Genomic DNA, 288,358 nt, shown 5'->3' on the forward strand with positions numbered 1-288,358 from the left:
TCATGTGTGACTGAGAAGCTAAAACCCACTTTGGCTGACTCCGCCAGCTTCCAAGGCTGTGCTACTTGCTTCCTGTGAGTGGGTTTGTTCAACTACAGCTAATGTCTTCCTTTGGTTCTCTTACCTTCTGGAACCACAGTCCATGAGGGAGAGCAGAGACAAGGCCAGATTGGGGTGAGGGATGAGGAAGAATAAAAGGCTCTTATGGCATTATCTCTATTTTTCTGTCTGTCCATCCATCCATCCATCCATCCATCTGTCCATCCATCCATCTGTCCATCCATCAATCCATCCATCTATTTATCTATCATCTATCTATATTACAGATTCACTTAGTGGAAAGAGCACTAGTCTGGAAGTCAAGAGACAGGGACTTACACTGGGCTCCCCCAGGGCCCAGCTACAGGCCTTTGGCTGAGTCACTAGGACCCCCAGATTCCTCTTTAGGGAAAGAGAGGCTGCTCATTCCCCTTCAATATTCTTCTCCTTTTCCTCATGTCTGCCCTGATCCCTTACATTCCTGATCCTTACATCCCAAGCAATTTGCTTCATCTTAACCCTGCCTCTCACTTTGTGGGATCTGAGCCCTCTCTACACCTGCCCAAACCACCAAAAACTTTAATTCTCAATGTCTCCTGGGGCCTCAAGCTCATTTGGACCAGACAAAATGGGTTCTCTGCCAGCTCCTCCTGTTTCTCCTGCTGATGACATTGGCATGGCATCTCTCCTAGCTTCTCAAAACCACACACAGCAAGAGGTGCTGGTTGATGGGTAGACTGGTGGCCCTGGAGGTGATGTCTTCCCCAGTGGGACTCTAGGGATAAAGTGCCTTTATTAGATGAGAAATGTATATTATTATTAATGTATTAGAAATGTATGGGATTCCATGCTGCCTTGGGGAGGGAGCGGGGGCGGGGGGGAGGGAGGGAAGAAAATCTGGAACTCAAAATTATGTAGAACTGAGTGTTGTAAGCTAAAAATAACAAAAAAAGAAATGTATATCCAGAAGAGGGTAGTGGCACTCCTTCGAAGCCCAGGAAGGGTGAGGAAGTGTGGAGGTGGGGACCAAGCCAGGGACAAGAAAAGGAGAGGCAAAGGTTTGTGTCCCAACTCTGCCTCTTTTGACCAAGGGCAACTCACTTCACCTGTCTCAGCCTCTGTTTCCTTATCTATAAAATGGGAGTAAGACTGGCTATTTCTCAGTATTGCCAAGAAGGATGAAAAGAGATTATGTCTACCAAAAGACCAACCAGAAGCAACACTGAGAAACTGCAGAGGCCGATTCTGGCTTGATATCAGCGACTTCCTGGCAATGAGGGCTTCCCATCAGAATCCCAGACCTATATCTGGATGGGACCTTTGAATGGACTCCCCATAAGGATCACGGACCTATATCTGGATGGGACCTTTGAATGGACTCCCCATAAGGATCATGGACCTATATCTGGATGGGACCTCTGAATGGACTCCCCATAAGGATCACGGACCTATATCTGGATGGGACCTTTGAATGGACTCCCCATAAGGATCACGGACCTATATCTGGATGGGACCTTTGAATGGACTCCCCATTAAGATCATGGACCTATATTTGAATGGGACCTTTGAATGGACTCCCCATAAGGATCATGGATCTATATCTGGATGGGACCTTTGAATGGACTCCCCATAAGGATCAGGGACATATATCTGGATGGGACCTTTGAATGGACTCCCCATAAGGATCACGGACCTATATCTGGATGGGACCTTTGAATGGACTCCCCATTAAGATCATGGACCTATATCTGGATGGGACCTTTGAATGGACTCCCCATAAGGATCAGGGACATATATCTGGATGGGACCTTTGAATGGACTCCCCATAAGGATCACGGACCTATATCTGAATGGGACCTTTGAATGGACTCCCCATAAGGATCACGGACCTATAGCTGGATGGGACCTCCGAATGGACTCCCCATTAAGATCATGGACATATATCTGGATGGTACCTCCGAATGAACTCCCCATTAAGATTATGGATCTACATCTAGATCACGGATCTACATCTGGATGGGATCTCACAAGCCATTCAAAGATGAGGGAATGGAGGTCCAGACAAGAGAAAGGACTTGCCCAAGGTCCCCCAGGTGGCAGAAACAGCATCTGAATTCAGATTCTCTGCTTTCCAAACTAAGGGCCCTGAAGGTTTCTGGAGCAGAGGCCTTCAGGCTGAGGCTGGAGGACCACTCTTAGTCAGGTCTAGGTCAGACAAGATGGCCACTGAAGCTCCTTCCAGGTTTGAGACTCAGCGACTGCCTGATTCTGGGGGGGCCCATTGAGCACCACAAATGAACTATTTTATTTATTCTTGAAGAGTTGAGTTACCCTATGGTATTGACTCATGTGTGTGGGCTGCTGAAAAGTCCCCTTTCCCAGATTTCTCTTATCCTAGTCTTTGACTAAATGCATGGTATCCAGACAGCTCCTGGAAAGGTGTGAATGTGTCACCTTCAAATGGGGGATGAACTGGTTTGTCCTTAGGAGAATCAGCAGGAAAAGATAGAACAGCCAGGAAGGGACCCAGGACACCTAAGCTGTGCAGTAGGGGGAGGAGGTGGGGGGGGGGAGGGGGGAGGTTACAAGTGGACAACTTCAGAGAAGGCTTCACTGGGCGCTTCTGTGGAATCTCTGCCTCAGCTCCCATCCAATTCCCCATTCAAAGAGTGCCCTGATGGAGCCTTCCCAGTCTTTTTAGTCAGTGCTCTTTCCCCTGGGTCCTGGGCATGTGTCAGCACAGGAAATCCTAGTTATCAAGGAGTTAAGCTCATCCAACCAGTAGGCCACAAGGTACTGTGCTTTTTAGAGCATGTTAGTTTCGAAAGTTCTCAGGTTTACACCATCAACACTAGTGTGAGAATTCTCAATTGTGCAAAGAGATGTTCCCTCTCTAGCCTTGGTTGTGATTCATTTAGAGCCTCAGAGGGCCAACTAAACACTTTCAAAAACTCATGTCCTGCTCCCTTCCTTGACTTTTAGACCAAGCTCCCACCATGGAGTAAAAGAAGATTCCCAGGATTTCCAGGTCTTGGAATGTTGGGGGATCCTGGAAGGCTAGCTTGTTCAACCTCCTACCTCAACAACAAATTGCTCACCAACACATCCCACTAAGACCTTGTCCAGTATCTGTTTGATGTCTTCCAAAGAAGGGGAAATTACTACCTCCCAAGGCAGCCCCTTCCACATTGGGACAGTTCTACTTTTTCAGAAGCTCTTCCTCCTTTTGAGTTTCAATCTGCCTCCTGGTGACTCCTAACCCTTGTTCCTAGATCTACCCATTGGAGCCAAGCAGAGCAAGGCTAATCTCTCTAAGAGGCCTTTCAATATCCAAAGACAATATCCAAAGCCCTTCCCCCACATCAGTCTTCTCTAGGCTAATGCCTTCAATCAGCCCTGATGTGACATGAACTCAAGGCTCTTTACCACCCTGGGTGATCTCCTCTAGATACCCTCTGACTTGGCAATGCCCTCTCTAAAATGTGGCAATCAGAACTGAACAAAGCTCCTGATGTCAGATCATGGCAGATCAGGACAATCACCTCCATATTCCTGGACTCTAAGGCCTCTGCTAATGCAGCCAGGGATGGCACCAGCCTTGTTGCCTCTTAGAAGATAAGTTTTTTGATAGTAGGGATGCTTTTATTCTTTTCATTTGCATATCCAGCACCCAGTACAGATCCTGGCACAGCACAGCAGGTAGTTAACGAATGTGGGTTGATGGATTGATCAAATTACTGGTTCCTAGCTTACGCTTCACTAAAATCTCTAGAACTTTTTTCAGATAAATTGTCTAACTATCTCTTCCCCATATTGTATTTTAGAGGTTAATTTTTTGGAGCCAAATGTAAGATTTGATATTTCTCCATGTTCAGTATCATCTCATTAACTTTTCAGGCTATCAAGATGACCAGAATCGGTCATCTCGTGTTAGTGAGCTCTTTTCCTTTTATTTCATCTGAATTTTTTATGTTATGTGATCTCTGCCTCCATTCAAATTACTCAATAGATTTCCTATTTTGAACCTCTTGAACTTTGAACCCAACAATGCATATGTCAGAAGGCAGGTCTCTGTGGGCTATCTCAGTGGTCTTGCAAATGATTTCACTACTTGGGTTCAAACATTGATCTGTTATTTCTCAGCTTCCCTCCTTGTAGAAGCACACCAACATTTCCAGTGTCAAGAAAAAGACAGCTTCCCCATCAGTTTCCAAAAGAACTCCATATTTCTTACCCTCTCTGCACATAATAAAATGATTAGAAATGGAATAATGAGCTGATAGCTGACACACATTAATGACGCCCCCCACCCCCTACCATGGGATGGATGGCTATCATTTTTAATGGCAAGGGAAGGACCAGTAGAAGTGGACTGGTTGAGTCTAGAATATCCCAGTGCTGTCTATGGGACAGACACATTGCTCTTGAAGGCCACATAAGTCCTTTTTTCAGATGGCCCCTAAGGACCTCACAAAAACTCTCCTTCTGGTAATTCTCCTACTTGACAGGGGCACTAATTCACTAGATGGGTCTGCTCTATCCATTTCTCTCCTCTCCCTTTTGCTCTGGTAGGAAGCCAAGAAAATCAACAGAAACACTTCATGTTAGTAATTTCTTTTCCCAGAAGACTCGTGTAGACTTTCTGACCTTCCCATCAATCTGCAGCCCTTGTTCTTTTCTTTTTCTCCACCATAATTCCCTCCCAGTAGACTAGCTCAAGCAATCCTCACTCAGTTCTCCAGAGTTTGGAGTCAGGTAGCCCCCTTTCCACAATGCAGAGACTTCTGATGGCCATGGTCACAAGTGGGGAGGTAACCAAGAGAAGCAATAAATGAAGGTCTGAAGCAGTAGCAAGAAACACAGAAAAACTCTAAGACAACCCTGGATGAAAACAGGAATGCTCTCAGCCAGTTGTTGTCAATCCATATGGACTGAGACCCCCTGAGAGAAAGGACTGCAGAGCTATTCCAAGGAGTCCTTAAATCCACATAGAATGAATAACTTCTCACATATAAATTTGTTTCACTGATTTCCAGATGGACCTAGATGGTGAAACAGGGACTAATACAAACACAAATTCACTTAAAAGTCTCACCAAATCCACAGCAGTTGTTTTTAATGTTATCATGTATTTTCTGAGCCAAAAGATGCTGATAGGTCGATTGCTATCACGGTGGAAGAGGCTGGAAATTATTTTTTTTTTTAATCTTAAAAATGACACTTTGCAGAATTAAAGAATTTGAGAATTGAGACTTTGGTCATCTCCTGGTCTAGTCCATACATGAAAGGAATCAGCACAATAACATACAAAAATGGTCTTCCAGACTGCTCAAAGACTTCCAAGGAAGGGAATCCATCCATCTTGAGGTTCCCTCTTTTCCACTGGAGAAGGATGGGAATCACAGCTATTGAATACTGAGTGGATTCACCCCTCCATACCATGATCCCAAGTTACTTCTGGAGTATCTAATCCAATGGAACAAGCGTCTGTGAAACAAGCAACCAATCTCAGCATATACTCAAGACAAATGGGAGTTGAATGTTGTCAAATGCGACCCTCAATGATGGGTTACACCCCCACTCCCTCCCCCAGTCAACAGTCTCTTCTGCCTCGTTGTGTGGCTTACCTTTCCCTTGCCTCTTTCTGTGTCTTTGCTCAAGCCAGACCCTATGACTGGAAAGTACCAGTTCCCCCAAAATTCCCTCTGTTGAAATCTTCCTCTTTCTTGAGGATGTAGCTCCAGTGTGACCTCTTTCACAAATCTTTCCCTGACCTCTCTCCCACATAGTGGTTGGAAACTGTCTTTTCTTCCCTGGGCATCTTCTCTCACATGGCTTAAATCTCGCTGACCACAAAGACAAAGCTTCTTTAATATGATGGCTTTTTGTTTGTGGTTGTCTCTCCCCACTAGTTTTGAAGTTGAGGGTAGGGACCTAGCCTCCTAATTGGCCTCCCTGTTTCAGATCTCTTCCCATTCAAATCTATATTTCCTCTCATGGCCAAAGAGATTTTTCCTTGAGCACATATTTGACCATGTAATTCTTCTACTCAAACTTCTTTCACTGCTAAGAGAAAAGATTAGAAAACACTCTCCTCTGGGTTTGGACTCCTATCTATCTTTCCAGCCTCATTAGATATTACTCCCCTTCCTACAATCTACAATCTAGCCAAACTGGCCTTCTTTGCGACTCCATCTCCTACCACCATACCTGGAATGTCCTCTCTCCTAGCAACCGTCATTTCCTTCAAGCATCATGTTCTACACAAAGCCTCTCTTGATTCCAATTGCTGGAGTCCTCCCTCCCAAACTGCCTGATATCTATTTTCCTTTTATTATATGTGTATTTGTGAGAGGGAGGGAAGGAGGAAGGGAGGGAGGGAGGGGGAGAGAGAGAGAAAGAGAGAGAGACAGAGAGAGAGAGAGAGAGAGAGAGAGAGAGAGAGAGAGAGAGAGAGAGGAGAGAGAGAGAGAGAGAGAAAGAGAGAGAGAGAGAGAGAGAGAGAGAGAGAGAGAGAGAGAAAGGGATAAAAGAAGGGAAAATAAAAGTGATAGGGGGAAAGAAGGGGAGAGAAAACGGAAAGAGCAGAGAGGAGGAAGGAGGGAGGGAGATTCTGTGTCTACCTGAAGATATAGATCTTAGCCCCCCCATTAGAATGTAAGCTTCTTGAAATTGGGAATTATTTCATTTTTTTGTTTCTACCTCCCCAGTGCCTAGCACAGTGCTGCACAAATGGGAGGCACTTAATAAATGCTTGTCTATTGATTGATCCTTCCTCTTTTCTCCATGAATTCAAAGGAAGAGGCAGGAAGAAAGGTTAGCGGCAGATCACACCATTCAGGATCATTTTCTTCTCCCCACCCCCTCCCATCTCCAGTCACAACCAGCCCCGTGTGTGAACAGAGGTGTAGAAGGGTTATTATCTCCCACTTGACTTATGTAGGAGGTGAGCAGCCAGGCCTAAAAATAACCTACAGCTTCTCTCCTCTCTCTCTGTCTCTCTCTGTCTCTTTGTCTCTGTCTCTCTGTTTCTCTATGTCTCTCTGTGTCTCTGTCTCTGTCTGTCTGTGTATCTCTGTGTCTGCCAGTCTGTCTATCTCTCTATCTCTGTCTCTGTCTGTCTCTGTCTCTCTGTCTCCTCTCTGTGTCTCTGTCTCTGTGTCTCTGTCTCCTCTCTCTCTCTCTCTCTCTCTCTCTCTCTCTCTCTCTCTCTCTCTCTCTCTCTCCTTCTCCCACCCCCATTCTCCTCTTCTATACCTTCCTCCCTCCCTCACTCCCCCCTCACTAATGCCATGGAGCTTGAGATGAAATGGGCACAGAGTTTCCAAGGGGTCTGTGAGTCAGAGCTGATCATTCCTGGCAGCCCCTCTTACTCACGTTCCCCCCAGTCACAGCCTTTACAGGAAGGGCCTCAGTGCTAAGTAGCTCTCGGCAACTTTGGATTATTATCTGGGGATCCTTTACTGGAGAAAAGCCAGGCAGCAGATATACAGTAAAGGCTACTGAAGGCATGGCACTCTGTGGTAAGCAGAGCCTAAGACAAGGCTGATTAGCCCACTGGAAACTTCCTGCTAGCAGACTGATAGCCTGGGCTGTGTCTGGGGAAGAGGGACAAGGGAAGGGAATACACACCTAATAAGCACCCGCTATGTGCCAGGTACTGTGCTAAGTGCCTTACAAATATTATCTCGTTTGCCCTGCCCAGAACCCTGGGAAGTTGATACTATTAGTATCCCATTTTACAGGTGAGGAATTGGGGCAGACAGAACTTAAATGACTTTCCCTAGTAAGCATCTGAAGTTGGATTTGAACTCAGTTCTTTCTGGTTCTAAGCCCAGTGTTCTATCTGGCAAAGGACACCATGACCGATCTCTAGAAATAACCCAGTTCTTTGAATTCCACCAACTTTCTTTGCAAGATTCCAGCTCATTTCAAACCAGGCCATCTAATCCTGTTTGGGAAGTACTAGAATTTGAGGACACCTCAAAGGACCAAGCTCCATCAACAGATGTAGCACTTTTTTATTCCATTAGGCAAAGAAAACAGAGTAGGATGAAAATCTGTATTTCGAAGTAAAATTATAATATCTTCTTGTTATTATTTGTATTTAAAATGCATTTTCACATATAGGAGAAGTTATAGTCAAATTACAAAAGGAAAACTGCATTCACTGACACGGCAATCCTTCTAGCAGTAATCCTGATGCCCCGCCAAGTCTCCAGTCTAGCCCCTGTCTTTCTCCTGAGCAGTGGTCCCTGATCGCCAACTTCCTGCCAGAGACCTCTCCATTGGATTCTTGCAGACCCACCAAATTAAATATTCCCAAAGCAGAACTAATCATGCTCTCCAAACTCCTCCTTCAGCCCAAGCCCCCTATTTCATGTCCCTATCAATGTAGGTATTAATCAGGACCGGATTACTAATGACAAATGGCCCCCTTCTTGGTGATTGCCTTGACTTCAAGCTCACACTAATGTGGGCTGCATTGGAATTGATTGTGTGGCATGGGAGACACTGGCACAGGACTGCTTAGCATGGCGTGCCCACATCAGAAAAGGTGCTGTGCTCTATGAGCAAAGCAGAATTGGAACAGCTCAAAGGAAACACAGGATACACAGGTTTGGAGTATCCACTCCAAATGTTCACACAGACTATTTGTGCCCGACCTGTGGTAGAGCATTCCGAGCTTGTATTGGCCTGATCAGCCACAGTTGGACACACTGAAACTGGACTCTAGCATAGTGATGTGATTTTGGTCCTCTTCAAGAATGAAGGACAACAATCACTAACCACCAATGTGGGCTGCATATGCTTAGGTGATGTCAGTCAGCTAGCCTTTATAAAGCTCCTACTGTGTGCCAGGAAAGGTATGGGTTAGGTCTTTTCATTTAATATAGGTAGGAGATGGAATAGTGTGAGGTAGAACACTTTACTTGAAAGAGTCCCATAGCCCAGTATGAGTGTAGCCTGTTCAGTCTTACTTCCCCGGAAAGGATCATGGGGGATTTGCTATAGTGAACCAAACTGGATACTTCTTAAGTTCTTTCCAACTCAGATTCTGTAATTTTATCATCGTGATGGTGCCTGGGGACACCCTTAACCTTTCAAACAGCAGTTAGCCTTTAGACCATTAGACATTGTTTTAAAGCAGGTGGTGGGAGGATCCTGAAATCCTAGGGCCTTTTAGGGGAGGAAGAACATCACCTTGGAAACTGAGATTGCTTCCCTCTCCCCAAACTGGCCCGGAGCAGGCATCTCACATGCTGAAGTCTATTAAGGGAAATAGTCACATTTAATTACACATGTGCTTGGTTGTCAGATTTGAGAACCAACCTGGTCTAGGGGCAGCTAGGTGGCACAATAGACAGAATACTGGGCTCGGAGTCAGGAAGACTCGTCTTCCTGAGTTCAAATCCAGCCTCAGACACTTATTAGCTATGTGATCTTGGGCAAGTCACTTAACCCTGGTTGCCTCAGTTTCCTTAACAGTATAATGACCTGGAGAAGGAAATGGCAAAACCACTCCAGTATCTTTGCCAAGAAAACCCCAAACGGGGCCATGAAGATTCAGACACAACTAAAACAACTGAACAAAAACAACACCCTGCTCTGTCTCTATCAAATGAGACGATATTTGTAAAGCACTTAAAACACAGGAGGCACTTAATAAACACTTGTTCTCTCCTCTGCCTCTCTAACAAGCTACAGTAAGAAACCCACAGATGGAATCCTGGACGTGTAGATGGTTAGAGGGGTCCCATATCCTCCCTGCCCAGAAGACATAGCTGAGGCCCAGAGAAGGCAGTAACCCATCCAAGGTCACAAAACAGTGGCTGGTGGGACTGAGACCAGGAACGACAACTTCTCTCTGGCCAGTTTCCTTCTGACTTCCCCGTTTCCACAAGTCTTGTCACAAGCTTTTTCCTTCCCATCTTAGTCCTATTGTCTAACACCAATGACGCGCCACCAAATGGGGCTGATTTTTTGATTCCTAAAAGATCTATTGATTTTCTCAATGGCTCCAGCTTCGCTCCCCCTCCTGAGACAGCTGTCCTATCTCAACCCTCTGATACTGGATATGCCTCAGGGTCACCTTCCTGATCAAATGACAGGTTTTCAGTGTTTTCTGTGGAATAAGCAGGCCATGACAGCCCTTCAAAAATTCCTGTGGTATGGTGGGGAGAAGGAATGGTGGGGGAGGGAGACATCAAGTTAAATGTTTCCCCAGAAAGGTTAGTAGATGGGGAATAGAATAGCATGTCAAAGGGCACCCGAGAGCACCCATGTCCCAATACCAGTGCAGCCTGCACAGTCCTGCTTCCCAGAAAAGGGTCACTGTAGATGTGCACGGATAAAGGAGGCAGATAGAAGCTATTTTGAGGGAGCAGCCCAGAGGCAGCCATTCAGGTCATTCTGACCTTTGTCCCTAGGGCAGTGAAAGCATAGAATGGTATTTTTCTTGAGCACAAAGAATCCTAGGATCTACAAAAGACAAATTCATTTCTGGAATTTCACCACCCACTAGCAACCGGCATTCACTAGATCCTCCCATGAATGGACATCTCCTGTTAGCACACATGAAACCAAAGAAAAGAATGAGGAGTGAATGGAGGGGGTGGTGGAGGAGGTCCAACAGAGTCTGCTGCTGCCGTTTAAGGCTTGTGAACAGAAATGAAGTCTATAGAAAGTGTAGGATGGCACCTTTCTTGGAAGCTCCAGCAAGACAGGAAGGGTTGGGTAAGAGGAACACTAATGTTCTCTGTCAGCTTGCTCTAGTGCTGCCTGCCTCAGTCCCAAGTGGGTCCACTTCAAGAGCCGCCTCAGCCTAATGGATGCATCTCCTCCCCTTCCCTACAGACTGAGCTACCTCTCAGGCTAATTTCCTCTAAGTGAAATTAAGGTACAGCTGCTCACCACCGGTATGGATGGGAGGATGAGCAAAGAATAAATGAGGAGCCGAATTTACTTTGGATTCTAGATGGAGGCCTGAGGAGAAGGGAGCTGAGCAGGCACAATTAGCCAGAGCATTAGAAGAACAGATCCCAGACTCATAATGCCGTTGGTCCTCTTTGAGAACAAAGGATGAACAGCAGCAGACAGACAAGCAGAAGCAGAAACATGGGAATCACACTCTTCCATAGAAGTTATCTTTCAGTAAAAGGCCAGGAGCCCACCAGAACTCAGTGCTGACCATAGTACTGAAACTATCCACTAAGCCTCTTGGACATGACTGAAATGCCTGAACAAATCACTCTTGGTTCTCCTCTGGAAGAAACAGGAAGGACTCAGCAATCTCTGGGTCTGCTGAGGTTGAAAAAGTCAGTAAAATGAAATAGCATGAGAGTTCTGGAGGGGGACCAAGTGATGAGGTCATTTCTCAATGGCTGCCCCAGGTGTCCACAAAAGAGGGGACATTTCAAATAGACACAGTGGGGAAAGTCTGATGTGGAGATGCAGACTGAGCATATAGAGGCTGCAACATATCGAGAGTCGACATTTATATCTCACTTTAAGGTTTGTAATTGTTTTATAGACATTATCTCATTTGAGTCTCTGGGAGGTAAGGTACTTGATGAGGGCTTTTTAATGTGTGTGTGTATGTGTATGTGTATGTGTATGTGTATGTGTATGTGTATGTGTATGTGTGTGTGTGCGTGCGTGCGTGTGTGCGTGCGTGTGTGTGTGTGTATGTGCGTGCGTGCGTGTGTGTGTATGTGCGTGCGTGCGTGTGTGTGTGCGCGTGTGTGTATGTGCGTGCGTGCGTGTGTGTGTGTGTGCGTGCGTGCGTGTGTGCGTGCGTGTGTGTGCGTGCGTGCGTGAGTGCGTGCGTGTGTGTATGTGTATGTGTGTGCGTGTGTGTGTATGTGTATGTGTATGTGTGTGCGTGCGTGCGTGTATGTGTGTGTGCGTGCGTGTGTGCGTGCGTGCGTGTGTGCGTGCGTGTGTGTGTGCGTGCGTGAGTGCGTGCGTGTGTGTATGTGTATGTGTGTGCGTGTGTGTGTGTATGTGTATGTGTATGTGTGTGTGCGTGCATGCGTGCGTGTATGTGTGTGTGCGTGCGTGTGTGCGTGCGTGCGTGCGCGTGCGTGCGTGTGTGTGCGTGCGTGCGTGTGCGTGCGTGTGTGTGTGTGCGTGCGTGCGTGTGTGCGTGTGTGTGTGCGTGCGTGCGTCCGTGTATGTGTATGTGTGTGCGTGCGTGCGTGCGTGCGTGCGTGCGTGTGTGTGTGTGAATGCCCTGGACCCATCAGGCGCTCTGGTGACATCTCTGGGTTCTTTCTCAGAATAGTACTTTTAAATACATAAAATAAAACACATAGAATTACCAAATAAGTCTATTGTGTGGAAACAAAGCTATAGAAAAACAATTTAAAAGAAAACTCGTCAGAGTGCAGGTTCAGAATTCCCGCACTAGAGGTATTAACATCTCCATTTTGTAGATGAGGACATAGCTTCAAATCTATCTTACAAGTACAGATATAAAGCTGGAAAGGACCTCACAGGCTATCTGGTCCAATCAGCTCATTTTACAGCGAGCAAGCTGAGGTCAAGTGACTTAACCAAGGTCACACAGGTATTCTATGAGAGGCCGAGGTCTCTGGCTCCAAAGCCAGCACTCTTACCACTGAGTAACCATGATGAAGCGGCTTGCTTCTGGCCATGTACCTAGTATGAGTCAGAAGTGGGTTTGGAAGCCAGGCCTGACCTCAAGTCAGACAGTCTTGCCGCGATACCCCAGAGCCTCTCTGTTGTGGCAATGGCCAAGTACAGGAACTGAAGTGAACCAGTAGAGGATGATGGACTCAATGTGTGAAGGGCTTCCTCCTTGTCCATGTGGTCCAGTGTGCACCTGGCCAACTTCCTCTCTACAACAGACATTCCATATACTATCTCATCTGGAGGGAGCTGGAAGATGCCCAACAACTAGAGAATATCCTGATGAAGGGTGGCTCCTTGATGTACTGGAATCTGTTCTAATAAATGATGAAGGGCACAAAAAAGCTAGAAAGACCTTGAGATAAGATACTGCATGCAGTCAGCAAACCCCATACTGTTTATTCAGGGACTGAAATCATATCTTTAAAAAGATAAAGGAAAGAAAAGCAGCAGGAGTAGAGAGACCCATCCTTTCCAATAGCAAGAACAGAACTGATTAGATTATGGTTCCAGAATGGGAAAGCAGGGGAGTGGGAAGGGTGAGAAATATGAGTGAGGGCCCAAGGCAGGTGGTAGGAAGACGTCCAGGGAATGAAGCAAAGCGTGGCTAGAGCTGATTCAGATATGGTGGACCATGTGATAGATTTACCAGTCCAAATGGAGGAGGAGGCTAGAGGTCCAGAGATGAGAGAGTGAAGTCACTCGGGGCGTAGTTTCTGATTCAGCTAGCAAGGAGGGCTGAGAGAGAAGATAGCAGAGGGTATAGTGTCACTGAAGAGGCATATAGTCCTCAGTTCAGTGGGTTAATACAACTCACTTTGGAAAGTGAGATACTTTGAGGCCACATAAGGGAGCAAACAGTGGACTGGTAGCAAAGATAATCAAAGTCTTCTAGCCACAGAACAGTGCACATAGGGGCCACAAGAATAAGATGGGAGGCCTCCCTTTGTCACCTGAATTCAAAGGCAGTAGCTCAGGGGGACATCTGATTAGAAGTGGAGACATGGACAGAAGAGCTCCAGTCAACAAGACCAGGAAGAATGAAGCCAGAGGCCACGAGAGCTGGTGGGAGGGCAGAGGCAATGTCCTGGTTGTTTATCCTTTGTTCTCAAAGAGGACCATGACATCAGGGAGGTGATGTCATGACATGCAAGTGGATTGGCTGTAAATGAGGGAGGGCTGTGCAAAATCACCAGCCTCACTTTCTTCTCAACAGCCATCTGGGTTCAGTAGCCAGATATAGATGAAGATGACCGGAGATGGCCCAGGATGCAGTAGGGTATCTTGGCCTTTTCAAGCTAAGGTCTTTCCCAGGTCTCAGTTTGAATGAGGCAACACCCATTCAGTGATTAAGGCTAGGTAAGAAATGAGGCAGAAAATGGCCTCTTTACCTAGTCAAAAAAATCAGTCTTGTAGGGGAAGACTCTCAGGATTTCTGGCCAAAACAGAAACAATTGCTATTTACATTCACTCTGAGCCACTCAGGGTCCAAACAATGACAGTCCTGGACAAGATGAACACAACTGTTGGAGGTGCTCAACAGAGGAGTGCAGGGCAGTGTGCCAGCCAAAAAGTGAATGAGAGGGAAACAATGTGGCGTCAGGCTCAGGAACAGAGGGTGGCACAGACCATGAAGACTCTAATGCTGACCTCTTCTTAGACCAAGTGTAGCTCCCTTCCACCTGGGCTTATAGGGCTTCATGCAGAAATGAGTATGTCAGAATAATGCCTGACACATAGTAGGTGCTTACTAAACACTTCTAGAGGACTAGACATAGAAAGTGCCTTCAGGTAGTAGAGGTCAGTTCTCAAGTGGCCTAATCGAGATCAAAGATGTATCGCTGGAAGGGACCTCAGAGGCCATCTAGGGTAGTCCCTTTATCTGACAGAAGAGGAGGCTTGATCCTGGGGAGTTTAGGTGATTTGTCCAGGGTCACATAGCCAGTAACCATTGCAGGTGGGATTTTAACTGAGACTCCAGAATGGGGGCTCTTTCCATTGGACCATGCCATTTCCTCAGGTTTCTCTACCCCGTGTGTCAGAACTAGGACTCTGTGGGCTGTGAGGAGGATGAACCATATTTGGACCACATTAGTGTGGGCTTGAAGTCCCAGGGAACAGCACGAAGGCAGCCATGTTGGCTCCAGCATACCCACTTCTGCTGAACCCTGCTAGCAGGGCAGTATTGAGGCCAGATGGGCATGTGTTGCTGAAAGGTTGGGACTGGAGCATTGGGCAAAGGGCACCAGACTTTTCAGTCTTTGTTGTCTCTACAGCACAAAGTGCCTTTTGTGAACTCTCTGCTTTTATGTGTGTGCACAGGTGATGTCTTTAATGCTTTCACCATTAAAAGAGAGTAAAGTAATAATACCATTGGGTAAATGGACCTCAGAGCAGGAGAGGATGACTGAAAACCTACCTGTGCTTGGTCCTGGTTTCTAGATGATGGCCTCAATTCACAGCACATTCTGTTCTTTGGGGGGAAATATCCTTCCTAGTATTCTAATCCCTAGAGAACAGCTGGATGCAATGTTTTTATAAAGTATTCCTAGTCATGAGAGTTTGCTGGATCAGAAGAGAAAAGTGACTGTGTGCCATAATAGACAAACTGCTGGATCTGGGATCAGGAAGACCTGAGTTTAAATGCTGCCTCAGACACTAGTTATGTGACTGAGAAGTCACTTCACCTCTTTCAGCCTCAGCTTCTTCACCTATAAAACGGGAAGAATAATAACACCTGTTGTTGTGGAGGCTTCTCAGTCACAGCCAACTCTCTGTAACCCCGTCTGGGGTTTTCTTGGCAAAGGACCAAAGCTCACCATTTCTTTCTCCAGCTCATTTTACAGATGAGTAAACCGAGGCAGAGTTAAGTGACTTGCCCAGGATTACACAGCTAGTAGGCTTCTGAGGCTGATTTTGAAGTTACGAAGATGAGTCTTTCTGATTCTAAGCCTAGTGCTCTATCCACTGCACCACTGAGGTGCCCTAATCATAGCACCCACCCCCCAAACTGGTATGAAGATCAACTGACAATGTTGGTAAAGTCCATTGCAGACTTTAAAATGCTGTATAAAATGATCTATGGTTGTTATCAGTACTATTATGTCATCAATGAGTTTATGTCATCAGAGGCAATCACCCACAAACTCTAAAGTAGTTGACAACATGTGAAATACAATCACAGCATTCCAAAAGATTTTTCTTCCCTAATTAGGGATTTTTATAAAAACAAAATTAGGCATTCAGGGCTACATATGTCAGGAAGAGAAGGAGGGAGAACAAGGGGTCATTATTATCTCTTTGGAGCAGAGGGATCTAAAGAGTCATTTAGCTTAGTCCTCTCTTTCTCAAGCTCCTTCAGAGTAGGGACTGTCTCCTTCTTCATATTTGTACCCTCAGCAGGAGCAAGGAGTGGGCACTTGGTAAATGATCACTGATTGAATGACTGACATAAAGGAGGATGCTGTAACCCAGAAAATGAAATGACTTGCCCACAGTCACATGGCTGGTATGTAGCAACCTCATGTTGAGAATGAGCTACAAGAGATAGACTGAACAAGGTTTCATGGCCATCTTATGATACTTGCAGACCCCAAAGAAGGCTCCAGAGCATTGGAAAGACCCTCTGAGGAGGACTGATGGGAGAACACAAGCAAAGATGGGGCAGATGAGATGGCATGGAGAGGCTGGTCTGTAGAGGGAAGAATAACTGGCCCTTCTGCAGCATTTTATGATCTAATCTCACTGGAGCCACATACCAGCCCTGTGAGGCAGGCAGAGGGGAATACCTCTATTTTACAATTTAGAAAACTGAGGGTTAAAAGTAGGAATGAGTTCCCTAGACTCATGCAGTTAGTGAATATCAAAAGACAAATCTGAATCTATGTCTTTCTGACTTCAAGGTCAGCATTCTATCCAATAACTGAGCCACCCTGGCTTGAGCAGCTGCAACTGGATATGGGAGATAAATATTTTAAAATTAATTTTATTTTTTCAATTGACAAGCATTTATTTTCCCTCTCTTCCAATCCCTCACCTACTGGGAAAAGAAATAGAAAAGCCTTACCACAAAAGTGGGCTCGAATGCTATATGTGGCTGGGGGTGGGGAAAGATGACAACTTACTTAGTGAGCCAAGAAAAATCATGCTTGAGATGTCCCTGGCTGAGAATCATGGGTACAGATGCATAATGGAAATGTAAAAATCAATGCCCAATCACTACAAGGGGTACCCACGAATGGGAGGACAGAAATGGCTTGAGGAGAACAAGCCAGAGATGCCAAGATGAGGCAAACTCTAATTTTCCAAATAAGATGTTCACATTGGAAGTCAGGGATCTCAGGGCTCTCCATTCATGTATATGTTTACTGTAGTTGGAGGGCCCCATGAGAGTAAGGGAGGAGGGGAGCCCCAACTCAGCTCACCCACCTCAGCTCTTCCTCCAAAATGGGCAGATATTAAAAAACCCACCAAGTCCTGCAATGTGCATGGCTATCCAGGGGCTCATAAAGGCGAGGCATTGTCATTACACCTTAATGAGCCTAATGGATTTCAGAAATCACTGGAGAATGAGAGAGGCTTTGCACTAAAACACCTGCTTAGATTCTTCTGCTCTTGAGTCCTAGAGCACTAGGGTATGGAAAAAGGTGCTAATTCTCCAAACAGCCTTTTTCTCTATCATCAAGAGGTCAAAGTGTTCAGTTAACTTCAGTGAGATTAAAAGCAATCCTAGAATGATCTCAGATGCATTTCAAGAGGTCACAATAAGAAAGGAAGAGCTTTCAGGAAAGGTGAACTGATAGGCCCTCTGCAAGGCTTCGAAGGGCTGGCATGTAGAAGGGGGATTGTTGGTTTTGTGGAAGAATGTTCCATTTGGACCAAAACAAGATCAATAGAGAGAAGTTGGAAAGAGGCCAATCTAAGCTTGAGCTTACAGGAAATTTCCTAACACTAGACCTGTCCTAAAGAGGAATGGCCACCTCTGAAGCTGGTGGGTTTCTCCTCATTGGAGGACTTTGGGAAGTGGCTAGATGACAAAATGCAAACTGCCAGTGCTCCATATGTGCTTTCTTTCTTTATGTGTTCTGAGATTCCTGTGAGTCCTTTGCATCTTTTTTTATTTCCTACAAGGTAAAATAAAAGGTGTCCCAAAGCCAATTTACATTTGTTACTTTGAGTGCTTTTATAGGATGTGAGGATCTTATTACCCACATTTGGGGAAAACTTGACATAAGTTAAGTCATGGGTAAATTTAGAGATTTTCCTTGACTAATTCCAGGTGGAGGCAATGAGCCAAAGATAGAAAATGACCCCTCACAAGTCTGTCCCCAACACGAGATTCAGTCTGTGAAAGTGCAGAGTTGTGAGCCATGACAATAAAACCATCCTTGGGACCTTGATCCATCACTTATCTTTTCTTCAATCCCTTTATTCTCCCACTGGCTTACTTCCCCATGTTTTAAAGAGTCAGAGGACTTTCCATTCTAAAAATAAACTTCCCAAACAAACTTCTAAAAACAACCCCCTAATCCCTTCTCCCAACATTCCGCCATCCATCTTTTCGACTTCTTTCCCCCAATTCGTCTCAAAAAAAGTAGTCTTAGTACCTCTCCTTCCTCCATACACACTGTCTCCCAAATGACCTTGAAATCTGGTTTCACACCACTAGAATGACGCTATTCTTTTGTTCCAATGACATCCTTTAATCACCAAATCTAATGGTCTTTGTCATTGGACACAGTTGGCCACCATCTACTAGAAAATCCCTATTCTCTTGGCTTCTATGATGCTGTCCTATCTCAGTTCTCTTCTTCCCTCACTACTTTTTGATCATGATCTTTCTCCTCAATGGCTCTACTTCAACATCTAAATATGAGTGCTCCCCAAAGTTCTACCTTCTTTCTCTCCTTTGGTGATCTTATTCACACTCATGGCTTCAACTTCTATCTTCATGAAGATGGTATTTAAATCTCAAACTCTAGTTCTGCCCTTCTCTTGTAAACTAGTTTCTCATTTGTAATCACTTATGTCTCACCAACAGCTCAGACTCAGAACATGCATAAGAAAATTAATTTCCTCCCAGCCTCCCTCTAATTGGCTCCTCATACTGGCATCCCCATTTTGGATAATGGCACCAAGATTCTCCTACTTACTCAATTTCAAAGTACAGAGTTATCCTTGATTTCTCATTCTTCCATCCTCACATCCATTCTCCCATCCCTGTCAACTCTTCCTTTCCAATGTTCCTGCTTCTGTACCTTTTCTTTAATTCCTATTACAACCATCATATATGTTAATCACTAGTGGGGGCTCTTCCAATACCCTCCTAGGTCATCTTCTCATCACCAAACTCTCTTCCCTCTAAGCTATTTTGCACATAATTTACAGACTAATTTTGCCATAATGCTATTACTATATTACTAGAATTCATCTTTCCATACACTACTATAATTTCTTATTGTTTCTTAAGTAAAATCCAAACTCGGTCTTGCATGGATGTCCAAGATTTGGCATAAAACTACTCTACAACCTTATTTCCCTCTCTTCCTCTAACATACAACCTTTATTTTGTATTGCTTGACAAACTAGAAAACTCAAAGTTCTCCACATGCAACTTGTACTTTTCCCATCTCCACGCCTTTTCTCAGGTCTCTCCCTCTTTTGGAATGGCCTTCATCCATCTCTGCTTTCTAATATATCCATACCCACAGTGATTTACAAACCTTAATTGCCATACAAGTAGTTATTATCATTATAATTATTCCTCTAGTTCATCATAATAGACTCCTGATCTTCAGTGGCTCCCTAGTTCTCTTTAATAAAATGCATTCTTCAGTTTGGCATGTGCAACCCCTAACAATATGATCGAAGACTGATGTTCTAGGCTTAAAGCACTCCACATTTTTCTTCTACAAGAAAACTCATCACTGGGATTAAACTTTATGAGAACTTGGAGCACACACTACAACTTAGAAAAGATGAGAGAAGGGAAAATGATGGGCATGGTCTGACATGCAACACAGAGTTGGGAAGAGATTTCAGAAGGCTCAAAGAAAAGATAGGTGGAATTTCCTAAGCTAAGATTCTATAAGAGAAGTCAATTCAGGAAGGGTGATAAAAGGAGAAGAAGAAGGAGAAGAATAAAGGAAGAAAATAAGAAAGGGAGAGAAAAAAGAGTAACATAAAGGAAGGAAGGAAATAAGGAAGAAAGGAAAGGAAAAATAAAAGGACAGAATGAAAGAAAGAAAGAAAGAAAGAAAGAAAGAAAGAAAGAAAGAAAGAAAGAAAGAAAGAAAGGAAGGAAGGAAGGAAGGAAGGAAGGAAGGAAGGAAGGAAGAAGGAAAGAACAAAAGAAAGAAAAAAGGAAGGAAATATTCTGAGGAGGAAGAAAAGTGGAAATTGTCTAAAGAAACCAATGTGGATGCACAGCGAGCTCACTAGGCAGCTTTGATTTTTCAAGCATATACTGAACATGGGAACAAGGCGAGGTTCTGGCGAGTGAACACAAACACATGGAATGTGCTGCAGGAAGGGTGACAGGCTCACAATAATCTAAGGCTGGGGAGGAAAAGGTGGTTTGGGGAAGTTCTATTGGAGAAAAGAGGTGACTTGGGAAAGGATGCAGCTAATGCTTGGAGCAGACAGGCAACAATAACTGAAGGCAGAGAGAAGGTGGAGCTGTCTAACTGCTACTTGGCTTGTCTTCTCTATCAAGGAAAATGCCCTTCCCACTGAAGAGCAGACCAGACAAGGCTGAGGGGCAGATGCTAGCCCAGAGAGCATGTAGATCGCCCCAATAATGTCCCCAGCTCTGCTGCATGTGCTCAGTGTGGCTGCCATGTCGGCGCTACTTTCTCCAGCATGGAATAAACCACCACGTGAGATTGCTGAGCTTCTCTGTGACACCTGAAAGATCATGGGGAACGAGGAGATATCCACAGATAGAGGGGAAATTTTCTCCAATTTTTCTCAAAGGGAGGAAGGATCCTGCAAACTAGAAGTTTGGTAGCTGTCATCGCTGATATCCAAGTCTTCCCTTCATTAGCTGGAACAACCCTTCAGCATGTTCTCCTATGATGTGATTTGGAGGTTTCCCCCAATCCTGGCTGTGCTCCTTCCAGGACGTTCTCCAGGGAATCAGTCTTTCTTTAATTGTGAGACCCAGAACCAAACACTCAACACTCTAGAGATGGCCCAGTGAGGAAAGTGGATAAACTAGCAACCTGTGTTTCTAAATGGTGGGCCTCTCTCAAGCAGCCTGAGAGATATATGAGAATGCAGCCATCCCTTGAGGGCCTGCCTGATCAGCACAGCTCTTTCTCTGCCATCCCTTGATGACAAGGAAAAAAGCAATTTTGTGGGGGAAAATGTTGTTTTTAAAGTTATGCAATCTCGAGGTTGTGGGAAGGTGAGCATTCCTGGATGAAAGACTGCTCTGAGGTCATCATTCCTCTATCAACAGCATGCTGTTTTCACCACCAGCAGTCCCATATCTGCAAGAGATTTTTCTGATGAAGAAAAGACTAAAGCTATGAGAATTCCCTAACACCCAAGCTGTTTCTGCACCAGGCCCTGTCTAGACATTGCCCACTGGACTCTATTCAGTTCTCTCGGAGTCCTGCCATTGGACCTTTTCTTATCTAATGTCTGCCCTCATCACTTATAGAAAGGACCAGTGGGGGATTCAATTGCAAGCTCCTTGAAGAGAGAAGCCATTTGGATTTTGTCTTTTAAAAAAAAATCTGGGGCAGCTAGGTGGCGCAGTCAGTAGAGCACCGGCCCTGGAGTCAGGAGGACCTGAGTTCAAATCCGGCCTCACTTGACACATGTACTAGCTGTGTGACCTTGGGCAAGTCACTTAACCCCAACTGCCCTGCCAAAAAGCAAAAAAAAAAAAAATCTCCAGTGAGTTGCACATGGTGGAACCAATGGATAGAGGGGTGGACTTGAAGTCAGGAAGATCTGGTTCAAATCCCACTGTTGACGCTTACTAATCTATGACCTTGAGCAAATCACTCCATCTGAGTTTCCTACTCAGGGAAGTTGGGATGATATGGCTTCCAGACATCTTACAGGTTCTAGAAATCTAAGTAACATTAGAAAGCCTTGGGCTAAATGGCAGTCATCATCATTTTCATCATTATTATTCAATATTTATTAAATTTCATTGAATTCGACTGAACTGAATTTTGTGATATTTACAAAAACAAGAGAGGGAACAAAAGTCATCCAGTGCCTCCTCCAGAGGTCACTGAGTCGGCCACACTTAGCAGCCATTGCTTCAAAGACTGTCTATGTGGAGGGCACTGATTATATAACGCACTCTCCCAAGACTCTTGGGCTGTTGTTTGTTCTGTTATTCATAATTCAAGGCTTTTGTGTCAGTCAGCAAATAACAAAGTCCTCAGTGAGACACGAACAAAGCAATACAGAGGGATGAGAAGAAACCAGGGCAAACCCAGCATCCATCTTGTCTTCCTCAAACTGTGCTTTCCTGAGCATCGGGCTTTCTATTCAGAATGTGACATGTGCGCCACACATTCCTGTTGAACAGAGTAGGATAAAACATGTAAATATCCATAAGAAAGATGGGGAAGTATCCCTGGAAAATATTAAGGGCTTGCAGAATTTCAGGAGACATTATTTTTGAGAAAGAAACTGTGTGTAGCACAAAGTCGGCGGGGAGGGCGGGCGGTGATTAACTCATAAATGACGTAACCTTTGCTAAACATCTGTACGTTAGAATTGGGAGCTTGACTCCTCCTTCTGCTTATGCCATTCTTTTTATCAGCAGTCTCAGCACAGTTCCTGGCACACAAGAAGTCTTGGTGACTGACTTTTCATCTATGTTACTTAACCTGTCACTAAGGTGGAAAATGGTGCCATGGTTGTGACAGCCTAATGATCACAAGCTGAAAGAGTCCAAGAGAATTGTGGCTTCTTTCCCTGGCGATTCTCTTCCCTGAAATCCTGATCATTTGGCTCACAAGGTATGGAGGGATCCTAGGTTCTCAAAGACCCCGCGGGTGGAGCACAAGCTCAAGCAAGATCCACAAAGCTGAGGAGGTTCTAGGTGGTCTGAGTGACGGGCTCCATGCCTGACAGCCATGGATTAAACCAGCAAAGTGCAGAGAGGCTCTTCCCCAGGCTAGCTCCGGGGGGGGGAGGGGTGAATCTTTTTGGCCACAGCAACTCTCCTTGAAACACAGAAGTCTTTTCAATACTTACACAGGTAGACCTCCTATTCAGATAGCTCGGTAAACCCAGCAAAAGGCATGATGTTTTATAGTGGGCAACTGTCTGTAGCTGAAGGCACTCAGTGTCCTACCATCCCCTTCTCCAGGCTTGAGTCAAATGTTTCCTTCAACCACTTGGAATTCTCCTAGTCAAAGGCCTTTCTGGGACCTCAGTGGCTCTGGCTTCAACCTTCTTAGGAAACTTGGCTCCAAAAGCTTTGGAAGCATCTCTTCTCCCATGACTTTGAAAGCTACATCAAGAGCTGAGTCACCTGTTTGCGGCTGATTAGCAAATGGACTCCCACTTTGTCCTTCTAATTGTCATGCTCCTAGCATCCTCTCCCCATCCCAGTGTCCCTCATGATTGTGAGCACTGTTGTTGGCCCCCAGTATGGTACAGAGATGGGAAGAAGTGAGCTGAGTTGCTACTATCATCATGAGCAGCACGAGGCTGGATCTGACCCCAGATCTTGTTATTGTTCCTCCAATAATTCTGGTGCTCACTGTGTGGAGGCCCTGGGCTAGCATGAGCTCCAAACCTGGACTAGTGAGGACATCTGGGGATGCCTGCATGTACCAGTATTCTAACTTAAGACCTAGGACCAAATATCACAGGTCTACTGCCACACCCTAGTTCCAGCATTGATCTGTCTTCTTCTCATGCACAGACTCACCACTATGTCCACTGGCTCCCACCTAATGCTCTCTCACAACCAGCTATACAGAGATTTTCACATGCCACCAACCATCTATGTGCCAGCCTTCCTCCACTCCCTGGCATCTTGAAATATCCCAGGAGAAATGCCAGTGCCTCCTTCCCCTGTTCCATGCTCCCTTCTATCTCCAAACCCCACAGCTGCTCCCCTCCTCCTGAAGGCAAGCTTTCTGGGGGCTAGATCTGTTTCCTTTTTGTGTTTGTGGCCCCAGAGCCCAGGCCAGTGCTGGGTACATGAGAGTTACTTAATTCAGCACAGGTGAAATTGAACTGACTAACCCAATGCCAGATTTTTCTCTTGCTTTTTGGCAAAGCACAAGGGAGTAGAGGCAGCAGGTAGCTCAGTGAGTGCCTTTCCTCTGGGGGAAGCCTGGTCACTGGTTCTTAAACAGACCCTCTCCACACTCACAGCTCACACTCACATTTCTTCTGAAATGTTTCTAAGTGGCTTCTGACTCCAACAGAGGCGTGAGCTCAGGAGGTGATGCTTCAGAGCTCCTGGGGCCGTGGGAGACTGCCTAGTCCATCATTTTACAGATGAGGAAAAAGAGCCCCAGGGAAGTTAAGGGGTGGTCCAAGACCACACAAATAGTGACAGAGCTGAGGTTTGAACCCAGCTCCTCAGGCTCCAATGTCAGTGTTTTTCCTCCACTAAGAGAATGTAGGGGATAGCTGGGTGGTACAGTGGACAGAGTACCAGTTAGAAAGACCAGAGTTTAAATCAGCCTCAGACACTTACTAGTTGGGTGACCCTGGGCAAGTCACTTAACTCTTCCTCAGTTTCCTCATCTGTAAAATGAGCTGGAAAAAGAAGTGACCAACCACTGCAGTATCAGTGCCAAGAAAAGCCCAAGTGGGATCAACTGAAGAGTCAGATAAAACTGAAATGACTCCATAATAGCAAAGAGAATTTAGAATACAATGATGATGATGACAACATTTATATAGCACCTTAAGGTTTCCAAAGCACCCTAAACAGTATCTCCTTTGATCCTCACCACAACCTCTGGGAGGCAGGTGTTCCTATTATTTCTGTTTCCCAGATGAGGACTCTAGGAGTTCTCATGATCACACAGCTATTCAATGTCTGAGGCCAAACTTGAACTCAGGTCTTCCGGATCCCAGGCCCCATGCCACATCTACTTTGCCTGCCTTAGGATCCAGGTTCTAAAGATGGAAAGGATCTTAGACAGTATCTAGTTCAATCCCATCATTTTATAGATGAGGAAACTCTGGTCCAGAGAGGAGAAAGGATTATCACCCAAGAACATGTACCCAGCCCCCCCCTGGCTCCTCTGTGATATGGAGTTAACACTATGACCCACTGACTTCACAACAGCACTTTAAAAATACACTTGAACAGAGAATAAGCTTTTAAAAGGAGGGCTATAAAGGGTGGGGGATGTAGGCATATTTCCCCTGAAATTGGAGCAGAGGCCAGTTCCTAACATTTGCCTACTTATCTAGGGCACCTCAGAGTGGAAGAACAACAGGGGATGGATAGACAGATTCTCTGAAGCACAATCGATGAACAATAGTCAAGCTGAGCTGTCATGTCAGCAGGGAGTCCCTCTTCAGCCCACTTGTCCCAGCTTTCATTTGGCCATCTGGTAATGACCTAGGAGGGCCCCCATCAGCCTGACCAGTGAATGCTTACATGATGCCTCTCTTGGAGTCACAGCTGTCCCTCCCCGGGAATTCTGTTCCTGGCAGATCAGGGAGGAATCTGCTTAGAGGTGACAGTTGATTCTACAGAAAGAGCACAGCTGTCCAAAGGACAGAGCGTACATCACCCTGAGATAAGAATATTCCATGGCCTGAGAGTGAAGATGAATAATAATAGTAATAATGATGATAGCTAATATTTTTGAAATGCTTCAAGGTTTGTAGAGAGATTTACAAGTAATCTCTTTGATCTTCACAACAACCCCCTAAGGCAAGTGTTGTTATCATCCCTATATTACGGATGAGGAAAGTGAGATTGAGAGAGTTCAAGTGGCTTGACCATGGCCATGAAGCCCGTAAGTATAGTGAATACCTGAAACAGGATTTGAACTCAACTCTTACTGACTTTAAGACCAGCGCCCTATCCACATGCCACAGAGCTGCTCAGTTAAGAGTTAAGGACCAAACCTGGGCGCTCACTCCTCAGAGGTATGAGGAGAAGAAACAAAAGGAGGCAGAGAAGTCGCCATCAGAAAGTTGGCAGATAGTACAAGGTCTCAGAAACCATAGGCAGAGAGTTTCAGAGAAAGACCACCCCTACCAAATTTCAAAAGATAGAGATGCCAAGAAGGATGAGGATTCAGGCAAAGCCATTGTATTTTCAGGGGTGTATGGGGTGTTCACCTCTGGTGTGGGAACTTGCCAAGCCCTTTTTAGGGCTACTCAAGCATCTTTGGTGTCTATCTGGCACTCAGCTCTCGCTTGTGACTCTAAAAAGCTATAGCATGTACAGCAGCCACAACCCAATAAACCATCTTGGCAGATGGGCAAAACCAGGTTGAGGGTTATCAACAGACCTCAAACCTGTTGATGAGTTATGGGGTGTCTACCCTAAGCATTTTAGGATTTCCCTTGGTGGAATGGAGGGATAAGAACAATGTGGGAATTCTAATGGCCATGAAGGTGGCTGAAGCAGACACTGTGGAGTGCTTAGAGCTTGGTCAGACATCGAAGATGCCAAGGTCCTCCCCTTCATCCCTTGCCATCTCCAGTCCTCTTGACTTTTGTTCTGCCACTGGAATTGGATGACTCAGGGAGAGAGAGTGAGGCTGACAACTTTGTGCAGCTCTGCCTCACTTAAATCCAACTCATGCACAAGTCAAGATATCACCCTATGATGTTAGTGGTTCTCTTTGAAAATGAAGGACAAAACAACAGAATTTGACAAACTGTCACTAGTGATCTTGGAGAACACAGAGTCAAAAGTTCAACAAGCATTTATTGAACACATACTAAGTGCCAGACATTGTCCTCTGTGCTAAAATTGTAAGACGGAAACAAGTTTGTTATGGATTATTGAGTAGGTCAAAGAACGTGCTTCAGTAGCAATGAGATGAGAAGAGTTTAATGGCAGCAGAAAATGAGCAGGTGGGCTGGTCACTTTGAGTATCTCTGCTTACACAGGAGAGACAAGCCCAGGTCTTTCCTGCCAGTCCCAAGCTTCCCCAGAAATTCAACCAATAGCCAGGAGTAGAAGTCTCCCGTAAGCTTGAGATGATCACCAGATCTTCTCACTCAGTTAACCTGGGCATCCAGCAACCGTGGGGGTCCTCTCATATTGAAGCTCCTATGTTTCCATGAATCTCTTGCTGCCCAAGTTAGCACATCGCCCGTTACTCCATAGCCTATTTCTCCCCATTACTGTGGCATGGATCAGAATAACCACAAAGAACATTGGTCACAGGGTCCAGAGACCAAACTAAATGTCCTTGATTTAATTAGCATGGTCATGGGAAAAGGTGCATGAGCTCCGCCTGGAAGGAGGTTCTTGGTCCAGCATTGTCCCAAACTTTCAGAAAGAGGTCTGCAGGTTTACTTTGGGAGAAAGACTACAGAGATTGTACTATTCTAGTCCTATTATGGCACAGGAATGGGGTCAGAGAAGGAATCTTGTATTGGGGTGTTCAGAGGAAAATTGTTACAAGACTCTAATAGTAAGCTACTGTCCTATTTTCCCTGAGAGATATTTCTCTATCTCTGTGAAAGATCAAAACTCAGTGTGGAAGGGGAAAGAGGGGATAAACAGAAAGAAATATAAGAGTGAGAATGTGTATGGAGAGGGCAGGAGGGAAGTGCTCCACTCTGAGCACTTTCAGTGGATAAACAGAATAGTCATTTGTCAATCTAGCACATTTTGTTAGCACTTAATTCACTGTCTCCCCACCAAACTGAAATCTACCCCCAACTCAACACATCTCAGCTAACTCTCTCTGAAAGCATTACACTGAGCTGACAGCCACCTCCTGACATCCTGCATATCCTCTTTCACTAAGATTAATTTCCTCCTGAAAATAGAAGTCTGGGATTAAAAAAAATCCAAAGTCTTAATATTAGCATTTATTATCATCTTCAGTCTTTCAAGTTCTTGTGCATTTAAATTGCTCAGAAGAGTTATTCTATCTGCCCCAGACATAAGCTGTTGTGTGCATTCACAGGCACAAAAAGGTTATAGGGAGGTCAGGCCTGGAGAGAGGAGGGAAGGGTCTAGCATTTGTAATGCAGAGGCCAACAGGAGACCTGACTGATTTTTTTTTTGCTGGGGAAAAGTGGAACAAAGCTCACCAGCTTGATGATTCTTCTCCAATAAGCCCAGCTTGTGGTGATTTACAGAGGAGTACGATGGGAAAAGGTTGAACACTGTTTCCTTACCAGTTTCACTCAAACTCCTTTTCCCTTTAAGGAAATGAAGTCCTGAGGAAACCTGCCCTATTCAAAGTAGAGAAGCAAAAACGAAGAACTAAAATGGGTTTCTGACCACAGATCAGATAATAGTTCAAGTAGGAAGAATAGGAGGAGACATAAGAGATGTGCCCAAGCAACGGGTATGATCTTGTATTGTCAGGTTCCTGTTGTGAGCACTCTGGCTAAGGAGAAGAGGTTCATAGCCACTGAATGAAAAAAAAAACTGACTGAGGAGAGCTGTAGCTCATCTACTGGGGAGAGGCTTACTAAGCACAGCATCCCCAGTGAAGGATGTTCAGAGTATTAACTATCCCTGAAGAGATCCAGACAGCTGAAATCAGTGGAAGCAGACATTTAATGTTCAGCAAGGAACACTCGTGAGAGCAACGTAATTACAAATGCTTTTGTTGTAACTCATTAGGTGGGATAGACCCTGCTGGGTAACTACTCTCTCATAGAAACAGCCCTGTATTGTACAATTAATGGGAGGGAGGGGATTCTGTAGAAGCTCTATGAAACTTTTGACACCCACCCCCATCCAATCCTGGATTAGAATTCTTAGGAAAAGGATCATAGTAAAACATGCAAACTCCTAGACTTTGAGATAGGTCTTAACATGAAGCATTTCTGCCCTTGTAGATCAGTTTTAGGGGTTCTTCCAAGATGAATTAACCCAAGGAGATAGAGTTATTTGCTTTAGTTTTCTTGTGCCCCTCTGGCAACATGCCCACATGGAATCCTGCCTGAGGATGCAGCCATTCAGCAGAATTCTGCCAACCTGACCAGTGGTACTCCACATATAGCAGAAATACTCAAGGCAGGTCATGAGGCAGCAGGTTAGAACCATCTTTATGACCCAAGCCATAAACTACAATCAAGCCAACCCAACACTATGGGTAAAGTGATGAGGATATTCCCTCATCTCCAGTCATCCCCAGAATGACCAATCCAACCAGTCTATGCCAGAGCCCACCTATTCTCTGCTCTTGACATCAAAGTTCTGTATTATCAGCATTGTGGGTTCCAGCTTTCATGGAAAAGTGACTATGAACTTTAGAGTTCTGATTCTTGCCTAATAAAAGTAATTGCCCCTGCAGTCTTGTGTCAACCCACAAATAGCTGAAATAATCAAAAGGCATTCACTTTGGTCCCAACATATGATACAGGAGTCCTTGTGATGTGTGAGTGGAAAACATTACAAAATACTAATCCAGAATAAAACCTGCCCTATTCTCTTCCCAGTGGTCCTAGTTATTTGACATATGGCATACATAATCCAGTCATTGCCTCGAATGCTGGAAGGTCACATTACCTTGCATATACTGTCCAAAGCATTGCCTGGAACAGATTTGTGTGGCATCTGGCCAAGCTCCCTGGCCAAGTCCCAAGTCACAGCTCTCTTCCCAACATGAATGAGACATTTTTAGCACTATTGAGGAAGAGGAGTTATCAACCCATGAGGCATTATAATTGGGTGATTAACCTAACTTTAGGAAAGCTAGGAGTATTAACTCATTAGCAAGGCCAAGGCTTGTTTCTGCCAGAGCTTTTGAAAAATCCCCAAAGCGGGAGGTTCTTCCAATCTTCTTTTGCTATGGTCTGAGCCTCACAGCTGTTTGTGACTTCTCTGGAGAATCCTCATCATTAGGGCTAGTTGCTCCTTGCCTCTGGTGCCCACCCAACCTGTCAGACATCTGGTAGGGGTGGTGATATTCACTAACTTGGATCTTTGGGGTTTGGAATAAAGAAGTGTGCAATCTGATTCAAGTTCATGGGTCCTTAGGGGCATATAAATTGATATTTCTGTTTTACCTGCCCTGCCCCCCACAATTCTTCAAAAGTTTGTGATTCTGGCATTTCAGTACTTGCTGGACCAGTAGGTGGTAATTTGTCTTGGTTCCTTTCTCCTGTACTACAAGGATCCATCCCAGCACCCAGGAGTGGGTTCAGGGCATCTCCCTATACCTATGATCATGCCAACTACTTCCAAAATTGGAATGATAAGATGGAAAGTGTGCTACCTATAACAGATCAGTGAAATGGCTGTGTGGCTCTATGACTGATGTCAATTATCCTGCATTGCAGGGGGATAGGGGGGATCCTATTGATGATAGGCCTCCATCAGTCAACTGAATGTGCTATTTACCTCTGGGGTTTTCTAGAAAATCTTAAGGTGCTTCAGCATTTTAGAGACGTTACTTGAGCAGGAATCCTAGATCATGAAAAGGTGGTAGCATCCCAGAAACTGCTGGAGGCCTCTTACTGACGGAGGAACCCCATCACTTCACAATGTGTTCTCCAACTTACATGGGTGCAATTGGACCCACCACCTTTTAACATTGAACTTCATCCTTACATGCCATCAGTGAATCTCATTCAGACATTCCAGATCCAAGCCATCAGCAACAGTTAGGAGATGCCTGAACCTTGGCCTTCCTCAATATAAGCACCCAAAGGAAGGATGTTTCCCATGGTATCCATCAGGCATCTCAGGCCTGTACATTGTCCCCAGCAATGCTTGATGGGAAGTGCCCTCCCTCAGCCCCTACAGGCAAGAAGAAGGCTATGCCGGGCTTTTCAGAACATCACCTGTGATCACCTAGGACTTTTGGTAGCCATGAATGTGACATTCTTTTGCTGAAATATCCAATAATATTAAGTGTGTTACTTGTTAAAATCTGTTGACTCCTCCCCATTCTGGAGTTGTAAAAATGCTAGACTTCATTCACAGTTCTGTCCCCTTCCCAGGGGCTCGCTGCCAGCCAACAGGTAATAGATACCTTCACCATAGTGGCTTATTCCCCAACTAGGCTGGTTCTCCCACTGCCTGTGAGGATACCCACCAGGAATCTTGTGAGCCAACGAAAGATCAATAGATTTGGAGATTAAGAGCCCTGAATTTTTCATGCAATGTATCGTAACCAATAATATTAACCAGTACTTGATGTAACATGCTTTTAGCCTCTGTAGTAAAAGAAACCTAGATCCCTTCTTTGGCATTACCTCAGCCTTTCATCACTAAGGTGATGGGTGTTTTTGTCCACAGCAAACCACAGTACTGACGAAAATACAAAGCATGCCCGAGTTTGTGTGGCTTCTACGGTGAAAGCAAGGGAGTGGCAGAAAGGAGGGCAGGGCACTCTTCTAAACTCCCTTCTCTTCTAAACTCCCTACAATCTAGCTTCCAACCTCATCATTCATTTGGATAGTGAGAAACAGGAAACCTTTCCTGATCCCTCTTAATTCAAGCATCTTTCTTCTGCTACTTCTTATTTATCTTACATGTAACTTGTTTGTACATATTTGTTTGCTTGTCTCCCCTATTAGACTGTAAGCTCCTCAAGGGCAGGGACTGTCTTGTCTCTTACATTTCTTTGTATCCCTAGTACTTAGCACAGTAGTGGATGATTAACAAATGCTTCTTTCCTGACAACTATAAACAGAAATGTTACTGTTGACCTTCTGAAAGTGTGCTCTGTCTTCAGTGACCAACCCATCCATATGGATACACCCTAGCAGTACAGCCAATGTGTATCCAATGACCATATTCAGGGGAAATGAAATAGGACAAACATTTATTAAATCTTTGCTATGTGTGAGGTACTAAGCAAATCTTTTCACATATGATACTGTATCACTATAAATGAAACTAGGAATCAAAAAAAGGAGAATGCCCTGGCCATCTCCATATTATTTTGCTTCCACTTTGGCCATCATACTCATCTATTCTCCATCAGAACTTTGGACTTTGCCCCTAGAACCCCACTAAGATGAAAAGGTGAGTTTTCACCTTACCTTTACTAGATCCAGGGCTCTGCTTCACTGCCTGGCTATTTCTATACCATGTTCTCTGCTCCCTGTTTCCAGATCCTTTTTTGCATGGTCTTCCCTCATCAGAATGCAATCCTTAGGCAGAGATTGACTTCTTGTATTTATATCCCCAGCACCAGGCACAATATTGGGAACATGATAAGTTCTCAATAAATGCTTTTTCTTCCTAAGTGTAACTATGGTTCATAGGTCAGTTCTACTGAGAGAACAATTAGCGTGAAATAAACACTTCACCTTGCTTCACAAGGCTTATGATGAATAGAAGCAAACAGATCATTATGAAGATGACAGCAGTTTTGGGGGGGGGCAGAATCTGTTGTAGAAGATGAAAAAAATTGAGAAATTCAGTGAAGACCTTCAGCAGAAGCTCCAAAAAAAGGTAAAAGACACAAGATGGATGGTAAAAACTGTTTGGAAATATCTTTGAGTATTAACAAATGTGCTGTCAAAAGTCAAGTGTAGCTTCATCAGAAGCATTATGCCTGGAACTTTGAATGCCTTCTCAGTCTCCTTTATTGGCTCTTCATCCATGGTGCACCCATTAACTCAGGGTGTCCTACAAGGATCCGTCCTAGGCGTTCTGGTCTTTTCTCTTTTTACTATCTCAGTTAGTGAGCTCACTAGTTCCCACATATTCAATGATCATCTGTAAGCACAGATTTCCCATATCAAGAAATAAAGCCCTAACCTCTAGTTAGTGCATCATCATATCTGTATTTTGGACTCCTTGAACTGGATGTTCTGGAAGCATCTCAAATTAAAGATGTCCCAAACTGGACATTGCCTGTTCTCCAACTCTCCCTTCTTCCTACCTATTATTATTTTTAATATTTTATTTTCCCCAATTTGTTGTAAAAACAATTTTTAATATTCATTTTAAAAATGTTGAGTTCCAAATTCCTTCCCTCCCTCTGTCCCCTGCCCCCTTCCTGAGATAGTAAGCAATTTGATATAGGTTATATATGTGCAATCAGGCAAAACATTTCCATATTAGATATGTAGTGAAAGAAAACAGAGACTAAAAAATACAAACAAAATAAAGTGAAAAAGAGTATGTTTTGATCTTCATTCAGACTCTATCAGTTCTTTCTCTGGAAATAGTTTCTAATTCTAGAGTAGTTTCTAATTGTTCCACAGAATGGCTGAATCAGTATACAACTTCACCAACAATGCATTAATGTCCTGATTTTTCCCACATCCATTCTAACATTTGTCATTTACCTTTTCATATTAGCCAATCTGATAGTGTGAAGTGATACCTCAGAGTTGTTTTAATTTGAATGTATCTAATCAATAGTGATTTAGAGCATTTTATATGACTATAGATAGCTTTGATTTCTTTGTCTGAAAACTGTCTGTTCATATCTTTTGACCATTTATCAATTGGGACATGACTTGTATTCTATTCACTCAGTCTTCCATAGAGTTGAGAAATGAGGGCTTAATCATAGACACTTGCTGCAAAATTTTCCCCCTGCTTTCTACTCTTCTTCTAATCTTTGCTTCATTGGTTTTGTTTTGTGCAAAAACATTTTAATTTAATATAATAAAAATTTTCCATTTTATATCCCATAATGCTCTCTATCTCTTATTTGGTCATAAATTCTTCCATATCCATAGATCCAAAAGGTAAACTATTCCATGTTCCCCAAATTTGCCCATGGTATTACATTTTACATCTAAATCATGTACCCATTTTGACCTTATCTTGGCATATGGTGTGAGATGTTGGTCTAAACCTAGTTTCTGTCAAACCATTTCCCAGTTTTACCTGCAGTTTTGTCAAATAGTGGGTTCTTGTCCTTCAAGCTTGAATCTTTGGGTTTATAAAACATTAAATTACTATGGTCATTTACTACTACATATTGTGTACCTAATCTATTCTACAGACCCACCACTCTATTTCTTAACTAGTACCAGATTGTTTGGGTGATTATCATTTTATAATAGAGTGGAGATCAGCTAGGCCACCTTCCTTCACATTCGTTTTCATTAATTCCCTTGCTATTCTTGACCTTTTGTTCTTCCAGATTAATTTTGTTATGATTTTTTTCTAGCTCTATAAAATGGTTTTTTGGCAGTGTAATTAGTGTGGCACTGAATCAATCCATTCCTTCCCTATTATTCTTGAGGGCACTACCACTCTCCCATTCACCCAAGCCCACAACCTCAAAATCATCCTCGGCTCCTCATTTGTCCTCACCCCATATATCCAAACCTTTGTCAAATTTTGTCACTTATGTTCCCAGCACCTCTCATGTAAGCCTCTTTCTCTGTGTTCATACAGCCACCACCATGGTGCGGGTGGGCTTTCATCCCCTCCCTTGAACTATTTAAATAGCCTTTTGGTTGGTCTGCCTGTTTCAATCTTCATTCAAATTCCAATTCCACTTAGAAACACCAAAATGATTTTCCTCTGCTCCCTAACCCTTCAAACTCCAGAGGCTCCCTATTAACTCCAGGGTGAAATATAAAATACTCTGTTTGGCTTTCAACATCTTTCATGACCTGGCCCTTCCTACCTTTCTAGCCTTATTACACTTTATTCTCCTTTAAATATTCTATGACCTAGCAGCATTGACCTATTATTCCTTGCACACAATGGCCCATCTGCCTTTCCTGAATCTTTGCACTGCCTTTCCCTTCTCAGTTTTGCCTTTTGGATTCCCTGGCTTCCTTTAAGCCTTAGCCCATATCTTACCTTCTGCAAGTGTAGAGAGGTGGAGGGAAAGACAACAAATCCTGTTTTGAACACATTTAATTTGAGATCCTTATAGGCTATTCAGTTTGAGATGTCCAAATTACAGATGGTGAATGCAGAAATACATCACCTTCTATCTATATTGTACATATAACATGTAGGATTTTTGCATTTTGTATTTTCCATTGGGTTGTGAGTTTCTTGAGGGTAAGGACTGTATTCGTGCTTTCTTTATATCCCTAGCATTTAGCACAATCACACATAGTAAAGTGCTTAACATATGCTTGTTCACTGACTGGCCTTGATGAGTTCCAAATAAGTTTGACAAAAAATGAAATTATGAGATAATGTGAAATTATTAACAGAAAACCATCGGTTACTAAGGGAAGTCACTTCAGAAACACCTCTCTGAGTGTCATCAAATTACTGATGGTTAGAACAAAATCAGTAACAAGAGGAAAATATACAGATAAAATACAATGTGCTACTATAGCAACTATATCCAAATCTATCACGTCTGAAATACGGGAAATGGACTAAATCAATAGCATAGACTCTCACCACTTCTTAGAGACATTTTACAAATGCAAAACCATTGTCACAAGATGGAGGACAAAAAAGCCCAGAAACCTACTTGTGCCGGGGAGAACAATATAGCATCCAAGGGACACATCCAAGAGTTTAGAGTGCAAGCTTATCTGTAAAACTTCATGGATAAAAATAACAGATGATAACACACAGTAGTGATTACAAAAAAAGATTACAAAGCAATTATAGAGAATCTTCGGGATTAGACTCAGCTAAAGCAGATCATTCTGAGATCATTTGTAGGGAAAACTAGAAAGAGAACAAGTAACAGCCTTTCTTTTTAATGGATCTACCAACATTGGTAGTCTGGTCTAAGCTCATCATTTACAAAAGTGAAGGACCTCAATTTACTATGTCAGGAAGTAGCAAGGCTTTCCAGAAGAGCTAGATCTATTGGAATCCATTCAAAAGAAATCCATACTGAAGCATCACATTTTAAAGGCACTAATTTTCAAAGTATCTTAAAGAGGTGGAAAACAACAAAATAATGGAAAATATCAGATATGCTATTTAAAAAAAAATACTAAAAACTTAAAAAAGGCATCAGGAACTCCTGACTGATATACTCTTTCATAAAGTCATTATGATGTAGATCAAGTGCTATCTTTCATGGAAACTTAGGAAAGAAACGGGAAGGATTTCACAGGTGAACTCTACACCTGACCACATTTTCACACTCATACAACTCAAAGTGTAAAAAATATAATCTCATGTCCCTCTTCTTTGTGGATTACAAAAGATCTCAAAAGGATCAGAAACAGATTTCAAGGCTTTGTTCAACCAAGGGGTTTTAAAATAATGCACAGTTCTATGACAGATGCAACCATAAATAAAACTTTGTTTAATAATCCTTCTTCACTTCTCTTCCAGCTTTGCTCCTGACTCTCTGGACTTCTCCCCCACTCCCCAGCAGCGTTTTCATTTTGAAAGATCCTTCTACCCTTGAAGCCCCCTCCTCTGATTGGTGTTATCCACAATTTACAGCTTGGGATGATTGGAACCATGAAGTAGTTTACTAAATCCTAACTAGCCCATTCTCACCATACTATTCAATCTTGGGTCCAGTTTGTCTTCAGACATCAAGACCTGTTCAAGATATATGTACTCAAGGACTCATGGAATGGGCTGGCCACCTAGCTGCCAAACAAATCCAGGCATTGTCCAATTCTTGATCTTTTTCAGGTTGGATGAGAAGGCTGATTAAAATGTCCATGACAAGGCCAGGAGCTATATTTGCACTGACCACAGTTTTCAGAGTATGTAGTGAAAGCTCCATTTTGAGGAAATGGCCAAGCCAGCTATGCTTGATCCACTCCTCTGCTTATTCTTTTACTCTTGCCCTTCCATATTTAAATGCCACAGCACACCCTTTCCTTCCCCCTCCTCCCCTCTTTTCAGCTCCTTCTCAGTCTTATTTTTCCCTTTAGAATATAAACTCTTTGATGGTAGGTCTTACCTTTTTGCTTATATTTGTACTCCTAGAACTTTGCAGAGTGCTTGGCAAATAGTACCAGTACTTCATAAATGCTCGTGGACTTGAGTTTTAACAGCCAGTGAAACACAGAACAGAGTGAAGTATGTTTACATAAGATATTCACCAGGGCCATGGAGGATTCCTTCCTTAGAATCCAAATTGAAGAGAGCCCCTAACCACGAGGAGGTTTCCCAAATGCTCCCATTTAAAGATGACATTTGGACCCATTGAACTGACTTCCAAAACATTACATACTCTGAAAACTGTAGTGAATGCCAATTACCAACAATGACTTCCATGTGAGAACCGGGAGCATGTGACATTGTTAAAGACATCCATGACTGTTTGTTTGAGGTGGGCAACCATGCAGCATGAGAAGGACAAGATGGGAAGCCCCAGGGAGGAGCCAAGATCCACAGACTCTTAAATAATTCTAGAGGAAAGCCTCCAGAGAATTTCATGTCTCTTCCTTGGACAATTCATCAAAGGGTATAAGTAACAATGACATAGGTTAAGAAGACATAGAAGGGCTGTGAACTGAACCCATGGTATAGAAGTTATTCCAAGGAGGTCACTGAGCTGGCAAAGCACCAACACAGAGTGATAGAAGGGAGGGATATTTACCATGCCATCTAAGTGTTTCAACTTATGCTAGTCTACTATTAATGCACTTCAGTTTCCTCAAATGTAAGATGAATAAAATGCTCTAAATTTATGATAAATCCAATAAGCCCAATCTGAATCTATGTCTTCACCTAGAGTAAAGCATGGCTGCCTTTCACCTAGAGTAAAGCATGGCTGCCCCATACAAAGCCAGTGGAAGCTGATGGGGAAAGTAATCTAAACCTTTGTGATTATCCCAGCATTTATCCAGGGAGGTAAGATGCAAGTATTCCTGACTCCATTGGTAAGTCAAAGGTACACAGGCAAGAAAGGACTCTCCCAAGGTCATGAAACAGAGTATTGATTGGAAGGGAAAGCAAAGCAGACATCTTCTGCCTCCTACTTCAGCACATATAGAAAGAAAATAGAAACCATATGGGCTGTTCCTTCAGCAAGTTAGATGGCACTTTCTTTCCATAAAGCTAGACAGACATTCAAGAGATAGAAAATAGGATTAAAATACCCATGGCAAGGCAGAGAGTTATATTTCAGTCCCATCCACAGGGATTTAGCATTATAGTTAATACCACTGGGTGTCTCATGTCTAAACCTCTCCTCAGCAAAGTGAAAAAACAAATTCCCTGGATTTGCAAATTGCAACACAGTGTATGACAGTAACATCCAATACCAACTCCATGAGGAAACCTGATGTGAAGCCTGTCCTGGGATTTAGAATTTAATTACAAACAACACTGAAAGGGCAGCAGGAGTGTATTACATGTTTATATCCATCTATGACACAGCCAGAGCCAGATGTCCAGGTAAAGGGCAGCTCAGTATCCCAGCATGGCAGAAGACAGGGCTATGAAGGAGTAAAGCCAGACTTTCCTACAGATGATTGAGGAGGGAAGGACTAGGAGATAAGAGGCATAAAGGATTATCTCCTGTGATAATATACCAGATAATTCTTCCATTCAGGCCTTCGTTGTAGTCCCTGGCCACTGAAGTAACCCAGGAAACCCTTCATCAGGGAAGTGGTTTAAAAGCCTATATTTTCCTCTTGAACCCAGTCCCCCAACCAAAAACCTCACCCAGAAGGATGGGGGTCTATTGGGAATCTGGCTTCCTATTGCCAGCTCAGCAATCACAGTACATGGAAAGTTGCTAAACTGGACATCTAGATCCTCCAAAGGCCTTTCTACTCCAACCTGTTGAACACTCCTTTGAAAGCTGGTGGCCTCCCCCTTGCTGGCTCATGTATGATTTCTCTGTCTTCCCCTCTACAGTTACCGTACAGCCATCCTCTATGTATTTGGTATGTTCCTGGTTTTTTACAAGTGGGCTCCCCCATTAGACTGGAAGCTCCTTCAGGGCAGGGACCATTGGTGCTTTTCCTTTATAGCCCCAGTACTTAGCACAGGGCTTGGCACATAGTAAGTGCTCCACAAAGCTTTGCTGGCTGACTAATTGGTTGACTGGGGTTTCATTCAAAGCATACCTTGGACACTTCTTATGGAAGACCTTAGCCCACAGAACAGCCATAGCCAGAGGAAGAGAACAGTAAACAAAGAGCCCGGCTTCAGAATCTTGGCCAACTCTCAGGCCTTCAGGATGCCTGATGCTCTTTTATCCTCACCTAACCAGTCAGTCTGTGAGCATTTATTAAGTGGCTACCCCAGGGAGGCAGCATATGGAATGAAACGTATATAGGACTTGGAGTAAGGGGATCTGGATTTCTCCCTTTTTGTTGCCTGTGAGACTTTGGGGATGTCACTTAACTACTTTGTGCCTCAGTTTCATCATCTGCAAAACGGTGTTGGACTAGATTACTTCTAAGCTTTCTTCATCTCAAAATCTATGATCCTATGCCCCCTAGTTTGCCCTGGATTAGCTATGCAAACTTGGGGACCATTAAGTGCCTCAATTTACACATCTGCAAAATGGAGGCATTAGATTTGATAGCTTCAAGCTCCCTACCTATATGATCCTATATGCCAAGCAAGGAGCTGGGTGTTAAGAATATGAGCCCAAAAGTGGAAAGACTGTGTTCCACTACCCATGAATCTTTGTTGACAGAAATAAAGGAGTGACTAATTTTTCCTATGTCTTTAAAGTTGAAACTAAACCCACTAAGGTGATTTTAAGTAAAGTTGTATTACCAGAGCCATGGCTAGGAATTTTGACACCTGGGACAGCAGCATAAATGTGGTGCAGTCAAGTAACAAAAACTTTGTTTTCAAATTAAATCTGTGATTCCTGATGCAAAAATATTACAAGAAATAATTACATTCAGTTGGGCAGGAGGAGGAGTTAGTTATTGAAGAAGAGTGTCCATGTTGCATGTTTACCCCTCTAAATTTCAGTGCCCTAGGACAGAGATCTGACTGCCTTGCCTTGGTTACAGCTCTGGGCCTAGTTATGGGCATCGGAGATGGAAAGAATTATGATCTAAACCTATTTCTGAGCAATGAGGCAATCTGCTTCCAGAGTCCTCCCCTCAGCTCCCACTGCAGTGGCTCTGAGCTTCACTGTTCTGAGCATTACTGAAGGGAGGGACCCCAAGCTAGGCTTCATAGCAAGCTTCTTCCATGAGCCGTGTTCGGATACTGCTGTCAAGTACCAGTTGTTTGGGTTTTGGATCTTTGTTTTTTTCAAAGATAGCTCGATGGGGAGGGGGAAGCAAAGGCCAACCTTCTTAATTCCCCAGGCCCACTCCAAGCAGGAAGGGTTCTGCTTGGCTGCAGTACTGTGGATCTCTAGGGTAGGTCTGGGGGGCGGGGCGGGGAGAAGACCTCATGTGTGCTGATAATGGCTTCTTCCTCTGTCACGGACAGAGCTCTCCCGAGTGCTCACAGTGAGTCTTAAAAAGAATTTCAACATTCATTTGAAAATAGTGGCTCTGTCTTGCCTCTAGGCTAAGAGACAGTCTGGCTCCAGCCTCTCTTCCTAGGCTGGTTACACATCACTCTCCCTCCCACACTCTGTTCCAGACAAACAGCCCACTTAATGTTCTTCCCTTATGCATAATGGTCCATTTCCCACTGCTTTGCCTTTGTCCAGGCTGTTCCTCATGCCTGGAACACACTTCCTCCTCACCCTTAACTCTTAGAACCCTGACTTCTGATTGAGGCTTGCCTCCTACAAATGGCTTTTCCTGATTCCGCATTTGTTGGTTCTCCCCTCCCTCCCAGCTTTGTATTTACTAAATGTGTGTGTGTGGCTTTTTTCCCACCAGGACAATGCCAACTTGGCATTCAATGTCCTCACCTATAAAATTAAAGGGATTGGACTACAGAGGCCTTGGAGGGCCCTTCCAGATCCACACCTGGAGACTTTTGATCATGTGAATTACTCCCCAAATGATGTTAAGTGACCCCAGCCTGTCTAGCTACCTACTAGTTTCCCTCCACTGTGATGGGTAAGAGCCCCTCCTTTGGATCCAGTCTTGTGAAGGAGGGGCTATTATTACCCCGATTTTGCAGATGAAAAAAACCGAGGCCTGGAGAGTGATTTGCCCAGGATCACATAGCCAATAAGTACTAATTTCAAGGTTTTCCTGGCTTTGAGTCCAGCACTCACCCCAGTATTCTGTCCAGCACCACGTAGCCACAAGGATGGAAAGCTAAGGGCTCAATTTGTTCAGGGTAATAAGGTTTCCAGTCATATCATCCCCAGGCCTATTTTGAGCCTAGGTTCAGCACGTTGATAACAAGCTTCAAAATGGCAGCCGTTTCCATGTCACACGTTGTATGGAGTATTATTCAGTATGGGACTATGTACATATGTACATATGTACATCCGGGAGGAATTACATGGCAGTTTCTTCCTAGGAGGGCCTTGGAAAACCATTGGTTCCCCCACCAGGGCTTAGGCTGAGCTTTCTTGTGGTTAGGACAATTGTTCAGATCACTGGTTTTTTGTTCATTTTCTCCAAATTAGATGAGGATATCCAAAGTTAAACACAGCTGACTCCTACCCCTTGCAGGCACTGTGGGGAAAGTTGTCATCAAGCATGCTAGAGTGGGTGATAGCTTGCCAGGGTGAGCTGAACTAGATGGCCAGTGTGGTTCCTTTACCTCTCCACTTCTGTAAAAACTAGAGGTAGTCGAAAGTGGAAGAATGGAGTCCTTCTTAGTAGTATGCTAACAAGAACCCAGGCATGGCCTGGCTTGGATGCTGAGTCTTATGCACATGGCCTGTCCCAGGCTTCCCTCTTTGATCATCAATCTTGCGTCAAGGGCTTCAAGGAGGCAAGGCTCAGATGAGCACACTAGCCAACCCAAAGTATAAGAAAAGTCAGTCTTGGGACGACTGAGTCAGTGTTTATCACCCAAAACACTCAGACCATTGGAAGCAAGGTTTGTGATGATGGGGTTGTGCCCTGCCCTGCAGGTGAGTTTGGATATCTCTTAGAGCAGAGCCTAGCTCCACCCTCATTCACCCTGCTTTGGGCTGGCCAGATGCTTTAATTGTAGGGTATTGTTACAGTCAGGGCAGCCTCTAGATTGCTAGTCATGGGGGCGGGAGGAGAGTGGGAGGGGAGGGAAATGCAGCTGAGGAAGCACATCTCCGCTCATTGCTTTCATACCTTGTCATGCCTTAAAGAAGGCAGTAATTGTTGCCCTATTCGAATCAACAATTCAACAAGCATTTATTAAGTATCAAGTCCTGTCCTAGGTACTGGAGCTACAAAGACCAGAAGGGAATGGGGTCTACCCTCAAGGAGCCAGGATTCCCTTGTGGGGACACAACATGAACACAAACAACAAATACAACAAATACACAGTAAACACAAAGCAAAACTTCATCCACACAATAAGATGGGACTCACTGGAAAAGACCCTGGTGTTGGGAAAGATTGAAGGCAGAAGGAGAAGGGGATGGCAGAGGATGAGATGGACAGATAGTATCATGGAAGCAGTGAATGGGAACTTGGACAGGCTTTGAGAGATAGTGGGGGATAGAAGGGCCCGGGGTGCTGTGGTTCACAGGATCACAGAGTTGGACACAACTGAACAACAACAACATCAAGGAGATGGGGAGAAGCCACCACTGGGGAAAGCCTTTGGTAGGAGGCAAGTTTTGAATAGGTTTAAGTCTTCTAAGTCATGGATGCTGTGAGAGAGGATATCCCAGGCATGGATGACAGCCTGGGCAAAGGCAAAGATCACACTGGTAGTAGTTGATGTGCTCACATGAGCAATAGGTCTGGAGCTGAATGGACCCCAGAAGCTATCTTGCTCAATCCTCAATTTACAGATGAGGAAACAGGTTCAGGGAAGGGAGGAGACTTGCCCCCCAGTCACAAAGGTAGTAACTGTCAGAGGCAAGATTTGAATCCAGGTCCTCTCACTCCAGCACTTGACAAGACATTGAGCAAGCTGATGAGTTTGAAATCCTTTGGAATTCAGGGGAATGGCCACTCCATAAAGTACAGACCAGGATTTGCTCTTCTTGTGAAAAATCTGGAGTGTCTGCAAAGGAACCAAAATCAGGCCCTGCTCCTGGTATGCTTCCAGCCTCCAGACTGTTTTTTTTCACCTTCCACACTTTGTGATTTAACCTTGTTGTGCAGGTAACAAGTACAATAAAGGTGAATGCTGTCATTAGCAGATGCAGAAAGATGGGATCTAAATAGCACATGCTGGCTGTAACATATTCCAAAGAGGCAATAGCCAAGACAGCTAAAGTGCAGAGCAGAAAAACATGAAAGCCATGGATAGAATGAGAACCACAAACTAGTCAATCCCAGGAAGTGCTAACTCGGAGTAGAAAAGGGACAGCGCCAAACTCAGCTAAACAGGAGTCAGCCAGCTTTGGAAACATACACGCCAAGGCTTTTGATGGACCCAAGCTCATGCTGATGTAGGCCCTACCTTTCCTACCCCCTCCCTACCCACCATCTCATTTATCTTGGGCAATGCTTGTCCATGTCTCTCATCATTCGTCTTTTCAGACATTCATCATTTATCCATTCAGAGGAACTGTCCAGAGTCCTGGAGGCCACCTTGTGGAAACCATGTAGTCCTCAGGCTACTCAACTGATACCTCTCTCTCACATGCTGTGTGAACAGCCTTTTCTGGACCAATATCATAGGAACAAACTTGAGAGCTGGAAGAGACCTGAGAGGTCATCCTATGCAATAGGCCCCTTTTACAAATGAAGTCAATGAGGCCCAGAAAAATTAAAAGGCCGCCAAAGCCTCACTGGTAGTCGAGTACAGAAACAGGAAGAGCCCAGGCTCTCTTACTCCAAGTCCAGTGCTCCTCCCATGTTGAGGATATCTTTTATGGCCTTTTATGCAGTCTACTTGTACCCATCACGAATCACTCTGTTGTCCTGTGGGTCACCTAACATCTGGATTCTTCTGAGATTATGGAGCCCCATGAATTGTAGCCCAATGACATCACTAGGGTAATGCTGGAATTGAAAAGATAGACTTTGGTGGAAGGTAACCTCTGAAGATCCCTGATTTCACTATGGTGTCCTCCAAAACATGACTGAGCTTCCTCTTTTTCACATCCATTCATTTCTGTCTGTAGTTCATTGTCCATATATTCTACCTGTCTTGGATATTTTCACTCATGGACTAACTCAGTGGGCTGTCCATGAAGCTACACGTTATAATCTAAGACACAGAAGTTCTTCATCATTTGTTGTTGTTTCTGAGTAGATTGTGACATGTATACCTTTGGTGCGGTAATAGATCTCATTGAGGAACCCCTGTAGTTTTGAGGGGTTTGATAAAATTGGTATCATATCTTATGTAGGTAAGCAGGAACGTCTGGAGTGCCTCACCATCTATAGGGAATTTTTCCTATTTGGACTCAACATAGCATGCACTCCACGACCCTGAGGAGTAACTTCAGCGACCCTCTTTTTGTACCCCACTGCCTAGCCATAATCAGAAGGCAACTGCTCAAAGGCATTTTTTGGTTGTTCCTACTATCAAGGACTAGGCTATGAAAGTAGGAATGGCAGAAAGCCTGGGGAGGAATAGAGGCTTTTGGCTGCATGTTTCTCCATCAAGTCAACTTATGCATCCTTATACTCAACAAGCAGGGAAGCAAATAGGATTTCCTTCCCCTTTTACACAACTGTGTTACTCTTAAGGTATGGCCAGCTCTAAAAAAGCCATCCATGAAAACCCTATCTCATGTCCCTGTCTTGTATTTTCATCATGGATACCCTCAAAATCACATAGCCCATGCTCATTTATACTTTAGAGCAATGAAGAAATATGCATAGGGATCAATAGTTATTAATCATGTCTTCTTAGTCACTTCTTTAGTTAAGAATAGAATATCCCTACCTCTTCCACTACTTTAGGCTTCCTCTCCTTGACTTATCTTGAAAATTGATCCTGGAATGCCATTGGAACAGTGGAAAATCCAGAGACTAGCATGAATTTCTTTGGTATTAATTTGTTCAAGTCTTGGCAGCATTTTAGCTTCATTTTTGAGTGTTATTTTCTTTTTTAAAAATATTTCACTTTTTCCAATTATAGGTAAAAACAATTTTTAACATTCTCTTTTAAAATTTTGAGTTCCAAATTCTCTTCCTTCCTCCCCACCACCTTCATTAAAAAGACAAACAATTTGATACAGGCTATACATGTGCAGTCATGCCAAACATATGTCAATATTTGTCATGTTTTGAAAGAAAACACAGACTAAAAACACCCCAAGAAAAATAAAGTTTAAAAAGTATGCTTCAATCTTCATTCAGACTCAGTTCTTTGTTGGAGATGGATAGCATTTTTCATTATAAGTCCTTTGGAATTGCCTTGGATCGATAACGGTGGATCATCTTACAATATTGCTGTTACTGTGTACAGTGTTCCCCTGGTTCTGCTCGCTTCACTTTACATCAGTTCGTGTAAATCTTTCCAGGTTTCTCTGAAATCATCCTACTCATCATTTCGTATAGAATTTCATCACAATACCATACTACAACTTGTTCAGCCATTCCCCAAACGATGGGCATCCCCTTAATTTCCAATTCTTTGCCATCACAAAAAGAGCCTTTGTAAATATTTCTGTACACATAGGTCTTTTTCCTTTTTATCTGAGTGTCATTTTCATTCCCAACATGAACTTGACAAAGGGCTCCCTCTGTGGTATCTTCCATCAAAGGTTCATCCAGTCTTTGTTAGAAAACTTCCAGTGAAGAGGAGCCCCTGGCCAGAAGAAGGACAGAGCACATTCCCCTCTTAAACGGAGCTTTGAGATAGCTCTCATTGTCAGGAATACTCTGGAATACTCTCCTAACCTCAAGCCTCAAATTGTCTCTCTGTAAAAGAGGTGCAAAGTACAGAGGGCACCCAGCTAATTGAGAAGACATGCCAACCTATAAGAGAGGAGTCTGAATGATTTTAGGTTAGATAGGGACAGTGACAATGAAATGAGGGACAGTGACTTTTAAATCCTTGTTTTCTTAAAGACTAAGTGAAGGACAGAACAAGTTGCACAGTCACACATTTTTCCTATAGGAACTTAGCCTCTCTCTCCTTAACTATATGCAAATTGGGCCTTTTATGTATGGCTACCATGGAAAGAGTAGTGGATTTGGAGTTACAGACCCTGAATTTACACCCTAACTCATCCACTTATCACTGTCCCACTCACCAGTAAACAAGCCTTTATTATGCATGTTTCATGTGCCTAGAACTGTGCGAAGTACTGGGGATACAAAGAAAGGTAAACTCAAAACAAGCAAACAAAAAACCAGTCCTTGCTTTCAAAGAGACCATAGTCTAATGGAGGAGACAACATTCAAACAACCATATAGACAGGATAAATGAGAGAGAATTGGGAGAGGGAAGGCACTAGCATCAGGGGCATCAGCAAAGGCTTCTCATTGAGTGTGAACTGGAAGGAAACCAGAGAAGCCAGGAGGCAGATGTGAGGAGGGAGAGCATTCCAAGTGTAAGGAACAGCCAAAGAAAAGGCCCCCAGCACGAAGCTGAGGAAAAACGAGGAGGCTAGTGTCTCTGGATTGAAGGTTATGTAGAAGGGAGTGAGGTGGAAAGATATAGGAAGGGGGCAGGTTATGAAGGTCTTTGAACATTCAGAAGCTATTCCAGAGCTCATCTCTCCTCAAAGCTCCCAGGACTCTGTTGACCCTTACCCTTTCAGTTGAGAAGGTTACCTCACACTTCACTGACAAAACTGAGGCCATTCTCTGAGTCCCCTCGTTTCTCCTCTTTCTCTTCTCATATCTCTCAGATATCTTCCCCAACTGTGCCTCCTTCATCCCTGTCTTACATAAAGAGGAGACCCTTCTCCTTGTCCCCACATTCACCCTTGATCCCCCCATCTTCATCTTTTCTAGCAGATTGTACCCATTACCATCCTCACTCTTGCCAATCTTCCACTTTTCTGTCCAAACTGTCTACAAACATGCTCATCTCTCCCCCATTCTTAAAACATCCTCACTTGAGCTATCATCCTATAGCTCTCCTCCACTCTGTGACTAAACTCAAGAAAGCCACCCAGACAAGATGCCTCCATTTCTCCTTCAGCTCGATTCCAAACTCTCTGCCATCTGCCATCGTCATGCAGCAGAAGCCACTTTCTCCAAAGTTGACAATGATCTCTTAATTGCCAGATCTAATGACCTTTTGATCATTCCTCATCCTTCTTGACCTCCCTGCAGCCTCTCCCACTGGGATGACCCTCTCTTCCTAGATACTCTCTTCTTTCTAGGCCAATGTTCTCTCCCAGGTTTCCTCCTATATGTCTAACACTCTTGCTCTGTCTCCTTTGAGGAATTTTTATCAAGGGAATGCTCACTAACTATGGTTGTCCTCCAAGTCTCTGTCCTGGCTCTGCTTCTCTTCTGTCTTATGCTATCTGATTTCATTAGCTCCCATGAGTTCAATTAGAATCTCTATGTAGATGATTCCTCAAGTTAAGTATCCATCCTAACGTCTCCCCTGACCTCCAGTCTTGTGTCACCAACTGTTCATCAGATATTTTGAACTGGATGTTCTGTTGACATCCCAAAACCACCATGTCCAATATTGAACTCTACTCTTTCCCCAAACCCTCCCTTCCCAGCTTCCCTATTACCCTCCCTGTCACCCATTCCTCACTAACACTCACCCCACATATCCAATTGGAGGCCAAGTCATGTTGCTTCTACCTTCATGACATGCGTTGTATAGGGGCCCCTCTCTCCATTCTCATGGCCCTTACCCTGGTTCAGGCTTCCATCACCTTATCCCTCAACTACTGCAATAGTCTTATGGTTGGTCTCCCTCCTTCAAGTCTCTCCTCACTCCATCCTTCACCCAGCTTTCAAAGCAATTTTCCTAAAACCCAGGTCCAACTATGACACCCCTCACCCCACTCAATAAACCGCTATGAACTCCAAATTAAAAGATAAAATACTGTTTGGCTTTTTGAACCCTTCCCAACCAGGTGCTTCCCTGCCTTCCCAATCTTCTTACACCTTGCTCACCTTCATGCAGCCTGTGTTTCAGTGATATGAGCTTCCTGGATGTTCCTTGCCATCCAACCCTCACCTCTGTGCCTTTTCACTGGATGGCCCCCTTGCCTGGGAGCCTCTGTCTCCTTCCCTCTGCCTCTAACTTTCCTTTGCTTCCTTCAAGATTCAACTCAAAGTCCACCTCCTATGAAAAGCCTTTTTTGCCCCTGAGCTCCCACTGTTAGAGACCTCCCTCTGAGATTATGGGGCACATCTGATCTGTACATAGTTATTTGCATATTGTCTCTCCCATTATGATTCAAACTCCTTGAGGGCAGAGACAGTGGTGTTTTCTTTTTATATTTGTTTCATTTTGTCTTTTGCTTTCATTGTATTCCCAGCATTTAGCACCCTGTCTGGCACATAGTAGGTGCTTATCAATACAGGCTGATTGAATAACTGGCCTTGGCAAGTCACCTTCCTCATGCAGCAAATGAGGAACTCTATGGCCTTAAGAATCCCTTCCAGTTCTAGAGCTACGATTCCCCAAACTTCTCCAGTCCCAGCTTCCTCATCCCTAAGATGAAAGGGTAGGACTAGAAGGTCCCTGAAGATCCTTCCAGCTCCATTTCTCTCATTGGTTCCATTTCTCTCATGATTGATTTCTCTCATTGGTTTTCAAAAGGCAGTGGAGTGGGTGGAGGAAGGAGAATCTTAGTCCTTTCCCATCCTTTCCCATCCAAGGTCTGTGTAGGACCACATGAAAAACAATATCGATGTGATATTCCCAAATGTGCATCATGTTGAATGACCAGTGCTGGTCAGGAAGAATAAAGAGCAAAATATATCTCCCTCCTCATGGAAAAGAGGTGGGGGAACCTGGGGTAGAATTCTGCATACTCACTGCATCGGACATTTGGGCTTAACTGTTCTTTGGCCCCCCAGGAGCTTCAACCTGGAAGTGAGGCAGGAGAGTTTTTCACAGAAATGACCGTGATGAGAGGCAACAATAAAACATGGTTTTAAATATGCCTGATAGTATATGGGGCATTGAGGATGAAAGGATAAAATCTGTGACAACCCCAGCTACCAGCTGAAGATAGTAAGTAGACTGCTGGTCCAGACTTTACCCATCATTCCCAGTACATAAGGGTTAGGGTTCCTGGCAAGGGCTATCTTGCTGCCTGGACTCGAAAAGAATTTGGTGTGTACCTATGTTCTGGGTGCCTGGAACATGGAGTGAGCCAAGGAGACAAGGACCAACAGGATTCATAATTAAATGATGGGATGAAAACCTCACATTGTGCTCTGTGTACATGACAACATAGACATGTCTTGGTCATGGGCCAGGAAGTATAATGCAACTTCTGGGGGACTGTTAGATCCTGTGAACGGGTCACAAATGAAATGCTAATTACGCACTGTTTGAGGAGACAGGTCCTATCATGGGGATGCTTTGTATTTGTGGAAAACTTACCCTGCAATTACCCTGATGGCTGTAATTACCCCATGCCACCACAAGGAACCTACCATATACTTACCCAGTTGACAGTTACTATGGAAACCAAGTAATTCTCCAAGCTGGTCTACAACTTCGAATTTTGCTGTGTTTTACTTAGACCAGGAAGGATTTACTATTTGCCCCCAAATACCAGAGTAAACTCACTGTGCCCATTCCAGCTTTCCAGTCATGTTCCATAAGAGCCCCTGTGACTGAGATAATGGATTGACTCCAAATATGGTGGATGATTCAGGTGAGCAGACAGGGATGGGACCAACATCACTCCCATCACACCAGAATGGCACAGTGAGCTTCTTTGCCTTCTAATTGGCATTTTAAAGGAAATGGCATAGAATTATAGTGCTCAACTGGGAGAGCCTATGAATGTGCCAGCCTGACCCTGGCTCACAGGCACACTAAATGCCAAACCCACTTACTTCCCTATAGGGTCAGAACAACACCCATTTCCCAAAACTACAGCTGGAAAGTTGGCAGGTTTTCCTGAGGAATTGAACCATGCAAACTTGAAAGGATGCATGCTGATGGAAAGCTTCTTCCTCTCCAATTCTACCCCACTCGCATGATCTCATCCAGAAGCTACTTATTACACAGGGGCCTTCCGCCTCTATGTATGACAGGCAGCGGCCACACTGACATTCCAATGAAAAGCCCTGGTCGGTGGCAGTATTTTCATGGCTTAGCTGCTCCCACGCCTTGAGAGGTAGTGTACTAACAACACTGGCTCCCAGTGGCATGAGAAGAAACCTCTGACATTAAAGACTTCCTCAGAGGCCCCATTGAGAAGTGGAGGGGACCATGGGCTCCCTACAGAACTTGACCTTTGAGTATAATCATGCTGCTGGTCATCCCCCAAATTGGCTATGACATTTCCCATCTTGGGACATTCCTGCAAGCCCTCCTCATGCCCTCACTCACCTCTCTCTCAAAATTCTTGTCCAAGGCTCAGCTAACCTCTGGGATTTTTGCCCTGGCTTTGCCCAGCTGTTAGCACTCTCTTCCTTGGCAATGTTTCTCACATGATTTTGGGTGTATTATAGTTCTTCCTATGGGAAGAAGCTCCTTCAGGACAGGGCCAGTTTCATCTTTGTCTTTCTAGGCTTGCACCTACCACACACAAGCCTGGAATAGAGTAAGTGCTTACTAAATGTTGATTTGAGCTGAATCCACCAAGGCTGTTCCAGATAAGCACAAACGCTGGCTTGGTCCACTGAGGCAGAAAGTCTTCAAGTTATGGTGGGGTGATGGACTGGGTGTCTTCCCCAAGGTCAAGCCTAGCTAAGTATGCAGGGGCTTCTCCCCAGCTTGGACCCATGCGGCACATTTTGCAGGCACAAGCTCTCTCAAAGACAGTCTACAAAGCAACTGAGTGACAGTGGTTGGTGCCCAAGCAGGGAAGGTCCATGTCCATGAAAGGCTAGATTCCCAAAGAACTGCAGAGGTCATAGGGGAGAGTGTAGGGTCCCCAAAGCACAACTAGTAATGTCCTCCCTAGACCTGGACCCTGATCATTCCAAGGCTGAGCTCTGGATCTGAAAGGGCCAAGGACAGGAAGGGGGCTGACTGATGGGCTCATTTAGCTGTACGCGGATAAGTGTTGGATCCTTCCCCTCAAATGAGAGTAGGCAGGGTATAATTGAGGGCATTTTAATGACTATGACTCCATGTTCCTGAATCAGAGGAATGACAGTAATCGTGACAGAGGCATGCTTCCTGCTGTCACCAGACCCCCACCCTGCCACCCCTGGGGTGGGAGGAGCCCTTCAGTGTAGGGAGCAGACTCAGGGAACAGATCAGAGAGACCAGCCTCAGTTTTAGTTGCAAGGCTAGAATGAAGACACCAGGAATGGTGATGAGGTCAACCAAAGCTGGCATCGCTACAGTACCTGCTTTACAGGCACCATCTTATTCAAGCTTGGGGTCAACCCTAGGAGGTAGGGCTGTGATGCTTCCTGTAGGACAAGGAAGGTAATACTTTATGGAATGGCCATCTGCACACATACATGTATATATAATTTATTTTTAAGGGTTTTAAATATGGTATATGTTATATATAACATTGTGTGTATACAGACACCTGAGTGAATACCATAGTTTTTAAAATAAAAAATTCTTTCTCATTTTGTGAATATTAAAATATATTTATTGAGGCTTAAATTTCACAATAATTTTTTTTAAAAGATAAGAAAATTGATGTTCTAAAAAATGAAGTGAGTTTTTTTTCTCAGAGCCACACAGCTAGTAAGAGCCAGGGGTAAGATCTGAACTCAACTCTTCTTGACTCCATGCCCAGCACTCCATTCACTCTGCTTCACTGTCTCTCAACAACACAATGAAAGCACTTTGTAAATGTCTGGTACTACTCTGTGTGTGTGTCTGTCTGTCTGTCTGTGCATATCTGTGTGTATATGTGTGTGTACGTATGTGTGTGTGTGTCGGGGATGATATAATTTTTAACTATAGATTTTACTGATTGATCTCTGTGGATGGGTCTGTTCATGTGTCTGTGATTTACTTCCCGCTTCGCTGAAGCCCAGAGGAGCTGGAGGGGAACTCAGAGAGGATGGAGATCCTTACCCCAAAATGAGTGTAGAAATGCTGCTAGGGGCTTCCCAGTGAGGGGGAGACTACCCCTTCCACTCTGGACCAGTTCTCCCTGTGAGTCAGTCAGTCAACACTTAGGAGAAATTGCTTTCTTGACCTCTAGCCCCAAACTGCCTCATTACAACTCCCACTGGTCTCTGCCCACAAGTGGGCATTCCTTTTGCCCAAGTAGGATTCTTTCAAACATGGGAACATGGCTAGCCCACCCCACCAAGTCTTCTCTTCTCCAGCCACTTCTTTGCCTTTCTACCCAGTGACATATGTGCCCCTTCCATACATTCCATAGGGCAGTGAAACTGACCTCTCTACTCCTCATACACTACCCCCTATTAGCTGGCCCTATGCCTTGGCACAGGCTGCTCCCCCAGGCCTGGAGGACACTCCCTCTTCAGCTCCAGCTCTGTGAATCTCTTGTCCCCTTCTAGGTCCAGCTCAAGCACCACTGTTGACATGAAGCCTTTGCTGATCCTCCCAGAAGCTGGTGTTCTCCTCGCCCCCTAAAGAAATCAACCCTATTTTCATATGCACGTGTTTCCCCTTCCAATAAAATGTAAACTCCTGGAGGGAGGGCAGGCACTGTCTCAATTTTTTTCTTTATGTGTCTCCGGAATAGCACATAGGAGACATTTCATAAAATATTAATTGATTGGTTGACAATGAGTCCAATTCACCTTGGGAGAGGACCTTAGTTGATTATCTCAGAGATCTACATGTGGCCTTATTTTACTGAACTGTTCCATCAATAACTCAGATACAGGCAGAGATCACAGATTGTGAACTGGGAGAGACCTTGAAAGCTACTTAGTTCACCCCCCTTTATTTTTACAGATGAGGCAACTGAGGTTCAGAGAAGTTAATGATGACTTGCTTATCAACTTGCCAGATGGCACAGTTTGGATGGCAATTGATCGTGACAGAGCAGACTAGGGAGCTGCATCCAGTGAAAGTATCAAACATTAATAAATGACAAGTCTTAAATTTGGGTTAGGAAATTATCTCCCTAAGTAACAGATGGAGGGGTGCTCCTCTACAAAGCTCCTGGGGCTTTTAGAGGATCATGATCTCCACAGAAGCCAACACAACATGGGTGGAGGTGGGGGTGGAGAAAGGGGCCACCCTAAGAAAGCTGGGGTGCCCAGGATGAGGAAGGGACTCATCACCCACTCACTGTGCATGGCTCTACTCAGACCATCTTGGAAGTGGGAGGTTTAGTTGCAGAGGGGTGGGGGAGTCACACTTCTAGGGAGGGTGTCCAGAGGAGGACAAAACTGTGCTCGCTGAGGACTGGCTGAAAAAAATGAGGATATTCAGCTGAGAAAGAAGTCTGGCATGTGGGGAGGTGGGCAATGACACAGAGTCTATTTGTGATGGTTGAAGGACTGTCATTTAGAAGAGTGGTTAGTCTATTCTGCCTGGCCCCAGAAGGTCGAATTGAGTAAAGGTGGTAGATCTAAACTTGTGTATGGAAAAGTCCTCCAATAGCTGGGCTGCTTCAGGACTGCCTGAAGAGGTATGGGGGGTATAATGAGTCTTTCTTCACTGAAGGTTTTCAAGTAAAGGCTGAAATGATGACTTCCTGGGAATGCTATGGAGGAGAGTCTTCAAAAGGGATGGACTGGCTTGACTGGTCTCTGTGGCCCCTCCCAACTCTGAGATTCTGGGAGTCTAGGATTGTGGCCTAAAGAATCTCAGGAGGACAGGTTAGGGGCTCCTTTTCCTCAGTAGCCCTCCAGGTCTGGGTTCTTGGAGCTGTGCCTGCCTTGGGCTTCCTTCTTTGTCTCACCTCCTACACCAAAGCATGGGTTGGTGCTGCCCAAATGCATTCAAATCCACTTGCTCCATCCTGTGCAGAAGGGGAGAGACTTCAAAGAATTCTAAAATGAACATGAGATCCTACGGAGGCGTAACTGATGCTCCAATGTGAGCCTTGTTATAATCAAGCCTTCTCTAAGACAGCCACCACCCCCAACCCCAACTCTAGCCTTGCCACACACAGTGGGCTGGTGCCAGGAAGCTCAGGGAGAGGAACTGCACAATCTCCACTCAGCCATGCCAATGTTGATGTGGCTTACCATGAAAGGGCTGGAAGAAAAGGCAGTTGAGAGGGACCTTCTACTGCCCACCTCCTTGGAGTCTTGTTTTACCCTGAAGTTGCAAATTCTTAGACCAAAGACAATGTAGTATTAAGGTCTTGAGGCTGGACAGGACAAGGAGAAGAGGCAGAGAAACGATTTAATTTGGCCACTCTCCTTTCCACCCCCTCGGGTTAATTTCCAAAGAAGGAACAGCTTTAAAACATAACACAAGTTTGTGGCAAAGAAAACTGTTCTCCTAAAAAGGCTACAGCTAGGGGCAGAGAGGATCTGGATGGCTCTATAGAGAAATCGTCTACTGTAGTAAGTAGTTACTATGTGGCAGACACCATGAGAAGGGGGATCCAGATACAAACAAGCAAGATAGGCCCTGTCTTCAAGAAACTTACATTCTAATAGGGAAGACAATCCAGGAAGAAGAGCTAGAAAGGGGAGGTAGGTCAGGTCAGCGGGCATGGCTTGGAAGCATCTGTGGAGACTTGGTTCTAAGTGAGGCAAGACAAAAGCTCACTTATCAGAGCCTGGCCCCTCATAGCTAGAGTCCAAGGTAAAAGTATGATGACTGAATAATCGATCAGTGTAGCAGAAAGACGAAGGGGATGGAGTAAGGAGTCATGGGTTTCCATACCTCTTACCCTCATGACTCTGGACAACATTTTATCTTGGGGAGCCTTCTCCTCTGTACAATGGGGAAGAGAATCCCTGGCCTGCCCACTTCACAGACAGGACAAATGAGATGCCATCTATAAAGCATCTTTGGAGACTGTAGAGCTCCCAACAATGTAAGACCCCAGTTCTCCAAAGCCTCCATCTTGGGTGGTAGGGAGGTAAGCTCTTGTCTGGCTGGAAGGGCTTTGAACAAGACTTGAGAAGGGACTGCATATCTGCTGTCTGACCACCAGCCTTGTCTAAATCTGGAGAGGCTGATCACTAATTTGGCCCCAGAGAGAGTACTTTTCAGCTGCAGCAACTTTCAGAGATCACCACTGAGTCACAAAGGGGGTATAATTGACAATAACTTCACCTTGTATTGGTAAAGCCCTGGGTAGCTGTGACCCGTGAAGAAGCTCTGGCTGTCCCCAGAGCTAACTGGTGGACGTTGTTAGCTGTGGCAAATGCTTTCAGATGGTGCTTCCAATGGAGAGGGTATCCTCCAGCTGCGGGAGAGAGGCCCAGGTGCTGAAAGACCTGCCTCCTTAGAAGCCTTTGGGGTGTTGAGCCTCTTGCCTTTAAAGGGCCCCTGTTCTTGTTCTGAATTACTGCAGGGCACAAAATCCCACCATTCTTTTTCCTGCTAAATGGAAAGTAGGCTCCAAGACTTGCTGTCCTTCACAAGTGGAAGCTTGCTTGTGGGTTCCCTCTGAATTCACATTTGTTGCAGCCCAGCCACAGGATGCCATCTTTATCAAAGGCTTCTGTCAGATACGTACTGCACAACAAACCCTGATTCTGCCCCATACACGGTTCACTAGAAGAAACAGGGATCAGCTCTGCCCTCAAGGGGCTCCTCCCTGCCTGTAACCCCTGGCCTCTGACCCAAGACTTTCTGTAATTTGAGATGACCTGGCTGTTTCAGCCAAATCAGGAAGAGGCAGGTGCAGAGGGAGGCTAGTCTTCCTTCCTCCTGCCATGGCTCATCTTAGCCAAGGTCTTTTTGTCCAGGCCATAGTAGAGCTTTCCTCTCCAGTGAGCTGGCTAGAACTTCATTTCTCCAGCCATCTCTCCTTCCTTCCTCCTCCCTCATGCCCTTGGTACCTCAGCTTAAGCCACAAGTCTTCCCTAGTGAGAGCTCAAGCATACTGAATAAAGGCATGGCACTTTTAGCAGTCACCAGAGAAGCACAGGGCCTAGCACATAGTAGGCACTTACAAATGCTAGTTTATTGACTGACTGACCACTGCAGAAACCCCAAAGCCTTCAAGAACAAGCAGCTGTGAGGGACCGAAACCCTGACCAAATGAGTGGAGTGTGTGTGGCCCCTCAGGCTGAGACGGTCAGTAAAGACTTTCCACGAGGTGGGAGGATGGGAGCTGGGGTAGAAGGAGGTGCAGGATTGAGACAGAGAGAAAAGAAGGCAATCCAATCAATGTTAGCAACATGTGAGGTGCCAGGCTTTGTGCCAAGCTCAGAAACAACAGCAAAGCCACCTTTACCCTAGGGGAGCATAAGGCCTGTTCAGGAGCCAACAAGCAGACCAGGAAGCTTCCCAGTGCAGAGGCTGGGGCAGAGGCAGAAGGTGAGTAGAAGGAGGTAAGCTTGGGAAGATACATTTGGGCAAGACTGCAGAGGCTCTGGAATGCTAAATCAAGGTAGTAGGGAGCCAGCAGGGATTTTGAGCAGAGGAGTGGCATGGTCAGAGCTGTGTATTACAGAAAATTCACCTGACAGCAAACATAAGAAGGACTAATAAGGAAGGAGAGGACTGGAGACAGTGAGCCTTAGGAGGTCACTACAAGAGTCTGAGTGAGAAGGGATGAGGGAAGCAGGGATGGGAATGGATTCAGGAAATTCTTTAAAGGAAGAATCAAGAGGATTTGGTGACTGATTGAGGACAAGGAAGAGGGCAGCCTCAATGGCCACCAGTCTCCTCATTTGCCTATCTAGCAAAGATAGCTCATGATTGATTCCAGACCATTAGCAACACTCTTCATTTTAACCAGGACATACTATTCAATAGAAAAATGCTTAGAATTTTTTTAAACAAATAAATGATGTAAAACTAGTCCAAACTCTGCGCTGGCATCTTTTCCCATGGGCTTATTTTAGACATGCGCATGTGTCTAATAACAGTTTTCACAGCCCTTTGCACGATGTTAAGACAAGGTTTCCCTGCTGGCTAGGAAGATAACAAGAAAGCTCCTCTCTAAGGCTCTGATGTCTCCAGACAGACAGACACATTTTCCCCTTGGTGCAATGGGCAGACGTGTTTGGGCTGGATCACAATGGCACTAAGCTTTTGCAAGTTTTCTTGGAGGTTTTTGTTTTAAATCAAATAGGTGTGCCAAAAAGGCTGAATTAGTCACATACCCCTACACACAGATGCACACATGAGAGTACACGTACATGCATGTGTTCATACACATGCACACTGCAATGCCCAAGACAGCCCAGAAGAACTGTGTGTACAGAGATGCAGGATAGTCATTCCACAGCTTGTGAGTGGAATGAGCTGGCTCTAAATCTGTAGAAGAAATGGAAAGGAGTACCTTGTCACTGGCCACTGAAGACAATCAATTGCCTGCTCTACATCTAGTCTGAGAATCAAACCAACAGAGGCAAAGTCTAGTGTCTACCTTCTATCTGCAGGGGGTGGAGGGAAGGATTCTGGGAAGGAAAGGCCAAAGTGGAGGGGAATTTGTACGGATCCAGAGGAAGGGAGTGGGCCTGACCCCACACTCAGGGGGAAGGTTCATCTACAGGCAACAGACTAATCTATGGAGAAGACAGCCCTGGGCGAGAGAATGAAGATAAGGTTTTTCAGGATCTCCCAACAAGGGGAATTTTCCAGCTTTGGCCCTAAGGCGAATGCCAACATTAAGTCAATATAATGGGCCCAGAGGAGAAAAGACTACCAGTCTACACGCTGGGGACTCCTTGTAGATGGAGGGCAGTGTCCATTGTTCAAAGCACTTCTAGTGCAATCTAATCCATAGCAAGGATTGGCAGAACTGAGGTGGGCTTGGAGCCTGTACTGACCCCGCCCCCAGTAGGCTGCAACACAAAGGGAGAATTAAGCTGGACCAAGTACTGCTATCTGGTAACCAAGTTACTCTGTGCCCTCTGATGGGGCCACCATGGTGTATTAGGAGGGCAGAGTTTATAATCTCAAAGAGGATCATAAACATGTCTGAAACGTTCGGAACCGCCGGATATAAGAAACTCTCAAAGTAGAAGGCAGAAGAATCAAAACATTTATTTAGGCTCCACAGTAACCAACCCATGAACCAGCAACCCCATTTTGATATATTGATCAAAAGCTTCCAGGCCCAATAAGTACGCCTTGAAAGAGTAACCAGGAGGCTACAGAGAAGCATGATTGCGTAAAGCAAAATCATGTTTCCCCCTCTATGGTAATAAGATTACCCACTGGACTGAAGTCTTTGTTCAGCTTCCTCCCGTAGGTCAGCTCTGCTACTGGCAGCTCCTGCTTCAGCTGTGGCTGTGGCTGTAACTGTAGCTGTAACTGTCGCTGTAACTGTCGCTGTAACTGTCTCTGGCTCCAACCGGAAAAGGAAAAGAGGATCTTCAAGCTGTCCTCTCCCCTCTTATAGAGTTTTTGACATCATCAAGCACCGCCTGAACGACCAGGGCCGATTGGTTCTTGACTTGGCCCCTCCCCCTAGCGTAGCCGTTAACACCTCCCCTCAGCCAGCCCCATGACTCATCACACAGGAAGTTGTCTGCTTCCTGGAATGCTCTTTTGGCTTCCTGCCCCGGAAGAGCAAGCCACAGTGTCCAGAGGCTCAATGAGGTAAGCTGAGTCATTCAAAGAAAACAAAGGCCATTCTGGCTACACATGGCTAAGTGGGAGAGCTAGCACCCTCTTAACTTCACTTGCTCTGTTCCATGATTGGAGATGCCATCTCATGCCCTCGCCATATTTTAAGCGTATGCCATGCATCATAAAAGGACTCCCAACAAGACTGGGAATGGGAGCACACGAAGCTGTCACTGTGGCTGAACTAACACTTTGAAGCCCAGAGTCTTCTGAGAATGGCCAGCATAAGGAATAGCTCAGTCTAAGCAAAATTCACCAGTTTCAATAAAATGCTAGAAACAGTGTTGAAACGTAAAAAGTCTCAGAGGTCGTAGAGTCTAATCTCATTTAATAGATGATTCTCCTGCTACATAAATTATGTTGGCTCCCTACTGACTCTAGTAGGGGCTGCTAGGTAGTGCCATAGTGCACAGAGCACCAGGCCTGAAGTCAGGAAGACTCATCTTTCTGAGTTCAAATCCAGCCTAAGAATAGCTGTGTGATCCTTAACCCTGTTTGCCTGAGCAGGAGAAGGAAATGGCCGACTACTCCAGTATCTGCCAAGAAAACCCCAATGGGGTCATGACTAGTCAGGCACGACTGAAATGACTCAGCAGCAACAAGGACTCTAGAACCAAACACCAAGTCTTCTGTTTGGCGCTTAAAGCCCTTCACACCTTGGCTCCAACCAATGCTTCTAGTACTGTTAGATTATTTTTCTTCTGCTCTCTAATCCAGGCAAGAAAAGAGAGAGGCCAGGGAGAAAAAGAGATTTATTTCAAATGATACAGTAAGTGAGTAATGGAACCAAGACTAAAGTTGAAAATCTAGTGTTCTTTTGCCCAAATCTATGTGGCTAGAGACCCGTCAGAGGCTGAACTGTTTATCATTTTGATCAGTGACTTAAAGTCATAGATAGCACGCTTCTCTGATGCATAGATGACATAAAACTGGGAGAGAGAGCTGTAATTCCCTGCCTAACAGTCAGGATCTGGAAAGCACTTGATAGGCTAAAGCATTGAGCTGAATCTAATAGGATAAAATTGAATTTCAATAAATGTAAAATTGGTACGGAGGCACAAAAAATCAATTCCACAAGTGCACGATATGGGGAGGGTGATGGTTAGATAGCAATTGTACTGCAAAAGCTATGGAGAGTTTAATGGATAGCCACTACTGTGACATGATGGCCCCCAAAGCCCATGAAGCTTTGGGCTGTATTGAGAGCTTCCTGGAATACACCCACTCACTCTATAAGTTTGAAGTGCTGTGCTAGAGATGGGAAATACAAATACAAGGAATGAAACAATCTTTGTTGGCAAAGAACTTTCCTTCTCATGGAGAAGGCAACATGGACATGCATATATAGAGAATAAACACAAAGGTGCTAAAATCAAAGTAATGAAATATGAGGCAGGGAGGGGAGGAAGGAAGGCATGAGCAGTTGGGGAATCAGGGAGGACTTCATGTACAAGGTGGTGAATGATCTCCATCTTGCAGGAGAGGGGGGTTCTCTGGGTGGGAGGCAAGAAGGGAGAATGGAGGGATAGTTAGCCAAGAGACAGCAAAATGAGAGATGGAATGGGTGAGGAACAGAGAAAAGGTGTCCAGTGAAGCCAGAAAGTTAGACTGGGGCCAGGCTGTGAAGGAGTTTAAAGGCTTAGGGATGAATTTCTACTGAGCCTAAGGGCAAACAAGTTATTGGAATTGAGTGAGGAGAGGAGTCTTGAGGTCAAATCAAGGCTAAAAGATCCCTTTGGCAGCTTAACATGAAATGCTGGAGTGGGGAGACACTGGAGGCAAGGAGGCCAATGAGGAGGTCGTGGCAATAATCAAGGTGAGAGGTGATGAGGGTGTGAACCAAAGAGTGGCTGTGTGAGGAGACGGAAGGGGCTGGCAACTGATTGGGTGTGGGGAAGGAAGGGAGAGAAGAGAGAAAGGGGAGGGAGGGGAAGGAGGGGAAATGAGGACCCGAGGATCACCCAGAAGTACCCGTCCCCGTGGTACAGTGGATAGAGTGCTAGGTCTGGAATCAGGAAGCACTGAGTTCAAATTTGACCTCAGGCATCAACAGTGTGATTCTGGGTAAGTCACTTCACTCCATTTGCCTCATTTCCTCAACACCTACCCCTCAAAGCTGTTGTGAGGACCAAAGGAGATAATATTTGTCAAACATTTAGCACAGTGCCTGGAACATAGTAAGCACAATATGTTTATTCATTTCTGCTTCCGTTCAAAGGTGAACAAATAGCTTAGAACAGAATACGAAAAGGGTTGTTCAAATAGGATCCCTGAAAAATTGAATAGCTTGAGCAGAACTTGACAATTTAACAAACAATGAGAAACATTAGAAATTAAAAGACTGAAAAATTAAAAGAACACATGAGATATCCATACTCCAAAAAAGAGCTAAAAACAGTTCAAGGAGAGATCATTTAAGAATCAGCAGACTTCCTGAAAGCCATGACCAAACAGAAAGACTTGAATACCATTTTTTCAAGAAATCATAAAAGAAAACTCCCTAGATCTATCTATTTTCCTGATTGCAAAGTGAAAATAGAAAGAACCAATCAGCCAGGTTTGAAAAAAAAATAAAACACCCTGAAATGCCATGACTAAAATCCAGAGCTTCCAGGTAAAATTTTAAAAATTCTTTAACAACCAGAAAGAAAGAGCTCAATTACAAGAAACCACAAGCAGAATTAATAAGTATGTTGCATCTATTATAGAGGAAAGGAAATCTTGTCATAGGATATACCAGAAAGCAACACAAAAAGGCTTACAACCAAGAATAACATGAAAAACTGAAGATAACCTAATCAAAGACCTTTAATATAACAGAGGACTGTTCCCATAGAAGAGAATGAGAAAACCAGGGCTAGGTAGAAGCTTTGAAAAGCAAACAAAGAAAACAAGAGAAACCTAGGAAGGAAAATGCATTTGAGAAAGTGCAGAGTTAAGTCAGGATCCTTAACCTTTGTTGTGTCATGGACCCCCTTGGTAGTCTAGGGAAGCCTATGGGATGCACCCCTTCTCAAAATAATACTTCTAAATGGGTAAAATAAAATGCAGAGGACTACAAAGAAACCAGGCACAATGAAATAATGACATGATGTATTTTCCCCATCCAAGATTACAGACCCCCTAAATCTATCTGTGGATTCCTGGATAAAATGATGACCATTTGCTTATACGTGTTCCTCCTTACATGACCAAGTGCTCCCTCTATAATAGTAGGAGAAACAAGAGTTTCCCTGTCTTCAAGGGTCACAGAAAGAGTAAATAAATTCATATTTAGGCCCCAGGGATGATTTCATTCTCTTTTGTTGGTTTTGAAAGAGGCAAGAAAAGGGGGAGGTAAAGCAATACACTAGGGATCAAGTGAGCAGGAAGGCGGAGGAAATTCGGTATGAGTCCAAAGAGGAATATACAAACACGGAAGAGGAAATAATAGAAGGTAGAATCTTGTGAACCTTGATCTTAACTGAACCAGAAGATAGATGGTTGAATGAACACACTCACATGCACACATGCACACAAATAGTTTGGTGTAGAAATACATTAAATTCAAGAGGGAAATAGAGATGGGGGTTAAATGGGAGGGCAAAGTTAGGGAGGAAATAGCACAAGCCAAAAAAACCTCCTGCAAAGGGTGGACCATAAAAAGGGAATGTAAAAGTATAAGAATCAGTGACTGTGGGCTGATCTGGATTGAAGATGGTAGAATAGTGGGAGAAAAGCCACTCCAATCATATATCACTAATGATGGTCCCACTCTATTTGTTTTTCTATTCTATAAAGAATAATTGAGGCAACAACAGGAAAAATTACAAGAGGATATGAAAAATAATAAGTAAAAATCATAAGCATGAATGTAAATGGAACAAATTCAACTATAAAATCAGTGACCTCTCCTTCTTTGAGCTTCATGCTATTCATATCTATTATCTAATCAAAATCCTGGTAACTGTTCTTCACAGACCTAACCTTAATTCCAAGGAAGAAAGAAAGGAAGGGGGAGGAAGGGGAGAAGGGGATGAAGTAAGGGAGCCTAATCTAAATAATTATAATAGCCAAAATATGACCCTTTTAGCAATTAATGAAGAACATAAATTATCTCTGCTGACCCTCCCAATATCCCTAAGGGGTAGGTACTATATATGTCATAAGCCACATTTTGAAGCATTAGGAAACTGAGTCTCAGAAGTAGGTTGGATATATACCATTATCCCTTCTTTACAGATGAGGAAACTGAAACTCTGAGATAATAAGAGACTTGCCCAAAGTCATACTACGAGTAAGTTAGCTGAGATTTGAAATCAGATTTTCCTTCCACTGAACTTTTCTATAGCATCCTACCTCCTCTCATCAATTTACAATCTGAAAGCCTGGCATTGTGAACACAGAAGTAATGTTTACCCTTTACCTACAGTTTTCCCAAAGTGTCCCTAAGCATGGCCTCTTGGTGAAGGTCCAGTGGTGGACATCTTAGTGAAGTAGGAGCTAATCTTTAACATAGTCGTTCAATGTGGCAAAACCCTGGCCTTTTGTGTCCTTAGGATGACCAAAATGAATGAAGACTATCATTAAACCCTTAAGAACATTTGTAGCATTTACCCATTGTTCTTGTTACCTCACTCTCTGATCTCATCATGGACACCTTGGAAAGCTGGCAACAAACCCTTAGTAGAGCAGCATCCCATCATATAATGTCAAGGCTGAAGATGAGCAATTCCATCTCCTGCCTAGCTATGGAGATCTGATTTAAACAAGCTTCCTTCGAAGAGTTCCACAATACCAAACAATACCATCTTCCCTTTCTGAAGCTATTCACAGAGCTCCAGCATTCCCACACATTCTCAGACAGATCTCACCCACGCTTCATTCCAACAGCTGTTCCCTTTTCAACTAATCAGGCATTAGCTGACTCACGGAAACCTGCTCAATAACTTGTCAAGATAAATGCCCTTGCCCTAACTGAGGAAATCAATGTCATTTGAGTGGTTATGTGGCTTCCTGCTTTGGGAGGAGGAGAGACCTGAAACAAACCACACCTGTAGCTAATTCCAACCTGCCTAAGCTTGGTGGCCTCAACCGGAGTCCTTTCTTTTCAGGATGAAATTAGATCAAATCTCTTATATGCGCACATCGGTATGGGTCTAGGGCTCAGGGCTCAGGAATACACTCACACTAACCTCTAAGGTAACTCAAAGATTTTTGTTTTTAACTAATAACTTGCAACCTGCTTGTGGAACACACACTTACCACAGGAATGTGTGGAGACATCTGCCTGCACCTCACTGTTATCCTGAGGACCCATTCTCAGTTTCTGTTGCTGTTGTTTTGAATTTTCTTTTGCTGAGAAATGAAGTTACCCCTAGAACCACAACCTGGGTAACTGGCTCTATCAAGGCTAAGGGCCAATTCTGGGTAGTCCAAGGCTGTAGGAGGCTGTGGCATCTTACCCTGAGGTAAAAGAGAGTAGGTGAAACATCTTACACATCCACCAGGTGAACTAAGGTGAGTCGACATCAAGTACCACTGCATTCAGTAATTCTGAACAGGTCAGATGAGAATAAGCAAAGGACTTGCTAGAATTCCTCTATTACTAAGGGTTACACTCATGGCTTTCATTAATCCTTCTAGCTGTTTTTGTCTATAAGTTCTTCTGCCCTTCTCAGGAGGAAAGCGTCTGGTCTAACTAGCCTGTATCATTTTGGAACAGTATTCAGTAATTCTAGCAGCATCACAAAGTTTTGGCATAATTTAGTTCCAGCTCTACCTACACATACACACTCACACACACACACACACACACACACACACACACACACACACACACACACACACACACACACACCTTCCAAAATGTGTTCCCATTTACTAACATCCAACTAAACAGTCATGTGGATAATACAGTTCTAGTTCTGAAACAATATAGCAAGTTTAATAGTGCAGAGGAGATATGACAGAAGAGATAACTGAGGGTAAAGACCTTGGCTGTGAACCTAATGAGGCTGACATGAGGAATTCCAATCAATTCAGCTTCTGCTTTTTTGAGGACAGATAATATGCAGCATCTAGGCATTTCTGATGATGTGGTCTTTTGCCTAACTCAATCCACATTTGTCAGGTTTCTCAGCTCCTGAGGCACAGACCCTGCTCAGGCCAAGGGAAAGTGTTCGAGACCAGGAGGTCTGGGCTCTGCTACTAACTGGCTGAGTGACCTTAGATAAGTCACTTCCATTCTCTGAGTTTCATGTTCTTCTTCTGTGAAGTGAGAACACTGGACAAGCTTATCTCTGGGCTTGCTGCCCACTCTGGCAAGCTATGGAATGAGCCTTGGTCACCCTCTGAAAACATATTCTACAGCAGTTCTTAACTTTGCTTGAGTCTTGCGCCCCATGGGCAGGCTGGGAAGCCTGTGGATCCCTTATCAAAATAATTGGTTTCCGTGTTTAAAATGAAATACATAGATTTAACAAAGGAATTGTTATACTGAAACAAACAAAATAGTTTTTTAAAAAACACATTCACAAACCCAGGCTGAGCCCCTGTTGTGGTCATATATGCCTAGTAAATAAAACATGAAAATAGATGTTGTCCCACATCCCAGAAGGTAACAAAGACAGGCAGGCAGTTCACAAGAAATCCTCCTGGGAGCAGGGACGTGTCCTGATTTTGTTAACAATTTGGTCTGGTGACCTCTGTGGTCAGAGCACGGGGGAAGGGACCCAGGAATGATAAAGATGCCATCTCTAGCCCTGGAGTCTGTGATAGCACAGACACAAACAGATCAGAAATGCACATGAACTAACTGTGAAAAGTAAAGAGCCCATGAGAACTTGGAGGGGCAGAAGGGAGAGGAGATGACCCAACAAGCCCGAATATTGGAATTGGAAGGGACCTCCCAGGATGTCAGGATGTATTCCGACTTGCACAAAGCTTCTCTACTCTATCAACAGCTGACAGCAATTGTCTGTTATGTGCCCTCTCCTGGAAGGGACAGAACCTCCTCTTGAAATGGGAATGTTCAATGAAGATCCCCCCCAGCCTCCCTGTGTGGGGCATAGCCCCTAAATTGCTCACATTCTAGGCCTTCTCTTACAACTCTCTGACCACCTGATGCCTGAACATGACCTACCTACCTTCCTTCCTTCCCTCCCTCCCTCCCTCTCTCCCTCCTTCCTTCCTCCCTTCCTCCCTCCCTCTCCTTCCTTCCTTCCTTCTTTCCTTCCTCCTTCTCTCCCTCCCTCCCTCTCTCCCTCCTTCCTTCCTCCCTTCCTCCCTCCCTCTCCTTCCTTCCTTCCTTCCTTCCTCCTTCCCTCCCTCCCTCCCTCTCTCCCTCCTTCCTTCCTCCCTTCCTCCCTCCCTCTCCTTCCTTCCTTCCTTCTTTCCTTCCTCCTTCTCTCCCTCCCTCTCTCTCTTCTCTCCCCTCCCTTCCTGGCCTCAGTGGCTCAATAGTTGCCTGGACATTAGGAGAACCATTCAATGCTATCCAGGTTTCCCCTCCCCTACAGATGTAGCTTCATCTCAAGCCTGGACAGATCCCTGTTCCCAAAGAGCAAAGCTAGCGAACATCTGCCTCTCTGATTGTAATTAGCACTTGACAAATTCACATATACAAACGATGACACCATCTCTTCCTCTGGCAGACTGCCAGCTGACGTTTGGAAGCTAATTTTTACACAGGGTGATTTTGCTTAAGCTAAGAGGATAAAGGCACCCTGCGGTGGGCTGCTTCCAGTGTCCTTCCTAGTCACCCACCCAGCTCACCTGGTCCTCCCTGGAAGTACAGACAGGAAATGAGAAGAAAGGATGCATCTCCCAAGGCTGTCCTACCTCTGGCCTTTACATCGCAGAGGGAGGCAAGGGGCCTCACAAGAAGAGCACAAAAAGCCATATCCCAAGAGCAAGAGATGAAGACACCAAAGCCAGACAACAGCATTCCTGGCATTCCTTTCCCCTAAGAGACTGGAGGAAGAAGAAAAAGGGGCTAAAAGTCAAACCACACCTACAAGATCATTGCACCAACAGGCCCCAGCAGACATGACTCTGGGCAAATCTCTTATTCTCCCTGGGCATCAATCAATCCATAAACTTTCACTAAGTGTCTATTATATGGCAGGCACTGTGCTAAGTGCTCAAGATACAAAAAGAGGCAAAAGATGGTCCCTGCCGTCTAGGAGCTTACAATCTGATGATGATGGGGAGGGGATCAGTTTCCTCATCTGTAAAATGAGGGATTTTATAGGATGCTGAACCTTTGGAAAGCAAGGGGCATGCTGGACAGATGTTGATGGGTTAGCTTCCATGCTAAGGTCAGAATCAGGGGAAGAAGTGCCAACCCCAGATCCAGCAAGTCTCATACTTTCTCCTCTGGAGTCACTTCTCTCATTTAGCCTGAGCCCTGACACATCCCTTGCCCCTCCTGTGGCTCAGCTTAACTTAGCATTGATCCTTGCATGCCCTTCTGTGTCACTGGATTCTCTTCCACTTACCTGAATCTGCCTCTCACCAGACCTTGACTTCTGTAGTGCCATCCCAGCCTGGTAGGTAACCAGACACTCACTCCTGGGGATCCCTTAGTCTGGTGCTCTGTCCCTGGTCTTGAGTGCCAGGGCATCCTAGCTCAACAGAAAAAGGCCCTACTGCCTCTTCCTCACCCCAACAGCTACCCCCGAGCAAAGACAACACTTTGGGGGCATTTTAAATGTCCAAGAGAACAAAGTGCAAACCAACACTCTGGAGGCAGCCATTCCCATTGTGACAATCATTGTGCTTCATAACAAGTGACACTTTTGCAGTCCTGCACTGGACCAAACTTTGTCAAAGCTGTGCTTGCTTTCCTACTGACCAGTCACTCCTCATGAGAAATCAGGACAAACGCTGAATTTCTCTTAAGATATTCTGGAAAAGAGAGCAGTCACTAACTTTGTCTAGGCTTGTCTCCTCATGACTGGAATAGGTGGCACTTGATTAGAAATTTACCTCAAAGTAAGCAGGACTCTTACTGTCTTCTCTCCCGAGCTCCCTCTCCTTCCCCAAAGGCTTTCTGTGTGAACAGAATCAGTGTGAGACCCTTCTTGGAAAGCTACACCCTTTCCAAGTTGTGAGAAAACCCTAGAATAAGCTTCTCTACCACTAGGAGACCACGATATTCTGTGGGATTTAAGTGGCTTCTGGGAATCTCTATTGTCTCCTGAACAACAATGGCCGAAAAGCCTGAAGAACTCAAGTTTACATGACACGCCAAAAAGATGTTCCTCCAACATCGTCTCCTTCCCCTTTCATCCTTACAGGGCACACTGCTACCAGGGCCACCCACTGCAAACCCAGATGAACCTAGGGAGTCACAGACCCAAGCAGACTGCTTCCTGAGAAACAGCTTTGGAGCCACAAGGACCCACAGAACCAGCCCTTCCAGGCCTCTGCCTTGGCTAGAGGAGCAGCCCACGGCTAGTCTACCCCAGGATGCTCACACACACGCACGCACGCACGCACGCACGCATGCACACACATGCATGTACGCACACACATGCACATAAACACACATGTGTGCACACATACACGTGTACGCGTACACATACACATATACACACACGTGCATGCGCACGTGCACAAACACACACATGGAGCAGCTACAGGGGTGGAGAACTGTATAAACCCTCCGACTCAGTGGATGCGTTGGTTAGGTTTGCTGAATTGATTTCTTTTGCCTTTGCTTTTTAACTTTTTGTTACAAGTGATGGGTGATGGTAAGTGGGCAGTGAGGGCACATATTCAGTAACAAAGCTAAAAACAAAAGATATAAACAACCAGTAAAAGAAAATAGAGACAATTGTAGGGAAAGGAGACACAGACCCTAATGTCGCAGATGATTCGGGTCCTGGGGTGTTGGGACTGGCAGGGACCCCTGAGATCATCTAGTCCGAGCCACTTCTCTTTTGGGGGAGAAAACAGGCCAGAGGGGTATGATGACTTATCCAAAGTCTCACAGCTAGTCAATGTCAGGGCAGTTAAATCCAGGCATTTGTGACTCTAAAGCCACTGCTTTTCCCACTCTGCCATCAAATGTGATAACATTTATAAAGCATTTGGCTGTGCCTGGCACATAGTAGTTGCTTAATAAAGTAATAAATTTAATAAATTAAATTAATAAATGCTGGTTTCCCTTCCCTATGCCAAATCAACACTACTGACTACCTCCTTTACTCCCAGTCCCTAAATATGTTAACAGCCAAGTGATCACTTATGTTACTCTAAATTGTCTCAATTCAACTGAAATAAACCTCTTAAAGCACCAACTACACGCCATGCACTGTGCTAAATGCCAGGGACAGAAAGATTAAAGACAAAAAGTCTCAGTCCCAGCCCTCAAAGACAGCATCCTGTAGGGTGACAGTTTAATTTGGACAGAAACACAAGTTCAGATGAGAAGATAGTGTGGGGTCACTGGCCTATTCCTCCATGTACTAAACTGAAGTCTATTGCTGTTTTCAAACATCCAGCCAACCCACAATCCCCCATTATTTCCTGGGTTCCTACGAAATGCCAGGGTGTTGGTTATACAAAGCCAAAGGAGGTTTGGCTCCTTTACCTTAAGAATCATGGGATCTAGTGTCACAGACAAGACACACATGAGAGCACTGGAACAAAGACCAAGTATAACTCACTCACTAGACAGAGAAGAAAATGGCAGCCTGAAGGAGCAAGGGCCCTTCCCAACATTGCTCAGGGAGTAAAAAGCCAGATCATCTGACTCTAGGGCCAGGACCCTTTACCAGGTACCTACCATTCAATGGAATGCATTGGTCCATGCAATGAGCACTAAATTGGTGTGACAGTCTGTGAGTGATATCAGAGTTCAGAAAAGACAGAGGCAACCGTGATCTGGAGTAGATAAGGAAGACTTCCTGCAGGAGGTGGAAGTAAGATGATCACCAGGATTGGGATAAGGAAAGGAAAAGGTGCTCCAGGCAGGAGAAAAGACAGAAAGGGGTGTAGCAGTTGGGAAAGACTGAGGAAGGAAAGAAGGAAGGAAGGAAGAAAGAAAGGAAGGAAGGGAGGGAGGAAGGGAGGGAGGGAGGGAGAATGGAAGGAAGGAAAGAAGGAAGGAACAGAGGCAAGGAGGGAGGGACGAAGGAAGGCAAGATGGGAAGGAGGAAGGGTCTGAAAATAATCCTCACTAGATCGGAAGGTGAGGGCTAAGAAAGAGTAGTAAAGAAAGCTTTGGGGATTTTGGTGCACACAAGTCTTCCTTGTCAAGTAAGCATGTAATGAATGTGTGTTGAACTGCCATGGCTACAGGTGGTAGGCAGAGGGAGCCATTTGTGGCTCTTGAGTAGATGAGTGACAGCGTAGAAACAGAATGTGAGAAAGATGACGCTGGCAGCAAGAGCTGGGCTGTGCCAACACGTGTCATCCTAGAATTGCAAATACATTTCTTAGAACTCGCATGCTTTTCAGGGGTTTTTTATTTTAAGCCTCTGAAAAATTACTAGAGCTATTTGAATAAAACACTAGGCAGTGGGCAGCACCAGTGAAGGGGGCGGCCTATAGCAACCAGGACTGGGAGTTTGAATACATAAGAGGGGTCCAGAACACATTATCATTGCATTGGGCACAAGACTGAGTTCTACAGGGGCAGATAGAAGTGAGGGCCATAAAACCAGTGCAGACAAGAAGACCAGGAGTCAGTGAGTGAGAGACGTAGCAAGACCATGACTAGCAATCAGGAATGGTCAAGATGGTTCCATTCTTAAAAGAATAAACCGACACTTTTCAAAAATAATGGCTTTAGGCTGGTTTGCTTTGCTGTTTCAGTTTCTTTGTGCATTTGTTTGCCTTATTAAAACAATTTTTAAAATCAGCCTAGGCAAGTGGTTGAATGATGGGATAAGATTTTCAAAGATATGTAAGATTATTGGGGAAGCTGATTTTGGGGGAGAGATGATTTCATTTGGGGACACGTCGAGGTTAAGGTGTGTATACATGGCAAGGCAGGGGGGCAGTGAGGATAATACAACAGTCTTCCCTCCTGAACCTAGGATAAGGAAATATAGGAGTGCCATTAAAATGGCTGTACTAACCTCTTCTCTGACGTTGTCCATTCCAGCTGGATTGGCCCTGCTCCAAAGGACAGGGAGGGGAACAGGTGGAGAAGACATGTCCTGGCCAGGGCAGAACAGAATCTCGTGTCCATGTCACGAATCTGTGACCCATACTACCTACTCAGGCCCTGTCACCCTCCCCTTGCCCATCCCTGTGAAGTCTGACTTGCTCTCTGGCAGCTAAGTCCTCAAAGTTTATGCCTGCCTGGCTCACAAACTTGGTGTGCCTTTCAATGTGCATACATTCATTCACAGGGACTCTGGGCTACCCAGTTTCCCCAGCTACCTTGTTCTTCTAGCTCCCCAGAATATATACCAGGGGCCCTGGTGGCTTACCTGGCACCAGGTCCCTAATGCCACTATGACCACCCGGACAAGCAACATGATCCAGCAGAAATATGAAAGACTCAGAGTTCAGACATCTGAATTTGACATAAAATGAAGATGATAACTCAATGATCTCCTCCTACTGGTGACAAAATAGATATGTCTCAAAGTACTGTGCAGATGTATCATCATGACTCTTTCCACTTTGGGCCCCACCTCTCCCATTCACCCACCGCTGTCCACATTCTGGTGCTGATGGGAGGCTGCCCAGTCCTTCCTTCTCCCCACCCTGCTACCTGTCCCAGGTAAGGAGCCAATAAGATGGAGGACCTCCTCAGTAACAACTCCCTCATCCTTCCTCAAATTTTCTATAGTTGAGATGAATGCTGGTTTCCAGCTCAGGCATTTAGTCATGAAAGTTCAGGTAATGACCACAACTTCTGCCACCATCCAAGTGACCCAAACCCACTGGCAGAGGCAGGAATGCAAAAGCAAGCATGGCCCTGGATGTAACCTTCTAAAGTTGACAGACAGCCCTCTGATGACTGAAAAGAGACCTTGAATTTTGGACTATCTAGGAAAACAACTAAGTATTTACCACATGCTATGAGGCCAACACTACTGGAAATTGATCTCTATGGATCGTTGAAAGAATATGGAGTTGTCTACCCTGGAAAAGAGAAGACTGTGGGTGGACTTGGCCACTGTCATGAAATGTGTGAAGGGCCTCCTGTAGAAGAAGAGGACCAGAGTGAGAAGCACTGGGCAGAGTTTGCAGAGAGTCACACTGATGGATGAAAACACTTCCTAGAAATCAAAATTGTCCCAAAGTAGTGCACGCAGCCACAGAAGGTGGATGGCTCGGCCCCAGTAGAGCTTTTCAATCAGAACTTATTTGGCTGCTTGTTGGGTAAGTTGAAGAGTGGATCCTTGGTCAGGGATGGTTTGGAATAGGTGATGAATAAATCGATGACTTCCAGCTCAGATAGTCTGAGCTTCTGCTGTGGGAAATTCCTAAGGACCAGAAGAGTCAGGAGACTTCAGCAAGAAAATGGAATCGGATTGAGTTGTTTGGGATAGGCAGGATTGAGATGGATGGAAAGGGTGAAAAGGAAGTATTCCCTGCCAGGGCAATTCCAGGAAGCAAGGCACAAACATGTGAAGGAGTATGGTGTGAGGACCTCTGAGGAGCTTTTCAGTCTTGGATCCATGATGCTATGAATTAGACTGGGACAGAGGCTTTCTGGTGGGAAGCAAAGTTGGCTTCATAGGCTGCAGGAAGATTTTGAAGAGCTGTAAAAGCCAAGCAGAAGAGTTCCAATTTTATGGTCCAGGAAGTAGGAGCCTTTGATAGTTTCCGAACGGGGAAGTAACTCAGTGAAAGCAGAGAACTGGAAAAATGTTTGGCTCTGGACAGCATAGTGACTGGGGGGGGGAGGGGACACTAGAATCAAGGATCCCACTCTGGAGGTTACTTCCATAATTAACGCCTGACATTTTGAAGAGTTGGGACAGAAGGCTCCAATTGGGAAAGAATCACAGATGATGCCAAGGTTTGTAGCTTAGGAATCTGACAGAAAGAGGGAAACAACAACAGAAATGGGTAATCATGTATGTGGGGAATACTGAGGCTGAGATTTGAGAGTCTCCATTACAGAGGGAATACAAAGCCACAAGGTGGACCAGATGTTCAAGGGAGTGGCTGCATCTGTGAAAAGACAGAACAAAAGACTTTTCAAAAAGGAGCTCATGGGGAACATCCACAAGTAGGGGACTAGAGAAGAAACTACTAGGGAATTTCTAAAGTGGCCATTTGTAGGGGGCGGTCAACAATATCCGAGGTCACAGAGAGCAGACTGATGTATGAGAAAAAGACAATCTTTTATAGCCTTTGCCAGATGATGACATCTAAGAGAGTTGCCTTCTCTCAAGGTTAGAAAGGATATGGTCCCAGGAGGTCCTGAACATGACTGCTCCTAAAGGATACTTAGAAGACAGTCTTTTTCTCCTACATATATCCATTAAATCTTTCCTTCTTTTGGCTTCAAGGAGCTCCAGACACTTTAGCAAAGTTGTCCCATCAATCCTCCCAAGACCCTACATGGCTGTGGAGGGACAGGTGGGGTGAATCCATTTTTACAGATGGAGAACGGCCACACAGAGAGGGGAAGCCATTCACCCAAGGTCACACAGTGATTCAGCAACAGAGACAGAAATAGAACATGTTTGTTGAGTCCCAGTCTAGCGCTTGGCTTCACCAGAGCATACTGCCTCCCACCAGAAACCTCTCACTTGGCTTTCCACTTACCCAGAGCCAAATTAATGTGTGGGAATGATTAGAACATCCACAAAGCTGTATTCCAGGCAGCTGAGGCCCAGCTGGATCTGGCTCAGGCTTAGGTCATGCCCCAAAAGTTGGTGTAGACAAATTTGGTGGGGTGGTGAGACAGCCTCATTGCCACTGAAGGGTTGAGTGGGACCCCTGAGACAGGCAGGTCATATCAAATCCTTTTCCTTAATCATAGAGGGAAGAGGGTGGGCAGTGGGACTAATTGACTGAGGTTGCCCTATAAAGACCAAATGAACCCCTGGGTCACAGCCCATGAAGCTCCCTGTTTGGGGGGCTAGCAATGAGAACACGCCATCTCTGAAGAGGTGGCCAGTCTACATAAAACAATAGGTAAACAATTGGATTTTGTCCACAAGTTAGTGCTAAAGGGCTGGCTACCAGTCCCAAGAGGGTTTGATGTGTTCAGAGGTGGAGGGCATCGTTATGGGCTACAGGTAAATCTGTGACGTCCGCACAGAGTAAGTGAAGTTTGGCCAGCCAGAGAAACACCAGCAGAGTCTTCTACAAGCTGAGATGGGAGGTTCTCTCCTGGCTGTGGAATTTCTCCTGGAGACAGAGAATTCATCATGTTCCGTGTACCCGTCCACTACTGGATGCTAGACAGATGCAGGCAGCCCATTCTGAGGAAGAGTATGAAATGCATTTCACCTCAGAGGTCTCCATGGTGCATTTTAAAAGAAAGGCATATACTTCTCCTGTTTCTGATATTTTAGTCTAATTCAGAGGGTGCTGGATTGGAAGTCAGAGGACCTGGGCTAGCATCTTTCCTCCTCCCCCCTCCCCTTGGGCAAAGTCACATGGCTTTTTGGGCCTCTCTAGAGCATGAGGGGGTTGGATTGCATGGCCTCTTCCAGCTTGAAATCTCTATCTACATCTATAACCAGCTCCATTCCCCTGAGTTCCAGCCCTGGGCTCTCATCTTCCACCAAAACTGCCCTCAATCCCTCAGGCTGAGCCTTTCCCAAGAGGAGAAAGCCATTTTCACAGCCCATTGTGATCAGGGAACTCAGGAAGGTGGAAGAGAGTACAGCTGAGTCACACCCAGGAAAAGTGAACATCCCTCCCCTCCTGCTGCATTCTGAGCCATCTCCCTGAGCCCACAGTGGGGCCCCAGAGCCACATTCCGACCTTGCTGCCACCTGGCAGGGGAGAGACAGATGCACAGAGAAGGGAGGAGAGCACAGACTAGGAGGAAAACAAAGGCAGAGGGGGGCCAAGGGTTCTCTCCCTCTCTCTCGTTTGCACATAAGATCAAACGCGCAGAGCCAAAAGGGAACAGAGGGGTAATTATTGTAAGCCCTTGTTTTACAGAACAAGAAATTGAGGCGAAGTGCCTTAGGATCAAAGATTGGGAGTGAAGGAGACCTTCGAGGCCATTTGTCCAACCTCCCATTCATGCCTATAATTGTCTCTACACTGGAGATTAAAGCTGGAGGAAGATTAAATGTCATCAGGCCCAACCCACAGCTCAAAGAGTCTCTGAGACAAACCAGAATCAGAGATGGAGGACTGGAGGGCTCCTTCAAGCCTTCCTAGCCCAACCCCCTCATTCTTACATGGGAGAAAAAGGAGCCCCAGAAAGGGGTCCTATCCCAGAGCCAGGAAAGGACACCATTTCCTTTGACTCTGTACCCAGTGCTCTGTCCACTGCACCACACTGCCTCTCATCCCTGACATCTAGCCTCAGTGTGAATACTTGGCAATGGGAAGCTCACTACCTCACAAAGTTGCTTATTCCATTTTGGCACAGCAAGAATGTTTAGAAAGTTTGTGGGTTTTTCCCATATATTGAGCTAAATCACAGAATCTGACATCTGGAAGAGAAGCATTTGGTCCAATCTAGACCTGGATAAGACTCTCCTTAATAACACCCTAAAAGATGGTCAGTTTCTTCAACCTCTTCTTGAAGACCTTCAAGGACAGGGCACTCACCACTTCCCAAGGAAGGCTGGGGTAATTCTAATTACTACAGTTTTCTTTTTTTTTCTTGTAACAAACTTACATGTTCAGTGTGGCTCCCAGCCCTGCCCTCTGGGATGAAGCAGAACAAGTCTAATCTGGTTTCTATGAGAATTCTGCTCTAAAAAGAGAAAATTCCCCTCCCCATCCCCACCCTGGCCCAAGCCCTTCTTCTGTATACTAACCATCCTCAGCTCGTCTTAATCCTCCTCAGGTTTTCTCTTGAGGATCTCTAACCAGCCTATTCCTCTTTGCTAGATCTTTCCCAGCTGGTCTAAGTCCATCCCAACATATGACCCCCACCCAGAGCTGGCATACTTACTGCTCCAGACGAGTTCTGGATGGGGCAAAGATGGCAAGAAGCAAGGGGTGAGCTGGAGATATCAAAGGTGATGGATGAGGCACAGAGGAGTAGCCCCAACCCTGACCTTTCAAATGGACCCAGAAAGGGAACATGAATGCCTGACATGGTCTAATACACGGTCCTTTCTCAGAAAACTGTTTTGGCAACAAATAAATATTGCAGTGGCCTCCCACCAAACCATGCCTCTCCCCACACCCATGCATGAGCTCTGGAGGAGTCCTCCAAGTCTGTATGCCAGACATCAGTCGATAAACACGCATTTGTTACGTTTCTACCATATTCAAGGTGCTAGGGACAGAGACAAAAGGGGGAAGGCTCTCAAGGAGGTTACCTTGTCCTGAGGAATAGGACACGTTTACAAATAGGAATGTGAGGACACATACAAGATGAATAACAAGAGATGTCCTTCACAAAATCCTTCTCCAATGCCTTTTCGGCTGTAGTGGGCTCCTGGAGGCTATGGTGGCAGAGTATCATACCCGACTACTTCAACCAGGCTGGGGGGACTTTGACAATGGCCCAGGCCCAGCCTTGTAATCCCAGAGAGGTAGAGAATTGGTGGTGGTCAGGGATATCAAAGGGGTAGGCTCTTAGAGGAGACAGTAGTGTGTGTGAGTCAGGGTTCAAGAACATCAGCTTCTGTTGGCCCAGAGATGAGCTGCCTCATTCCCTGATACTGGAGCAAAAAAGATAACAGGGGATAGAGTTGAATGGGGGTGGATTGTATTATTTGAGAAGAAAGGTGGCTTGTGGTGATTTTGGTGGTTTTTCTGTCCTCTGCCAAGAGTGAGGGAGCAGCTGGAGAGGTGGGAGACTTGAGGAGCAAAAAGAAGGTCTGGAAAGGCCGCTGAAATGACAGGGGGCTGGAGAGTCAGTGGGGGAGCGGGCCCAGGTGAATTTGTGTAACATGAACAGGGAGCACATCCAGGTAGTTCCAGGGCACTTTCTACCATGTTGATCAGCATCTTCTAAGCTGTGCAAATAGCCCAGGGATATGCAAATAACCCAGGGCTGGGGTTCAGAAAGGACAAGGGGGGAGCTCATGGGTCAAGGCTGGGAAGGACGAACTGGCTGACTAAAGTGTCAGATTTTGAAGGGAATAAAGTGAGGCCAGAGCAGAGAACAGATTTAGGAATGAAACCCAGGGAGAGTGAGAAGCCTAGGGAGCTAGGGAGAGTGAACAGAGCTCTGGATTGTGGATGGGGAATGTGCAGGGATGCTGATGCTATCCAGAGGAAGGCATCCCTGATCTCTTTTCTTTTTCCATCCCCAGCGATGGCATGGGGTTAAGAAAGAAAAGAAACTAATGACATCAAGAAGGCACAAGTTGGCCATCACTGTGTGTATGTTGCATGTGCATGTGCATATATGTGTGTTTTCTCATTAGATTTTCCATAAAGTCTAACCATGGTTAAGTTTGCCCTCCCAATAGATTATGGGACTGACAATCAGAGAATGATAGATGTAGAGATGGAAGGGACCTTATAGGCCATTGAATCCAACCATTTTTGGATGAGGAAACCGAGGCCCAAGAAGCTGGTTAGGAATCACTGAGAGCCTTGGAATAATTCCCCGGGGATCAAAATTCCCTTTTTAGTCCCTGTTTAGCTTGCGGTGAGCAGCATGGTTTTAGGCAGAGCTACCCAGATGTGTGGCCTCTTCAGCAACTAATGAAACAAAGGACTTGTAGCATCTCCTACCAGGGGTGGGGGGTCTGTGGCCTTATAAGTTCTTGGGTGTGGCTTTCTGACTGAGTCCAAGTTTTACAGAACAAATCCTTTTATTGAGCATTCTGTAAAGTTTGGATTCAGTCAAAGGGCCACACTTGAGGACCAAGAGGGCCACATGTGGCCTCAAGATCACAGGTTCCCCACCCTGTTAGACACTCAGAATGTCAGAAGTGGCCCAGTTTGGATCTAGGAGCTCATCCAACTGCCCAGTTTTCCAGAGTCAAAATGCCATGCCCAGGTGACAGAGTAAACTTGTGGGTCTCCCAGGACTGGAGTCCCAGCCTCTTGGCTGCTGGTCTGGTGTGCCATACACTGCACCACACTTCCTTTGGGCAGAATGGATAGAGTACTGGCATTGGGGTTCGGAAGTCCTCAGGTCATACTTGACTTGCACTTGATAGCTCTGAGGCCCTGAGGGAGTCACTACCCCTATGTGAACCTCAGTTTTCTCATCTGTAAAAGATCATCATACCTACAGTGTCTGAGGCCCCAATGAGACAATGTCTGTAAAGCACATGTGTCACTGTTAGTCTTTCATATCGTGTTCTTGCCTTATCAATCTAGCTGTGGTGATAGCTTCCACTCTGTAGGCTTTCGTGGGAGTATGATATAAGACTGTGGCTGGGACACAGCCACTCAGCAGTTTCCTAAGCTCCCTCGCCAATTGAATTCCACAAGCATTCCTCACTTCTCCACTCTATGCCAGGCACTGGGAACTGGCATTCAGGAGAGAGATGAGAGTTGGCTATATAGACTTGGGAGTCATTGGCATAGAGAGACAACTGAATGTGTAGGTGTGGATGGATCACCAAGGAAAGGGTGGAGAAGAGACCTTGGACAGAGCCCTAGGAAGCAAGCACATTTATGCAGTGGGAGTGGATGGATCACTAAGGAAAGGGTGAAGAAGAGACCTTAGACAGTACCCTAGGGAGCAGGCACATTTATGCAATGGGAGATGGACAGTGACCTTAGACTCCTAGACCCAAAGACTGAAAAGACCTTGGAAGCCCCTTAGCCCAACAACCCCATTTGCAGTTGAGGAAACCGAGGCCCAAAGACACTAGGTGGCTTGCTGGAGGTCACACCAGAACTAAGAAGCCCCCACCTTCTAGGAGAAGAATGACTCAGCCACATGAGGGCAGGAGCCAGAGAACAATGGTGACCTCTTGGGGTGGGGTTGGCCCCAAACCTCCTTGTGTTTTGCTTGCCCATAACCCAAGCCCCTTTCCTTGGCCTCACCTTGGACCTGGATACTTTGGGCTCCCACTGTGTGGACACACATTTCCCATCACCCCTCTATGCCATCACATCCTGTACAATTCTCATCTGTTTCCCCCAAACTCTCCTTAAAAAATCTGCTCTATGAGAAAATCAGCAGCCCAGGCACACTTGTCAGCCTCCGTAAATCACGTTTTCCAACAGAAAGCATTGGGCAGGTTCTGAATCCTTGCCTTATTTAAGCTCTGTCCCTGGTCCTCGCCAGCATGCCATAATGGTCCTCGCCCCTGCAGTCCATGACAGGAAACAAGCTTTGGTTAAGTACCTACTATGTGCCAGGCACTGTGCTGAGCACTCCACAAATATCTCATTTGATCCTTAGCAGCCTGGGAGGGAGGTGTTACAGTGAGGATTCAGCTTTGTCACAACCAAACACTAAATGGAAACATGGCAGTGGTCCTAGATTTAGAGAAGCTGAGTTCAAGTCCTGCCCCTGACACTTCCCAGAGAGTCAGAGAGCAGCCAGGATTTTCCCATGGTGACATAACTAGTAAGAAGTGGCAGAGGGGCAGCTAGGTGGTGAAGTGGATAGAGACCTGAGTTCAAATCTGACATCAGGCACTTACTAACTGTGGGACCCTGGGCAAATCACTTAATCCCAATTGCCTCAAAAAAGTGGTAGAAACATGACTCTTAGGATCATAGATATAGAGAATGAAGGGACCCCAGTGACCATGTAGTCCCAACCCCTCATTTTACACATGAGGAAACTGAGGCCCAGGGAAGCTGAGGACTGGTCTCTGGTCCACCAAATAGGATCACAGGCTCCTAGAATTGGCGCTAGGAAGGGTCTTGTCTCATCCAACTTTTTCATTTTACAGAAAGGGAAACTAAAGCCCAGAGTGGGGGAGGGGATTGGCAAGGTCATCCAGGTTGTGATCCCAGGCTCTCTGCCATCCTATCTTTTGCTTCTTGCAAAAATGAAACATTCCAGAGGCTCTAGGGAGATGAGACCAAGTGTTACCAATGTCACAGAATCCTGAGGGAAAGAGATTCTGCTGATGCCTTCTGTCTCATTGGCACAGATAGGCCAAGCATCCCACAGGCAAGAGGAGTGGGCCTGAGGAGCTGCTGGGCAGGCCATGAGCCTTTCCAAACCAAGCCATTGCTTCCATGTGTCCATCAGAAAAGGAAAAGCAGTGTCCTTGCCCATAGCTGTGGCTACCCACTGCCGTAAGAGTGACCGGGGTTCTCAGCCCAAGATAAGGCCTGCATTCTGAAGCAGGAGGGAGCCAGAGAATGGTAGCCATCTTAAAGGAGTGTGAGTCAGAGCTGCCATGTCAGCCCCACCCACACAGTCCCACAGAGGATCCAGGCCAGGAGACACTGTGGAGTCTGGCATGGCTGCCCCTGCCACCCACAAGCAGGTGTGTGTGTGTATTGGGGGAGGATAGAGCCAGAGAACGATGCCCATCCAAAGAAAGAGTGAGTCAGAGCCACCATGTTGGCCATGGGCCCCGACGTGGCCCCACAAGGGATCCAGGCCAGGAATGGCTGCCCCTGTCACCCCAAAGCAAGTGTGTGTGGAGGGGGAGGAAGGAGCTGGAGAATGATGCCCATCCAAAGGGAGAATGAGTCAGAGTTGCCATGCTGGCCATGAGCCCCTCTGTGGCACCATGAAGGATCCAGGCCAGGACCTCAAAACAGGTGTGTGGAGAGGGGAGGATGGAGCCAGAAAATGATACTTATACAAAGGAAAAATGAGTCAGAGCCACATTGGCTGTGGGCCCCCACATGGCCCCATGTAGGATCTAGGCCAGGACCACAAAACAGATATGGGGATGGGAGGGGAGGGTGGCGTGTGGCTCTGACACCCAGCACAGGCTGTCCCTTCTCTGGGCTGCTCCCCAAGCACCATATGACCTCCCAGCCACTGGAACTGAAGCTGATCTTCACACAGATGAGATCCCAGGGTCACAGAGTTTTTAGGACTCAAGAAGAAAGGGTTGGGAGGGAGTTCTTTTACATTAAGTCTCTCAATTGTCCTTACTAATCATTACTCGGCTGGTCCCCCCAAAAGTCAGTGCCCTCCTGGTGCCACCCATGAGCTAAAGAAGCATCTTCTGTCTTCTGGGAACTAGACCATGTGGGTGTGGCACACACATGTATACACACATATAAACATGTGTGTATATACACATACAGCTATCCCTATGTGCACTATGTGCATTGCAGCAAGTTTCTATAATATGCATGTGCACATGTGTATCCATATATAAAGTGGTGCATATATGTGCAGTTGTGTGGCACATATACACATGTGTATACACATACAATGTGTATATACACATATGTGCCCATATAAACACACCCACGAATACATATCTATGTCAGTCAGACCAATCAACACTTAACCAGTGCCTACTTTGTGCCATACCCTGTGCAAAGTGGACCCCTATGGAGCTCACAAGCTAATGAGAAAAAGGGGTGTGATGGAGAAGGCCAATAGAGGGCTGCCCCCCACCTTGAGATGGGTGACAGAGATAGAGACATGGATACAGATGCAGAGCTAGAAATAACATACATAGCCATCCATATGTATATGATGTGGACATGTATATACATATGTGTGTTGTGCCTTTATATGATTGTTTGTGCTATAGAGATTTGAATGAAGGAAGCTCCCTCCGCCAAAGCAGGTCAGCAATTAGTCTTCAGCTCGCAGCACTGGTGGGTGCCCAGGGCACCCATGGTCACACAAGCAACATGTGTCAGAGGTCTGTCTCAAACTCAGAGGCTGCCAGGCTCTCTGTGCACCCAGACATCTAGCCATCCTGCCTTTCACTGCATATAAATCTGGACATACACACACACACACACACACACACACACACATAAAATAAGAGCGACCCACACACATAACACCTAGTAATTATAATACAAACACACCAGTAATGATTCAAGCATAAGATTTATTCACAGGGATTAAAGATTTCATGGAAGGAAAAGAGAAATACACACACACACACACACACACACATATGTACATGCACACACGCATATGCTAAAAACAACCTCCCAGATAGCCTTTGCATTAGCATCTTTATGGATTGTTCATGGGAACCAACATGGGAAGTTGGTAAGCAGCTACAACACACAGACACCTGTACAGCTGCACACCCCCATCCCAGCCATACTGCGACCTTCCTTTTCCCATAAGCTATTGGGCCAGTCAACGGCATGGTGTCATCAGCCATGGTGGGAATGAACTTTTCAAACCTGGGCCATGAACATGACTCCAGCTTCTCAGCCATAAGCAAATTGCCAATCAAATGCTGATGCCAAAATGCTGCTCCATGAAACCAGCATTCCACAAGCAGCCCTGAGTCCAGTGGATTTCTGCTCTATGGATGGCACCTCCTCCAATCAGCCCTGGTCTGGACATCTCACCCTAGGCCATGTGAGGTCAAGGACAATGTCCCAAATATTACATCACAGTTAAGTTTGCGTTCTGATTTCTAGAAACAAAGAGGGTCTGTCACCCCTAAAGGAGCCTGACCAAATTCTAAAGTTTAACCTCCCTAAGCCTGCTCATACCAAACTCCAAAACTGAAGAGATCAGGATTGACTTGCCACATTTTTCATTCTTGGTTCTGGAAAATGCCAAACAATAAGTGGTTACCGATCAGCCTCCTCCAAAAACAAACAAACAACAAGCAAACAACCGCTGAGCAAATCTCTCAGGTTTGGCCAGCAAGTCAAACTGTTTCACCGAACTAGCTTTGAGCCGGTTTAAACATGTATAAATCTCAGATTTTCAGAGAAAATTACAACCACATATGCTTCTAACAGATATACAAGAAAAACTAAAATGAAAAAAAAACCCACAAAACTTAAAAATGTACATGAGGCTTGAGATGCCCCCAGCCCTCCCCTCTCTGGATGTATGAATCTGGAAGGCTCTGGGTCAACCTTTAGAAGAAAGGAATTTAAAAGTTATGAGATGTCAGAGGCCAAACAGGTCCTTAGTCAGAAGCAACTCTGTTTATGGTTCTGCCTTTCATCACATCTGGATTTTCTAGAACAAAGACAGTCTCTAACTTCATGGGAAGGGGTTATGCTCCCAATTTTTCTTTGAGTTTATTGTATGGAGCCTAGCCTTTATTCTCCAATTAAAAAGATGACTTAGGTTCCCAGGCTAGTCCTCAATTCAATTCAGTGAGCATTTATTAAGTGACTACTGTATACAAACAGGACATTTACCCTTCCCCAGCCAGGGCCATCTCTATTCTCCACAGCAATCTTTCAGATATCAGTGCCCATGGCTGAGCTATCACCTCTGCCAATTCTTTCAATATTGAAGGACACAACTCACCTGCACAGACGAACTGAATTCATCAAGGGGAGCTGAGAGGTCTGCTACTGTCTATTTATCTTGGGGACCAGCTCCTTATTAGTGTTAGAATTGTTGTTCTGTTCTTTCCAGTTCAAAGACCTGCTTTTTGGCAGAGAAAGCAGAAGCAAGACAGCACAGAGTGGCTCTGTCTCCTCTCTCCTCCCCCAGCATGGACAATTCTCCAAGCTACCTCTGGACCTGCTTGGAGCTGTCCTCTCCAGCCTCAGTTCCTCCTGAGTGCTTGCATATCACATAGGACCGAGCTACCCTTCTGCCTTGTCATTGCTCTTTCCCAAATGTGGCGGGTGGGCCATGAGCCTGAACCCTGGGGAGCTGGCCACTGGTTGGGCATCTGGCTCAGATGCTGGTGGCTACAGCTCATGGGGCACTAACTGAGGAGGATGAGGGAATGGGATGGAGAGTGGCAGCAGTTGAAACATCACCGCATGAAATGGTCTCAGCAGACAAAAGGCCTGGGAAGCCATTTAGCCAAGTCGACTTGCCATGATGAAATCAAGCTGGTTCTGGGGTGGGGGGAGGAGACCTTCCTCCCTTATCCCTTCCACTCTCCCCACATGCAGCATTGCCCAGGGCAACAGCCAGTGTCCTGGCCACTCCACCCCCTCATCCCAGCTACATTATACTGGTGAGCAGCAGCTTAATTGGAACAATTCCACCCAACCACCCCAGTAAGGCTCTTGTTGACCTGAGACACAGTTGGGGAGAAATCTGGGTGACTTGTCAAGTTTCAAAGCCCATGAGTGGTGGGTGGGAACTAACAGCTGAGTACCTCTGGAGACTGCTCTCTCAGTGCTTCTGACCCCCGAGGAAACATCTGTGAGGTTGGTAACAACAGGACAAGGGAGCAAGGGAGCAAGGGAGAAAGACCCCCAAGGCTGGCCCTGAAATGCAGTTGCCCGATGAGAGAGTTGCCCTGTCTCCTCAAAAGAGGGCTCCGTACAACCCCTCAGCAAAGCTGGGAAGTGACCCATGACACAGATGAATTTTCTCTGGTCTGAGGATGTCCACTGCACCGAGTGGCCAGAGGAACCCCAGCAGAGGGGACCATCACCTACTTGGACCTACAGAAAACTGGGAGGAGCCAGCCAATGAACATCTGCATGACAGCCAAGGACAGGGGCCACTGGGATGCCCATTAGAGAGGGTCTGTTTTCTGTGAAACTCTTAAGAGAGCTTGAGGGGGTGGGTTTGGTCTTTCCTACTCATTAATAATGAGTTTCATTCTTTGAGTTCTATGAAGTATGTGCTCACCAAGAGGGTTAGGGACAAATACAAGGAGTGCCACAGTGTTGGTATCCTAGTCATCTGGGTGGGGGCAACAGGACAGAGAGAGGAGAAATCTCCCGAAGCATCCCTGGCCCCACCAGATCATGTGACTCTGAACCAAAGGTCACCAAACTGTGTCTACAAAGGGCCAACACTGCAAAGGACAAAATTAGCCTCTAAAATGGTATGTTCAAGTATATTAAATAATTATTACAGCTGCAATATGTTGAGACAGGGACTGGACCTGTGATTGTATCGGTCTGGGGAGCCCCCACCCCACCCCAGATGAGGAAGCTCTCTCTACAAATGCAGGTCTATACTTTTTCTGCAAATAAGAGTCTTCCAGACTTACCTGGGTCACTGAATGACCAGAGAAGGGACTTGAACCCAGGACGTCTTGACTGAGGACATTAATTTGAGCACTTTGCTTTTTGCTCATAGTCATATATAATATTAAAATATTCACATATACATACACTTATTTTTGTCTTTTTAAATAGATTCATATGTTCCTCGGAGAATAGACTTGAAAACCCCTAACATTCACATGGGAGCACACTGGCAAGGATCTCTCAGGGCTCACACAAAGGCACAGGGTCACCCTAAGTCCTTCGAAGAGGATCGATGACATCACGGGGTGAACAGGATTTCAGTGAGGCAGAGTTGCACATCAGCTTCTCTCTCTCTCTCCCAGAGTCATCAAAGTCCAGTGGAAGGACAAAAGTCAGGATGATGGTGATGCCCCGGGATCCAGTGGATGACCTTAGAATCTTGAACGTCTGACCAAGCTCTAAGCCTCCATAGCACCTGCTTCAGCCGCCTTCATGGCCACTGGAACGTTGACTCCAGGCTCAGTCCTCTGTGCACTATGGCACCTCCTGAGAAGCCAATAGCTCCTGGGTCAAGACTGAGCCCGAAGTCCCCAACACAGTGCAAACACACAAGTGCAGCCTGGGTGTGTGTGGGGCTAAGTCATGGAAAGGGATACCAGGGCTGCTGCGAGCACATTCACTGGTGAGCTGTGTCATCGTGAGTGAGTCCCTTCCCTTCTGTGGGCCTCGGCTTCCTCTTCTTTAATTTATTTTTTTTTTAGTATTTAATATTTTTAGTTTTCAGCTTTGATTTCCGCAAGAGTTTGAGTTATAAATGTTCTCCCCATTTCTACCCTCCCCCACCCCAAGATGGCATATATTCTGATGGCCCCTTTCCCCAGTCTGCCCTCCCTTCTGCCACCCCACTCCCCCCTTATCCCCTTTCCCCTTACTTTCTTTAGGGCAAGATAGATTTCTATACCCCTTTGCCTGTACACCTTATTTGAGCTGGATGTTCTTGAAGGTCCCCTTTCGCTCCTCTGAGCCAAGGAGCCATGTCTCACGAGCTGCACTTTCCCGTCTGGTTTCTCTCGATCTTCCTCCCTCTCTCTCACTCCCTCATCCAATGCCATCAAGACACGCCAGTTTCACCTTTGAGCATCTCCCCAATATGCCCTTCCCCCACCCTGGTGCAGTCCCTCACCCCTCACACCCATGATGGCTGCTGGGGGAGTGGGTGCCTGCCTCAGTCTCTCTCTGCTCCAGTCCAGCCTCCACTCAGCCACCAAAAGTCTGACCATATCATCCCCTCCTCAATAAACTCCAGTGGCTCCCTATCTCCTCCAGTATCAAACCCAAAATGCTCTACTGGTCATTCAAAGTCTTTCACCACCTGCTCCTCTCCTCTCTATCTAGTCTTCTCAAGTCTTGCTCCCCTCCTCATATTCTTCCACCCAGCTGCACTCACCTCCTGGCTGTTCTCACAGGACACCGTATCTCAGTTCCACGCCTTTGCCCTGGCTGTGCCCCCTGCCTGGCATGCTCTCCCTCCTCACTTCCACCACCTGGTTTCCCTACCTCCCTGAAAGTCTCAGCTCAAAGCCTACCTTCTGTAGGAATCTCTTCCTTCCCCACCCTTCCCATTGCCCCCTCTTGCATTCTGACATGACTTCCCATTTACATGATCCATCACCTATGTACGTAGCTGTGTGTATGCTGTCTTCCCCATTATAAAAGAGACTCCTTAAGAGAGGGGCCATGTTTTTTGCCTTTTGTTCTATCCTTAGCCACAGCATATAGGGCCAGGTTAGTAAATGCTTCCTGATGGGAATCAGGCATTAACTGCACATGGAGCGAGACTTTGGATCAAATCCTGCTTATTATGCTACCTGTGCGACCTTGGGAAAGTCATTCAGTCTGAGTCTTAGTTTCCCTATCTGTAAGATGGAGATAATCATAGCAGCCACCTCCCAGTTTCAATGAGACCCTGCATATAAAGCATTTTGCAGACATTTAATTTCTTGTCATTCTTGGTATTAGACTGGAAGCATCCAGAGGCTGGGCCAGCATGACCTCCCTGTGTTGCCCTGCCCACAGTAGGTGCCCAGCAAGCCTGTGTCAGTGATGGATGATGCCATCTTGTTCTGACCTCCTGACTCTGCCAGCAGCCCCTTTTTGGAGGGAGGCTAGATGGCAATCAGGCTTCCAATGGTATTTCTTAAAGCTTTGACTGAGCTCTGTGCTCCATGGCCAACAGGCATCTGGTGATGTTACTGTCAGTGCTGATGGTGAGGATGATAATGGCAGACAGATTTAAAGAATGCTCTTGCTTCTTCTGTTTCCTCCATCCTTTCTCTAAGCCGCATCTCATTTCCTGAGTTCATGTTCCTGACCTTGCTCCTGTAAACATGTGCCCCATTCAGGTCCTTCTCAGTTCTTTGCCTTTATCCCTTCCTTTAAGGGTATTGCCTCTTCCCCAGCTCCTTGTACCAGCCATGGAGCTTGGGCTCAGTTCAACCTTTAACAAGCACCTACAGGGTACAAACCACTGTAATGAACACCACGAGAGGCACAAAGAGCAAAGCGATTTTGTCCTCATGGACCTTCCAGTCTATTGGGAGGGGGTGTTAAACACACACACACACACACACACACACACACACACACATGCACACGCACATGCACACGCGCATGCACACACAACACAATACACACATGCACTCACATGTACATGCACACAAGTGCACGCATACAGGTATACACATACACGTGCACACATGTGCACACACATGTGCGCACACACATGCTCATGCCCATTCTCACTTAAGCACTCTGAATTATTCCCAGCGCTATCCATGGAGGCAGGAGTGCCCACACCTCCTGAACTGATGACTGGCACCCCCCCACACACTCTTTGGCACAGGGTTTCAGGAGTTATTGTAGGTGAAATAAGTCATCACTTGGTGGCCAACTTCAGATCCCATGTGTCTCTGAACTCAGCCAGGATGGCCTTTGGAAAACACACTGATTCTCTTTCTAGGCTAATTCCCAGCTAAGAAGCACCTGCCAGAGCCCCCACTGCTTGGTGGATAACCCAGGGTTCTCTCCACGACATGAGGATAAATGGTATGCCACAATACAAAAGCAGAAAATGGTAAACAAGCAAAGAAAGGGAACTTAATGATGTGCTAGGAGAAGTCTAAGGAAGGAAGGAGCATTTTCAGATGGGACATGGAGGAGGGAGCAACTGAGCTGGGTCCTGGAAGATGATCTAGGATCTCAGCAGGTAAGGATGGAAAGAGAGAGAACTTCAAACAGAGGGAACAGCATAAGCAAAGGCACTGAAGTGGGAAAGTGCAGGACTGAATCTTAGCTGGAAGGGCCCTTACATGTCCAGTCCCTCATTTTACAGAGCAGCAAACTAAGTCCTAAGAGATGGAGGGACTTCTCCAAGGTTCACATGGTTAAAAACTGGAAGAGCTGGAAAAGGATGCCAAGCTGTCTAACTGAGCCAGACGATAAAGGCTGGGGCAGGGAACAGTGAGATTAGGTTAGAAAGGAAGGGTGGCACCATATTGTGGGAAGCCCTGAATGCCTGACTACAGCATCGGCATCATTTCAGTTGGCAGTGGGGAGCTATTAAAGAGTTTGGTGTGTGAACGGAACTTCTTAACAAACCTTCATTTTGTTTTTGTGAAAATGTCCTCCATTCCCAAACTTCTGCGTCCTAAGACACTGTGACCTATTGCCTTATCCTGATCCCCTCCCCCAATGCACAATCTCCCAAACAGAAACAGTAGGGGGCTCAATGACCCATAAACCACACATGCTAAAGAAGGCAGACCCCCATCTTACAGTCTTGTCATCAGTGTTTGGGGCCCTTCGCTGCTAACCCACTGGGGAGCAGAGCCCAAGAAGGCTACAATCCATCTTCCTTAATACACAGCTGGGGCCCCCTAGGGCCACACTTCCTGGAGAGCCCTTGCTCACTCACTTTCACTAGAATCATCCTCAAGCCCAACCCACTCCCAAGACCAGCTCTTTCACATTCCAATCTCACTGCAACATGCACAATACTAACTTTTCCCCTCTGCTTCCCTTTGACCTCTTTTTCCATCACCAAAGGACTAGCATCAGTCCTAATGTGACTTCCTATTCCTCCTCCAAACCACCAGGGAGCCCTCAGAGCCCCACTCAAGGCTGTTTATCCCATCTCCCTTCTGGCCCCTCCCCCACTTGGCTCCTGATGTCTTCCATACTTCCTGTGGAGTCCTTTTGGTTCCCATCACCATAGATTCCTTGGGCTGGTTCTCTCAAATGGTACCTGAATTAAATGTGCCTCCAGCCAGAGCTGGCACATTATTATGGCTATAAAAGAAAGGGACATTTTTCAATGACACACAGTGTGAGAAAAGAATGCAAGAAGTTCCAATAAATAGTGAAACAACATTTACATCTGCAGGAGAGGCAACAACCCTTTGACAAATGCAGGTAAGATTGATGGGTGCAGCAGCATCGGTGACTTGATCAGAAAGTGATGAGTAAAGACTTAGGAGAGACTAGAGAGCTTCAGGCTTTGAGGGTCTGAATGTACAAGGCCCTTTAGCCTGGTTCTGCTTGACCCCAGAGGACAGAAAGTCAAGAGATGGGTGAAAGTTGCAGGAAAGGAGATTTGGGTTATATGAAAGTGGAAACCTCCCAAGAATGAGAACCATCCCAAAGTGGCCTATCTTGCCTATGGAGGGAGTGAGCTCCCCATCCTTGGCTGGTCTTCAAGCAGAGGTGGAATGGTCTCTTGCTGGAACGTAACAGAAAGGATCCTCAATTTGGTAAAGATTGGCCTAGATGGATCATAAGATCAAAGGAAAAAATGGATTTTCAGTTTAGAGCTGGAAGGGATGTAGACCATCCATTGTGGACCTCCCCCCTTTAGAGTTGAGGAGCTGAGGTCAAGAAAGTGACTCACCTAAGGGAGAGAGCTGCAGAACCAGGAATTAAACCCAGGCCCTCTGCCTCCCAATCCAGTACTCTTTCTACTATACCACAGAGCCTCCTAGAAATGGGCTCAAAGGCCTCTTCAAGCTTTGAGAGTCTGTGACATCAGGTCTTGAGAGTCAGGGTCAGGGAGGGCTCCAAGATCAGAAGCCACAGATCATGTGAAATGAAGCAAGGGAGGCCCTTGAAGGAAAAGAAAGGGCCAAGACACAGGGGAGTTTGGGGGTCCTTAGTTTCACCACTCGGCTGTGGGGCCTTGTGCTAGAACTGGCTGGGTCACCAATAGGCAAGAGCTGTATGCACAGAGGAAGCTGGTGGCCAGTGCACCAACATGCCCCCTCAACTCTTCAACCTAAGCCAGCTGTGCTCAGTGCGATTTGGGAAGCCTTTCATTGACTTTTGACTGAAGTGACTGCCTAAAGAAGAAACTGCTTCATAGGAGGATTCTTTCCTGGGGGTGGCTGCTCTCCCTTACCTTGTGACCCTTCTCTCCCCATCCATGGGATCAATAACAGGATAGGCTTGGTCAGGACCCTGGCTGAGAGTGATTCCAGCAGGGTAGCCAGCCAGTGGCTGGTCCTATCTCAATTACTGGACCACAAGCAAGAGCTGGCTCCTTTCAGGTCAGGAAGTCAGGCCTCAGAACAGCCCAGACAAGGCTCGAGGTGACAGATGGACTCAGAAGCCTGAGCAGCCAAGTCCCCAGTCAGGTTGGTGGTGAGGGGAGCTTCCAAGGCATAGAAGAAGAGGCCACTGAAGATGGAACAGAACAGAGCCCATCATCCCAAGCAAAAGGCATGGACTTTCCTTCTACTCCTCCATGCTCCTCACTCCCCTCCTCAGTCCCCCGAGTCCACCTCCTCAGAGTCATCTGTGCTCCTCAGCCTCCATCAGCCCTCAGAAACAGTCAAGGGTCAAGTCTTAGCTATTTTACCTCCTGATCATTCATGCCTGTGCCCTTCTCTCCAGCCACGTGGCCACCACCCTGGTTCCCTCCAAGGCTCAGCTCAGGTACCACCCCTTGTGACACCTTGCCTGCTCTTTCCATTTGTTAGAGCCTGCCCCACCTTCCCCCAAGCCACTCTGTGGATATTATGTGTTGGTTTATTCACTTGTTGCAGCTTCCCTTCCCCCACCTCAGTAAAATGTAATCTCCTCCAGGGGAGGGACTGTTTCCATCTGGTCTTTGCATTATCAGATCCTAGCACAGTACCTGGTATAAAGGAGGTACTTAATAATTGTTTGTTTATAGTGACAAGGGTTCAAGAAACTGTGTGTCTACACAGGTCTGAGCTTCCATGAAGACGTGCATTTTCACGTGGACTTTCTCAAAACCTTTGAGCTCCACTGACCTTGCCACCACAGTGCTGGAGATACAAAAAAGGGCAATAAAGAGTCCCTAAGCTCCTGATCTTGTTCTGTAGACTACTGCACAGCTGGATGGGGTAACAGGTTGGGTTTTTCTGTATTTGAATGAATGTATGAAGACGGAAGCTTATCTTCTGTACGGTCGACAATTCAGCACAGCAGACTCCAGCAGCAGAAAAGGTGGCAAGCACATCTTGCTCCTCATCCTGTGGCCACAAGGTTTTGATTTCCGATGTGGGGTCTCTGTTTCTGAATGCTTTTCACTCCATGTACTTCAGAGAAATAAGCCTCTAGTACAGTGGCATCTACTAAAAAGTTTGGTCTTAAATTGTGTATGGACTTGCACTTTTAGGTGACTGGGGACTGCAGTTTTATCTGTGATAACTAATGGTCCAGCTCTAATAGAATCTCTTTGTTGAGTTCCCAAGGATAGCTTGGGTTCAAAAACAGTATTTGTGGGGCAAGTATTTGTCTCAGCTGTTAGTTATGGAAAAGAGTAAGTTTTGGATGTCTAGTGCTGGTTCCCAATTCAGTAAGTGCTCAGTGTGTGCAGCCTACAGGAGTGCCTTACAGAGTTTCTACTGTTTGAAAGTTAGCACTGACTTCATCGATGTATCCAGGCTTCTTCTGGTGGTAATAAGCTAGTCCTGAATCACTGGTGAAGATGATGAGGATGAGGATGCTCGCTGGCATAGGGACGTGCTTCCTGGGCCTACTAAGTTCCTCACAGAGCAGACACCGTATCTTACTATTTCTACACCACCCCCACCACCCAACACAACTCCTGCCACCTAACTCAGCACTTTACACTTGAAAAGTCTGCTGAATAAAATCATTTGTATTTAAAGAAGTACGTTGTAAAGGCATTTAGCCTGTCATTTTCTAAGGCTCTTGAGTCATTTTCATAAGATTAATTTTATTCATTTTTCCCTTTATTGTCACAGAATTCTAAAGGTAACCTCATATTTACTTAACCTGGCATTCATTGCCTCTCACCTCATCTCTGACACTCATTTGCTTCTCCGTGTGCCTCAGGACAAAACCTAGAGTCCAGGACACCCTCAAACATTCCTCCATTTTACATCTTTTAAGTTAATTTTTTTTATTAGTAAAAAATATTGTAACCAACATTTCTTTCCAGATTTACTCCTTCCTTAAAGCATTTAGAGGCTTTAAAATTAAGGTGAAATGATCAGTGGAACAGAAAGAAGATTCAGAAATAATTGGACGTAATAAACCATTTGATAAACCTGAAATATACATTACTTTAGAAGAGATTTTCCACTTGACAAGAAAACAAGGCCTGACAGAAATTAGGTTTAGACCAATATTTTATATCACATACCACAACAAACTCAAAATGCGTATGTGACCTTCGTGTAAAAGGTCAACACTATTAAAAAAAAGTTAGAAGAGAAGCAGATTAGGTACATTTCACAGCTATGGCTGGGGGGGTGGAATTTTAATCAAATGAGGGATAAATGTACTACAAAAGACAAAATAGATCATTTCAATTAAATAAATTTGAAAGGCTTTTGAATGAACAAAATTCATTTAATCAGAATAAGAAGGAAATGGTTGGCTATGAAAAAAACTTTTTATCAGGTATCTCTGAAAACAGTTTTGTGTCCAAGACAGAGAGAGAACAAATAGCTAAAAGAAATAGGTAAGCCCCGAAGCCATTCCCCAATATATAAGTGGTCAAAGCATATGAACAGTTTTGAAAGAATTGCAACTGATAAACAACCATATGAAAGCCTGCTTCAAATCATTAACAGTCAAAGAATTGTACATAAAAACAACCCTAAGGTTTTACACCTCACCTTCAGCATTAACAAAGATGCCACAAATGGGGCCAGTCAATATTGGAGAGATGGCAGAAAGAGGAGATCCTTAATCAATCCCAATTCCACTTAAGCACCAACTTTGGGCCAGGCTCTGTAGTAAGTGCTCATAAACAAAGCAAGATAAAGGTAAAATACAAAGAATATAATGCAAAGTACAAAGAAAGGCCAAAAGCAATCCCTACCCTCAAGAAGGTCACATTTCTAATGGAAGTTCTGTTGGCAATGATGTAAATTAGTTTAACCATTCTGGACGTCAACTGGAATTATGCAAAGAAAATTCAGAAAATGCCTCTGCACTTTGCCCCAGAGAGTTCCACTCCTTGCATACTGCAAGGAGGTCAGAGACATAAAGAATCTATATAGCAGCACTTACTGTAGTAGCAAGAGCTCTAGTTTTTTTTAAAGCTGATTCCTGTCAACTGGAGAGAGAACTGTGGTCCCTGAATATAATGGACTATTCATCTGCTGTAGGAAACAATGCATACAGTGCATGAAGAGAAGCTGGGAAGACTAATGTGAAATAGTGCAAAGTGGGAAGAAGAGAGAAAGCTATATAGGCAAAGACCATAATGATGCCAATGGATAAAAAGCAACAACAGCCAGAATTAAGAGTGGTGCTGGCAAGTTTGGTCCCCACAAAGGGATGTACCAAAGCTCCTCCCCTTGCTTTTTGTGGAGTTAGGGCACTGTGAGAATGGAACCCTGGGAAATTCAGACTTTGTCAATCTGTTGGCTATTTTTACTGAACTTTTTCTCCTTCATTATGAGGGAAAAATAGATGGCATATAAATAAAAGGTAACAATAAGTTGCTATTTGAAAAACGAAGTGAAAGGAATTCCTTTCTCCTTACAGAAGTTCTGAGCAAAGACTGTAGGCACTGGCTTATCTGGGCATCAAAACAACCTGACATTGGTCTTCATGTTTCCTCCTGTTGAGGATATTCTCTTTTTGTAGCTCTTTCCTATATTTGTACTTATATTTAAATTTTAAACAGGATAATTTAAAAGCAAAACCACAATCCCTGATGTTCACTTTGTTTCTTCCAATGAGGCTGATCAGGTTTTCAAACAAGCAGTATTATTCTCTGGTCAAGAGGGCTCCCCTACAGAGCACATCAAGAGTACTCTCACAACAGAGGGGAGGCGCCATGTGGATTCACAGATGTGTTTTCAGTTATTGTCAGGAATTCCACTGATACAACATCCCACCTGCTCTTCAGCCCTTCCCCAAATTGGGCTGTAGTTGCCTGGTGGAGAGAACAGAAATTAGGGTGCAAACAGTGCCTGGCATAGAATAGATGCTTAATAAATGCATGTTGATTGAAGAGATTAAGCTGCAAATGGAAGATGCCATAGTCAAGGTCAAGGTGAGAAAGCTGCAAGGGTTGAATGTCAGGCATGGTTTTCTCCTTGTTGGATCACACCCTTGAGTCTACTGCCTTCATTTCATAAGCAATGAGTGAGCTAGCCATGGCAACTGGAAAGTCTTGCCATGGCAGGAACCTCAGGCTGCACATGGACACTGAGTACATGTCCTACACCAAAAAGATGTCCTGAGTCTTAATGTAAGGACTATCCTTGCTGTGGTGTGAGTCAAACAGCAGCTGGAAGCTATATCGTATTTTCTACATGCCTTTGCCTGCTTACAGGAGTAACCTGGGGTAACTGAAGAAAACAAAACTGCATCTTTCCTGGGTCTCATGGGCTTAGAGCAGCCACCTGTATACTGCCTGGGGGTTTTCTGGGCCTTAGAGAAGCTAAAGGCAAGCAGATGTCGTATCATGCAGGGTTTTATTGCTTCTATTGGTACAAGGCAAAGAGTAAAACATGGTATACAGTTAAGCATGTTCATGGTATCCATGTAAGGGTGGTGATATAGGTATGCCAAGGTCATGTGACTAAGGCTCACTGAAAGAGAAAAAGATCAGGGAAATGCCAGAAGCTGCAGGCTTTGGAGTTCATTCTAATCAGGTAAAGTCACACTAACCATACCCAGACTGACAAGACTGCTTGGCCACACAGAGAAAGGCAGAGAAAAGGTCTCCTGCTCTCAAGCACCATCAAGGGCCCTTGGCACATCCAGCTGTTGGAATGCTCAGCACAACTGCCGAGGAGAGTGTTGGACTCCCCTTGTCAAGAGAACAAAGCTACTGCCTTCGAAGGCTTCTCGCCAACCAAGTCTATCTCGTGTGTCTAGACTCCTGTCCTGTCCTACTCTCACCCACATGTTCTGAAAGAAACCTTGGCCTTCCTGCTTCTTCATTCATCTCCTGATTTTTTCCCACTTTCTCTACCTTCTCACCCTGGAAGTTCACTCTGTCCCTGTAGTTAGTTCTTCTGCTTCCTTCCCCCTACAACTTCAAGGTTATAGAAAGTGCCCAGCAGTGTCTTCATTGTTTTCTGGGCCCCATTCCTAATCCTCCAGGCTTACTCCACCACATGGGGACTTTCTCTGTTTGGTAATCCCACATACTTTTCAGTTTACTCTTAGTTACTGTCTTCTCTCACTTTTGTGTAAGCTTCCTGAGGTCAGAAACGTCCTTTTTGGCTTACATTTGTATACCAAGAGCTTAGAAAAATGCCTGGCACACAGTAAGCACTCAGTAAATGCTTTCTGTTCATCTCACACTTTATACCAAAATACGCTCAAAATGGGTATATGATTTAGACACAAAGAATGATATCATAAGCAAAATAGGAGAGCATAGAAAAAATTACATATAGATCTGTGGATAAGGGGAGAGTTCATGACCAAATAAGAGATGGAAAGGACAATGGGAGGTAAAATGGATAATTCTGATTACATTAAATTAAGAAGGTTTTACACAAACAAAACCCATGCAGCTAAAATTAGAAGGAAAATAGGAAACTGGGGAGGGAAGGAGTTACAGCAAGTTTTTCTGATAAAAGTCTCATTTCTCGGATGCATAGAGAATTGACACAAATTTATAAAAACAAGAGCCATTCCCAAAGTTTTCAGAAGATGAAATCAAAGCTATCAATGGTCATATTAAAAATGCTCTAAATCACTATTAAAGACATGTACATCAAGATAATTCTGAGGCATAATCTCACAACTATCAGATTGGCTAATATGATAGAAAAGGAAAATGACAAATGCTGAAGGGGATGTGAAAGAATAAGGACACTAATGCACTGTTGGTGGAGTTGTGAACTGGTCCAACCATTCTGAAAGAAACAATTTGGAACTATGCCCCAAAGATCTAAAACTCTGCATACCCTTTAACCAGCAATATCATTACTAGGTCTATACTCCAAAGAAATCAAAGGAAAAGGGAAAAGACCCCATATATAAAAATATTTATAGCAGGTCTTTTTATGGTAGCTAAAGAGTAGAGACTGAGGAAATGTCCATCAATTGGGCAATGGCTACACAAGTCATGGTATATGATTGTGACAGACCACTATTATGCTATAATAAATGATGAAGTTGATGGTTTCAGAAAAACCTGGGAAGACTTATGTGAGCGGATGCAAAATTAAATGAGGAAAACCAAGTAAACACTATACACAGTAACAGAAATATTTTAACAATCATCAACTGTGAAAGACTTAGCTACTCTGAACAACACAATGATCCCTGACAATTCCAAAGGACTCGTCTTGAAAAATGCTCTCCATCTCCAGAGACAGAATTGAAGAACCCTGCATGCAGAGTGAAGCATTTCCACTTTATTTTCTTGCTTTTTTCACAACATGGCTAATGAAGAAATGTGTTTTGCATGACTTCATGTGTATAATGAGTATCATATTTTTTGCCTTCCAAATGGGTAGGGGAGAAGTGGAGGGAGAGAGAATTTGGAACTGAAAATAATTTTTTAAACTAAAAAAAATAAATGCTTATTGTTAATTTGCTCCTATGTCTGAGACTCTAGAGTCCATCTCAAGTTGATACTCTAACCCTCCTCCTATCTTTCAAACCGTATTCCTCCATGCAGACTCTTAAGGCCCATGTCTTAGAGAATCCTTTCCTTGACTACTGCCAATAATACTATGCCATATCAACCTACTCAACCAACACCTTTCTCTCAATTCCATGCAACAACCATTCTTTGAGCCCACACTATGTACAAGGCATTATGCTCTCCGTGCACAGTTCTAATTATTTTCCTTGTGCACGTTGATGTTGACTTAATATCTACATGCCGTGTATTCTCTGCTGAGCACACACTTGAGGGCTACTTGAGGTTATCATTCACATGCATTTTTTGTTATCTACTCTTCTTAAAATATAATAAATGATGATGTACCAATGAAGGCTCCATTAAATATTTCCATAAAAAAAAACTTATTTAGCCCCTGAAATAGGCTTAGCACTCATCTAGGCACTATGTGGGATTGTGGGAAGGGTCAGTGGGAGTTTGGTTCAAATCCCAATTCCGACTCTTATTGAGTGACCAAGACCCCTGTCTTCCTCAGTTTCCTCCTCCATAAAATGATGAAATCAATTTTTCCAGGGTTGTTGTGAAGATCAAATAAGATATTTATAAACTGCTCCATAAAACTTAAAACCCTATATAAACTCTAGCTGCTGCTGCTGTTTTATTTTTGTTACCACCACCACCACCCCTATTACTACTACTACTACTACAGGCATGAAGGAAAGACTACTACTACAACAGGCATAAAGGGACAGAGACAAGCTATGGAATACAGCGTATAGACAGCACTGTCCTCTTCTCTTTCCTCCTCCATTCCCCCTCCATTTCCTCATTTTTAAAATGAGGATAATAATATCCACAGTACCTGGTTAGGGTTGTTTTGAGGCTCAAATGAAAGTGCTTTGTAAACCTTAAAGGTTAAATCAATGGCAATGCCCAGGCCTGCTCTCAAGTGGCTTACATTCTAGTTAGGGAAGCCAGGAGTTAATACAGCAAGGCAGAGAGAAATGGATGCTTCCTGACTGCTGAATAGCATCTTTCCTCCAAGAAGCTCAGGGCATTTCCTAGGCTCCTTCATGCCTACAACAAACTCCTCAGGTGTTGGCAAGGGCTCTGGCATTCCATGCCCAAGTTTCAGCAGGGCACAGTAGGCAGGGGGAGGTTCTGGAATCCCATTTCTCTCACTCTCCATCTGCTGCTTTAAACATGATACTCGAGTGCCTCTTGCTCTAGGACACACCTCAAAATAGAATGCTATCATTAGAAATCCACCACATTTTATAAACAGAGAGTAATCACGAGGTAAAGAAAACAGCAGCAGCTCTGAGCCCCACCATCAGCGCCACAACAGAGAGAATGCCAAGTCCAGACATGAGGCTTGATTGATGTCATCTTTAGCAGTAGATCCTGGCTGGGGGTGAGGAGACCATTGTCAAGGACCATACTACTTTGCCTCTCTGGTTTGCCTGAAACCTCAGTTTACTGAGATATGCCTTTCCCTCTCTCACTAACACAGCAGAAGCAGCTCAGGTGTTCTTGACAGTCTGGAGGAAGGCATGTGGCAGATGGCCACTCTTCCCAACTTATACTTCTCTTTACTCTTGATCAGGTCCACATACCTACCCTCCCACCCTGTAATTACTCCCAAACACACACACACACACACACACACACATACACACCATGACAATCCCAGATTTGTTACTCAAACTGATATTCTTGAAGCTTTTAAAATTTTTCTTAGCACTGAAGCAATTTTTTCTTGATTTAGTAGGATGTTATCAGCATGTAGCATGGTGCCAGGCATACAGTAGACAATAAATGTCCATTGATTGCTCCTGGGGTCACGAAGGTGACATTTTCCTTTATATCACCCCTTTGTGATAGCCTGATGTCTCTGGTGAATCGGCTTCGTGCATTGCCTTGACTTCTTATGAAGGAGTCACTAGCTATTGGAGAGTCTTCAAGGACAAAGAACAGGTCCTTCTATCTTCAGCCCCAAATCATGTGGGTAGGTAACCTTCCTGCAAGACTAACGCCTAGGAGATTTTGGACTCCAAAGTTTCCACTGCTCATTTTGCAATCACTCTTGTCCTTAATGGCTCCCTAAAGATCCTGTCATGTTTGACCTGTCCATCCCAATGGATTTAACAGCAGATGCGTAGTTTCTGAAAGCCAAGCTTCATCATGTCCCATCTAGGTGCCCTCAGCAGTGGAGGGATGGCAATGCAGTATCTGGGGAGTTAGGTCATAGATTTCATCCCTGCTGAATGTGCCAACATTAGCTCAGACTTTGCTAGATCTCATTAAAGGAAGAACAGGAAATGCTGCTATGTTTCCTACCAAAATACCAAAAAATCAGTCAGGGGCAGGTTTGGGGTGGAAGAGGAGAGCCCTGACTCTGAATTTCTTGAGATTGGGTGTCTCATTAAGTTGCCCCCTGGGGTTCTCAAGTACCCCCTGTGGGATGGTGAATTCAGCACTCTGCAGTGAAAACCAGTGGGGTAACTACAGCTTAACACAGTACATGAAGGGGGGTGTTTGATTCAGCTTAATTCTACATCGGCAGAAGCCACCATTGCAATTAACGCTTCCTAATTAGCACTTTTGTTGACAGTCTCAGCAGAAAAGAGAGGGAGGGAGGAGAGCCGGCCTCACAAACCACCTCAAAATTCACCTTCTAGGTGGGGCTTGAGGTCAAAGGACCCAGGGAGAGTCAGAAAGAACTCCTGCTCTCTCTGTGCAGTGACAAAACGTGGCCAGGAGCTCCAGGTGCCAGCTCTGTGTGAAATTCATCTCCATTCCCATCAGGAAACTGATCAGGTGTCCCTTGTCAATTGCATTCCAGGCTTTGTCTCCTTAGTCCTTCTGTAGGATTTCTGTCACCCAGCTCTGCCTTCTCCCTGGGGAAGGTGGAAGCTGGGCAAAGACAAAGTTACAAAGATTCCCACTCTATAGAGGGCCAAAGGGTGGACATGGCCAAAGGTGAGGAGCCAAGAAAACCCAGCTTTGACTGGTCCTTAGCAATGCCAGCTATGCCTGTAATATCAATTAAGTTCGGTGTCTTTGATTGAGCCTTAGTAGGCCCCAAACTCCTATCTATTAGGTTCTAAGCCTATGTGCGTGTGAATTGGTAACTAAGGTGGGGCTCCAGGTGGGGCCAATGAAGGGAGGTGCTAACTCCAGAGCTAAGAGTCTAAGAGTAAGAGTCTAAGTTCTGGTCTCTCAGATGATGTTTGATGATGTCTGAAACTGTGTAAAAAGGGAGAACAGAGTCATTTGCTTAGAGCTCTCGCTCTTGGTGGCGTGCTGATGTGGAGACTCCAGGCAGCTGTAGTTAAGAGCTTGCCGGGATGTCCGGACTTGGTTAAACTCTGGTAACTATGAATTGGGATTTGAATCAGACAAGGTCTGTCTGTTGATGTTTGTAATTTGTTTATATTTGCTCTGAAATTCAGGGTGCTGGCTTTTTAGCCTGAACTAAGTGAAAGATATTTGTATGCTGGATTAAGGTAAGCTTGTTAACCCCTTAACGTTGCTTTCCTTAGAAAAGCAGTCAAAAGAACCTGGGCTTGCAGCGTTCTGTGAGCTGGTTGTTGTTGGTTTTACATCCCCACAGCAGCTGCTAGCCAGATTGTTGAAACATAGCCCTACCAGGAAATGAGGCACAGGGGTACCAGAAACAAAAACCTAAGAGGTGAAAAGAACCTGAGAGGATGCCTGGTTTTCAAAAAGGGAGAAAATCAGGTAGGGTGGGGCCATCTTGTGGTAGGGTACTGCAGGAAGCACAATGTGTAGAATGGACTGAGAGGTATTCAGTGCTTCAGATAGCATAGCCCACAGCCCCCTACCCAAACTTGACACCGATCACACAAGTCAGATGTGAATGGCTGGCTTGTAGGGCAAGATAGGCACCACTAAGTCAACACAAAGGCCTGAAGTCCAGGAAAACTGGATTGATTTGAGGGTGAGGAGGTGGGGAATCTCTGACAAAGAACAAAGAGCTGGGGGAGCAAATCAGAAGAAGGATAGATGATTTCCCCCCAGCTTTGTCAGACTGAACTGTCTAGGGACTGAGGTCCAGGAGGTGAGGCTAAGACAAGATTCAGGTGAGAAAGGGTAACAGCAAAAGTAGAAGAACTCACCTGGTGTCCTAAGACAGGTACAGGTGGTGGGCTGCATTGGAAGACTTGTACACTATAATTATTTAATGGGGTTTGTTACTGGATCTGTCCTACCCCAGGTATGGCATGATCCTAGACCAAGAGGTGGAATGGACCTTAGGTGCCCCCGGTCCAACACCCTCATCTTACAAATGGGCCAAGAGAGGCTTAGAGAAGGGTAAGGATTTGTCCCAACTCCAGAGCTAATCAGTGTTAGAAGTAGGATTTGAACCCAGCCTCTTCTTCTCCCCTCCCCTCCCCAACTACCCTCATAGATCTTAGGCTATAGTGGGACTGGCAAATGACATCTTCCCTCTGCCTCAGTTCTCTCTAACTGGAGGTAATGTTTTCTCACCATCACAAACACTTAAAGCACACAGCATCGAGAAAGAGCGAGACATCCCTGAAATAAGTAGCAGGATCTTCATGTTTATTTCCCCTGGACCTGACTCATGCATTCCATGGATCTTGACAAGAATGGGTGGGAGACATATGCCATGAGTGAGCGCTAGCTGATAGTGGTGCAGGGTCAACCTGCTTCCTGGAGGTTCCCTAGGGATGGGGATGGCAAAGAAGGCACAAAGGCACTGAGTTGATGGTGATGTCAATGATGGCAGAGGATGGAACAGACCTCCCATGACCAGGCATCAAGCTTGACTGTGCCCAATCAGTGGCTGAACTCAATAAATTACCCCTGAAATGGCCTCAGTAGCCTGAGTCCTAAACTTGGCACCAGGAAGACTTAGCTTTTGATCACTGGTTAATCCACCAGAAATTTATAGGTGTAGGCATAAGGAGCCTACTTCTGTTGTAACAACCACACATTAAACATGTACACAATATAAAAGCAGTGTAGAATCCCAGGCAATTGGGGAAAAGTGACATTTAGGGTCTTGATGAAATAGGCAGATTGCTCTGTGGGGAAAGGTGGCAAGCACAGAAGACAATCTTAGTGCTGAATGTCAGAGCATTTCCTGGGAGTGGTGAGCCATGCCATGGGGGCCCCAGGAGGAGGAGCAAGAGGTCTGCCCTTGCCCCTGGATTCCCTCTCCCAGGATAGGCAGTGCTGGGTGAGAGAGGGCACCATAGCTGCAACATGCTGGCCAGCCTACTCTGGCTGATCTCACTCCCTTTCAGCCATGCTTGCTGTTGGCTCCTGTCCCCAAAGGAAAATGCCAGCCTGTGCTGGGGAGAGAATCACCTCATAGAGAAAGGCTGAGTTCCCATCTACCATTTCCCACCTCCCCAAAGCCTCAAAGCAGCACTCCACAAAAAGAACAAAATCACAGAATTTTTGGCTTGGAAGGGAGCTCACACTTTAATCCAATCAAGCGATCTCATTTGAATGAACAAACCTCCCCCCAAGGATCAGCACAATTCCCCAATGTCCCAAGGCAGAGAAGTGAGAAGTTAGATCACCCTTTCTCTTCTGGACTCCAATGATGATCGTTTTCAGTTACTCAACTCCACTTCTATCACCTCCTTCCCCCCACCTCCCAATGACATGCCAAGCTGGTGGTGTACCTACATTCAAAGGTCTCTGGCTACTTGCCGTTCATTATCATCACCACCGCTATGCAGTTATCCTCCAGGAACATCATAAGCTCACAGGCTGATGGATGTAGAGGTGGAGGGGACTTTCAAGGACATACAGACCAACCCACTTATTTTGTAGATGAGGAAAGAGCCCAGAGAGGGGAAGGAATTTGATCAAAGCTATGTCAGAACTGGGATTCAAACCTAGGTCCTCTGACACCAAGTTCAGGGCTCTTGCCATTAGCCCACAAAGCCATCTTTTCATGGTGGCATGGAGCTAGCCTAGGGACTTTGGTGGTCATGCCAGGGGGCCACAAGCCTCAGCAGTTCCCATCAGACTGGGGACCCTGGGAGGCCAGGCCCTGAGGTGAGCTTGTGACTGGCAGCCAACAACCAATTTAGCCAGGACACAGAGCCTCATGATCAAAATACTAGCCACTAGCAGATGACTCTCTGGGTCACATTAATTCATGAAAATGCCTCCTAACAAAAGTAGGGGTGAGGACCTGTATCAGAGAAGGAGGCCAAAACAGAACAGATGACATCAGGAATCCTTGGATGCATTTCTGTCTTTCACAAGAGGGCTGCGGGTGTGGTCCCAGACAATATTGTGTTAGAATTCAAGGTTATTAGCATGAGAGATTGGGCTTGATTTTTAAAGTAATCGGTCCTCTGCTGTGTCCTCCAAAGATTGCACATTATTCAAACTATCTGCTTTTCTGCCACTGCTTGTCTTTCTGCTATCACTTGGAAAACAAGTTACTTAGTTATAGAAACTGGCAATTGTCATACACCTGTGTCCTGACTTCCACTAATCCACTATACATTCTCCCCAATAAACTCAGTATCCTTAGAGACATTACTGCAAGGGTTGTTTGATTTAGAAAAGACTTCAAAATTCCTATTGGACCATTGGGCTTTGAGCTGAATTTGTACATTTTAAAATGTCATTTTTATGTTAGTGGTTATCTAAGGTGTAACCACTAATAATTACGTATTCTGCTAATGGGACAGCTAGGTGGCACCATAGTGCACAGAGCACCAGGCCTGGAGTCAGGAAGACTCACTTTCCTGAGTTCAAATCCAGCCTCAGACACTTACTATCTGCGTGACTTTGGACTTCACCCTGGTTGCTTCAGTTCCTCACCTATAAAATGAGCTGGAGAAGGAAATGGCAAAACGCTCTAGTATCTTTGCCAAGAAAAACCCAAAATGGGGTCATGAAAGGTTGGACATGACTGAAATGACTGAACAACAAGCTGCTACTGCTACTGAGCATGATACTGTGATGATACTACTAGACAGACATTCTCTCATTTGAGCATCACAAGGACCATGGCGTTCATTGCCACAGCAAGGGAACAGCAGGTCACTAGAAGGCATGTTGCCTTTGATAGGCCCTCATTACAGAGCCTTTGTCCATACTAAGGTGGACACCTCTCCTAGACACCTAGACACGTGCATTAGTCCCTGGATGGGATGACACAGGAGATTCCTGCATGGTCCTCAGTGGCTGGAGATGTGACTAACAGTACTGGGTTTTGAGTACAGGTTGGGGGGAAGGAGATGGAATCTTGTTGGAGGAGCCCTGTTTCTGGGTGACCTCTAAAGAGTGATCTGTATTAATAGCTTTGCCATTTTGGCAGGCTCTCTCCCCCTTGAATTTCCACCAAAGGGGTAGAGGGGTCCTTATCTCCCTACCACTCCAGCACCAGAAACCTATACCAGGAGTTTGTAGCAGTGAGCCCTGGAGGTTTTGACAGCCTTCTTCTCCCTTTCTGTTTCCATTTCTGAGCCCAGGTCAGTGACTAGTATTCTTGGGAAATGGAAGTTTCCTCCCCCCACTTCCCTGGGGCTGCCTCACACATAATCTTAAACTTGAGAGTTTCTGAATTCTGGAGCTGAGCAATGGCTGCCTAAGGCGAAAAGATTTCCTTAGCAGCACAGCTCTCAGAGAAAACAAGAAGTTGCAGGATTACCCTGGAGATGGAGAATGAAAGCCATGGGATCAATAAAGTAAAATAAGCCCAGGAAATCTAGACTTTGCAAACCCTCCATGATGATAGTCATGAGTTACTTGGACAGTGCAGGTCCAGGGTGAAGGTAAAATATCCAATCAGCAGACCATCAAAGGGTCTTTCCCTTCCAGTGGGAGTCCAATGGGCAGTTCTGTTTGCTGCATTTGTTTATGGGAATTTATGAGTACTTCATATCTGATGCAATTTGTGTGATGAAGAAATAAAATTCTGTTCCTGTTATATATGTGACACTCATCTCGTACAATGAGTACCCCAATGAGTACTCCCAAAGTAGGTAATGGGTTACCTAGAACCTGTCCCTGTCACTCACTTTGGGAAAACCTTTGCCACACCAAAGTTTTGTTGTAGAGACTCCTTGGGAGTTTAACTCTGCAGAATAGCAGAGGCAGAGGGAGAAAGAATCAGACCCCACAGGGCACAGGCTCCCAGACTGGCTACAGTTGATATGGAAGCCCTTGGGCCATGGGTCACATTTCTGCCAGGAGTTGTCACTCCTGTTAGAGAAGGAGGAAAGGAGATAAAGCCCTTCCCTACACTCATTTGAAGTCAAAAGACAAAGATGATGAACAAGAAGGTTTGGAGGGGAAGGGAGGCAAAGCCTTTTATACAGCTCAGTCCTACAGACCCCATAATGGGGCCTGGAAAGGGGCCTTCTTCCAACAAGGAAAAGTTCAGCTCCTTCCAACCAAGGGATCAATCACCTTGGATGCAATCCCAGCCACTAGGGACCAGTGTCACCCCAGTAGAGGGCTAATTGTATGTCTAGTGGCAGAGGAGGTATTCATCTTGGTGTAGACAGAGGTTCATTCCCCATAACATCTTCAAATGTATTGGGGAAAATATCAAATTGAACAGAGTTCCTACTCCTCCACTGAATCTTTAGGATTTCCAGGCTTTCCCAGCCACCTGACCCTTATTTTCTGTGTTGTCTCTTCCAATTAGAATGTGTGTTCTTTGAAAGTGGGGGTTGACTGGCTTCTTCTATTTTTATCTTCAGCACTATGGACAGAGTTTAGCATAAAGTAAGCTCTTCATAAATTCCTTTTCATTGATTCATTTTACAGATAAAGCAACTGAGATAAAGAGAGTTAGTGACTCAATCAGAATAACACAGCTAGGAGTCAGACGGGGTATTTGAACTCAGATCTTACCGTCTACATTTCCACTGCTCATCTCAAATTAATATAAGGGGCCTGCTTTACATTTCTCCAGGTTACTCAAATGGTACAAAATTTGCTAAAAACCCCTATGGGATACCTGAACAAAGTGTGGTATGTCAATATGATGGAATACTATTACGCTGTAAGAAATGGTGATGGGGATGGTTTCAGAGAAATCTGGGAAGACATATGAACTGATGCAGAGTGAAGTAAGAAGAACCAAAAGAACAATTTATACAACAACAACTACATGGTAAAGACCAACCATTTTGAAAGACTTAAGTAGCCTAGCCAATGCAATGGCGAACCAGATTCCAGAGGACTCATGATGAAACATGCTACTCTCCTCCTGATGGAGAGGTGATAGATTTGGGGGATAGATTAAGGCATAGACTTTTTGGACATGGCCAATGTGAGGATTTGTTTTGCTAGCCTATTAATACGTTACAAAGGTTTTGTTTTTCTTTCTTTTTCAGTGGGGGATGATGGAGGTATGAGGTAAATAAAATATTTTCATTAGGAAAAAAATAAATTAAAAATTTTAAATTCTGACCACTTATTTTTGAAAAGTCTGGGATAATTTCCCCCTTTGATGGATGCCATCAGTGGACTAGCACTGAATTTGCAAAGCCTGTCACTGGAAGTTTGGTTGGTTTCTCCATTCCTCCTCTAGGTCAGGCAGCTGCATCCAGATGTATTTTAGTGCCTTGGATTAGGGAGTGAAGGCCAAGAGATTCAATTCTTCAGACAGTCGAGGTGAGCAGCTTCCAGCTTTGATGCAAATCACCCCTAGGCATCCCCTACTCCTGGCCTGGCATTTTTGGCTAGTCACTCACCCTCTGCTTTCAGATGAGGCCTCCAATATTCCACTTAACTACTAATTTTCAGTCTTTTATGATCAAGGGATAAAGGGAAAAGATGCAGAAAAAATCAGGTCCCTCCTCTTTTTCTTCATTGATGTAAGACTACTCTCATGTCCTCAGTCTGTCCCAGAAAGCCAATATTTCTGCTGCCAGGAAAAAAAAGGCTCTAGGCAGCACAAAGGTTAGAGACTTCACCATCTAAATGCCAGACAGGATAATGTAAATTTGGGTTAAATTTAACTCGGAGTTAGCATAGTGTGGGGGAAAAAAAGATACTGGCCTTGATTTGGCTGTTTTAAGGTTTGCCAAACACTTAAAAACCCTCTGTGGTTTGGTCTTGCTTTAGTTAAGACACTGTCTCTGCCCTTCTAGTGTGGTCAGTCTTGCAGGGGAATAGGACACATATACAAGTCATTTGTGTGGCTAATCCACGACAGCAATCTGAGAGACCAGATGAGGAAAGAAAGGAGGAAGCTGGGCAAGGGAAGTATCATGAAAGCCTGGAATGAAGCAAGTCCTACAGCAACATCAGAGTGAACAGTGTGAACAGAGCCAAGCTTCCCTTGGATCCCAGGGGGAGGGGTGCAAGATAGAAGCAGAGGGGGAAGCATTTCTGGGAGAGGCCTGGGGAGGCTCAAAGAAGCCATCAGGGAATGAGTAAGCCCATGAACTATTTAGAGTTCAGATATTTCAGAGTGAAACTGAGCACAGGCTGCCGAGGGCAGCGAAACTGCCAAATCTCTTTTGAAAATCCAAATATGTTGGTCAAACACTTAGCAAGAGATATTTGCAAGTGTTTAGAGGAGTACATAGTTTTGGGGCCAGCTGGCCCCTTCCTACCAGTCCAAGCCATTCATGACACCATCAGCTCCAACAGACAACACACATTGTGGAACTGATCAGAATTTTGCTAATTTTGAAATCTCATGGAACTTTATTCTTTTCAATGAAAGCAATTCACTGAATGATGAACTAGTTTGATTTTGATACCTTGGAAAGATAATCACAGCTGACCCTCATATAGAGATTGAGGATTTGCAAAGTGCTTGAAATCTGTTATCTATCGAGTTTGCAACAACCCTGAGGCTGGTTTGACAGGGACTATGATACCTATTTTATGGAGGAGAAGAATAAGTTTGGGGTACAAAATTAGGAGGGCAGCTAGGTGATGCAGTGGATAGAACACTGGGCTTAGAAGCAAGAAGACTCATCTTCCTGAGTTTGAATCTGGTCTCAGACACTCACTAACTGTATGACCCTGGGCAAGTCACTTAACCCTGTTTACCTCAGTTTCCTCATTTGTAAAATAAGCTGGAGAAGGAAACGGCAAACCACTCCTGTATCTCTGCCCAAAAACCCTAAAATTGGGTCACAAAGAATCAGATGCGACTGAAGAACAAAATTAGGGCTTAATGTATTAGAAGTATTGTTAAGGTAACCTCATCCACCACCCACTTAACTCAAATTTGGGTTGATTCAATCAAAGCAAGAACAGATAGTACCTACGTCTGCAGACTAATCATACCACCTGAGGATTATTCCCATCTCCCAACAAGAGAGTAATGGGGAAAAGCAGAGGTAACTCCACCCACCTCCTCATTAAATGTCTACCAATGAGGATTGTCTTACCTTTGCCAGGAGAGGTCCAAATGATGTCTTTTCAGGCCAATCAGAAGGAAGACACATCTAGGTTTAAAAGACCCTGTCAGCCTTCATTAAGCATCTTTGGTCATTGAGAGAGGTCACGGAGCCAAGCTGTTGTTTTGCTGCTTTTCAGTTGGACCCAACTCTTCAAGACCCCATTTGGAATTTTCTTGACAAAAATACTGGTGTGGTTTGCCATTTCCTTCACCAGCTCATTTTACAGATGAGGAAATTGAGGCAAACAGGGTTAAATGACTTGACCAGGGTCACACAGGTAGTAAGGGTCTGAGGCTGGATTTGAGCTCAGGCATTTGAGCCTTCCTGACTCCAGGGCCAGCCCTCTATGCACTATGGCGCCACCTAGCTGCCCCATCACTGGTTACTGCTAGACTAATTGAAAAAATTGATCGTGCTTGGGAAGAAAAAAAAACCTGTTCAACCCTACCAGAGGGGTTGGGTAGTGAAGCTGACAGGTTGGCAGCTGCATTTATCCTTGGGCCTGGTTGCTTGAGTTAGCATCCGTTCAACCAGGGTTGAATCCAAAGGCACCTGGACAATCTTGCTGGGCAAGAGGTTGGAGATGAGACTGAGCTACAAGGCTCAGAATCCAAAGGGCACAGCTGGAGGTTAGCAAGGATTAGAAACAAAGAAGCAGTTAACAGGAGGAAGAAAAGGTAAGTGAGGATGCCCAAACATTGGGATGAAGCAAGGGGAAGAAACAGCAGAGAAGCCAAGGTCACAAGCAATGGGTGTCGTTGACTTCTCAGGAACCTAGAGGAGAGCCAATCACTTCTGGGAAGGCAGTGAGGAGAAGTAGTGTCCTCACCATTGTCTGCTCTATGGGATGCTAGAAGGTATCTTCATACCAAGAGACAAGGAGAGGGGAGAGCAGCTTAAGTTGGATGAGATGTTGTATGCTCTTGCTCTCCAAACAAAAGGCAGGGTCCTTTCTCATTCTCTTCCTCCCCTACACAATTACTGTCACTATCCTGAACAGCTCTGACAGGCTCCGAAACTATGCTGACAAAAGCTCCCTTGCACCCTTAAATTAGGGTGATCACAGAGAAGAGGAGACCAAACTCAGGGCCTCTCACCCACAGCAATCAAGACCCTCCTCTCCCATGCTACTCCATTAGAATTCACTTTCCATTCTCCAACAAAGAGATGCTTCAGTTAATAAATCCACTGAAAACCAAGTCTCTTTTACTAAGGCCTGGGTATGGAGGGACTAACCACTGGATACTATTATGGGGAATACAGGATGGAAGGAAGAAGATGCAGGGACCTTCTTAGGCAGGACTTAGGCTCTGTTGGGAAAGGAACACACTTCCGTGGGTCCTGCCACCCAGTCCCCTGGGAAGTCCTGGCTTCCATGTCTCTAGAGAGGTGGAAAGGGCTGGAAGGGAAGGAAAAATCACTGCCCTGCCTCACTGGCCAGGGCTGAATGGAACCTTCACAGGAACCCCAGGTTTCTAGGCAAAGCTGATTATCCACCATTCTTTGGACTAGTCCAGGAGTTGTTATTTCCAGCAAAGGCCATAGAGGTTTTGGCAGAAAATGGCACACTTCAGTTGTCATGAGGCTGAGTTTTCAAGTACCCCCTGAAAAATGACTGGGTACTCCTGAATGGCTTGTATCACCCAGGTGGTAGGGGACCTGATTCCCTTGCTGAAATCTTCCAAGCTTGGATGCTCATCTTCCTAGCTTTGCTTGGTCCCTCCTGGGCTATTTGCTGCCACTGTCCACTAATGTATGTCCTTGCTCATATTATCATTATTTATTGTCTAGAACAATGCCTCCCAAGGCTGGGGTTTACAAGGTGATGGGATGGGGGAGAAGCTGTTTTTTACCCAAGCCTCCCCACAAAACAAAATGAAGTTTTACTTATGTTGAGCATAGGAGTTGAAGCTGGCACCCTCACTCAGCCCCTCCATCAGATGGTCAGGTGTCACATCTGGAAAATGAGGCATGGAGGGGGCTGAAGACTCCAGTGCCCTCACTTGCTCATCAGCTCTCAGTGTGTTCAGACATACTGTAGTCACCTTGTGTGTGGCTGGTTCAAGGGATTTAACTCTTACATCATGTAGTTTTTATTAAACTAACTTCTATCAAATTGGCAACTTGCTGAAAGAGATTCCTGCATGGAAATCATAGACTGAAGCTAGCGGTAACAACACGAGCACACATACAAATGAGAGAAAACAGAAGCAGCCCTCCCCCATAACATGCACAATTAGATATGCTTCAGTGGTGGGAGGCCCTTTACACACATTCCCTTGTTTGACCTTCGCAATAACCCTAGGAGGTAGGTGCTATTATGAGCCCCACTTTAAATATGAGGACACTGAGGCTGAGAAATCACTCTAAGTGACTTGTCCAAGGAGACACAGCTAATTAGAGTCTGAGGTGGGATTCCAATTCAGACCTTCCTGACACCCAATTCAGTGTCCTCTCCCCCAAATCAAGTCAGTCCCCTTCTACTCTCAAAGAGCTTTAATTAGTCACATCATATAAAAAACAATGAAGACCTCATGAGGCCTGACAACGGCAGCTCCAAATAGATGAAATTCTCAAGAGGATTATTTCTGATGTGACTTCATCCCCTGTCACTAATGAAGGAGCTCAGGGCAAGGAGATAAGGTACCTTGAGATCAGAGCTAAGGGTCGAACACAACCCTGCGGGAATGAAGTGAAGCTGACATCTAAACACCAAGTTTCTGCTGCTGTAACCAACATGTGTCCTCCCCTGAAAGCCCTCCTTGCTGCACATTTTAAAACATTGGGAGAATTTTCTTAACTTAAAAAAATCTGCCAAGTAGGAAAGGAGGCAAAGAATTTGGAACTTAAAATTAAAATGAATGTTAAAATTGTTTTACATGCAATTAGAAAATATTTAACAAAACAAATACAGATATACGGGGGTGGGAATCTGCCAAGGGAAGTGTTTCACTGGGTTCTGAACTCATTTGCTAAAAAATCTTCAAGATTCCACCGTTTACAATTCATTTGCAAGAACAACTGATTGACAGCAGGGAAGACGAAAATTTGCCATCAACATTTCAACAAGAACTTTTGCAGAGTGGGGAGATATCGTGGCTTAGTAAGCAGGGCTAGCACTGGCCTTCTGCTGCTGGGAGCACCAGAGGAGCTTTGTGAGGCCGCTTCTTCCACTGTGCTGCTCCTTAAACCCAAGGTGCCAAATAAACCGGGACAGGAATGGAACCTTTGAGTCAATGGACCCTGGAGGGTGGAATTTTGGTCTTCCAAAGAACACAGCCTCTTCAACCCCACTGCTGTCACTAAAACCATCAGTGGAAGTATCATGTTATTCTAGAGCCCCGGGTATAGGACCAATGATTTCATTAGCATAGAGAAGCTCCTTTGGACAATGCAGGTGCTCATCTTCTGTGCAACTTAATCTCAGAGCATTTGCTAGAATGCTCAGAAGTTAAATAGTTTGCCCAGGCTCACATAGCCAGCCCATGTTCAAGGTGGGACTTGAACCCAGGGCCTCCTGGCTCTAAGGCCACTTCTCCATCTACTACACCTCACTGAAACTCATTTTACCATACCATTATAATATATATTATTAATTAGAGAAATGCAAATCAAAACAACTCTGAGGAACCACATCACACCTATCAGATTGGCTAACATGACAAAAAAAAGGAAAATGATAAATGTTGGATAAGATGTGAGAAAATTGGAACACTAATGCTTTGTTGGTGGAGCTGTGAACTGATTCAACCGTTCTGGAGAGCAATTTGGAACTATGCCCAAAGGGCTATAAAACTGTGCATACCTTTTGACCCAGCAATGCCACTACTAAGGCTGTATCCCAAAGAGATCATACAAATGAGAAGAGGACCCACATATTCAAAAATATTTATAGCAGCTCTTTTTTTGGTGGCAAAGAATTGGAAATTGAGAGGATGCCCATCATTTGGAGAATGGCTGAACAAGTTATGGTACATGAATGTAATGGAATCCTACTGTGCCAAAAGAAATGATGAACAGGCAGACTTCAGAAAAACCTGGAAAGACTTAAATGAACTGATGCTCAGTGAAGTGAGTAGAACCAGGGGAACACTGTACACAGTAACAGCAACACTGTGAGATGATTAACTTTGATAGGCTTACCTTTTCTTAGTAATGCAAGGATCTAAGACAACTCCAAAGGTGAAATGACAGAAAATGCTGTCCACATCCAGAAAACAACTATGGGGTCTAAATGCAGATTGAAGCATATTATTTGCTGTCTTTCTCTCTTTTTTTCTTTCTTCTTTCTCATGGTTCTCCCCATCAGTTCTAATTCTTTACAATATGATCAATGTGGAAATATGTTTACTATGAATGCATATGTAGAGCCTATATCAAATTGCATTCTGTGGGGGAGGGGAGAAATGGGGAGAAAATCTGGAACTCAAAATCTTATGGAAGTATATGTTGAAAACTAAAAATAAATAATTTTTTTAAAAAGAAAAGAATATTTTAGTGATGGCAAAAAGGGTTTTATGTGGCTAACAAATGAAATTAATTTTATATTGCTCTCAACTTTTGCAGTTTACCTGAGTTCAAATTCAGCCTCAGACTCTATCTCTGTTATCCTGGGCATGTCACTTAACCTCTGTTTGCCTCAGTTTCCTCATTTGTAAAAATGAGGATAATAATAGCACCTCCCTCCCAGGGCTATTGTGAGGATCAAATGAGGTGATAATTACAAAGCCCTTGGCACAGTGCTGGCACATAGTAGGTGTTACATAAATGTTAGCCCGTATTACCTGTTTCTATAGTAATACATTTGTGTATTTATAAATACATACATATATATATATATATATATATATATATATTTGTACATGTATTTGGAGTGCATGCTCAAAAGTGTTTTTTACCAGTGAGGTGAATGATACACAAAGTTTGGAAAACACTAGTCTAGAAGAAAAACCACAGTCTCCTCACTGCTTGGCCACTGAATATCCCAGTTGACAACAGGGTCACTGAACATCCCAACCATTGGGAATTCTGAGACCCAGGGTTGAATGTAAGGGCAGAAACAGTGTATGGCTCCTGGATGTATCTCCTGTCCAATCAAGAACCAATTGCCTCCATTAGCAAGTGACTGGTAAGTGACACGTTCTCAGCTCTAGGCAATCTCTCTGGCTGGCCCCCATGCCTGGAATGCTCTCTCTCCTCATCTCTAACTGCTGCCTTCCCTGGCTTCCTATAAATCCCAGCTCCAGTTCTACCTTCTAGAGGAAGCCTTCCCCAACCCCTCTTCATTCCAGGGCTGTCCCTCTGCTAATCATTTCCTACTTTCCCTTCATTCATATACATTTGTTTACTTGTTATCTCTCCCTGTGAGACTGTGAGTTTCTTGGGGATGGGAACTGTCTTTTGCCTCTTTTTGTATTCTTATCACTCATCACGGTGCCTGGCACATAATAGGCACTTAGTAAATGTTTGATTAATTGACTGGCATTATTTAGCTTAACTCATTCTAAAGAGACAGCCTTTCACCCAGATCTATACAACTGGCCCCAGATGGACAGCACCTTGAACACTCCACTCATGGAGTTTCTGATAGTAATGGCAGTTTTGATGGTACTCATTCTCCTTTTCACTAGAAATATCACTGTAGATGTGCCCCATCAGAGAGCCCTGGGAAGAACTTGGAGGGAAATTCAGGATGCAAACAACATCCAAAAGAGATGTTCAAGCATCTACTCTGTCCATTCTGTTTCCAGCCCATCGAATGTCAGGCAGCATGGCCCAGGAGTCTAGGGAACTGGGCTCAAATCCTCCCTCAGATACTTTCTAGATGGACAACCATGGGTAAGTCAATCCCCTAGGCTTGGTTTTCTTACCTGTAAAACGGGAGATAATATAGTATCTGCCTCACAGGGCTGTTGTAAGAAAAAGACTGTGGTTATTACTGGATTTGACTCTCAAATGACTTCTTGATCAGTCAAAATCACCTAAAACAGCATAGGTAGTGAAACAAGAGATCCAGGTTTTAGTCCCAGCTGTGACAATAGCTAAGGCTAAGTAACCTTACCTCCTCGGGCTTCCTTATGTGTGACATAAACTCCAATGTCTTTTTCAACACTGGCATCCTGTGCTAACATATCTCATTACATCTGGTCAATCAACCAGATAAAAAGAAGACTAGCTGCAGTCAAAATAAAAGAAACTAAAGAAATCTGGTTGGTTGTCCTTTAGCCTGGGAAACAGCAAATCGAACCAAGAAAATGACTGCTACAAACTATTACTTACACAGAGGATTACGTAATATGAAATATAAAACCCTTAGAGTGAAAAACCATACATCCTGAAATACATATGCAGCTACCCATTAAGAAACCCATTCATTAAATGAGCTTTATAAAGTCATTTAAAATTTCAAAAGCAGAAATTGGTTATCTTGGATTCCAGATATATTACCCATAGAAATAAGGTGATAGTTCACAGTTGGTAAAAGGTGGTCAATCTGGTGGCAGTCTAGCAAAAGAAAAATCCTTCCAAAACAATAAAATCACTATTTAATCCATAATGTTGCTAAAATGATATGTGCTTGGAATGAAAAAGACTAGAAAACCCTAATGGCTACAATCCTCGTTGGTCACTGAATACTTCCACACTGGGGAGTGATGATTTCCTCGATGTGCTCTTTCCTTCACTGAGGCACATCACAATCTCTCTATGCCCCAGAACAGAGTGTGCCAAGCCATGGACATGTCTCCTAGGCATTCAGGGCACCCTCTGCCAGGGCAGGGATAAATGGCCACCATGATTGGCTATTTTCTTGTTAGTTTCCTATGTAGCATAACTGGTTCTGAAAGTGTGTGGAGGGGGTCAATCGAAACGAGGCCGGCTAGGTAGGGTGGGGCCGCATTGAGAAGGGGTTCAAATACCAAAAAAAAATTATATTTAATCCTGGAATTAATAGGGTGAAAGACTGTGATTCCCGGCACAGAACTCATTGAAGAAGAACCTGCTGTGGGTCAATCAATAATGTTCACGAGGATTAGAACTGGGTGATACATTTGGATAGTGTGAACCTAGAAAGAGCAGAAATTGCTTATTGAAGTTGATAGAGGGAGAGTCTGGAGATCATCTTGGAGAACAAGAAGTATTCCAACTCTCCACCCCCAACCAGTGAGTCTAGGACAGGAGTCTTAAGTATGAGTGAAAACATAATCAGTATCGCAAAGGGTATGTAGTGATGCAGTATCCTCGGAATGGAGCCAGGTCTAAGTGAGTGCCAGAGATGGAAGCAATGAAAAAGAAAAAAAATTTAAAACAAATTTGTGAGTTTGTTAACTATGAAGCAGGCACCCCAGAGAGCACAGTGGAGTGAGGGTTAGAGCTGGGCTAAGACATTAGTGGCAGAGGGCTTGGGGAACAAGGTTAGTACAGTGGCAGCCAGTGATTCCAAATCAATGGGATGGGGATAGAAAGTAGGATGAGAGCAGGCTAGATGTCATCTGACTCCCAAGTCATTAAGTATGGTTTTCACTCTGCCACACTAACACAAAGTGAATAAATTTGTCTTTAAACCCTCTTGGTGTGGAAGGTAAATGTAACACGGTATCTCTCATTTTTCTCATTGTCATTCATCTGGTAAGTACAGTCTAAGAAGCTGACTTGCCTAAGTGTACCCGCTAAATTAACAGACAGACCACATGGAAGATAATTACAGCTGAAGCACCAGCATGTGCTAAGAGGAAGAGGAGAGAAATCACATGAAGGCTTTGACAGGAAAAATTCTTTCCAGATGGTTTCCCTGAGGTTTGTGTATGACATTATCCTGACTCCATCAAGCCCTCAAATGCCATAGAACCTCCTAGATGATCTCTCTGAGTGTCCATAAGAGACTGACCACAGGAAAATCCAAGTAGAGGAAGGATACATATGAACCAGATGGTGGCAAGCAGATGGATAGGCAGCCCACTGAGTTAGTCCATCAGCAAAGACACCTTGGACAAAGGCTGCAAGTTGACTGTGACCAAAGCCTGGGAGATTGTATCTTAATACACAAACCATTTTTCATTAGACTTTTGTGTTTTCCCTAAAAACATGAATCACCTGGGAAAACTCCTTCAAGGATGTTTTTGGTCAGAATTGCTGAGAAAACTAGACAGCAATCTGGCAGCTATTAGATTGAGACCAGCTTCTTACTACATATATGCTAATAAGCTCAAAATGAATATCCGAGCTGAATATTAGTGGTCATAACATTTTAAAATGAGAAGAGAACAAAATTAGGTAGTTTTTTCAGTCATGGTTCATTGGTAAATTATTAACCAAATAAGGAATAAGGGCAATTCTAAAGTAGATAATTTCAATTAAATTAAATTGAAAAGCTTCTGCACAAACAAAATTGATGGGACAAGGATGAGAAACAAAATAGGCTAGGAAAAAAAATCTTTGTATCTCTGCTATCCAGGTCTGGCATCCAGGAAAAACAGCCAACTAACACCGGAACTCTAGAAGACCAAAAGCCATTCCCCAATAGACAAGCTGGCAAAGGATATGAACAAACAGTTCCCCAAAGAAGTGCAAACTATTAACAACCATATGAAAGAACATCCAAATCATTCATAAGAGAACTACACATCAAAACAAGCCTGAGTTTGATCACATCCAGCAAACTGGCAAAGATGACAAAAGATGGGAAGGGCCAACATTTGCATGGTTATACAAAGACAAGCTCACCAATAGATTATCAAAACAAGATTACTGCATTTCTGGAGAGCAATTTGGAATTATGGAGAGGAAGTGACTACAATTTCTCTACCTTCGGCCACTGGGAGAGAAAAAGAGGAGGACACACTGAGAAATGGAGATGACACAAAAACAAAGGATGGCAAATTTTATACACACGCACACATACACACACACATATATACACTAAACTTTTGAAATTTCTTTAGGTATTGCCTACAGATAATGGAGATGCTTGAATCTAACACCTAAATTGTATCTCTTTATGAATACAGGTACCTGGCTTGCAGAGTAGTTGTTTTGCTCCACTTGTAAATCCTAAGGACAATACGGTCTGTTTTACAGAAATGTGTTTTGCAGTCACCTCTGCGGGAACCCTATATTCTGTAGAAGGAAGAGATGATGGTGGATCACTCTGATGACTCAGCACAAGCAGATGGCCCAAGGAGCCTCTTACAGACACAGGTGATAAGTCCAGGGAATAATTAGCTTTCTAAAAATGATATATTTTGAAATTTTCTGGCAGCCTGTGTTTTGGCCTACATCTTTACATCCACTTAAAATATGAGAAGGAATGGTTGTTTTGTGATTCCTGAAAGCAGATTGTAGTCTTTTCTCAGTGCCCATCAAGCACTGATGGCTTTGTGCTTGTGGCTTCTCCTTTAGCTTTGCTTCTTGCCCTGGGCAAGTTTCCTTGATAATTTAAGACTTGGTCTAAGTCCCAGAGGTTTGGTTGGTGATTGTGCCCTGGATCTGCTTCCCAGGTCTGGCTTCTATCTCTGCTGTCTCCCCACAATGCTTACGTGGGGTCCTTACTGAGGTGAATGAGACACAGGTACCAATAACAATAGCTGTCTCTTATTTAGAACTATAAAGTATTTCATATACACTCACTAACTTAATGATACTACCATCTAACAACAAGGATACCTGCAGTGTACATTTCTGTAAAGCAAACTACCTTCCCACTGGTTTACATTTTAAATTTGATGTATTTTTCCCCATAGGAAAGAAAGATTCCCTGGACAGACTAATTTGGGAACATTTCTCACATTCCCTGCTCCCCAACCCCACTCTATCCTGTTTCTTATGCGTTGTGTGGCACAGAAAGCTGGACTTGGAGTCAATAAGGCCTGGGTTCAAATCCAATAAATCAGCTGCGTGGCCATGAAAATCACTTAACCTCCGATCCCAAGCTGCTGCTTCTGTGAAACACAGATGATAACTGTTGGACCATCCTCTCAGCCTCAGAGGAAAAGAGGTTCTTTCCAAAAGCTTTGGAAATATCCAGCTCAAAGAAATGCCACTGCACCATGCATATTATACATGTTGGGTAAATATTCTTTGAACAGAATGAGGAAACTGAGGTAAACAGGATTAAGTAACTTGCCCTGGGTTATACAGCTAGTGTCTGTGATCAGATTTAAACTCAGGTCTTCCTGATTCCAAGACTTTATCCACTTTGCTGCCCATTTGAGGTATAAAAACTCATGCTGAAAACTCATGCATCTGTGCAAGATTTTGACCACCTGCCTTGCCTCATCTTTCAGTACTCGTGTCTGCTAAATTATTATCTGCTTGTCTGGTTTCTTGCCTAGTTTTGATCTGCTGTGCCCCTCTGATTTATGGTACCTGGACTCTATACTGATTTTCAGCTGCCAGGATGTCCCCAAAATGGGCCATTCTTGGGTCCACTGTCTACTGTGCCCTTACATCTGATGTTGGTGCTCCTGGGCTTTGTTGTTCATCCTGCCTTCAGGATATACCACTGTCCATAGCCCTGGTGCTGATACGCAAAGTGCACCTGCAAGGAAGGCAGGAATTCAGGTTAGGTCTTGTGGCCATCCATCCTACTGCTTGCTGCTGTAAGTGAGGAAGTAGGCTGAAGAATCCAGAAGAAACCACAGGGACTATCTTCTGAAGGAAGACCAGATTGGCCTGTTGAGTGAGACACCGTAGGTATAGCAACAGCTAGTGGCTATAAAGGCATTGTAAGAGGGACCACTTTCATCCTCTTTCTTATTGGAGTGTTACAGGGAGGCAGCCTGACCCCTCCCCCAGGAGGACAGAACCAATACAGGCCTGAAGAGAAGGTTCCCAAGTGATGGAACTAAGAACATTTGTATAATGATGGTTTTAATAGAAATAAAGCTCTTGTGAGAAGCCTTGCAAGATAACACATCCTCACATTTATAAAGCACTTTATAGTTTACAAACTGTTTCTTTACATGAAGCAAAGACAGCAACCATGGCCAACATTAAGATCCCCAGTTTTCACAGAGGAGAGAGGCTGTATGGCATAAGGAAAGATGTGGTGTTGCACTTGAAATCTGGGAGAGGTAGATTCAGATCCTGCTTCTGGAACATGTTGGGATGGAAGGAGACAGGAGAGAGAGGGTAGAGAAGAAATGAGGAGAGAAAGGAAAGAGGAAAAGAGAAGGAATGGAGAGAGGAGGGAAGGGAAGAAAGAGGATAGAAAGAAAGGAAGGGTGGGGAGGGAAAGGAGAAAGAGGCAGGGAAATGAGGCAGAGCAGGGAGAAACATCAACTGACTGTGAGCAAGCCATGTCATCGGGGACACTCAGGCAATTCTCTGAAACATATCTACCAAGTCATGGAAGGCTGTAACCATCACTGGTGAAAGCGGTTTCTGTACCAATGAAATCACATTTTCGTGACACATTGTCAGATGAGACAACTGAGGCCCAGTGAGGTGAGGGGTTTGCCTGCACTCCCACCTCTAGTCAGGATCTGTTTCAGGATTGGAACCCAAGACTTCTGACACCAAGTTCTGTGCTAGCCTAATTCTCAAAGAAAAAAAGCTGCTTTTTGATAAACAGTGTGAAAATAAGCTTAGCAAACTGTACCACCAAACTGAGCACATTCCCATAGGAATGTTAAGACTGCTCCTTCTTAGACTACCATTTAAATGCCTGCCAAACATTCCACTGAGGCACCCTCACTCTAGTAAAGGGGCTGAGCTGCCTGTCCAGACTTTGCCACTAACCACCCTGCCAAAGTAAAGATGTTGCTACTGGCCATGCCAAGCTTTGGGACAGAATTCCTAAATGGGATTAACAAGAAACAAATTGAGATTTATTGAAGGAAGACAGCATGACCTAGATTCTGATCAGAGCTCCTCTGTGACCCACCTTCCAACCTTGGGCAAGTCACTGCCCTTTCTGGGCCTCAGCTTCCCCACCTACAAATGAGGTGCTTGGACTCAGTGTCCTCTAAGGTTCATTCCAAATCAGAATCTATGATCCCAGCAGTCTCCCTTCAAACGGATATTGAGTTGGAGATTCAACAAAAGGCGGAGCCTGGAAATGCATTTCTGTCCAAGGTAAGAGGTTCTATGATTTCCCTGGTGATTCGAGCCCTTATAAGCAAAGGAGCTCATCCTCATTAAACTACGAGTCACAGCTCAAGGGACAACTTGGCAAAATGTGGCCTGTATGTTCACTAGCATAAGAGGCTAGTTTTCTTCTTTTGACAATTCAAATTCTCTGTCTTGAGAACTACCCAAAGAGCTCTAGTAATGGCAGCAGTTGGTTAATTGGAATTTAATACACTTAAGTGGACGGGGAGAGCATAGATGAAGTACATGGGCCTTTGAAAATGAAACCTGAGTGAGCTGGTTTTTAACACTTCCACCATATCTCTTGAGAACAAGTCAATGAGAAGGCGCCACCATATTTGATATACCTTGTTGGAATGAAAGCCGTATGCTAGTAATGACTGCTTCATGTTTTGTCTTTGTGTGTCTAGTGCCTGGTAAATAGTAGACATTTAATAAATGCTTGTTGATTGACTGAGTGAGCGCCTTTGGCTTGTGTATAGTACATTCAGAGACATCGCTACTCCAAATGTTCCTGTGGACTATTTGTGCCCAACCCACGGTAGAGCCTTCCAGGCTCATACTGGTCTGATCAGCCATAGTCAGACACACTGTATCTTGACCCCAACTTAGTGATGTCATTTCAGTCCTCTTTGAGCAGGAAGGACAACGACCATAGCAAGGCATCGTGGTGAGTAGTGGACACTATCGTTCAACAAGATAAGTGGCTACTGTGGCCAGAACACTGAGGAGAGAAACAAAGTCTTGATGAGATAGGTTCCTGCTTATCCACCAATGTGGCAGTTCTATTTGACTGGATCAGCCAAGATTAAAAATAACTGTCAGAACTAAAGGGGACTTTTAAGACTAAATACCTTATAGATGGAACTGAAGCTCAGAGAGAGAAGCTAGCTTCTGGCAGAACTAAGACTACAATATGATCAAATCAATCAAGTATTTATTAAACACTATGTGCCAAATGCTGTATGGGCAAAAACTTCCTGAACCCCAGGCTCAATGCTTTGGAATCATGAGGAAGGGGGAACTTGGAATTTGGGGTAGAAAAGAACTTTGAAAAGTGCTTTTATTTAAAACCCCAACTTTGTGAAACAAAGTAAAAGGTCATGTGCACACCTGCATCTGAGATAGTGCAAATCCAAGCCAGCAGCTAGGTGAGGTGGGAGCTGTCACAGTGATGGCCATGGGACAGGTGTGCTGTGCTGGGAAACTCTGGAAGGAAAGAACTCAAAATAGGCGAGCTCAGCTAGGGGTGCCCCCTCACTCATCCACCATCCCTAATCCAATCAAACCTTAGGGTATGGAGTTGGTGAACTGGCATCCATACTTGCCCCATAATCTCCCAGCCATCTGACTTCTGGGCATGTGGGCCGGGTGCATAGTTAGCTTTTATGCAGCTTGATCACTTGGATTATGAATCTCCAGGCATCTAGAGGTGACTCGGGGGACCGCTATACCTTACCTCTCTCTCCCATTTCACCTACTAATTCTTCCATTTCCCTCCTCAGGCCTCAGAAATGGCTGGCATCATTCTGATAATGTCTAGGGGCTACTATGCAAATTGCATCTGGGTCAATATCTATAAAGAAACAAATTCCCCCCAGCACCAAACACATAAAACATTCTGAAAACAGTCAGAAAAGAAAGGCTTTCAAAACCCTATAAATACATGTTCAATAAAACTCTCTAGAGAGTTTTGACTTCAGGCTTGCAAAGCGGATGTTTCTCTAGTTTTCAATAGTCTGAGATGAATTCATGGAACCAGCATCACCTGCCTCTCTTGAACTAGCAAGCATCTGGCTCTGCCTCCCATGAGCCAGCAGGCTTCCGGTTCTTACTTGACCTCCAAATATCCAGTTTATATTATTATACCTGGTGCTGTGAGTTCACTACAACATGACTAGAAACCATGAAGACAAAAGTGGACAGGCTGACAGACTTTTGTAGGGGAGGGAGAGGACAGAGGGAAAGGGCCTATACTTATAAGAAGGTTTGTAGCAGTGATTTTATTGTAGCAAAAAAAATGGAAACAAAGTGGGCGTCCATAAATTGGGGAATAACTGAAAAGACCTTAATAGACATGGGTAGCAATATGTTATTGTGCTGTGAGAAGTAAGGAATGTGATGGATTCAGAGAAACCTGAGAAGACTTGTATGAACTGATGAAAAATGAAGTAAAGCAGAACCAGAAGAACCATTTAGACAATGACTAAAATATTGTAAGGAAAACTGACATTAAAACAGCTTAAAAGTGAAGCAATGAAGCCTCAGAGATCATCTCATTCAACTCTCTTATTTGTAGATGATAAAACTGAGCTCAAGAGAGGAGAAGGCACTTGGCCCATGCCACAAAGTTAAGAGGAATCAGCAGTTCAGGGGATACCAAAGCCAGCTCATTAAATTTTCAGTATGAGCATTTATACTTCTGAAGGACAGTGAGGTGGCACTGTGGATAGAGCTCTGGGCCTGGAGTCAGGAAGACCTGAGTTCAAATGTGACAACAGACACTAGATATGAAACCCAGGCCAAATCTCTTAACTCCTCTGCCTCAGTTTCCTCATCTGCAAAATTGAGATAATAATGGCACCTACCTTGCAGGGTTGTAGTGAAGATTAAATGAGATAATAATTATAAAATATTTAGCACAGTGCCTGGCCCATAGTAAGCGATCTCTAAGTGTTAGCTATTGAATACTACAAATGAGGGCTTGATTTTCATTTTGATGATTGTTTAGGTTTAATAAAGTGATGTGATAATGTGCTCTAAATGTAGAAGTATGTCCTAAGTCCTCGGTTTTCCCCCAGAGAGCTGCCTGTTAAACATTTGCCAGTGGACCATTGGGCAGCATCATCGTCTGGTGAGCGAGCTCTCGATGAGGAAGAATGTGGTGATTTACAAGCTCCACTTCTTCACCTTCTGATCAATACAGCACGCTTTCTCTTTGCAATTTGTCGATGATTCCCCACACTAGCTGTGGGCTCTGTTAAACAAGATAACCTGGCTTCCACCCCAAAGTTCAAGGAGTCGTCGTGGTGAGGCCTAGGTTCTAGGATCTTCTTCTGCCACTGGTACAGGCAAAGGAACCTGTTGTCCCACATGAGACTCAGAGTGCCTGCTTTGTCCCTTGTTTCCCAGTGACCTCTTCAAAGGTGAGAAGCACTCCATGAATGTCATTGTCTGTCCACCCATACCTAGATAGACCCTCCTGGCTGCAGAAACCCCCTTATATTGCACGGCTGCTCTTCTTCCTTTCTCCCTGCCCACATCTTCTCTGGCTCACTGGCATCAGGTCCTTTCCTTACAATCTTGTTATTTTGGGTTTAATCTCCTAGCAATGTTGTATATTTTCACAATACTCTAAATCAAAACAAGGTCATCTGGAGGTGACCTGGAGCCCTCTCTCCTCCAAACTGGAGTCCCATGTCTTCTAATCTTCCTTCATAGAGTCTGCCTCCCAGTACGTTGTTAGTAATTATCATTCCTTACTGGATTCTGTACTAAAATTCCTCTTAGAAGTCTAGAGTTGCTAAATCACTATTTATTAGAGAAATGAAACTAAAACAACTCTGAGGCACCACCTTACACCTATCAGACTGGCTAACGTGGCAAAACAGGAAAATTGTAAATGTTGGAGAAGATGTGGGAAAATTGAAACACTAATGCATTGTTGGCGGAGTTGTGAACTGATCCAAACATTCTGGAGAAGAATTTGGAACTATGCCCAAAGGGCTATAAAACTGTGCATACCCTTTGATCCAGGAACACCACTAGGTCTGTAGCCAAAAGAAATTATAAAAAAGGGAATAGGACCTACATGTACAAAAATATTTATAGTGGTTTTTTTGGGATGGCAAAGAATTGGAAATTGAGGGGATGCCCCTCCACTGGCGAACGGGTGAACAAGTTGTGGTATATGAATGCAATAGAATACCACTGTTCTATAAGAAATGACGAACATGCAGACTTCAGAAAAACCCGGAAAGACTTAAATGAACTGATGCTAAGTGAAATGAGCAGAACCAAGAGAACATTGTACACAGAAAAAGCAACACTGTGTAATGACCAACCTTGATAGACTTAGCTCTTCTCAGCAATATAGTGACCTAAGACAATTCCAAAAGACTCATAATGGCAAATGCTATCCACATGCAGAGAAGAACTAGGGAGTCTGAGTGCAGACCTAAAACATTATTTTCTCTTTTTGGTTGTTTTTTTCTTTCTTGTGGTTTCTCCCTTTTGTTCTGATTCTTCTTTCTCAACATGTCTAATGTGGAAATATGTTTAATATGATTGTACATGTATAGCCTATATCAGATTGCATGGCATCTTGGGGAGGGGAGAGCGAAGGAAAGGAGAAAAAAATTGGAAATCAAAATCTTATAAGAGTGAATGTTGAAAATAAGAAAAAAATAAAATAAAACAAGAGGAAAAAAAGAAGTCTAGAGTTGGAAGGGACTTCAGTGCTCTCTAGTTTTCCCCATCACTGAAAGAGAATTTCCTACAGATGGTCAGCCAGCCTTTTCTTAAAGACCTCCAAGAATGGGGAGCTCACCACCACCAAGGTAGCCCAGTCAACTTTAGGATAGTTCTCATTGGTAGCAACTTCTTCCTAACATTGAGTCTAAATCTCTCTCTTTTTAAGTTCCGCCCATTGCCTCCTCTTCTGTGTTCTCATTTTTCTCAACTCTCTTGAATCATACAACTCCCCATTAGCACAACATTCTAAGAAATGAGAGTGTTACAGAATTTCAGATGGAAGAGACCCCTCATCTTGACTGTAGTCTAAAGGATACGCTCTCCCTATTCCAGCTCACCACTGTGTGTATATACCCAGGTCATACCAAATGTGCTTTTTAATTGAAGAAGCCCATGAGTGACACATGCTTAACCGGGCTCCACTATGTATGACTCTTCTACTACAGAAGAAAGTATTTGCCTAGTGCCTTGGGAACGAACAAACTTGTCATGGTACACAAAACTAAAATGATGATCACAGCTCCTCAATAAGAAGTGAATACACAGATTTCTGAAAAGTAGGAGAAGGCTGATAGGAACTGATCTATGGTGAAGCCAGCTGCCCCATGAAGGCATCGCTCATTGTGATAAGCCCTGCTGGGTGTGCCCTTCCTGTCCCCATTTTGATTTCTGATCACTTTGTTCAACTTTCCAAGGCTGTTCTGAATCCCTTTAGCTGTCACCTATCATGATGGCTCCTCTGCCCAATGTGATGAGTATACACATCCCAAGCCTGGGTGGAGTCTGTGATGCAGCTGCTGCCACTGCCACAGAATCTTCTACCTCTCCACGGCAGAGGGAACACAACCTCTCCAAACTGGTCAGTATTAAACAGAAAAGGAAAGTTGCCCTGGAGCATCCACCTCTTTTATGATCAAAACGTCAGCAGTGGCCATGACTAACTCTTACAGGCTCCCCAGGATAACAAAGAGACAGCTCTCTGTCTTTATCTCTTATGTGTGTAATGTCTAGATGACTCTTCAGCTTTTCCAGATGTCACATTTGCTGGAAGACAAGCTGCCTGTTTTCTTGGATTCTCATACCGACTGGCCCCTGTCCTTGTTGGGTGCCATTTCTTTACCCACAGTGATCAATTGTATTTATGAGAAATATCCCGCCCACTCATCCCCTCTAGCCAGTTGCTAACACAACAGTTTATAGAGCTATATCCAAACAAATCTGAAATTTTAGGAACAATGCAAAGCCTCACTTGGAGGAGAGTGGGGAGAAGGACTATGACTGCGTGGAGAAAGACCATGAGTCATCTTGAAATTTCTGCCCTTGAAACAGATCCAAGGTATAAAAGCTTTTACGGAGCCCAGATGCATCACTACCATCAATATGCCATTAGATCCTCGACATTAATTCCCTAAGAGCATTTCTGAACTCTCAGGAATTAACCCTTTTGGTAGCTGCACTCTGCTTTGATTTACAACTTTAAAAAATGAAGATGCTCTTCTCTGGCTCCCTGTTTGCATAAAGCCATTTTCTATGGAGTGACCTCCACGTCTGTTCCACAGAATGAGTGGTGTCCATGGGGACTCCTTCCTCAGGTCTGCCATGATGAAAGTGGTACATGGCCTTCAATGGGCACAGAGTAATTCATGCCCCTTCGGTCTCCCATGTTCTGAAGTTCTGTGAAGAATCAGCCTCAAGCCCAGGCTCAAGGCAAGGGCCTTGCCCCTTCTATCCGGCACACTCCCAGACCAATAACATCAACCTAACATAACACAATGTGACCTAACAGAAAGAAGCCTGGATCCACAGTTGAGCTCATTCCCTCTGTAACTTAGGCAGGCCAATTGATCACCCCAGGCCTCAGTTTCCTCATCTATAAAATGAGGGACAAGTTGAACTCATTGAAAATTTGAGGTCCTTTCAACTCTCCACCCAGGCTTCTCCGACCGCTGAGGTCCCTGAGGTCACTAACACTATAGAGCCTCCTTCGCCTCTCTGACTCCCTGCATCATCCCCCAAATACCCTGAGGGATTCACTCCTTGTACTTTCCCTTCCTATGCCCACCACTTAAAGAAAATGAACATATCTCTTCCTCCTCTTTTTAACATACAGCAGAAATAACCAAAGTCACCCCCAACCCATGAGCATGCATGGTTGCTAAGTTGAGACAGGGTTTGCTTGAGGATGTGGGGGAATTCCCAAATGTACCACCTGCTTGGGAGCTTGTGGGCGCTCCCATAGGCCTGGGGTTACCCCCACTGCAGAGTCCATATGAGGTGGGATGGGACAGACTGATGCCCTTTTCCTTCCACCTTGTGTTGGTGTTCCCAAGGAGAAGAAACTTCAGGCAGCTTGGAGCAGAATGGAGACCAGACTCAGAGTCTCTTTCTTAGCTTCAAATGCCCTTTTAAATGAAACAGTTGTAGAAAGACCAGCAGAGGACCCAGTGCCTAGGCACTGCTCTCTCACCAGTCTGTTGGGACTTGCTGTTTTCACTCTTGTCCCCTCCCCAAATTTCCTCAGCAAATGAAAAACAAAGGAATGAAACTAGATGCTGAGATACATTGGTGGTCTCATGGACATTTTCACTGCCTCCAGCCATGCAAATACTACTCCATCCATCCAGTGTGCCTCTTGTTCAGGCACACCCACCATCAAGCCTCCACAGGGAGACTGCCCAACGATGTTGTAGGGATGGCACCAAGGGAGTGGGGCAGCTTTCTATCAGTTTCACCCATTTTTCACCTTGCAACCAGTCTGCCTTCTTTGCCAGCCCCACTGCCCCTGGAAGATGGCCCCCACCCCTTCTCTGCACTGGTGCAGTAATGAGTTAAAGCCTCCTCATGCTCACTAGGGACCTCTCCACTGTCCTTTGGCTCACCCCGTCTTGAATTCTTGTGATGCTCTAATAGTCCATGACTCATCAGCAGGCAGAAGAACCAAAAGATGGTTGGTACTTCAAGAATGGAGAAGCTATAAGTAGAACACCAGCCCTGGAGTCAGGAGGACCTGCATTCAAATCTGGCCTGAGACACTTGACACACTTTCTAGCTGTGTGACCTTGGGCAAATCACTTAACTCCAATTGCCCTGTCTTCCCCCCTCCAAAAAAAATTAAAAGAATGGAGAAGTTGGGAGCCACTCACAAAAGATATGAATTCAGGTAAATGCAAACCACAAAGACCAAATGTAGGTGCCAACCTCTGCCCATCGCCCAGGGTAGTTATGAGCTGGTGGAGAACAGAAAAGACTGAGGATACACTCAATACCACCCTTGGAAATTTTCTGAAAATAATTGTAATTTGAAACCCTCACTGAGCCCATCTTCTGGACTATTAAGAAAAGTCAAAATGACTTCAATCTCATTTCACCCTTCCCTGGTTCAGTCAGTCAGTAAATTTTTATTAGATTTCTACTATGTGCCAGGTGTTCTACTATGTACTAAGTGTTGAGGATTAACAAAAGAAAAAAAGAAAAAAGATAGCCCCCGCCTTCAAGGAGCGTTTAATCCAATGATTATGGTTATGATACCAACTCCCATTCATATGACACTTAACTCATGCCAGGCACTGCGAATGCTTTACAATTACTATCTCATTTAATCCACACAGCAACCCTGGGGAGGAGGTGCTATTACTGCCCCCACTTACAGATGCAGAAATGAAGGTAGAAATTAAGTGACTTACCCAGGGTCACTGGGCAAAGCAAAAGAAGTCACTTTGTTCACTCATTTTAAAACACTCTCCTCTGGCCATTGTTCCTTCTCAGTGTTGTCTCCACGTAATAGAATGTAAGCTCTTTGCGGGCAACCACTGACTCCTTTGCGTTTATGTCACCAGAACCTAGCACTTGATCTGGCGTGTAGTAAGCAGGTAATAAATGGTTATTCATTCATAGGAAGGATGGAGGGAAGAGAGACAGACACAGACTCACAGAAAGAGATGGAGAGAATAAGAATCTATGAATATCAAAAAGGAAAGCTGACAAGAGCTATGATGATCTTAGTGCACTCTGCTTAGCATAAAATGAGGTACATTTGGTGCCCGGCAGGATCACAACCAGCTAAAGAGAACTCCCAATATCTGAATTCTGTAAGCATCGATGGAGAGTGAGAAGCATGTCAATGTGGCAATACAGCTAGCGACCCCCCAAATCAAGAGACGGAATTCAGACAACACAAGCTTGGACTTTATGGAATGGAGAAAAGGGAGCTTCTAGAGAAGCGTCTTTCTTAGATGATGTGCAAACTTTCAGCGGGTGAAGCCCCCTTCCTTGAACAGGTTGTAGGGATATAATATATGCAAGAAAGAAAAGCCATATTTTAGCCCAGTCTTTGAGACTTCTCAGTTTGTTCCAATCTCCAAATAAAGTAGCTTCTTAAAAGTCAAGCGTGGAAGCCGATAGTTCACTTGCTGGCCATTATTGAGGTTCCATCAAGTGTAACCCAAGCACCAAGGCTTCCAGAACATCCCAGTTCCCTGGCAATTGTTCCCACCAACTCCTGACCCTGAGAACATTCATTGTCTTTGTGCCCCTGGCATTTCTCACAGTGCCTGGCACTTATGTGCCCATTGAATGAATGAAGATAGAGGTTTGCATTGGTAAAACGGTCCTCATCTACAGGAACTCCCTGCACCAATAGGCTCCCATTCATCCTCTCCCACAGAACCTTCTCAGAAATGCCTGAAGTCTCAGCCAGCTGTGGCTGGATCATGTTATCTATGGAGTCGAGAAATCCAGAAGAAATCAGGCTGATGAGAAGAACTGTGGTCCATTTACTGAGGCGCCAGAAGCCCAAGTCAAGCAGGGAATCAGCCATCCAAGATCCACCAGGGTCCCAGACTTTGTCAGTAGGAGCCCTTGTTTCTAATACCTGTTGTTTATCCTGCTGTCTTCAATCATTCAGCTCAGCTCACATAACTGATTGAGAGATTTCTAGCTTCCATCTTCCTTCTCCCTGTTCTGGGAAGCTGCCAGCAGCTACATCTGCTCTCTCTGAGGTCACCAAAGCCACAGCTAAAGTAGTGTCTTGCTTTAGAAAGAGAACTCCAGAGTCTCCTTCTGAATTCCTCGTGGATCTTCAAACGACTTCAAATACCAAACCCTTCATGTGAGGGTGTGCTCCATGCCTTCATCTCCAGCTCTTTCCTGTATATCTCTTGATCCTTTCTCACTGATCCTCCAACCTCGTTCTCCAGTCAAAGCACCTCTCTGGGGGGCCTGTGGGTGGGGAGGGGAAGGGGAAGGGAGAGTGAAAGGGCTCTGTCTTCAAGTCCTCTCCCCCACCCCCAGCATTGTATGTTCCCCTGGCCTACAGTTGTCAGAAAGACCTTAAGAGATGCTTGGCAATAACCAGCCTTTTGAAAGCACGTTCACATTTACACTGAACTTTTTCCCCTTTGGAGAGTCCAATGCAACCTGCAGAGCTCTTCAATAGAGAATTATTTTCACCCAGATCCAGGTGAATCTCTTGGATGTCCTGAGCAAAACAAGGCAAAGGCATTTGCAAATCAGTTGTCCAAAGTTTTCCAGTGGAGTAAAGATGAGAAAGTGCTTCACCTGGACTGTCCATGGGGGTAGCTGAGGACAAAACCCATTGGAACAGTCTAGTTATCTACCATTCTGCCTACCCACTTACCTTCCTCCTCCTCCATCTACCTTTCTACTTACCTCCACTTCTCTAGCAGGGTGCTGGGGAGAGGTCTGATAGAGGAGGAATTCCTTCAAGTTTCAGAGGAGGTGAGACACCTCAGAAATTCTAATGACGGTGCTAATGACAAACTGTTCACGTGTGCTTTCTCCCTCTCTCCTTGCAGGTGAAAAAAGGTCATCTATTCTAGAGACGCTTTTATAATTCCTTGTAATTTTATAATTCCTTATAATTCAATCCAACAAGCATTTAAGCATCTCTGATGTGCCAGGAACTGTGCTCAGTGATGCACAGACAACAAAAAGACAAGAAAGCTCCTGCCATCAGGAAGCTTATGTCCTACTTGGGGGCTATGATATGTAAATAAATCAACATGGACATAATGATTTGGGAGGAAGAGAGAACCCTAACAATGGGGAGGAGAAGGAAAAGTTTCCTGCTGGCAGTGACATATGAGCTGAGCCTGGAAGAAATCTAGGATTCTTCAGAGGCTGAGATGAGAAGCAAGTGCATTCTGGGAATGGAGGATTGGTGTGTACAAAGCCACAGAGACAGAGGATAGAATTCTGAGTTTAAAGAAAGGAGTAGGCTACTTTGGCTGGGAGAGTGACAAAGAGGAGCAGCATGAAATAAGCTTGAAAAAGTAGGCTGGCAAGCAGAAGAGTTTGTATTTGATTTTAAGGCAATAGGGAGCCATGGAAGCTGGATTTACATCTGAGGATGATTATTTTGACAGCTATGTGGAAGATGAACTGAAGAGGGAAAATACTGGATTCTATGAGTCCAATTAGGAGGCTGCTACAAAAGATTAGGTAAGAAATGACAAAGCCTGAGCTGGGGTGGTAGCAACTGCATGAATGGACAGAAGGGAACTGATGTAAGAGATGCAGAGGTAAATTTCAGAAAACTTGGCAAACTTGGTTGTATCTGGATTGAGATATTTTGAGCTGGAAAGGACGTTAGAGATGATCTAGTCTGAGACGCTCATTGCACATTGGAGGAAACTGAGTTTCTGAGAGGGGGCATGTCTTGTGAAGGTCACACAGGCAGGTAACAATTGGTAACTAAGGGCGAATTATTTAGGAATCTGTATGTGATGGGAGTATTGATTATTCAGAACAGAGGTGAAAACTTGAAGCAAAATAGAAGGATAAAGACAAGAAGGCACTGTATACCATTTCAATTGCTTCAATCCAACCTTTTTAAAACTATTGATTCTGAAAAATTGGAAATTAATAAAAGTGAAGATATTAATAGTCAGTGCTGTGTGACAGTATGGAAATGGTACTCAAGAAAATAAAGTTAGCAATCCATTTTGAAAGTGTCACAATGATAAAAGTACTCAGATTAATTTTCAACAAATCTCAACTAAGGAAAGATCATAAAAGAATAGAAGAAATCACAAATAGTGATTTCTTCTTTGTGTGTTATAACTCTGCCCCAGGCAAAAAAATTAGTCAATCAACAACTATAACCCACATTCCTAATTCCTCACTGATATACATTACCTCTTCCACATTGGGGGAGGCAGGGGAGGGGCCTGGTCCTGTGATCTGGAAAATCCACATAAAAATTTTTGGCCCTCCCTTCATACCAGAGAAGAAGTCTGAATTATTATGTGTTAAACGATAAAATATGTTGATATTATACAATACCATACATACATTTTATGCATTTCTGAGTTTCCAAACTTTTTCTGTGTCATCTGCTGGCCTTTACATGTTGTCTGCAACTTCTGCAAAAGTCCCTCCAAATTCCCATTTAATGTCTTATGCTGACCTTCCATATATCAAAACTGTAATGGGGAAAACCACGATGTGGAAGGTATAACTATAGATTCTTTATGAGAATGGTGTGTGCATCCATTGAGGAAACCATTAATGAAAATAAAAGAAGTGAACAGCTAGGCTTTTGCAAACAATTCTCTTCTGACCACATCTTCATCTCTACATAACTGTGTAACTGAGACACATAAGGGCATCAAGAACCCAATGCACATTAGGTCTATACTCCCAAAGAGATCCAAGAAAGATTAAAGGACCCATATATACCAAAATGTTGTCCAGGAGTGGAATGGGCTGCATTAAGAAAAAATGAGATCTCCATCACTGGAAATTTTACTTGTCTCATATGCTATGGAGGCATTTCTTGGTGAGAAAGGATTGGGCCAGATCACCTCTGAGGTCCCTTGAAGCCCTGGGATTCTGGATTACTTCAATGTCTTCACCTTTAGCACCTTAGGACATGTCATATATTTAAGGACCATCTTGTACAAATTTTAATTCTTCCAAAATAGGGATGAGGAATCTGTAGCCTCAAGGCCACATGTGGCCCTCTAGGTCCTCAAGTGTAGCCTTTGACTGAATCCAAACTTCAAAGAATAAATACCCTTAATAAAAGGATTTGTTCTAATCCTAACCCTAAATTGAATATAGTCTTTCAGGGGGAAATGGACATTTAATGAAATTGATGACTTTCAAGAATTTCTAATTAAAAGACCAGCACTGCATAGAAAAATTTGACTTCCAAATATAAGATTCAAGGGAAACATAAAAAGGTGAAAAAGAAACATGAAAGAGAAAACATAAGAAATTCAAAAAGGTTAGACTGTTTATATTTCCATATGGCGAGATAATATTTGTAACTTTTAACAACTTTATTACTATAAGAGCAATTAGAAGGAGTATATGTAGACAGAGGGTGTGAATATAAGATAACTTTAATGGGATGATACCCCCCCAAAAATGAAGGGGTAAGAAAATTGCATTGGAAGAAGAAGGAGGGGGGAGATTGAATGGAATTAATTATCGCACATAAAAGAAGCAAAACAAAGCTATTATAATGGAGGGGAAGATTGTTTGGGTGGAGTGGGGCTGGTGGGCAAAGCTTAAGCCTTATTATCATCAAAATCAGCTCAAAGAGGGAATAACATATACTCAGTTGGATATAGAAATCTATCTTACCCTATAAGGAAGTAAAAAGGGACTGGGATAACAGAAAGGGGAAGGAGAATTCATAAAAAGGGAGGGTATATTGGGGAAGGTGGTGACCAGAAGTAAAACACTTGTGAAGAGGAAAAGGGTGGGGGTGGGGTGAGAGAGAGAGGAGGATAAATAAATGAAAAATAGCATGGAAGGAAATACACAGTTAATTATCATAACTATAAATGTGAATGGGATGAACTCACCCATAAAACAGAAGCAGATAGCAGAATGGATTAATAATCAGAATCCTACAATAGGTTACTTACTAGAAGTACCTCTAAAATAGAGAGACACATACAGGATAAAGGTAAGGGGCTGGAGCAAAATCTATTATGTTTCACCTGAAGCAAAGAAAGCAGGGGTAACAATCATGATCTCAGACAAAGCAAAGGAAAAATAGATCTAATTAAAAGAGATAAGAAGGAAACTATATCTTGCTGAAAGACGATGAAGTCATATCAATACTAAACATATATGCACCAAAGTATAGCATCTAAATTTTTGGAGAAGAAGTTGAATGAGTTACAGGAGGAAATAGATAATAAAACTGTCCTAGCGGGAGAGTGTAACTTTCCCCTTCCAGAACTAGATAAATCTAACCAAAAAATAAACAAGAAAGAACTTAAAGAGATGAATACAGTTCTGGAAAAGATAGATATGGTATGATAGATCTCTAGAGAAAATTGAATGGCAATAGAAAGAAATATACCTTCCTCTCTTTTTTTTTCTTTTTTTATTAGTCAATTTATTTATTTTTAGTTTTCAACATTCATTTCCCTAAGTTTTAAATTTTCTCCCCCTCCCTCCCCAAGGTGGCCTGCAATCTGGTATAGGCTCTACATATACATTTCTATTAAACAAATTTTCATATTAGTCATGTTGTGTAGAAAAATTATAATAAATGGGAGAAACCATGAGAAACAAAACAAAAAAAAAAAGAAAATAGTCTGCTTCACTATGCATTCAGACTCCGTAGTTCTTTCTCAGGATGTGGATGGCATTTTTCATCATGAATCCTTTGGAAATGTTTTAGGTCCTTGCATTGCTGAGAAGGTCTATCAAAATCAGTCATTGCACACTGTGACTGTTACTGTGTACAATGCTCTCTTGGTTCTGCTCACTTCACTCAGCATCAGTTCATCTAAGTCTTTCCAGGATTTTCTGATGTCTGCCTGTTCATCATTTCTTACAGAACAATGATATTCCATTACATTCATATACCACAACTTATTTAGCCATTCCCCAATTGATGGGCCTCCCCTCAATTTCCTGTTCTTGGACACCACAAAGTGAGCTGTTATAAATATTTTTGTACATGTAGGTCCTATTCCCATTTTTATGATCTCTTTGGGATACAGCTGTAGAAGTGGTATTGCTGGGTCAAAGGGTATGCACATTTTTACAGCCCTTTGAGCAGAGTTCCAAATTGCTTTCTGTAATGGTTGGATCAGCTCACAGCTCCACTAACAATGAATTAGTGTTCCAACTTTCCCACATCTTCTCTAACATTTATCATTTTCCTGTTTTGTTATGTTAGCCAATCTGATAGATGCAATATGGCACCTAAGAGTTGTTTTGATTTGCATCTCTCTAATCAATAGTGATTTAGATCATTTTTTCATATGACTGTTTCTTCCTCTGAAAACTGCCTGTGCATATCCTTTGATCATTTATCAATTGGGGAATGATTTGTATTCTTGTAAATTTGACTCAGTTCTCTATATATTTTAGAAATGAGGCCTTTATCAGAAACAGTAGTTGTAAAAATTCTTTCCCAGTTTTCTGCTTCTCTCCTAATCTCAGTTGCATTGGCTTTGTTTGTGCAAGAACTTTTCAATTTAATGTAATCAAAATTATCCTTTTGCACTTCATAATATTCTCTAGTTCTTATTTGGTCACAAATTTCTCCATTCTCCATAAATCTGACCGATTAAAACTAATCCTTGCTCCCCTAATTTGTTTATAGTATCAAGCTTTATATCTAAATTGTGAACCCATTTGGACTTTATTTTGGTGAACAGTGTCAGAAATATATCTTTTTCTCAACAGTATATGGCACCTACACAAAAACTGACCATGTATTAGTACATAAAAACCTCATACTCAAATGCAGAAAATAGAAATAGTAAATCCATCCTTTTGAGATCATCAAGCAGTAAAAATTACATTCAGTAATGGACAATGTAAAGAGAGATTAAAATTAATTAGAAATTGAATACTCTAATCATAAAAACAAGTAGATTAAAGAACAAATCATAGAAACAATCAACAATTTCATTAAAGAAAATGACAACAATGAGACAACACAGCAAAATTTATGAGGTGCAGCCAAAGTAGTACTTAGGGGAAAATTTATATTTCTAATTCCTTACATCAGCAAAATAGAAAAAAAGCAATGAACTGGGCATGCAACTAAAAAAATGAGAAAAAAAATGAACTAAAAATCCCCATTAAAACACCAAATTGGAAATCCTGAAAATCAAAGGAGAGGGCAATAAAATTGAAAGAAAACCATTGAACTAATAGATAAAACTAGAAGCTGGTTTTATGAAAAAAAAAAACAATAAAATAGATAAATCATTTGGTTAATTTAATTTAAAAAAAAAGAGGAAAGAAGAAAACCCAATCACTAGTATCAAAAATGAAAGGGGTGAATTTACCATCAATGAAGGAGAAATATAGATAATTGTTAGGAGCTATTTTGCCCAATTACATGCTAATAAATTTGACAATCCAAATGAAATAGACAAATATCTATAAAAATACAAATTGCCCAGATTAACAGAAGAAGAAATAAAATACTTAAATAACCCAATCTAAGAAAAAGAAATTGAACAAGCCATCAATGAACTTCCTAAGAAAAAATCCCCAGGACCAGATGGATTCACAAGCAAATTCTATCAAACATTTAAAGAATAGTTAATCCCAATACTATATAAACTATTTGAATAAGCAGGCAAATAAGGAGTCCTACCAAATTTATTTTATGACACAAATATGGCGCTGATACCCAAACCAAGAAGAGACAAAACAGAGAGAAAACTGTAAAGCAATTTCCCTAATAGATATTGATGCAAAAATTTTAAGTAAAATACTAGCAAAGAGACTACAGCAATATTTCACAAGGATCATACATTACGACCAGGTAGGATTTATACCAGGAATGCAGGGCTGGTTCAATATGAGGAAAACTATCAGCATAACTGACCATATCAGTAACAAAACCAACAGAAATTATATGATTATCTCAATAGATGTAGAAAAATTCTTTGACAAAATACAACACCCATTCCTATTAAAAACACTAGAGAGCATAGGAATAAGTGGAGCTTACCTTAAAATTATAAGTAATATTTGTCTAAAACCATCAGCAAGCATTATCTGTCACGGGGATAAGCTAGAAGCCTTCTCAATACAATTGGGGTGAAGCAAGGATGCTCATTACCACCCCTGTTGTTTAATATTGTACGAGAAATGTTAGCTATTGCAATGAGAAGAAAACTAAATCAAAGGAATTAGAATAGGCAATAAGGAAACAACACTATCTATCGCTCTTTGCACATGATACAATGTTACACTTAGAAAACCCTAGAGAACCAACTAAAAACCTATTTGAAATTAACGACTTTAACAAAGTTGCACATAAATCACCAACATCTATATATTGCCAACAAATTCTAGCAGCAAGAGATAGAAAGGGAAATTCCATTTAAAATAACCGCAGAGAATATAAAATACTTGGGAGTTTACCTGCCACGACAAACCCAGGAACTATATGAGCACCACTATAAAACACGTTTAACACAAATAAAGTCAGATCTAAACAACTAGAAAAAATATTAATTGCTCATGAGTAAGCTGAGCCAATATACTAAAAATTATAATTCTACCTAAATTATCCTATTTATTCAGTTCCATACCAATCAAACTGTCAAAAAAATATTGTGTAGAGCTAGAAAAAATAAGCAAAATTCATCTGGAAGAACAAAATCTCAAGGATATAAAGGGAATCAATGAAAAAATGTGAAAAATGTAGTCTAGCCGTACCAGATCTCAAACTGTATTATAACGTGGTAATTATCAAAACGATCTGGTACTGGCTAAGAAACAGAGTGGTGGATCAGTGGAACAGATTAGGTACAAATTGCCTTATAGTAAATGACCATAGTAATCTAGTATATCCAAAAGACATTCAAAAAATGGGAAAGGACTTATTTGTACAAAAAAATATTTATAGCAGCTTTTTGTGGTTGCCAAAAATTGGAAATCAAAGGGACGCCCATCAATTGGGGAATCAAATTGTGGTATATGATTGTAATGGAATATTATTGTGCTATAAGAAATGGCAAGCAAGATGATTTCAGAAAAACCTGGAAAGACTTACATGAACTGATGCATAGCGAAGTAAATAGAACCAGGAGAACATTGTACACAGTAACAGCAATATTGTTTGATCAAAAACTGTGAATGACTTAGCTATTCTCAGCAATACGATGATCCCAGACAATCCCAAAGGACTCATGATGAAGCATATTATATACCTCCAGAGAAAGAACTGATATTGATTGTAGACAGACTGAAGCATGCTAGTTTCCACTTTTTCTTTTTTTTTCTTTTATTTAATCTTTATTTACTCTTCTTGTATAACATGACTTCTATGGAAATGTTTTACATAATTGCACATGTATAATCTGTTTGCTTACCATCTCAGGGAGTGGAGAGGAGAAGGAGGGAGGGAGGGAGGGAAGGAGGGATAGAATTTGGAACTCAAAACTTTAAATAAAAAATGTATTTAAAAATAGAAAAAAAATTAAAATACAGTAAGTTCTCATCCTGGAGACAAATCTCCTCCACCACTCTGTTTGTACAATGATTCCCATCACAGGCCTTCAAATTAAGAAGCTAATCATCCAACTCAGGGCTAAATCAAAGCTTTCCTTTCTTATCCAAATCTCTCATATTCTCTCCCATCTCCAAGCTCCCATCAGACTCAGGATGTCAGTCGCTAAAGAGCTTTCCTGAATCAAGCTGTAAATCCCACTTACTGGGAACAGAAGGGTTTACGGTAGCACTTGAACTTGTCAAACCTGAGTCGTTCCCCACCCTACCCCCTTGCTGGTACACTTAATCCTACTAAAGCCTACTGTCCCTGAAACAGCAAACAACACCCCAGAAAAGTTAAATATTGTACACTGCCAATCAGAATTGTTAGGCATTTGGTTTTCTCATCTGTAAAATGGGAATTATAATGCCTATATTATCTGTCCTGTGTAGTTCTTGTGAACCTCTTAATGCATATAAAGTAACCCGCAGACCTTCAAATCCTATTTAAATAGGAGTCAGTTATCTCAAGGGAAAAGATGATGGTGACAAAGATAATGGGGATGATCGTGATCCTGATTTTGAGGAAGAGGAAGAGAATGGTGATGATCACAAAAATCACAATAGCCACAAGAAGCATGATGACACAGATGATGAATTCCCCAGCTAGAATACATACAGAATAAACATCAAATTTAGGGTACAGTTCACACTGAAATATTTGAAATAGGACAGGTAATAATGTGGATCTTGGGTGTTGCACAGTGTGCAAGGACACATCTGTATGAGATGACTGAATGGGGGTAATTGTCTACTGCTCAGTGCCAAATAGCTAATCAGTTGCTGTCCTTTTTGTTCACAACCCACTGGTTTTCCTTTGATCCTCCTTGCTTCTCTTCTGTGATTCTCTTCACTGGCACATACCTAGAGAGAGTCATCTATATTCACTGCCTCAAATTCCTTAACTCCTCCTTCCTAATTTCTCAAGCCCTTTGCAATCAGGCTTCTGAGCTCATCACTTGATCTTACCAAGGTTCCCCAAACTCTAAGGCTACATTTCATCATCTTTTCTCCTACTCACCCTTATTGACCTGTCAGTAGCTTTTGAAACTGATGACCACTCTCTACTCCTAAACAGTCTCTCTCTCTCCCTCAGCTTCTACGAACCTCTACTGGTTTTCCTCCTGCCTCTCTGATCCGCCCTTCTCAGTTTCCTTTGCTGAATCATCTTCCACTCATCCACTCAGTGTGGCTGCATGCAAGCCTTTGTCCCACACTCTCTTGTCTTCGTTCTCTATAGTCTATATACTGATCTCATCAGATCTCATGGCTACAGTTACCATCTCTCTGATGATCTCTATGTTTCTATATACAGCCATACTTTCTTGGATTCTAACCACAAATTCTCCACTGTTTGTTGGACACTTCTACTTTGACGGTCTTTAGGTATCTAGAATGCAACATGCTCAAAAATGGAGCTCATTATATTTCTCCCTAAATTTATCCACCTTCCAAACTTCATCAGTTCTGTTGAGGTTACCACCATCCTCAGTATGCTAGAGTGCTAAAAGTCCTCAATTTCGACCTCTAGTCAAACTCAAACTCTGCTACTTTTGTGACCCTGGGAAAATCCAGTGGCCTGGGATTTCATTTCTACATCTGTAAAATGAAAGGGTTGGACCAACAAGGTTTCTTCAAGCTGAGTCTCCTCTGGAAAGCAAGGTCAGTTGATGACCTTTTAACAGACAACAGAGAGAACACAGAATGACTCAACCTCAATTTGAATTCTATCTTCTTTACCAAGAGAAATTGTCTTCTCCTCTTTTCAACTGGAACAAACATTACTAATCCAATTCAATTCTAAAAATATGTGCCTATGTGCAAGACGTTGTGCCAGGCAGAGCCTACAAAGGAAGAATAAAACAACCAACAGGAGCTGGCATTTCCATGGCGCTTTGAAGTTTGCAAAGTATTTTACAAACATTAGCTCACGTGGTTCTCACAAAATTTCTGTGGATGGACACCATTATTAGCCCCACTTTATCGATGAAGAAGCTAAGGCTGACAGAGGTGAAGTGACTTGCCTGGTATCACACAGCTAGGGAGCGTCTGAGGCCAGATTTGAACTCAGGTCTTCTTGACTCTAAGTCCAATGCTCTATCCACTAGGCCACCAAAAAGCAAAAGAAAACAGTGTACATTTTGTTAGAAGAAAATAGCATGGAAACAAGTCACAAAAACACAGAATTCCAGCGCTGGGAAGGACTTCAATGGCCGGCCAATCCAACGTACACTCAGAAAACAACCCCCACAAGAACAAGCGAGACCAGCGCTCATCCAGGCTTCATTTGCAGTTCTTTCCAAAGCAAAGAGGAGCCAACTTGCTTCCTGGGGCAGCCCATTCCACTCTGGGATAGATGTGATAAGGTAAATGAACACAAGGTGCTTTGGGAAGAAAGACTGCTTACAATAAGCAAATAAATCTGGATGAACAAGCTATATATAGGAAATAAAATAGAGAAAGCACTAGAATTAAGAGGAACTGGGAAAAGATTCCTATAGAAAAAGGTATTTAATTGGGACTTTAAGGAAGCCAGAAGGTAGAAAGGAGGACAGAGAGCATTCTAGAAATGAGAGACAGACAGAAAAAATGCCTGAAGTTGGAAGATGAAGTTCCATGTTCAAGGAATGGTGAGGAGGACAGTGCCATCGGATCAAAAAGTTCGAAGATAAGAATTCCAAGAGGTGTAGGTGAGGCGAGAGTGACTTCCAGGCATGAGGGAAAGCCAGAACAAAGGCATGGAGTGGGGAGATAAGATGTCAATTTCAAGGACTAGACAGTAGCACAGTTCTGATGGGAGTGAAATGAAGTGAGAACTGAAATCCACGAGAAGTAGATTGTAAGACAACCCGACTGCTTTCATTGAGTTTCGGTGTTCTGACACAGAAGGATCCATTCCCAGGATTCTAAAGAACAGAGGCACATGATCACTCACCTGTGCTCTGCAGTCACTGAGGAATCATAAAGAATGTGAGAGGAGCCAAAAGTCTCCAAAAAGGCAAATTGTGCCCCCCACATCAACAGATTGAAAAGATGCATTCCAGAAAGGGTCATGTTATTCTCACTCTCAATCCCCACTAAAATTTGGAATGGAGGGCTAGATGAGTGGTTTATTTATTGACTGATTGATGAGCACTTAAAAATGAAAACAGAGATCTCTAGGGCCAGTGAGGGTGGTTTAATAATGGCGCCTGCTAAACTAAACTGATTTTTTATTTGAGTAAGCAAGAATTTTTAAAGCCCCTCGTATGATATTGCCAGATACTGTGCTACATTCTGGGAATACAAAGATAAAAGCAAAATCACTCCTGTTCTCAAGAAACTTACATTCTCTGTGTCTTTCTATGGAAGAGTAGATAAACTGTTATGTCAGGGGATTCCTCTTGATATTATATTTGGATTCCAGCAGAGTATTTGACAAACAATCTTGTGGGAGAGGTGATAAAAGGGAAGAGGAGAGGAGATAATGAGGAAGGAAGAAGGAAGAGAAGAAGATGAGGTGGGTTGCCCCAGGTTATTAAATTATCTAAGTTCCCTAAAAAGCAACATCAATCTCCAATAATGTGGCACAGAGCTCTGTCCTTGGTCCTGTCTGATTTGCCATTTTTATCAATGATTTTGATGAAGACTTTGATAGCCTCCTTTGTAGGATGACCACCCAAAGAGGAGTAGAATTGCTCTTCCCCAGAGCGAGACAGGAGACCAGGCTCAACAAGTGGAAATTTTACAGGGATGACTGCAAATCTGGCCTTGAGGTGGAAAAACAACTAACTTCTAGGATATAGAATGGGGGAGGCTCAGCTTACAGCAACTTCTTTGGACAATGGCCGTGAATCTTGGTTGACTATTAAGTTCAGCGTGAGTCAACATTGAGCTTAGTATGGCTGCCAACAAAAGTAAATATGGTCTTCAGCTGCATTAATAAAGATCCAGTGTCTAGAACATAGGCAATTATAGTCCAACTATACTCTCAGGTGGACAGAAGCCAGCTGGTAGATATTGTTTCTTTCTGGGCACCATTCTTTTAAAATGACATTGACAAACAAACTCATTTAGATAAAGGGTAAAGAAACCAGGGAGGATGATTCTGAAGGCGAGAAAACTTGGGATGGAGTGGAGTGGGTATGGATCACGATTGCTATTTTCCAATATTTGTGTGACTGATGCATAGAAGAATGATGAGATTTATTCTGCTTGGCTTCATAGAATAAACTATTAATGATAGGTCAAAATTATAGGGAGATAGATTTTTATTAGTACAAAAGAATTTTTTAAAGAATTAGATCCATCCCAAAATAGAATGGTCTGTTTTGTAAATTCAGTGCACTCTCCAGCAATGAAAGGGTTTAAACAAGGCTTAAACAGATGACCACATGTCAGGGATGCCATGGGGCAAATTTCTGCAACAGCCTACTAGTTGTATTAAGGAGTGTCTAAGGCTCTAGTAATGCTTTATTTTATTTGTGTGCAAATACATAGACGAGCATATATAAATATAAAATTGCATTTGTGTGTACTTGTATATTTATATATACATGCATGCATAGGGAACATCATAGTAGATAGAGGGTCAGCTTTGCTATCTGTAATGACAATAAGAACCCCCTTTAAGGCCAACTCCTTGGCCATACTGTGAGCCCAGGGTGTGGGAGAAGTTAAGAACAAAGTAGAGGCATACCAACCAGGGCACTGGACAGTGGGGATGTTTGCAGACTTTGTGTATTATTAGATTGCCACAGTAGGTGAGAATTACTGGCAGAAATCCTGAAACCCTGGTGAATCAGGCACTGGAAACACCACTGTTTAGGTTAGCACCTTGATCAGTATGATGGGACTTCTCCTAAGAGTCAAAAAGTATGGTAGCCCAGGGCTGCGGGTACCAAGATGATCAGCTATACGGAGGACACAAAAGCAAACGGCACTCTTTCAAGGTGGGATGCCACAAGATGGTGATGCATACCAGAAGAAGCCAGAAATAACAATCTCCCACTTGCTAGAAATACTTCAATGTAGGTGGTGCTGAGCACGACAGGGCCAAACCTCACGGGCGTCCATGAGGATATGACAGCTTTCATGGAGAAGGCCGAAGTTCTTTGTGGTTCTGCCACTGCTGGAATCCGTTAGTATTTCCCCTGAATAGAGCTAAGTGTAATGACTTCCAAGTTAAAAGAATAGACAAAAACATCTTACAAACTGCCTGATGTACATGGATGTACAAGCTGTATGGCACCACTAAAACAAAATAAGCAGCCACTGCGTGACTTTCTCCAATGGTATCAAAATGTCATTTGAACTCAGTAAGTATGAAATGGGTGGGTGAATGTATAAAGACCTCTATTAGCATCCTGAAATCAAAACTGAATGAATGTTTAAAACAATAACTTTCTGAATTGTAAAATAGATTATACCAGGCTTAGGAAGTATATTCACAAAATTGCCTACAGCCCTAATGAGAGAGGGTTCATCATCCTAGCGAAGCTGAAGAACAGTGATCACTGCCTCTCTGAAAAGGCAGAAAAAAACTGACAGACATTCTCAGAGCACGTGGGAAACGAGTCAAAAACCTCCATCCAGCCCTAGGCTGCAGCTTTGTACCACGTCTCATTGTCCTGCTTCTGCCCCCCAGGACTGAGCCAAACAAGCCTGGGCCCTTTGAACCCTTGGGGACAGCTACTACATGTTCCCTGAGTCTTGTCATCTTCGCCTTCAACAATCCCAGGTCCTTCACCTAGCCCCATCTGTCACAGCCTCGGGGCCCTTCACCATCCAAGCTTCCCAGCTCACCAATGTGCTTCTCAAACCGTCCAGCACTAATTATCCATTCTGAGTTTCCCTCTCATCACCTATAAGACAGGGAGGTATCAGAATACGACCTACTTCAGAACGTTTAGTTTGTGTAGGACAAAGAAAGCATTTTGAAAGCCCTCTGAATATTCTATAAATGTGGCCTGTTGTTATTACAAATGCCGAGGACGGTGGGGGCCAGATGTGAGATTTATTTTGCAATATAGCAAAAATCAATCTGCTCAATATGTCTGCCCCACCGGAGGCCAAAAAGGCACATGACAGTGAGGACAAAGGCTGATACGAATCGGCCTCATCCTTTTCTTGACGAAACCTGAGTTTTGAACAAGAAATGCCTCCTGCCTTCTGTTAAGGGCAGCTAGGTGTCACAGTGGATAAAGTGCCAAGGCTGATGTCAGGAAAACTCTTCCTGAGTTGAAATTGGGCTTCAGACACTCAGTTTCCTCACCTGTAAAATGAGCGGGAGAAGGAAATAGCAAACCACTCCAGTATCTTTGCCAAGAAAATCCCAAATGGGGTTATGGAGAGTCAGACACATCTGAACAACAACATGCCTTCTCTTGCAAATCCATTCTCCACTTTTATAGCTTCCAATGTACACACTAGTATACACATTCATCATGCATGTACTGAATTGGGCATTCTGAATCAAGAAACAGCATGCATTTCTATTGGTCTAGACTCTAGACCAACTCTGGACAGCTGCCCTTCAGATCCATTCACAGGGAATGATCTCAAGGATTTCATTCTTAGAGCAGATGGGGAACGACTTGGTTCAGTGTCATGGATAAAGGGACTGACTCCTCCAAACAGAAACCAAGCCAAGGAGAAAGAATGTTGTATTTTGAGTCTTTATTCTTGCTCCTTGGTGTTTGTGAAGATTATGGCTAGAACAGCACTATAAAGAGTATACGATTATAAATCTGGGGCTGGAAGGGACTTCAAAAGTCATCCATTCCCTCTCCCTCATTTCACAGATGAGAAAACTGAGGCCCAAAGAGATCATTGCCACTTACTACCTGCATAACCTTGAGAGAATCATGGAACATCTCTGGACCTTAATCATTTCGTATAGAAAATGAGTGGGTTGTGCTAACTGTCCTTTAAGTTCTGATCCTGGAGCTTATGTTTCTTATTCAAGGTCATGTAGCTGCTTTAGGATGAATGAACGGAGCCTGAACAAAAAACACACATTTTACTCCAAGAAGCCAGATGATTGGCTTCAATGGACCTTTTACAAATGCCCCCCAGTTGAATTCTACCCATCACCTGATGCCCATTCAACTGGCACATTCTCAAGAGGACTGAGGCCATCTTAGTCATCTCCATATCCCTATCATCATTCAGCACCCAGATAAAGGGCTCAGTAACCATGGATTAAATTACAATGGATTAGATTTTGTAAAATAGGCATCACAGATTAAAGCCTGTGAGTCATAGTGGAAAGAGGACTCAATCTAGAATTAGAAAGACCTGGGTTCAAATGATGCTATGACACTATCAATTCTTGTCTTTTGATCTCTCTGAGCCCGTTTCCTTGTCTGTAAAATGAGGCTAACAGCGTCTGTAATACTTATTTCTCTGGTTTCTTGTGAAGACCAGGTGCTTATAAGGCTCTCTACAGTTACAGAAATAGAGCGATTGTCTGGGCACGTCAGCCTGGCACTATCATTGGCAACATCGTTAATTCTAGTCTACAAATCCCCAGAGGAAGCAAAGTGAGGGGCTGGAGGTATACACATCAAGTTGTTTGGATACTGGTGCCATTGGAAGAGGCAGAAATGCAAACCAAAATGGAGCAATGAGATCCAGGTCATTTGGCTGATAAAATGTTGACTCTGTGCCTCCAAGGTCTATGTTAATTACTTTAAACATCCCCAACGATGCCAAGTTGTTGTACTTGCAGTCACAAAAAAAGGACCCAGACAGTGGAACAGCAAGTCTGCCACCCATGTCCTGTCCAGGCAACATGGCAATCGGGCCCGGGGATAGTGTCTAGAACTTTAATGGAGAACTGCCACAAGATCATGGACAAGAGTCCTATCCAGAATGAGATGGCCAATGAGAGCATTTTGTAATCAGTCTACACTGAACAGGGAGAGCCCACACTGGCAGAAATCATTCATCTGCTGAAGAACCAATTTTGCCCTTTGTATTTTCAAAGCAGTTCCACATCCTTAACACATTTGAGTCCCATAATAACCTGAGAGGTACCTGGTACAGGTACTACTCTTCCAATTTTATAGATATAGAGATCACAAAACTTTCCCAGAGCCATGCCACTTATAACGAGGGGCACAAAAGCTAGCAAGCATTCCCTCTGACACCGCATCCCAAGCTCCACCCGCTGCCCCTGCTACCTCCTGGACACATTCAAACACAGTCTACTAATGTGAGCAAGTATGCCAACTGAATTGAAGGTGAGCTCAAATGAGAACAGGCATCAAGCAAATTATTTTAGGGAAAATAGACAGGAAAACTCACTGTGATTCTTTAGGCTATTGTGGCTAACGTTTATGCCCAGTCAGCAAATTCACTGCTTCTGCTCTCACCCTAGTGTTAATTCATCATACAATAAGAGCCAGGCTCCTCACTCATCAAAATTCCATTGCTCTCCCTACCACCGCCAAAGAGAGGGGACCCTTGCAAACAAAAGAGTAAACAGTGGCTTAATCTATTACTTTGTCTGCTTCAACTAGTCTGATAGGCTAACAACTCCTAATAAAAGAGAGAAGGCAACTGTTACACAACAAATCATAACACTGAGAGTGTGGTCAGCTATTAGTCAGTATCCCAAAAGAGATTTTTTTAAAAAAGGAAAAGGACCTATATGTACAAATATATTGGTAGAAGCTCTTTTCTGGGGGTAAAGAATTAGAAATTGAGGGGAGACCCATCAACTGGGGAATGGCTAAACAAGTCATTGTATGAGATTATAGTGGAATGCTATAGTATTATGAGAAATGATGAGCAGGATGCTCTCAGAGAAACCCAGGAAGACTTACATGAGCTGATGCAAAGTGAAATGTGCTATATACAAAGTAACAGCAATATTGTAAGATGATCAGCTGTGAATGACTTAGCTATTCTCACAATACAATGATCCAAGACAACTCTGAAGGACTTATGATGAAGAATGCTGTCCATCCACAGAGAGAGAACTGATGGTGTCTGAATACACATTGAAGCAGATTTTTTTTACTTTATTTTTCTTGAGTTATTTTGGTCTATGTTTTCTTTCACAACATGACTATTATGTATACGTTTTACATGACTACACATGTGTAACGTATATCGAAATGTTTGCCTTCTCAATGAGGGAAAGTGGGGAAGGGGGAAAGGAGAGAATTTGGAACTCAAAGTTTTTTAGAAATGTTAAAAATTGTTTTTACATGTGACTGGGGGAAAGTAAAATACTAAATAAAAATAAAATAAGTAAAAATAAAGAATGTGGCCAGCCCAAACTGATGCAAGAATTTGTCATTTACCAACTGTTAGATAATTTATAACATTATCTGCAATGTATATGCTAAATCAAGGACTAGACAAAACTGTCTGTATAAGGAAAGACCAACAAAAAAATCTACGTGGAAGAATAACAACCACTACCATCATAACTGACCTTTGTTGAGCACTTTGATATCTATGAAGCTTTGGACATACAGCAACTTTCATGCAAGAATCACTTACTAGACTATTTGGTACCAGCTAAGAAACAAAGTGGAATGGATTAGGTCCACAAGACACAGTAGTAAATGACCATAGTAACCTAGTGCTTGATAAACCCAAAGACTCTGGCTTTTGGGCTAAGAACTCACTATTTGACAAAAATTTCTGGGAAAACTGGAAAATAGTATGCAGAAACTAGGTATAGACCAACAACTTACATCATATACCAAGTTAAGGTCAAAATGGGTACATGATTTAGATATAATGAGTAATACTATAAGCACATTAGGAGAGCAAAGAATAGTTTACCTGTTAGATCTATAGTGAAGGGAAGAATTTATGACCAAACAAGAGATAGAAAGCATTATGAAATGTAAAGTGGATAATTTTGATTATATTAAATTAAAAAGTTTGCACAAACAAAACCATTGCAACCAAGATTAGAAGGAAAGCAGAAAGCTGGAAAACAATCTTCACAACAAATGTCTCTGATAAAGGCCCCATTTCTCAAATATATAGAGAACTGAGCCAAATTTATAAAAAACAAAAGCCATTTTCCAATTGATAAATGGTCAAAGGATATGAACAGGTAGTTTTAGATGAAGGAATCAAAGCTATCTGTAGTCATATGAAGAAATGCTCCAAATCACTATTTATTAGACAAATTCAAATTAAAACAATCTGAAGTACCATGCCACATATATCATTGGTTAATATGACAGAAAAGGAATGTGTTGGAGTGGTGTTCCCACCACTGTGGGAAAAATGGGACACTAAATGCACTATTGGTGGAATTGCGAACTGATCTAAACATTTGAAGAACAATTTGGAACTATGCCCCAAAGGGCAATCAAACCATGCATATACCCTTTGATCCAGCAATACAACTACTAGGTATGTATCCCAAAGAGATCACCAAAAGGAGGAAAGGATCTGCATGTACAAAACTATTTATAGCAGCTCTTTTGATGGTGGCAAAGAATTGGAAACTGAGGGGATGCCCATCCATAGGGGAATGGCTGAACAAATTATGGTATATGAATGTAATGGAATACTATTACATTGTGCTATAACAAATGATGAGCAGGCAGATTTCAGAAAAATCTGAAAAGGCTTATATGAACTAATGCAAAATGAAACGAGCAGAACCAGAAGAACACTCTACACAGCATTAGCAACATCGTGCAATGATCAACTATGAACAACTTAACTCTTCTCAGCAATACAATGATATATGACAATTCCAAATGAATCATAATGGAAAATGCTATCCATATCCATGACTAATATGGAAATATATTTTAAATGATTGCATATATATAACTTATATCATATTGCTTACCATCTTAGGGAGGGGGTAGTGAGGGAAGGAGGGAGATAATTTAGAATTCAAAATTGTTTTAAAATGAATGTTAAAATTTGTCTTTACATGTAACTGGAAAAAATAAATGCTATTTTGAAAAAGAGAATCACTCCCTAGCCAAGGGCCATGGAAGGCAATCCCTTCTTACCTTGATGACACACCAAGATGCTAGAGACAGTTCTGGACAGAGCTCTCAGACAAGATGAAAGACAAGCTAGTCTAGGGTCCAGCCTCACTAGTTACAGTGCCCTATCCCCAATCAGACCACACAGACCAACTTTCCAGGTCCTTCTGACAAATCCCCAGGGACACCTAGAAAAACAGGATCCTAATCCAAGATTCCTATTACCCCAGGGGGGAAAAAGAAGCAAAGATAAGATGGTGCAGATTTCTGTAGGAGCACAAATGTGTGTATTGGGGAGGGTGGGGGGAAGGTTTGGCAGTTGTCAAGTATTTGAAGGGCTGGCTATCCAGCAGAAGAGGCACAAACGTTGCCCTGCTTGGCCCCAGAAGGAAGGACTCAAGAAATGGGAGGAAGCTGCTAAGGGGTGATTTTTAGTACAATGTAAAGAAAACCTTCCTAACAATTACAACAATCCAAAAAGTGGACTGAGCTTCTTGGGGAAGTATATATGATATCCTTATGAAATTTGCAGATCAACTAAAGCTGAAAGGGAATTAACATGACAGATGATGGAACTAGGCTTCAGTAAGATGATCTTAGTAGACTCCGTTAGCAGGATGTGCTAAGACGAAATATAATAGAGATCTAGACCAAGTTGTCCATTTGGGTTCAAAAAGTTAAGTTCACAAATACAATATGGAAAAGTATGGCTAAACAATCACTGGTATGGAAAAGACCTAGAGGTCATAGTGTGCCACAAACTCAAAACAAGTCAAGAGCATTAGGTGAAAACAAAAAATCAATGATGTTGCCCTAAGCCTGTATTAAGAACATGCAACTGTCCTGTTGTGCCCTAGCCTGATCAGAGCCCATGTGGAGCACTTTGTTCAGCTCTGGGGACCACAGTTTAAAGAAGGGCATTCATTGATCATCTAAAGAGTGGCCAGAGGAGGGTAGCCAGACTGGGGAAGGACCTTGAACCCCTTATGGAGAAGGATCATAGAAAGGACTGGTAACGTTTAGCCTGGAGAAGAGAAGATTTGGGGGTGGACAGGAAGAGACAGGAAACATGTTTCCAGGCATCTAAAGGGATGCCACATGGAGGAAGAATTAAATTTGTGCTGAAGTCCAGAGGGCAGAACCAGAGGCATTGGAGGAAATGCAGAGATTTCAGTTTTGTGTAATGGAGTGTCCCACCTGAGGATCATGTGACTATGTCAGAAGCCTTCTAGAGGGGCAAGGCTAGTGGACCCTGCCACCCCAGCACATGGCATCAAGAGAAAAGCAAAAGCAAAACACGACCCAACTCACCCTCCCACATGTTACACACACACATACACACATACACACACACACACACACACACACACACACACACACACACACCATATCACACCAAACAACCTGCCTCCACCACCTGGTTCATAAAGGCTATAGATGCTCTGATCACGTACAGATGCATTTGCCCTCTGGAAACTTATTTAAAGTAGCAAACACAAATATCCTCTGTCCCCCTCATTCTCATTGGCTCAGCCCCCACACACTCATCTGCCAGCTGCACTTGAGGCAAAAACAAACACAATGCCCCCAATATTCTCTTTCCCCCTTTGGGGTAAATCTCCTTCCTCTCTCCCGATCTGACCCTAACCATTCTGTCATCCGTGGTATAGGAAGAAGCACTGATGAACAAAGCAGCAGGAAGAGGCATCTCAAAGGAAGCAGGCATGCCAGCTACAGCCCGAAGCCCTACCAAAGCTGGGTAATGCTTGCTACAAGCTGGTATTTATAAAGTGCTTTAAAATTTGCGGAAAATTTTACGAAGATCTCACTCTACACTCACAACCCTGGGAGGTGGGTGCTACTACTATCCCCATTTTACATATGAGGGAACTGAGACAGACCATGATTGAGTGACTTGCCCAGAGTCTCACAGCTAGTAAGTGTCTGAGGTGGGATTCCTGACTCCAGGTCCAGCACTCTATCTATTGGATAACTAGATTCAGAGGAGGCTTCAGTCCCCTTCAGTCATTTTCCTTCCTCATATCCCACCCCTCATAGAACTCTTGGAGAAGTAAAGGGGTTAACAGAGTACAGGGGAACAGCTTGCAGTTAGAGGTAGGGGAGGTAGGTGTCATGGGACCCCAAGGCTTCTGGGCACTGCCTTTGGCTACAGCTTGCTCTCACTTCCTTCTAGTCTGGCTTCTCAGAGTAGTCTGGCCTCCCCATTCCTACCAGCTGCTAGTCCTCTTGCCCCACCTGTCATAGCAAACAGAGGGGCCTGGCTGGCTAACAGTGCCCTTTCTCTGGTCTCAGTCTGTTTACTGGGCCCCCTTCACAGAAGGAAGTCCATTGAGTTCAAAGCCTGAGGAACTCAGGGACCTCAGAGTAATGCCCATTGGCCTATAGGTGGACATTTCCTATCCACCCCCTAACTCTCGTGGGGGAATGACATAAGCCCTAAGAGAAGGGTAACCTCTAGAAAGTGGGCTATTACAGCTGTCCAAAAGTGGAAGGTCCTGCCTTAGGCTGGGGGCTGGGGCCTGGGGGCCTCATCCCCCAAAGTCTAAATGGCAGCTTGAAGCATGCAGAGGAGCTGGCTTACAGTCTTGGTAAGTCTTGGTCCCTTTGTCCCTGGCTGACCCTGAGCAAGTTGTAGCTTCTCAGGACCTGTTTCCTCATCTGTAAAATGAACAGGCAACAATCAATAATTTTGAGGGCTTTTCCAGTTCTTAGGGTCTGGGATTTTCTGAGGGGAAGAGAGAAGGTGGAAAACAGCATCCCATTCTGTAGAGTACCCTGAAGGAGAGGAGGTGACAAGAATACCAAAGGATTCTGCTGAATCTCTGAGGTTGAATAAAGTGGAGTCTAGGGAGATATTGAAGCACCACTGAGTGTCTCAAAAGGTTCGAACAATGCTGGGGGCCCTGATGCAGAACTGACCATCCAGGCCCATGGAAATATCCAAATGTTGGGCACAATTTGGCCTCAGGCAAGGGTTTCTGGAGGAAGGTAGATTTCACAGGTTCTTGCATGGGGGAAGTGAAGGGTGCCACCTTACCACCTCATGACAGGGATAACAATCCAAGAGCTGGCTCCAGGCCCAAAGAGTAACAATACCAACCCCAATTTAGTTCTTTAATAGAAAGCTGGAGCCAATAAGCTGACTAGCACATCATGGAGATGCTGGCAAGTCTGTTGGCAAGCTGGCCAATCCCCAAAAGAGCAGGATGCACATGCCCCCCAATCTTGACATGACTCACAGAACCAGGGATGATGTTTGCAAGCAGTAGGAGACAAAGCCTTGGGACTGGCTCTCTGGCCCTGTGATGTGGCCCAAGAGACACTGGGCTTTGGGCTGGCCATTGGCCATTGTTTCCTTTCTCAGTATGATGTCATCCTTGGGGCAGAAGGAGGAGTCGGTTTATTGCCCACCTACAGCTTCACAGACACTGATGAGCCTCCTGAGCCAACACGCCTTTCCTACTGTAAAAACAGACAATTGTGCTGATTGTCACTTGCTATTTAAAGAGAAACTAGCTCATGAATGTCACCTGCCTCTTTGGCCCTCTGCTGTATCTGTGCCACCTCAGAGACATTCAACAAGCTGAAGGAAAGTTTTATCAACCAAGTCAAAGAGAGTTGTTGAGAAGAAGAAAAAAACGGAGATCTCCAAGACCTCCCCCCACCCCAAGCTAGGTGGGGATGAATTTGGAAGGGAATCCAAGCTGGAGGAACAACTGATGGGGGATGTGCACTTCCCTCCCCCATTGGGAATTTTCATTCCTCTTTCAATTTGGAGAACAAGTATGGGGCTTGGGCCCCAGGGGTATTTTTGATTATAGCAGATTTCCATTAAATGCTATGTCTGTGTGGTCACCCTCCCCAGATTCCATGTCTTGGAGGGGCATAGCCAAGGGTATCCCCATCCCATGTACAATATCCCTAAGCCAAATCTCTGGTAGATGGCCCAAGAGAGGGCCCCTCTCCCTCACTGCCAAGTACTTGACTCTGGTCCCTCACCTTCTCCTTGGGGCCAAACAGAAAACCTTTTGTCTATAACCAGGACTTGCTAAGTACCTGGAATCTTCTTAATCAGACACTCTCACCATTAACCAGACCATTCATTTAATTGGATCCCCCCCTTAAGAGGAAAGATAAAAATAAGCTGGTAGGAATTTATGATGAAGAAAAGCCCCACACAGATTCCAGGCCCTATCCTGATGCTATTACCTATCTATCTCAATTCCCCAGAATAATAGATATTAGAGGATGACCCAAGGATCCTACAGGATCCTCTATATTAATGTTTTATATATATATATATATATATATATATATATATATATATATACACACATACATATATAATACACAAAATTCATATAAACACACATGTGTGTATATAGACTGATATTTCTCTCTATCTACCTATCTATCTATCTACAAAACTTACATTCTGGGCATCTTATCTGTTAAGGGAGTGAGGGAAGTAATGGATTTTTGAAAGATTTTCCTTATATAGGTTCAAACTTTTTAAATTCAAAATTTTGAGGTTAACCTCACTTATATGGAATGCTCAGTTAACAGAACTTTCACTCCTCTCTCCCTCCCTCAGCTAAACATTATGACATGGGGTGTGGAAGCTTACTGTATTTACAATATAGATGGAGCTTGCAGGAGGAGGGGAAGAAGGTAACTACACATGTAAGTTAGAGGAAGAAATTGCCCACGAGCCATGAAAAGGCTACATACAGCACCAAGGCCCCTGAGCTGGGGCTATAAAAATACGTCCAACTCACTGATGCAAAGACCAATCTGCACAATTCCTTCTCATTCCAAGGCTCTTCTGTTCCACATCCAACCCCTTCACCCCTACTGTTTCAGCAGCCCTAGTACCAAACCCACAGTTCAGCCTACTGCACCTACTGTACAAACTCTAGTTGTGTCCCTGCTTCTAGGCCTCTCTCATTCTGGAAAGTTCTCCCTCTGTGAGTCTATGCTGCCCACTCTCTCTACTCCCAGCTCCTTATTAGCTCACCTGTTTCAGAAATCACTGTCTTTTCCTATCTACAGTCCCTTGGCTCCTTCCAACAGCACTGAGGTCAGTGGGCTTCCCACAATGGCTCCTTGATAACAGTGCACCCCCTAGTGCTGTGCAAGTGCCTCATAGGCAAGGACTGACTTTTTTTAAAATTTCCCTAGCAGCTGGCACAGCACAGGTACTTAAATGTCTATGATCTGTAAAGGAAAACTCTGAAAGACTTTAGAACTCTATTCAGCTCAAGGACCAACCAGGACTCCAGATGACTGAAGAGGAAGCATCTTGCCGCGCCCTTGTTAGAAAAAGGGGATAGTTTAGGGCCCAAAAGAGCCAAAAGGTTGGCCTGATGGCACTTACTAGTTACAAAGAAGGAATTTCTTTTTTTTACTTTGGTGGGGAGTGGGGAGAGTAAGTTGGAGAAAAAGAAAGGTGAGAGCACCAATGAAACTCTCGAAAAAGGCACAGAACAAAAGCAGGCTGAGAGGGGAACACAGGTACATGGGACAGCTCCCTGCCTAATAGGCCCTTTGAAAAAACCAGGAGCATGTAATGGAGATTCACAGTTCTGTGACCAACTCTCTTTTCCCGTTCTTTGTGCACAGAAACACTCATGTTGGCTGCTATTTGTCAAATTCAGAATAACCAAAAATAAAAATGTATTTGAAATAAATGACAGAATAAATAAATACAAATGAAGAGACAGAAGATAGAGACATAAACAGGCATAGACAGAGACATACAGAAAGCTGGATAGACAATAGACAGATAAATAAATGATAGAGATAGAGAGACAGAGATAGACAGAAAAATAAATGATAGAGATATAGAGAGACGGATAGATGATAGACATAGAAAGATGGCCAGAGAGGTGATGACAGACACACATATAGACAGATGGATAGATGGATGCACAGATACCTGTTGTCTAGTCAGTGAGCCCTTATTAGGCACCTACTATGTGCTATTGGCACCCTACCGATTGCTGAGGAAACAAAACAATGAGTAGTGGCTTCCAAAGGGAAGGCCCACTCTCCCCAAATTCAGATGCCAGGCTTCTGACCTCTGTAATCCTGGAATCTGAAGGCCATGTCTGAGGCCAAGATCTGTCTTTCTGTCTGTCTGCCCAGGATCATTCACCTTCCTGTGAAAACTCTCTATAAAAAGGGGGAGGGAGACACTCAACCTTCCCTCCTCCACAGGAGGAGGAGAGGAGGCAGGGCAGGGATGGCAGCCAGAATGCTAGCAGATCTTTACAATTCTGGTTTGGGCTCTCCCCTCCATTTCTGCCAGTCTTCTCTGGAGGCCCACATGGGACGGGGAATTAGGAGAGCTGGGGTCAAGTCCCAGTTTTGCCACTAACTAGCAGTGTGACTTTGGGTGAGTCATTCCCCCTGCCTCACTTTATGGGCCTCACTTTTGTCCTCTAAGAAATGTGAGGTGAGTGCTAGGTGATCCCTCCAAGGCCTCTTTCCCATTTACTGGCACAAATGGATTGCCCACAGCCTTGGGGAGAGCTGCCTGGGCTCAGATCCAGCATGTGCTTTCCATCCCTCCCTCCAAAGTCAGCCAACCCAGCACCATCTTAGTCCAGGGTTATCTTGGTCTCAAACTGAAAACTTTGCCTTCACTAGCAGCAAATTTACCCAACTAAGCCCCTTTCCACCTTTCTTTGGCCAAGACTGGCTGCCTCCAGGGGAGCCCTTCCTTGGCAACAAGGAAAATAACCTATTGCATTATTAACTGGTTAATTAATGAGCTGATTAATAGAGTTGGGAGCCCTGACTGACAGCTTAATCAAAAGAGGGCAAGGACTGAAGCTGGCCGCAGGCCCAGAGCCATAACTAGGCAACTCAGTCATGTTTTAGTCCTGATATTCCCCAGAAATGGGACCAAATTTGGGGAGCTTAATGATTCTGTAGTAGCATACATGCCAACATGGGTCACACATCAGGCCCCCTCCAAACTCTGCTGGAATGGAGCCCCAAGTGTCCCTTACAGGCACTGGTATGGTTTCAGGAAATTTAGAATCAAGGCTCCATGTCCTTGTCCTCTATCAGGGTGCTTAGCTGGTGAGAAAAATATGTGCTTTAGGGATTAAAAAAGAGGGGAGGCTGGCAGCTCCACCATTACCTTGGAAGTCTTTTGCCATGACCTCCAGAGTTTCTGTAACACCTTGCTCCAGTGCTTAGGAAGAAGCCCACTGTCATCTCCCCCACCCCTGACACAAGCAAGGCTAGGCATCAGCAAGCTGTTTCCCCCCAAATAGAAGGGTGCTTGCTTCTTTCAAGGGTCAGTTTCTACATGTTCACTTTAACTGTCAGGATATCCTGCCAATATTTTATATATGCCCATGAACGATCCTTTGCCCCCTTAGATCTGGCCCTTACTGGTGGTCTGACCCAGGGTAAGTCACTTCCTCTCTCTAAGCCTCAGTTGGCTCTCTGTAAAATAGGGGTACAAATAGTCCCTGCCTCACAGGGTTGTCATGAGGATCACAACAAAGGAGTTTACAAAATGCTTTGCAAACCTTAAAGGCTGCGTAAAGGCTAGCTGTTGTCATCAGTATCATTTACTACTCTTTCCGCTATGGTCGCCATCGTTATCACTCACCACTCTTACCGCCGGGTCGCCATCATTATTATTGTCCTTACCACCCCAGGGTCAGACCCTCCTGAAGGTCACTAATCATTGAAAGGCAGCATGATGCTGCCAAGCCCCTTCCAACCCTTGTCCTTCCCACATGGCACTGCTTCCCTCATCTCCAAGCCCAGCCATCCCCCATTCCTCTGTGGTGGAGGCGTGGTGCTGCCCATTCCACTGAAGATGGCCTTGCCCACACGGATGACATTGGGGACCTTCTTCCAGAAAACTGGCGCCTTCATGGACATTCCTCCACATTGACCTACTGTGTGGCTGGGAGCATCTTTTCTCCACTGGCTTTTTAAATGGAACGGTCAGCATCTTTAACATGGCCTGACTCAGGACTTGCATTAGCATTGGAGAGGGAAGGACTCTTTGACTCCCACACACAATAAGGGAGGGGAGTCTAAGGGCTGCCTCCTTATCCCCCCACCCCACCCCCACCTAAGGACGCAGAGCCTTTTCATTCACACTCTATTGTAGGTGCTGGGGGTGGAGCCTTTGATCTGGCTCAGGGATCTTGGAGTCCAGGAATCCGGGCCAGATGTGGAATCCAGCCTAGCAGTGACATTCTAAGGAACAAGCGCCCCAGACTCCAGGCCGGCAGATCGGCTCTGCCAGCTTTTGGACTTGAACTTGGTGAGACTAACAATATGTAGGTACCTGAGCTAGCTCCTTCCCCTGAGACCAAGGTAGTATAGGGGGATTCTGCCCCCCAAACATTTAGGGAAAGTGCTTGTATATTTGTTGTTGCCCTATCTTTTCAAGCAAATTTCTCTTTGTAAAAGCTAACCCAACGGTGAGTGGTTAGATGGAAGTGGAAGGGCTAGGCCCTTAGAACAGGGAATACCACCAGTGGGAACTCAAGCTGGTTCTCTCAGGACACTGAAGGCCCTGGAAGGGCAGGGCAGGAAATATAACAGGTCTGGCCCAGGACTGCAGGGTCAGGGTCACCCACATCACAGCTAGGATGCTGGAATGCACTCATTCCTCACCTCTGCCTCCAAAAATCCTGCTCTTCCCTTAGGAGAAAGCTCAAGGGCCATCTTCTATACAAAGCCTCCTGATTCCTACCCAAACTGCCTCCTCTTTATTTTGTGTGCATACTGTGTACACTGATATACACACATGCTTCCTCACCCACAGAATGCAGACTTCTTATGGGTAGAGAACGTTTCTCATTTTTGTCTTTGCATTTCCAGAACCAGACAGAGGGCCTGGCACACAGCAGACACTTAATAAGTGTTTACTAATTTATTGATTGGCTTATACTAGTCATGTGACCTAAACCTCCCCAAGCCTTAATTTTCTTATCTGTAAAATGGGCACAATAATATCTGTATTTCCTAGTATCCAGGGCTGTTGTGGAAATAAAATGAAGCATTGGAACGCTGTGCCCACCACTCCCCCTTCATGAAGAACTTTTAAATCTCTCCCATACATCTCACCTCCCTCCTGGGATGAAGGAACTTTGCAAACCTTAGAAATGGCGTAGAAACGGGATCCGTCCGTATTACAGGGTCCAAGAAAGCGCTTTACAGACACAAAGGACACGTAACCGGACGCTATCATTATCACCAGCCAATGAAACTGATCTGGCAAAGCTGTGATTATCGCAGGCTCCTAGAATCCACTTCCCCAGCCTCTCAGGCTCTGGCATCATTTCAGCTCAAGCAGATGAGCCCTCTTGGTCTGCTTCCCTCCGTCTCTATCATGCCTCCAGGCAAGCCCTGCCTTCCCCCCTTTCCCTCCCCCACCTCTTTATGGCCATGGCTGCAGTGGGACTAATCTTTTCCTGGCACTCTGGATGAATCCCAGCGTCTTGTAGCTGGCAGAGACCACAGAAGCATCTAGCCCAACCCACCCCTGAACAAGAGCTCCCTTGGAAACATCCCCAACAAGCTGTCATTCAGCCTCCTTTTGAAGACCTCTCTTAAGAGGGAGGCCAGCCCATTCTCCTTTGGGGCAGCTTTCGTTGTGAGGAGGGTTGTCCTGACATCAAGCCTAAATGGGCTTTGTTGCAGCTTCTCTCCATTATTTTGGTCCTCTGGGGCCAAAAGGAACAGATTTAATCCCACTTCTAACAAAGGAGATGACCGCATGCTTAAAATTACTTCTCATGTGTCTTCCAAGTGTCTCTTTTTCCTCCCTGGGTCCCTTAACTAATCCTCAGGAACTTGGATTTCTTGAGAAAAAATGTCTCATTCTCCCCCACTCCAAGAATACTTCTCTTGCCCTAGTATTCAGGCTGCTTACCCCAGTAAAGGTTGTATAACAGCTTGCCCCTGGTGTCTGGGCATCCAAAAACACCCTCTTTTTCAACCAAACTCAGTCCTGGGTTGCATGAAACCCTTCCTTTAGCCTCTGCCTAAACAGGGACTGACTTTTAGAAGATGGCTAAATGACTGTTCACAATTGGCACCTGAGTCTCTCACAATATTGCCCACTGGAGATCTGGGTTGCAGTCCAAGGATGGAGAAGAGTGCTTGTGGTTGGACCCAAGGGAGCAGGGGCCCTGGTGGCATTCTAAGGCAAAGAGATGCACTAACAAGGTAGCTGGTCAGAGTTCCAGGGCCAATAAGAGTGCCTCATGTTGTGGGCTGCAGTGTCACAGAGGCCCTTCCGGGTAAAGACCACAGTGAAGACCAGGGGAGCACTGACCCCACCTCTGCCCACCTGGAAGCACCAAAAACTTGCAGACCCCCAGAACTGAAAACAGCAGCATGAATAAGCCTGAAGCTTGGGACAGTGCCTCCCCACCCCCAAGGTGAGCAGGGCCCAACTTTAACAGAAAGTTCAAAGTAAAGAAATAGGTTGGAAAAAATGAGCCAATGACAACAACAAGAACTTGACCATAAAAAAGCTACTACAGTGACAAGGAAGAGCAACACATAAACTCAGAAGAAGACAACGTGACAATAACTATGAACAAAGCATCAAAGAAAAATGCTAATTGAACACAAGCACAAGATGAATTCCTGGAAGAATAAAGAAAGGAATAAGACTGATAGAGGAAAAATTGGGGGAAAGGTAGAGCGATACAAGAAAATTATGGAAAGAGAGTCGACAACTTAGCAGAAGAGGCACAAAAATAATGCAAATAACACCTCTAAAAGCAAAATTGGTTAAATGGAAAAAGAAGTACAAAAGCTTAGCAAAGAAAATAATTTCTTAAAAAATAGAATTGAGCAAGTGGAAGCTAATGACTCTATGAGACATCAAGAAACAATAAAACAAAATCAAAAGTATGAAAAAAGACAGAAGAAAATGTGAAATAACTCACTGAAAAAACAGCTGACCTGGAAAATAGATTGGAATGAGAAAAATTTAAGGATTTTTAGACTACAAGAAAGCCATGACATCACATCTCAAGAAATTATAAAGGAAAACTATCCTGATATCTTAGATCCAGAGGGTAAAATAGAAATGGAAAGAACCTACTGAACACCTCCTAAAAGAGACCCCCAAAATGAAAACACCCCCCGAATATTATAACCAAATACCAGAGCTCCCAGGTCAAGGAGAAAATACTGCAAGCATCCAAAAAGAAACAGTTCAAATATTATGGAGGCACAGTGAGGATCACACAAGATTAACAATTTCCATGTTAAAAAACCAGAGCTTTGGAACATGATATTCTGGAAGGAAAAGGAGCTAGAATTACAACCAAGAATAATTTACCCAGCAAAACTGAGTAGAATCCTTCCGGCGAAATTTGATATTAGAGGACTTTCAAGCATTCCTGATGGAGAGACCAGAGCTGAATAGAAAATTTGACATTCAAACAGAAGACTCAAGATAAACATAAAAAAGTAAACATGAAAGAGTAATCAAAAGGGACTCAGAAAAGTTAAACTGTTTACATTCCTACATGGGAAGAAGATACATGGAACTCCTTAGAACTTTATCATTATTGGGGCAGTTAAAAGGAGTTTACATGGACAGAGGGCATGGATGTGAGTCGTTACGCTGGACTGGTCTCCAAAAAAATGAAGGGGTAAGAAAGAGGGATGCACTGGGAGAAGGGGGAAGGGAGAGCTAAAATTAGGAGATTTTCTCACATTAAAAAAAAAGGTGCACAAGGAAGAGCTTTTACAGTGGAGGGGAAAATGGAGGGGGTGGCAGGCAATGCTCGAGCCATACTCTCATCAGAATTGGTTAAAAAGACATATATACAGATTGATATGTGTGTATGTCTATGTATGTATATACATATACACACATATACATACACATACACATACACACAGAGTTGTGTATAAATCTAAGAAACCCAATGGGGAAACAGAAGGGAAAGAGAATATGAGAAGGGACAGGATGATAAATGGGAGGACAGATTAAAAGAGGCAGTGGTTAGAAACAAAACAGACTTTTGAGGAGGGAGAGGATAAAAAAGAAAAAAATAAACAGAAGAAAATGTGACAGAGGGAAAACACAGTTTTCAACTGAAAGATAACAGGATGAGGTCACCTATAAAATTAAAGCCGGTAGCGGAATGGATTAGAAACCAGAATCCAACAGTATGTGGTTTACAAGAGACATACTTGAAAGAAAAAGACACAGAGTTAAAATAAAAAGTTGGAGGAGAATCTAATAATAAGTAAAAAAGGCAGGGGTAGCAATCATGATCTTAGACAAAGCAAAAGCAAAAACAGATCTAATTAAAAGAGATAATCAGGGAAACTACATTTTGCTAAGAGGTACCACAGACAAAGAAGTAATATTGAAACTTTCACAGCAAATTTCTCTGATAAAAGCTTTTTTCTCAAATATATAGAAATCTGAATCAAATTTATAAAAATAAGAGCCATTAGTCAATTGATAAATGGTCAATGGATATGAACAGGCAGTTTTCAGATGAAAAAATCAAAGATATCTATAGACATATGAAAAATGCTCTAAATCACTACTGATTAGAGAGAGGCAAGTTAAAACTTTCCTTGGATGCCACCTATAAGGAATGACAAATGCTGGAGGGGATGAGGGAAAATAGGTACACAAACATATTGTTGGTGGAATTGTGAGCTGGTCCAACCACTCTAGAGAACAATTTGGAACTATGACCAAAAGGCTATAAAAATGTACATATCTTTTGGCCCAGCAATATCTCTGTATCCCAAAGAGATCAGAGGAAAAGGAAAAGGTCCTATATGTACAAAAATATTTATAGTAGCTCTTTTTGTTGTGGCAATTGGAAATCAACGGGATGTCCATCCATTGGAGATGGCTGAACATACGTGATTGTGATGGAGTACCATTGGGCTATAAAAAAATGACAAGGGGCTGGTTTCAGGAAGACATGACAAGACCTATAAGTAATGATGCAAAGTGAGGTAAAAGGAATCAGGAGATCATTGTGTACAGTAACAGCAGTGCGGTAAGGATGATCATCTGTGACAGACTTGGCTATTCTGATCAATACAGTGATTGGAGACAATCACAAAGGACTCGTGATGAAAGGATGTTCTCTACCTCTAGAGAGAAAACTGTTGAACTCTGAGTACAAATTGAAGCATCATTTTCTCACTTTCTTTTTTTTTTTTGGTTTTTGTGCAACATGGCTGATAGGGAAACGTTTTCATGATTTCACATGCATAATCAATATCATATTCCTTGCATTCTCAGTGGATAGGAGAGAGGGAGAGAATTTGGAATTCAAAATACAAAATAAAGTAATGCAAAAAAATGAACAATTTTTAAAAAGAAAAGCATCTTTGGTTACACAAAATAAAACACCACCCCTGAGTTTGTCCTCCAACAGACAGTCATCTATTTATCCTGATTGGCTTGTCTGGACCCTGTGATCAAATCAGACAGCAATGAGCAAGCTATAGACTAGCCCAAGATATTAGCCACCATCATGGAGAATGTTCAGAGCAGAGCCCAGATGAACAGGGGTCTCTACCTGTGCATGGTGAAGTCCCCCATAAGCTGCTGTTTATGTCTGATATTTTATTGATGGCATCAAGCCATGAAGCATCAAGATACTACCGAGCCACCTTAATGAGGTCCATGTGCACCCCAGGGAGTTCAGTGCAAACTAGAACAGGAAGTTGGGTGGATTCGACTTAGCATCAGCCTGTCATCAGTCTCCCTATCTTAGACCTTTCCAGTGGGCAGTGAGCTGGGTACAGAGGGGTGGCAATGAGGGGACCATGGAGTATAACCAATGGATAATTGAGAGGAAAAACTGGTTGGGCTAGTCATTTAATGAGATTGAGAAATGATGGAGAGAAATACCCTGGGTGAAGATTGACAAAACATGGAGAGAATGCAAGACAGTCCCTGGGGACATGGGGTGAACTCTCTGAGGAGGAACTGGTCCTCCAAAATGCACAGGCACCTATGGGCTGTAATCTGCACCACTGGAGGGAGTACCCACAGATATACATCAACATATCTAAGAGCAGTGTTTGGGAGAAAAGCCTGGAGGCCTTGCTGGAGACAGACTTGCAAGGGCTTTATGTGCCCAGTGGAAAAATTGGAAACCATGTGATGTGGCATTAACTGGGCTGTATTTAGAGTGAGAAACCCTGGGTTTGAATCATGCATGACCTTGGGTGAGTTGCATGCCCTCTCTGGGTCTCTATAAAAAGAAGGGCCCCAACATCCCTTCCAGCTGCAAGTCTGGCTTTCTTCTAGAATCAGTAAGAAGCCATTCAAAATTCTTGAGCAAGAGAATGACGTGGTCAGCCTTCTATCCCCACCTGGCTCCTCTTCAGTGGAGCCTGAAAAACGACCAAAAGCAAAGGTTCCCTGGCATTCCCGACGGCCCCTCCCAGGACAGCGTTGAGACAGGCCCCAGTCTTGCCTTACTGCTCTGCCGCCAAGAAGGGCTCCCTTCTTCCAGGATGCAGACCGAGTGAAGCCACCGCTTGGGGTGGAGAGTGCCCAGGCCTCTCCCTTTGTGGCAGAGGTGGCCATCCCAGCCCTTAAGTAGCCCTGAGAAAGCAGGGTTGGGTGGTGCCCTGACCAAGATCATGGCTGCCAGCAGCCTGGGGGGCAGCATCCCAGAGCCACCAGCCCTCACCCCATCCACCTCTGAGGTCCCAGCCCAGACAAGCAAAGTAGTCTGGTCACTTAGGTGGGCTTGAACAAGGTGCACGTTTCTGTCACTGCCAAAACAGGAGAAATGCCCACTTGCTCATCCCAGGCCCCAGCCAAGAATCAAGGTGTCATTAAGGCAGAACTAGACAGGTCCTTCCGGCTACCTAGGACAGGCTCCCCATTTTACAGATAAGAAAACTGAGACCCAGAGATGCTCAATGATTTGTCTAGGCATAGGTGGGGAGTGAGTGAAGGCCTGAGGGAACCCTGACGCTCTGACCCCAACGTTCACTTCTTCGGTTTGGTTTTATTTCGATCTTATCTTGCACAGGCCCTACCCTGATCATACAGGGTCTGGAAGCTTTGACCTGCTCCAGCTCACCCCTCCTTAGGCAGCCTGGTGAGTTCCCTGGGAATTAGGGCAGAGACAGGCAACAGACAGAAAAAAACCGATGCAAAGTAATTGAAGGGGAAGGAGACAGCACCTTCTTTCTGGGAGCCCAAGGGGGAGGGGAATCAGGAAAGGCTTCCTGTAGGAGGGGCCACTTCAGGAGAGCTTGGAAGGAAGCCAAGGACTCTAGGAGGCCCCAAGGTGGAAGAAGCACACTCTGGACATGGGAGGCCAGCCTTCACAAAGCCATGGAAGATTGCACACAGAAAGCAGCGAGTCAGTCTGACAGGGAGATCGAGAAGGCCAAAAAGGGAGCAAAATTCGGGAAGGCTCACAGGGGGCTGAGGGCCAGAAGGCCAGGACAGTGGTTTGTATTTGGCCCAGAGATCAAAGAAGCCACAGAGCTTCTGGAGCAACAAAAGGCTCCAGCATTTCTTGGGTGGTCTTTGTTTACTAAGGCTTAAATCCCTCTGATCGTTTGAACTCTGCAGCTAGGGCCCGGCTGTTTTCTGTCTGAAGAGAGAGCTTATGCTGGATCCCAGCACTTTTAGGGATCACTTGGTCTCTAATCTCTGCCCCCTACACCTCCCCCTCCTCCTTCCCCTCTCCCACAAGCCTCCCTTAAAAATTTAATTGGCCAAACTACCCTAAATCCTGGGAAGGGGGAGGGGTGTACAGTCCCATTGTTGGAACTCTTCTCAGAGAAGACAGGGTCTCAACAGGCTCAGTCGCTGGGCTTAATCTAACAAGCTAAAACTCAACAGGAATAAATGTAAGGCCATAAGCTCATGGAATCAGAGCCAGATGGTACAAGTCAGACAGATCAAGAAACTGAGGCCAGGAGAGGGTCAGTGATTTCTCCCAGGTCACAGCAGCGGCCGAGCTCAGGGCTGGCCCCTCATCCTCTGGTGCTGTGTCCAACATCCTTTGGACTGTTCTTGTAGATTCAAACAAACAGCTAGCGACACTTAGAACTCAGCAGTCGAGGCTAGCGAATACTCCTTGTGGACAGGACTGGGGGGCTTTATCGGACTACGACTGTCTAGGGGTCCAAGGTGGGCTATGTCAGCCCTAGGGCCATGGCCCTCTGCCTGGGACAGGCCACCCTGGGAGTGCTGGGCTCTGAGCTGGGCTCCGAACAGGCGTCCCATCACAGGAGGGCTGCTGACAAGCCAGAGGGCATACAAAAGAAAGGACTGGAACCTGAGCAAGACGAATATGGATTAGAAAATAATTAGACATTTAGATAATTTGATTAGATATTAGATAACCAGAATAATTAAAAATTAGAAAATAAAAATGACTGGACATGTTGAACCCGAAGAAGCATTGGGGGAGTCCCCAGAACGGTCTTCAAGTGTTGTGATGGGAAGGAATTGCCTGGCCCCAAGACAGAGCTGGGGTCACTGTGAGGAGAAGGGCCTTCCTAATGGGGCTCCAAGGGCTACAGGGGCTGAGGCTGGATGTTCTTGAGAGAATTCTAGGTCAGGTGGGGCCTGGATTAGGTGGCCTCATGGGCCCTTCTGTGAGGCCTCGAAGGTACCTGGACATCCATTCACTGCCCAGAAGGCAGGCAGTGGCCCCATGCCCTGGAGATGTCCATCTGATGTGGGTACTTCAGGAACTTATCTGGATCCTCCTCCCCACACCCAGAAGATTCCAGCTTCCAGCCATAGAACCCCTAGCCCAGCACCAAAGACTCCCCCCACAGGATGAAAAGCATGCCCTAGCCTCTCAGGAGGTACAGGCCAGAGAAGCAGCCCTCCCTGCCCCATGATTGAACTCACTTGGAGACTGGAGTTGCAAGACAATGAAAGGTCAGCTGTGTTTAATCAGCTTCCTCCAGCAAGCATCCTGTATCCAACGCCAACCCACCCAGCCATTGCTCATAATGGCCAGGTGGGCAAGAATGGAGGCCTGTGGCCAGAACCCAACACAGACCTGGCATGTAGTAGGAGCCTAATAGCACTTAATAGATGTTTGGTGAACTGAACTGACTTGGGCTACAGCAGTTGAGTGGAGGGGTCAGTAATGGCAGGAGAACCACTTTGCCACCTGCAGTTCCAAATGCCAGCCCTGCCAGTGAGGCTGTCATCCCTGCAGGGGTTAATATTCCCAGGAACCTGGACATCTACAGAGGCAGTGTTGCCCAGTGGGTAGAGAACTGGTCTCAGTGTCAGGAAGCCTTGGGTGCAAGTCCCATCTCTGACTCCTACTGGTTGTGTGACCTTAGCCAAGTCCTTTTACCTCAAAGTGCCCCCTCACTACCCAGACAACTCTCTCCTACATAAAGTTGAAAAGACAGGTGTCAGTCTTCATGGCGCAAGGAAGTTTTCTATAAGGAGCTTCTTATACGAGTGAAAGCACGTGTGTGTGTGTATGTGTGTGTGTGTGTGTGTGTGTGTATGTGTGTGTGTGTGAGAGAGAGAGAGAGAGATCTAAGAGAGACAGAGAGGGGCAGAGACGCAGAGAGACAGAGAGATATCACTTTGCCTCTTAGAGATAAAAACCTGTTGGGGACGTGTATTCCACTGAGGACTTGAGATATTCTCAACATAAGAAGGTGATCCCAAAGTTCACTGTGGCAGCATGCCCAACAATCCAAGTCAGAGAGGCCATCTTCAATAAACCCAGCCCTGCTCTCCAGGGAGCACGGAAGCCCAGCTGGGACCTCAGTTCACAGAGCCATACCCAAAGTACTACCCCAAGATCTAATACCTAGTACTTAGGAAATGATCCCAAACTGGTAGGTGCAGGGCAGAGGGTGAAGGGGCAGTGCCAGGGCTGCGAACCAGGAACTCATCAACACTGAGGTTAGACCTCTCCCCATAGTAAAGGAAAACAGATGTCTGTGGAACATTTCCCCTGGCAAGGCCCAGGGGACGGTGCATATACTTGCACTGTATGAAGGCCTTGCCTAGAACAGAGACAGGGACCTACCTTCCATGGGCCAGGCAGTGAGTGGGCTAAACAGCGGACACAAGAAGACAGCCCCTGCTGTGGGAGAGCTTACAGTCTGGGGGGGCGGAATGTTGGGGGAGGGACACCCTATGCACACAAATCAGTAAATATAAGGTCATAGAAGGAGGGTAAGAACAGAACAGCTGGGGGAGAGGCAGGAAGAGCCTCCTATAGGAGGTGGTCCCTGGGCTGGGCCTGGAAGGGACCCAGGGATTCTGAGAAAGGGAGGGAGGAGGGGAAGGGTCCCAGTCTGGTGCCAAAGGGAGGAGGATCTCACATGGCCACAGAGAGCTCTATCTACTGGCAGGGTGAGTGAGATCCCCTCAAGACAGATTCTCTTCAACGCCATTAAGAAGAGCTGTCTCTGGGACCCAAGAGGCAATAAACCAGCGTACTTGGGCCTCCTCCAACCCCGCCACGTTTGGGGTCCTGGGGTCCACATTTGTGGAAGGCCAACGCTAAGGTGGCCATCAGTGGGTGACCAGCAGGACGGACCACCTTGCTTGAGTGTGTGGCTGAGGAGTCTGGGAGATTTGGTCTGGGCAAGAGAAGGTATGGAAAAAGGCACACAGCTCTCCACCTGTACACTGAGCCAGCTCTGCTTAGCCCCAGGGGTATAAGGAGCACCAGTGGGTGCCAGTCACAGATGGGTGGGTTCAGGCCTGATAGACAGCAGGCAGAGCAGCCTGGTAATGCCACCTGTCCCAAGGTAGAAGGTGCTGCCTTCGAAGCCTGTGAGCACCCCTTCTCTGCCTCTCTTTGGGGACAGGCTGGATGAGCCCCTGTCAGGGAAGCTTGTTGTCCAGGGGACCCAGAAGTCTGTTTTCACTCGAAATGCCGTGGTTCTGATTTTCTGATGAGTTGAGAAAGCTCCAGTGGGGGTTTGGGTCCCAAATTAGTGATCACACCCTGCCTCTCCAGCCTTGGCCTTTGCCCTGAACATTTCTCTCTCCCCTTTACTGCTGCCATTCCACCCTCTTTTCTGGCCCCCTCCTTCCAACTTAGCTGCAACAGAACGGACTCAAAGGCAAGATCCTACTGGGAGGGTGACCTGGAGGGAAAGCCCCATGCCTGCTCCTCTCCCCACCCCCACCCACACAAACCACAAAAACATAGGGCCCACAGTTGTGGCCAAGCTCTAAGGTCCCCAGGGATGGCAGCATCACAGAATTGGGGGAGCTGGAAGAGACCCCCGCAGTCATCTGATCAAGGCCAGACACCAGGGATGACCATTGCACCCCTGACAAGTGGGCCTCCAGCCCCTGCTTAGAGACTTCCACAGACAGGGAGCTCACTCCCTCATGAGGCAGCCCACTGCTCCCAGGGCAGCTCTCATTGCTATGAAGTTCCTGCCACCTCAGTTTGCTTCTTTGCCACTTTCCTCCGTCGTTTCTGCTTCAGTTTCCAGCAGTGGCTCAGTCTGGTTTCAACTCCATCAACACCACGCCCAGGGACCAGCTGCTCCCACCTCATGTCCCATCCTCCCTCATTAGAGTGTAATCTCCTTGAGGGCAGGGACTGTCTTTTGTATCTTTCCGTAGTCAGCTTAGCACAGTGCCTAGCATGCAGTAGGTACTTAATAAGTGTTTAGTGACTAGTGACTGGATCTGCCTTTGGGGGCCAAACAATCAAGTCTAGCCCCTCCCCCCCATTTCTGCTGTCACATCTCCTTCTCCAGGACAAACAGTTTGATAGGCGAGCTTCCCAAGCCATGAAGCCAAAGTCTTGCCCCTTCCTGGCTGCTCTTCCCTGACCACCCCAAGTCATCAATTTCCATCTTAAACTGTGCTGCCCAGAACTAAACAGACACTCCAGAGGAGGCCTGACGAGGGCAGAGAGCAGTGGAGTGGTCACCTCCTTCATCCCGTCTTCATGCAACCCAAGAGTGAACTAGCATTTCTGACTGCTACATCACACTGCTGGTTCATTTTGAGCTTGTAGTCCAGCAAGAACCCCAGATCTTCTTTTTAGAACACCAGTCAACTAATGACCACTCCCCTGTCCTTTATTTATTAAGCTATTTTTACACTAGCCCTTCCTGAATCTCCTCCAATCTGCTGCATTCCAGTGCATCTAGCCTCCTGAGTGCCTCGCCCAGGCCGTGTTCTAAGGGGTCCAGAGTGGATGGGGGGAGTGCTTCTAGAGTGGGCTGGGTTCACTCTGGTTCTCATTTTGAAATTGGGCCCTTGGTTTGGTTTCCACGGCTCTGGTCTGTGCAGGCTGCCCAAGCCCATGTGTTTTCTGCAGACAAATATGAATCTTTCCCTAGTTTCCCAGCTTAGGAAATGGCTGGGGCAAGCAGCTAGGAATATGGAATCCAGCAGCATCAGTGGATTGGTAATGGGTCTGTTTCCAAATAATCTGGGAGGCCGGACTGAACCAAGGAACAGCCTGCTTTGAGGGACGGTTTCTATTTTTAGATACTCGAGGCAGGTGAGCAGGTGGGACCATGCCCTGTGTAACTAAGCTGCTGTGTTGAGGCTCTCATCAGCCATGTGTAGTGTCAGGCAGTCTGCCATGTTGAGTAGTTACAGTTTGCGGCCTGGACCAGGGAAAAAGACAAGGTCACACGCTTCCCTCTAGTCCTGGACAAAATTCTCCAGTCCCTTCTCCTTCCCTCCCCCCACCATTGGCACAGCTGTGGGGCTGGCCTTGGGACTTTCATTGCCCCCACGGACCTAACAGGAGCCACATCCGTTCCCTGCCCCACCCCCAACCACTGAGGCCTGGAGATCCAGAGGAGAATGTGCTCTGCCTTCAAGGAAGAACTACTCTGGCCACGACCTCTGTGACCAGCTTCATCCTGATGATGCTTTTCTGCTCAATTCCAGGAGTTAGCTGATCAATCGATAAGCATTTATTAAGTGCCCACCGTGTGCCAGGCACTATGCTAAGCCATACAAAAAGAAGCAAAAGACTGTCCCTGCCCTCAGGGAGCTCACAGTCTAATGGGGAGACATGCAAACAGATACACTCAGAGCAAGCTCTACCTAGGATAAAGAGGAGATAATGAACAGAGGGAAGGCCCTGGAGTTAATTAGGAGGGGGAGGGGAAGGCTTCCCGTAGGAGGTGGGATTTTGGTCGGGACTTTGAGGAAGCCAAGGAGGTCAGTAGCGGGAGCAGAAGAGGGACAGAGGTCCTCCAGGCCTGGGGGACGGCCAGAGCCCAGAGATGGGATAGAAAAACAAATGAAATGATCCCTATTCCTCCAGTATCTCACACTCCAATGTGAGACCACAAAGACACTTCTAACTGTCTACAGCATTAGTATCAGGGGGATAAAGGCAGGGTAGTGAGAGAGGGAAGGGATTCATCTTGGGGCAGGCAAGTCATCTATGTCGATAAATGGCTGGAAAGAGACAGCCTGGTGCAGTGGATGGAGCCCAGGGCTTGGAGGCAGGAAGACCTGAGTTCAAATGCCGCCTCAGACACTGATTGGCTCTGAGACCTTGCTTAGGCAAGTCACTTAGCTTCCCTGGGACTCTGTGTCCTCATCTATAAAATGAGGGGGTTGGAACTTGATGGTCTCAAAGGTCTCTTCCAATTCTACAGCTATGACCATGTGATGAATTCAATCTCCAGTGCTCTGGAAGCAGGCAATACCCAATCATCAACATTTTCACCAATATTTTTTTTATCTAATCTGTGTTTGTGTTTCAGTCATCTTCAGTCCTATCTGACTCTCCATGACCCTATTTGCGGTTATCTTAGCAAAGATACTGGAGTGATTTGCCATGTTCCTCTCCAGCTCATTTTACAGATGAAGAAACTGAGGCAAGCAGGGTGAAGTGACCTGCCCAGGGTCACGCAGCTAGGAAGTGTCTGAGCCCAGATTTGAACTCAGGAAGATGAGTCTTCTTGACTTCAGGCACAGCACTCTATCCACTGTATCACCTACTGCCCAGTCTAATAGACCAGCCAACCTCTTTGCCACTGCATTACATGACTAATTGTCCTTTCTTTCTCTGGGCTATAAGCATATGGCAAACATTTGGTCTAACACAGTGATGTTCAGTGGGCTCAGAGCTCAGAGACCTGAGAGCAGCGATGGGAAGGAAACGGTGGTTTGTTCCACCGCCCCCTGGTAGGCTACTGTCTTCCCCCTTCCTGAAGGAAGGTGCTGGGCTCCATCTCTTCTGTATGCAGTCTCTCCCTTGGTGAGTTCCTCTCCCTCCATGGTTTCCATTGGCCCCTCTGTATCAGCAGCTCTCCATTCCAGATCCCCAGCCCCAATGCCTCTCCAGAATTCCATCCTCCCATTTCCAATGGGAGGTCACACCAGAGCCTCCAACTCAACATGCTCCAAGCCAAGGATCATCTGCCCCCGCCCCTGCCCCATGTTCAAGACTCGAAAGTCATCTCAGGGAGATGACAGATATAGAAGAGAAAGGCCTCAAGTCGAGGCTGAGTCTTATCAGTTCTACCCTCTGCAAGCCCTCTCCAAGTTTCTCCCTTTCCATTCCCATGGCCACCCCCACAATTCAGATTATCACCTCTCTCCTGCACTAATGGCAATAGCCCCTAATTAGGCTCCCAGCCTCCAGGCCTTCTGTAGTCCCTCCTAAACACTGCCAGATTAATCAGCCTAATGCAAAACTCCAGTCACATCCCTCCCTGTGCCAAAGCTTTGCAAGGCTCCCAAACAGCATCTAAATGTACCAGCTTGGCATTTGGAGGGCCTCCGTGACCTGGTACGGACTGTCCAGAGGACTCTTTCCTCCCTTGCCTTCCCCTCTCTCCCTTCCCAGGTCTGGGCCATTCCAGAACCCATCTAAGACAGCTGGCGGGAGGTGGGAGGGGGGCCATCTGCCACCCCCACCCTTGCATGCCTTCCTCACTGCCTCCCCTAGTAGCATCTATACAGAAAAGCCCAGTGACTGGAAGGTCTTCTGCCACTGGGCACATCCTCTGCACTTTCTGTTTGACTCCTCATTCAGCTTGGTAGACTTGGAATCTAATGTTCTTTCTTCTAGTGATAAGGATAACCACCAGGCCATAGGATTCCCTGGACCACCAACTCCCAGGCCCTCCAGGACTTCCCATCGCCCCCTACTTCTCTGCCCTGAAGTTCCCCAGCCCTGTAGTCTAGTCTATGTTCGTATGACCTACAGAGCCCTTGGCCTTGCCATCTACCCTGAGGCTGCCCCCTTAGGGTTCCTGGGCCTAATCGTCTACAATGTAGTCGAAGGTTCTTTTTCTTCTTTTTTCCTTCCTGCTCTTGGAGTGTGTGGTCCTGCAGGACAGAGACTTCCTGCCTCTTTCTATTTGCACACCCAGCTCCGAGGCTACTGCTTAGCATGCAATAAGTGACTAATAAACTCTTTTTCATTGCAGTATTACTACTGCATTTTGGATACTTTATCTTCCATTCCCCAACCACTCAGTCCCCCATGCCCCTCCCACCATGGAAGAACCCTCTTGCTTAGGAAGGTGCCCCTCATCTCAATCCTAAATCCGTCTCTTTGAGAGGTCTATCTCTGTCCCATCCTGTGGCATGGCCTACCTCCCGTACTGGACCATAAGCTCCTGGCCTGATCACTTTCTGCCCCCTCTCCCAAAGCTAGGCCCCACCCTTGCTTTTTGTGGGTACTACAGAGAGGCCAGGAGGGAGGGGAGCCTGTTGCTTCACTTGTCTCTTAGAACCTGGAACAGGGCTCCTGGGATATGTAGTCCCTTTTTATTACAAAGTCAGGTGACCCTGGCTGGCTCCAGAAGGGGCACTAGCAATGGGAAGCCTCTCCCCCAGCCTCCTGCTGGGCTCACAAACCACCTGACATACAATCTGCCATCCATCGGCCCAGCCTCACTTGGGAGCCCCTGCTGGGACTCAATCTTGCTAACTCAAACAGGCAATGCCAGTGGGCTGATGAGACCAGCCTGAGAGGGAGGAGAGGCCAATCCAAAGAGATGGATGTGGACATTGCCAGGGGGCCAAGGAGGACCAGGCTGGAGGACCCTCTCTCAGGGCCCCTTCAGCATCTCCTCCACAAAGAGACCTCATCGGGTCGGTGGCTGTCCCTGCATTCAGTCACTGTCAACCAGGAGCAAGAAGAAGGGGAGTCTTTCCTTCTTTCCAGGCAGCCATATGCAACTGAGAATATGCACAGACACACACAGGCATCCATGTACATGCACACACATACATAGATGTGTGCGTGCATACAGGTCTTTAACAGAATCTATCTATATAGTAAGGGTCTGTTATGTTATATAGAATAGAAATATAGATGTGTCTCTATGGGTTTTTATATTTAATTACATATTAATATATTACTAGAGGCTTCATGGTATGTATTTGGCCTAACCTGTGACTTCATCGGTGTGGAAAAGTCCTAGGGAAGAAACTTTGAACGATTCCTGGTCTCACAGAGGTGCTTGTGGACCCTGAGGGGTTAAGTGACTTGCCAAGGGTCACCTGGCCCAAAGAGGCCAGTGGCCAGATGTGAAGGCAGATCACCCTTACCTCAGTGCTGCCCTCTATCCAGTCCACGGCGCCATTCCACCATTCACTGTATGTCTTTTCTATACACAAAGATGGGATATACATGTACGTATATGATATGCAATATATACATGCATAAACATGCTTACATGCCTACATGTGCCTATGTATATGTAGGCATACACACACAGAAAGAGAGAGACACAGGCTGTGCTCAGCACCGGGTTTACAAAGAAAGGTGAAATCAAACCCAAACCGAAATCTCTGCCCTCAAGGGGCTCCCAGTTTAACGGAGGAGGCACATACATGACATGTACAGGAAAATCAGGAGGAATCAGAGGAGGGGAAGTGAGAAAGACCTCCTGTGTGTAGGTCCAAATGTCTTTACATGTGTATATGTACACACAGATGCACAGATCCATGTAAACACGCAGACTAACTACAAACATAACCTCCATTGCCTCTATAAAGTGTTCTATGCCCACATGGACACACATGTAGCTTCTATAAAGAGACATTACACACATGCAGCCTCTATATAACACAATATAGCATGATGTGATTACATAATATGATATACTATCATGCACATGTACTCACACATAGACACAACAACATGGGGATATTGCTCCAGCACTCTGATTCTCTTTGTCAGACAGCCAGGGAGTCCAGACAACCTGCGATCACTTTTCCACTCCGTTCCAGCAGGCTTTACATCTGGTGCATTTGACTGAGATGTACCTCAGACGTATCTTACCCAAAAGGTAATCAGGGAATCATGAAGATGTCAGAGTTGGAAGAAAACCCACTGGCCACTAGTACAACCCACCTCTGGCCAAAAATCCTGAAGGGAAACCTATCCAATGAGGATTCATCCAGTTTGCAGCCCTCCTGCGAGAAGTCCCTCCCTTCCAAGGCGGCCTGCTCCCCTTTAGAGCAGCTCTCATGATGAAAAAGTGTGGGGGTCAGTTGGTTGGTTTTCCAGCCATCAAGCCCACATCCGCCTCTGAAATTTCCATCTATTGTTCCTACTTCTGTCTGGGACCAAGCAGAACCAGGCTAATCTCTTTCACATGACTGTCCTTCACTTGAAAATTGGCCATAAGTTCCCTGAAGTTCCTTTCTCTGGCTCCTTGAGCTGATACTCACCAACCTGGTTTCTACATAAGCCTTTCACCTACTGAGGCATCCAGAATGAACACAACCCTCATGGTAAGGCCTGAAGGCAGAAGATAGTGGAACCACCTATCTGTTAAAGGCACCAAACTGCCTTTAATGCCATCTTGGCATCTCCTAACACATCATTGTTAATGATCCAAGTAGGTCATGGTGGATCAAAGGAGACAAAGTCTATGTGAGGTGCTTTGCTCTCTCTATCCAGGAGAGCCCTATCTCAGTGGGTGCAGTCCTCCCACCCCCAAATCTGATAAAAATGTTCTTATTATTCATTGTTCCTTTGGGTTGACTGGATGGCTGCTGAGCTCCCTTCTAACTTGAGTTCAATGATTTTGCAGTTTCTCCTTAAACAACACAAGCCCACTCTACTTTCCATGGACAGTTGGCTGCCCAGAGGTCCTGAACTCATAAGACCAGAGAAAAAGTGGCCTCCATGACTTCAGGACTTCCTGCTATGGAGTGGCATCACGGGCCTCTTGCCAAGTCTTGCTTCATTTGTATGGAAGGTGTCCTTTCAGCCACCTTCACCCCCCCAGGAATGAGTGCTACCTTTATGGATGTTAATGAAATGGGGGAGCCTGCTACGTGGCATGAAGCTGAGACTAAGTAAAAACAAAAAATGAAAATAAACAAAGCTTTCTAGCAGATTCAGTGACTAAAAACGTTCGTCCCTTCAAGGCTATTGATTTTCTCCACCTTGAGCCCTAAGAAGTATGGCCTGGAGAGATCCCATATCATGGTCTACCCTCTCCAGCCATCCACCCCCATCATCTTCCACAATGTCACCTATAAGACCATACATATTAGAGACAACTGGAATGTTTCCCCAATTTCCCAATGACTCCTGGTCTTACTAGCTTCCAAGCAGGCCATCCCTGTGGGAGGGCTCATCCTTCAATTGTGATGAGGCAGCTGCTGCTCCATCCAAATCCCTCAAGGAAAGGAAAGGCCACTCATTGTCCAAGATTTTCACGGTCTTGGATACCACTATGCTTCCTATTTCCCATAGGCCCCAACTTTAAGAAAAAGGTGAGAATGAATACAAGCCAACGGCATGCCCCCCGAGCCAACTTAAAGGTCATCGGCACATTCCCCTAACTGCACGGAAGGGGTACCATGTTGGAGCTAAGATGTGGATCACCCACAGGTCATGGATGCTCTTCTCTAAAAACATCCCATTAGAAAAATATGGTGTGGCCAATTACTACTGTCAGTGATTCACAGCACCAACAAACTCTTAATCATAGGTCGCTGCCAGCAACATCTGCTCTTCCTTGTCAGGCTTGCTCAAAATCCTTCTAGTGTGAAGAGGGCGAGGAGCAAGTCTACCTCCCCCAAGCCCCGCTACCAAATTTCTGACTTTGTTATTTATCACTTCTTCCATGAGGGCCCTGAATCCACTGGAACAGCATAGATCACCAGTACTGCAAAAATGTTGGCCTCATTGCTGCTCTGGAAATCAGTGCCTTTTGGTGACAAAATAAAGGAAGGGTGGCTATGAAAAGCTGGCTGGTCCCAGCTTGTGCCTAAGACACAATCCCACCGTCTTGGACGCCATTTCTAAGCTTTGCTCTCCGTCACTGCTGGATGCTCCAACAAGCAAGGGTGCTACTACCACACGAATTTGTATCATTCAAAGAACCCCCTGGAGGGAAGAAGGGAAGCAAAGAAGGAAGGAAGGAGGCCATTTTTTTCTGCCTAGTGACTGGATATGATGGAGCAAAAGCTTCCTTGCTCTGCTTTCCACTCACCGAGAAGCATCTTTCCACTTAGAGGAGAAAAGAGTGGCCCCAGCACACTTATGAGGAGAGTAACAGGAAACCACAGCTGTTCTCTACAAACACCCCCCATAGTCCCTTCCCCCTCAGTGAAGTCCCCCAAACTTTGTACCAATTCAGTCTCCTATGAGACTCACCAGCTCTTTTGTTTTCTCCTGGACTGATTTAACCTCCAGGAACCTTAAAGGGAAGGCTAGTGGGCTGAGGTTTTTTAAGAGTCCTTTGACAACACTGATTTTGGTTTCTAAAGGCATCGGGTCTTTGAAGGACTCTCAACTGGCCCTGCCCTGAGTCCCCCAATTCTGGCCCTGGAGAAGGAAAGAGGGAAGGCTGTCTCAAGCATCTCTCTCCGTCTGCACCCCAGAGGCGCACCCCTACCTTCCCTAGTTGGAAAACGTTAAGGTGGAGCCCTCTCCCGCCTGCTGGACTTCCGAGCCTAGTATGGGAAACACTTCTGTTTATGGGGCACGGGGTGGGGGGGGTGCGGGGTGGAGCCCTAGTCAGGTGGGAGAGACCGATCACAGCAAGGGCCAGGCAGGCACACCGTCCCCTCCCCCACCTGCCGACAGGCCTCCCTGGCACCTCAAAGACTCCAGAGCTGACCTCCTCCCCACCCCAGGCCCCGCCAGCGTCAGCCTCAGCAATGGCCCTGTTTACCTGGCGTTAGACACTGAACGTCTGAGCTCTCCCAAGGGAACCCAGAAGACAGCGCCTGCCTGAAGGCAAAAACAGCTCTGCCTTTAGAAAGATGCCCGTGGGTTTTTAGACAGGAACCCCGTGCCCCCACGCATGGGCTCAGCTCCCTCCCCTGGCAGAGCCCCCGGCCATCCGGCCTAGCCTTGCCTCAGCAAAACCCAGAGCCCTGACTCAAGAGCAGCCTCTGTGGCTGCCTGGAAACCAGTCACCAATGCGCCCACGACGGGAGGCTCCAAGAGCCGGCTGCTGCGCGGGAGGGGACTGGAGAACTAGGGGACAAAGTTTCTCAGTGCTGCTTGGGTTTAGCCTTGGGACCAGGGGCCTTCTTTGTAAGACCGATTTCGGCTGCCCCCTCATCTGAACTCCACAGAGATCGGAATGAGGCCACCAGAAGCCCAGATCGTCTAAAACCCAGGGGGTTGAGGGACAGGGAAAAGGGAGGGGGATCCCGAAGTTCGCAGCTCCGGGAGCTGGCAGTGTGGAAACAGTCTGCTCCATGGTCACCCTATCTCGCCCCCGTGGGCTACCCCCCGCCCCGATCCCCATACACGTAAACACACACACGCACACCTCTTCTCGGCCCAGAGGCCCCCTGGCCAAGTGGCCCCGGAAGAAGCCAGGAAGCACTCACCTGTCCTAGGAAAGAGGGCACCGCCTGTTGGCCCAGGACAGGGCGCTCAGATGCTGGCCGTCTGGCCGTCGGTGTGCGCAGGCAGGGGCTGGTCCAGGTCGGACTGGGGTTACCTGGGAGGGATGGAGGGAGGGGAAAGGGTGACGAGGGGAAAACAGGGGAGAGTGCGAGGGGGTGGAGGGGAAGCCCTGGTCTCTGGATCCTGCTCCCCCACCCGTGCCCGCCTGGGAGCAGGGCAGACCAGAGAGGGCGGGAGGCAGCCAGCCAGCCAGGAAGGGATCGGGCTCACATTGAGGGCGGCGGCAGCAGCGGCGGCGGCCCAGCCCAGACACCGAGGCGGGCTCGGCCCCCTCCAGCTCGCTGAGCCAATCCCAGCCCCCGAGAGCGCACGGCCTCCGCTGGGCAGGAGGAAAGTGAGGAGCTGGGCCAGGCAGCTGACTCCATTGGCCAAGCGCGGTGCAGCGGCAGCCAATCAGGGCTCTGACGGAGCCGCCCTGATGCGAAGCCCAGCAGCATCCCCGCATCCCAGCATCCCAGGAGCGTCCCAGCGTCCCAGCGTCCCAACGTGCCCGCGTGCCCGCGTCCTAGCATCCCGGGAAGCGGCCCAGTGGCGGCCGAGAACTCTAGCCGGCCGGCCGGCCTCTAGCTGTATGGCTGGCGGAGAATCAGCCCCAGCCCCGCCAGTGCGGGGCTCGGGTTCGGGGGTGTGGCCTTGGGAGTGGGGGTGGGGAGAAGGAAAGGGACTGGTGTTTGGGGAGGTGCCCTCTTCTACGCAATAGAAATAAACTGCAGCAACAGCCCAGCCTGCACCTGGACCTGGAGTACTTTTCATTGCGACGGGGGAGGGGGAGCGAGCGATTTAGCTATGGCCTAACGGGCTCTGCCTTCCCAGCTTCCCAAATGCTCCCTGCCTTTCCTTGGTCAGAGGGGCCGCTAAATTCCCACTGCCAGGGCGCCTTAAGGCTGGCTCCACTCCCTCCGACCGTACAACCCCCAGTCTTCTCTTATTGCCCAGGGCCGAGCCCAACTCTTCGCTGTCCCTCACTCTTCTTGGCCAGGGCACCGAGGAGCCCCTGGAACCATCCGATGGTCCCGTGTACTCTCTGGCTATCGCTAGCTCCCACTTTGTCTGACGCTGTCGTGGCAGCTGAATCTGAAGAATCACCCCGAAAGCGGCCCAGCCCTGCAGAGGAGAAGAGCTTGGAGACCAATTCTGCCCGCTTCCTTTGCCTGGTCTTGGCCTTCTTGCATCTTCTGGGCCTGTGTTACCATATTACTAAGGTTAGCATCACAATGAAAATCCCGGTTTCTCAGCACTTCATCTGTGCACCAGGGACGCTGAACCCAAAAGTCTGCTTGCGAGCAAAGCAGGCTGCCAGCTTGTGAACAGGTTCTTGTTTCTATAAAGTATCGCATTCACGCCTTTAATTCAAGAGTCAACAGCCAGTGAAGTCTTCTTGTGCTGTGGCCAAAGTGTCGTGAGGATGAGCGTCCTCATCTTGCGTAGATGCAAGAATCCCTGGCCTTTGGCCAACAAAGGGCTTTTTCTAATGCAAACATTTGTGGAGGGGTGGGATGCCTGATTTTGCTGGTGCAGGAAACTCCTTGTGAGGCCCCTTTTCTATCAGGACAAGCCTCCAGATTCTCTGCGAGGTACAGTCTGAGGGAACTGCCCGAAGCACTTCTAGATCAGTGCTCATAAGCTAGTACAGAGTCAGAGGCAGGACCTGAACCCAGATCTTCCTGGCTCTAGGACTGTTTACTAGGCCATGCTGTCCGAGGAGGGAAAGGAATCAGATTTCTCAGGAAAGTTAAGGTGGAGAGTATTACTTCCAATGAATAGGGTTGTTTTTCCCCATGTTTATGTAGGTGGGTCAGGAACTGCAACCCAGGCCATCTTTGCTGGTTCAATGGACATGGGGTGTCTCACATTTGCCTTGAGCCAGAGCAGGCAGATCTCTCTCTTCTCTCTCTTTCTCTCTCTCTCTCTCTCTCTCTCTCTCTCTCTCTCTCTCTCTCTCTCTCTCTCTCTCTCTCTATTTCTCTCTCTCCAAGAGGAATGGTAAATTTCTCCAAAGAACAGTTTTTTCCTCAATTTTAATTTACTCAAATTTCACTAAACATTATAAAGAAAGAAGACATTCCTGCTTGCACACAAGAGGCAGCATGGTGCAGGAGCAATACTGGCAATCAATTCAACCTCTGCCTCAGTTTCCTTCTTTGTAAAATGAGTGGCTTGGACAAAAAGAGGTCTGAGGACCTCTACAGCTCCCAATATATGTTGTTGCCTTCATGAAAAGCAAACAAAGTGAAAACATGGCTCCCGAGTAATATGGAAATGAGGTGAGCAATTTACCTGTAAAGCAAGATTCTCACTTTTGGCATTTGCAAAAATGTTGGGTGAGGAAAGCTCAACAACTTTAGATTGCTATAAACATATCACCCTAAATGTGCACACACATGCACACACAGATACACACACCTAGATACAAACTTGTGCATGCACACATGCACACACAGATATAAACATTCACACACAATACATGCACATGCACACACACATGCACATGCATGTATAAGCACTGATTTACAAAGTTGACATTTCCCAAAATACTTGCAGTGGTCTTTCCCCAACTCTTGGCATATTGTGTCAATATGGAGCAGCAAGGAGGGCACAGATTGAGGATGCACATGCAGACACAGGAAGGGACACCATTTATGCACCTTACAAACACAGCCATTCTCTTTATGATTACTATCAGGGAAAGAGGAAGACTGTCAGGCCAAGTGTCCAGAATCAAACAGAGAAAAGCAAAGTTTTTCTTATAATATCAAGTGAAGAGGAAGGTGCATTGATCTCGGAGATGTGATATGATGCCAAGGAAAGTCTCAGCCTCCCCCACTGGTGGTATTTCCACAAGAATAAAGAGAATCAAAGAATAAGAGATTTGAGAAGGACCTCAGCCAAGAGTTCCTAACCTTTGTGTGTCATGGCCCTCATTGGCAGCACTCTGGGGAAGTCTCTGGACTCCCTCTGAGGTTAAAGGCTAACTAGTCTAAAGGTTAATAGGTTAAAAGCATAAAAATATTTTGCATAGAATTACAAAGGAAACCAATTATATTGAAATCCAATTATCCCAATATTCTTTTAAAAAACCGAATCCACAGACCCCAAGTTAATAATTGTTACTCTAGTCTGAGCCAAAGACTCCTGGATATATTGGCTTTGCTTCTGGAGACTGGGGACAATGAATTCCAAATAAAGGGGGCCAAAGTGGCTGCTGTCCAGAAATGTCTTCCCCAGCTGCCTCCCCCAGTACCAGGAAATCCCATCATCTGGGGGCCTCTTTGGAGGGTAAGGCACCATTTCCAGACAGTGCCGGCTTCAATATGAGTGTGTTACCTGGGTGATGGGATCCCATTAGCCAAGCAGGACCCTGAGGAAAGAAATAGAAGCCCAGGGGAATGGGCATCAGAAGACTGGAATGCTGCTCCCTCCAGAGCCACAACCTCTTTGAGGGATTTTGAACAAGTCATTCTTCAATTGGATGGAGGGTACTTTTTCCATTTGTAAAACAAAGGCATTAGGAACAATTATCTTTAAAATCCTTTCCGGCTCTCAGGCTGTGGGCTTCCAAAGTTTGACCAGGAGAGATACGAGCAGCCTCTGATTTCACCGCAACAGAGACCTCCAAGATGATGAAAATTCTTCTCCCAATGCATATTGGAACCTTCTCTGACATATAATAAAGAGTGCTTGCAGCATTAAAATCCTTAGTGACTTGTCATGCAGCCAATACGGGTGAGAAGCAGACTTGAACTCAGGTCTTCCTGGCTTTGAGCCCAGCTTTCTATCCACCGTACCACACTACTTCTCTTTTGAAGGAGAGAAGATGGAAATGTCTAGTACATGGGAATACTTGTTTCTAGAGCAGAAAGGCCCTGAGTAGGGGGCCAATGATAGGAGCTACCTGGGTGTCCAATAAACATAAGAATGAAGACAGTATGTACCAGGAACCTAGGGAGGGTGCCCCAAATGAAAGAGGGTGCTAAGCAGAAAGGTGATGGGGATCGGAGTGGGGCATCGCTGAAGACAAGCTACTTAATTTTAAATCGACGGCTGGCCATACTGCTCTACTTCCTACTCAGTGGACTCGGTAAGAGGACATCAATGTTGTTGGTTGTTTTCTCTGCTAGAGCACAACCATGGACCAATCCCAGAATCTAAGAACCACATCACTGGGAGCGTATTCAGGAGGACCCAGGACAACCATGTCAAGATATTAGGAGCTCAAAATTTCCAGAGCTAAGGCCCAGCAAACAACAACAATCCTTTGCTCTTCACCCTCTGGATAATCTCACCTTCTGGAAAAAATTGCATAATTATTGTGTTGCCTTGACCAACACCAGGTGTTCTCTGAGCTCAGACAAGCACCAGATAAGCTCAGACGAGTACCCATGTTCTGGTCATGAAGTCCTTCTGTGAATCAAACTCATCTTATTGTTTCTGTTACTCCTCTTTGTCAGGGCTACAGCTCACTGCACAGTCATAGATAGAAGTACTGAGATCTGCCTACTAAAGCAGGTCCCGCCCCCCACTAGGGAGCAGGGCTCTGGCACACGTGTCTAAATCCCCTCCTTGCTTGCAAGCCATTTCCCTCACTTGGAAATTAAACCTCTGTTTGATTCTTGACTCTCCCGTCTCTAGCCTGCTCCAGCTCCAGTCACCCACAGGTTAGAGGCCGGTTCGGTCCAGGTAACAATCCACGCCTCTTTGAAAGCATCCTCAACAAGGGGCCATACAGCCTCTGCTTGGAGATCTCTAGGGATGAAGAGCCCACTCCCTCTCGAGGCAGCCTAGGCCATATTGGGATAACTCTCCTTGTTGGAAAGGTCATTTGTTTTTAGGCCCCATCAAACCTAAATTTATAATGCACGCCTGCTCCTGGTTCTGCCCTCTGGGGCCAAGCAGAATAAAGCTCATCTTGTTTCCAGGTGAGTCTTCCAAGTCCTTGAAGACATCTCTCATCTTCCTCTCCCCCACCAGCATCCCAAGTCTTCTCTTCTCCGGGATAAACAGCCTCAGGTCCTCCCCATACAATGTTTCACCATCATAGGCGTTGTAACTGAATATTAGTGGGGCTTATGTTTGAATTCCCTTTCTTTTTTTAAACATTTAATTGGTGTGTTTTGTTTTTACATTATAAACTTTTACAAATTACCCCCTTCTATTAAACAAGTACAACTAAAAATGTAGTGACATCATTTGAGAGTTAGCACAGCATTGGACATCTATAGAACCCCACCTCTATATTTATTTTAAAAGCAATTAACATCAATTTCTTTTCTCTCCCTCTAACCTCAGTGAAAAAAGAGAAAAAAAAAACAAATTTCTTTTAACAAATACACGCAGTAAACCAAAATAAGTTCCCTCACTGTTGACCCCATTTGGGGTTTTCTTGGCAAAGATATTGGAGTGGTTGGCTGTTTTCTTCTCATTTCCAGCTCATTTTACAGATGAGGAAACTGAGACAAACAGGGTTAAGTGACTTGCCCAGGGTCACACAACTAGTAAGTGTCTGAGGCTGGATTTGAACTCATGAAGATAGATCTTCCTGGTTCTCAGCCCAGTGCTCTAACCACTCCATCACTTAGCTGCCCCATGTATGTATATATAGATACACACACATATGTAGAGGTATATGTGTCTATGTCTATCTATATGGAGAGATATGCAGATACATATGTTGTTTGTCCTTCATTTCAAAGAGCACCAATGACATCATGGGGTGATATCTTGACACAAACACAAGAATTGGATTTACGGGAGGCAGAGTTGCACAGAGTTGTCAACCTCACTCTCTCAGAATTGTCGAAGATCAGTGGCAGGACAAAAGTCGGGATGACTGGTGATGGCCCAGGATGCAGAGGATGACTTTGCCATCTTCAATGTCTGACCAAGCTCTAAGCACTCCACGCCACCTGCTTTGGTCACCTTCAGGGCCATTAAAACAAATTGTTCTCATCCTCCCATTTCACCAGAGAAGGTCTTCACTCGGGGTAGACATCCCCCAATTTGACAATGGGTTTGAGTCTTGTTGGTTACCCTCAACCTGGTTTAGCTTGTATGCCAAGATGGTTTTAACAGGGCATGGGTGCTGTACCGTATTACAGACTCTTGGAGCCATGAGTAAGAATTAGGTGAAGCAGCCAGCCAAATGTGGGTGAGCAGCCCTGAAAAGAGCTCAGCAAGCCTCCCATCAGAGGTGCTAGTCCTCCCTGAACACCCCATACACCCTGAAGAAACATATAGATAGACAGATATAACATACACACATACATACATACACACATATATAAATATACACATATGTACATATATACAATTCTGCCCCCTAAATCCACCATCTTTATGTCAGGAGGTAGATAATGCAGACAGCACATTTCAACACTAATTCCCTGGAGCCATGAATGCTCATTGTATTGATCGTGGTTCTCATAGCTTTCAAAGTGCTTTATTTTACAGAGCTATTATAATATAAATTGTCCTCCTGACTCTGTTCATTTCATTCTTCATCAATTTGTAAAAGTCTTGACAATTGTTCATTTTCATAATATTAATGCTACAGTGTTGGTCGTTCTCCTAGTTCTGCTCACTTCACTCTGCATCAGTTTGTAAAGTCTTTCCATGTTCTCGCGTTCTCCACCTAGAAATGTTTTCTTTACAGGTTTCTATTTTCCGCTTTCTCAGTTTTCTTCCAGATGTTTGAAGGTTGACTTAGTCATCTCTCCTCACTGCAGCCTCCGCTCTTTGGAGGTCTGAAGCAGCCTCTCTGGATATTAATGCTGTCCCAAAGTGGAATGAATTGTGTTGGAGATCAATGGGTTTGGAGGTTACAGACAGACCCTGGATGAAAGTTATCAAGGATGGAATAAACGAGATATTTCTTCAGGTACAGGCTCAATTAGATACACCTAAGGCCCATTCTAACCCTAAAATTCTAGGACCCCTCGCTTTTCCCCTCTTTTGTGGGGTTCTTCCTTAGCCAGCGGAGCGATACTAAGTTAAGTCAGGACCTTGGACAGCACAACAGCCTACCTAGGCCCTGATGAGTTAAGGAACTAAAAATCAAAGGCCAAGATCAAGTCCACGGCCAGTTTCCTGTGTGTATGCTAAGGTGGGGGTGGGGGTGGAGAAAGAAAGCTGAAACCTGAGCTGACAAGGCTTCAATCACTAGATTATAGGGCTACCAGCCTCCCACTTCCTGTGCCCTTGCTCAGGGGAGGGAGGGACCCATCTCTTCTGCCCCCTTTTTCACTGTCTCCTGAGACACAGCCAATCATTAGAGCATAAATGATGATACACCTCACTTTTACTTGTTTTCAGTTCCTGGTTGAGCAAGAGTGAAAGCCCCATCCACTCAGAATCATCTGGGGCTGCTCAGGACTGATCAGGCTCCCAAGTGACAAGCTCCATGTTCCAGAGAGCCTCTCCTCTACCAGCAGCCTGGTGGCAGAGGCAAATGAGCTAGAAACACTCAGGACTGCCCTAGCTGTCTTCTGTCTGCTCCAGATAAAATGCACATAAGTTTATTCTAGGCACAGTGTAGTAATTCCACTTATTCTGTTGCACTGTTTTCACTCCCCCATCGGAATGTAAGTTCCTTGATTGGGGCTATATCTTTGTATTCCCAGCCTCAAGCACAGTGTTTGTCTACTGATACATAGAAGGTACTTTACAGATATTTATTGGCTGATTGCCCACAATCCAGGATGTGGCATGGAGGGCAGTAGTCTGGCTGTGCGGGGCAGATTCTCTAAGTGTCATTCCTTTCTCTTTGTCCCCTTCCCTGACCACTGTGTGCATGTACATAAGTATGCCCATGTGCATGTGTGTATGTGTGCATGCATGTGTGTGCTGCACATGTTTGTATGCTCAGCCTCTCTGTATTTTCCAGACACTATCTTTGGTATTTGGGCTTCCGTGTGATGCCCTAGTCTTTAGCCACATCCTGATGACCACTCTCATTCAAGCCCTGTGAGAAATGGGGCTCTCAGCTGAGAGACACAGGATTACTATTGAAAAAAACTTTGGAGTGTGCCTTCCTATGAGTAAAGAGCTTTATAATGACCCCCTTCTCACAAGGCACCTCCCCACGCAAGTCCTCTCAGATACACCCTGTGTGACTGTCTGAGATGCTCCACACCTAGAAAGACATTCTACCTGGAGCAGACACCACCTTCCTTCACCAGACAGGTCACGGATTCCCCACTCTCTCCATGAGCACGTTCACGATGGATTTGGTGACAGTGAGGGCAGTGCGCGAAGGCTTGCTGCTGCAACGTCAGTCACTGTTGCTTTGTTGCTGCCGCTGCTACTGCTTCAATTCTATTGGACCAGACCTGTGATGTCATTGCCATTGGACACTCCCAATGAGGAATATCCCTCCAATCATGAAGATCAACACCTGCCACTCAGTCCAAAGATGTTTCTGACTCCTAAGAGATTGGGTGTCTTACTCAGAGTCCCATGGCCAGGAGGTGTCTGAGATAGAACTTGAACCTGAGTCATTTTATTCCACAGTTTTCTCTCCTTGAATGCCATGCTTTATCTCTCATCTCTGCCTTTGCATTTGCCCATCCCCCATGCCTGGAATGTTTTCCCCTTTACAGCTCTATCTCTTGGAATTCTGGGTTTACTTAAAGGCTCAGCTCAAATGCACCTTCTGCCAGGAGGCCTTTGGAACGGAACTGCCCAGTCTCCAGAGCTAAAGCCTTCCCTCTGAGAGTATTTTCTACACATATCTTTCATGTACACTGTTTTTTATATGTTGTCTCCCCCTTCAACATGTGAACTTTTTAAGGACAGAGGCTGTGTCTTGGTCTTTCTAGCTCCAGTGCTTGGAACATAGTAGGCACTTTATAATGGTCATTGACTTACTATCTGGTTCTATGGGTTGTACACACCTAGAATGTACCCATCTTGTCTCCCTCATTAGAATGGAAGCTCCTTAAGGGCAGAGACAGTTCTATTATTTTTTGTCTTTGTATCTCCAGAGCTGATCACAGGGCCTGGCATACAGTCAATACTTAATAAATGTTTGTTGAAGGATTAAACCCCCTTACAGCTCTAAATCCAGCTCCCTGTGAAACTGTGATGACAAGACCTATACTTTATTACCCCAAACTACATTTTACTTGCATGAATGAATAAAGAAAAAAGGCTTTTGTCAAGCACTGACTATATGTCAAACCCTGTGCAAGTTAAGAAAAAATCAGTAACCTTGAATTTCTTCTTTGAAGGGTAAAATCTACCCACTTCCTTGGGATTCTCTGATCTTCACCTAGAAAATTAGTAAGTGGGAGCTTTCCCTCTTCCCTCCTCCTCAGGGTCACTACATCCAGACTAGGTTTCTCGCAGGTTCCCAGTTCTTACTCAGCCCAGGCAGAGATCCAGAATGAGAAATGGCTAATATGCAAATTTGTTTCCAAAATAATAAAAGGGCTCTATTCAGCCCTTTAAGATTAGTGAAGCATGTCCAGTCATCATCCCATCTAAACATCTTAAACATCCTGTGAAGTGAATTCTACAAATATCCTTATCTTTACTAGATGAAAGTGGAAAGAGAGGCTAGTGGGAGTCAAATGACTTCTGCGAGGTCACATGAGAGAGAGGCAGGCTTCAAACCCAGATCTCTGCTGACTCTGAACCCCCCTGATCTGTACAATGCACCTCATAGCTTCTGAAAGAAAGGCATCCATTTGACTACATAAAATTCAAAAGTTTTTTGCACAAACAAAATCAATGCAGCCTAAATTAGAAAACAGGAAACTGGGGGCACATTTACATCAAGTCTCTCAGATAAAGATCTCACTTCTCAAATATATAAGTAGAGGAACTATTTTTTTAAAAGAGACATTTCCCAACTGATGAATGGTCAAAGGATATGAACTGACAGTTTTCAGAGGGAAAAAATGAAAGCTATCCTTAGTCATATGATTTATGTCCCAAATCACAATCCTAAACTTTTGCATGGGTAATGTTCCTAAAAAACAGTGCAAAAGTAAAAAAAAACCCATGAATGTTGATAAATTGAATTTATGGGAAATAGGTGGTTAGGTTATTGTGATCACCAAAAACTGTAATCTTTCACTAGAGATTTCTGAAAATACACTTTTCTCCATACAATTCTTTATAGCAAAACTTTAGTTCTGATAATATGTACTTTTCCTAACATAGTAACCATAAAATAACCCATAAAATGCAATACACAAAATAAAATTGCTAACATGCAGAATAATTTTTCTCACTAGTACTTCCAAGATTTCTGTGATCTTTTGTACTAACATCTCAATTAAAAAGCACATTGATTTCAGACAATATTAATTCTTCATAACACAAATCAAAATCTGCAGTACCATAAATACTATACAGAAAAGAAACTTTTTCCAGCTACTCACTGGAAGGTCAAATACTGAAGTTTAAATACTTTGACTCCATAATGAGAATATGTGATTTATTGGAAAAGACCCTGATGTTGAGAAAGATTGAAAGCAAAAGGAAAAGGAGACAGCAGAGGACGAGATGGATAGCGTCAGTTCATTGTTTGAACGTGAGCTTGGACAGACTTCAGGAGAGAGTGGAGTTTGGAAGGGCCCGGCATGCTGTGGTCCATGAGGTCATGAAGAGTCAGACACAACTAAATGACTGAATAACAACACCAAAACTTTTTAAACCTGAATCTTACCTTCCTCTGTTTTGTAGCTCTCTTGGGATAGTTCTAAATTGGGATACCAGTGCATTGTTGGTGGACTTGTGAACTGATCCAATCATTCTGTAGGACAACTTGGAACTATGCCCAAAGGGCAACCAAACTGTGCATACCCTTTGACCCAGCAATACTTCTACTAGGTCTGTATCCAAAAGAGATCAAAGAAAAGGGGGGAGAACCCATACATACAAAAATACGTACAGCACCTCTATTTGTGGTGGCAAAGAACTGGAAATTTAAGAGATGCCCATCAATTGAGGAATGACTGAACAGGTTGTAGCATATGATTGGGATGGAATACTATTGTGTTATGAGAAATAATGAGCAGAGTAGTTTCAGAAAAGCCTGGAAAGACTTATATGAACTGCGGTAAAGTGAAGCGAGTAGAACCAGGAGATCACTGCACACAGTAAGGACGATATTGTAATGATGATCAACTTTGGAAGACTTAGCTACTCTGCTCAAGACAATGATTCGTCACATTCCAAAGGACTCATTATGAAAAATGTTCTTTACCTCATGAGAGAGAACTGATGAACTCTGAGTGCGAATTGAAGCACATTTTTCTATTTTTCTTGCTTTTTTCATAACATGGCTAACAGAAATATGTTTTGCATGGTTTCATATGTAGAATTGACATTATATTTCTCACCTTCTTAATGGGTGTGGGAATGAAGGAGGGAGAGACAGAATTTGCAACTGAAAATAAAAATCACTTGTTATTTCACAAATATATCCTTATTGTGGACGATGAGTGCCAACCTGCCTGGGAAAGGCTGGAGGTCAGTTTGGCCTGGTTAGTGCTTCCAGTCCAGAGTTCCTAGTGGCCATCAAAATCTCCTTGGGCAGGAGCAGAGGAGACAACATTCCATGGATGGACCCTGGCCTGGCTCCTGCCTCAGTGGCCCAGCTGTTGTCCGTAGGAGGGAGGCCCATCCCTGATCTTAGTACTAGGAGTCATCTGCCTGCATCTGGAGAATCATTTGTAGGAAAAAGAGCAAGGAAGCCCTGGGAGCTAACAGTTACCTTTCCATATGTGTGTGCATGCACACATGTGTGTACATGTATGTATGCAGCTCATTTATTAAAGCTGAGGAGGTGCTCATTGCCGTGATGTGTAGATTGTTGTGAGATTGCCTTTTTGTTTAACTCTGTGGATATGGGCATGTGTGTAGATGTGCAGGGATGGGAGATCATATGCTTACAGTCATGTGTGTATAAATATGTATGTCTGTGCATTACATATTGAATGTGTTGTGCATGTGTGTACAGGTCTGTGTGCATGTGTGCACCCATCATACATGCATATTGCACAGGTGGGTATATTGAGTGTTTTCTGCATTTGTGCGCACTTTGTGTATTGTGTTGGTGTGTGTTGTTTGTTTACATGTAAATCTGTTCATGTGTATAATGCATTTCATGCATGCTATGTCATGTCTCTGTGCATCTGTGCGCATTTGCATGTGTCTGTACATATATGTAGTTGGGCATTCTGTGTGTGGCTTTGACTGTGTATATCTGTGTGTGTCTGTGTTTGTATGTTAATGTGTGTGCATGTGTCAATGTGTGTGTATAATGAGCTGCTCACAGTCCCTGGAAATGAGATTCAGCCTCTGGGCCTCAGTTTCCTCCACTTTTAAAGTGAGGGGATTGCATTCAATGACCCCTGGGATCCCTTCCAGTTCCTGATCTGTGAGAATAACATGGGAATATGGTCTCATGACCTTTTGAACTGGGGTTCTTTACACTGATTAGAAAGTAAGCTCCTTGAGGGCAGGCCTTGTCTTCCTTTTTGTGTTTATATCCCTAGTCCTTAGCACAGCATCTGGCACATAGTAGGTACTTAATAAATGCACGTTGATTGATTGATTGCTGTAGCCCCCAAACTAACTGCCCAAGTGAGAAGTGGGGTGTTAGCACTCTGCCAAGGCCATATGTATAAAGCAGTGTGGTACAATGAAAAGGGGGGAGGGAATAAGCATTTATTAAATGCTTAGTGTATGTCAGGCACTGTGCTAAGCACTTTACAAGTGTTATCTCATCTGATCCGCACAACAATCCTGGGAGCCAGGTGGTTCTATCATCCCCGTTTTACAGATGAGGAAACTGAGACAAACAGAGGTTAAGTGATTTGCCCAGGGTCCCACAGCTAGTGAATGTCAGAGGCCACATTCAAACTCAGAACTGCCTGACTTCAGGTCCAGTACTCTGTGCATGGCGGCGCCCCCTAGCTGTGTTCCAGTCCTGCTCTGGTACTTATTTCCTGGGTGGCTTGGGCGTCACTTTCCCCTCTCTGGGCTTCAGCAGCCTCTCTCTAGAATGGGCAAGTAGGTCTGGGGGTCACTTAAGTCCCTTCAAACTCTACACCCACCATGCTAGGGCCAGAGCAAATCTGGCACCCAGCCAAGAGCAGCTGGCGAGGTGGAGAGGCTGGGCTGAGATGGTGGGTGCCCAGGCCTTGCTACGGAAGGCCAGCTCCAGCCAGCTTTGCTTTAGAGATAAGAGTCAAAGGGAATAACCCCCAACCCCTTCTCTCTCTCTGATACGCACATACACACGTACATGCCCATGAACATGCATGCACAGGCATGAATATGCAAACATAACATGTAAATGTAAACATAAAAGATGATAGGAGATCTATCCTGGCTCTTCTTATTTGGGAGGCAAGCAGAGTTTCCTAGCAGCAGCAGCAACATCTTTCTCTCCTCCCTGTGTGAGTCAGTAGACACTAGTGACATTCTAACGTCAGCCCTTCTCCATTTCATTTCTGAGTACCCCCTGCCTTCCCTCTCCAGCACCCTCTCCATGAGCCTCCCTGTAGAAGCAACTGGGCCTGGGAGGACCACATCCACTTAGAAGCCCCTGACAAAGACACCTCAGACTAGGGATGATGACAAGGCACACCTCACCATGCCCAGCACAATGGCAGCACCTGGAGGGTAAATCACAGGATCCCACAAACCCCTCGCAGGAAGTCTGACCCCTCTCCTTTGACAGCTGGAGCTCATGAAGGGGAAGGGACTTTCTTAAGATCCTGTAGCTACCAAATGGAGGAGTCAAGGTTTGAGCCCAGACCCTCTGGCTTCAAGTTCAGACCTCTTTCCACAACATGCAAGCCTTGTGTCTGAGGCACTTCCAGCAGAAATCATCACGTTCGGAGACACTGGCTGATATCCCAGGCTCTTTCGGGTCTGAGGGACAAGGGCTCCTCTGGGAGAGGCCCAGCCCCACAGCTTGGTCTATGACCCAAACCTGCTCACAAGGGTCCAGAGGGCTTCTCTCTCTTTCCTGCCTTCTTTTTAGTGCTCTCCATAGTCCTGAGACTGACTCTCAAACTTCCATCTCCTTGGGCCTCTGGAGCACCATCCTAGGGTCCCAACCTTCAGGGACCATGAAGATCAAAGAAGGCCCAGCTCCCTGCAGCTCACACTCTATGCTCCTGGTTACTCAAGGCAGGGAAGGCTTGAGAAGCAATGAATCTGCCTGAGCACAGGCAGGCAGCAGGAGATGCCGTCCTCTTCCTCCTTAATGGAATTCTAGGCCAATCTTGGGTGCAGCCAAGGTCCAGTGGCTTGGTGCAGTGGGAGGGGGATGCTCTGGCATCCCCTCTGCTGCTTCCATCCTCTGGGTCTTCTTGGGGCCTTGGAGTCCTCCTTTGTAATAGAAAGGACAAGGTGAATGAAGTTTGTTGAAAGAGGAGGAAGAATGATGGGAGGCTGGCAGGACACACTCCCTGTGGGGCCCCACCTGCTTGGGGGGCTGGGTCCCCTCCACACCAATGACCATCCTGGGCTGAGGTGGTTGGGCCTTGACTAGCTCTGTCAAGCCCTGGTTCTGCATTTCTACCAGGCTAGGATAGGCAGTGTTTTTGTGAGGGACAGGGACCAGCCCCTCAGAGGCCTGCCCCCTCCCCTGCAAGATCCTCCACAGCCCCAGAGCCTCAGCCATCGGGCCTTCCCTCCCACAGCCAAGGCCTTGCTTCAGCCCCTCAGCACCTCCTTCTTGTAAAGACGTCTCTGAAAGGCCTATGACAACCCCAGTCAGTGTCTTGGCTTCATCGTGCCCCTGTTCCAATCCATTGCCAAAGCGCACAGAGAACTGTCCCTCTCCCACTCCAGGGCCCCCTTGTCTCTGCTTGTCAGTTGAAGCCCATCACAACCTGACCACAGCCAGATTTTCCAGATTTATCTGACCTTGGTCTCCACCATTGTTGTGAGTAGTTCTGCCTACGAATGGTGCAAGTCTGATGGGGAGGAGGTCAGGTCTCTAGCAGCCCCAAAGGTGTTTGCTATCAAGGGGATCTTCAACCATAGGATGCTGTGGTCCATCTGTGAGACCATCTGGACCTTGTGGGAGGAAAAGCTCACCAGGGGAATAGAGCTCATCCCTCTTGCCACCTCCACTGGGGAAGCCTCAGCCACAGAGTGGGGCCATAAGTCTGGAGAATTGAGTTGTTCCTGGGGGCAAGAGGAGCTCCTCAGAGAGAGGAAGAAAATTGCTCTAATGCTGTGGACTTGGCTGAAAAGGCTAGGCATCTCTGAGGAGTGAAATACACTGTTCTGTATTTGCTATATATTGTAAGCCTGCATGCTTCCCTGGAGGACCTGGGACCCTTTCTCTTTTTCTAAAGGGGGCTAGGCCTGAGTCTGTTTCTGAGGCTCTCTGCAAAAACCCTGAGTGGGGGTAGAAGACAAACAGTGTTAGTGAGAAGTCCCCCAGGACTGAACTGGGTCTGAATGAGCCTGCATGGGCCTGGGGTCAAGGCCATGGGCTGTTTGCAGTACAGTGACCCACTCTGATTTTCATTTTAAAACCTTTGCTGAAAGCGTTCACATGGTCTCAGTGCTACTCTCCTCTGGCATTGCATTGTGGCTCCATGCAGGGAACAGGGAAGGAAATGAAAACCAGCCCCAGCTGCTTCTTATCAGGATGAGTCACCCACCTTCCTCCCTGCTGAGATTTCATTTCTTGTGTAGGCACAAAGGAAGGAGATGGCTTCTCCAGGTTGCGAATACCACTTGTCATAGGCTGGCTAACATCATGTGAGATTTCAGTCTGGGCATATATCTTTGATGGACATGGGAAGAGGGAGGATGGAGAGAAATCTGGTATCTGTGTTCAGTTTTAGAGCCCCATAAAAAGGGTAATACAATAAAGAAGATTGTCTGTAAGATAGAGACGGTCTGTGTTTCATTTCTCTTAAGCCAGCATCAGACTGGACGCTGAATGCTGATATTGAAAAAGCAGGAAAATGAGAGTGAGCATTTACTGACTCTCATATAGAAGCATTGTTAAAAGCCGTCCTCCCATGGGGAAAGCAGGCCAGAGTCTCTTCATTTGAAGACCTCAGTTTTTGCAAGCTTCCCTACCACCACCACCCCGCCCCCTGCCAATGATATCCAAATCCCCACAGAGATACACTCATCAGCACCATCAGTTAGCACTATGGGTCTCTTGAGACTGTGAAAGATTAAGTCCCAAATGAAAGGGGAACCAGCAAGTCAGTGAGACGCATTCAGATTCTAACGAGGGAAGGAAGGAAGGAAGGAAAGAAGGAAGGAAGGAAGAATTGATACTGTGGTCCAACCCCTGTGGAAAGTACAAACACATCCCATTCTGAAGACAGAGATGACAGGTTGAGGAAGGCTCCACTTCCAGGCAGATGGAAAGCCCTACTGGTCTTTGGTGTTCAGAGGCAGAGCAGATAGGAAGACCTCTTTTTCAGGGTGATTTCCAGTGATAAAGCATACTCATTTCCATTTCTGACAGCACCAAGGACTTGGGAGGTGAGACCTTTTTTTCTGGGTCTTCAGTAGCTATACCTGCTGAGGAAGGGGGGACTATAGAACTCTCAAAGGGAATCACCAGGTTGCTTGTCTGGGAGAGTTGTTTCCCCAGGCAATGGTTTTGGGGGCTGGGATGGAAGCAGGACTGAGGGTCAGGAGAGTGCTTCTGTTCCTGAAGTGGACTTACTTGCCCATCAGTTGATGAGTGTTTGGTGGTGGTAGTGGTGAGGATGCTAGACCCCCTTACCATAGGGGTTAACTCTCTTCAATAATTGCTGGGGACAAGCAGTCTGTGGGTTTAGAAGGCCCTGCTTTTCACATTTATCATGTCTAGAGAAATCTCATTCAATTCAGCATTCCAAAAATGCATAATATTCACAGAGCACAGTGCTAGATGGGTGGGAGAATACACTAGAACAGGGGTAGGGCCACATATGGCCTTCTAGGTCTTTGGGTGCAGTCTTTTGACTGAGTCCAAGTTTTACAGAAGAAATCCTTTTATTAAGGAGATTTGTTCTGTGAAATTCGAGTTTAATGTTCTAGTGACTAGAACGAAACACACTCTCTGCCTCTTGGCAACTTACAGTCTAATAGGGAATATTGGGACACAAATAGCTATCATAAAGATGCAATGAGAGACAGGGTGGTATAGTAGATAGGGAACTGACCTTGGAGTCTGGAGAGCTAAAGTTCCATTCACACCAGAGGGACCTGTTAGTTTTGTGATTCTAAAAAGTTGCCTTTCTGTGCCTCAGAAATGTGAGCTTGGGTCGGGGAGGGGAGCAGAAGTGAAATCCTCTGAGATCCCTTCCATCCCAGCATTTACAATCATAGGGTACTCTAAGTTCTGCAGGACATGTACCAGGCATTATCTTATCACAGAAAAGGGACAGCTGCCAGCCCTTCCCTGCTATCCACTTCTGGGCTCCATCTCCTCAGGTCTTCTGCTTTTCCTTTCAGCTACTCTCTCCTAGGCAGAGTGACTAGAAAACCTATCATTGATTAAGGCAGGCTGATAGCTGTTCTTGAATCATAGAGAGTCTATAAGCTCTGGAACAGCAGCCAGGCTAAAATGACCTCACTTGATCCTGCTGTAACGACCGCAGCCTCTATGCCAAGCTTCTACCTGACTTAGACTTAGAAAGTCCTATTTAGTCCCTGTCATATCCTGCCGTGCCATGTGGCATTCTCCTCAAACAGCTTTAGGGGATGAGGCACTGTGGCTTCACTGCTTTTCAAGATCATCTTTTTCCTCTCACCCAGAAAGTGTGAGTATCTCCCAAGGCTCAAGATCTGCTATCTTCTTGCTCTCTTTGTGTTCTCAGTGATCAATTCAACATGAAAGAGCTAACTTTCATCTCATAGAAATGACTCCCAGATCTCCACATTTCATCCTAATCTCTCCTGAGTTCCAGTTCTTCATCACCAGCTAGCTATTGGAAACCTCCATATGGCTTACAGAGAAATCTCAATCTTGACACAGTGGAAATCATTAGGTTTTCACCCAAATCCACCCCTTTTCAATTTTGTTGTGGGCACCACTATTTTTTGAGTCAGAAGTTTACAGCATTGAAGTTGATTCTTCCTTCATCCTCAGACAGATACCAAGTCTCATCAATCCTACTTCTACCACATCCCTTGCATCATGCCCTTCTCAACACTCATAGCAACCACCAATCTAGTTCATCATCCCTGACGTGGACTATTGAAACCATCTTCTAACTGGACTCCTTACAAATCTCTCCCCGTCCCACTCCATCCTCCCTCTAGCCACCAAAGTAATATCCCTAGGACACAGACCTCACCGTGTCATTCCTCTGCTCAATAAAGAATAGTGTTTTTCTAATGTTGCTATGATAGAGTACAGAGTCCTCAGTCTGGGATTCAAAGCCCTCTGCAATCTGGCTCCCTCCTACATTTACCATCTTGCTTCCTGTTGACTTACTTCATGTAGGCAAACTGAGGGGTTACATCTATTCCTTGTACATGACATTCATCTCCTGTATCCATGTCTAGGCACAAGTGGTCTTCAATATCTAGAATTCACTCCCTCTTCACTTCCATAGGAAAGAAGACCTCACTTCCTTCAAAGGATGACTCAGGGGCCACTTTTTACCCAAAGACTTTCTTGATTCTTTTCTACCCCTGGCTATCAGTACTCTCCCACTCTTAAATTTCATGAAATTAGTTTGTTCAATTTCTTGAAATTACTTACTTGTTATTAACTCCATCCCACAGAACAATGGAAGATTCTTGAGGGCAGGCAACAGTTTAACTTTGTCTTTGTATCCCCAAGAGTTAGCGTGATTCCTAGAACATCATAGGTCAGAACCAACCAAGATGGGAGAGTAAGAGGAAGCAGGATAGCCCAGGTTCCCCAACAACTCTCCAACAAAAATCTCAGAAAAGGATCAAACAAAATAGTGATAAAAATTAAAGGAAAAGGCACAGTAGATCATATTCCACAATATCAGAAATTTGAACCTCCAAGGAAATAAGCAGGTCAGGAACAGTGAAATTGAGGTGAACCAAGGTCACAAAGCCAGACCCAAAAGGAAAACAAGGTCTGAGCTAGGTCCCTCTTATTCAGAAACAGTGGCACAAGAGCAAGAGGTGCTGCTGTCACTCTGTATTACAAAACCTTCCAGCCAGATGACATGAAGGGAATGCAGTCGTTGCCTGAGCTGCCTCTCACAGTGTTTAACACCTGGAAAATGTAACAGATGAATACCATATAAAATAGATAGGACTGTAAAAGGCCACAAAAACCCTACCAGAAGTGGGCAGAGACTAGCCCTAAAACAAAGTCCCAATCCAGGAATTAAGAAGAATGGAAGAATGAGCAACCAAAAATAATCTACCATAATGAGCTATCCTGGTGCCAAGGATGCCCAAGACACAAAACCAGATGGTGAGCATAACTCCAAAATACTGACAATCAAAGCCTCAAAGGAAAATATGGCTTAGCCACAAGATGAATTCAAATTCCTAAAAGAAATGATGGGAGAGTTTTTAAAAAGAGACTCAAATTATAGTAGAAATAAAATGAGAGCACTAGAGGAAAGAATTGGGGAAAGGAGAGTTATGGAAGACAGTGGCAAAAAGAAAATAACCAGCTTGGCATGAACCAAACAAATGAATTATTACAAGAGAAAACAGGAAGCATTATTTGAAAAATAGAATGAAAAGTAAGGTATCTCATAGCAAAAATAAGTAGCCTGGAAAACAAATCAAAGAGAGATAATTTAAGAATCATTGGACCACCTAAAAGCTATGACCAAAAAAAGAGCCTAGATATCACGTTTCAAGAAGTCATGAAAGAAAATTGCAGATCTCTTAGAACCAGAGGGCAAAGCAGAAATAGAAAGAATCCACTGGTCATCTTTTCAAAGAAAAAACAAAATGAAAACTTTCAAGAATATCTTAGCTAAAATCCAGAGTTTCCAGGTCAAAGAAAAAAAATACTGCAGGCATCCAGGAAGAAAAACTTCAAGAATCAAGGAACCACAGTTAAGATAATAGAAGATTTGGTAGCTAACACTATCAAAGAGTGTTCTTCAGTGATTTTAGTTCTATCTGACTCTTCGTGACCCCATTTGGAGTTTTTTGGCAAAGATGTTGGAGTGGTTTGCCATTTCCTTCTCCAATTCATTTGACAGATGAAGAAACTGAGGCAAACAGAGTGAAGCAACTTGTCCAGGTTCACACAGCTAGCAAGTGTCTGAGGGAGGTCAAATCTGAACTCAGGAAAAGGAGTCTTCTTGACTCCAAGCTTGGGACTCTATCCACTGTGCCATCTAGCTGCCCCCTATAAAAATATAGAGAGTTTAAAATATGATATTCCTAAAGGAAATAGATAGACTTGCAACAAAAAATAATTTACTCAGAAAAGCTGAGTATAATCCTACAAGGAGAAAAAATGGATATTTAATGAAATAAGGAACTTCCAAACATTCCTGAGGAAAAGATCAGCGCTAAGTAGAATGTTTGAAATACAAATACAGGAGTCAAGGGAAATTTAAACAGAGTCAATGTAACTGAACAATCATAAGAGACTTTATAAGGAAGAAGTCTAATGTGAGGATGGTGATATAAGTAAGTGTTTCTTAAGAACTCTAATGGCATCAGAGGTCACAGGAGGAGTCGAATAAGACGAAATGCCTGAGAGTGGCTTTCTTGTATTTCAATGATTTTAAAATAAGAGAGGAAAGGGATAAAGGATACATTAAAGCAAAAATGAGGAGGAAAGATGGAGAAACATATTTTCTCATATAATCACGGTATACAAGTAGAAACTTAAACAACTAAGGAATAGGTGGGGTGAGAAGGTATCTCCTGAATCTCACATTCATCTGAACTAGTCAAGAAGGATGGAGTACACATGCACACATAAAGAGTTTGGTGCAGAAATACTTTGAAATCAATTAGAAATAGGGAATGGGAAAAGGGAAAGAGGGAATAAAAGGAAGGGCAGATTCAGGGAAGATTTAGTTATAAGCGAAACAAACCCTAAAAATGGAGAGGCCTGGTTGAGGATTTAAAAAAAAAAGAAATTATGATAAATAGGGAGTATTTAGTAAAAAAAAAAGCAAAACATGTAAGAGAATAGGATTAGGGAAATACACAATGAACAATCATAACTGTAAATAAGAATGGAACAAATTCACTCATAAAATCAAAGAGCACATCAGGGTGAATTAGAAAGCAGAATCCAACAATGTGTTGTTTACAAGGGACACAATTGAAGCTCACAGAGTTAAAATAAAAAATTAGAGAGAAATCTGTTATTCCTCAGCTTAACTCAAAAATCAACAGATAGCAGTCATGATTTTGGACAAGACAAAATAAAAAATTGGCTTAAAAGATAAGCAGAAAAACTACATTTTTTACAGAAAGATACCATAGAAAATGAATTAATTTCAACATTTAACATATATGCAATAACAGGCATAACATACTTAAAGCATTCCCTTATATGTAATACTTAAAGGAAAAGCTTAAGGAGTCATAGGGAGAAATAGGCATTAAAACTGTAATAGTAAGGAACCTCAATTTATCTCTTTAAGAGCTAGACAAATATAACAAAAAGAAAGAAAGGAAGGAAGGAAGGAAGGAAGAAAGGAAGGAAGGAAGGAAGGAAGGAAGGAAGGAAGGAAGGAAGAATTGACACTGTGGTCTGAGCCTTTTCCTTTAAGAAAACTTTTTTTCAAAGGCAGACAAAGCCAGCTTTGAAAAAATTTTTAAAAATGAGACACTTAGGGCAGTGCCTGCTACCTTCTCCAGAATCTCCATGCTGTGTTCCATTCCTTTGCTGTTCAGTCATTTCAGCTGTGTCTGACTCTTTGGGACCCTATTTAAGGTTTTCTTTGCAGAGATACTGGAGTGGTTTACCATTTCAACTCATTTTGAAGATTAGGAACTGAGGCAGATTGGGTGAAGTGACTCACCCAGGGTCACACAAGTAGGAAGTGTCTGAGGCCAGATTTGAACTCAGGAACATGAGTTTTCTGACTCCAGGCCTGGCACCCCATGCACTCTGGTGCCCCCTAGCTGCCCTAGCTGTGGACCCTCACAAGTTTTCATCTCCCCCTTCATGAAGTTAGAATCATGGAATCTCAGACTCTTGGTGAGAATCCTGGGGCTCACATGTCCTGTCCCTGAAAAGTGATTAGCTGTGCCCCCTCCTCATCATCACTGATTCCCACCCACCATGGCTTCGTCACTGGCATCCACATCATCCTCTCTTCTTTTCCCACATGTCATGGATGCTAACTGCTCTCAATACAAAATAAAAATGCCCTTGTTTTCTGCTTCACCACAGAATCCTCCTCCCTCATTCCCTTTTCGGGTTCTATCTAGTCTGGGATTCTAATAGAAGGATTTGCCCTCAGGCAGCAAAGAAGTTCCCTGATTGGTGGCGGGATCTGTGGTGGAGTGGGCAGAGTACTGCTCAAAGTTTCAGTTTCATCATTATCTATTCAACTAACTCTCTTCTTGATGGGCCAAGGAGATTTGAGGTGGAGAATAAGACCGAAAAAATGGACCTCAGAGTTCATCTAGTCCTATCACTTGGGGGAGGAAACAAGTCCAAACTGAGGGATTCACCCAGGATCAGAACAATTTTAATATCTCCAAATCCTACTGGACCTTTAATGCCATTTTCTAACCCTAACCCTCCATGGATTCTCTGTATCTGGGCCCATTTCCAAAAAAAGTACAACTTGGTTATATATTTAAAATGAATAACAAGTTATACATAGTAGATTTGCAGTTTCATGTGCAATCATCTTATTATACTATGCTACGAAAATGCTTGTTTTATTCCATAAATTAAAAATAAAATAAATTTAAAATAACCCAACACCCTATTGAAATGTCCTTCATTACCTAGAATCACAGAATCTCTGAGTAGGAAGGGGCTTCCCTGACACCTAGTCCATCCTGTCCCTGAACAAGGATGTCTTCTGGATGATCCCAGCCTCTGCTTGAGGCCACCTAGACAGGGGGTGCAGCTATCTTAAAAGGCAGGAAATAGCCCCTTCCACTGAGAGACAGCTTTTATGGAGGGCAGCGTGTCCTTCAGCCAAGTGAGAGTGGGCCTTCTGGCAACAGTCCCTTGGCAGGCAGGAGTAGAGGGGGCCTCTCCCAGAAAAAGACCAAAGGCCAGCTGTCTGGGGGGCAAAGCTGAAAATCTGCTGGCCAAGATTTAAAGGACAAAGCAGGATATTTAATATTATGCTTTAAAATAGTTCTCAGTAAAGATGATTTCTATGGAGGGGGGGCAGAGTTTGAGCTTGTAAAGGGGTAAGCTGTTGTTAATGGGAAAGGTCACTGCTGTAAGCACACCTTGAACATCATCTTTCCCAACAAAGTTAGCACCCTGAGGCTTGGCCGTAAAAGTGCCCTGGGAGGTGGGGAAATGCAAATTAATAACTAGCGCTTAGAATATGCTTCAAGGTTTATGACTCAGTTTACATATATTGACATAAATTTCACATCAAGCCCAGGAGGTTGGTGCTGTCATTATCCCCACTGCACAGAGGAGGAGTCTGAATCAAAGATGAAGTGACTTGCCCAAGACAGTAAGTGCAGAAGACAGGATTTGAACTCAGCCCTTCCCCCATCCAAGTCTAGCACGCTACCTACTGCGCCACCTAGCTGCCTGAAAAAGGCGCTTAAAAGTGTTGACAAATGGATACAAACAGGAAAGATGCCTGTTGCCCTTCATCTGAACTCTGTGACTTGGAGTGGGTGGGGGGGCTGCCGTAGGGAGAGGAATGAGATGAGTCTTTGGAATGATTGATTGTTTTTTCTGTTGGTGTGTCAGCACATAAGGTGTGTCTTGTGGTTGTGAGAGTCCTATTTCTCCTGGAGTTTGATCCGGTCACTAGGTTGTTTTCTGACTCACACGAGACTAAGACACAATGTCCAGAGTACATGACATCATGAGAGTCAATAACACCGTCCCCATACCTCCCTGACCCGCCTCGAGGCAGACCAATAACGCTGCATTCCCAATAAGTCTCAGACTCCATGGGGTGGGGGCGGGGTGGGGTTGGAAGGAATCATCCCTTGCCATTCCTAAATCTCAGAGCTTTTGGAAGATTGTTTCTTAAGGAAAGAACCAGTCAATATTGTCAGGCATTGAACGGACACAAAAGGAGTATGAGATGCAGTGCTAGGACCTGAAGGAGCTTAAAATCCTGTTGGGACTGGAAGCCTGGAAGCATCCATTCAGAGTGACAGAGACACCAGCACTGAGCTCGCAGTAGCCACTGGGTGTGACTTACCTGTTTAGTACAGAAGCCAGCTTTCTAAGAAAGAACCTTGATTGGTGTATTATACTCACAAACATGCACAGACCCTTGAGGTCAACCGAATCTGACTAATGAGACCCTCCCTCTATGACACATTTGGCAAGTGGTTGATCATCCATCCTCTTGGCTATGTGTGTGGTAGAGGGAGGGGATTAGGACACTCCCTGCCCCTCGAGGGAGTCTAATCTCCTTTTAAACAGCTTTTCGTGACACCAGACCTAAAATTGACTCTCTGCAGCTTCCATCTTGTGGGCCTAATTGGGGCCAAGTCAAATAAGTCTTTCTTTTTCCATATGCTAGCCCCCTATCCTTGAAGACAGCAGTCCTATCTCCCCTCCGCCTTCTCTTCTCCAAGTGAAACAAATACCTCTTCTTTCAATAGATTCTCATGGTATAAGACCCTTCCCCATCTCCATCCTCACCCTCTGGATGTGCTCCAACTTCTCAATGTCCCTTCTAAAAGACCATTCCCAGAAGTGAACACTATGCTCTAGATGTGGTCTGACCAGGGCAGAGGAGAATAGCACTGTCGCATCTGGTTAACTGAATGCTATACCTTCTTGATAGGACAGAGGCTCAGCTGCCATATTGTGGTGTTGATTCCTTTTGAGTTTGTTGTCCATGAAAACACTCAGGGGATAGAGCGGAGATGGCAGAGTAAAGGCAGGAATTCACCTGAACGCTCCCAACATTTCCTTCCAAACAACTTTCAAATAAGGCCTCAAATCAAATTCTGGATTAACAGAGCCAACAAAGGTCCATATGAGACATTTTTTCCAGTCCAAGACAACTTAGGAGGTGGTCAGGAAAGGTCTGTCACACCAAGGTGGTGGTCAGCAAGAACACAGGCCACATCCCAACGACTCCAGCAGCAGCTTGGGGATACATGCAGCAGCAGCAGCAGCAATACCTTCACAAACTCTCGGTTCATAGACGAGAAAGGTGTTCGACAACTGGCCAGAAAGAGATTACAGGAAACTCTTTGCTGGCACTGGGCCCAGGACCCTGTGGCATTGCCCATACATAGTTCCCAGACCAAGAGGAGTAATAGTACTTGATAGGGTAATAATGTCCCTTCCTGGATAAAGGCCAGAGCAGTGACCACAACTCTCCTTAGATAATACTACCTTGGAAGCACCAAAAATGTACAGACCCCCAGAACTAGCTCTAAAAACAGCAGCATGAAAAAACCTGAAGCTTGGGACAGTACCCCTCCACCCTGGGAGCAGAGCCCAATGTTAAATTAATATAAAATTAAAAGTTAAGAAGCAAGCTGGAAAGATGAGCAACAACAAATAAATTTCCTGACTATTAAAAGTTACTATGGTGACTGGGAAGATCAAAACAAAAATTTAGACAATGGTTTCAAAACACCTACAATCAAAGCCTCAAAGGAAAAAATGTGATTTCCTGGAAGAACTTAAAAGGCATTTTAAAAATCAAATAAGAAAGGGAGAGGAAAAAAGTGGGAAAAGAAATGAGGACTGATGTTGTTTCAACAATCCAGCTAGCAGCTTCAGTGGGGGTGTAAGATCCACCCACAGCACGCTGTGAAAGCACAGGTTCTTTTGATCTGCTTTAATAAGGAAAGCAAAGTTAAAGGGGTTGACAAGCTTACTTTAATTCAGCATACAGACAGTATTCCCTTAGTTCAGGGGGAAAAGCCAGCACCGTGAACTTCAGAGCAAATTACAAACAAGTTACAAACATTAACAGACAGACCAAATACAGATTCATAGTTACCAACATCTAGGTTCAGCCCGGGAGCTCAGAACAAGGGCTGGCCCAGAGACACCCACCACCACTGCTGTGGCAAAGAGTTCCAAAGAACAGACAGCCAACCCCTGGTTTTTATATCTTTTTCAGGGTCAGGGGTGAGTCACACATGCGACTCACCCAGGTGACCTAGAATCGTCACAAAGAGGCGAACTTAAACCCACGTGGTCTAAAAGCCTCTGCTCTCCCAGACATGTAAACTAGGCCCTCCCTGGAGTTAGCCCCACCTTGGGCCCCACCTTAGTTGCCAATCCGAAACCACATAGGTTCCACACCTAATGGGGTTTTGGGCCCGGGGCTTAGCACCTAATAAGGATTACTCAAAGAAAACAAAGGCCATTTTGATTACCAATGCAGATGCAAAAAAAAAAATTATGAAAAGAGAGCCAACAGCTCGGTTAAGGAAATACCAAAAATAATGAAGGGGAAGGAAAAACCTTAAGAAGCAGAATTGTCCAAGTGGTAAAAGAAGCACAAAAATTCACTAAAGAGAACCCCTTAAAAATCATAATTGGCCAAGTGGGAAAAGAGGTACAAAAGCTCACCAAAAAAAATTGTTAAAAATTAGAATTGGGAGATCAGATGGGGCGGAGCCAAGATGGCGGCTGGTAAGCAGAGACTAGAGTGAGCTCCGTACCCGAGTCCCTCCAAAAACCTATAAAAAATGGCTCTGAACCAATTCTAGAACAGCAGAACCCACAGAACAGCAGAGGGAAGCAGAGCTCCAGCCCAGGACAGCCTGGATGGTCTCTGGGTGAGGTCTCTTCCACATGGAGCTGGGAGCTGGGAACAGAGTGGAGCAGAGCCCAGCCTGAGCGGCGTGGACCATCCAGACCAGAAGCCAGGCGGAGGGGGCCCTAGCGCCCTGAATATGTGAGCTGCGGCAGTTACCAGACCCCCCGACCCACAAACACCAAAGACTGCAGAGAAGGTTAGTGGGAAAAGCTGCGGGAGTGGAAGGAGTTCGAGGTTCGGTTCGGCTTCCAGCCCCGGGGGCAGCGGAAGTGGGGCAGCTACAGCTGTTGTTACTTCCGGCTCCAGGCCCACCTGGTGGGAGGAATTAAGTGGCGGATCAGAGCAAGAGTGCAACAGCCTGCTGAAGATCTAAGCCCAGTCTGGACTGGGGGTTCTTGGGGAAGGAGTAGTGCGGGTCTGACACAGCTGGCACCTCCCCCCCAAACGTGGAACATAGAACTCGTTAGTCTACAAGCAGTCATACCCTACTGAAAAACTCAAGGGTCAAGTTAGTTGGTTGGGAATATGGCCAGGCAGCGAAACGCGCCCAGATTCAGTCTCAGACTTTGGATTCTTTCTTTGGTGACAAAGAAGACCAAAACATACAGCCTAAAGAAGACAACAAAGTCATAGAGCCTACAACAAAAGCCTCCAAGAAAAACAGGAACTGGCCCCAGGCCATAGAAGGACTCGAAAAGGATTTGGAAAAGCAAGTTAGAGAAGTAGAGGAAAAATTGGGAAGAGAAATGAGAAGGATGCGAGAAAACCATGAAAAACAAGTCAATGACTTGCTAAAGGAGACCCAAAAAAATACTGAAAAATACACTGAAGAAAACAACACCTTAAAAAACAGACTAACTCAAATGGCAAAAGAGCTCCAAAAAGCCAATGAGGAGAAGAATGCCCTGAAAGGCAGAATTAGCCAAATGGAAAAGGAGGTCCAAAAGACCACTGAAGAAAATACTACTTTAAAAATTAGATTGGAGCAAGTGGAAGCTAGTGACTTTATGAGAAATCAGGATATTATAAAACAGAACCAAAGGAATGAAAAAATGGAAGACAATGTGAAATATCTCCTTGGAAAAACCACTGACCTGGAAAATAGATCCAGGAGAGACAATTTAAAAATTATTGGACTACCTGAAAGCCATGATCAAAAAAAGAGCCTAGATACTATCTTTCAAGAAATTATCAAGGAGAACTGCCCTGATATTCTAGAGCCACAGGGCAAAATAGAAATTGAAAGAATAAAATCGATCGCCTCCTCAAATAGATCCCAAAAAGAAATCTCCTAGGAATATTGTCACCAAATTCCAGAGCTCCCAGATCAAGGAGAAAATACTGCAAGCAGCCAGAAAGAAACAATTTGAGTATTGTGGAAACCCAATCAGAATAACCCAAGATCTGGCAGCTTCTACATTAAGAGATCGAAGGGCTTGGAATGTGATATTCCGGAGATCAATGGAGCAAGGATTAAAACCCAGAATCACCTACCCAGCAAAACTGAGTATCATGTTCCAAGGCAAAATATGGATTTTCAATAAAATAGAGGACTTTCAAGCTTTCTCAGTGAAAAGACCAGAACTGAATAGAAAATTTGACTTTCCAACACAAGATTCAAGAGAAGCATGAAAAGGTAATCAAGAAACAGAAATTGCAAGGGACTTACTAAAGTTGAACTGTTTTGTTTACATTCCTACATGGAAAGATGACATGTATGATTCATGAGACCTCAGTATTAGGGTAGCTGAAGGGAATATGCATATATATATACATATATATATATGTTTATGTATATATATAAGTGAATGTGTATGTATGTATATATCTGTGTGTGTGTGTATATATATGTAAAAGAGAGAGAGCAGACACACGGTGAGTTGAAGATGAAGGGAAGATATCTAAAAGAAATAAAATCAAATTAAGGGATGAGAGAGCAACATACTGAGAGAGGGAGATAGGGAGAGATAGAATGGGGTGGATTATCTCGCATAAAGGTGGCAAGAGGAAGCAGTTCTGTGGGAGGAGGGGAGAGGGCAGGTGAGGGGGGAATGAGTGAACCTTGCTCTCATCAGATTTGGCCTGAGGAGGGAATACCATACATACTCAGTTGGGTATCTTACCCCACAGGAAAGAAGAGGGAGGAAGATAAAAAAAAATAAAAGGGGGGGGGGATGATGGAGGGGAGGGCAGATGGGGGTGGAGGTAATCAAAACAAACACTTTGGAAAGGGGACAGGGTCAAGTGAGAAAATTCAATAAAGCGGGATGGGTTGGGAAGGAGCAAAATGTAGTTAGCCTTTCACAACATGAGTATTGTGGAAGGGTTATACATAATGATACATGTGTGGCCTAGGTTGAATTGCTCAACTTCTTAGGGAGGGTGGGTGGGAAGGGAAGAGGGGAGAGAATTTGGAACTCAAAGTTTTAAAATCAGATGTTCAAAAACAAAAAAAGTTTTTGCATGCAACTAAAAAATAAGATACACAGGCAATGGGGCGTAGAAATTTATCTTGCCCTACAAGAAAGGAAGGAAAAAGGGGATAGGAGGGGAGGGGGGATGATAGAGGGGAGGGCTGACTGGGGAACAGGGCAGCCAGAATATAAGCCATCTTGGAGTGGGGGGGAGGGTAGAAATGGGGAGAAAATTTGTAATTCAAACTGTTGTGAAAATCAATGCTGAAAACCAAATATGTTAAATAAATAAATTTAAATTAAAAAAAACTAAAAAAAAATTAGAATTGGGCAAGTGGAAGTTAGTGACTCAATGGTATATCAGGAAACAATAAAACAAAGTCAAAAAGAATGAAAAAAAATAGAAGAAAATGTGAAATAGCTCATTGGAAAAACAACTGACCTGGAAAACAGATTGAGGAGAGAGACTTTAAGAATTATTTGACTACCCCTGAAAGCCATGATAAAAAAGAGCCTAGAAATCACATTTCAAGAAATTGTCAAAGAAAACTGCCCTGATATGCTAGAACCAGAAAGTAAAATAGAAATAGACAGAATCCGCTGATCAACCTTCTGAAAGATATTCCAAAATGAAAACTCCTAGAAATGCCATAGCCAAATTCCAGAACAAATTAAGGCAGAAAGAAACCATTCAATTACCATAGAACCACAGTCAGAATAAGAACAGATTTAGCAGCTTCCACATTAAAGAATTGAAGGGCTTAGAATATGATATTCTGGAAGGTAAGAGTGCTAGGATTACAATCAAAAATCACCTACCAGCAAAACTGAGTAAAATCCTTCAAGAGAAAAAATGGGTAGTTAATGAAATAGAGGACTTTCAAGCATTCCTGATGAAAAGATCAGCAGTAACTATAAAATTTGATTTTCACATACAAGACTCAAAAGAATCATAAAAAGGTAAACATGAAAGAGAAATCATAAGAATTAATAAGGTTAAACTGTTTACATTTCTATATGGGAAGATGATACTTGTAATTCCTAAGAACTTTATCATTATTTGGGTAATCAGAAAGAGTATACATAGAGAAAAGGGTGTGAGTTGACCATAATGTGTTGATTTCAAAAATAAAATAAAGGGGTGAGAAAGAGGAATGGACTGGGAGAAGGGAAAAGGGAGAGGAAGAATGGGTAAAACTATTTCACATAAAAGAAGCACAAAAGGAGAGCTTTTATTGTGAAAAGGGAAATGGGATATGACAGGCAATACTTGAACCTTACTCAGAATTGGCTCAAAGAAAGAATAACACACACACACACACACACACACACACAATTGGGTATAGAAAACAACCTTATCCTACAGGAAAATGGGAAGGGGAAGGGATGAGAAGGGAGAGGAAGCTGATAGAAGGGAGACTGAATTAAGGGAAGCAGTGGTCAGAAGCAAAACAGACTTTTGAGGGGGGATGGGAAGAGAATGAAAGAGAGAGACAGACAGACAGACAGAGAGACATAGACAGAGAGAGACAGAGAGGGATAAATTAAGAGAAAATATAGGATAGAGATAAATACACAGTAAATAATCATAATTGTGAATTTGAAGAAGATGAACTCACCCACAAAACAGAAATGTATAATGGAATGGATTAAAAACAAGAATCCAAAAATATATCTTTTACAAGAAACATACTTAAAACAGAGAGACACATATAGTAAAAATAAGGAACTGGAGCAAAATTTATTATGTGCCAGCTGAGGTTAAAAAGAAACAGAGGTAACAATCACAATCTCCAACAAAGCAAAAACAAAAATAGACCTAACTAAAAGAGATAAGCAGGAAAACTACATTTTGCTAAAAGGTACAATAGACAATGAAGTAATATCAATACTAAACATATATGCACCAAATGGCATAGTATCCAAATTCTTGGAAAAATAAGGGAGTTACAGGAGGAAATAGACAGTAAAACTATACTAACGGGGGACCTCAACTTTCTCCTCTCATAAATCTAACCATAAAACAAACAGGAAATAAGTTAAATAAACAGAATCTCAGAAAAGTTAAATGTGTTAGACCTCTGGAGAAAATTGAATGAAAATAGAAAGGAGTATAACTTTTTTCAGCTGTACATGACATTTTCATAAAAATTGACCGCGTATTAGGGAATAAAAACCTCACAAACAAATGCAGAAGAGCAGAAATATTCAATGGAAACATAGATTAAAAATTAATTGGAAATTAAAAATGGATAGGTAAAAGAACAAATCAAAGAAATAATGAATAATTTCATTAAAGAGAATGACAACAAAGTTGTTATATAAAATTGTTTGGAATACTGCAGTACTATAAGAAATGATAAGTAGGATACTCTCAGGAAAACCCTGAAAAACTTACACGAACTGATGCAAACAGAAATGAGCAGAACCAGAAGAACAGTGCACACAGTAACAACAATATTGTATGATGATCAACTGTGAATAACTTAGCTGTTCGCACCAATACAATGATCCAAGGCAATTCCAAAGGAATTATGATGAAAAATGCTAGCCATCTCCAGAGAAAGAACTGATGGAGTCTGCATGAAGATTGAAGTATACTTTTCAAAACTTTATTTTTCCTGGGGGCTGGGAGGGGGCATGTCTGGTCTTAAGTTTCTTTCACAACATGACTAATATGGAAATATGTTTTGCGCAACTATATATGTATAAATATCAAATTGCTTGTCTTATCAATGAGAAGCAAGGGAAAGAAGTAAGGAGAGGATTTGGAACTCAATTTCAAAAAAAAGAATGTTAAAATTCTCTTTACATGCAATTGAGGAAAAATATTAAATATATGTGTTCAAAAAAGAAATGAAAGAAAAAGAAATTGAGCAAGTCACAAATATTCCCCCTAAGAAAAAATCCCCAGGACCACCAGAATTCACAAATGAATCTACCAAACATTTAAAGAATAGTTAAGTCCAATACTATATAAACTATTTGGGAAAGTAAACAAAGAAGGAATTCTACCAGATTCCTTTTATAACACAAATACGGTACTGATATCATAAAAGATTCTCTGTAAAAACAGAGAAAGGAAACTATAAGCTATTTTTGCTAATAAATACTGAGCAAAATTTTTAATTAAATGCTAGCAAAGATATTACAGCAGTATATCACAAAGATCATGCATGATGACCAGGTGGGATTTATACCAGGAATTCAGGGCTGGTTTATTATTAAGAAAATTATAAACATAATTGACCATATCAATAACAATAACAACAAAAATCATATGATTATCTCAATAGATGCATAAAAGGCTTTTAACAAACACATTCCTATTAAAAACACTAGAAAGCATAGGAATAAATGAGGTTTTCCTTAAAATGATAAGTAGTGTTTATCTAAAACCACCAGCAGGCATTATCTGTAATGGAGATCAGCTAAAAAGCCTTCCCAGTAAGATCAGGGGTGAAGCAAGGATGCCCATTATCACCACCATTATTCAATATTGTACTAGAAAAGTTACCTATAATAGCAATAAGTAAAAAATGAAATTGGAGGAATTAAAATAGGCAATGAGGAAAGAAAACTATCTCTCTTTGCAGATAATATGATGGTATGCTTAAAGAATCCCAAAGAATCAACTAAAAAAACCTAGTTGAAACAATTAGCAACTTTCAATAAAGTTGCAGGATATAAAATAAACCCAAATAAGTCATCAGCATTTCTATACATTACCCAAAAAACCCAAAAGGAAGAGTTAGAAAGAGAAATTCTGTATAAAATAATTTCAAACAATATAAATACTTGGGAAACTATATATAAACACAATTACAAAACACTTTTTGCACAAATAAAGTCAGATCTAAGCAGGTGGAAAAATAGTTTATGAGCAGGCCAAGTTAATATGAGAAAAAAGACAATTCTATCTAAACTAATTTACTTATTCAGTGTTATGCCAATCAAACTACCAAAAATTATTTTATAGAACTGAAAAAATAGTAACAAAATTCATCTGGAAGAACTAAAGATCAAGAATATCAAGGGAGTCACTGAAAAAACCTATAAAGGAAAGTAGTCTAGCAGCACCAGAGCTCAGACTCTATTGCAACGCATTAATCATACAAACAATCTGGTACTGGCTAAGAGATACAATGGTAGGCCAATGGAATAGATTAGACACATGAGACCCAGTGGTAAATGGCCATATTAATAAAGTGTTTGGTAAATGCAGAGCTTCAAGTTTTGGGGTCAAGAAATCACTATTTTGCAAAACAAAACAGAAAAAGCAGGGAAAACTGGAAAGCAGTTGAGCAGAAAGGAGTTATAGACCAACCTCTTACATCGTATAACAAGTTAAAGTCAAAATGGTCATATGATTTAGACATAAAGGATAATACCATAGGGAAATTAAGAGAGCATGGAATAGTTTACCTGTCAGATTTATGGATAAGGGAGGAATTTAGGACCAAAGAAGATGGAGAGAACAATACAAAATGTAAAATAAATAATTTTGATTACACTAAATTGAAAATGTTTTTCACAAACTAAATCAACGCAGCCAACATTAGAAGGAAAGCAGGAAACTGGAGGGAATTTTTTCACAGCAAGTTTATCTGATAAAGGTCTTATTTCTCAAATATATAGAGAATTGAGTCAAATTTAAAAAAAAACACAAGTCATTCTCCAATTGATGAATGGTCAAAGGATATGAACAGGTAGTTTTTAGATTAAGAAATCAAAGATATCTATAGTCATATAAAAATGTTCTAAATCGCTATTGATTAGAGAAATGAAAATTAAAACAATTCTGAGATACCACCTCACACCTGTCAGATTGGCTAATATGACAAAAAAGGAAAATGACAAATGTTGTAGGGGATGTGGGAAAACTGAGACACCATTGGTGGAGTTGTGAGCTGATTCAGCCATTCAAAAGAGCAATTTGGAAGTATGCCAAAGGGCTTTGAAACTGTGCATACCCTTTGATCCAGCAGCACCACTACTAGGTCTGTATCCCAAACAGATTAAACAAAAGGGAAAAGGACCTATATGTACAAAAATATTTGTAGCAGCTCATTTTGTGCTGGCAAAGCATTGGAAATTGAGGGGGTGCCCATCAACTGGGAAATGGCTGAACATTGTGATATATGATTGTGATCAAATACTATTGTGCTATAAGAAATGATAAGGGGGTGGTTTCAGAAGAATCTTGGAAGATTTATATAAGTGATGCAAAGTGAAGTGAGCAGAAACAGGAGAACATTGTGCACAGTAAGAGCAATATTATGAGGATGTTCACTTGTGAATGACTTAGCTATTCTGAGCAATGCAGTGATCCGAGACAGTATGGAAGGACTTAAGGTGAAAAATGCTGTCCACCTCCAGAGAAAGAACTGATGGAGTGTGAATCAGATCAAAGCAAAAAAAATTAATTTCTTTATTTGTCTTGGTCTGTGCTTTTTTTTGCAATATGGCTAATATGGAAAAATATTTTGCATGACTTCACATGTATAATTTATATAAAATTGCCTTAGGAAGAGGGGAGGGGAAGAAGGGAGAGAATTTTAAACTACAAATTAAGAATAATGAATGTTAAAAATTTTCACATGTGATTGAGAAATATTTAATGAAGTAAAAATGTATTAGGAGAAAAAACCCTCAGGCTTTTTAAATGATATTTTTAATAATATTGCCATCTCTCCACGTGTGAAGCTGATTTTTGGAATCCAAGTGTACAACTTTACATTTTTCTTTGTCCAGTTTCACTTTAATTGCTTTGGATCGAAGTGCAGGCCTGCAGAGGAGACATTTTTGGATCCAGACTCTTGTCACCCATGTTATAGCTTTACTGACAGTAAATTAACAGAAGCTTTGGAAGGGCATGACTCAGTGTATTCGTAATCAAAATGGGCTCTTAGCACTTAATTCAACCAAGTGCCCTTGAAGAGTTTGGCCTTTATTTCCTTGATTAAATTAGGAGTCCTTGATGACCTCCTTGCCTCAAGGAAAAGCCTAGTTTACATGGGTTTGAATGACATGTTTGGGACATCAGGGGCTTTTAGACCACGTGGGTTTAAGTCGCATTTTTGTGACAATTTTAGGTGGGTGAGTCGAATGTGTGATTCACCCTTGACCCTGAAAAAGATATAAAATCAGGGGTTGGCTTTCTCTTTTTGGGGGAGGTGAGCAGTCCAAGTATCTGGAAGTGGTGGGGACCACACCTCATCAGAAGGACTCCTTCGGAGGGTCTGGAGGTGGTCAGGAAAGTTAGATTGCCTAGTTCCACACCTCAGCAGAAGGACTCCTTCGATTAGGGCTCCACAGTTGACTGAGAGGGAAGGGCGACCTCCCTGGTAGGATTCGGCTGAGTCTCAGACTCGGGGAACTCAGTGATGACTCCTGTAAATTCCTCCTTCAGAGCTGGGAAAGGAGCAGTCCAAGGTGATAACTTTGGAGCCAAAATGTAGATAGCCCATTGGGAAGCAGACTCCAAAATTGGGACGAATTACCAAAATAGAAAGGAAAATGGCCATAGACAAGAGCTCTTAAAATATTTGACCTAGGTGGGGAGAATGGATTTCTTCTAGTGCTTTGAAGAAAAGCACTGGTGAGTTGACCCAGGCAAAAGGGATTGGAAAGTTTGGATGGTAAAAATTCTCTCTCAGGGTGGGGTCAGTTGAGTCTGGCCAGATATTGGGGAGACCAGGAGGCTTGAGTTTTGGGGGGACCCTTACAGGGCGGGGGCTCTTGAATAAGACTTCTCAGACTCAGCCTCAGCATCCCAATTTCTGGACCAAGAGACCCGCACAGTTTGTCCAGACCTTAATCTGCAGGGAGGAAGGCAGGCTGATGTGTTGGTAACCAAAAATGGGCTCCTTAGCACTTAGTCAACAAGTGCCCTTGATTAGTTTGGCTTTTTCCCCTGAACTAACTGAATGCTGTTTGTATGTTGGATTGGAGTAAGCTTATCAGCCCCTTCATCTTGCTTTCCTTGCTTAAGCAGATTGAAAGAACCTTACACCCCCCACAGAAGCCGGATGGTTAAAAACAGCTTCCGTTGGATCCAGAGGCTGCTACAGCTACAGTCACAGCCGAAGCTGAAGCAGGAGCTGCCGGTAGCAGAGCTGACCTAGGAGAGGGTTGAGGAGTGCTGAATAAGGACTTGAGGCCAGTGGGTAATCTTTTTACCATAGAGGGGAAGCATGTATATGATTTTGCTTTATACCATCATGCTTCTCTGTGGCCTCCTGGTTACTCTTGTGAGGCGGACTTATTTGGCCTGGAAGCTTTTGATCAAAATATCAAAATGGGGATGCTGGTTTGTGGGTTGGTTACTGTGGAGCCTAAATATATGCTTTGATTCTTCTACCTCCTACTTTGAAGATTCCTTATATCTCATGGTTCCGAACCTTTCAGACATATATATGATCCTCTTTGAAATTGTAAATTCTGCCCTCCTACTACAGCTGACCAGCCTCCTTCCCAGTCTCCGAGATAAGGGAAATTCAGCTTTACACCCTGGAGCAAGCTCTCAAGAAATCCCGAACAAGAAACAGGGAGTCCTTGTGAGGGCTGGCTCTGTTGAGTTTGTGGGGTTGAGGGGGAGGACAAGAAAACATAAAGGAAGAGAGCTCATAGAAGTGATGGCTGAATTCAAATTCTGAATTGTTTGTGTGCAGTATCTTGTTTAATGTCTTGTATGTGTGTTTAAGAAAATGTTTTATGTTTTATGTTAAGATCTTTTTGTTCCAACCCTGGCCAAGTTGCAATACCAGAGTAGAAGTTGGATTGTGAAAAGCCCTTAGGTTTTAGAACTGATAAGGTATCAGAGCCAAAGCTGCCCCAGCCCAGAGGAGGAGGGGGATGAAATTGGATGATCACTTTAAAAGATTCAGGGGTCTGTTTAGAATGTGATTAAATTGTTTCAAAGTAAAAAAAAAAGATAAAAATAAAAATAAAAAAATAGTTTCAAAGTAAAAGCAGTTGGGAAAAGAAGTTTGGTGAATATAACTTTTTTGTCATTCATTTGAAATGTTTGAGGTAGTTTGGGTCAGAGCTCCGAAAAAGAGAAAGCCAACCTCTGGTTTTATATCTTTTTCAGGGTCAAGGGTGAGTCACACATGCGACTCACCCACCTAAAATTGTCACAAAAATGCAACTTAAACCCACATGATCTAAAAGCCTCTGATGTCCCAAACACGTCATTCAAACCCATGTAAACTAGGCTTTCCCTTGAGGCAAGGAGGTCATCAAGCACTCCTAATTTAATCAGGGAAATAAAGGCCACACTCTTCAAGGGCACTTGGTTAAATTAAGGGCTAAGAGCCCATCCTGATTGCCAATAAACTCATCTCAGTGAATGAATGATCTTGGCCTTTGTCCAGTGAGGCAGTTCTATAATGTTCAGTGAAAGGGAATGTAAAGCAGTAGTAACAGGATGCACAAGTCTTGGGCATATACATGTGTGTGTGAGTGTTAGTATATGTGTGATACAGATATATATGTATATATGTGTGTGTGTGTGTGTGTGTGTGTGTATACATATATAAATTTATTGGATCTTCACAGCAACACTATGACATAGTGCTATTATTACCCCTATTTGGCATGTGGGGAAACTGAGGCTCAGAAAATTTGACTTGCCCAGGGTCACAGAGCTAGCGTCTGAGGTGAAATCTGAACCCAAGTCCAGCACATGCCTCTCCAGTCCTCTAGGCTGCACTCTGAGGCCCTGAACTCATGTGAACTAGACAGTCTTTCTTACACTGGTTATCAGCTAGAATCTGCATGTGGCCATCACAGAAGGACACTTTTACCAAGTCAGAAAATAAGTAACACGGGAAAAGATGCTCTGGGCAGCTTATTGTAAAATAAATAACAAATGAATGAACAAGTGAGTCCTACCACTTTTCATTTTCTGCACCAAGAGCAGAAAGAAGCCAAGATTTTACATTTGGAATGTTGGGGGCAGTTCATTTCAGAGCACCACAGACTCTGTAAAAGATCAGTCACTTCAGACATCCATAAAGCTGTGCTCTGAATTTCCTCTTGGATGTTCAATGCTGCATGTTTGTCCCAAAATAAATATCATCCGTTATCCCGAGTAACACCCAGTCTGGCAGGATGTACGAGCTCACTGCCGTCACCAGGTCTGCTGTGATCACTTGCTTCACAGGCATCAGATCCTCTTAGCTCTTTGGGGTGATGGGGTTGGCATCAAGGGGGGAAAGAGGCGGGATGCTAGAGAGCTTCAGATGCTCTGGGGGGCATTTAGGGTTTGGCTTCTGATGCTCCCCAGTTTGCAAGAATCTGCCCTATCCTGGAATTAATGAGAATGACAAGTTTTGAAAAGAGACAGTTCGTATTTTAAGACAGAGAGAGACAGAGAGAGAGAGAGACAGAGAGAGACAGAGAGAGAGAGAGGAGAGCGCTCATATCCTTTTCACAGCTATGGGTAGAAGATGTGTTATGAGATAAACAAGGGATAGAGACAATTGCAAGAGATAAAACATTTAACCTCGATTAAATGAAACTGAAAAGCTCCTGCACAAACAAAATTAATGTACCTAAGATAAGAAGGGAAGAGGTTGAATAGGAAAAAAAAGTATTTGTATCAAATTTCTCCGACAAGAGTTTGTATCCAAACTAACAGGTATATGTAGGGAAAACTGTGCTGGGCCTAAAGTCATCAAGACCTGAGTTAAAATCTAACCTTAGACACTTACTAGCTGGGTAACCCTGGGCTTAACCCCATTTGCCTCAGTTTCCTCAATTGCCATTTCTGGCAAACTACTCTAGCATCTTTGCCAAGAAAACCTCAAATGGGGTCACAAATAGTCAGACACAATTGGAAAATGACTGAACAGAAGTAAAAGATAATATGTGTTTGTGTGTATGTGTGTATACAAAAATACGTGAATATCACCAGTAGATGGTGACCAAATGATATGAACGGGCAGATTTCAAAGGAAGAATTACATGAAAGAATGCTCCAAATCACTATTGATAAGAGAAAATCACATCAAAGTAATCCTGAGGTTTCAGCTCACTCCTGGCAAATTGGGAAAGATGAAAAAAAGATGGAAATAGTCAATATTAGGGGCGTTGTAGGAAAATAGGTACATGATCTTAAGGGCATTTAACATAGGGGCACAAAGCCCTACCCAGCTCAGTAATCCTAACCCTAAATGCTCATTGCATTGTAGCTTCAACCAACAGGGGATGTTCACGGTGGTCTCAAAATCCTGGAATCCTAGGGCTAGGAGAGACTTCAAATGTGACTCTGAGCCACCGTGAACGAGTCATTTCCTTTCACTCAGAAACCCTAGTGCTGGGCAAGGAGGTCAAAGAGAAGAAAAGGTCCCCAATATACCAACTTCTCTACAACAGCCCCTTGGGGTGAACAAAGAACTGGAGTGCCCATTACATGGGGACTTGTTCAGTAAACTGCCCTGTATGAGCATGATGTACTTTTGCTGGGCTGAGGAATGACTACCTGGCCGGCTTTTCCTCCCTCTGGGACCTAGGCAAGGCATTTCCCAGAGACTGGACCAAGTCACAGGTTCTTAACCTTGTCCATGTGTCTTGAAGCCCTTTGGTCATCAGTCTAGTGAAGCTCAGAACCCTTCCTCATAATCATATTTTTAAGATTACAAAGGAAATCAATTGTATTTAAATACACTGTATAAAATATTTTTAAGTTTGTGGGCCCCAGATTAAGACACCCTGGACTAGGGAGTCCCTAAGGTCTCTTCCAGCTTGTCCTTTGTGATACTATTAATATGAAGAACAGAGGGGAAACCTGGGGCATTGGTGAATTAATGAATCCATTAGAATACAACTTCCTCCACTGGATTGTAAGCTTCTCGAGAGAAGGGTCTCTGGTTTCTTTTTGTATCCCCAATGCTCAGCCCAGTGCCTAGAACACAGTAGGCACATAATAAATGCTTATTGTTTACTATCCTTCTGTAGCAACAATTCAGCTGGCAGCTGTTATAGCAGTGAAAGACCAACACAAGCCCAATAACAAGAATGCTGCCAGCACAGGTTCTTTTGATTCATTTTACTAAGGAAGGTAACATTAGTGGGTTAACAATCTCACTTTAATCCAACATACAAATATCATTCACTTAGTTCAGAAGGAAAAGCTAGCAACCTGAACTTCAGAACAAATACAAACCAGTTACAAACATACACAATATAAACAGACTGCATCACAATCCATAGTTACCAGGAAAGCATCAACATCTGGGTTCACAAGCTGGAAGGCTCTTAACTACAGCTGCCCAGAGTCTCCACATCAATATTCCTCCAAGAGTGAGAGCCCCCAGCAAACAACTCTGTTCTCTCTTTTTATACAGTCTTTAGCCATCATCAAACATCATCTGAGCAACCTTAGGCACCTACTATTGGCTCTGGTTTTAGGAACTCCCCTTAGGACCCTGGGGGCTTCCAACCTCTCTCAAACTAGGGAATTAGTTTGCTAAACAGCCTGGGGCTTTGCACCTAGTAAGACTCAATCAAAAATACTTAATTAATTTAGCATTCTAAAACAGTAAGAAAGTCCCAACCTCTGCAGAAAGTGTTTTTCTCACCTGAGTTTAGTGCATTTCTGAGCCTCCTTGGAGCTGGAGGCCAACAGTGAGAAACATTCTTGGTTGTGGTGGTAAGAGCATAGCCAAAGGGCCTTCTTGGACTCCTTAAGCTCCTCCCGAGGAGGCTTTACTGTTCCCTGCCCAAGGTCTCCTGGATGAGCTTTGCTGGGAGTTGGGTCAGGCCAGAATTGCCTGGGCAGGGCTGGCTTGCTGCCCTCTGCAGGGAGCTGCCTTGGCCCCTTTCCCTGTTCAGCTTGAGGGTTATTTGAAGGCTCTCCGTGTGTAGATGGGCCTATGCTGCTGCAGCCTTCTTCTTCAGCAGAGGCCTCTGGGAGGTTTTCTCAGAATCATGGAATCTTGGTGCTGGAAGGGACCTCAGGGCATTTGGTCCAACCCTTAGTTAGCAAGTCATCCAGCTGTGGCTTAAAGGCTGCCAAGATTGAGTTAACAAGAATCATTAAGGGACTGCTGTGTGCCTGGCCTACTGTGTGCTGAACCCTGAGGATATAAAGGAAGGCAAAGATAGGCCCTGCCCTCAAGGTGCCTGTTCTTTAGAAATTTCTCTTTATATGCAGTGGAAAGAGCACCCCCACCCCATGGCTCCCACTCCTTGCTCCTGGTTTTTCCCTTTGGGACTGAGCACGAAAGTGTAATCTCTCTTCCACACGATGGCCCCTCCCCAATACTAGAAGCTCACTGTCATACCCTGGCCCACCCCCAAAGCTTGTCTGATCCCTGGCTGAGCAGCTCCTGGTTCTCCTAAGACATAAACTCAGGGCCCTCCATCAGGAAGCATCTGTGGGACTGAGGGGATAGATCTCACCTACAGTCAGGAAGAATTCTCCTTCTGATGCTTATCAGCCACATGGTCTGACCATTCTGAGACTTACTTTGCTCATCTGTAGTATGGGGATGATGATGGCACCCAAGGAGAAGGAAAAGCAGGAGAGAAGGAAGAGGAGGACCAGCCCCCTGCCCTAAGATCCCACAACCCAGGCCCAGATGACTTATTCACTCCAGCTTTAAAATGGACACAACACAATCTGGTTACCTACTTTGTAGGCCACACCAACAGGCATAGAGGGCTACACTCTGAGCTCCTCTGACAATGTCTATAGGCATTTATTAAGTGTCTTCTGTATGCAGGCATGGTGTTAGGCACTGGGAATAGTGAGACCAGACTTGAGCTCCAGGGGCTTATGCTCCAGACGTCATGTGCGTGTATGGATACACACAGTATAGATCCTGGGTGGTAGGTGGGGAGTGGCTGGGCAGGGCAGGTAGCAGGAGGAATGGCTGGGTACTGGGCAAGGCTAGTCTGGAAGGAAGCTGAGACTTGAACTGCCTCTTAGAAACCAGAGCAGTTGGACTTTGGGTTAGACACTGGCCCCAGCCCAGGGTACCTGGCTGACCTCTCCATGGGAGAGGCCACTAATGCCCCAAGGGCTCCTTCCCCTAAACCTGGCTCAGTGCCTGTCCCACAAATCCTCTCCCCCATGGCCATCTGTCAGAACCACAAGAGAGTGGATTGGTTCTGGTATCAAAGTCACTTTCAAAGTCTAGTAAGAGCCAAAGAAACAGGCTAAAGTCTAAAGTCATCTACACACACACACACACACACACACACACTTACAAACATACATACACAAGCACATATATATATATAAATACAATATATATAAATGTATGCACAAACACATACACAAGCACATACATATGAATACCACACACACACACATACACACATACAGAGGCAGGATTGGTGATGCAGTAAATAAAGCCTGAAATCCAGCCTGTAAATGGTAAGGAAAAGATTCCCTGCCTTCCACAAGTCTCTGTAAAGTACCATGCAAAGTCCTGGTAGGACTGCAGTCCCACCCAGCTGAATGGATTCTCAGGAGAAAGAGGGGGAGGGGAAAGCAAACTTCAGCTGGCCCCATCACACCCTGGAACTCTGGGGCACATCTCAGCCATGTTTAGCCTCCTGCCATATTTAATTCATGGATGTTTTAAATTTTTCATTGTTGCCATCCCCAAGGAGGACTGGGCAGCCCAGATTTGGTGCTGCACAAGGGCAGGGTAGGGTGCAGCTCTCTCTGACCTGTGCCTGGCCACTCTGAGAGCACTCACATGAGCTGGCTCTGGGCTGACCTTGGGGCTGCTGCCCACCCTGACTCTCTCAGCATCACTGGTGCCCTCATTCCCAAACCAAACCTACACTCTCCCCATCCATTTACAGTCTCTGACCTGACTCCTGAAGGGCAGGGACTGTCTTTTGCCTTTTTGTATCCCAAGCACTTAGCAGAGCACCTGACACGGAGGAGGCAGTTAATGAGTGTTTAGGGGTTGATCGCTCATTCGGAAGCTCCTCCATGAACCTGCTGAAATCGTCTTCCTTAGGCTCAAGTGTGACCATGCCACTCCCCTGCTCCAGAGCCAACAGTAGCTCCTGTCACATCTGAAATAAATTATAAACTCTTTAGCTTGGCATTTAAGGCCTTCTTCCATTGGGTTCCAATCGACTTTTCTGGTCTGATTTCCTATTAATCCATTCATACACTCTTTGCTCCCCCGATGCCATCTGCCATCTCCAGCCTTCGTGCATGCCCACAGGCTGTGCCCCATGTCTGGACTGCCTTCTCCTCCTTTGTAAAGTTGTCCCTCACTCCCAGCCCCCCACACATACTCTTCTCTCCCATTTCAAAAATGGTGGACCACCCCTTTACCCGATTACTACCCACCTTTTATGACACTGACTTGTGTGTGATTCGACCCTCATCCTTGGCCCCAGCAGAATGTAAACTCCCTGTAGGGAGGATCTGGGTCTTATATCTTCTCCAGAAGCAGCAGACTAGAGTGAAGAGAAACCTGTTCTCCAGCTCAGGAAGTTCTGAGGTTAAGCCCTACCTCTGACCCATCCTGACTGGGTGACCTCGGACAAGTCTTCACTGTCTTGCTCGGGTGTCCAGGGAGTTCTTCAAACATAGAGCACTAGTGCCTCCACTGGTAGAGAAGGAAAGCTTCCTTGAGGGAGTTCCCCACACCCACCAAACCAGGAGTCTAATTAAAAAGTCATCCCAAGCACCTTGCCTAACCTCTCTGACCTCATTAATTAGGGAACTCCCTCCAGCTATGGAAACCACAACCCATCCTGTGGGACTCACCTGGGGGTAGGGGCTTCCTTGCCTTCTAAACATAGCCAGGTACCATGGGACATACCACATGTCCAAATGTCACCCTTCATTCCCACCATGTGACCAACCCCCCTTCTCTTCCTTGAGGATAGTTTTGACTTCTGTTCTCCTTTGGAGCACATGACCTTCTAACAATATTTCTTTGTAATTCTTCATAGAACAAGGTGGTGGGTCCCTTTCTTTGGCCATGTGCTCTGCCCCCATGCTGAAGGACACCTTCTTGGCTGAGATGAGTCCCCAGAAGCCCTTGGGACTAGGGCAAGGGAGGCTGAAGAGAATTAGCCAAAGAGGGGAGAGAGGACTCTTGTGAATCAGAAGGATGGACTTGACTCAGGCTAGAAATTGGCCTTTTGGGGCCCTTCTCTTGGAAGCGCTTCCAATACGTTCTTCCCCTTGGATTTCTAGCAAGGGGATGGGGATTCCCCTCCCCACCAGGGTAAGTGGAGGCTACAAGGACACGGACAGCATGTGTACCAAGGTGAGCCTGAGTCCCTGACCACCTTCCTCTGCTTTCTCCTTTCTCCCACATACACAGGCCAGCAACCAGTGATCTTGAGAAATAGGTGTTTTCAGCAGGCAAGTCAAGAGCCCAAGCTCCTGAGTGGAATGGCAGCCACCCAACAGGAGGGGACTTCCATAAAAACACGATGCTCAAGGAGGAACTGCTGCTTCCAGGAGGATTCTGTGGCTGGAGAATGAAAGGAAACTCAAGCCACAGCTGGCACCAGGTCCCAGGAAGCTCATCATTGGGATCACCTCATCATCCTGCCACATCCCATGAGCCTTGAGACTCCACCTCATGAATAACCTCTGGAGGGTGGAGCCATGGACTCCAAAAGCTCCATTGAAGGAGGGAATCCAGAAGAGAATAGCTCATTTTTCATGTGACCACTCTACTCTGGGACTTGTCTGCCAAGTCCCCACATTGGCTACTTTCCCTGGCTGCCCCTGCCCAGCTTTTCAGCTTCTTCTGTGTATAGTCTTCCCTTATTTGATTACAAGCTCCCCAGGACAGGGATTATCTTTTAGCAAAATATATTTGCATCCCCAGTGCTTAGCACACTACTTGGAACGTGGTAGACACTTAATAAGTATTTATTGACTGACTGATTAACAGGCAAGGCAATCAAGACCTTGTGAATTGATTGGAACATACAGACCCAAAGTGACCACATATGAAATATCTGTCCAGCCATCCCACACAGAGCTTTTATATTTTGGGGGTGGGGGAGGGTAGTGGGGTGAGTTATAATGAGTGTGATGGGCCAACTGATTGTTTCATGTTTTCTTTTTTGTTGTGTGAGTCTTTAAATTATTTTTGTCTTGAGCATTTTTCTGTGGAGGAAGAAATAGATAGCTCTCCTATACTCAACATTCATGTTGAACATGGAGCATCTTTGGGAGAAAGAACTCTGTTCCCTACATTTTGAGGAGACCTTAGACGTGAGCCAACCTTGAGCTTTGGAGTAGAAATTTTTTCAGTCACCCCAGGGTGATGTCAATGATCTAAAGAAGAGAAGAAATCTTACTCCCCCTGTTGGGATTTAGCATGAATCCCCACGATAAATCTGGCATTTTGGAATCTAAAGTAAAGCCTCTTATGGTAGGGATGGGGCCCAGGACCCTGGATCACATTCTGAGACACTTGTATTCCAGATGTCACTATCATATAGCAATACCAGTAGAATGCTGGGATATTTAGTGGTGGCCTTTGCTTCCTGAGGGAGCTTGGAATCATTTAAGGTTCTTTGCAATTTCCTAAGTAGATAGGTAGGTAATAAACATTTATTTATTTTTCTACATTTAATTTTTATTTTTTCTTAATTACATGTAAACAAACATTTTTAACATTTGTTTTAAAATTCAAATTCAAAATTCTCTCCCACCCTTCTCCTCTCCTTGAGAAGACAAGCAATTTGATATAGATTATATGTGTGCAGTCATGCAAAACATTTCCATATTAGCCATGTTGCAAAAGAAAACATAGACCAAAACAAACAAACAAACCCAACAACCCAAGCATAACAAAGAAAGTTTTAAGCGTGCTTCAATCTGCTTTCAGACTCCATCAGTTCTTTCTCTGGAGGTGGAGAGCAGTAAGTCCTTCAGAATTGCCTTGGATCATTGTATTGCTGAGAACAGCTAAGTCATTCACAGTTGATCATCGTTGGTTGGTTGTCGTCTTTTGTTCTTGAAGAGGACCAAAAGGACATCACTATGTTGGATTCAAGGTACAGTGTTTTCAACTGTGGGTGATCAAACCCATACAAGCTCAGAGGGCTGTGCCACAGGTCGAGCACAAATAGTCCACTTGAACATTTGGACTGGAGATGTCTCTCAATTTGCGCATCTCATGTTCCTTTTGAGTTATTGCAATTCTTCTTTGCTTATAGAGCACAGTGCCTTCTTTAATGTGGGCATACCATGCTAACCAGTCCTATGCCAGTATTTCTCCGGTGAAATATTTTGTCTTAAAGGCAGTGGAAATACTCTAAAGCTTCTCAAACAGAAGGGTGACATGGTTAGAACTGTGCTCTAGGAAAATCAATTTCCACGCTGGGTGATCCTATGCCAGTGTCTCCCATGTCATGCCATCAGTTCCAAAGTTCTTCAGAGAGAACTTGAGAGTGTCCTTGTATCGCTTCTTCTGACCTCCATGTGAGTACCTGCCTTGGGTGAGTTCTCTGTAAAATCATTATTTAGGCAAACGTACATTTGGCATTCAAACGTAGCCAGGCCATTGGAGTTGCACTCTCTTCGGTAGTTTGAATGCTTGGCTATCTAGCTTGAGAAAGGATCTCAGTGTCTGGTGCCTTATCCTGCCAGGGGATCTTCAGGATCTTCCTAAGAAAATGCAAATGGAAGTGATTCAGTTTCCTGGCATGGCACCAGTAGGCGGTCCAGGTTCCATAGGCATACAACAACAAGGTCAGCACAATGGCTCTGTAGACCTTCATTTGGGTAGGCAGCTTAATAGCTCTTCTCTCTCATACTTTGCTTTAGAGCCTCCCAAACACTGAGCTAGCTCTGGCAATGTGTGCATAAACCTCATTATCTACTGGAAAGTACGCGGCTAAGGTAAGTGAACTTATCCACAGTATTAAGAATTTCTCCATTTGCTGTAACCAGTGGTCTCACATATGGATGGTGTGGTGCCAGCTGGCGCAGAACCTGTATTTTCTTGGTATTAATTGTTAGGCCAAAATTAGCACAAGCAGGAGATAATTGATCCATATTTCGCTGCATCTTATCCTCAGAGGTTGCATTGAGTGCACAATCATCTGCAAAAAAAGAATTGTGCACTAACTCTCCTTCCACTTTAGTCTTGGCTTGTAGCCTTTTCAAGTTAGTTTACCATCACTGCAATAGCTGACCTTGATACTGTGTTTGTCCTCCTCGAAGGCAGCTGACGACATTGCTGAGAATGTCATGCTAAACAGCATGGGAGCAGGCACACAGCCTTATGTCATTCCACTGGTGACTCGAAAAGCATAAGAGAATCATCCGTTATCCAGAACCCAGCAAGCATGCCAGCTTGAAACTCTACTGATAAGCTTCTCTAGACAATCAAATTTTGCCATAACTTCCACAATTCCTCATGATAGTAATGAGGACTTGCTGATCATTATATAATATTGCTGAATAACAAGCATTTATTAAGCACTTACTGTGTGCCAAGCTTTGGGACAACAAATACAAGCAAAAAGAAAATAACCCGTTCCCTCAAGGAGCTTGCATTCGAACTACAGGTAATAACACTTAAAAGGGAGTTGGACAGTGGACGGATGTAATAAAGAGCTCTCCTTTGTCATGGTGGCAAAATCCTTAGAGTCAGAGAACAGCAAGGAAGAGAAGGAAATATGGCCATCTTTGAGCCATCCCCAAAATGGCAGTCCCCAAAGGATCTCACCAATGGGAGAAGGGGGTTGGCATGGCAAAGGGATATTGCATGGTGAAAAATCCACAGAAGCTGAGGGGAAGGTCCAAGACAAAATGGCAACAAAATCCTTAGAGCCAGAAGCACAGCCCAAAGGACAATCTAGGCCTTCTTGTCTTCTTGTTCAATTGGGGTCCTAACTCATCACTGATTGTGCACTGTCTGTTCAAAAGAGACAGACTGTTCAGTTTTATAGAGAATCTATGAAAATGTGTGTCCTTATCTGGAAAAGACAGCTCATCCACTTGGTCTTTTCTGTGTGGATAGTCAGGCCAAACTCTTTTGAATGTAACAAAAGAAAAAGAATAACAAGGAAGAAAATCCTTGTGCCTAAAAACCTAACCTACACATGAACAGAAGGGCTTCAGTGACCATTCAGACCTAAATAAGAGTCCTCACTACAACCTCCCCAAGAAACAGGGATTTGTTTTGGGATCTCTGGGGAGGGGAAGCCCATTCCATGCTGGGACAGCCGTTTTTCTTTAGAACCACTGTCAGGCTGCCTCTTTGCCCCTCCCCTTCTCCTCTTACCTCATGGCTTCTGATTTTGCCTTCTGAGCAGAACAAGACTCATTACTCAAGACTCCATGAGACATCCTTCAAATTCTTCAAGATATCTTCCATGTAGCCCCTGAATCCTCCCTCCTTCAGATTAATCAAGTCTCACCCCTTTATCCAAACCTCACATGCCACGGACTCAAGGTCCTTGTCTGTCCTGGTCCCCTTCACCTGGTTACATTCCACTTTGTCAACATCTCTCCTAAAAGGCCACAATTTTCCAGCTGGGGCCTGGGTCCAGTGGGCTCATTTGTCCTTAGCCCTGGACATGGTAGCTTTCTAATGAGGTCTAAGATTGCAGCAGCCCTTTGGATTGCCATGGTGACTCACACTGAGCCTAAAGCCAGCTAAAGCCAATGGATCTTTTTTTCAAACCAACCTGCCTGGTCAAGGCTCCCTTCTTGTGCCTGTCACAGTTCATGACTGCCCAGAGCTGGACTGCCCCTGGCCACACAGGGAAAGGCTGAGGCACCATGACCCAGCTCCAATGGGGCATTTTGCTGTCCCCTACCTGCCCAAAGACACCATCAAATATCACTCAAGAAAACCTTCTGCCATTACAAATTAATGCAAAAATAATCACTTTATAATCAGACATTAATTAGATTGGAACATTCAACAACTCCTACATAGAGATTGCAGAGATCGCTGCTTTGGGCATCTCTTCTCTCCCCAGAGCTCCCTGTGGCAAATATGTGTGCACCCTGACCTCTCTTCAGGCCTCTTCCCCATCTACAAGATGAAGGGATCAGAGTAAATGATCACTAAGGTCCTTCCCAATCCCAACGTTCTAGGTCTGTTTACTCCTATTTTATGTTCTAAGATCCTGCCACTTAGAATGTTCCAAATTCTGTAGTCTCACAATCTCTGTCCTAAGGTCCCAACTGAAAGGCAGAATAGCACAGTGGACAGAGGGTTTTTCTTAGAGTAAAGACCTGCCTTGGACCCACGCTGACTTTGAGACCCAGGGCAAGTCACTTCTATTTTCCATGCCTATCTGGGTAACTTACTCCCTCTCTGGTGCAGGTGAGTTGCTGACTAGCAGCAGTGGAGGGAGTTCCCACTTCCCCTAAGGGTCCTTCCAGCCTGAAGGCTAGGTTTCCATGGCACTGAGGCCCAGAGAGGCCAAGGATTTTACCCAAAGATCCAGCAAGGTTTGAAAGACAAGGGCTTTGACTTCTGGCCAAAGGCTCTTTCCCCACTAGCCCTTGCCCTTCCAGAGACCACAGGTATGTGGGAAATGACCCATTGGAGAGAGGCACTGTAATTTGCAATTAGTTGATCATTTAAATGAGCATTCCAGCAAAGCAATCAGCAAAAACCTGACACAGCACACTGGGTTTAGATTTAGCCACACAAATGTATGTGGGTACTGGGAGGCAGCACTTTTCACCCCTAAAACCACACATTCACTGCTTCTCTAATTAAAAACATGTTTTAAAAAATCAGCAGGTTTGAAAATGTTGAAATGATTAATTTTAAGTTACCTTGGGAACCAAGGAAGATGAAAAGAGATGTGTTATTCTGCAGCTAAAAGCAGTTATTACCAACGATAAATATTAGGTACAACGAGAAACCAATTGAGCTTCAAATCGTTCCTGCAAATCACGGCCCAGAACCTTTCCTGACAACTGAACAGAGCTTGGCAGGTAGGAGGCACTTGGTGAAAGCTTGTAGATTGATTGGGTGGTTGAGTGGGTGGGTGGTTGTTTGGGTGAGTGGGTAGGTGGGTGGTTGGTTGGGTGGTTGGTTAGTTCAGTGGGTGAGTGGGCAATTGGTTGGTTGATTGGTTGGTTGGTTGGTTGGTTGATTAGAGGGACGATGGGAGAGACATTTTGTAATGAGGTCAAGAAAAGAAGAATGCAAAATAATAGAAACTTACATTCTTCCTTCCTGCATCCACAAAGAAACACACAACACCCTAGTAATTATGCAGCTGATAGTGAGTTGGCTGCTGGGGCCAAATGAGACAGGTCAGCTGGGAAAAGACAAGGCTCCCTGGACGCACACCTGGAATGTGAATTCTCCTGAGATCAATATGCCAGGAGTCCCAACCAGGAAGCATCGAACAGCGTGGTCAGGGTTGTCTCCAGCTGCCTCCTTGCTCTGCCACACTTTTTCTCTAAGAACTTCCAGATTCATTCACGACGGGTCAGATGCCACCTCCTCCAAGAGATCTCTCCTGATTTTGCCTACCACCCATCACCAGTTGTCAATGCCTTCCCCTGCCTGTCTCTCATCCACTTATCTATATGTGTATACATCCAGTCCTGCTGGTGGAATGGAAGCTCCTTGAGGGACAATGTTCTGCTTCGCCTCTTGAACATAATGGGCAACTGACTAATTCTTGTTGGATTGCATTGGATTTCCTGCATATTAGTGCTAAAGAGATTGCCTTTTCTTGTTTGGAATCATTAGAAGCGCCGTCCAATTTCTCGGATAGATTCTCCAACCCAGTCTCTCCCTCTCACTCAAGTCCAGTCTCAATCTAGCATCTACAGCTTTTCCTCCAGTATCTGTAGGCTGTGTCCCGCTGTGTGTCATAACCTGGTTGCTTTTCCATCTACTTTGGTTTTCTATTGTGAATAGTTAGACAATCGTATCTTCATTATGTAAACTTTTATTAAATATTAAGGCCTGCATTTGCTAAGACGAAAAATGACAGTCCCTGCCTTCAAGGAGCCTACAGTCTGTTGGGTATCTATGATATTATCAATGAAGTGTGATACTGGGAATAATGCAATAAGAACAAAGGAGAAATTCATATAAAAAACTGCTCGTTGCCTCAGTTTCTATGTCTATAAAATGGGGATCATAATAGCACTTACTGTGAAGATTCAGCGACACACATCTGGAAAGTGCTAGAAAAATCCTAACTATTTTTATTACTAGAGATATTCATGCATGGTCCCCTTCTCAGGCTCAGTCATTTCAGACCAAACATTCTAGTTGGTAAAACTGCTAAATCTCCCGTCTTATGTTGGGGTCGCCTTCAGTTTAAGCAGAGAGGAGATGGAAACTATCCTTCCTTCTCCATCTAGTTTTTTGTGCCTTTGTTTCTCCATTTGGCTAGATGGAGAGCCAGCTTCTCTGTATTTGGTATTGGAATGAAGCTTTGGGACCAGATCTAGTCAGATCAGGCCATGGGATTCCAGTCTCCCTGTCTAAGGGTGTCTCAGGGGATGCTGCCTGGCTGTATTGTCTTCGCGTGTGACTTTTACATGGGCCTTGATCAATGCTATGGTGTGAAAGGGGAAAATGAAGCATTGAAAAATCAGAGTGAACAACTGCCCAGATGATGTCAGGCTCCAGCCAGAGGTGGCCAGGATGAACAGAGCAAGAAGTATCTTGTCCAGAGTCCCCTAGCTGGGCTAGGTCAAAGGTGCCACTTGAAGCTAGGATGGCTTCCTGACTCCAAGGCACCTTTACCCACTACCCCACACTGCCTTTCCTACTATAGGCATGGGGTTCTCCATTGTAGAATTTAGCAGGCACAAGCAAATGCATTGTGTTCTACCCCAAGGACCAACTTCAGAATTCCCCGTCACCTCTTCCTCTCTGTCTCCTTTCCTTTCTTTCTCTCTCCCATCCATAATCAGATGATCCCATGAGGCATGGATAGATAGCTTGGATTGGGGAGGGAGGGGCAGGGATTCAAATTCTCAGGGTCCTAGTAGATCACAAGCTTCATTGATTTCATCAGTATAATATGGAAGCCAAAGAAAGGGAATGCCCTTCTGGGCTACATGGGGAGACACAAGGCACCCTTGGAATAAGAAGGTGATCACCTTTCAGTGGTCTGGCCTGGTCAGACTACATCTGGGTTCACTTCTGGACATTGTACTTTAGGAATGACCTTGAAAAGCTGGAGAGTATCCAGGGGAGGGAGATGGGGGTGGGGGGGGCTTTGAAGTCACCCAAGAGGCACAGTGCACACGGGGCTATACTTGGGAGGCAAATCCTGCCTCATACTCTTACTAGCTATGTGATCCTGGGCAAGTCACTTCACCAGTCTCAACATCAATTTCTGAATCTGTAAATGAAGGTAATAATCACCCCTGCCTCTCAAGGTCATGAGTCTCAAGTGAGATCATATTTGTGAAATATTTTGCAAATCTTAAAGGACTATGCCAATGCTAGCTGTCATCATCATTGTCATGGTTGCTGCTCTTCCATGTGGGGATGAATTTGAGGAACAGCAATGGAGAGAAGACTTAAGAGGACACATGCACTGCCTGCTTATTGGAGGGGTTGTCTCATGAAAGAGGACCCAGATTGTGCTTCACCGAAGAAGGAAAAGAGTGAACAGGAGGTGGTCGGGCTGATTTAGGCTGGAAGCCAAGAGTTCTGACTGTATTGAGGTCCCAAAGTGGAGTAGGTGGCTGGGGGAGATAATGAGCTCCTCGCACAAAGGCTGAATGACACATCTAGGCTGGGGACAATGCATAAAGGATTGGGCTTGTTTGGGACCAGGTACAACTTGATGTTTGGAAGGGAGACAAGATACTTTTCCATCCCTTGATGTCTCCAAAAGGAAAAATCCAACCCAAGAAAGGTAGGTGGGAAGGGGAAGGGAGGGGAGGGGAGGGGAGGGGAGGGGAGGAGAGGGGAGGGGAGGGGAGGGGAGGGGAGGAGAGGGGAGGGGAGGGGAAGGGAGTCGAAGGGAAGGGAGGGGAGGGGAGGGAAGGGGAGGAGAGGAGAGGGGAGGAGAGGAGAGGAGAGGAGAGGAGAGGAGAGGAGAGGAGAGGAGAGGAGAGGAGAGGAGAGGAGAGGAGAGAGTTTAAATCTTGGCTGCTAAATGAATGAAGATGTACTTTTACACATGAAAACAGTCCTGTTTTACCAAGGGAAGGAGGGGGAAGGAGCTCTTGTAGTGGAAACCTGATCACTTCTGAGCTGGGTCTGGTCTGCCCCCAACAGCCTCACCCACACTACCCCAGACTCTGAAGGTTCTTCCCTGCTAGTGTCTCAGATGCATCAGGCTGTGCTGAGAGGGGGCCTAGGGTTAAAGGGTCTAAGCAAACAACCAGGCATTTTCTTTCATTCTTCCTTCCTTTCTTTTCTTCCTTCTTTCCTTCATTCATTCCTTTCTTCCTTTCTTCATTCATTCTCTTTTTCTTTCTTTCATTCTTTCTCTTTTTTCCTTCCTTTCTCTTTTTCTCTTTCTTTCATCCTTTCTTTTTTTGTTCTTCCTTTCTTCAATCTTTGCTTTCTTTTCTTCTCTCTGTCTTTCTTTTTTGTCTTTCTGTCTTTCTCTTCTTTCCTTCCTTTTTTCTCTTTCTTCCTTTATTTTTTCTTCCTTCCTTTCCTTCTTTCTTTTTTCATCCTTCCTTCTTTCCTTCCTTTCCCCCCCAAAAAATGAACCCACCCACTGGCTGGCTCCTTGCATCAGCCCTCTCCAAGTGAGTCTTTCCAGTCTACCTTCCCAAGGCTTCCTGAGGGAGTTGGGTCCAATTTAGAGAGCCTTGGCTCAAGAACCTAGCTTTAACATGCCCAAATCTGGAGCTGTGAGTGCCATTCTGATTAGTGAAGCAGAAGAGGAAATAGCCCATGGCTGAAGGAGCAGACAAACGTCACCCACCCTGCCATTTCACTCACTGTCTCTTCTAGGTTCAAAGCATCACTTTTGCGATTTGAAAGCCAAACAGCATTTCCTTGCAGCCAGCTCCTCTGATCCCAGCTAAGCTCAGTAAGGATAAATATTTAATTAGGCCAGTGCAGATATGTCAAGTCGCGTTTGTAACCAGCAGGATAACAACCAGAAGGGGGGGGGGGACAATGTAGATGCTTACATCTCACAGGCTTTTCAGCCAAATCCCTGAGGAGCTCTGCCCAGTGGGCAGGCAGTGGGGCCTGCAGGGGCTCAGGCATTCTCCAGTCTCTGGTTCTTTACTAGGTGCCCAAGCCTCCCACTGAGATGATGCTCCCTGTCAGGCCCCAGCAGCAGGGATATATCAGGACCCAAGATGAGAATGACATAGGGGCCTTAAGGCCTCCTTCAGGCCCCAGACTTACCTTGGAGCAGGGCAGGGTAGGAAGATTCCATTTGGCTTTCCTCATTCCTGTGCCACGTGGTCTCTGGGACCACTCCCCTCCCCTTCCCAGTCCTACAGTCAAGCTCTAATCCTGCCCTATTATTGCTCAAATCCAATTCCCTTGCAAGTCCTGACATCGCCTTCCTGATGTCACATCCTCTTTAAGAATGAAGGACAAGCAACGATAACAGTGACCTGGAGAAATAAAGGGAAGTAAATCTGCTGGCACCTGTTCATGTGTTTGTTTTTAAATCTATGAAGATTGTTTGTGTTAATTTTGCAAAATATTAACAACTTGTGAATTATGGCTTTTGTTTAGCATGATGAATACAATACAAATGCAACACAAATAAAATTCAGATTTCAGCTTCGCCAGTGACTACCTTGTGACCTTGGACCAGTGATTCTAACTCCCTGGGCTTCCTCAGTTCTTAATCTATAAAATGAGGGGTTGGACTAGTTGGTCTTTAGGTCCCTTCTCCCTCCCTCCCAGTCCCTTATGGATCAGCGCACTGCTTTCCCTGGGGTCCCTGGATGGTTAACTTTCCACCACTTCCTGTGTCAGTGACACATCGCCATTGGCTTCCTCCCACCATATCTCTCTCTATAGCTCTTTGGGCCATCAGTAACTAATTCTTTGGTGTCCTGTGATCACAATGACAGAGCATGACCAAGAGAATATAGAGAACACAAGATCTTTGGTGCTCATTCATTGTAGAGTATAGAAAAGTAAAGCCAAATGTCACTTTAAAAGTATACTCCAACATTAGGTCTCTCCCATATGTGGTGAGACCATTAAAGAGAGAGAGAGAGAGAGAGAGAGAGAGAGAGAGAGAGAGAGAGAGAGAGAAACAGAGAGAGAGAGGGGAGAGAGGGAGAGAGAGAGAGACAGAGAGAGAGAGACAGAGAGGGAGGGAGGGAGAGAGAGAGAGAGAGAGAGACAGAGACAGAGACAGAGAGAGGCACAGAGAGGGAGGGAGAGAGACAGAGAGACAGAGAGAGAGAGAGAGAGCACTTTGTTCAACAACCTTTGGATCATCCAAGTCAAGATAAATATAAAAAGGGAAACAGAAGTGCCAAAGGTGAACCACTTCATGGAAGTTGTCCAAGGCATCCCAATACAAGAGACCTTAACTGCAGATGGAGAAGTCCTCCAGGTGCTACTGTTTGAAGATGACATTATGCTGGTGCATTCAGCCCCGTAGGAGGGCATACTTCCCTTAAGGAGATCTGAAGTCACTCAACAGAGTCTAGCCTAACCATACGCATGTGGATGACAACTGCCATTTCTTAGGTAACTGGGTGGGCAACCCATAGAGATGGCCCAGCAGTACATATAACTTGGACAGACCCTGGATATAAACAGTGAATGGGGCTCAGGCTCAAAGCAGGGGCAAAGGGGAAGGGACAATTGGGTTGAACTTGGGGAACTGACCAAAGCTCTTAATGACCCTGAGATGTTATGACCTGATATGCGAAGCCATCTTTTAACACCAACATTAAGAGAAAGGGATGCTGTCTTGAGATGCAAAGATTTGGTTCAGTGAATCAAGCAATGAATCAACAGGCATTTATTAAGTGCCTGCTGTGTACAAGGTGAGTCATACAATCTAATGGCGGGGGAGGAGACATTCAGTGATATATTTAATAGAATGGAGAGAGATTCAGGCAAAAGAGTTGTCTGGGAAAAGAAATCGGAGGAAGGAAAAGCCCCCTCCAATCTGAAGAACGAGTAATAGCATCGAGGGAAGGTGGCACCTAAGTAGAGCCTGGAAAGAGAAGGGAAATCTCAGTCAGCAGAGATCTGGAGGGACAGCCTGAACACATGCATCTAAGTAGGAGAAGATAGGAAGAGACTGGAGGAGAGCAGATCAACAGAATTCATGAAGGGAAGTGAGAGGCATGAGACTGAAAATGGGGTTTGGAGCCCAACCATGGGGAGCCTGCAAAGGCAAACTAAGGAGTGGGTATGTTAGCCAGTGGCACAGTGGATAGACTGCTGCCCAAAGTCAGGAAGACTTCAGACACTTTCTAGCTGTGTGGCCCTGGGTAAGTCACTTAACCTCTGTTTACCTCAGTTGCCTCATCTGTAAAATTGGAATAATAATACCACCTAGCACCCTCATAGGGTTGTTGTGAAGACCAAATGAGATCATATTTGTAAAGTGCTTTGCAAACTTTTGTTGATGTGCAGTTGTTCAGCTGCGCCTGCCTCTTCAAGATCCCATGGACCATAACACACCAGGTCCTTCTGTCTTTCATAATTGCCTGAAGTCTCTCCAAATTCATGTTCCTTTGCTTCTATGACACTGTGTCCATCTCATCCTCAGCCATTCCCTTCTCCTTTTGCCTTCAATCTTTCCTAGTGTCAGGGTTTATTCTAATGAGTCCTGTCTTCTTATTACATGGCCAGAGCCTTTAGTATTTGTCTTTCCAATAAATAGTCTAAATTAATTTCTTTAAATATTGGTTGATTTGATCTCTTTGCTGTCCAAGGGACTCTGAAAGGTCTTCTCCAGCACAACAATTCCAAAGCATTGATTCTGTGGTGCTCAGGTTTCCTTATAGTCCAACACTTATAGCCATGCACTACTGGAAAAAAACCTTAGTTTTGACTAGATGGACCTTTGTTGGCAAGGTGATGTCTCTGCTCTTTAGTATGCTTTCCAGATTTGCCATAGCTGTCCTTCCCAGGAGCAAGCATCTTTTAATTTCATGACTGTAGTCACTGTCTACCATGATCTTTGAGCCCAAGAATATAAAATATGACACTGCTTCTATTTCTTCTCCCTCTAATTGCCAAGAAGTGGCTTCTTAATTTTTCTTTATTTTTCTGCCATCAGAATGGTATCATTAGCATATCGGAGATTGTTGCTGTTTCTCCTAGCAACCTTAACTCCAGCTTTTGATTCATCCAACCTGGCATTTCACATGATGTGCTCTGCATATAAATTAAATAAATAAGGTGACAATGTACAGCCTTGTTGTACTCCTTTTACAATCTTAAACCAATCAGTTGTTCCATGTTTGGTTCTAATTGTTGGTACTTGGCCCACATACAGGTTCCTCAGGAGACAAGGTGATCTAATACTCCCATCTCTTTGAGGACTTGCCACATTTTGTTGTGATCCACACAGTCAAAGGCTTTAATGTAGTCAATGAAGCAGAGGTAGATGTTTTCTGGAACTTCCTTGCTTTCTCCATAATACAATGAATATTGGCAATTTGGTCTCTAGTTCTCCTGCCTCTTCAAAAACCAATCTGCTTTTCTGGCAATTCTTGGTTCAAGTATTGTTGAAGTCTAGTGTGCAGAATCTTAAACATAAGTTTGCTGGTATGTGAGATGAGTTCAGTTGTTCAGTAATTTGAACATTCCTCGGCATTGCCCTTCTTTAGGATTGGGATATAAACTGATCTTTTCCAGTCCAGCGGACACTATTGAGTTTTCCAAATTTGCTGGCATACTGCAAACTTCAGAGAGCTATAAAAGTGCTGGCTGTGAGTATTAGTTAATGGGGAGTCATTGACAGTTTTTGAAGGAGGGGTCACTTGAGCAGATGATTTTGACAAGAGAGTTTGACAGGAGCAGATCTTGCCGAATCCCTGGGGCTTAGTGTTCTCCCCCACCTCCAACAAAATCACTTTGGATTTATTTTGTGCGTGCTTTCTGTATGCTTAGCTGTCCTCCCACAGTTCTAACAAGGACAGTTTTGTCTATGTCTTTGAAACCCCACCTCCTCGAATGAGGCCTGGTACCTACTTCAAGTAGGTGTTTAATAAATGCTTACCACCTTTAACTGAATGAGCAAACCAAGCTCTACATCATCCATCAAATCAGGAGCCTGCTTTAACAACAAATGCTTACTTCTAATTTCCCCAAAATTGCCAATTTTTCCAAAGCAATGAGGAAAAACAAAGGCAATGTGGTAGGATGGATGGGGCACTAGATTTGGAGTGAAGATGAACTGGATTAAAATCCTGCCCCAGGTTATTTTTAACTGGACAAAACATTTAACTGTGCTTGTTTCCACATCTACAAAATTATAGTCTGCCCCTAATCACCCTCAGTGGTAGCCACTAGGCAGTGACTGACAACTGCTTTCTGGTGCTGGCCTCACCCAAAATGACTGGGACTTTAAAGGAACCATCAGTGATACTACAATGGATCCACAATGAATGTTCAAGGGTTAGGGGACATTTCAGCACCACTCAGGAGAACAGTTGAGGCAGCTTGCCAATGTAGTGCTCTTAGAATCGTAGTAATAATGATTTGAGGGAGTCAGGGAAGCTCAGAGGCCTCGCAGCCCTGTTCCTTGTCACTTTCTGGTTGCTGGATGAATCAGGGAACAGCAGATTCTCTGAGTTGGAAGGGATTTCTGGGGTTACCTAATCCAACATGCTGGACAAGGCACCCCACTTTCTCTGATGGGAAGAAGTCTGTTGAGTGCACACTAAAGACAAGTTTATAGACTCTGAGGTCCATAGACTTGCCTAATATAACATGAGAATTCAATGATCAAAGCAGGATTTGAACATGGGCTCTCTGATTCCAAATTTGATGCTTTCTCTACTATATCACAATATGGGGTTAGAAAGGACTTAGAGGTCTTTAAGTCAGAGATCTTAGATTTAGAGAACTTAGCTTAGAAGCCTTCTAGGAGAATCCCCTTGCCCAGGGCTATATGGACAGTATGTGTCAGAGATAGGGCTTGAACTCAGGGCTGTTTAAATACAAGGCCCCTTGTTTATGAATCCTGACTTCCTTTCCTAGAGACTAGAAGCCTTGAAGAAGTCTTTCCTTGCCAGTGAAGAAGATTCACAATTTAGATATAATAAACTAGGGTTGTTTCTCTGTTTGGGCTTTTTACTCCTAAAACCACCAAAGTCTGATACTCTGAGGCAGAAGCTTTTCCCTGTTGGCTTCTCATTTACAGCATTGTCTCACTGAAAAGTTAAAGAAGTCATTGGAAGGACTCTTGAGAGTCTTAGGCTGTTCAGACAATTAAATGTAACCTCAGGGCTGCCTGGCACACAAGATTTATGATCCTGTTGGGTTCTAAATGTTTGTATTTCTCTTGATGTTAAAATAGGTCACGTGGACCCTTTGATTACACTCTTCATGGGAAGAGAAAGAATAAAAGTATGGGGAAGAGCTTTCTGGAGAGGGAAAGACTACTGGTTGGATGGAGTGCACATCTGGGAGTGTGGAGAAACTTGGAAACTGAGCCTGGGGACTTCTCCTTTTCCAAGATACCTCACCTTGAAAAGGAGTTATTTTTAAAATGCTACATTTTAACTATATTAGGTTCCTCTGACATTTAAAATGGAGTCTTGACAATGAATTTTGCACATTCCAAAGTGTTTCTGAGGGAGACGAGATGCCCTGAAGCAGGACCGTATGTGCGCATGTGGGGAGTGTCTCTCATCTCCACTGGGTTTGGTGGCATTTCGCAGTAGTCATCAGGATGCTAAGTCTATTTAAAATCTTTTCCACCCAAAGGAAAATGGGTGCAGCATCTGTTGCACATCTGTATTCCCATTTTGGAAAGTCTCTGTAATATAACTTGGGTTCGTTTTTTCTTTGGGGAAAGGTCTTGTCTTCGGCACCTGGACATTGCACCTACTAGTATTCTCAAGAAGCTTGTCTGGCCTGGTCAGAGTGCTCCAAGAGCACCAGGTACTCCCATTCTCCTATGTGGTACCTAGGGACCTAAAACAGATTCTGATGGGAATGAGACACTGAGGACCATAGTGAGTGAGGTGTTTGGGATGGGAGAGGAAATGAGAGCCTGGGTACAGAGCCTTCAGCTAGGAGGAGAAGGGGCTGGCTGTGGGGATCAGGATCAGCCCAGGGAGGCAGGAATGACATTGGAGGGGAGGCAGGCAGGCCTGGGCACAGAGCCTTCAGCTAGGAGGAGGAGGAGCTGGCTATGGGAATCAGGGTCAGCCCAGGGAGGCAGGAATGACATAGGAGGGGAGGCAGGCAGACAGGCCTTAGAGTTTTAGCATGGGGTTAAGAAGCAGAAAACAAGGTCAACCCAATGGCTCTCATCATTTCCTCTTGGCCAATGGGTTAATGTGTTCAAAGACTGTGGTGCATAGGTTGAGATTATGCCATCAACAACTCTCAGCACACCTGCAATGGTGGGGTCTGATTGGTGACCTTGCCGCTAGTGGTCTTAGTGCAGGCGCTCACAGATCAGCAGTACCAGCATTGTAGAGATCTCCCAGTGCCCAGCACCCCACTTACATGACTCCAACAACCTCAAGAGAGGCCATCTCCAGAGAGGCCACTTAACAATGGCCAGAGTTGTTCATCACCAAGGTCTGCCTGCCTGGGACAATCGCTAGATTGAGCTGCAGATTTCTTTCTCCACATGCCATGAGGGTGGAGGGCTTGAGGAAAAGAAATGTAGGGGCCCTTGTGAGCTCTTCTAGTGCCTGAAGGCCTGTCACATAGAAGAAGGATTAACATTATTCTTCTTGGCCCCAGGGGGCAAAAAAGTTGTGGAGAGGCAGATTTAGGCTGGCTGTCAGGGAACTTTCTGCTGGTTAATTGTAGCTGTCTTGAGTGGAATGAGCCACTTTGGGGTGGGAGGGCGTTAGGGGAAGGGTGGGGCTTCCACTCAGTGTAGGTCTCCAAGTAGAGGATGGATGCCCACTTGTCAGGAATGTTGTACAGGGGACTCTGGTCAGATTTGGACTAGGCCAGTGGGCCTCTGAGATGTCTTCCAATTCTGATATTGGGGATCCCATGGAAAACACCCTATGGAGGAGAGCTACTCCTCAAGTGGGCTGGGCTGTCTCATGACAGCATGTATTCCCTTTTACTGGAGATCTCCAAGAAGAGACTAGATGCCACTTCCCCGGCATGGCATTGAAGGGAGGCTTGGCCGGACGCAGGTTGGTCCAAATGTCCATTCAGGTCCCTTCCATCTTTGAAATGCTATCATTCCCTTAAGTGAGGTTACTAAGTTCACTTCAGTCCACTTTAAATTGTCTCTCCAGAAGGTCCCAGATTTCATTCCTCACCTCTGGATCCAACTCATCCATGAATCTTGGGAAGTTTCCAGTAATACTCAGGAAACAAGAGATGCCATTGGATTGCCCATCCTCTAAAATCAATAAGACACAAAGCTACTTGATAGAATTGGTTCTAGTCTATTCTTCCTGAAGTGTATTCTCCTAGATTCCCCTGGCAAATTCAGAGCTCCATAGCTGTCTGGCCGAGGTTCATAGAGGTGCCTGCCAACATCAGCTTGTTATGCCTTTGGAGAGAGGTCTCATCATAGGTGCTCTCCTTTGATTCTGAAGGGAAGAAGATTCTGAGTTGGGATGGTCCTTTGACACCAGTTAGTGAAGCTCATGTTCTACAGAGGAGGAAGTTAAGACCCAGAGATGTGATGCAACCTGCCAAAAGCTGATCGGTCTAGATCCGGAAGGGACATCAGTGGCCACACAGCCCACTCACCCCCAACTCTTGTTTTTAAACAGTTTTCAACTAATTTTATTTTTTAATGAACAAAAATCTATTTTCTTTCTCCCATCCCCCACCCAAGAAGTGAAAGGGGAAAAGGAAAGAAAAACAAGACCCTTGTAAGAAATACATCAAGCATAAGAACTTTCCACATCAGACATCCCAAAAATCTATGTCTCGTTATTCACCCTGAGTCCCTCACCTTTCTGTCAGGAGAGAGTAGCATGCTTCCTCATCACTCCTCTGGAATCGTGGTTGGTCATTCATTGATAGTTCCCAAGATTTTCAAAATTGTTTGTTTTTGTAGCGCTGTTGTTAACACATGTGTGTATGTATATATATATATATATATATATATATATATATATATATATATATATATATATATATATACATGCATAGATAGATAGACAGACAGACAGACAGATAGATAGATAGATAGATAGATAGATAGATAGATAGATAGATAGATGGATAGATAGACAGACAGACAGACCGACATAGACAGACAGATATATAGTTCTCCTGGTTCTGCTTACCTCGTTCTCTATCAGTCCATATGAGTCTCCCCAGGTGTCTCTGAAACTCTTTCTTCATTTCTTATAGCACAATACTATTCTATTATATTCTATGCCATAATTTGTTTATTCATTTCCTAGTTGATGCATACTCCCTTAGTTTCTAGTTCTTGGTACCACAAAAAAGCTACTAGGAATATTTTTGTACAAATGGATTCTTTTCTCCTTTCTTTGATCTCTTGGGAGCATAAACCTAACATAGACTAGCATTGCTGGGTCAAGGGGCATGTGTACAGTTAGTAAATTGTGGGGCATGGTTACAAATCAGTTTCCAAATGTCTGGATGAATTTACAGTCCCAACAACTGTGCATTAATGTGCCTATTTTCCTGAAGCACCTCCACCATTTGTAATTTCCCTTTTTGTCAACTTCGTCAAACTATATATGTGAGATAGAAACTCAGAGTTGCTTTGATTTACTCTAACAACCAGTGGTTTGAGGGCATATTTTTTCATATGGTTAGCAATAACAGATTTTTTCCCTTGAAAATTGTCAATTCATATTCTTTCTCACAAGTTATCAACTGAGGGATGACTCTTATTCTTATAAATTTGAATCAGTTTCTTGTATATCTTGGAAATTAGATCCTTATTAGCAAAACTTGCTGTAAATACTTTTCCCAGTTAACTGTTTCCCTTCTAATTTTAGCTGCATTGGGTTTTTTGTGTAAAAATTTTAATTCTATGTATCACCATTATCCACTTTATATTCTGTGATCCCACTTTATCACTGTTTCATCTTGAACTCTTCTTCTATGCATTGATATGAAAGGGAATTTCTTCCTTGCTCTTCTAATTTGTTTGTGTGACCTTTCTTGGCTAGATTATGTATCCATTTGGAGCTCATCTTATTCAGTGGTGTGAGGTGACAGTATGTGCCTCATTTCTGCCAGAGTGTTGTCTAGTTTTCCCAGCAGTTTTTGTCAAGTAGTAGGTAGGCTCTTCCCCCTGCAGCTAGTCTTTGGGTTTATTGAACACTAGACTTGGACTACCTCATTTGCATCGAGATGCTGTGTATCTAATCTGCTCTGCTGATCAACCTCCCTATTTCTTAACCAATATAATTTTTTTGATACTATGCTTTGCAATATAGTTTGAGATCTGGTACTGATAGGCCCCTTTCAGGTGCATTTTTTCATTAATTTTGAACTTTCTTCCCCAGATTAATTTTATTTTTTTCTAGATCTATAAAACAATTCTTTAGTAGTTTGACATGACCTTGAGTATGCAAATTAATTTTGGTAATATTGTCACTTTTATTATATTGGCTCAGCCTGCCTGTGAGTATTATTTCCAGTTATTTAGGTCAGTTTTTAATTCTGTGAAGTGTTTTATAGTTGTTCTCATTTAATTCCTGTGCCTTGTGTACCTTGGTAGATAGGCTTTCAAGTATGTTGTACATTCTGTAATTATTTGAAATGGAATTTCTTCTTCTAGCTATTCTTGCTGAGTGTTGTTGGTAATATGCAGAAATGCTGATGATTTCTGTAGGTTTGTTTTAAATCCTGTAACTTTCCTGAAAGCTATTGGCTGAAGTATTTCCCTCTAGGGAGCTCTAACCACACCACCATATCATCTGGAAAAAAAGGTATGAATGGGCTTGCAAGTGCCAGTGGGCATGCTCTCATTAATGCAATGACCAATTGGAACTTTCAGACTTAGCAGAAAGGTGAGAGACTAGAGAGGCAGCATGAGACATCTGCTCTCCAACACGACACATGTGTGGATTTCTTTCGCATGACTAGATCTATTTTAAGAGAGGGTATCTATGGGGAGGAGAGTGAATTAATGGGTAGCAATGGAAATGGGGGGGGGGAGAAAGAAAGAAATATCATAATGCAACATTTGCTAAATACACATTCAGTCAGTAAACATTTATTAAGCACCTATTGTGTGCCTAGCATTGTGCTAAGTACTAAGGATACAAAAAAGGTAAAATATAGTCTCAAGAGGCTGGGTGGGGAGCGACTACAGGCAAATAGCTGTGTACAAACAAGCTACATTTAGGATAAATTGAAGTCAATCAGTAGAGGGAGGCACTGGCATTAAGAGGGTTCTGGAAGGTTTCCCACAGATGATGAAATTTTAGCTGAGACTTGAAGGAAGCCAGGAGGCAAAGATGAAGAGGGAGAACATTCCAGGCATGAGGGCCAAGCCAAGAAAGTATCCAGAACTGGGAGATGGAGTATTTTGTTTGAGGAACAGCAAAGAGGAAGAAAACACAAAGAAATGCAGAAGCGGGGGGTGGTGTACAACAAGGGCCATTTGTTACTGCCTTGTTCAATTAAATACATGCTTTAAAGAAAAGCAAACTGTACATTCCAGCAGTCCATCAGCTTACACACTGTTCTTGAGTTTGTTCATTTCTGTCCTCAACACACAAAAGGATCTGTGGCCTCCCTGACTCTGAAGTTCACTCCAGTGATGTGAATTATAACCCATATAAGTCCTCTCCAAAATTCTCCACAAAGGAATTACCCAATGTCCTGGATGCCATCCTCACTTTCTCCTGATATCTCAAGGGTATCAAAGGAGGAGCACTCTGGGTATCCCTCATCATCCTTCTCTCTCTCTTCCTATGTCTCTGTCTCTGTGTGTCTCCTCTCTCTCTCTCTCTCTCTCTCCTCTCTCTCTCTCTCTCTCTCTCTCTCTCTCTGTGTGTGTGTGTGTGTGTGTGTGTCTTTGTCTCTCTGTCTCTGTCTCTCTGTCTCTGTCTTTGTCTCTCTGTCTCTCTCTCTGTCTCTCTCTCTCCCCCTCTTCTTCCTACCTCCCTCCCCCCAGGTGACTAGTCTATTTTCTTTTCCTGTCCTATGAGTCCTTGATAACATCCTTCTTCCTGTTCTGCAGACCTCCTCCTTGGGCCTGAAAGGCAGCCTGCTGGGCCTCTCCAGCACTATGGGCCTCTCCATTGCCCTCTGTGGGATACCCAGCTTTAGCTCTTCAGAGTCAGTGGTGTTCCATGATTCTGTGTTACATGGCAATATTGATAAAATATTTATATTGAAAAGATGGGCCTTTGCTGTAATGGGAAGTTTGGGATCAGTGAAAGAGCTTTGCAACTTCCTGAAAGCCATCCCACCTTCTTATTTGTATATTGAAATGTGTGATGATGGTCATTAAATTCATAATTAAAAAGAAAATTTAAAAATAACATAATAAATGCTTACTTTTTTAAAGGAAGTACAGGGATCCTAGAACATTAGATACAGATCACAGGAAGGGATGAACCTCAGATTCCTTGTCTAGTCCAAGGCCCTCATTGAGAGATGGAGAAACTGACACAGAAAAAGAGGAAGGCAATTACCGAAGATCTCACAGGTAGTAACGATGCCAGAGAAGTATCCTGTGGTTTCTTAGTCTTCTTGGCCCCAGGCAGAGTCACTGATAGCATTCTGAGGGCAGACAGAGACACTATGAGGCAACCCTGCCTTCACTCCCGCGTGCCAAAGCCAAGCAAACCTCCCGGAGGCCCTGGCTATCTGTGTGTCTAGAAGCCTGCCTGGAGGCTGCTGCTATCACCTTCACTCCAGAGCAGAGGACCAAGGAGCCATTCTGAGCCCACACAAACTTTCCCAGAGTTCAGCCTTCTGCTTGCACCTGCTGCTGTGGGGCAGCCCTGGAGGGATGGGAAATTCAGAAGAGCCCAAAGAAGCTTATCCTGCTTTCGCAGTAATAGCTCAGTGTGCTGAAGCTGAAATGGGTCTTGGGAAGCATCACTAGGCCTTTGGGGGAAGGCATTCAAAGATGAAAATAGAAGGAGGAGGGCTTCAAGCAGAAAGAATGGAAAAGGTTTGTGAAAGGCAGCTGTGTCCTCCCATCTGGCCAGTGGAGCTGCCCTGATAGCCCAGCCCCTGCGGTGTCCATGGAGGAGCAGACATAGCATGGAAGAGAAAAGATGGGAAAAGCAGCTGCTTCATGTCAAGTACAGAGAGAAGAGATCTATCCTGGAGGAGACACTCCTGTGAGGGTGCTGGAGGACTAAGGCATCCAAAGAAAGGCATGGGAGGACAAGATCTTTGGCTCTTAGGGATCCAACATTTTAAAAAGTCATCAAGAAAAATTCTGACTCCTCACCCAGATGCTTACTCTCCCATAAAGAACATCTGAATGAGGGTCATCTAGACCCACACCAAAGGCAGGCTTCAGGGAGGGCTACAATGGAGTAATGTCCAACTGCATGGCTTCTGGGTACTCCCAAGGGTTGAGAAGACAAGGCACTTCGGAGACAGAGCTTCTCCTGTACTTGCCGCAGGCTCCCTCCTCACCTGTGGCCTTGGAAATCACAAACACCATGTGAGCCAGAGTGCGCATGGCACCTCCTCGTCTCTCCTTCCAGCATTACCTTGTCTCTACTTTGTCTGTGTCTCCCCCTTCCCAGAAGGAGGTAAGCTCCCAAACAGTAGAGGTTTAAATAAATTCTTCTTGATCTGCATTGTGTTGTTAACTTTGCTCCCTTGAAGTGGACAGGCATTTCAAGACTAGACACTCACCATCCACCCAAAGTCTCAATGTCCCTCACAATGAGGCACACAGATTTGGCGCTAAATCAGACCTCTGAGATCCTTCCTTTCACAGAGGAGAACCCTGAGACCCAGGGAGAATATAAGACTTAGCCAAGGTCACACAGACCGTATGTGGTAGAGTCCAGATTTGATCCAAGATTTTCTGAGTCCAGATCGAGCTTTCCTTCCACTATGCCATGTTTTGCTTAAAGAAGTGTCTGGGCCATGTCCAGAAGAGAACTGATGAGAACCAGATGAGCCATCTCCATTGGGAGGGGGGCAGGAACCAGACATTACTCCAACACTGACTCTGACCATAAACTCATTCTAACCAATTGATAGATTTTGAGCCCAAAAAGCCCTTCGAAGCACCTCAGAGAGCAAGGCAGCAGGACCCTGCACCCCCCCTGCTGCCCAGCATCCAGGCAGCTCTCCAGCAGAATGACCTCAGCCATCTCTGCCAGCCTGGCTCTGGGGAAGGGCTCATTATCCTGGATTTAATGACAAGGGAGCTGGAGGGGAGAGATGCTCAAAAAAGGAAAGGTCACCCAATGAGTCAGAAACTGAGCCCGGAGCAGAAGGCAAAGCCCCCGTGGCTGGACCCCATTCCCCTCCAAGGCTTCCTTTGTTACAGGGTGAGGGTAAGAATTTTCTTGTCTGCTCTGGTGAAAGCAGGCTCAGAGAAGGCCTCCTGCTTTGTCCTCCAGTCTCAGTCCCCTTCATAAACGTGCCACAACAATGTGCTAAGATGGCTAGAGGTTCATGAAGACCCAAGACGTGGCACCAGGCCAGCGTTGAATGATTATGTTGACTCTCGTTAGATCCCCAGCTGCCCGGCCCTAGTTTGACAGGGAGGCATCAGTGGGGTACAGGGGAAGAGGTCTTGAAGTAGCTGGGGTCCAATCCCAGCTCTGCCACTCACCAGCTGTGGGGCTTTGGCTAAACTTCCCAGCCTTTCTCAGCTTCAACGTTTCTCAGTAAAGTGAGAGAGGACTAGGAGGCCTCCACAGTCTCTTCCGACTGGAAAGCTCTCCTTCCAAGATCCTACAAATGACCTTGGGGAGGAAGGTAGGAAAAATAGGTGAAACCCAGATCTCTCTACAGCTTTGGTCCTGACTGGAGGGGGGGGGGAGGGTTTCACCTCTCCTCAGGCATCTTCTTGGCCACCACGTCTCCTAGGGGTTCACCATATTAATGTCACACTCCATGCTGACACTCGATTGGCAAAGTCCACTGTGACTCAGAACTCCTGAGCTCAAGATGTTCTAGCCTAGGCCTCCCCCCTAGCTGGGATTACAGGCATCAGCATCGTCTGACTATACTGGGTAATCATAATCACCAATCTGGGCCCTAGAGAAGAGACAAGGAAATGCATCTCCACCCTTGGATGGGTGAGGTGAGGGATTATTAATGAGGGACAGGAAGGTTCCTGCTCTGTCCCCCACGCCCCCTTCCTCCACCCCATCAAATCCCTAGTTTCAGGGATTCTAAGTTCAAAGGTGGCATCTGAGGTGAGCTCAAAGCTTGGCTCAGCTGCCACCTCCTACATGAGATCTGGCCTCATCTCCCCAGCTCTTAGTCCCTACTTCCCCAAATAATTTTACTTATTTTGAACATACTTATGTGTCTATGTTGCATTACCCATAGATTAGAAGTTCTTTGAGGGCAGGGAGTGATTTGGGTTTGTCTTCATACCCCTAATGGTTAACACATTTCCTGACATGCAGAAAGCATATAACAAATGCTTGTTAGTTGGGCTTTACATCCCATATATCTAACACACTGTCTGGCATGTAGTTGGCATTTAATAAATGCTTGTTAGTTGATTGGTTCAGTGTATCCCCCAGTGGAATGAAAGCTAAATGACAGCAGGGACCATCTCCACTCCTATCCCTACCTCCTATCACAGTGCCTGGCACAAAGTCAGACTTCATTGATGTTTTTGACTGGTTAATTAAAGGAGGCCAGGATCTCTCAACAGCCTTCCCCAGTATCTGGGACAGTTTGGAACCAGACTCCTTGAGCTACATGGGATCTTGTGACCAGTTACAGTAGACAGGCTAGAGAGTGAGAGAGTGTGGCCCTTGGGGGCTTTGTCATCCCCCAGACTTGCCTTTATGCAGTTCTGTTGTTTGAGAAGCCCCTTCAAGGTCTCTGCCATTCCTGCCCTCACCAGTTTATTGTATATCTGCTGTGCCTTCAATCCTTTGATTGATCAAGGGTGGCTGGTTCCTGGGCAGTCACTGAAGTCACTGGCACTCAGTCACAGAGGCCAGAAGATCTTTAGGTTGGTTGATTCAAAGTTGATGAGCGGGGAGTGGTCACTCAGAGTAGGGCCTGGCCTTATGAGACAGTATGAGGAAAATTACATGGACATGAGCAAGGCCGGATTTACAAAGATGGAGGCTAAAACCGTGAAAACCTCGAGTCTGAGCATAAGTCCAGAAGCTTCCTTGACAGAAAGTTTCTCCAGTGCTCTGCTTTAGCTGGCCCATTCCCATAGGGAGGTGACCAGTGATGGTCAGGTGACCTCCCTCTCCTGCCTGCAGTCTCACATCATCATTCATCACATATCCCACCTATTAGTGCACTGAGGTATTCTGGAACTCATGTTCACTTAGACACTACTGGATGGGACCCAACATGGCAGGAGGCTCTTGCATATGTGGGGCTAAGGGGAGTGGTCTCTTGGCATACAGTCTCATGCCTTCCCACCATTTTCTTTCCTCTTGGGAGAGAGAGGGTCAAGGCCCTTCAGGAGGTATACATGAGCAATCACCAGTTTGAGAAGTGGAGAGGGGAGGGAGCCTGCAACAAGGACATGCCTGCCCCACTAGGGGCTCAAATCAGGCAGAAACAAGCCAAATAACCCAAGACCTAGGCAGATGGATCTGAAAGGTCCAGAAGCTATGCATGGTGTCTGAAGAGGAAGCATGTTGAAACCAAGAGTCACAATAAGACATGAGAAGATGCTAGTGAGAAGAGCAGCATGTATCTCTGGTGGCAGTCATTTGACACTGAGTAAGTAACTGGGTCAAGTTGCCTATGGGTGCCTGTGTGTTTATGCTTAGCCAGATGCAGCTGGTCCTGCCTCCAGTCTCTTCAAAAGTCTCATGTTTGGGAAGTTCCAATTGATGCAACACTCATTGGTGTGCATGGCAACAGCCTATTAGCTCTAGGGCCTAGGTCTTGATTGAGTTGAGAGTAGGGAGTTGAGTCAGCACTATGGCAAGAGACAGCTCCAAGCTACTCACAGCTGAGCCCAGTTAGGTTCCTCATGGATCCATGTGGGTAGCATACACTGGTGGATTTACAAGGAGACAGAGCAGAGCCTATGGCTGATGGCAATAGAGGAAGTCTCCATTGTTTACGGGGTTCAGGAGGAGCCTAGATGCTTTGTGGGCAGGAGCATTGTTGTCATGGTGATTCCCTTAACACCAGGCTTGAGTGTGGATTATGAGATGGGGATCAGATAAGCAACCAAATGAGTGAGTTCATCAGCCCCCATATGTAAGGCAGCCACTGCAATGAACTGATCTCAGATTAGCAGAAGGTGACAAGACAAATTAGATTACATCTGGCAAATTATTCAGGGCTTTCAATGATCCTAAGCTGCTTCTGAAACAAAACCCCATATTTGTAATACCAATATTCTCTCTGTGGTGTTATATGACTAAAAACCATGGAACAACATGATCTTCAAAAACTTAAGTTTGCAGATGAGCCAGAGGGCAGTAGAGGTCATGACTAGGATATAATACACAACCATTGGTAACTAGCATTATTAAGAACTGGCATAAGTGTTCCAGGGTGGCACCAAATAGCAGAGTACAAGCGGCAGCTCAGCTGAACTCTCCCAATATTCCTCTCCAAATAATTATAAATAACTCCTCAAGTCAAGTTTTGGGGCAGCAAAGGCAGCAAAAGTTCAGAGTGAGAAATTTTTCCAGCCCAAGACAATGTCGGAGGCCAGCAGGGGAGGTCTGTGAAACTGGAATAGGGGTTGGGCCCCGTGCAGCACAGGCAATGGTGACACCAGAAGCAGCTGTGACAGTAGCAGCAGGAACTTCAAAAGTTCTTAACTCAGAGATGGGAAGGGGGCCAGACAACTGGTCAGAAAGAGATTACAAGGGACCCTTTGCTGACACAGGGTGCAGGAAGCTTCTGAATTGCCTGTGCTCATTTCCAGGTCACAGTTTCAGGGCACAGAGCAGTATTAGCACTTCCAGTGGCAGAGGAGTAGGGGCCCTGGTAACAGTTGTAGAGTAGAGAAAAATACTTGCAGTCACTTACAAGGGTCTAGCCACCCTGATCGTAGTTCCAAGGTAGAAAAGAGCACTAGTGCTTGTGGCTGCAAGAGAACAGGGGACCTGGTCCCAGTTTCAGGACCAAGAGAAGCACTAGGACTTGTGGTTACAGAGGGAAAAGGTCCTTTCCTAAGTAAAGATCAGAGGATAGACCAGGAGAGCAGTGGCTACACATTTTCTTGGATCATGCCATCTTAGAAGCACCAAAACCCTACAGACTCCCAGAGCTAACCCTGAAAACAGTGGCAAAAAAGTCCTGAAGCTTAGGACAGTGCCTTCTCCAGAAGCAGAGCCCATCTTTAACATAAAGTTAAAAGTCAAGAAATAGGCTGGGAAAATAGGGCAAATGACAACAGTAAAAAAGGAACCTGACCATAACAAGTTACTATGGTGACAGGGAATATCAAGACACAAAGTCAGAAAAAGACAACATTGTCAAAGCAGCTACAACCAAAGTCTCAAAGAAAAATGTGAATTAGATACAAACCCAACAAGAATTCCTGAAAGAGCTGAAAAGGGATTTTAAAAATCAAATAAGAAAAAAAGGAAAATTTTGGAAAGGAAATGAGAGAGATGTAAGAAAAATTATGAAAAGAGAGTCAACAGTTTCATAAAAGATGCACAAAAATATTGAAGAAAGTAACACCTTAAAAAACCAAATTGGCTAAATGAAAAAAGATGTACACTCAATGAAAAATTAGAATTGGGAAACTGGAAGCTGACTCCATGAAACATCAAGCAACAATAAAAGAAAGTTAAAAGAATGAAAGATAGGAGAAAATGTGAAATACCTCATTGGAAAAGCAATTGACCTGGAAAATAGAATGAGGAGAGATAACTTAAGAAATATTGGACCACCTGAAAGTCATGATCAAAAAAAGAGTTTAGACGTTGTATTTCAAGAAATCATCAAAAACATCCTCAATATCTTAGATACAGAGGATAAAATAGAAATTTAAAGAATCCACTGATCACCTCCTGAAGGAGATCCCAAAAGGAAAACCAGAAATATGTATATAGTTAAATAAACAGCTAATAAATATGGTTAAATTCCAGTACTCCCAGGTCAAGGAGAAAATATTGCAAGCAGCCAGAAAGAAACAATTTAAATATCATGGAATCACAGTAAGTATCACACAAGATTTTTAGCAGAAAGGAGTAGAGGGCTTGGAATATGATATTCTGGAAGGCCAAAAAGCTAGGGTTACAATCCAGAATAATCTCCCAAGCAAAACTGAAGATAATCCTTCAGGAGAAAAAAAAATGGACATTTAATGAAATAGAGAACTTTCAAGCATTCCTGATGAAAAGACCAGAGCTGAATAGAAAATTTGACATTCAAAGATAAGATGCAAGAGAAGCATAAAATGGTAAAAATGAAAAGTAAATCATGAGTGAATTAATATGGTTGAACTCTTTACATTACTATATGGAAAATGATGCCTATAATTTCTAAGAACTTTACCATTATTATTGCAGTTAGAAGAAGAATACACCATCAGAAAGCACAGGTGTGAGTTGACTATGATGTGATGATTTCAAAAAATAAAATGAAGGTGTGAGGAAGAGGGATGCATGGGGAGAAGGGGAAAGGGAGTGGAAGAATGGGGATAATGATCTCACATAAAAGAAGCACTCAAGGAAGAGCTTTTACAATGGAGGGGAAAATTAGGGGATGGTGGGCAATACTGCAACCTCATTCTCATTGGAATCTGTTCAAAGAGGGAATAACATAAACACTCAGTTGAGTATAGAAATCTATCTTACCCAACATGGAAATAAAAGGGGAAAAGAAGAGAAGGAGGGGATAGTAGAAGAGAGAACAGATTATGGGAGGCAGTGGCCAGAAGTAAAACATACCCTAGAGGAGGAACAGGGTGAAAAGAGAAAAAGAAGCATAAACAGGAAAAATAGGATAGAGGGAAATAAACAATTAGTAATCACAAGTATTAATGTGAATGGGATGAACTCACTAATAGAGAGAAGCAGATAGCAGAACGGATTAGAAACCAGAATCCAACAATATGTTGTTTACAAGAAACACACTTGAAACATAGGGGCACACAATGAGCAAAAATAAGGGTCTAGAGCAAAATCCACTATTCATCAGCTGAAGTTTAAAGGGGGTGGACAGTAGCAATCTCAGACAACACAAAAGCAAAAAATAGACATAATTAAAAAGGATAAGAAGGGAAACTACATCTTGCTAAAAAAGGAACCATAGACAATGAAGTAATATTAATACTAAAAAAAACATGCACCAAATGGCATAGCATCCAAATTCTTAAAGGAAAGGTTAAAGGAGTTACAGGAGGAAATACACAGTAAAACTGTACTAGTGAGGGACCCCAGCTTTCCCTTCTCAGACCTAAGTAAGTCTAAACATAAAATCTACAGGAAAGAATTTAAGACGATAAGTAGAATCTTAAGGAAAAAAAGTTAGATGTAATAGATTTCTGGAGAAAATTGAGTGGGAATAGAAAACAATATACCTTTTTCTCAGCTGGACATGACACTTCCCCCCACCCCCCAAAAATTACCAAGTATTAGGGCATAAAAACCTGATAAACAAATGCACAGAAGCAGAAATATTAAGTGCATCATTTTCAGATCATAATGAAATAAAAATTATATTCAATAAAGATTCCAGGGAAATAGTTTAAAAATTAATTGGAAACTAAATAATCTAATCTTGAATGGGTGAGTCAAAGAACAAATCATAGGAACAATCAATAATTTCCTTAAAGAGAATAACAACAGTGAGACAACATACCAAAATTTGTGTGATGTACAAGTACAGCCAAACTGTTACTTACAGAAAAATTTATGTCTCTAAACTTACATCAATAAGAGAAATAGCAGATCAGTTAATTGGGCATGAAACTTTAAAAAATTAGAAAAAGAACACATTAAAAATCTTCAAATAATTAGGAAGTCCTGAAAATCAAAACAAAGATTAATAAAATTGAAAGTTTAAAAAATGAACAATAAATAAAACTAGGAACTGGTTTTACAAAATACCCAACAAAATAGGTAAACCATTGGCTAAGCTGATTTAAAAAAAACCAAATTACCAGTATCAAAAATGAAAGGGGTGAATTCACCACCAATGAAGAGGAAATTAAAGCAATTATTAGCAGCTATTTCACCCAATTGAATGCCAATAAATATGACAATCTAAGTGAAAGGGATATTTACAAAAATCCAAACTTCCCAAATTGACAGAAGAGGAAATGTAACACTTAAATAACCCTATCTTAGTAAAGGAAATTGAACAAGCCGTCAATGAGCTTTCCAAAACAGACAGATAGATAGATAGATAGATAGATAGATAGACAGATAGATAGATCGATCCCCAGGACCAGATGGATTTACAAGTGAATCCTAACAAACATTTAATCCTAGTACTATGTAAACTATTTAGACAAATAGGCAAAGAAGGAATTCTACCAAGTTCTTTTTACAACACAAATATGGCGCTGATCCCTAAACCAGGAAGAATAAAAACAGAGAAAGAAAACTATACATCAACTTCTCTATTGAATATTGACACAAAAATTTTAAATAAAATACTGGCAAGGAGATTATACCAATATATCACAAAGATTATACACTATGACCAGGTGGGATTTATATCAGGAATGCAGGGCTGGCTCATTATTAGGAAAATTATTAGCATAATTGACCATCTCGATAACAAAACCAGCAGAAATCATATGATTATCTCAATAGATGCAGAAAAAGTTTTTGTCAAAATGCAGCACATTTCTATTACAAACACTAGAAAGAATGGGAATAAATGGAGTTTTCTTTAAAATGATAAGTAGTATCTATCAAATACTATCAACAAGCATTTTCTGTAATGGAGATAACCTAAAAACCCTCCCAATAAGATTAGGAGTGAAGCAAGGATGTCCATTATCACCAGTATTATTCATTGTTGTACTAGAAATGTTAACTATAGCAATAAGGGAAGAAAAAATTTGAAGGGATTAGAATAGACCATGGGGAAATAAAACTGTCATTCTTTGCAGATGGCATGGTAGTGTACTTGGAGAATCAACTAAAAACTAGTTGAAACAACTAAGAACTTTAGCAAAGTTGCAGGATATAAAATAAACCCTCATAAATCATTAGCATTTCTATATACTAACAACAAAACTCAGCAAGAAAAGATAGAAAAATTCCATTTAAAATAACTGCAGACAATACAAAATGCTTGGGAGTCTATCTGCCAAGACAAACCCAGAAACTGTATGAACACAATTAAAAAACATTTCACACAGATAAAGTCAGATCTATACAGTTTCCTCATGGTAGGCTGAGCCAATTAACACAAATGACGATCCTATCTAAATTAATTTATTTGTCCTGTAGCATGCCAATCAAACTACCAAAACATATTTTACACAGCTTGAAAAAATCATGACAAAATTCATATGGAAGAACAGAAGGTCAAGAATATCCAGATAATCAATGAAAAAAAATGTGAAGGAAGGCAGCCTAGCAGTACCAGATCTCAAACTGTATTACATAGAAGTAACCATAAAACAATCTGCTAATGGCTAAGAAATAGAGTGGGGAATCAGTGGAATAAAGTAGGTACACAATACACAGTAGAAAGTGATCATAGTAACCTAGTGTTTCATAAACCCAAAGAACTGAACTTTTGGAACAAGAACTCACTATTTGACAAAAATTTCTGGGAAAACTAAAAAGCAGTTTGGTAGAACTAAGTATAAACTAACATCTCACACTGTATTCCAAGATAAGTTCAAAATGGGTACATGATTTAGACATAAAGAATGATAGTATTCATTATAATTCTTCTATGCAACATGACGAATGTGAAAATGTTTTTAACAGGAATATGCATGTAGAGCACGTATCGGATTGCATGCCATCTTGGGGAGGAAAGGGAGAGGGAGGGGGAGAAAATTTAAAACCAGTGGAAATGAATGTTGAAAACTGAAAATAAATAAATTAAATATTAAAAAAAGAGTAGCCAAGGAGGATATGTCATCAGTGGAGAATACCCAATAGGAGACAGAAGGCACAAACAGGTGTAGATAATTTGCATAAATATTTCACAAAAGGCATATGAGTGTGTTAGATACTGATGTCTTCTCAGTTATCATCATCATCATTTTTGGTAATCTATGGTCCCTAATGAATATTTGTCAAATTAGATTGAAACGGGGTGGAACAAAATATAAGGAGTTTTATAACTCAATATATAATGATAAATCCATGCTGAATATCAAGGGTCTGGTTATTTCATTGAGAAGTCCCTTCTAAACCATTGATTTTACAAAGCCACGAAGTGCATTGTGCTGCTTAGGGGGATTGGTCCAAGATGAGAGTCCAGCTATTCTGATGCCTGCAGTTTTGTTGGGACCATGCCATCCAAGTCATCAAAGGAGGTCTTCAAGGAAAATTTTTCACCAATGAAAAATTATTTTTGCATAACATTTGGAATCTAATGTGAATAGAAAATCCTGCTTGTACTTCAAAAATACTGACATTATAAACAAATTAGGGATGAGTGGAAAATTTTACCTGTCAGATCTACAGATAAAAGAAGAATTCATGGCCAAAGAAGAGGTACAAAGAATTACAGGATGTACAATGGATAATTTTGATTACATTAAATTTAAAAGGTTTTGCACAAACAAAAGCAGTGCAGCCAAAATTAGAAGGAAAGCGGGAAACTGGGCAGGGTGGGGGAGGGTATTTAACAAGTTTCTCTATAAAGGCTTCATGTCTCAAACATATAGAAAACTGAGTCAAATGTATAAAAAGAAAATATGTGAGTTATTCCCCAATTGATCAAATTGCTCAAAGGATATGAACAGTTTCAGAAGAAGAAATCAAAGCTATTTATAGTCATATAAAAATGTTCTAACTCACTATTAATTAGAGAAATTCACATTAAAACAACTATGGAGTACCACCTCACACCTATCATATTGGCTAATATGACAGAGAAGGAAAATGGCAAATGTTGGAGGGGATGAGGAAAATTCGGACACTAACACATGGCAGAGTTGTGAACTGATCCAACCATTCTGGAGAACAATTTAGAACTATGCTCAAAGAGCTATAAATTGTGCATACCCTTTGACCCAGGAATACCACTACTTGGTCCATATCCCAAAGAAATCAGAAGAAAAGGAAAAAGACTTAAATGTACAAAAATATTTGTGGCAACTCTTTTTGTAGTGGCAAAGAAGTAGAAATTGAGGCAATGCCCATCAAATGGGGAATGGTGAACAAGTTGGTATATGATTGTGATTGAATATTATTGTACTATAAGAAATTATGTTTCAGGAAAAAAACCTGGGAAGACTTCTATGAACTGATGCAAAATGAAGTAAGGAGAACATTGTGCACAGTAATAACACTATTTTAAGGATTATCAACCATAAAAGATTTAGCTACTCTTATCAAGACAATGATACGAGAAAATTCTGAAGGATTATGATGGAAAATGCTATCCACCCCCAGAAAAAGAACTGGTAAGCGTCTGAGTGCACATCAAAGCACAATTTTTTTCACTTTATTTCTGTTGCTTTTTTGGCAACATGGCTAATATGAAAATATTTTTGCATGATCTCATATGCATAATTGATATCACATTTCTTGCCTTCTCAATGGGGGAGGGAGAGAATTTATAACTCAAAATTTTTTAAAAGAATGCTCAAAATAAATAATTTTTTTAAAACTACTCAAAGAAAAAAAAGTGATTTAAGTAAGGTCACCCACGATATATATGACCAGAAATAGAAGTAATTTCCTGGTCGTTAGTTCCTGGTCAAAACTAGCCATGTAGTGAGCACAGGGGATGACAACTTTGTTGTCTCAAGTTTCATGAATCTCATAGGATTTAGAGTTGGAAGGAACCATTGAGACCACTTAGTCCAACCCCCTTCTTTTACAAATAATTAGTGGCCTCAAGAAATAAATGGCTGCCCAAAGTCATCATGAGCAAGGCATAATTTGAACTCAGGCCTTCTGATTCTAAACTTAGTGATCTTTTTTGCTATCCCATGCAGAGTACTGATCTGGAACCCATGGATCTTAAAGGACCTGGAAGAGGCCTCCAGTATGTTAAGTAAATTTTCTTTGGAGGATTTTGAGAAGGACATCAAGTTAAATCACACAGAAAAGTAGGCAAGAAAGCATTAGGACTTGCACTGTTGGAAAGAGTACCCATATTAATGTCACAGTTCTAAGAATTATATCATGGCATAAAAGGTGGTGACCTAGACTTGGGATCAGAAGACCTGGGGATGAAACCTTCTTAGATGCTTACTGGCTATGTGACTTTGGGAAAATGACCACTTCTTCATGCCTCAGTCCCCACTTCTGTAAAATGATCACCTCTAAGGTCTTTTCTACCTCTAAATCTGCTCTCCTATAGTCTCTATCAAGTTGGGTCTGTGACCTCAGCACTAGAACTGGAGATGAGGGGAGGACAACTCTATACACAGAGTCCAAACAGCTTGCATTTTGGGATATGCCTTCATGTTAGCTGCAATACTTCCCACATCCCAGTGCTTGATTAATGAAAGGCTGTCAGGTCTTCTCAATGAACCTTTAGCAACCTACTGAGTATATTAAAATAGCCCACCTCAGGTCTTCTGTTCCTTGTGGAGGTAGACACCTTGGGGGTACCTATTAGGGCAGCCCTGCCTCAGAACTTAGGAGAAAGGAAGAATGGAACTGAGCCTCAGGGTTTGTGCCTGCCAGTCCTATATTACTCAGACCAGTTGACTTCAGTAGAGAGACTATGGCACTATGATCCAGGAACTGTTCACTATCAAAACTCCCTGAGGACAGTTTTAACTCTAAATGCCCTTAATGTGCACTGGTAGAATCACACAGAGGGAGCAAATTATCTATGCCAGGTCTCAGTGGACCACAAGACTTGGGTTTACTTTGAGGAAACCCAGCCTTTAGCAGATAGTCCTGGTCCATGACCGTTATTATTTTCATGGTTTTTTTTTTCTTTCAGGTGATTCATGTACCTAAAATAAAAAACCTCCTGTTACTCTGACCTGAACTTAGCAAGAGCTCTAGGAATGAGCCACAGTGCCACCATACTGTAGAGGAGATACCTCATGGATTGTCCTGTTAACTAGGCATCTGGGGAAGATGTAGGGAACCAAGCATTCAGCTCACCAGCCCCAGACTCTAGCCTCATATGCCAGACTGGGAGTGGTATCAGAGCAAGAGAAGCCAACATAGCAAAAAAAAACCGAATCAAAGGGGGTGCCCATCAACTGGGAGACTGAGTAAATCATGGCATATGAATGTAAAGGAATATTCCAGATCTGTAAGAGACAATACAAATGAGGACATCAGAGCAGCACAAGAAAAATTGGATGAGCCGCTACCCAGAGAAGAAAACAGAGCCAAGAGAACGCTACCCGCCAAGGCTGTGATCAAGTGAATGACAGCTCTCTGAGGCCCCTAAACTCCTGCTAATGTCAATGACCAGTCCTGGGCCCAAAGAACAGATGAAATGCCCTTCCCTCCTCTTGATGGAGAGATAACAAGCCAAATCAAGTCAGCCAATATTTGTTAAGCATTTACTTTGTGCCAGGCACTGAGGGGATACAAACACAAGCAGAAAGAAAGACAGCCCCTGTCCTCAAGAAGCTTACATTCTGGTAGAAGAAGATAACACAGAAACGAGGCTGAAAGGCAGGCCAGAGCTGAGGAGAGGAATTACCAAAGCATTGGCATGATAGAAAAAGCCAGAAGGAAAAAGGGAACGAGCATTTCCACAGCCCCTCTCGTGTGTGAGGCACCGGGCTAAGCGCTTTACAATTATTGTCTCATGTGATCTTCACAACAACCCTGGGAGGTAGGTGCTATTATTATCATCCCCATTTTACAGATAAGGAAACTGAGGCAGACAGAAGCGAAGTGGCTTGGCCAGGGTCATACAGGTAGGAAGGGTCTTAGGTCAGATTTAAACTCAGGTCTTCCTGACACCACATCCATTGTGGCACCATACCCCTCCCTGCCTCTGCCACCAGACTCCAGGGAGTCAGGAGTAGGGTAGGGTCTGAAGATGAAGGAAAACATGGCTGGCAGGGGCATCTTCCACAAATGGAAGCTCTGGAAGGAACTAGCCAATCAAAAGAAGGGGATACAGTGTGGGGATGAAGTTGAAGGTAAAGATGTTTCTGAGGCATTCTTGTTGAGAAAGTCTGTAGTGAAGTACAGAAGGTTGCAGCTGCTGCCAGGTATGGTCATTTTGTCATGCAGTTTGGCTTAACTATTTTTACTGGTTTGCAGGGAAGGGTCAATGGGAATGCAATAGGAAGAAATGAAGCTCCAATAAAACCAAAGGAAGAAACACTGAGAGACCGTGGGAGCGCCCACAGTCATTGGCCACATGCCCTTGGCCTCAATAGAAGGTGTTGCTTAACATGATGATGCTTCCCATCCCCCCTTCCTTTGCCAGACCAGGGTCACTTCCTCATGGCAGCAAGGATCATTTCTTAAGAAGATGCCAGGTAATCCCACCCCGCTGGCTTCCCCCTATCCACAGGCAGTGCAATATTTTCTGCAGACGGATCTTCTGTTGCATGGACTTTCTCCATGAAGATTGTTTCTGATTGATGCCCCAAGTTTGGTGTCAGGTTCTAAAAAGCTCATACAGGTGGGGGCGGGGGGGAGCAGCCTCTGCCTACACTGAGAGCAGGCTAATAGACACTAGTGTGTCCATCCCAGAACATTAATTCCTGTGCATGCTGCACACATGTGACTTGAAGCCCAATCTAATGTTCTTTTCTTGGAAAATGCCCACTGATAAGAGTCCTCAGTCAGACAACCCAGAAACATCATATTCCAGCCTTGGCCAACTAGAAATAATTCATCTTGAGGGGGATATGGGCTGCTCAGCAGCCATCCAGACAAGTCCAAGATCTGGTAAAGTGATGGGGAGGCTGACAAAGGACCAAAGTCCCATTTGTGGGAACCCGAAGACCAAGCCTAACTAGATCACACCCAAGGGCCCTTTTGGCCGTTAGATGAGATCATATGGCCTTTGGTTTAGAGCTGTAGGAGACTTTAGATGTCCCCTTGTCCAACTGCCTCATTTCATAGATAAGGAAAATGGACTTACTCAGGATCACACAGGTGGTGAGTACTAGAGCCGGGATTCAGAGCCAAATCTTCTTCTGGATCTGATAGGTTTTGCTTGAGACTGTGCTGCCTTTTCAGAAATATCCACCATTATTTGGTGGCTGAACACAGAAGCATAGGAGCCCAAACTCCTATGGACCTAGATGACTCATTCAGGCATTGACAGCTGCTGGCTTCACCTGGATTCTCCTCTGTCTCCATGAGGGTAGAGTGTAAAGGTGTATGAGCTCTTGGTAGCTCAGGTAGCAAAGGTCCCTTGATTTCCTGGAAAGGAGAAAAACCAGAAATCTGCACAAGGAAGTGAGTCAAAGATGCTTCTGCCCCTATCCTACTTAGAGAATGATAACAGACCTACCTGAAAAACCTTACCCTCTACCTGGTGGGAAGTTGGAGGGGGGTTTAAAAAGAGACCATACATAGGTAAAGAGTATGGTTAGCACTGTGGCCAACGATGCTGGGAAAACACAGGATGGGGTCACTGAAAGCAGATCAGAGTCATACACCCATTACTGGCCCCAGGGGGTGGGGGATGGTGTAGTAAACAGCTGGAGAAGGAGAAGGAAAAGCAGCCCCTCCTGCCAGAAGGCACTGACTGCTCTCATGGAGTCCTGTGGGCACCTTCCGTTGTGTACAAAGAACCTCTCAGACCCAATGAGCCTTTAGGATTCAAGAAGGCTTATGACTTCATTCCAGGCTTTCCCATGAACCTTCTCTGGCCTGGACATTTACCTTTGCATCTCTTGACAGACTTCTGCCCCTGGAGAAGGCAGCCAGGTTGGTCATTAAACCCTAACCCCTTTACCCTGAGCACCTCATGTGCTGAGACAATGCTTGATACCGGCCCATTGGCTGGAGGGCAGCCTTTCGTTATCAGATGAGTCCATCATAAACCAATCTTCCAGACACAGCTTAGACCACGTTTTTGATGAGGCCACAGGTGTGTCTGAGCCCCTCAGGTAATGTGGATGTGGATGGATCTACACTGCATCAGACACACACACACACACACACACACACACACACACACACAGAGTCTGAACAGTTCTTTCATTCCCCGGTCCTAAAGGTCAGAAAGTGAAGTGTTTAGGAAGAAGGATCCAAGATGTAGATGTGGATGGGACCCTCTGAGCCATCAAGTCCAACCCTTGATTTACAGGTCAGGGAACTGAGGCTGAGAGGAGTAAATTTCTTTGCCCAAGCCCATCCATCTGGCGCATGCTCAAGGTGGGATTTGAACCCAGGTCTAAGCTCTCATTCACCATACTACGTCATCTCTATCTGAAGAATGATGTATCAAACACTATGTTTGGTTTAGTGCAAGTCACTTGTCATTTATCCCACAGTCAAGTTGACTTTCTCCTTAATTAACTAGCCCACCGACATGACGTGAGGGCCTTAGCTCCTGGGGCGCCCTCCCTTCCTGCCATGAAATGCTTCTGAGAAATGGCTGGTCTCTTTTTGGGGTGAAACAGCTATGGACTCTGGGCCCTGGAGCTGATGGCTATGACCGCAGGGGATGGGGATGAGGAGGAAGGAAAGGGGAGGGAGCCGTTCTTTGCAGCTGTTTAGACCATTGCCGTGCAGTTATTCGATTATTTGGCCAGCTTCAGGACAGCCGTCAGCTCTTCAATATCCCCCCACATTTGCTCACAATCATAATTAGCCTGAGCCACGGGAGCCCCAATAAGTAGAGGAGGGGTGGCCCACCACGCAGGGGCAAGGCTACTGATCCAGTCAGCTAGGATGATATTCTATCCTGCTGAGGTCTTGGGTTTCCATGTATTACTAACTCTCCTCCTGCTGCCACAGAAGGAGATGTGTGGAGAACACTGCAGACCTAGAATAAGGAACTCCAGTGTTTGCGATCCTTTCCCCAACTCTTCAGGTCTAGCCAGCGATGCCTCCTCCCAGTGCTGTGTGCCTCCTTCTGCAGGAGGCCCTCCCCAGGCCCTTGGCTCCTCTTGCCTCCCTCTCTCTAGTCACCTTCTATCTATTCTGCAGCTTGGCCGACCCGTTAGAGGCCTGGTGTCTTCTCAATTGGAATGCAAGCTCCCTGAAGGCAGGGGTTGTCTTTGTCTTTTCTCGATGTCTTCATCACCTAGCACATTGTTTGCTTACAGATGGGCTTTATGCCATGTCTATCACCCTCCCATAACCAGGAATGTTTGGTCCTTAGTGTTGTTTGGTGGGAAGATAGCAGAGGCTCCTGGATCACAGCCGCAGCTCTGCTCCTGCTTCCTGTGGGATGTTGGACAAGTCATGACATTTTCTTGGACTACAGTTTCTAAAGCCTAGAATTTAGAGCTAGAAGGGACTTTAGAAATGTTCTAATCCAAGTCCCTCATTTGGCAGATTGGGAAACTGAGGATCAGAGAGCCACTTAGTAATAAGAGATAGAGGATCTCCCAATGCTCAGCCTAATGTGGGTCCTCAGCACCATACTGTGTTGTGCCCTGCTTCATTCCCTCATCAGCAAACACTGACTGCACTGCATCAGTTCCAAGATTGAGATGTCACACGATGAGAGCTCTGACACCATCTGGGCCACCCCTCATTGTCTAGAGAGGGGAATACAGGCCCCCAGGGACACACAGACAGTAGGTGAAGGAGCTCTGCTTCAAACTCAGGTCTCCTGACTCCAAATCCAATGGTCTTTTTTACTACCCCCTCCAGCCTCCTTAGAGTTCCACTCTGCTGGAAAGGGTTGGACAACAGTGCCCACTGGCATTCTGCGGTGTCTGATCCTCTGATCCTGGCTCAGTCACTGCCTGTTCTTCCACATACCCTTTCCAATCCACCCTTGCATTGCAAAGTACAGCTAATGAACCATTAAAAATAGTACCAAGGAGAGAGGCCACCAGTCTCCTGTTTATGTTTTCCTTCCCACCCTTCATTTAACAACCACCTGGACTATTGTAATAACCTCCTGTAGCCTCCCTGCCTCTAACTTATCCCCTCCCAACCCATCCTCAACCCAACTAATCGTGTCACCGCCTGCTTGAGAAGCTTCCATGGCTTCCTTGAACCCCACGTGGGCAAATAGAAATGCCTTAGCCTGTTGGGCCCCTTTGTGCCCTCTATGGTACAGGTAGCCTGAATAACTAACTGTTCCTGATGCTGAAATTCAGCCTCTTATCCATGTGCTTTTGGTCCATTCATCCCCCAAGCTCCCCACTCACTGCCATCTTTCAGGATCCCTATCTTCCTTCCAGGATACCTCCTCCATAGAGGAAATTCTTCACAACAGCCAGTGCTCTCTCCAATCCTCAGCTTATCCTGTGCAACACGTCAGAGTACATAGAATGAAGAAGTGGAGTGAGAAAGTCTTGGGTTCAAATCCTCCCTCTGAGATGTTCTAGTTGTGTGAGTCTGGCCAAATCTCTGCCTCTATGAGGCATCTATAAAACAGGGATGGGAACCCCTTCCATATCTACCTCACACAGTTGTCATAAGACTGAAGGAAGACCATTGATTTAAAGAGCTTTGCAAATTTTAAGGTTGTTAAACCTGAAAATTTGGTTGAAGGAAACAATAGAGCTAGGTGATAGAAAAATCCATGTTGTTTATTATTTTTCCCTTAAAGTATAGCGGAGCTAGCTTACTTGTACGTACAAGGAGTCAGAGTATAAACTCTGGCTGCCTGAACAAAGCAATGAGAAAACTTATATACGTTATTTTAGCAGAGCTAGCAAGCCTGTATTACCTCACTTTTTATGACCCCCATGTATGTTTAACCATGATACAAGAAGAGGATTTTCCTTAATGGAATAGAGTTGTAAATACAACAAATTAGATAGTTGACAAAGTGTCCATTGGAATTACAACCCAGGATCTCTGTGTTTAATTTGCCATTAACATTCCACAACATAGTATATGCCCATAAAATATTAAGATAAGGAAAAGTCACATAATTCAAGATAGTGTCTGGGGTCAAGGTTTTCACCCTCAATGGCCATGGACAGAGCAAGGAATGCTCCATCTGATTTGTTGACATAAGATAGAGATATCTCTGAGCTTACTCAGAGAACAAAGAGACTGTTAGGATCAGGCTTTTCTTCTGGTTAAGTAGTTCAGGCCCTGAGTCTTATTGAAATTACAAAAATGATATAAAATAGTATAATATTTTCCACAAGGTATATGGAGGAAGGAAGAAAGGAGGGCGGGAGGGAGGAAGGGAAGAGAAGGGAAGGGAGGGAGGGATGTCTAATATGTTTCTATTAAATTGAAATGAATTGAAGTTGATGTCTTTCAGGCAATTAATCAACAAGCAGTTAAAAGGTACATTGGATCATGCCCTGGGTCTAAAATCAGAAAGACCTGAGTACTGCAGCTGCTGACACACAGCTGTGTGACCTTGGGCAAGTCACTTGAATGTTTCTTGGCATCACCTTCTTCCTCTGTAAAATGAGAAGATTGGATTAGAGGGACTCCAAGGTCCCTTCTGGCTCTATCTGGGATCCCATGAGCCCATAGTTATCGCAGTGTAAGCTAGGCACTGACATTCTCTTCTTTCCACTTTATAGATGAAGAAATGGAAGCTTCCAAAAGGTCAAAGAGCCAAGGTGGCAGCAGTGAGGTTGGGGGCCAGCTTGGGAGCTTTGGTCTCCAAACTTGACAATAAAAATAAGCTGGTTGGGAAGAAGAAATCCCTGGCATGGTAAGTGGTATAAGGGCAGGCTCAGCTAGCCCGAGTTGAATGCCCTGAAACACAGCCACGTGGTGAACACCCCATCCCATACCATGCCATGTGGCTGTGATGGCAGAATTCCCAAGGGACTCCACTCCACCTCAAGCCCATTGAAAGCTGGGCTCTGGTCTTTGATCATTTTCCCCAAGCTAAGTGCCAAGTCATTATCTCCATTTCTGCATGAATGACTGTCACTTCACCCTGTTCTTCTAAACAATTCCTTATGGGATTAATTTCCTTGAGGCATTTTCAGTCTTTAAGATAGAAAAACAAACTCAACTTAAAATCCAAGAAAGAAAGCAAAGCCAGCTACTACCAAGGAAGAGAGGAGATGGCAGAGAAGCTTTGCATGAATCCAACAGCCATTTCTAGAGATTGCGCAGAAGCACCATCTGGAGCCCTCATCTTCAACATCTCCTGAACCATTTTGTTAGTTAAGTAGACCTGCCTTATGAGGGTAAGGAGCATGATCTTCTTCAGCCAGTGGCAGCTGGAGATCTCCATTGTCCTTCAGTTACAAGAGTCCATAGGTACTGACCACTCTTCCAGTCCTGGGGCACATGGCCAGTTCCTGCATCTCAAGGGTCCTGTCGGACACACTGAGACCTGAAGTTCCCATTGCTGGCTTGATTCCTTTTGATCTCTGCAGCCCAGCACCTGACACAGAGTAGGTGCTTTTAAAATGCTTGCTAATTGACTGACCAATAAAAATCTGAACCAAGCCTACAGAACAAGGCAAAGACATGTTCACAGAAGAGCATGGCAATGGTTTCTAGAGCAGAAGGTGGGGCCCAGAGGATCCCTCATATTATGCTAGGTGCCTGGCAAATGATGCCTCCAAACCAATGTTTATTGATTGACTGCTTGGTTATCAGGTAGCTGTTCCTCCTCCCCAGAGGTAAAGTATGAATGGTTCCTGGCATCGCCCTAGGGACACCTTGCTCTAAGTTTGTAAGAACAGTCACACACCTTTGGGACATGAAGCTTCAGTGATGCTCTCAGAGGACCTCCTGAAGAAACAGTCAAAAGGCACTGGGGCAAGAGGGGGGAGTGGCCATATCTACCCAGGATGGACAGACTGACAACTAACAAGAGATGGACATAAATAATGGATTTCCTCAACTTGGCTGCCTTGAAATACTGTAAAAAATATCATCGGAGCTTCATTTCTTCAGTGCCTTCCTCTCTTGTGTGTGCTTTATCTTCAGCGTGAAATCGTGGTGTGTGAGCATTGGTCAAAGGCACTGGGGATCTTTAGCCTGGAGACAAGGAAACACAGGAGCACATAAGAGCTCTCTCTAAGTCTGGGAAGGACTACCACGAGGAAAAGAGATCAGACTTGCCCAGCTTGAGCTGACCTAGTTGCTGTGTGTGGTTGTTGCAAAGAGGTAGGTTTGGGGCTGGTATCAAGAAAAGCTTAATGGAACTGTCCAAATGGAAGATGGTCTCCCACCAGGAGCCCTTCCAGCAGAGGCCAGGAAGGCTACTGTGGGGCCGATTGTGTCATCAGGTACAGGCCGACCTAGCTGCTGCCGAGGTCCCTTCTCACTCTCAGATACAGAATCCCAGACCCCTTCAGGAGATCCCAGACCCAAAGATATATTCTTGCTTCTTACTATAATACTCTGGCCATTCTGAGATTCTCATCCTGGGCCAAACAATAAGGGACTTCTTACAGACACCCAGCAGATTTCCTTGGAAGCCACGTCAGCTGCCCTGCTAGCCCTTTGTGGGACCAGGGCAGACCAAGGCAAGTACAGAAAACACTGACTCATGGGTCTGCCTCAGACAAAAGCCTCAGAGCTTCCAGAACTCCAATGAGAGGCTATTGCTTTAAGAAGAGATGCCTTCTATTAGCCAACAGGCAGATGACCGAAAAGTCAGGGCAAAAAAAGATGCTGTTACTTAGGAAAGCTTGGTGGCGCCAGCCAACCAATATCAATAACAAATGGGGCCTGTAAAAAAATGTAATCAGTTAATGGACTACAGGACATGACACGACATTAAATCAATGAGTGGGGGGCAGGGGAGTCAATGGAACGTCTCTGCATGAAATATAAATTCGGCGAGGGAGAGATGGTCAATCGATAGAAATAGAAACAGAGCAGCTTAGCTCAAGGCTCTATTCACAAGGCTGTCTGCAATTTAGCAGGCCTGCAGCATGGCATGGGAAGGGCTGGGGGAACCAAACACAGCTGGCTTTGCAGCCATGTCTGGGTGGGACTGGACAGCATCCAGACCACGGGGGAGACTCAGAGAAATTAGACTTGGGGCCCAGGCAGGACTGGAAAAACATGGATAATCAAATTTATTAAATTTTAGCATCAACAGCAACCAGGCCCAGCTGGCAGACCCTAGGGAGCTCCGCTTTTGCCCAGCTGCGACTGTCTCCTTAATAGCGTGGACTTCAGACAAAGGAGGATGCTCGGCGTTCTATGTCTGAAGACTCCAGGCCCCCAAAGTGGCCTTTGTGTCCACTGGTCCATCAAGGACCGTCTAAACCTTAGCAACAGTGATGACAATGACGACGCTGCTGTTGAGGATGAGGATGGTGCCACCTAGTGTTCAGATAACACTTTACAGCTCCCTGAACCAACCCTGGTGCAGACAGACCCTCCTCACCTCTCTCTTGGACCGCGGTGATGGCTCCCTCCTGCCTTTCTCCTTTCCAGTCCATCCCCCACTCAGCTTATTTATTTTCCTTTTAGGTTCAGCCAGGGGCTGCTTGCTTCACCAAGCTCACCAGGGCCCTCTTCCTCCTCAGATCACCTTGTACACCTTGGATCCCACAGCAGACCATAAGCTCTCTGAGGGCAGGGGCTGTGTTCTGTTTTCGACCATGCATTCCAAGGGCCAAGCACAGGGCTTTATAAAGAGTCTGGCTTAGGATGTCAGGGATTTGCAGTCAGGGGCTGGGTGGGCCCAGACTCCAGGTTCTGGCTCAGACCTTTTTAATACAGTACATTAGACTGAGGACCATTAACTGGAATCTTGCTGCCAGACCAGCCACCCACTCATGATGCTGAAGAAAGGAATCCACACGTGGGGTGACTGTGAGCAGCTCATTGGCTCCCTTTTGCCTTGTGCCTCCCCATGACATGATTAGGAGAGAGTTCCATCCAAGTGCCTTTACGATTCTCATCATCTAGGAGACTCTAGGTGGATGTGACCCCAAACCTACTCTGAGCAAGTACAGGGCTGGCTGTGGAGAGTTAGTCCCAGAGAGGAAGTGGGGGGCAGGGGATAGAGTATGTCTGCCTCTGAAAGACAGAAACGTGATTTCCTCACCCTGCAGGAGCCAGGGAGCGTAAGTGTAACTTACAGCTTAGTTAGGTGACTGGTGCCCAAGGTCTCACTGCTAGAAATTCAATTTGATTCAAGCCAGCAAGTGCCTACTCTGTGCTGGAACTGCGGGAGGAAGAGACAGCGGCTGCCCTGAAGGAGTTTACATTCTACCGTGGGAGGAACCAAGATATGCATGAATGAGTTAATACAAGATAGATACAAAATACCCCGACCCACTTCCCCCCATCCACTCCAGGATTCCCTTCTTTTTTCTCTGCATATGTCTTGTAGGGACCTAGGTAAGTACCTGTGATCTCCCCATTCCCACATACGATCCTTGAGGGCAGAGCCTGGCTTTAGAGGGGGATCCTATCTTTGTATCACCATCTAGCACTGAGCAGGAAGTGCTTAATTAATGCTTATTGGCTAATTGATTGACAATAAATATAAGGTCAAGGAAAGGGATCACTAACAATGAGGAGTCAGGAAGGGCTTCTTTCTTCAGTTTCTCAAGCATTTATTAAGCATCTGTTGTATGCAACCCAGAGCTGGAAAACACAGATGAAACATAAGCTGGTGCCTGGCCTCAGGGAGCTTACAGTCCAAAATGACTCTGCTGAGAACAAAGCCCAGCCTGAATGAGAAAGTGGATGGAGCACCTGCTGTGCACAAGGTGCTGGGCCAGGAGTCCCTAGAGTCAATGGCCCGCACAGGTCCCAGAACCAGATCCTTTTGCCTTTTCTCAACTGGAATAGGGGAGAGAGACTCAGCATGAAGCAGAAGGACCAGCATGCCGTGTCTTCCTGGAGTGGGGACCAGGGTGGCGGGCAACATCAAGAACTTCTGTAACTCAGGGCCTCTGTCAGCAGATTCATCACAGCTAGTTGTCCCTGACAGCCCATTTATTACAGGGGCTTCTGTAAGAAATAAATAAAGAGAGAAAGCAGCATGGTGTAAAGGAAAGAAAAGTACACCAAGAATCAGAAGGCCTGAGTCCCAGGCCAGGGCTCTTCCTCTTTGGGAGGTGGGAGCCAGGGAGCGGCCAAACAGGTTACCCAGCTCTGTCTGGAGAGGAGAGGGAGGCGGGGGAGAGGAGACGGAAGAACAAATGTCTGCACTATCCCCAACAATAACAACAAAGGCTTGCTTTTGTCTGTCTCTCTTACGCTCCAGGGAACCAGGCAGGGGTAATTTATGAATTTCTCTAGGATGAGCAAGAGTTCTTTCAGAGATTCTCAGTCACCACTGGTGATCACTTCTCTGATCCCCTCGACCAGGGGCTCCCCAGTTTTTTTCACTATAACTGACCAAAATCTCTCCAAGGCTTCCTCTTCCCCTTTCCTTTTGTTCCTTTCTGGAGGCAGCAACGGCCACTTACAGTAGAGGCACACGGCAGGGGTGGAGAAGGGAGGGTAAGGATGGGTTTGTGGAGCCCCGACCTCTTGCTGAGGGGATGCTTGTGACCTCACCTGGAGCCAGAGAGGAGGAATTTTGTGGATGATGCCAGCTCTGTGTGTTGCTTTGTGAGTGACACAAAGTTCAAGTATTCCTGAGTTCAGGAGTTAGGACGTCAGACTTTCTACCAAAGAAGATATCATGGTGCAGCAATGCTCCCTGGGAAAGAAAAGGAGAGGATTGTCCATATGGTTCTAACGCAGCATCCTCCTTGGAGAGCAAAGCAAGGCAGTTAAAGTTCAAGTCCAGCGCAAGGGGATGGGCTTCTTCAGCAGTCCCAGAGTGGGCTCACCTTCTGCAGGAGAATGGCGTGTCTAAACCACAGCAGGATGCTAAGTCTTGGGAAGACTATTTAGGCCCCTGTGGGGAAGAGGGAGACGGACATCAGGTAGGAGCTGGGGACCCTGTTACCTTCATATGGGGAACCTTAGGTGTGAGATTTGCCTAAGATTCATTTCAAACCTGGATTAACTATAGGCAGGAGAGAAGAGCCTCTGGGGGAGGGTCAGCCCCAGACTCAGGCCTGGTCCTTCAGAGGGTCTGAGTCCTGAGGCTTGTCTCTGTTTGATTCCCTGTGTTCGCTAGGACAGAATGTAAGCTCTGGGGGCAGGGACTGTTTGGCATTTGTGTTTCTCTTCTGTGTTTGCAGGAGCAGCCACGCTGTATCCTTGTTGTTGAATGGTTTCAGTCACGTCTGACTCTTCGTGACCCCATTTGGGGTTTTCTTGGCAGAGATACTGGAGTGGTTTGCCATTTTCTTCTCCAGCTTATTTAAAGATGAGGAAACGGAAGTAAAAAGGGTTAAGGTCAAGTGACTTGCCCAGGGTCACACAGTTAGTGTCTGAGACTGGATTTGAACTCAGGTCCTCCTGACTCCAGGGCCCGTGCTCTATCCACCGTGCCACCTAGCTGTACAGGCTACATAGTACGTGCTTAATAAATGCCAGTTGAATGCATAAATGATGTGTATTTTTCCTGATGCTTCTAGGGCTTTCTACGCTTTAACTTTCCTCAACACTCTTGTGTGGTAGTGGTGTGGTACTACTATATTATTCCCATTTTCCAGAAAATTGAAGTTTAGCCCTAGTCACAAAGCTAAATGAGTCACTTCGCTAAAACTCAGGCCTCTCTACTCCAAGGCATCTAGGTGTGTTCTCCAGCACACTGGCTGCTTCCCCTTTGTAAGAGACTGACTCAAGCCATCAGGGCATCTGCTTCCAGCTCCCTCCCCATCTGTAATCTAACTCCATCCCCACAGACTTCTCAGTTAAATTAAATCAGTCCACCTTGGGGATACTGCTTAAAACCTAATGGCTACCCAGTGCTCGGGCCAGGGCTTTGCTAATCGCCTTTGTCAGAATTGACAAACTACCCTGGGTTCACTCACAGCAGCCCTGAAAATAGGAATTAAAATGGGAAGACTGGCACTGCCCGAACCCAACAGGCCGTGGTCATCTCCCACAAGCAGGACAGTAAGCACACCTGGAACTGCCCAGATTCAGAGAAATGTACTCTCTGTATCAGCTCAGGCAGACCAGACCAAGAGCTGTCGGAGAGTAAACGATGTCTGTGGTGAGTCATTCAGGAGTCCATGGCTGTCCGGGAAAAATGATAAAAGCAAAGAAAATAGCCTCCCACTTCTGCTGCTTCCTCCTTACTATCAGCAACAGGGACAAGTTGAGAGAGAGAGGGAAGGAGGGAGGGAGGGAGAGAGAGAGAGAGAGAGAGAGAGAGAGAGAGAGAGAGAGAGGGAGGGAGCTAAAGAGGCATCGGATTTGCAATATAACAATCCTTAGAGTTTAAAATCCAAGAAGGTTTATCTGTTTGAAAACCGGCCTTATGAAAAATGGACCCTTCGCCTCTTCAGTGCCTGGTCTTGCCCCACCCCCACTTGTCTAGCTATGCACCCAGACCATTCCATCACCAGCAGGAGAGGCCGAGATGGCGGCCGTGTGATGGAGGAGGGGCCAGCATCCAGATGATCTCTCTGCCTAGACTGAGACTCTGGGCAGGCTGAGTCACTTCTCCAGCCTCAGCATGTGCATCTGTAAATTGGGGGTAACAGTAGCGCTTACCTCACAGGGTCATCCTGGTATTCCAATGAGATGGCCTCTATAGGCACCTTGTAAACCTCAGCATGATGTCTAAATGTCAGCACAATGCTTTCTCAGCATTAGTTGGGGCTGCTTGGGGGTGGGATGAGAAATGAGAGACAGAGAAAAGAAAGGCCTTTGAGACAACAGCAGCCAGGAGCAGACAGTGACCAGGAGCAGATTTCTGGCCGTGGGCATTGCCCTTAGGGCGGGGCTGCCACCCACCCACCCCCTTCCCCCGCAGATGTCATCAATTCTTCAGTGATCACTCACAGCTCCCCCCAGAGGGAGGAAAAGAAGCTCACACCAGCCTCTGGCCCAAATCAGCTGCTGTCTGTGTATGGTCAGTGCACTCACGTGTGCATGCAAGGAGAGGAGAGGACAGAATGAGCAAACTCCAACAACCTGGTCTATCCCAATAAGTTCTTGGTGCCCCAAAGGGCAAGTGGGTGGAGAAAAAGGCGTCCACCTGGATTCAAATCCTCCTTCTTCCTCCCTGTGTGATTGTGAGTGCCTTGCTTCCCGACCAGATCCCCATCTCTCAGCTATGCTGATGTCTTACCTTCTGTCCAGCCGTGAAATGACAGCCTGAATGCAAGACAATTGAGTGTCCTCTCCTGGAGGCCTGGATGCTATCACCTGAGACTTCCTGCCCCCAGGGCCTCGGGCCAAGTAGGTACTTGATAAGTGGGGATGGATTTTCTGTTTTTAGTTTGAGATGAGTACTTAGTCTTTTGAATCTCTGTTTAGCACCTGATTATACCCCATTTTAGCATTAAGATAAAACTTTCCAGCCAGGGTTTCCAAATGTTTTAGAAATATCAAGGCTCTTGGCACAGATTAATTTAATAGTAAGGCCTAAAAATAGCCCCCACCCAAGCGTTTCATAGCTCCATATCCCAAAGAAATGGAACAAGTGTCAAAACGAGAACAGGCCCCTTTCCCTTAATTAGAGAAATGAGAAGACAAGCCGAGGGTGTGAATTGTGTGATTCACACCCACTGCATTGTTCGGCAGGAGACCAAAGGCCAGCTTTCTTGGTGCTATTAGGAACGAATTCATTAACAACTGATTCTTCACTCTGGAGAAAGTTATGGCAAATAGAATGTTTTATTAGAAAAAAATGTTATTTTAAAATCTATTTGTCTCGTTAATTAAGCAAAGGCCTCCATTTTTGAGCTGCGAGAGAGCTTTGGCTCTGAGGCTCTCATGGGGACCTTTCAAGGTTAAAGGCTATCCTCGGCTTTCTTATTCCTCCAACAGATCCTTGAACTCCTAACAGGAAGAAATTTCTGAGCAGTAGCATCTCCCCCAGAACAGAAGGGAAAGATGATAGCCAGGAGTCAAGAGCCACCAAGGTTTCTCTGCAGATTTCAAGGTCATTATTTGTGGGATCATCATAGGGACATCTAACCAGAGAATACGGACACTAACTGGGCATGAAGAGGTCCTGGAATGAGCCACTTTCTCTCAAGTGTAAGGTGTGGTTATAAGGCAGAGACCTTGTGGCATACGCATATACACACTCACACTCACACACACACACACACACACACACACACACACACACATACACACAGCCAAAACCTGGGGATTGTCTCCAGTCACTTTTCCAATCCTACAAGAAAAGCCATCTGCAGTTCTAGCTTATAATCAGGACCACAGGCGTCAGGTCCTAACTGACCTTATACCCCCATAGTTATACCTCATATTACCATAACTGGCCAAATGGGGCACTGCCTTCTCCTTCAATCTTAAATAAAAATTCCTGCTGTTGGCATCATGAAAAGTGGGGACATTGATTTTACAATATGGCTCCTGGGTCTCACTGAGGAGTATGAGGGTAGATGAGAGTGTGTAAATTGTTAATGTACCACAGCTCTGTGCTTCCAGTTATTCCCATGTGAAAAGCTAAGATGAAGAGAGCTGAAAGGCACAGGCAGACAAAACCAGGACCTTCCAGCTTCACAGTGAAAGACTAGCCAAAGAGAGAGAGGAAAGATGACAAACCATAGGGAGTGTTTCTCCCTCTGTGTAACTGGCTTTTGCCTCTGCTTCTTTAGGGGTCCCACACAGAGCAAGCCGAGAAGGGAATCCACTTGAGATGCCTGACAAGCGTAATGAATAAAAGAGAGAGAGAGAGAGTTTTCAGGTATTAATAATCAATTTATTAACTAGACTAGACAATAATCAATAAATTGATTATCCTTGGTTTCTCTAAGTAACCAAAGACTCAAAGGGAGACTCTGAAACACCTTCTGACAGGCAGCACCTTGACAAGTGAAACTCAACCCTGATTGGTGGACAGTTAATGAGGGAGGCTAGAAATTCCCAGTCTCTCCCAATTGCCACATTGTTTGGGGGGCGTGTCAGCTGAGAAGTGACCCAGTCTTGAATTTTGAGCTCCCTCTAGCAATCGGGACTCCCCGACCAGCTTCTTTCTGGTTTAGTTTCTTCTTCACAAGGTAAACTCTAATGAAGGGCATCAAGGACAGGAGTTCTCTCCCCCAGACTGGGTTTTCTTTATCTCCTCAGGTTTCCTAGTTGGGGCAGCTCTTCAAGCAGAGCTGGAAGGTTTCTGACACTCTTCAGCAGGAGATGGACTCCTCTCTAAGCTGTCTTTTTGATAGAAGAGGGAATATTACAAGTTATTTTTAATAATCAAATGGTAAAACATTAAAATTACTTTTTCTCCCAAGACAGTCCAACTAAAAGCACTGGATTCAGGAGGTCTGGGTCACACCAGTTTCATGCCCCGTGATTTGAGACCAAGTCCAGAATTTTTGATCCCTTTATCTGGGGACTGGTTCTTCTGAATGACTTGGTCTACTCATGTCATACCTTGGGAACTGCTCCCTAGATTCCTCCAAAGTCTCCTAAGAGGAGCAGTCAGGGGCTCTACACACCCTGGACTCTGCATGTCCTAAAGCTCCCAGTTTGGAGCTGTCTCTGTACGTCTGGGCAGTTACTTGGACCTGGGAGTGACCAAGTTCAGGATGATGGCTAACAGCAGTGGGGATGAAAAAAATGCTCTTTCTTTCTCTCTCCATTCCAAATCTGGCCAATTTGGAATGTGAAGAGAGATAAGAAAGAAAGCAGGAAACTTTTCCCTTAAATTTAAGCAAAATGTGTTTAAGATAAGTCAGAATTTATTATACCATTTGGCACTAAGGCAAATTAGGACAATGCATAGATCTGAAAAAGAGACACTTTGAGCTCCCCAGTACTAGGAGAAGGGACAAGGCACCGCTGGATCTTTTCCAGAGTCCCACTCACCTTTGACTGGCAAATTCAAAGTTCTCACTTTCAAAAAAGTTTTTAAGGAGTGAACACAAAAGTGAAGTTTACTTGAGTAAAAAATTAGAGCAGCTGAAACAAACTCCTCTCATCCCAGATCAGATATGGGAAGACAGTGATGGTAGGGAATTTGAGTTACCCTCCCCCACCTGAGAAAAGAAAAAGCGGGGAGGCATAGCAGCAATATCAGGGACCCCTGGGCACCCTGAAGCCCACACCTCTAGGCAAGCAGAGGAACCTCTCCTCTCAAACACCCAAGTCCTTGCTCCCACACCACTGGAACCTGGAGTTTTTGCTCCAAGTTCCCCAAAGTCAAGCAACCCCTATTAGGAAGCAAAGGTTCCTCAGGGACCCTCCTCCTTATCCACCAAATCCCCTTCCTCAACGACTCCTCCGACCTTAAATTCAGGTGCTGGACTTTATAGCTTCCCAGTACTCCCCAGTCCTTAATCCCCCTCTCTTCCCTTCCCAAATCCCTGACTCTGCAACCAGGCTCTGCAACTGTGGGGAGAGAAGAAAAGCCTCTAAGCTTGGTAAGCCCAATATATGTAATGATTTGGGAATGCAATTAATGTCATCTGAAATTTTCTGCTTGTGCTCAGTGCACTGCACCTGCAGATGACAGCTCAAGCTGGATATCAACCTCTGTCCAAGACCACAACCCATAACCCCCTGGACCTGGCATCGACTAAGTTCCAGGCACTGGCTACAGATACAGCTCCTTGAATAAGGGACCCTGTGAGGCAGGGACAGCTCTACATCCACCGTCAGCATGAAGCAGTTCCAGAAACTGAGACCTTCTCCCCTTACCCCAAATGATTTTGGGGCCCATCTGTTTAAGGGGGGAACGATGGGGTGCTTGTGCTTGAACCCTAATTCTATCAGCCTCTGCTTGGGTGCCTGAACCCCAATTCCAAAACACATCCAGATCTCATAAATACATCTAGTTCTCAAAACATATTCTCTCTCAGGCTGTCTCTCTCTAGCTAAAGGGCATCCTGCCCCAACTTATCTCTGCTTCTTCCTTCGTAAGCAGATATGCACAACTATAGATTGATTTCTGGATGCTGATAACTGACTGTACACTGAGTCACAACCATATTTACTATTCACTGACCTTTCTAACATGTATCTTAGAGATAGTATTTTGTCTAACAAGACATTAGATGAGAAACTATTTCCTTTAGCCCCAACTGACAGTGAACTTAGTGACATTCCATGCTCCCCAGTAACTCCCCTTTGGGCTATTTCCTAGAGAACTCTGGGTAATATGCCTGAGCAGTAGATACTAAATGTGCATGTCCCTTTAAGAACTAACCACTCCTAGAACACACCCTAAACCACTCCCTAATCCCACCCCCAAACCTCAAACTGACATGTTTTGCCTTTTAACCCTTTGTAAAAATTCCCCCTGCATCCCTCTAGGGTTGCAGGTTCTCTAAGACCTCTTGCCTGCTTTATTTATGTAAAGTGTAATAAATCTTTGCTTCTTTGACTTAAAGAATGCTTGTGTCCGAGAATTCATTCCAGGAGGCCTCGCCCTGGGAACTTTGGTTTAGAATCCCTGCGTCCCTGGGTTTTGTCTCCCCCTCCACACCTCCAGTGACACAATTTCACAACTCATCTTGTTCAGCACATCTCTCCCCCAACAGAATGTAAACTTCTTGAAAGCAAAGTGTTTTACTTCTGTCTTTGGAACCCCAACACTCAGCATAGTTTCTGGCATGCAGTAGGTGCTTAATAATTACTTATACATTGGTTGATGGTTCCATCTCTTTTTGTAGTCACCATCAAATGTACCATCTCCCTACAAGACAAAACAGCATAAAAGAGTGGTTGCGGATGATAGGACAAGTCACTTCACACTTTTGTTGTTGACTGGGGTGGGGGGAGGGCCTTAAAAAATGTGAAACAGAATCCCAGGATCTGCCTTTGGGGTAAGCAGGATCAAGGGAGGGGTATTGTCTATGACCTAAATTGTTGTGAGGGGTATGTTCATTTCCAGATCCTTTTGTCTATTGGGTGCATTGCTTGGAGGGAACACATGGCCATTGTCCCTCAGCAGAGAACCAAAGAACATAAGAGTTGGGGGAGTCACAGAACATGCAGTAAAAGATCGTAGACGATCTAGTGGCAAAGCAGCAGGAAATGGTAAGAACAAAGAATGCTGGAGTGTGAAGAAACCTTAGAACACATAGTGAAATAGGAAAGGACCTTAGAACACAGAATTTCGGGGCTGGAAGGAGAAGTAAGAAAATAGGTCAGACCTAGAAGAAGCCTCAAAACCTAGAATGCTAGAACATGGTAGATGTAAGGCCCTTGAGGGCACAGAATGTGTCCCTGCTCCCTTTGTATCCCTAGCACCTAGAATCAGTCAGTCATAAACATTTATGAAGCACTGTAATAACAACATTGCTTGCAGCTGTTGTGGGGGTGAAAGACCAACAACACCAGCACACAGGAGGGCTGCTAGCACAGGTTCTTCGATCCGCTTTTCTAAAGAAAGCAACTTTAAGGGGTTTACAATCTCACTTTGATTAAACATGCATCTATCATTCACTTAGTTCAGAAGTCAGCACCCTGAACTTCACAGCAAATACAAACAGAAATCACAGACAGAGACAATATAAACATTTCTGTGTAACCAAATCACAATACATAGTTACCAGAGAAGCACATCTGAGTTCTCAAAAGGGTGGGGGGCGGGGCTGCTTACCCAGAGTCTTGTCACCAACAGTCTTTCAATGAGTGTGCCCCCAAAGGCAAAAACCTCCAAACTCAGAGCTTTTATACCCTGTTCAGGGCCCTGAGGGCTAAGAGCCTACTTAGCTGAAAAGGTGTGGGGCCTGGGACCTCACACCTAGTTAGTGAAAGGGTATGGGCCTGCCTCTAATCAGGCCTCCCTTTGTTAGCCCCACTTGAGGTCTACTGAGGGAGTGGGAAGAGTCTTTAATCCCTGATTGGCATCACGAAGGTGTGGGCCTGCCTCTAATCAGGCCTTCCTTTGTTGGCCTAACCTGAGGCCTGTGCAATGGGTAAGAAAGATCTTTCACTTACAGATTGTCCTTACTAGCACCTACTGTGTGCTAGGCACTGGGCTAAGCCCTGGGGACACAAATGAGGTAAAAGATGGTCCTGCTGTCAAGGAGCTTCCAATCTAATGAGGGAGACAGCAGGCAAAAATACATATGTACAAACAAAACATAGAAAAGATTCATTGTAAATAATGTGCCTGGAACATAATAGGCACTTCATAAATGTATATTGAATTAAATTGAATTGAAAATATGCATCTTTCATCACGCTCTTTCACTTTAACAAGTTTAGCTCGATAAATACTGTGTCTACGCACAAAATATTGTGTGTAGCTTGGAGAATACAAATGGAGAGTGCCGTTCACCTTCAGCCACACCCCGTAGCCTGTTTATGCTCATCGTTCTTTGGGGCACATTCAGGGGTGATTTTTCAGGGTGTGGGGTGGCTTTCTGAGACCCACAGCACATAGAAGGCCCCCCCTTCAGAGTTCCAAGGGTTCCATGTGAGCCACTCAAGCTCCCACTAGAACCTCGCTTAGAGGCTTCTTTCTGCTATGGGGGTGACCCAGGGTGCCCAGGAGTCATGGCAGTGAAGTGCTGACTCTAAAGGTACAGTTCAGGTTCCAAAAGGGCCCTGGGGTTTGTGCCCTTGTCTCACAAGTGGATGGCTCTTCCCGATGAGGGGCTACAGTGCAGCTCTGAAAAACTAAAGACCTGGGTCCAGGTCCCAACTCCACTACTTCCTGCTTCTATGATTCAGGGCAAGCCTTTTCCAGTGTCTGAACCTCAGTTTCCCCATCTGCAGAATGAAGATGTCCAAACTCTCTATCTGACTTTAGAAAGTATTGCGGATGCCTCATATTGTGGTTCTGCTCCTAATGACTTGGAGTACACAGGAAAGAAGTCACTGGCCATCCCAGAGAAGGAATCTCTCTGTGGAGAAGCCAGCCCTGGGAATCCAGTGTACCTTTGATGGCATCCCCGGCTGCAGAGCCTAGAAGGGCTACAAGGGTCCCTGCAGCTTCTGAATGGCAGGCGAGGTCCCCGGCCTTCCAGCTCTGCCAGCTCCTGGCCTGGACTTGACCGAATTCCCTCAGCCCTGAAGGACAGCCCCTTTGCTTTCCTTGGGCCCCACCCCACCCCAGATGCTTTGAGGGCTTGCTCAGTTCCCTCCTGTGCTTCATTGTTGAGTACAAGAGTCTCCCTTGAGGGCCTCCTGCGTCCTTCCCACAGAGGCTTTGTTTTGTTTTTCCCCTTTCTGGAAAAGGCTAATGGCCCCTGGCCTACAGACTGACCAGATGCCCAGATCCGGGAGAGAGAATCATGATCAGTTGGAGAAGCTCAACAGGATTTAGTCACAGAGAAGAGCTATAACTAGGGTGAGACAACGGGAACTTAGGTCCAGGGCTCTAACATCCAGTCGGGCATGAGTCCTTTCTTCCAGGCCTGTGCCATCCAGCGCAATCCCCTCCCCTCCTCAGACCTTCTGACTCATGCCCCATCCTCTGGGAATCAGCTTCAATGGTAGGGAATGGCTCAGCCTCTCCAGCAGCAGCTTGGGGGGGGGGGGGTCTCTGCCTGCTCTCCCAGTGCTACATTTCCCAGCTTTGGCCCTGTCCCTGAGTGACCCAGTTCCCAAAACTGAGTCATCTGCCTCAGCTGGATGCAGCAGGCTTGAGCTCACCTTTGAGAGGAGACCCCACCTCCCGAGTCCTTCTGGGGTCTGCAGGAGCCCCTTGCAGAGAGAGCTCATGTGCCCCAGTGAGGAGAGAAGGGTTAATAGCCCGCACACACGCCAGAAGAAAGGCTCACAGAGATGCCACTGAAATATTAGACTTTCTCCTCATTAAAAAAAGTCGTGCACCTGCAGAGGCTTTGTGCAGGCTAAATGAAGTCATGTGTCACACATCTGTGCTCAGCAGGGCCCGTGCAATCTTCCAATTAGCCCTTGGAGCCCAGGGATAAGGCAGGCATGTGGCTGGGGCTTCATTTTGGGGGAGGAGTGGGTTAAGTCAGAACATGAATTTTTATACTGTAATTTATAAAATGAATTGACATCACAAGGGGTGTGTTTGTATCTGAGAATCGCTGATCACTGGTGCACCTGAGGACTGATGGGAGGGTTTGGTGTCCTGTCCAAGCCGTCAAGACAGACATCTGAAGAAAGATATCTGCTCATGTCATAACAACTCTGAGGCATGTGGGCACTGTGCCGTCCTCGAGGTCTCGAATGTACCACCTCAGGCCAAACATAGGCAAGAGGCACATGTCTACGTCACCCAAAGGCAATTCAGTTAAACATAGGCTTGTTTGCTCATCTTCTGGTGCCCAGCACTGTGCCAAACACTGAAAGAGACAGAGACAAAGATGAAAACATCACCTGCCCTCCAAGAGCTTCCATTCTGCTGGGCATATGACTCCTTTGTGGAAAGGGACCTGAGAGGCAGGCAGGAGAGGGGGACAAGGAGAAGGTGCTGACCCTTCAGGAGATGAGGGGCCCAGGGGAGACTAGAAGAAGGAGAACAATGTCAACGAAGAACATCTAGACCTTTGCTATGGCAGGAACATCATGGGAGAGAAGGGGAGCTCCCCGTGGAGCATTTGGAAGGTAGACGGAACCAAGGAAGGTGAGACAGAGGTCACAATAGGCCGCCACTGGGCTAAGCCTTCCCTCCTCACAACAACGGGGAAGGAGGCTGCTGCTATTATCCGCATTTTACAGATGAAGAAGAGGAGACAAATAGGCAAAGTGGCCTTCCAGGACCACCCAGCAGGGAGGCATCTGAGGCCCACTCGGACCCCAGGCCCAGCACTTTCCCTGCTGCTCCAGAGGCTGCCTCTGACCATCCATGTCAGGCTGAGGAGCTAGCTGCTGAGGGAGCCACAGTGAACTTCTGATTGGGGTGCGCTTTAGGAAGGTCACTGGCAGCTGGGCAGAGGACACAATACAGGACGCAGGCTTGAGGCAGGGAGACCACCAGGGCCACCGTCCCTGCCGGGTGTAACAGCAAACACCCTGGTACACCCGGGATGGCTGCTAGCACAAGTTCTTTAATCTGGAAAGATAGCTTTTTAGGGGTCAATAACCTTCTTTAATTACATTCACAAGTTCAGGGGAAAAGTCAGCCCCCTGAATATCAGAGAAAGTACAAGCAGAGAAAATACAGAGAAAATACAAGCAGAGAAACTAGACCAACAGACAGGGCTCTGACAGCCTGAATCAAAGCAATATCGCTATACATTTTACATACACCACTGGATGGAGAGAGCCTTTACATCTGAGCAGTTGGGGGTGGGGGTAGGGTTGAATACAAAGCTACTCAGGGTCTCGACCAGGAAATCACAAGGTCCCTCTTATAAGTGAACCCCCAAAGCAAAATACCAACTCAGAGTATATATACACTTTTCAGAGTCAGAAGGCATCACAACACTAGTGACTTAGTGCCTAATTAACTTAGTAACAAAAGGTGTGAAAGCCTTTCTACAAGCAAGATTTCCCTAAGCAAGCTTCCCTTAATGGGCTCCATGTGAGGAAGATCTTTATATCCCATTAACATTATACCAGGCCAGGCCGGGAGTGAGGTGAGGAGTGAGGGATTCTGGGGCAGACATAGCAAGGTAGAAGCGACTGTTACCTGGGGGACTTGGACCCTCTGAGCCTCAGTCTCCCGATCTGTAAAATTGGAGAGTTAGACTTGGCCTCTAAAGCCCCTTCCAGCTCTGGAGACAGGATCCTATAATTGGACATGTGGTGGGGAAGGGAGTGATGAATTGAGGATGACATCTCAATTACGAACCTACGAGACAGGAGAGATTGCTGCATCCTGGAGAGAAAGAAGAGCTCTGAGGAAGGCAGCCTGGGCTGGGGGAAGAGGCTTCTGGGGAGAAGTAGCCTGGGTGGGGTTCTGAGGAGGGGAAGCCTTGGGGATAGGGGACAACAGGGGACACTCAGTGGGGCCACACTCACCAGCCTGGGGCTCCCTGCATTCCCCATCCTAGGGAGAAGCATACAGCGGGGAGACATTTCTACGAAGATGTCATTAACCAGCACCCAGAGATCCCCGTTGGAAATTGATCATTGCAGACCTTGGCAGTGACACACAAATGTCTCGCTCTGTGGCCCCTTCTAGTGCCAGTAGTGTTTGTGTTCAAATTAGTAACTTTGCCTCTGCCCTCAACATGTCTGCTGCAACTTCCCAGGGCCCTGCTTGTCACCCAATTCTGGCCTTGTGTCTGTCCGTGATAAGCAACCCCTGTGGCCACAGGAGTGAAAAGAAAGGGGACCAGAAACAGCTCACAGGCAAGGCCAGCCCAATTCTCGCTGGCTCTGAGGCTGATGGCTCACTGCCCTCCAAAAGGCAGAGACCACAGCCAGGACCTGAACTCACTGTGAGACTTTGGGCAAATCACGTAGATTCTCTGAGATGGTTTCCTTATGTGCAAAGTGATGAAGTTGAATTTGACAACCTCCACCTTTAAACTGATGAGTCTCTGAGATACTCTGATATGATGTGTCTTGTCTAGGGTCTTGGGGTTAGTGAGGATGGGAAGAAGGAAGGAGGGAAGGAAGGAGGGAGGAAGGAAGGAAGGAAGGAAGGAAGGAAGGAAGGAAGGAAGGGGGGAGGGAGGGAGGAAGGAAGGGAGGGAGGGAGGAAGGAAGGAAGGGGGGAGGGAGGGAGGAAGGAGGGAAGGAAGGGAGGAAGGGAGGAAGGAAGGAAGGAAAGAAGGGAGGAAGGGAGGGAGGGAGGAAGGAAGGACAGAAGCTGCTTATACCAAGAGACTTGGGGCAGAGAAAGAGATTGAAGTGATGGTGTTGCTGACAAGTATCACTCTGTGGGTCAACTCTGCTATTTCAAGAAGTTCTCAGGACAATCTACTGGGCTGAAGAACAAAGAGAACTACCCCCGGAGTGGGAAGTCGGGGGACACCTCAAGCTGTCAGAAACTCTTTGCTACTCAACAGATTCTACAATGCAGTTCGAACAACTGAGGCAATAGGGGTGTCCCTGGAACTGGCCTTGGCCTGGAAAGATGAATTCAAGCACTCTGGCCATGTGTATACATATGGAAAAGTCACCTGGACCTGCTTCTTGCTTTCTAGCCACCGTACAACTGTAGCTGTTGCTTATATCCACACTGTGTTTCTATCTCCCCCATATCCCTCAGAAGAGGGAGGACCAGAAGAGACCTTAGGAAGGGGTGAAAGGAAAGAAGCAGTGCTTCATAGCTTGGAAGAAACCTTTTGAGCCCAAGACTATACAACTTCTCTTCCCCTACTTGCCATTTTACCAACCCTGCCCCCCAACTTCTGCTCGGTCCATAAACATTGCCAGTAAAATCCCTCAAAAAAAGAGAGGATCTGCCTCATCAGATGCTAAAGAACTGAGGAGTGTCCGTCCAAGAACCCCAGGGATCTGTGCTCTGCCCCATGATGTTTAACATTTTTGTCAGTAATTTGGGTAAAGACAGAAAAAACTAATTATTATATGATCATGATTAGAATGGAGACTCGGCTATTTAAAGTTTCTACCAGCAGCCTTTCCTGATCCTCTGCTCCCAATTGTTGGTCTTCCTCTTGCGCCCCAAATTGCCCTGCTCCCATTGGGTACACAGTCCATAGAGCCTGATCCATGTATGTGGCTCCCCAGTGGGATGTAAGCTTTGGAGCCTTGAAGGCCAGCGCTACTTTTTTTCTGTCCCTGTACTTAGTAGGCATATTTAGTAAGCACACAGAGTAGGTATGGAATCATAAAAACTCTTTCCATCCATGATTGCGTACATGCTCTGCTTTCCCCATTTACAGATGACACCAAGCTCGTGCCCTGGAGGGCGGAGTGCTCTCATCAGAGACTCTCACCTACGGAGGCTCAGAACTGGCCGGTCCAACCGGGCCTGACCAAGAATTTCCTGTGGTGTCTGGGCCCCCAGACAAATGGACACCCAGGCTCTGCTTGACGATGCCCAGTGAGAGGGAGCCCACCCCTTCCAACACAGCTCCTTCTGTTCTCTTTGGGGACGGCTCCAATTCTTGGGGAGCTTTTCCTAATGTCAAACCCAAACTGATCCCTCTGCACCCTCGCCCACTGCTCCTGGCTCAGATTTCTGTCCTCGCAATGCAAACCTCTCCCTTCTTCCACCTGATGGTCTTTCATATATTTAAAGCAGCTCTCAGGTCGTTTAACATCCCTGATCCCTCGTCTGAGCTTCAAATGGCAAAGATTCCAGGCCCTTTCCCAGCCTGGGCTCCCTCTTCCGGCTGCTATCCAGCCCATCGTTGAACTTCCTACCCCGTGGTGCCCAGAACGGAACCTTTCATTACACGGTGGCAGCTGCTCCTTAGGTCTTCAAAGGGCTGTATTAGCAAGCAAATGAGCAGTCTGCCTGCCAACTGTCTCTGATTAGACCACAAGCAAGTTTCTTCACAAAGATCCGGAAACACCTTGGCAGGCTCAGCTCCTCTGGGCACATGCCCATGAGCGGGATCTCTGGGCCGGGGCAGGGGAGGGGGGCTAAGGGGAGCCACCTCTTGTGCATTGTTCTAGATTTCTTTGCAGAATGGTTGGGTCATTTCACAGTCCCTCCAACTGGGCCCCAGCTTCCACAGACCCTACAGCATGACCTGTCTCTTATCATCTCTGGTGATTTGATCAGAATGTCTTGAAAGAATGGCTTGTGAGCATCTAAAAAGTGAGGCTGAGATCCCAGGGTTTCCTCAACAGCTGGTCTCGGTTGACCTAAAAAGAAAGTTGGGAGGTAAAGCCTTGGGATCGTTTTAACATTCATTTCTCTTTTTAGTCATTGAGAGCATTTTTTTCATATGACTACTTAGGGTTGGCAATTCTTTTTTGATAGTGGTTTGATTATATCCTTAGTAGAATGGAAGCTTTCTGAGGGAAGTGACCATGTCACTCTTATACTTGTATACCAAGCCCTAGCAATGTAAAGCACACAATTGGGGCTTAATAAATGCTTATTGATTTGTTGGACTACTTACAAATAGTTGTTAATTTTATGCATTTGCCTAGACGCTAGGTCCTGGCTATTAGACATTTATCGCAGATGTTTGATGCAAAGGTTGTGGGGGGGGGCTCCCCACTTTGCTCTATCTCTTTGAATTCACTCAAAGCTCAGCTCAATCATTCTCTCCTACTTGAAGCCCTTCCTGATACCCCTAGCTGATGGGGCCCTGCCCCTGAGGTTACCGCCTATCTACAGGGTATGTATAACCTTTGTATTTACTTATATGTGCTTATATGACTTGTTTTCTCAGGCAGACTAAGCTCCTTGAGGATAGGAATGCCTTGCACCCCCAGCACCAAGCACATAGTAGAACATTGTTAGAGTGAATCCAATATGGTGGGATTTAGCGGAAATAAATGAAAGGGCTTAGACTCTGGTTCCAATATTGACTTTGTAAGAATAAGACAGAGAAAGTCAGGCTGGTTTCAGCTCCCAGAGCCTGCCTTGATGCTAACAAGATGTTGAAGAAAGGCCTGGCCAAGGACTGAAAGGCAAGCTATACTTTATTTCTCTCCCCCTCTGTAATGCCCAGAAGTCCTCATTCTGATCCTGGGACCAGGACTACTCACAGGACACACCAGCTCTGCCCAATCACTGCGGCCACCAAGAAGCTCTCAGAGGATGTAGGACTGCCTTTGTTAGGTCCCACCAGGAGAAAGACCCAGCACCTCTTCAAGAGTAACAGTTAGAAAGAAGAGGCACTCTGCAAAAAACCACAAAAATACCTCAAGGTGGATTTTCCAGGTGGGTACAGCTGATGAGAAACGTCAAAGGACTGTCAAATTAGGCACCAGCTGATTTCCATTGTCCAGAAAACAAAACAGACAGAATTTGATATCCATCCTCAGATTCCTTTCTCGGCAACCATAGAAGAAAATTTTGGAGAAAGGGCATTTACCCTGAAGCAAAGATTCTCTGCATCTGCCATCGCCTTTTGGCCAGCAGCTCAGTGAAATGTATGATAACCGGGAGTAGACCTAACAAGCAGCAGATCTGGGGATTGCTACAAAAATGCCACGAGGCGCCACTGCCACCTGCTGTCCAAAAAGAAGGGCCGCCTCGTAACCACTTGGCCCTGTATCCTGCCTCTTGTTTCCATTCTCTCAGTATTATCAGGCAGACACTCAGGGGCCTGCCATGGCTGTCCAGACCTCGTGGCACCCAGAGAAGGGCAGTGACATCCATGATCACACCCCAGCCCAGCTAGAAGAGATTCTCCCCGCCTCCACCAGGCTCTTCCTTCACAGGTCTTACCTTCACATATCTCTTACTGTTCTGAGTTCTCTTCTTACACAGGCTTGGATCACTTCCTCCCCCGTGAAGCTGTAAGCTCCCTGAAGACAGGGACTGGGTTATTTTCCAACTTTGTATCCATTCTTCTCCTTCTCCTCCTCTTCCCCCTCTTTCCCTCCTCCTCCTCTTCCTCCTTCCCTACCAATGTTTAAAATGCTCTTTTCCCAGTTTCTCTGTGGTCCCCCCTCCCCTGGTTCTCCCCACTCCCTGTAATAACAACTGACAATATTTAGATGTGCTTTAAGGCTAAAACTTTGTATCCACCGACTCCTTTGATCCCCGAAAAGTTTTAGGAGATAGCTATGATGGGCATCATCAACCATCAGACATCTAAGGAAACTGAGGCTGCCTCAGTTTCCCCTGCCACATACACATCCACTGACTAGTTATCTACTTTGGCCCCCTCTGAGCTGTTGCCCAAGCACACCATTCCATCTCCTACCTCCAGGCCTTTGCATAGAACCACCTCAGAGAAGCCTTCCCTTTCCCCAGGAGCCCCAGTTAGGTACCACCTCCTGCACAAAGCCCTTCCTGATCTCCCCGTCCCCATTTTCCCTACCCCAGTTATTAGCATTATCTTTTTCAAGATTACTTTGTCCTGCCTCACGAATATTGTATATTGTATGGTAGGAAAAATCCCGGCCCTAAAGTCAGAGGATCTGGGTTCCAGTCCTGTTTCTGACCTTTATTACCTATGTGACCTTGGGTCACACAGGCCCTCCTTGGGCTTCCTCAGGTTCTTGGGTGTGGTGGCCTCTGAGGTCTCTCCTAGCTTTGAGTCTGAGCCTTCCCGGAGCCCATGTTCATGGGTTATTGATGCAGAGGGGAAAGGATAACTGGTTACATAGCACCGACTACGAGCTAAGTGCTTGTAATAGTAACTAAGGTGAGGCTTTTTGCTGTTCTCTTCGGTGCCTTTAATGACACTGTCCTTTGTTTGAAGGGGGCAGATAAAGTGGGATCTTTTTGTCTTGGAGTATTTCTCAGCACTGAGACAATTGGGAGTCATTGATTGGTATATGCTGTGATGCTGGGGATGGGGAACTTTCCCGCACCCAGCCTGGGTGAGGCCGGAGCCCTCAGGGCTCTGAACAGGATAGAATTGAGGACAGGTTGGCATTTGCCTTTTGGGGTCACATTCATGGAGAGAGTGTGGGGACTCTGGGCAAGCTGCAGACTGCCCCCAGCTTTGCAATCCGGAGGTTAGGGTTTCTCTGGTGACTGTGATTTGAATCACACAAGGTCTATCTGTTTATGTTTGTAATTTCTGTTTGTATTTGCCTTGCTAAAACCCCTTAACGTTGCTTTCCTTAGAAAAGCAGATCAAAGAACCTGTGTTGGCAGCCCTCTGTGTGCTGGTTGTTGGTGGGTACAGCAGCTGCTAGTAGATTGTTGCTACAATGCTTTTACAGTTATCATCTCATAGGATCCTCACAACCACACTGGGAGGTGGGCATTTCTATTATCCCCTTTTTACAGAAGAGGAAACCAGGGTCAGCAGAGGTTTAGTGACTTGCCCAAGGTCACACAGCTAGTCAGTGTCTGAGACTGGATTTGAACTCAGGTCTTCCTAACTCCAGGTCCAGCTCTCTGGACACTCCTCCAACAGATGCCTCATGTGGAGCCGGAAGGGACCTGAGAAGTCATCAGATCTGGGGCCCAGAGAGGGGCAGTGACTTGGGATTTGAATGTAGGTTCTCTGACTGTGATTCACTGTGATATGGGTGGGGCCCTCCCACACTGACTCCTGGACAATGGAAGCTGTCTTTGTTCTGGGCACACAGTAGGTGCCTGCAGAACTTGATGAGACTCTGGTGGATCTGAAATAACAGGAAGGCCCGGGGACCAACAGGGACTGAGGACAGAGAAGGCTCCTGAAAATAGCCCCATGGAAGAGGAGGAGGAGGAGGAAGAGAAGGAGGGGGAGGAGGAGGAAAAGAAGGAGGGGGAAGAGGAGGAGGGGGAGGAGGAAAAGGAGGAGGGAGGAAGGGGAGGGGGAGGAGAGCAGGAGGACAGCAGCGTCATCCGGCAGGCAGAAGGGGCAGAATCTCCCGGACCCTGGGGGCCCTCCCACCCCCTCTGAGCTAACACAACCTTCACAGGATGGCACAAAGCCGCCTAGCACGAGGCTCTTTCTGCCTTATTGAAAAACATCCCAAGCAAGCGTGCTGGGAGAACAGTCTGAACAGCCGGGTGGGCTCCGAAGGAGGGTCCCGGGGAGCCCAGCGATCCTCTTGAAGGAGACAGAGAACGCCCGCAAAGAGCGGACTAGCCCAGAGAGGAGGCACGTGGTCAGCGCCCAGCACAAGCGAAGGAGGCCCGGGGCCGGGGCACACCAACAATTGATCTTGGAGAAGACGATGATGGGTGGGAGGGGCGCGACCCACGGGCTCCAGGGACTAGCGTGAAGAGGGAAATTTGCCTTATTCCGATTGGCTAAGGAGGTGGGCGTCGCAAAGAGGCCGACTGAGGCTTCCGGCCAGCTGTCCTGGAGCAGGCTGGGCGGCCTGGGGGGGCGGGAGCGGGGCTCCTCCTAAGCCTGATGCTCACCTGTCCGGGTGCTTAGCACGGGTCCTGGCACATAGTAGGCACCTAATAAATGATTGATTGATTGTCTGGGATTGACAAGGGAAGACTGTAGTGAGAGGTCGCATTCTGTATATATTCTGTATATATCCCCTTCCCCTCCTCCTTCCCTTCCATATTCTGTAATTCTGGGAAAAGAGAGGGGAGTGTAAAAAAAAAAGTGGGGGGACAGAGGGAGAGACTGAAAGAAA

This window comes from Trichosurus vulpecula, chromosome 7 (genome assembly GCF_011100635.1).
Source record: "Trichosurus vulpecula isolate mTriVul1 chromosome 7, mTriVul1.pri, whole genome shotgun sequence".
In the NCBI taxonomy this organism is placed as follows: Eukaryota; Metazoa; Chordata; class Mammalia; order Diprotodontia; family Phalangeridae; genus Trichosurus; species Trichosurus vulpecula.